Source organism: Strigops habroptila, chromosome 11, assembly GCF_004027225.2.
Source record: "Strigops habroptila isolate Jane chromosome 11, bStrHab1.2.pri, whole genome shotgun sequence".
In the NCBI taxonomy this organism is placed as follows: Eukaryota; Metazoa; Chordata; class Aves; order Psittaciformes; family Psittacidae; genus Strigops; species Strigops habroptila.
The window spans coordinates 14148787-14420984 of NC_046360.1; the positions used below are offsets into that span (position 1 = coordinate 14148787).

Consider the following 272198-nt stretch of genomic DNA (forward strand, 5'->3'; position numbering starts at 1 on the left):
TTCCATTAAGAACCAGTATTTCCAGAGTGAAGGAGCTCTGCTTACATACAAAAAAGGTTGTTATTTTTCTCTCTCTCTCAGATGCTGTTCCACCCCAGCATCTGAGACCTTTGCTGAGCTCTGCTCACACATCCCCAGCTGTCCTTTGCTGCAGCTCTCCAGTCCCAGCATCTTCCCCCCCATTTATCGAGGACTGGATCTTGTTCAGTGAAGACCATTGATCATTCCTCCTAGGCCATAAAATCAGGCCTCAATAGGGCTTTGGTCATTCCTGGTTGTGTCCCTAAGCAGATTGTTGGGAAGGGACGGCTCACATGGCATTATCTATCTATTCTAAAAGCTTAGATCAAGCCTCTTTGTTGGGCCAGTTTTCAGCCAGAACCTTTCCCTGCTTTGCCTCACCCCATGGCCAACGTGCTGATGGTGGTGCAAGGGGAATGGTGAGAACAACCTCATGGCTATGGGGCAGGGGTCATGGACTTCTTGTTTTGGCACCAACCTCCATGTAGACCCACTTCAAGAGGAGCAGGAGGCTGTAGAACAGCACATAGCAAAACACCACTGAAACAATGTTGATGTTAATCCGTGTTAAAGAGGTTCTGAGGTTTCAAGGCCAAGTTGGACAGGGCCTTGGGTGACATGGTCTAGTGTGAGGCATCCCTGCTCATGGCAGGGGGTTGGAACTGGGTGATCTTAAGGTCCTTTCCAACCCTAATCATTCTATGATTCTATGAATCAGTGTAGACTTCAGACGTGGAAGATACTGGTAAGCATGACATTGAGACAAAGCGTAGTTGCCTGCACACAACCAAATATTTCCTTTGGCTTCTGGTAGCTTGGCAGTTACCTGCTTTCCCTGTCAATGCAGTGGAATTACACTGAAAATAGAAAGTACATGCTGTCAGGCAACTGGCCCAAGTCTTTTTTTACTTCAAAGTACTGCACAGAGAGCTCAACCTGAGGCTGTGGGGCAGAAAAATCCCAAACACATTCAGTATTTCCATACATTTTGGATAAGGCCGGACGGGCGCATCCAGTGCTTGCTGCTTGTGTAAAGCCTGGGGAAGCTTTGTGTGCTCCAAAGCTTTTGCTGACTTGGAAATTGGACCCACAGTCAACCCATGATGTTTCTACAAAGGAGGTCCAAGCATGAGCAAGGATTGGACATGGTTGTGTCCATTTTCAACTTTAAAGAGACGTCAGTTTGCGAGTGAACTCGCCGTGTCGGTGCTGCTTCGGAGGGCCATCACCTCCTTGTTTTCAGGAGTTGCTTAGCCGCTTGGCTGGCCAGCTTTCCTTTTCCCAGGCTGTTTGAGAGAATGTAAGAGCTGAGCTACTTGGCTACAAGAGATTTTCTTCTCTGAACTTGGCAGCTGCTCATTCCGGAAGAGAATCAGCATATTTGGCCACTGATTGCAAAGGAAAAGGGAAAACCATTAGTTTTTCATTTCGCTTATTTAACTATCCAGTGGGAGACATTGACTGTGTTTGGGTGACCCTCATTACTAAGGCATTGCCGAGGCTTCCCTCCTCTGCCCTTTGCTTAAAAGGAGAAAATAGAAATATTCGGTTTTCAAAAATGCATATATTCTCCTTGGCTGGATGTGGAGGAAGCCGGTGCCAAGTATCTAATTGTGTCAGGCCTTACACAGCAGTATAGTCAACGTCACGGCTTCATGAGTCAGGGTTTTCTGTCTGAAAAGGATCACGTCAAGAAGCCTGGGACAAAAATTCCCTATAGCCCAGCAACAGAGCTTTGCTGTGTAAGAAGCTCTGTTAGGAAAGAGAGTTAGATGTGAAAGTCAGATAGTTCTGCCTGGGCATCCTTCCACGTCGGACAAAGGAAGTACTGAGGAGCGGTCAGCGCGGCTCCCGATGACTCAAGGGCTGTGATAATTGCTGCTGGAGTGCAGTGTGTGAACCTCCAACCTGCGAGGCCGCGGTGGCCGGCGCGGGGCGGGGGTGCTGATGTCAGCCTGCTTTGAAGTCGCTCCATGCGCTGCTCGCTGCTCGGGTTCCTGGAGCTCAGGGATGCGGGGCTGGACCACGGCGATGTCCAGGCTGGTGTCCAGGCTGGTGTCCAGGCTTGCTGTGAGCTCACACAGTGCCCAGAGCTCCTGCTCGTTACGTCACCTCGGCGTTGCCTGTGCCACAGGCAGCCCCACGTGCATCACCGTGGCAGGAAACGCTGCCCCTGGGCAAGCCTGGAGTTTTCAGTGTCTTGTAATCGGTATTTCCTCCGCCCTCCAACAGTAATTCCATTAACCCACAGGTGCATATTTCATCCGTGGCTCACAGGGTTCTTTGCAAAGAAGGTGGAACATCTTTCTCCCTACTGTAAAGAGGAGGAAGCTTAAATTCAGGCTGGAAATGACTCTCCTGAGGTCACACAGCTCTGCAGGGGCTGATGTGGAGGTGTCAGTCCTCCAAGGTCTGTCATCAGATGCTAAGCTGGAGTTTTTGACATCGTGTAGACTTCTGTTGATTTCCTTGGTTAAATCTGGAATATCACCAGAGAGCCTGGTGAAGCTGGGCTTTGGGAAATGAAGTATTTGCTAAACGCAGCTCTTTGCTGGATGCCATCTCACTTTGTCTGTGGTCTGCACCTTAGTTGTTTGTTCTGGGGTGCTTGAGGGAGGCATATGAGGGTGCTGAGTTGCTGGCACAGTATCCCTGGCAATGTTCAAGGCCAGGTTGGACACAGGGGCTTGGAGCAACCTGCTCTAGTGGAAGGTGTCCCTGCCCGTGGCATGGGGTTGGAGCTGGAGGAGCTTTAAGGTTCCTGCCAACACAAACCGTTCTATGGTTGTATGATCTAAGGGAGGTCCCTATGGAAGGGTGCTTTGCTGAAGCTGAAACCCTTTCTGATGGTTTATTCACCCTAATTTGAGGCGTTTGAAGGGTCTAACTGAAGGCCAACAGCCCTAAACTCCGTATTTGGTCAATAAAGAGAGATCAGCTCTTCCCTGGCATGAGTCAGAGCAGAGGTGAACTCTTCTTCTGAATCACTCCAAAGGAAGTCTTTCATCTCTCTTTCTCCATTGTCTGTAGAGGGATGTCTCCCCCCATCATTGGTCTTCGAATGAGGTGGTGTGAATACCCATCCACATCACGCTGCTATTGACTAGCAAAGCCAGTGGGCTCGCTCCTGGGGCCTTGTATGGGATGATGAGAAATCATGCACTGGGGGATTATTTTCCATCTATGCACCAGGGAAGCTTTGCACCTTCCTCTGCAGGATCTGGTGTGAGTTACTGCCAGAGGCAGAGACTGGCTGGTTGGGCTTTAGGTCTGATCTGGCCATTCCTGTCTTCCTTTGATCCAAAATAAGGTTTAGCCATCCTTTACTGGTGCAGGAAGGACGAGACTTTTGCTGACTTCAGTCTTTCTGCAGCCTTTTGAGGAACAAAGAGTCACTTTCTGTGGGTTTGATGATCCCAAAGATTAGTGTTGATCCCCATAAATCCCGCAGTGTGTACAGCATTCCAGGAGGTGTCTAGTGTCTGCCTGTCCCCACACCAGCACAGCCTGCCTTGGCCAGGCTCATTGGGTGGAGGTGACACTGGGGAGAGGTGGGCAAGAAGGTGGCTTGGCAGATGACAGCAAAGATGGAATGAAAACGTACGGGAATCATTCAAGGGGCTGAACTTTGGGAAGTCTTCAGGGTGGTTTTGGTGACTATTCGCCACTCCTCAGAAACTGGGTTTCCTGCTGAAAAAATGTTGATTCATGGACAATTTGTGGGAAGATGCTCCTGGGAGGTGCTTCCAGAGCTGTGCTGCACTTGGACGTGAATTTTTGAGCCTTATCTATGGCATTTTCTGAAGTGGCAGGTGAAGGAGGGTGATAAAGGCAGCCCAGGTCCAGCCTCCTCCTTCCAGGATGCAGGGAGGGCTTTGCTGACCTACTTAAGCCAAGGAAAGAGGGAAAAAGCTTCTTCACCGTGCTCTTGTTCCGCTGTTCCTGCAGCCAAGGAACATACCTTTGCTAAGGAAGCACATGAACAGGCAGCTCTTTGCAAGGAACTGAACCCACCTGCGTGGGCCGGGAGGAAGAGGGAGGCCAGCCACAACAGCTGCCCTCTGCTAGGTGGGAGGCTACAGAGCAGCCTTGGTGCCTTCTGAGTAAGAGCAAATTGTTAAGCAAAGCCAGGGAGCAGATTCCCCCTCGCTGGGAGCCAGGCAAGTCTGTTCTTGGTGGGAAGTTCCTTTTCGGAAACTCACCTGGGAAAGAAGAAGGGGAATATGGAAATCTGCGGCTGCGTGGGACTGTGGGACTGCATCCTCTCTGTGGATGGGGCAGAGCAGGGCCTGCCCTGGTATGTCGGAGCGAGGTGGGCTTCCAGGGGAGATGTTCTACCCAGGGACATAAATGCACATATAGCTTCTCAAAGAGGGAGGAGGACCTTGGATTTCCCCTCGCCCAAGCTCTCTGCTTCCTGGTGCTCTCCCATCTAGAGGCAAAGAGGAGCAGCTGCCTTGCTCTTGCCATCCTCCTCCTGGTGCAGCACGCTGCTGGGAGGGAGCCAGCCTCATGGACCACGCGCTCAGCTGTGTCCCTGTGTCACGGGTGGGCAGCACCAAACAGCCTCCGCCACTCTTCATGGAATCCCAGCCTGGTTTGTGCTGGAAGGGACCTTAAAGCTCCTCCAGCTCCAACCCCTGCCACGGGCAGGGACACCTTCCACTAGAGCAGGTTGCTCCAAGCCCCTGTGTCCAACCTGGCCTTGAACACTGCCAGGGATGGGGCAGCCACAGCTTCTCTGGGCACCCTGTGCCAGTGCCTCAGCACCCTCACAGGGAAGAGCTTCTGCCTCAGAGCTCATCTCAATCTCCCCTCTGGCAGGTTAAAGCCATTCCCCTTGTCCTGTCCCTACAGGCCCTTGTCCAAAGCCCCTCCCCAGGTTTCCTGGAGCCCCTTTAGGCACTGGAGCTGCTCTAAGGTCTCCCCTTCAGGAGCCTTCTCTTCTCCAGGCTGCCCCAGCCCAGCTCTCTCAGCCTGTCAGGGCCAAGAGATGCCTGAGCTCCAGGGAGCCAGAGGGTTTCACATGGTGCCTCCCTCTTGCCCTGCTCCTCCGGGTTGCCACTTCCTCGATGTTGACATGCTTCATGCTAACATCAAACCCTGGGCTCCGGACCAGGCTCAGGGCTTGACAGTCACTGTGCCAGCTCCAGCTCTTGAGCAGGTCTGGATGTCTCCCAGCACATTGCATTGAGGGCTGCGGGCTGATCCCATGGGGCTTTGCTTGCATCTGGCATCCACACGTCCTTGTGTGGATGGTAGCTCGCCACCGTCCCTCCCCGCCAGCCGCCCGTGGTGCCCGAGGAAGTGGCGGTGCAGCTCGGAGCAGCGGAAGTGGCTGCCGGCACGTCCTGGCCACGTTTCCTTCCCCTCCAGCTCCCGGGAAGGGAAGCTCTTTGCCCTCCAGCACTGCCCCACCAACGTGTCCAGCAGCAAAAGGCTCCGGGTGCTGCTGGGGCCTCGCTGCCTTTTGGGCTACTCTTTGCAGAATTCACCCTAAAAGGGGTGAATGGAAGGGTTGGGATTTTGGAGATAAAGGTGGGATGAATCCATGCAGCCAGATGGGTGGGGATGTGGCAGGAGAGGCTGGGCTGAGAGGTACAACCTCAGGTTAGTTTTTGGAGGAGTTTGGATGTTTCTAGGGAACTGCCCTGCCTGTTTCTGCCCAGCTGGCTCCCTCCTCCCCTGTGCTTATGAAAAGATGGTTTTCAGCCAAAAATGCCTTGGTTCCGCAGCCCCTCTCTGAGCCTTGTGACACTGCCTGTAGCGAGGCAGAGTGATGATCGCTGCTCACTGCTTTCCCACAATGGGCTGGACGCTGCTGTAAGGAAGCCAAAAAAACCTTCTGGCTCCAGAAGGGATTTAGACCATTCAGCTGCCTGAATCCAACCCCTCACCCTAGATGTCTCCTCTCGCCTCCATCCGCTCTCAACCAAACCGGTTGCACATCCTGGCCAGGAGGCTGAGGTTGGGAGAAAGCCCATGGAATTGGGGACCGATGCTTGGAGATGCTGTGGTGAGCGGCTCCTTGGTGAGAGCGAGCTGCCTGCTCTGCATCCCCATCCTGCTGCTTCCCAGGGCTCTACCACAGGCAGCAATCCCAGCACATCCCCAGCCTGGCTGTAGGGAAAACCCCACAATGTCTCTTGCTGTGGTCAAATCCCAGAGTTTCTTGTCCCACGCTCTGCTGATGGCTCTGCCCTGCTCGCCACAGCCCCTGCAGCTCCCACCTCACCTTGTCCAGGCTAAGCCAGTGCTGGGCTTTTCCATCCTTTCTGGCAGGCTGTGTCCCATGCTGGCTGGGTCAGGGCTTTCTGGAAGCATTCAAGTTATCCCATGAGCTTCAGCTGCAGGAAGAGGGGTTCCTGTGCCCTGCCAGCTGCCGTCAGATCACACTCATCCCTGCTCTGCAACCTGCCCGCACCAGCCCTGCTGCCCACCGCTCCCCTGTCCCTTTGGTGGGCCCCCTCCAGCTCAGCCCCTAACGCTGGGCTGACACCTTGCTGTCCCCCAGCTTCACCAGTAACTGATCCGGTGGCCAGCTGCGAGCCCATGGGGACACTGGTGACAGCAGCAGCTCTCATCCCGGCTCCGGGCGCTCGCTGCGGCGCTCGCGTGCAGGCAGCTGGAGGAAATCAGAGGAGCTGGTTAGAGAGAATCTGGGCAAAGGCAAGGGAAAAAAACCCTGGGACCTGGCAAGATCCTGCGCAAGTTTCCAAGAGAAATCCAACGTGGCCATGGCCAGCACCGCGGCGGTGCTGGAGCCCTCCCAGGTCTCCCGGGCTCAGCGGTGCTGCCAATGCCCACCCAACCTTCGGCAGAGCCATGGCCATGGCTCCGGCGGCACCATGAGCCCCGTGTCCCACCACTGCCGCCGGTTCCCAGCCCCCTGTGGAGCCGCTGCCTCTTGCTGCTCCCGTGACATGTTTATTGCTATCATCGGTAGAGCCTTTAATTTCCTTTGTCTCCGAGTATGTGACGGCGCAGAGGAGAAGGCCCGAAGGGAGGCGTGTGTGCTCGGTCATCAGCCCTGTGGTTACCGGCTGTCTGGAAGCGGCGCTGGAGCAGGGCTCCAGGAACAGCTGCCAGGCTTCCAGCCTTGTTTTCATGTTCCAAGAGGTTAGCTGAAAGCCCGATGCGAAAAGACACCCATACACACCCCAAAACCCCGCCACACACACGGAGCCACACGCACACGTACGGAAACACACACATAAACACAGATGTGGGCTGACATGGGGACACATAAACACACCCCGTGTGCAAAACTAGCCCCGGGGCCGCGGGACGGGACCGCTTTGGTGTGAGCAGGTCGCGGGGTGGGGGGACGGCGATCCCCGTGGATCAGGGTTGGGAGCCAGGAGCCTGTTGCACTTTGCACCTCCGAGCTGTGAAGTGCAGCTTGTTCTGCCCCGGCTCCGGGGCAATGGGGCAAGTCCCTCCCTGCGCTGGCCTGAGACCTTCAGGGGAAGAGCCCTGTCACAGTAGCTGCGCAGAGGCACAGCTGGGGCTTGTTTCCTCCCAGGCTTGGCTGAGGGATGAGCATGTGGGATGTGCTGGGATCACAGAGCCAGGCGGGTCCCCTCTGCCCCACGTGCTGGAAGGGGTGAAGAAAGCTTTAGTAGGAGTTGTGTCAGGGGTAGAAAAGGAGAGAGCCTTTTGCTCTCCCCCCCAGGGGTTGGGAAAACCTGGTCCTCGAGGCTCTGCTGCTTCTGCTGCACTGGGGACCTGTTGCTGGGGTCATGGGTACCAGTGGTGCTGGGGTCTTGGGGACCAACTGTGATGGGGACCAGTGGAACCAGGGTGAGCTGGGGAAATGGGGACCATTGGTGCTGGGGTTCTGAGGACTGGCAGTGCTGGGTGATGGGGACTGGTGGTGCCAGGTGATAGGGACCAGTGGAGCTGTGGTGATGGGTACCAGTGGAGCTGGGGTGTTGGGGACCAGGGAGAGCCACTGCTGCCTCACCTGAGGCTGACGTACAGCAGCACCAGGTGGTGTGTTTGGCAGCACCAAGGTGGGGCGACCACAGCTTCCGTATGGAAAGCCCCATCGCAGAACCCAGCAGGCATCTCACCCACAGATGCCAGGAGCAGACGGACTTCGCCCACCCGGCGCTGCCCTCCCTGCCCCTCAGCCATGCGCAGAGCCCATGTGGGAAATGCCAGGCCGGGAAGAAGGCAGGCAGGAATCCTTCTAGGAGCAGAGGGATGAGTCAGGCGCAGCGTTCCTGGCAGGTTCCTGCCTCGCAGCACCCGCCTGCGGAGGAGGAGAGTCTCCGGTGGCTGGTAAAGGCAGGGCTCACACTGCAGCTTCCATGCCGCCGTGGGGGCTCGTTTGGGGCTTGCTCCTCTCCAGCTCCTGTCTTCACAAGACATGTAGGAACCTCCTATCTCTGGAGCCTCGGGCCCTCAGTCAAACGCGGTTGGCAGCCGCAGGCGCGCACGCGCTCGCCTGGCAGGATTGCACGCACACCTTGTCCTCTGAGGAGACAACACACAAAGAGCCGGTCGCTGGGGAGAGGAGAGCGTGACCTGGGCTGGGGAGCACTGTCACTGCACTGCGTTTTGCTGCAAGAGATTAACATGTCAACTCTTCTGGCCCTAAAAAGTACCCCAGAGGCAGCGAGAGCTGGGGGAGGTGCTTGACGGCATAGAATCCAGAATCCCAGCCTGGTTTGTGTTGGAAGGGACCTTAAAGCTCATCCAGTTCCAACCCCTGCCACGGGCAGAGACACCTTCCACTAGAGCAGGTTGCTCCAAGCCCCTGTGTCCAACCTGGCCTTGAACACTGCCAGGGATGGGACAGCCACAGCTTCTCTGGGCATCCTTGCGGTGAGCTTAGCACCAGGGTGAGGTGCAGCCAAGTTCAGTGGGGACACCAGGGTGCCCATCGGGGCTTGGTCACTGCCCTGCTGCTGCCGTGGGCTGGGGGTCCCACTGGTGGAGTCTTGCTGGGGTTGGGTGCTGCAGGGTTGGGCATCCCCCAGTTTTAGGTGCTGTTGGGCTGGAGGTGCTGCCGCCCTCTGGGGCTGGAGAGCCTGGGGAGCCCAAAGAGGAGTTGGACACCTCAGAGACGGGCAGATCCAGCCTGGGTCAAGGCTGTTCTCTTCTGCCACCTCACTTTAACAGCAACAGAAATCTCTGCTCTCCATTTGCTCTGGTTCTCCAGGAATCTCCACCACTTTTGCTGGTTTTCTTCATTTTTCCCTGTCCCAGTGGGATGAATGATGGCAGAGGCTCATCTTCCCACCAGGCCACGCTGAGCTGCAGCCAAGCATGGCACAACCCCCTTTGCTCTCCAGGGCCAGGGACCATGAGCTGTGACAGCAGGAGTGTCATGTGAGGCTCCGGTGGCTCCACTTCTCTGGGAGCCTGCCTGGGGCTTGTTCCCCAGCTCTTCACCCCTGCCAGCCTCTCCCTCTTCCCCAAGTGCCCTCCCTCTCCTTGAGTGAGATCTTCCCCTTGAGCCCTGATTTTTGCCCTCTCCGGTCATGGGCTATGTAGGTTATGTAGGTTCAGCCCATCTTAAATGCCTTTATTAAGCAGATGCACATCAAATAGCTTCAGCCCCACAGTTCCTGCTGCATTTTGGGCTTTGGGCTCACTGGTCTGCAAGGGACACTTAACATCAAGGGACATTCCACACCAAGGGAGACCCAACATCACATGAGACCCTGAGCAGATCACGATGGGAGAGACGGAGTGTTCACTCCCTTTCAGACACCGCTGGCTGGGTGCTCTGCATGGTACGTGGCTGGTCAGCGTCTGCTGAGGGTGCTGAGCACTTTATCAAGGTTCCTCCATCAGTGAAGAGAGCACCCAGGGCTGTCTGAGGGTGATACAGGGGAGATTGAGATGAGCTCTTAGGCAGAAGCTCTTCCCTGTGAGGGTGCTGAGGCGCTGGCACAGGGTACCCAGAGAAGCTGTGGCTGCCCCATCCCTGGCAGTGTTCAAGGGCAGGTTGGACACAGGGGCTTGGAGCAACCTGCTCTAGTGGAAGGTGTCCCTGCCCGTGGCAGGGGTTGGAACTGGAGGAGCTTTAAGGTCCCTTCAACCCAAACCAGTTTGTGATTCCATTATTGAATGATAGCTGTGCTGGGGTAACCCCACCAGCAGATACCTGCGTCCCTGAGTTTCATTCCTGGCAAAAGCCAAGGCAACAAATCCCGCCCTTGATGGAGGCTGATGGAGAAGGGACCCCAAAGCCCTGTGGAGCTGAGGTGCAGCAAGGAGAGGCCTCTCCAGATGGCTTTGACCCTGCTCCAGGCTCACTCACTGCAAGACGAAACGCTTGCTGAGCAAAGCTGCCGCCGAGGGTCTCGGGGGACCGCTGGGATGTGTCATCCACCCCGGAGCCAGCGCTGCGCTCCAGCCGTGTCACACAGCGAGTGGCTTCGCCGGGGGGTCCGGATCTGACCCATGGGCTCCCCCCGGCACTGGCCGGCCCATGCCAAGTCCCCTGCCGGCCATGGAGGCAACTCTGGGAGCCGGGTCCTGCGACAGAGGTTGTGTTCGTCTCGCCTCCAGCCCATTGTCTTGTTGATTCGTTACGGTTGGTCTCCAATTAGGGAGTTTGGGCCGTTTGGGGCAAGGGCTGTTTCTTCCCATGCGAACGTGCAGCTCCTGCACCGCCACGCTGTGATGTGGTTGGGGACCCGCAGGAGCATCTGCTATTGCAGCAGCCGTGCCCAGGGATGAATGCGTTTCAGATGGGCTCCGCTCGGCTTTCCGTGCTCGGGCTGGCGGCCAGCCTGGGACGGTGAGGGAGAGCTGCCGGCTGCACTGTGGACATGATGTTCCCCTCCCCAGGGACCTGATGGGACACAGCTTGGGGCCAGGGGCCTGACGGAGAGATCGGGACCAGCCGATCCCAAATATCAAGCCTTGGGGGCATGTCTCAAGTGGGGAAGGGGCTCTGATGTGGGCACCAACAGGTCCGGCCCCAGGCTGGGTGGACACGGGGCAAGGTGGGATGCTCTGGATGGGTTCTTCCATGGAATGTCCCATCCCGGGGTCGGCCCACGTTGGGATGCTGGTGCCGCAGCACAGGGTACCCGCTGGGGGGATGTGAAGCCCCAGCCCCGCACCTGCAGCCCGCGGATGGCAAGTCCGGTCTGGCCGGTGTCCTGGGGGCAGCGGCACGGACCCGTCCGGCCGGGTTGTGTGGCGTCAGTCAGCACATGATCCGCGCCGCGGGGCCAAGGGCTGAGGTCAGCCCGTCACACCCAGGCAGCGGCACTGACTTCACCGCGGCTCCTCACGTACCGCGCTCCCCGAAGGCAGCACTGACCCGCCATCGGGCTGCTGGTCAGAGCGCTCCGGTGTCAGCATCACTCCCATCGCAGCGAGCGGCTCCCCGGAGCCTCCACGGCTCTCCCCCAGCCAAAGCAGCTCCTCCAGCCCTGGGGCCGGAGGGGAAGTGCTAACGGGGTCCTGCCTGTCCCCTCGGGGAGCCGCAGCACCGGTTCCCCCCCGGTGCTCGCAGCCCAGCTTGGGGGCTGGCCTGGTTCTCCCAGCGCCGGCTGGGTGGGATCGGCCGCTGGCTGAGGTCATGGAGAGCCCTTTCCATCTTCCCGAGGTTGGGATGGCCGCTAAGCGCGGGGCGATGCATCCTGGCTCGCAGGATGGCGATGGCACGAGCAGGGGCTGCCTCCAGCCCCAACCTGACACCGCACGGGAGGGTGAAGGACGGGCTGTGGGGAATGTGGGGGTGTCATCCTCGCTTCAGCAGGAGCCGTGTTTCCAGGGAAGGAAGAGTTAATCCCCCGCCTGCTGCTAATGAGTCTTAACTGGGAATGACCCGACACAGGGGAGAAGTGAACCCATTGTCCTCGCCTGCGTTTGACTGTCTTCCAGAGAGACTCATGAAACGCAGAGCCCGGGCGCAAGTTCCCAATTTGTGTCAGGAGGGGCTGATTTATTCTATTTATTTATTTTTGCCATCTGGTTGAGGAGGGACGCTGAACGCAAGCGTGAGAAATGCAGATGTGCTCCGCTCCTCGCTGCTCGCCCCGGCCCAGCCCTGCAGGGCTCGACCCCAGCCCCAGCCGCTGACACCCCCTCGAGTCCCTGCAGCCACATCAGTGGTGGCTCCCCCGGGCACCCGCCACCCGTCCTGGTGGGATAAGGTGTGGGTATTCACATGCAGATGGGCTTCGCACGGGCTTCCAGCATACAGGATATTGGCCATATGATGGCCATGGCAGCAATAGCCATGGAGACACCTGAGTGTCCCCAGCCAGAGGGATGTGGTGACCTTGGCAGCCAGCGTGGTGCTGGCATGAGCTGCAGGACCTGGCTCTGTTGCATGATGCCCACCCCAAATAGATGGTGCTTACCCCTCCTGCTGCTGTGCCCTGCCCTATCCCTGTGTTTTGGGGGTGGCTGTATTGCTTTGAGGACACCTTATCTGACGGTGCAGGCAGGAAATGGGCCCCATAGACTGACTGCAATCTGGGCACCCTCCGGGGCAGTGGCACCAGGGACATCCAGGGTCCCTTCCCTGGTGGCAAGATGGGGTGATGGAAGAAAGCCACACCATGCCTGGGACCCAGCAGGGACCCATCCAGGGATGTCCCCACGTGCCTCCGCCATGGGGTGGGGAAGCTGGTGCTGGTTTGGGGCTCGTGTCCCACACAAGCAGGGCCAGGACGGAGCTGGGCACCACTCCTCCTGCCATCACCCATCACCGCTGGCATGGCATGGGGCTGCCCATGGTGGGGCCAGTTTGGGGACAAACAGATGCCATGAAACCTCCCATAGGAGCTGGGGGATGCTGTGGGCAGACTGACCCCTTGGGGCAGAGCAAGAGGCGTTCTGGGGGGAGACTTTTGCATCTTTGTGATGGTTTTTGTTGGTCTGGGCTCCTCCGAGACACAGAGATGATCACACAGGATCTTAGCTCATCTGCTTGCTGTCTCATGCCTGGGAGGTTTGGCCCCAGGCCCGAGGGCTCCGGAGGAGGAGGAAAATTTCATCATCCTGCTCCAACGTCTCCTGTATAATCAGGCTCTTGTTAACCGATACAGCCCCACCGAGCCGCGCCGAGCACCGGGGCACTGCTGGAGCCTTTGGTGGTCTTGGCCACGGAGAAGCTTTGCTGAGCCTCTCCCAGGGCTTCCTGGGAAGCGGCTGGGACTGTATCTGACCCCCTCAACCCGCACACACTTGCTCTCCTCCCTCTGCCTCTTCCCAGCCGGCTCCAGCGGTTCCCAGTACCCCCAGGCACTGCCAGTACTGCAGCTCCCTGCGCCACTGTGGTGCCTGCGCTGCACTGGTCCCCATGCTGCAATGCTCCCCAAACCATGGTGCTCCCCACTCTGTGATGCTCCCCATGCCGTGATGATCCCTGCATCATGATGCTTCCCACACCATGGTGCTCCCCACTCCATGATGCTCCCCATTTCATGATGCTTCCCATGCTGCGATGGTCCCCACAACATGATGGTCCCCACACCGTGATGGTCCCTGCACCGAGATGCTCTCCACACCACGATGCTCCCCACACCACGATGCTCCCCACATGGTGCTAATCCCCACACCATCATGGTCCCTGCACCATGACGCTTCCTGCACCCTCCCGGTGCTTTTGAGCAGCTGGAAAATGTCAGTTTAAGCATTCCCCCCACTTCCCTGGAAAACGCCTTCACAATCAGCCATCCCAGAGGAGATGGGGAAGGAAGAAGGAGCAGGGGGACAGGGGATGGTAACCCCCCCACCCACAGCGATGATCGAGGGGTTTGGGGGGCCCTGGGAGTGTTTCAAGGGAGCAGCAGAGGGGTTTGGGGGTAAGTTGAAGGGAACGCAGCAAAGAGGAGCCAAACGGAGTCCATTTCTGTTGGTTTATTTAAAAAAAGGGGGGGAGAAAGAAGTATAAAAAAATAAATATTTAAATAGAATTCTCTATATATATTACCACAAATCTTATTATTAATTATTATTAATTATTATTATTATTAATAACATTATTAGAAGCCAGGTCAGAGCCCTCGGTGCACGCTGGGCTTTACCACCGAGGCAATAAATAACCCTCACAGCCCTCTCTGGTGCCAGGAGCCAGCCAGCGCCTCCTGCCACCGGCCTGGGGCCTGTCCCCGTGTCCCCGTGTCCCCTCATCCCTGCGTCCCTGCGCCAGGGCCATGTTCGCTGTGCAAAGCCCTTGGTACATTCAGAGCCCTCCCGAAGGGAAGAGTGCTTTTCCAAAGGGAATGGCCAGACGGTGCTCCCGTGGGGCAGCTGCCGGCTCTGTCCCCAGTGGTGGCCTCGTCCCAGCCGGTGGGACCCAGCCCCAGCCGCCACGGCCACCCCGTACCCTCAGTTTGGCTCCTTTGTGGCAGAGCCCAGCCTCAACACGTGCATGTCCCCGCGCCCCATGTCCCCACCAGTCGCAGCATCCCGGTGTCCTCCATCCCAACACTTTTTCCCAGGGCAGCAGAGGCTTTGGGGCGATGCTCGAGATGTCCATCAGGTCCCTCTCCAGGATGGAGGACACCGGCTGTGAGGGGCAGAGTCCGGCCCTGCCGCCAGCCCCTCGCAGCACCCGCAGCTCCCCTCATGGAGCACGGGAACAGCCGGGCTGCATCCCGGGACCAGCCCGCGCCACGGCATCACCTCTGGGATGCGCCGCCTCGTCCCGCTGGATGCCAGCCCCAGCTCTGCTCCGCCCGGCTGCAACGTTCACCCCCTCAAGGGGCAGATAAAGATCAGAGGTCGGTGGGGCCAGCGCAGGGTCCAGGGTAATAAATAGGAGTTGAGGGCGGCCGGTGTGGGGCAGAGGAGCCGGGGCGGGTGCTCACGGGGGGCTGAGGTGAGGTAGGAGGACGCGGGCGGCCTGGGCGATGACCTGCACGTACTTCCTGAGCACCTGGCAGCCCTGCTGCTTCTTCTTGAAGGCGCTCTTGCCCTTGGAGCTCTCCCCATAGCTGACGTCCACCTGGAAGACGTTGTAGTTCTTGCAGAGGAGGCAGGTGAGGTTGGAGATGAGGCCCCGTGTGGTCTTGGTGGTGTTGTGGAGCCGATCCAGGAGCTCCTTGGCCGTGGGGTTGAGCTCCTCCTGGTCCCGAGTGATGTTGCCCAGAGAGGCGTTGAGGAAGGCGAAGAGCTTGTACATGGCCACCATCACCTCCTTCCTCTCGCTCGTCCGGTTGACGTGGAAGGCGGGGAAGAACACGCTGCCGGGGTTGCAGAGCTTGTCGGTCTCGCTGCTGAACGGTTCTCCCTGGCACTTCAGCTGGGAGGAGAGGCCACCGTCACCCCCATGTTCCCTGCCCACCCCCCGGCCACCTCCTGCCCCCATCCCCAGCCCTTCCCCTCCACGCACACACAGCCCCAGGGGTGGTTTTGCGGCCACCCCCTCCCCGAGCAGCACTTACATAGAGGCTGAAGAGGTCCTGAGCGGTGGCGTTGAGCAGCGCGACCTGCCTGCGGGTCTGCTCCTGCACGTTGGAGCGGCACAAGCCGTGGCCAGGGCAGCCGGGGCCGGTCACCAGCAGCGCCCGCCCGGCCACCGGCCGCCGCTGCAGCAGGAGCAGGGCCACGAAGGGCACGACGCCTGTGGGGAGAGAGGCAAGAGAGAGGTCGTGGCAGGGACCAAGCTGGTGGTGGTCCATGGTCACCACGCCACTGGTGATGCAGAGCATCCCCTGAGCATGTCCCCAGCTCCGGGTGTGCAGCCAGAGCTGGGACACATCCTGCTGGGGTTGGGGGGTCCAAGCCAGACCCCATGTTCCCACCCTGGCTGTGCAGAGGCTCCCATCCTGCGGCCATGCCCCTCACCTGCCCCCCGGCAGGCGCTCTCCCGCCTCCCTTCCCGGCGGGGCGCCCCACGGCATTCCCACATTTCGCAACCGGCCCGGTGACGACCTGTTGGGTTTGATCAAATATGCAAAGCGCTTTTCCCCTCCGTTATCCCTGTCCCGGCGCTGCGGGAACAAGGCCCCACCCCTGTCCCGGCTGACTCACCGGGGGCGCCCGCAAGGAAACCTGCCTCCGGCAAACCCTCCCTGCCCGCTTCGGCCCCAGCGCCTGCCTCAGTTTCCCTGTCTGCGGGATGGGCACGAGGAGCCCCCGGGAATGACGCTGCAGCTGCCAGAGACACCAGCCAGGAGAGCCCTGGATGCGGAACAAGGAGACCCGTGCGTTGCTGGGTCACCCTGGTGAGAGCTGGATGCTCCAACCCCCCCAACCCTGGGCACCCCCCAAAGCAGAATCCCTGCTAGGGGAGGCCCAAGCGCCTCCGGAGCACGGCATTCCCAGCGCAGGGTACCCCAGGAGCCCAGCGCTGGGTGCCCTGGATGTGTCCCCAGCCGAAGCTGCCCGCACTTGTCAGCGCCTCGGCCACGCCGGGTAATTCAAACCTTGTTTTATTTACCCTGCCCAGGTAGGAAAGGACTTACCTGGGCGTGATGAGATTCCCGACCCACCGCCGCTCCCCTCCTGCGCAGGACGGGGGGGGGGACCCTCCCTCCCTGGGTGTTCCCGTGGGATTCAGATGCCCTGACCCCCCCCCAGCCCCTCTCACTGCATCCTCCCCCTGCCCCAGCCGCTGCCCTCTGCCCATTTCACATGTGCCAGGGGATGGGCTGTGGGGGGGTCCCGGGTGAGTGCTGCCCTATAGGACCCCCCAGCACCGCTGCTGGGGCAGCATCCTCTCCCTCCTACACTTGGCATCCTCCCCATCGCTCCAACGGTGCAAGGCAGTGGTGGTCTGCAGCACCGGGAGCCCCAGAAGGAGGAAAAGCAGGAGGGGGGTGGAAAAGTACAAAAAATCCCAAAAAGCCCAAAAAAAAAAAAATTACCCCCCCCCCCGTTTTGGGTTTCTTTCCCCGTTTTTTGGCAGCATTTCCAGTTATATAAGTGTCCAGATGTTGGCTGCACCGCGCCAGCGCCGCGCTTCGCTCCCGGCTGCCAATTCCCAGAGATGCTCATCCCGGGGGAACGCGGCGTGGCGGGAGCCCTGGCTCCGGCTCTGGCAGCGGCGGCGAACCGGGACCCGCCTGTGCCCGAGCATCACCGGGGGAAGAGGAGCGGGGGGAGAGGGAAGAAAGGGTGGGAAAGGGGGAATAATCCCCCCCCAAAGCTGAGTTTTCTTTTTACCTGCCGGCACGAACTTCATTGTGAGCCGCGTCCCGGGAGCGACTTAATAGGAATTGGTGTTGGCAGAGGGAGTTTTCAGAAATTCATGTTCATACTGGGGGACTTCTCGGGGTTTATATACCGGTCCGGCAGCCAGCCTGTGTTGTAAGAAAGGGGAGGAGGGGGGGACGCGGGGGGGAGCAGCACCACTATCGTTACTTCTATTGAAACTGGAAATCAGGAAGTCGAGGGCTTTGGAAATCCTGAATGATTCTTAGAAATAAACTTCTGATAAAGTTGATGTCACCGGGATTGTGGCTTTGGGGGCTGGTGGCTTTTATTTTTCAATCCTTTTCACGCACAGGGCCGGGGAGGTGCTGCGGGGATGTGGGTGGGAAAGGAAGGGAAACGGGGGGGGGAATGGGGATTACCCCCGTCCCGCAGGGAGGCGAGCGGCCGCACGTGGGGTTCGGGGGTGTCGCGGTGCCGGTGTCGAGGCGCGATGTGAGCACACTGGGCCGTGACTCACGGAGCCACCAGCACTTTCACCCCCGGGGCCCCCTCCCCGGGATGGGGCTTCCCCGGCGGCCACCGGAGCAGCCAGTACAATAAAAGGGGGGAAAAGATGATTTAGAGGGTTTTTTGGGGGGGTTGGAGGCATAAAAAGTGGAGGTGAGGACCCCCGAGGGGTGCGGGAGCCCTGCTCACAGTGGGGTGGATGCGGTGGCATCGGTGTCCCCCATCCCGCCACCGGTTTGCCCCTTTGGGCACCAATGTCAGAAGTAAAAGGTGGGTTTTCTGGAGGAAAAAGGACAAACCCACCCAGGGGGAGAGGCTGGACCGGCCCCCCCGGTTAACCCTTCCATGCCCACTGCCGGTGCTGGGCTGGTTGGGAAGGTGCTAAACGCAGTGTGGGAGCGAGCACCCGAGCAGGGGACAACCCCTGGTGGGGTCCTGTGGGACCAGGGTGCTGTTTGCTCCCCAGGTTGGGTGTAAAACGGGTTAAAGGGGTTTTTGCTCCTCTTTACATGTATTTTCTGCCTCAGACGGGCACAGCCCAGCTGAAACTTTGGATCAGGTTTAGCAAGTTTGTGCCCTGGCAGTGTGAACCTGCCGGTGGCAGTCGAGGAACGGTGACGCAAGAGCCACCACGACCCAGTGTGCCCCGTGTGACACCCCGAGGGGGACACCAGGACCCCACTGGGCTGGCCGGGGTGTGTTGGGCACCTAGCTGCTGCCTGCCTCAGTTTCCCCATGCAGGAACCAGTGGCATTGATGCCCCAAAGCCCATTTCAGCCCAGTCTGGCCTTACTGGGATGCCCCCACAGCCTCAAGCCTGGGGTGCAGTGAGCAGCACCTCATTTCTTGATGGAGAGCTGATGGCCGATGGCACTTTGTTAGCTCAGGAATGGGTGTTTCTTAATGCATAGGGAATGTCCTCAGGGGGGTTGTGTGCAGGGATTGCCATTTGCTGCTCACTCCCTGAATTTCCTCAGCCCAGGGCTGCCATGTCCCAGAGTTGGGCAGGGATTTGGGGGTTCATTTGTAATCGGTTTTCAAGGGAGGGTTCTCCGTCGAAAGGGGAGGATGTTCCAATAGGAAAACCTGAATCCCTGGCCTGGGCAGGCTGGATGGGGGAAATGCCTGGGAAAAGCCCACTTTCTCAACCACTTTGGTGGCAGGAATGTCCCCACACGGATCGTGCAGGGATGTCCCATGGAAAGGTGGGTTGCAGGTGCAGGGTGAGATGCTGGCATGAAGGGGGGTCCCGGTAGGTCCCAGGGAAAAGGGGCTGGCTGGGGAGGTGGGGAGCCCTTCCCATCGGAGGGAGCAGAGGGAACCTGGGGGGTATCCCCGGGGTGCCCTCGTCTGGGGACCCCAGGAGCAGAGCTGGAGGCAGGGTGGGCAGGAGGCAGCATCTGAACGCTGCTGTGCTGCTGTGCCTGCTGTCCCCACCATCCCCAGCCTGGCCAGGGACATGGGCACCAGCCCAGGGTGTCCCAAGGTCACCGCTGTCCCCCCTCCCCATCCCTGTCCCCATGCTGCCCCCTGCTGCCCCAGACCAGAACTAGACACTCCCCATCCCATAATTGCCCCCCTTGCCCCATCCCCAGCCAGAACTGTCCCCCTATTCCCACCTTAGAACTTACCCCCATCCCAGAGTTTTCCTCTCCCCACCCCAGAACCTCCATCCCCATCCCGTAATTGTGTGTCCCCCCCATACCCATCCTAAAACTGCCCCATCCCATAATTGCCCTCCCCCCCGTCCCCATTCCCAACCCCATCCCAGACTCCCCTCCTCTGGGTCCTCCCTGGGTCCCCATTCCGTGCTGTCCCCATATGGGGGAGGGGGGGGCAACCCAGATTTCCACCCTGGGGGAGACCCCAGATTTGGGCCAGCGTTGGGGCTACCCCGGGGGGCCACGCGAGGGAGATGAGTCTGGTGCCTCCCCTCTGCACCCCACCAGTGTCACCCCCTCTTGTGTCACCTCACTGCATGCACCCAGCCCAGCCAGTGGCAGGACCCTTGGGGACTACATCCAAGGGATGTCCCCCCCATGTCCCCCCACCACGGCATGGGAGCATGGGGTGGGCACTGGGGTCCCCCTGGGTGGCCCATGGGGACATGTGGGCTGGCAACACCCCCCTGGCGACAGCCAGCCCCTGTCTGGGTGTCGCCTCACCCCCCAGTGCCAGTTCCGGGGGTCACGTACCTGCGCCCTCCCCTCCGCAGCCCATGCACGCTGCCGGGGTGCAGCGGCAGGTGGTGGCACCGTCACAGTCACCGTCACCTGCAGCGTGGCAAGCTGGCCGGGGCTGCTTCATGGTGACATCGTGTCCCCCTCCAGCTGTCCCCAATTGCAGCGGGTGCCAGCGCAGCGGTGGCCGTCCTGGTGCCGGTGCTGCTGTGACTGAGCGAGGCGGTGCCGGTGCTGGGCAGCCGCGGGCACCGGCACACGGCACCGGCACACGGCACACGGCACAGGGGGGAACAAGTGACTCCAGGGCCACATGACCAGGTCTCAGGGTTTTTGACTCAGCAAGAGCAGTGGCAGCGGGTGGCCGGGTCCCCGCGGTGGCCCCAGCAAAGGGCCTTTGGCTGTGCCAGGTCACTCCCCACGCAGGGCTGGGTGACATGTGGCACATGGGTTGTGCCCCACTGGGGCATGGCATGTTACTGGTGTTGCCAGGCCATGCCATGGGATGTGGTGCTTTGCCATATCACATGTGCCACACTGTGCCATGTGCCGCACTGCGCCATGCCATGTGCTGCATCCCATCGTGTGCCACATGTCATTGCGTGCTGCATCCCACCGGGTGCCGCATCCCATCGTGTACCACATCCCATCATGTGCCACATCCCATCGTGTGCCACGTCCCATCGTGTGCCACATCCCATGCCATGCCACACCATGTGCCAGGCCAGGTCCCAGACCATGCTGTGCCATGTGCCATGGTGAGGACACTGGAATACAGCCCCTCTCTGCCCACAGACACCAGGACACAGGGACACAGGGACACTGGGACACCAGGACACCAGGACACCGGGACACCAGGACACCAGGATACCAGGACACAGGGCCCACGGGCCGAGGTCAGTGCTTTATTTCCTGTGTCATTACACAGACCCGGGCTCTGCCCTTCTCACAGTACCAAAATATAGTGAAATCCATAAATAAACCCTCGTCACATTCAGAGTTGATACAAAATAAGATTTATCACAAAAATAGATATTTATATATTAAAAACACATCCTTAAATATCTCTTCCCACCGTTGGGACACATTAAATTAACACCAGGAGTCAATAAATACAATAGCACACAAATAATACGGTATAAATTAATGGGAGTGTGCGGGTGCCACCACCCAGTGTCACAGTGCAGTGGCTGGAGCCTGGCCCCTGCCTGGCACAGCCCGAGGGGCCTGGGGACGCTGAAGGTACAGGGACACTGAGCACAGAGGGATGAGCCCAGGGTCCTCGAGGACATGGGGATGCTGAGAGCAGGGGGACACCCAGAGCACGGGGACACCCAGAGCACAGGGACACCAAATGTGCAAGAGTGAGCACAGAGGCACAACACAGGCACAAGCGCAGGGACACCAAGCATGGGGGACACTGAGAGCACAGGGATGAGCACAGAGATGAGCACAGTGACATTGAGCTTGTGGAGACACAGAGCTTGATGGGACACCAAGCACATAAGGACACCGAGCTTGCAGAGACATGGAGTATGCAGAGACACCAAGCACACGGGTACCGAGCACACAGGGACACTGAGCACACAGGGTCCCACTCCCAGATGCTCTCAGGGGCCAGCAGCCCCAGTGCAGGCCGGGCTGGGCAGGCTGTTGCTGGCTCTTAGTCAGGCCGGGTCACCAGACCCACTGAATCACTGGAAACTCCGGCAGAGCTCAGTGACAAGGGCCGGCTCCATCCCACAGCGGTGGCACTGGCGACACCAGAGCGTGCAGCTCCCCATGGCACCGAAACGTGGGGCAGGAGATGGGGGAGCTGCTGGGAGAAGAGCGGGGCTGTCCTGCAGCCGGGTGAGCAGTGGCACGCGGACAGCTCGGTCCCCATGGCAAGCTGAGGTGATGGGAGCTGCTCCGAGCACGCCGGCGTCCTCACCCCTGCGAGCTTAGAGGGTTCTCATAGTGCATCCCGGCCAGCCGGCAAGTGTCCATCGCAGAGAAAGGGATGGGGTAAGATGGAAATGATGGAGATGATGGAGATGATGGAGATGATGGAGATGATGGAGATGATGGAGATGATGGAGTTGGCGACGATGAGATGCTCCAGTGGCTGCTCTAGGAGCGTGCAGGCAGCTGCGAGCCCCGGCGCGTTCTCCACTTGTCCCTGCGCGCTCGGCGGCTCCGAGCCTCCAGCTGAGCGTTGAGCTTGGCCATGAAGCGCGCGTAGCTCCAGAGGAGCCGGCACCCCTCCAGCTTCTGCCGGAACACCCTGGTGGGTGCCGTGGGGCCGGGCGCAGGCCGGGGGCCCGGCTGGGATGCTGGGAAGAGCCCCTCCAGGTTGCTGAGGAGCCCTCGCACCTTCAGGTGGGTGCTGGCCAAGCGGCGCAGGATTTCGGCGCCGGGCGGGTTGAGGTCGCGCTGCTGCCGGGTGATGTCCTGCAGCGCCTGGGCCATGCGGGTCATGGTCCCCCGCAGTCCCCGCAGCCCCCTGGACCCCAGTACTGGACCCCGCAGCCACTCGGGAGGGCGGTTGGTGCGGCAGAGGTGGTGGAAGGCCAGGCTCTGGTCCTCCTCCTGCCCGGGGTGGGAGGGAAAGGTCAGGGATGCAGGATGGGAGCAGCAAGGGGGCACCCTCCCCAGCGCTGTGTGTCCCCCCGTGGAGGGGACAGGAGCGACCCCTCACTCTGGGGACAGGGACTCACGTAGAAGTTGAAGAGCTCCTGCGCATCCTCGGCCATGTGCCTCACCAGCGCCTGGATCTGCTGCAGGGTGGGGGGCTGCAGGGGCCGCCCCCCCTGGCCCGGCACCGCCCAGAGGATGAAGAGCCCTTTGGTGACAACTGGGGAGGAAGAGAAGGGACAGGAGGGGACACTGGGGCATTGCTGGGTGCAGGGAGGCAGCCCCTTGTCCGTGCCGGGAAGGCACAAGCTCACCAGTCCCTGTGCCACAGGGAAAGCTCAGCCCTGCGCGCCCATCACCCCGGCATCAGGTCTGGAAGCAGGAACAGCATGTGTCAGGCACATGCATCCATGCCCTGTGCCAAAGGGCCCAATCCTGCTGCAGGGACAAGCCCTTGTGCCAAAGCCTGCTGGGCAACCAGCAGGGAGCAGAAAGATGAGGATAAAGATGATGAAGATGCCACTGAGCAGCCACAGCGGTTACCCCAGCAGCTGCCTGTCACTGTGGGCCACCATGAAGTGGTGACAGTGGTGACATTCCTGGATCCAGCCCCTTGGCTCCAGCTGGATGCTGTCCTGACCCCACAGTCACCTATGGCTGTATGCCAGCGGTGGCTTCAGGTGCGGTGCTGGACCAGCACCCAGCATCCAGCCCTGCTGCACTGGGGGGCTGAAGGGCTTGTGTGGGCTGCAGGGTCTGTGCCAGCAACGTGACCACTGACTCTCTGCCATCAGTCCCCACATTGACCCCAAACCACATCCCCTCCTGCCCACCCCCTTCCCTGGGGACAAAGGGACCCCCATGGGATGCCCATCCCCATGCTCCCACATGCCACGATGCGGGGTGGGATGCACTCGTCCCCTACCAGCACCCTGGGGAGGTGACACCGCAGCGGCATGGGAGGGGACAGCCTGGGTGACACCACCAGCCCCGGCTCGCTGCCTGAGCCCCCCTGTGAGCCCTGTGGGCAGCTCGAGGGCCGGCAGCAGCCACGTACCTGCCAGCACGCGCCAGGGCCGCCCGTCGCTCCGCATGGCCGGGGCAGGGTGTTTCGGCGCGAGTTCACTTCCTTCACTGCTGCCGATGGGGAACTTCGCCTTTTAAAGAGCACCCATCGCCCCCACCTCCGACCGGGGCACCCGGCCCCAGCAGGGAGGCAGCGGGGAGCGAGGCCGTGCCCCGGGGCCAATGAGCAGCCCAGCAGGAGGAAATGATGCTGCCTGGCCAACGGGCTCGTTCTTCGAATCAGTTCCTCGAGGGAGTCCGTGTGGGTCCCGCTGCTCATCCCAGAACCCCACTACCCGGCTTCCTGGAGAAGGGGTGCTTTGAGTCACTCTGGTTTCACCCTGCGGCACCCAACGGGTTGATTGAACTGAAAACATCCTCAGCTGCCCCGAAACCCAAATGCAAAAGAGGGCAGCAGTGGCAGGGCTGGCACCCAGGGATGGGGGTGCCACCATGTGGGGACACCCATGTTCCATCACAGGGGGCTTTACATACTGAGTCCAGCCATGGGAGCTAAAAACCTGTCCTAATAAGAAGGGAGTTGGAAGCCTGGGAAGTTCGGAGCATCCCGGAATGGCCAGGGACTGTCCATGGAGTGTCCCCTGTGCCATGGGGAGAGCTCAGCCCTGTGCACCTATCACCCTGGCATCAGGCCTGGAGGCACAAACAGCCTGTGCCAGGCACATCCGTCCGTCCCCTGTGCCATCCGAGCCCCTGGTCTTGCTTTAGGGACAAGCCAACCCCTGTGCCAAAAGCCTGCTGGGGGTCCACTGGGGAGGAGAAAGATGAGCATCCCGGCATGGCCATGGCACTCGGTGGTGCTCCGGGGGATGCTCCATCCCTTCACCCATCTGCTCCCAACTACCCTTCCCTGCAGGTGATGAATCCGGGCACTGGCCAAGCGTGGCTCAGCCCCTCTGCCCAGCAGCACCCATGGGTGCCCTTGGGGAGGAACCACAGGCGGCGGGTGTTGCCCAAGGGCAGCGGAAGCATGGTGCGGGCAGCACTGCCCTCGCTGCTGCGTCAGCCTTATGCAACCACCATGGGAGAGCCCAGCTCGCTCAGCTCCAGCCCCAGCCCCAGCCCCATGGCAGCACACACTGCAAACAGCCCCTTACCCCCCTCAGCTCCCCTTTCCCAGCGGATGGAGCCGGCTTTGTCCGCTCCATGAAAATGGGTATATGGGATCTGCTCTTTGGGATGTGTTGGGTTCATTTTGGTGCCACCAAGCTGCCGGTGTGAGCAGAGGGAGCTTCCCCGCGCCGAACTTCCACACTGGGAGGGTTCGGTGGTGGCACGGGGGGGACAGTCCAGCGATAACGTCTGCTCCGGGCCGGAAGCGCGCCCGTGACTCACTGCCAGAGGAAGAAGTGTTCTCTTTTCCCCAAATTTCCCCCCTGCAGGGTGCCCACAAGCTGCAGGAGTCCCCAGGGCAGCACCTGCCTCCTCCTCCTCCGTGTGTCCTGCAGCAGAGGTGGTGCTGGGCTGGGTTTGGGGGCCGGGAGCCAGGAGAACATCCTTCTCTCTCCACATCTGTCTGTAGTAGTGTGTCCATCTGTCTGTCTAGACAGTCCATTTGCCATCTATCACTATGTCCACCTATCCTTCCACATACCCATCTGCACATCCACCACACATCCATCCACCCGTCCACCTCTCCATCAGCCTGTCTATCCATCTACCTGTCATCCATACACTGAATCAATTACTCGTCACTCCATCCATCCATCCATCCATGCATCCATGCATCCATGCATCCATGCATCCATCCATCCGTTCATCCACTTGTCCGTCCATCCATCCGTCCATCCATCCGTCCATCCATCCATCCATCCATCAGTCCATCCACTTGTCCATCCATCCATCCATCCCTGCCACCCTCCCTGGCCCTATGGACCCTCCGGCGTGTGCAGTGCCATGGCAGGACCCCATCTCTGTGCCCGGGTGAGCAGGACCCTGCGGGCAGATCAGAGCAGTTCACACCCACCCTTCGCTCCCCAGGGCTCCGCGTGGCACCGTCCCCTCCGGGGCTCCACACGGGTCCCCTCGGCTGTGACACGCCGGGGCAGGTGGGCGGCAGGGATGGTGCAGCCCCAGCAGGGACAGGAATAGCGCCGGTGACCGCATGGGCCAGCGGCAGTTTCCTCATCGCTGGGCACGTCACCGGCGTCCCATGACAAGGGACGAGACAGGAAAGACAGAGCCTGAAGCCACCGCAGGAACCCGGCGGCTTGCAAGTGCGCGGGAGCTGACGTGGGGAGGACACGGCCTGGGACAGTGGGGATGGGTTGTGGGGACAGGCCAGGAGCAGAGCTGTGGTCACCCACCAGCCCGAGCTCCTCTGAGCTGCTCTCAAAGAGGTTTTCAGCACCCAAAGCAGATGGCAGCGGAGCTGACCCCATCACCAGGCACATGGGGAGTGCCATGTCCCCCTGTCACCTCCACACCGTTCCCATCCCACCCAGTGCCACCCCCCGGGTATGTGGCAATAAAAATAACAGGTTTTATTGACTTATTAATAAACTCTGTGGAAATGCAGCTTGGCAGAGCTGGGGGTCATTGCCAGCCCCTCACAACAGGCAACAGCCACCAGGGAGGGGGCACTGGGCCCCACCATGGAGAGTTTTGGGGTGCCAGGGGCAAGCCCAGCTCTGGGAAGGCTTTTCACCACCATGGGGCTGGTCCAGGGGTGCCCCAGAGCATCACGGCCACCCCCCACCCGAGGGGATCACCCATAGGGACGCACACAGGGCGTGGGGACACATCCTGGGCTGTCACTGTCACCCCCATCATTGCTCTGTGGCATGTCCCCTTCATGTCCCCTCCTCTAGCAGGTCCCTGGGGACACCCGTTCTCCTCCTGAGCCCCCCAACAGGGATGGAGGCATGGGGTGGCGCAGCAGGACCACTGTCCTATTGCCATGAGGCCACCAGGTCCCCACATCCCCAGCAGGCAGGGAGCGATGCTGCACCCTCTGCCCCACACCGTGGGGAGACTCAATATTAAAACTAAGGGATACGGTGGGGGTGAGGAGGGGCAGGGGGACCCCACTGGGCCACCCCGTATGGGGACAACCAGCCACTATCTGCTGCTGTCCTGGCGCTGCTGCAGCAGCTGGATGACCTCAGCGATGCCCTCCTCAGGGACCTGCCAGGGGGGAAACAGGGATGTGAGCCCCATAGGGACACCCCCAGGGTGGTGGGTCCCCGGGGAGGGGGGTCAGGGGCTCACCAAGGCGTGATCGAAGTTGAAGGTGCTGATGTAGTATGCGGAGATGTCGGCAGCGGCCAGCGGCTCCGCGATCTGCGCCACGATGCCGCACTCATCTGTGCAGGAAAGGGGTCCCCAGTGAGCAGGGGCCTTGGCGGCAGTGCCATGGGGATGCACAGGGGGAGCATCACCCCAAAAGCAGGTCAGGGGAGGATAGGGGGGTGGTGGCACCATGGGGACGTGTCTCACCAAAGCCAAGGGGCTGCCCCCCGATCCGCACCATCCGCCACAGCTCCCCCGTCGAGCTGGTCAGCAGCAGGTCACTGGGGAACCTGAGACAGGGGGGTGCTGAGTGAGCCCCCCTTTCCCGAGCCCCCAGCCCCAGGGCTGGGCGGACAGATGGACACCCCCAGAGACAGCACCCACCGCTTCTGGGTTTCGGCGTCCATCACGATGGAGATGTAGCCATCGATGAGGGAGAAGGCAAAGAAGGTGATGGAGTCGAGGTCCTGGCTGCCGGCACCAGCCTCCCGTGCAGGGCTGCAGGGCAGGAAAGGGGTCGTGATCCCCAAAATGGGGTGGAAAGGGCTTGGTGGTGGCACAGGGTGTCTGAGCATCATGTTGGGTGAGCTGGGACTGGGGAGCTCACATGGGGGAGTGGGTGATACCCCGCAGATCTGCAGCTTGCACAGGGGCCAGGTTGGGGACAGGGGTGACACCAGAATTTAGGGCATTCCCACAGTGCTGCAGTGGTTCTGAAGCAGGAGGGTCCCACAGGAAGGGCCTCATCCCAGGGGACATGGCCAGGATCATCCCCTTGCCACGGCATCATTCCCACCAGCCTTTCACAACCCACCTCTCCTGCTCTGCTGCAGTGGCGGGCTTGTCCCTAGGTCACCCTGGGGCTCCCATCTCCCATGGTGGCAGCGAGACCCACAGCACCCACATGTGGGTCGGGAGGGCAAAACCAGGTTGCAAAACACACCCAGAGCTTGAAAAGCCACTGGGAGCAAGGGGAGGGACATGTCACTGCAGCTCAGGTGGTGCATGGACGGGTGGATGGAGGGATGAGTGGAAGGGTGGAGGTATGGAGGGAGGGAGGGAGAGATGGAGGGAGAGATAGGTGGCACTGGGCGAGGGGCACCCACCATGTCCCCATCGCCAGGACCCACCTGTGGGAGTAGAAGAGGACATCGATGAGCATGGTGGCGATGGCGGGCAGCGTGTCGGGGGCCACGGTCAGGATGCAGAAGCGGGTCTGGGGGCTCTGCACCGGGTGCAGTGTGGGGCTGGCAGCTGTGGGGGAAGAGCCACCCGTCAGGCGTGGGGACAGCCCGGGGACAGGAGCGCAGTGCCACCGCGTGGCCACCGCGGCCACAGCCCCGCATCCCTCGGGGCACGGTGGGGGACCTTAGAGCAGCTCCAGGGCCTAAAGGGGCTCCAGGAAACCTGGAGAGGGGCTTTGGACAAGGGCCTGTAGGGACAGGACAAGGGGAATGGCTTTAACCTGCCAGAGGGGAGACTGAGATGAGCTCTTAGGCAGAAGCTCTTCCCTGTGAGGGTGCTGAGGCGCTGGCACAGGGTGCCCAGAGAAGCTGTGGCTGCCCCATCCCTGGCAGTGTTCAAGGCCGGGTTGGACACAGGGGCTTGGAGCAACCTGCTCTAGTGGAAGGTGTCCCTGCCCGTGGCAGGGGTTGGAGCTGGAGGAGCTTTAAGGTCCCTTCAACACAAACCAGGCTGGGATTCTGTGATGTGGGTACCACTGGTGGGAACTGGAGCACCTCTGAGGGGACTGGGCGGCCCTGGGGAACACAGCACCCGGTGTCACTCACCTGGCTTGGGCTTGAGGAACCCGTTGCTCACATCCTCACAGGTGACGGGGACACACTCTCCGCTCTCCTCCTTGTAGATGTCAAACTCCCCGGCCAGTGTATGGATCACCACGGGCAGGTCCCGCTCCCGGACCTGGCCGGGGGGGCAGGATCAGGCCCAGCACTGCCACCATCAGCAGCCGGGGCCAGCAGGGTCCTCACCCAGCATCCCATGGACCAGCACCCTCCATCCTCACCCTCTCCTGGGGCTCACCAGGATGAAGTCAGTCTGGTACGTGGAGAGCATCAGCACTGAGACATGGTGCTCGGCCAGCGGCGCGATGACCGAGCGGGCGATCTTGGTGACGCCGGTGGCCTGGCAGCCGGGGGGCTCGCGCCCATTGGACACCACGCTGAGCACCAGCCACGTCGAGTCCGCCACCTGCATGAACTCAGAGGGCGGCAGCTCTGGGGGGGAATGGGGACACCGCATCCGACACCGCACACCCTGCCTGTGACATGTCACACTGCTCCTCAGGGGCTGACATGAGCTGGCCATGGGGGGCAGAATCAGCCCCAGGTGTGGGGCTGGAGATGCTGGTTGGGGGGCACAGACCAGCCCCATCCATGAGCAGAACCAGCATCATGAGCCAAGATACATCTGAATTCGGCTGCAGGGATGAGCGGGACCAAACCTGCAACACCCAAGCCCCAGGCCCCACCTCTCCGCCCCACACCAGCACCCCAGGGTGGGTGCAAGGGGATGTTCGGGTGCACTGCACCCCAAAACCAGCATTACCCTGGGGAGGCCTGGCTCATCCCCTGCCCCCCAGGAGTCCCCAGCACCATAGCAGGACACAGGGCACCAGAGGGGACAAGGGAAGAGACAACCCGGTTGTGGCCCCCCACCACCACCACTGCGCCCACCCTCCTGCCCAGGAGGGAACCCGGCACTGCTGGGGTGCCCCAGGACTCATCCCTGGGCACCATTTCCACCCTCACAGGAAGGGACATGTTGGGGTGGCCACCCAAGGGGTCTCCAAACTGCTCTCCGCACCCAGGGGGCAGCACCCGTGGGAGACATGGGAGCCCGCTGGTGGGTCTCTGGTGTCCCAGCCCTGCTGAGAAGGCAAACTCATCACACCAGTGCTGATGGGGAGGTCACCCCGGGGGGGGCTCCAGCGCCCATTGCGGGGGGGGTCCCCATCATGGGACAGGCTCTGCACCCCGTTCCCACTCCGCGGCTGGGGCAGGGCGGGAGCGGGGCTGGATCCAGGCCCTCGGCGGGTGTTCCCAGCGCCTGTTCCTGCGCAGGAAGCGCCAGAACAACCTCGGCTCCGGCCCAGGGCTCAGCTGGGGCCGCGGGGGGGGACACACGAGGACGTGGGGACCTGTCCCAGCGCCGGCCGCTTAATCGCTTTCCAACACCACCCTGGGCGGGGGGGGGGACACCCCGAGGTCCTCGTGTCACCCACCCCGCGGCGTCACCTTGTCCTCCAGGGGGATGGGGGGTGCAGCTCTCCTGTGGGGGGGTGCCCGCAGCGGGGGGACACTGGCAGCCCCCGAGGCTTGGGGGACACACACGGAGCCGCAGGGCCCCGGCTCGCGGGACCATTGTTCGGCACTTCCCGCCCTCCCCTCGGGATCGGGGAACGTTTGTGCACAGGCCCCGAAATGAAACAATACGTGGGGAAGGGCTGGGGGAGAGGTGGGGGGAAGAGCCCGGCCCCGCGGCCCCTTCCCTGGGCAAAGGGCCGGGCAGGGAGGTGGGAGCTGGAGCTGGATCCGGCCGGAGCGCTGCCCCTCTGCTCCCTGGGGCACAGCCAAGGGGATGAGCTGCGGCCGGTCCCGGCCTCGGCAGGAAGGTTTGGGCGTGGGAAGCCCGGGCGGAGTCCGGAGGCTCCGGCACAGCCCGTCGGGCCGGTACCCCGGTGTGAGGGTGAACACACGCTGGGTCACCCGCGTGGAGACGTCACCAAATGACACATCCCGGAGAGCGCGACGGGGCTGGGATGGCTCAAACCCCCCTGTAGGACACCCCAAAACCCGGCCCCAGCTGCCCGGCAGCACCCCCAGGCAGGGCTCACCCCTGCCAGCCCCGGTGGGTGCAGAATCGGCCCCGGAGTGCCGCGGCTCTGCCTGGGCCATGGCCGGGCAGGCTGGGACATCCCCAGCGCCGGCGCCGAGGGGATGGGAGCTCCGTGGCCAAGAGCCGCGGGGACGGGCACGTTCCCAGGGAGCCGCGCTACCAGCCGGGACTCGCTCCCGGTGGCTCAGGACTGGAGCGTTGCTGCGCTTGGGTGGGCTGAGAACGTGCACAACTCGTGTCAGCGGTGCCAGCCGGGCCCGGCGGGGACACTGCGCGGTACCTTTGAAGCCCTCCTCGTCCAGCATGATGGTGTAGTCCTCGGGGGTCTCCGTCAGGCTGAAGAACTTGCACCTGAAGAAGAAAGCGGCGCTGCCAACACCGGGGCCGGGCACCGGAGGAGGAGAGGGAGGAGCGGGAAGAGGGGAGGAAGTTCGGTACCTGCAGCGCTGGGGCAGGAAGAGCAGCTTGAGCAGCGGGTGCGTGTAGAGCCAGAGCCCGCGGCGGGCCAGGCTCAGCACCCGCACCCGGTGCTCCAGGATGTGCAGGTCCATGGCCCCACCGCACCGCGACCCGCCGCCGCGGCACAAGCCAGTCCCGTCCAGGGGGCGGGGACAGCGCTGGCCCCGCCCCTCGCCACGCCCCGGCCCCGGTCACGCTGGGACCGGCCGCACCGGGACCCCAAACGCCGACACCCCTCCCAGACAGCGGGGCTCAGCCAGGGCCGTGACATTGGGGTGACAGCAGCAGGTCCTGCCCCACGGCACCCTCCCAGCACCTTCCCCCCCCCCAGCAGGAGCCCCCAGGGGCGATGGGGGCACCCCCCGCCCCGCAGACGGGAGGACGCGGAGCCGCAGGCGCCTTTACACAATCTGCTTTATTTACCTTTGTACAAAACCGTGTTTCCCCGCTTTATTTTACAAAGCCACCCCCCAACCCTCAGGCAGGAGAGAGGGGACCCCAAACCAGGGAGGGCATCACGCCCGCCGGGCCTCGGGGGGGGGGGGCAGAAGTGCTGGGGGGAGCCCCGGGAGGGGCAACGCTCCCCTCAGGTCTGAGGACATGGTGAGGGGCTTTAGCCCCGTGGTCTGGCATCAAACCCCCCCCTTCAGCTCCCAACCTCGGTCCCTGTCCTGCGACGTTTACTGCCACGGAGGAGTAATAAATAGGCTCAAGTAAGTAGGTAAATTGGGTACTACAGGTAGGGCTACAGCTCGATATATCCTCACTAGATAAAGAGGAGCAGGGTGAGGGGTGCCCCCGGCTCCCCGCGTACCCCCAGTGCCCCTGCGCCAGGCGCGAGTGCTCAGGAACTGGGGCTGGGGCTGGCAGAGGGATGGGGGTGATGGAGGGACGCTGGGGGCAGCGGGTCGAGGGGCTCGGGGGCAGGGCAAAGGGACCGAGGGGCACGCCGGGGTCCCCCAGCCGTGGGGGGGAGCTCGGGTGGCTCAGCCACCCCTGCCGGGGCTCCCACCGCACATGGTGCCAGCACCGAGGTGTCCCCGTGGGTCACCAAGCTCCCGCGGATGGCCCCTGCACACGGGGACCACGGTGTGTCCCCAACCCTCCAGCGCCGGGGGCCACGGGTCCCCATGCAGCCCCCAGCAGCGTCCTCCAGCCCGGGCCCACGTGTGCCGTGGCGGCCCTACAAGTACGTGTCCTCGCTCTCCCGGGAGCTCAGGCTCTCCTTGGACTGGTGGTGGGGGGAGGCCTGGGGGTGCAGCAGCTCCCGGGCCGAGCCGGGCGCCCCGTTGCCCTCGGCCCCGGGGCCGTTGGCGGGGCTGGCCGGGGTCTTCTCTCGGCTCTTCTCCTTGCTCTTGCGGGCCTTGGGCACGGGTGCGGGCCCGGGGGGCACGATGATGGAGGGGACGGGCTCCAGCGCCTTGCGGGGGGGGGGCTCGGCCTCGCTGATGGCCTTGGCGCCGTGCAGGCGGGGGGGGCCCTTGCACTGCAGCTCCCCGTGCATCTCCCGCCACTTCTTCAGCTGGATGAGGTGCTCCCGCTCGATCTGACGCTCCGTCACCGGCAGCTCGATGACCTGCAGGACCCAGCTCGTGCATCAGCATCGATGGTGACAGCACCGAGCCGGGTGTGGGACACCCCCAGGGCAGAGGCACCCCCAAATCCAAGCTTTTTGGGGGCTGCCCCCCTTGCTGCACCAGCTCTGCCACCCCAGTCCAGTAACTGGGCAGCACTGGGCCCCCAGAGCTCCCCCAGCACCTCACCTCCTGCACCAGGAAGGTCTCCTGCATGATCTTGGGGCTGAGGGCCCTCAGCCTCTCCATGGTCTCGTATTGGCCTTGGCAGGACTTGAGCTTGTCCGAGGAGCCCAGCGTGTGTTTGAGCAGCACGAGGCCCACCCGGAAGATGATCTTCACCCCTGCAATGGGAGAGGTGAGGCAAGAGGTACCCAGCAAACAGGGTGATGCTGCCACTGCGTCCCTCAGGTGCTGTGGGGTGCCAGGTCCCGGCCCCATCAGCAGTCAGGGCATGCAAGAGGGTGGATTTGGGACACACGTGTCCCCAGACCCCCAAGAACACAGCCCAGACTTCATCCCACGCAGGTGGCTGCCCCAAACCTGCCCTACAACAGCTCCCATGTGCCAGGCATGGGTAGACAGCCACTGCAGAGCCCCTGTGCCACAGGCGCTCACCGGGGAGGAAGAGGAGGATGGTGGGGTGAGGAGCTTCTACCTTCACAGAAGAACATGTCCCAGACGCGCAGGACAGAGCTCCAGGGCAGCGTGCGGGAGAAGGCGCACATGAACCACTCTGTCATGTAGAGGATGGGATCGATCTTCTGCTTGCTCAGGTGCTTGTAGGCCACGGGAGAGACCTTGTGCAGCAGCGAGAAGAGGATCTGCCCGTCCAGCTGAATGGCCTCCTGCGGGGACGGCGGCCAGAGCCCTGGTGAGCACCTTAACCCCAGCACAGCCCCGGCATCAACACCCAGCACCCAGCCCCGCCGGAGGAGCAGCCACCCTCCAGACCTGGCTCCAGGAGCAGAGCTGAGCCCCACAGATGCTGGGAGCATGAGCCCCCCATCCCTGACTACGGGATGCTCCTGAGGGCCGCGGCACAACACGGACGCTGCGGGAGCACCCAGGATTCCCCAAGCTCCCTTCTTGCTGCGGGGTGAGGAGCTGAGGGAGCCACCGCAGGCCCCCAGAGGCACCACGGGCCCTTCACTCACCAGCTTCTCGCTGTAGTAGCCGGGGAGGTACTTCTCGCAGATCTGCACCAGGCACCAGAACGCTTGCTGCGAGCCAAGGGACAGCGAGTGAGCGCCGGGGGGCAGCCCTACAGCTCCCCGTGGCCAAGGGAGCAGCAGGAGCCGGCAGAGCACAGCCAGGGCGAGGGGCACCCCCAGCACCACCCCGAGGTGACCCCCACCCCCACGGGCCCCAGCTCGCACCTCGGCCGGCATGTGCATGAGCAGGACGGCGGCGATGGGCGCCTGGGCCTGGCAGTAGCCCTCCTCGGGGCGGTACAGCGTGTACGCCTTCAGCACCCGGAACAGGTCCTGCTGCCTGCGGGGACACGGAGCTGCACACAGGGCACCAACTGCGGAGCCCAGGGATGAATCCACACTGGGCACAGCACGGGGACCCAGCACTACCACCACCAGCCTGGGATCCCGCTCCCACACATCCCCAGGGACACAATAACCACAGCTCTGCCCATGGAGGCCGCATCCTGCCCGCATCCAGAGGTAAGGCAGGGAGCCTACCACCTCCCTTGGGTGCTGGCTCAAGGTGAACCATGGCGAGGCAAGGACCCAGCTGCAAGCACAGTGGCACAGACACTCCCCAGCACATGGGGAAGGACATTTCCCTGGTGACAAGGAGGCCACAGAGGCCACCTCCTCCCTCCACCCTCCTGCCATGGCAATTCCCACCCCAGCGGGGTCAGAGCTGGTGCTGAGGGCTGTGACCCATGCACTGAGCTCCTGAGCAGCCATCCTGCTTTCAGCCTGTGCCTGGGTGCCCCGGGAGCTGGGGGGGGGGGGGAACACGGCAGCCCTGAGCTGGGACACAGCGCCCACCCCACAGCGCCGTCCAAGCTGGGGGCTCCAAGCCCGGCCACGCAGCAGCTCCACTCACCCATGGCCTCCACGTGAGACAAACATCTCATGGAAGGGGAACTGGCGGTGGAGGTCCCGCTCAATCACATCCAGCCACTTCGGGTCCCCCGCGAGGAGATCCAGCTCCTGGGAGGACAGAGTTGGGGTGAGCAGCACCCCACATCAGCACAGGGCCAGGTCCATGGCGCTGGGGGAGCAGCCTCAAGGCTGGACCTGGCTCTGACCCAAACATGAGCCCCAGCAGGCTGTGGGTCAGTGCACCTTGACCCCCCCCCCAGCAGAAACAAGCAGCATCTGGGATCCCCAATAGATGCCCCAGTCCTAGGGGGAGAAGCAGCACCCCCCACAGCAGCACCCCACACTGCAGCCCCCGCACTGCAGCACTCACATCAAACTTGCCGATGTTCTGCTCCAGCTTGACCTTGCTCCCAGACAGGTACTGCCAGGCCCGGCCCCGCAGCGAGGGCGGGATCCCCTTCTGGCACCGCAGCCGGATCTGCGGGACACACGCAGCCGTCACCGGGAATGTCATGGAGCAGCCGTGGGCAAAGAGGACCCGGGGCACGATGGGAGCGGGGCTGAGGCCCGGCTGCACCCTGGGGTGCCCGGCCACAGCGTCACAGCCTGGTTTGGGCTGAAGGGACCTTAAAGTTCACCCAGTTCCAACCCCCTGCCACGGGCATGAGGGAGCTGCAGACGCTGCCAGGAGCCCGCTGAGGGTTTGTGGCTTGCAAACAGCTCCAGACAAGCCCGGCTCTGCCCAAAGCAGGATCTGCTCTTCCCTGTAAGGGTGCTGAGGCGCTGGCACAGGGTGCCCAGAGAAGCTGTGGCTGCCCCATCCCTGGCAGTGTTCAAGGCCAGGTTGGACACAGGGGCTTGGAGCAACCTGCTCTAGTGGAAGGTGTCCCTGCCCGTGGCAGGGGTTGGAGCTGGAGGAGCTTTAAGGTCCCTTCAACCCAAACCCTTGTATAATTCCATTCATTCTATGACCCTGCTGGGAGCTGGAAAAGCAAACACTGGATTCAAATGGGGAGCGGGTGCTCCCTCGCTGGCATGGCCAGCGGAAGCACTGGAATCACAGGGGAGGGCTCTCCAGCCTCCAGCCCAGCCCCGCTCTGACCCCCGGAGCGCAGATGCACGCTGCCGCGCTCTTGGCCTTTCCCCGCTCTCAGCCCGGGCAGGCTGGGCCCCAGCTCCATGCATGGCCAGCTCCCGAGGCCAGCTCCGTGCCCAGAGCCCGCCCCTGGTTTCCTTGGCACTGGGCACCATCAGGACCAAAGTCCAGTGGGGCAGCGCCAGCACCTACCCCACAGCAGGGCTTAACCCTGCTCCTGCCAGCACCCAGCAGGGACCACATCCAGACACCCCCAGCCCGGGGGCACCAACAGCACCATCTCCCCATGGTCCTGGGCCAGGACATGCAGCATTGCTGGGCCCACCAGAGCAGTGCTTCCAGCAGTCGCCCCACACAAGACCCTGCAGACCCATCTCCCATCCCCACATGGGGAGCTCATCCCAATTGCCAGCGACCTGCCAGAGCTCCCACATCCTCCCCGGTGCCTCCAGCCTGCCCAGAGCTCCTCTCCCTTTGCTGCTGCAGCTCAGGAGCAGGTTGTTTCCAGGCAGCCGGGTGCAGCTCCCTGTGCCGGGGGGGTTTTGCTGCTCCCTCCCCATGGTGCTGCTTGTTTACCGGGGCAGTCCCGGTCCTGCGGGGCCTTTGTGGCTGCAGGAAGCTGCGGGCGATGCCCGGGGCAGCTCTGCCCTGCTGCCGGCTCCCTGCCGGAGCCAGCTCCCCTTCCTGCTGGCCGAGCTGCCAGGAAGGAAGCTGCCCTGCTGGGCTCAGCGCAGCCTCCAGCTCCACAGGCTCCGGAGCCAGGCACCTCATCCCCTTGGAAACCCCGAGCATCTCACCCCCATGGCCCTGCACAGGGTGCTGCCATCACCCCGGTGCTGGGGCTATCCGGCCCCTGGATCCCGCTGTGCTCTTCCAGGGACCAGGAGCGTGCCCAGGCGGAGGGAGGCCAAAAGCAGAGAGCAGTTGAAGTGCTGCCCGTGGGCCTGTCCTCCTCCGGGCTGGCTAGAAAGGGCAAGGACCAGCACTCAGTGCCATGAAGGATGTGAGGTTGTGGTTCCATGGGGATCCAGGCCAGGCGGGTGAGGGAGGGAGGGATTTGGGATGCTGGAGCAGTGCAGGTGTGGGTGAGCCCGGCAGGGCTGGCCCAAGGGATGCCCGGGCTGTGAGCCAGCCCCGGGTGTGCAGAGGCACAGGGAGCAGCCACGCGGCGTGGCCACGTCCCAAAGCAGCCCGGCTCCTGCCAGAGCAGCAGCGAGGCCAGGCCTGGCTCCCTGCCCCGAGCAGCCCCAGGGCTCCAGGCACAGGGCAGCTCTGGAGATCCAGATCCAGCCCTGGCAGTGTTCAAGGCCAGGTTGGACACAGGGGCTTGGAGCAACCTGCTCTAGTGGAAGGTGTCCCTGCCCGTGGCAGGGGGGTGGGACTGGAGGAGCTTTAAGGTCCCTTCCAACACAAACCAGGCTGGGATTCTGTGACTCAAGAGGCTCTGGGCACTGTTTTTTGTTTCAAGACGCTCAATACAGCACATCAGCCCCACGGAGAACCCCAGGAGCTCAGCCCAAGCAGAGGGAGCTCCTCTGCCAGCCCTGCTGCTGCCGGAGCCCTGGCCCCAGCCTGGGCACAGCTGGAGAGCAGCGGAAAGCACCCACAGAACAAAGCGCCCGCTGCCACGGCCTGAAAAGCCCTCCCGAATCCTTTGTGAGCAGCCAAGAAACAGGAGGGATCCCTGCGCTGAACAAGAGGCCCCGCGCAGAGACAGCGCCCCGGGAGCACAGCGCGGAGCCGTGCCAGGAGGCTCTGCCAGCCCCGCGAGGAGGAGGAGGAGGAGGAGGATGAGGCCCTTTGGCCACTCTCTGGCAGCGCTGGCCGGTGCCAACAGCCTCATTGCTTCCAGTGGACACACAGGAATTGCTGCATCCCATCCCATCCATCCCATCCATCCACATCCCATCCCATCCATCCCATCCCGGCCTGGTTCACAGGCTCAGGTGAGGAAGCACCAACAGCACCGCCACCCAGCACACCCCAGCCTGCAGACCAGCACCGCACACACCAGCCTCAAACATTTCCTACCCGGAGCCTTTTGGGTCTATGAGATGCTCAGAACAGAAGTTTCCACAAGCCAACAATTCCCCCCAGGAATGCCAGGGGGGGTCACAGGACACAGGGTGCTGGCTGCCCCTCCTCCTGTGCAGGGGCAGTCCCAAGGGCCGTGGCTGTCACCCACTCACCTTCTTGTGCTTTTTGGCCATCCACTTGTCCCAGTTGTTGAGCATATCCAGCCACTTGGACTCCCGCTGCCGCAGCACCTCCAAGGGCACCTCCTCCAGCCTGTGGGAGGGGGGAAGAGGCCGGTCAGTGCAGGGCCCCCGGGTCCTCTCCAGCACCCTGTGTCCTGTGTACCCCCCCAGCACAGAGCCCAGCCAGGACTCGCTCAAGCTGGAAGCGCTCAGCACCCGCGGCACCACTGTGCCAGCTCCAAACCCCTCCAGATCACCCTGCGCTGCACCCACCGCGCGCCCCAGCATCCCTAGGGAGCTGTGCCCAAGGGCACATCAGGAAGGTGAGGAACTGGGAAGCACATCCAGAGCCATTTGTGGAGCTGAGTGCTGGCTGCAGATGGGGAAAGCTGTGGCCATAAGCATCATGTCATGCTCACACTCCAAGCCTGGCGCTGCTCCAGGCCCGGCACCGAGCCCGGCTGAGCTGAGGGTCCCCCAGGAGGGAGGGGAGAGTTTTCCAGCACGGCTCAGCCCAGCCGGGAACCAGAGTTAACCCTCCCGAGGCAGGAGGGATGCTGCAACCCCCCCGGGCATCCTCTGCCCTTCACCAGCGAGGAGATGGGTGGCAGAGCGCCCGGCCAGGCCCTGGGCAGGGGCACCCCAGGGACAGCAGAAGCTCCTCAAGCCATCAGAGCCAACCTCAGCAGGCTCAGTGCTTCTCAGTGCTCAGCTCCACACTGCCCACAGCCATGCCAAATCCTTCTGAGGACCCAAGGACCACAGCCTGGTGCTGAGCATCCTCCACGGAGCACAGGACACCCAGGCCCTGCCTCCTCCCGGGGAGCCCAGGGCCGCATCCAGCTGGCAGCTCCCAGCTCCCTGCCCAGCTCCTCTGCCGGATCCCACCCACCGGAGCCGGGATCCGAAGGGACCCGGCGCAGGGGACGAAGGGCGCTGGCCCCGCGCCGGGGCTCTCGAGGCGTGGGAAGCTCGGGAGCACTGGCCCTGGGCCTGCTGGAGCCCGGCCAGCCCCGGGTGGAAGCTGTTACCAGCTGATGGCTGCTGGCAGCGGGCACAGATGGGCACCAGAGGCACTTCATATGGCCCGGGCGGGAAGGACGGGGTGGGGGCACTCACAGGAGATGCCCTGCGCGAGGAGGATGCTCCTGCGCACCCATAGCTCGGCCCTTCCCGGTGCCCCCAGCCCCTCCGCAGACGCTGGGACACCCCACGTGCCCTCCCTGTGCTTCCCCAAGACCCTTCCAGTTAGGGAGACCCCAGCTCTGCCAAGCCAGAGGGAGGCCCTGGACTCCTGCTTATCCACTCCTGGATGGATGGAGAGCGGATAAAAGCCCTGGAGAAGGCCAGGATTGGACCCCAGCGCACCCATGGGGCACAGGAAGAAGGCGCAGCCCCCAGTGACTGCAGCCACCACGCTGAGAGCCCCCCAGAGCAGCCTCTTGCCTCCAGCACCAGGAGCTCCAGCCTGCAAAGCTGCAGGGAGCGGGACATCCTCAGGGACACGGGCAGTGTGGCTGGGACGGGGCGCAGCAGGAGAGGCCACCCCGCTCCTATGGTGCTGAGCCACGAGCAGGGCCAGGTTCATGCCCCAGCACAATGCACCTTGCCCAGCACCAGTGATGAAGCCCCTGGCGCCCTGTCCCCCCACGGACCGGCCCCGTAACCCCCGAGGGGCAAACGTTTTGCTCGGGGTGCATGGGGAAACTGAGGCACGGGCTGCGGAGCGGGCGAAACACCGGCTCACATCCAGCCACCGGAGACCTTGTGCTCCCCAGGGCGTCGCTGTAAACCCCGGCCGGGCACCGCGGCAAACATGCTGCCGAACCAGCCCCGAGCACATTCCTGCTGCCAGCGCCGCCCTGGGCTGCTCCCGGCCCCGGCCTGGGCCGCCCGGCTCCCGCCGAGAGCTTCCCCGCTGCCGCCGGCCCTGGCGGGAGGCCCGACGGCGACCCCGGCCGCCCCCGATTCCCCGCCGGAATCCAGCGCTCGGAAGAGAAGGGCCCCGGCGGTAGCGGGGCGCTAACCGCGGCGGCCCCGAGGTGGGATCCGCGGCGCTCCCCGGCTTCTCCCCCCTCATCGGCACCGAGGAGAGGCCGGACCAACCCTCGGGGCTCCCGCTCAGCCCCGGCCGCCACCGCGGGCAGCACCGAGCCCCGGCCCCGGGCGGGGGGTCCCGGAGCCCCCATCCCGGCGGTACTGCCCCCCCCCGCGCCCCGCGCCGGGCGCCGCCGCTCTTCCGGGGCGCGGGCTCCGCGGGGCCGGGCTCTGCGGGGCGCCGGGGACAGGCCCCGGGGGACACCCCGCGCTCCCCGGCCCCGCGGCTCGGCGCTGCGGGGGCCCGGCCGCGGCTCCACCGGGCGCTCGGCGACGCGCGGCCCGCCCGGCCCCACTCACGGCCCCTCGGCGCTGCGGCTGCCCACGATGAAGCCGAACTTGTCGACGCGCCGCTCCTCGGGGCCGCCGCCGTTGACCTCGGAGTCGGAGCCGAGGGAGCTGAGCTCGTCGGCGCCCGGCTCAGCCAGGCTCTCGTGGGTCCCGGCCAGGCTGCGGTGGCGGCCGCCGGGCGAGCCGGGCCCGCGGCTCTTGGCCATGGCGGCTCCGCGGCGCCTCAGCGCTCCTCCATGCCGCGGCCACGGCGGCGGCCACGCCCCCGGCCGCCCGGACACGCCCCCGCGCCGCGCCGCTATTGGGCGGGAGCGAGCAGACAGCCAATCAGCAGCAAGGATGGCGACGGGGAACTGTCGCCATTGGCTGAGCGGCCGGGTGGGAGCTGTCAGTCAGGGTGACAGCGAGGGGAGGCGGTGCCAGCTGGGCAGGACCGGGACCGAGACCGCGCTGGAGCCGCACCGGGGCCGGGCTGTCGAGGGCTCCGCTGGGGCCGGGGCACCGGGCAGGGGCGGCCCGGAGCCAGCCGCACGCACCAGAGTTGGGGCTGCCGCTGCCGCCGCCTTGCGCTGAGGCTTCCCAAGCGGCAGCATCGTCGCTGCCAGCCCACGGGCGGCAGCAACGGGCTGGGAGCTGCGCTGGGTGAAGCGTTCCCGGGGTAGATCCGTTGGGAGCAGGCACTGAGCTCCAGCCACTTCACATGGGTCCTCCCCTGCATGGACAGCTCGGGGAGCGCTGGGTTTGTCCCAGACACACACACGGGGCCTGTTCCACCGCTTATGGGGGAGGTGTAGATGGAAGGGGCTGGCCAAGCTCCACCTGAGCTCTTCCGAGCAGGAAGTGTTCTGCTGGAGCAGTGGGGCAGGAGCTCAGCACCTGAGCACCAGGGCAGGGGCAAGGACACGTGTGGGATCACAAACATGGGATCAGGGAGCATCACACCAGCCCCAGGCACCGCCGGAGGAGCAAGGCTGGGTGACCTCAAGCACAGCCCCACCTCCACGCCCCACAGCGGCTGCCCAACACAACTTCCCCATTGCAGAGCTTTCCTGGCTGGTTTTACACCACCACCGCTTTGCACCCATCCGCTAGTCTTTAAAGCAAAGCAAGGTCATTGCACACCTTTGCTGGTGGGGAGGAGCACCCCACACCCCCAGGCCACCCTGCCCCACACATTCCCAAGGGCAAGATGCTGACATGTGGGTCAGCAGAGCCAGGGCACAGAGCACGCCAGGGCAGGAGGAGGCCAGTGCTTCCCTCCTGCTGCTGCATCTCTCCCCCTGAGCATGGAGGAAGGCAAAGAGGATGTTGTGGCAGTGCCTGACCACCACTAAGAAAAGAATAATAAATCCCTGGTTTTGGATCATGCCAAGAGGAGAACAGAGGTACCCACACCACAGACAACAGCCTCTTCTGCGGTACCTGTCCATTAACTCGTGTGCTTCGGTCAGCGCTGTGCTGCAGGCTCATACAGACACAACACACAACAGGATCTCCGCAAGCCCGAGCGGGAGCTGCACAACACGAAGCAAAAACCACCTTTTCCAGTAACACTCTAAATTCGGAGCAGTCTTTCTGCCCCCACACACAGACAGCAACATTTGTATGCATTATGTTTACACCTAAAGCATAAATCACAGCATGACAGAAACACAGAGTGCCAGCGCCTCAGCACCCTCACAGAGGACAGTTTCTGCCTGAGGGGTCATCTCAGTCTCCCCTCTGGCAGGTTAAAGCCATTCCCCTTGGCCTGTCCCTACAGGCCCTTGTCCAAAGCCCCTCTCCAGGTTTCCTGGAGCCCCTTTAGGCACTGGAGCTGCTCTAAGGTGTCCCCTTCAGGAGCCTTCTCTTCTCCAGGCTGCCCCAGCCCAGCTCTCTCAGCCTGGCTCCAGAGCAGAGCTGCTCGAGCCCTCGCAGCAGCTCCGGGGCCTCCTCTGGCCTCGCTCCAGCAGCTCCATTCCCTCTTGTGCTTTACATCGAGGAGTAGCTCTGTCTCACCAGGGGAATTTTAACCAACCCCTGTCTTGCCCTTCCTGGAAAACACAAGGATTTCCAACAGTAAATGACAAACCCCCAATGTACATCCCTGCAGCCCCTGCGAGCGCTCTGAGGCCAGGCACAGCTCCATCCACAGCACCCCAACCCTGAGGCACCACAGCTCGACAGACGCCTGCACCAAGAGGTGTTTATTAAAACAAACTGGAGGCTCTACAGAAGCAGCACGAAGCTGTTTAACACACACAGACCCAAACACTCCTGCTGAGGGAGGATACGTTTCCAAGGCAGGGTCAATGTGAGAGGCTCCTGCAGAGGGATCCAAGACAGGGAAAGAACAAGGGGCTCATTGAGAAGGAGGAAGTTGTCAGGAAAAGGTGAAGTGAAGAAGCAAGCAGCACTCAGACAGATGATGGTCACCGTAAATCCCTCAGAGATGGATCTACTGAGCTGGGCACCACCTCAACAGTGCTTCAAGAGGGAATTCAAGCAAAGCATCGATCCCTAACAGAGCAGATCAGTACATTTACACATTTCAGGGCTCTATCAACTTCCCCTCTCCCCCCAGGTACCCAAACATGGGGTTCATCATCTCTCTCATCAAATTAGAGCAGTGGGAGTAGCCCCTAAAAGGCTGGAAGACTCAAAGGGTTGGGGTTACACGAGTGGCAACGCAGCCAGGTTATGCCTCTGGGCTCCATGGCTCCTATTTCTTTCTGCCTCCTCTTTCTTTGAGGGCCAGGTGGATGAGGGAGCCACTGGTCATGTTGTAATAGGCCAGAGAGTTCGAGTCCTTGATGAAGATGCCCTGAGGAGAGGAGAAAAAAAAAACAGTCAAAGCAGAACTCTTAATGCTCCCTCCCCACAAACCCCAGAGCCGAAGCCCTCCCGGCCATGGTGACAGGACGGGGGGTGACAGAACAACGAGGCTTTGGAAAAACCAGGAGAGATCCCAGTGTAGTGGAAGACGGGCACTGGAGGAGGCAGGGGCGCCAGGAATGGCACAGGAGAACCAATGGACAATACACCCCAGATACCTTCACACACACAAAGAGAGTCACCACCATGAGTGGAGTTATTTAGAATCACAGATCCCAGCCTGGTGTGGGTTGAAGGGACCTTAAAACTCCTCCAATTCCAACCCCTGCCACGGGCAGGGACACCTTCCACTAGAGCAGGTTGCTCCAAGCCCCTGTGTCCAACCTGGCCTTGAATGCTTCCAAGCTTCCTTTCTCACCAGGGGTTAACACAGTGTCTGCCCACAGATGAACTCCCCAGTGTACAAAGTTCACAGCTCAGGCAGCAGGTTGTGGCTGTGCATGACTGGAACCAAGACCCCCCCTGCATCCTGTGTCCACCTCTGGGGCAACAGCACAACAGGGACGTGGAGCTGTTGGAGGGAGGCCAGAGGAGGCCTTCTCAGGGCTTCCAAGTTACTCTCACCCACCTTCCCAAGCACACATGGCAGGCCAGCAAGAGCAGACTGACCCTCTGACTTGTCACCCTCCCCAGTAAAACAACAGGCTGATTCAGAGAAAGCCACCAAGCCCAAAGGACTCCTCTGCTGTGGCACCAACATGACACTCCACTGATGCCACCTATTCAAAGCCAGTCCTGCTGTCCTGGTGTGCAGCTCCGGATCCGAGCGTGCTGCACAGACAGGAACAACATTCCCTCTGTGGGATGCAGGGATGCAGCACCCCAGGAGGTGCATTACCAACATCCTCTGGTAAAAGTCAGTTTGTGTGTGAGACAGCACTGCCACAACAAGCAGCATTCCAAGGGCTTCCACCCACCTCATATTGCAGCTTCTGCTTCCCAGCCGGCATCCCTGTGGCCTCGTGGATCTTCACCTTTATAACAGACACCTGGGGAGAAGCAAAGAGCTTGTTCAGCTTGTTTCCCTGTTGTATGGGTGTCCCCACTGCTCCCCCCACCACAGGAGGATACAGCATGGGGAGCATCCCCAGGCTTACAGCTCCCACCATCAGGTGAGCTGCTGCTCCCCGAGGGAAGAGGCTCAGAGCCCAGGGAGGAGGGGGACAGGCAGGTCTGTGCACTACATGCCTGGTCTGAGAGGGGCAGGGTGAACACCAGCACTTGGCCGTTCAGCTTCCATTCCGTCTTGTCCTGCATGTTGGGAACCTGGACTTTGACCGTGACTGGGCCCTGGAGGAAACACAGATAATGTCTCAAGGAGAGGAGGCTCCACCGTGCAATAACCAAGTGCCAGGCACAGTGTTTGCTCCCCACAGCAGGCACATATCTTGAGCTCTCAGTAGACACAAATAAGCCTCAACGCTGGGAAAGGGCCTTCACCGCTCCCAAAACAAAGCATTTAGCTGGATTTCTCTCATGCCTCCCTCTGCTCAGGCACCACAGGCCTCACAGCCCTCCTGAAGAACTCAGAACAGCACATGCTGATGGCACCCCTCAGGAGAAGATTCAGTGTTAACACCCGGTCTGTGCTGTTACAGAACACTCACATCACCACAGTCATGCTGACACTGAGATATTGAATCCCTTCCACCTCCAGCTCAGCAGTTCTTAAAACCTTATTAGCACCTTTAGCTCTTCCTTGCATTACCATAAACCCACCTCTCCCTGCCCTTAAGCGCAGAAGGGCACCCTCTCCCCACACTGGGCTGGGGGTGGAGCGCTGCACTGCTCTTCCCAGCAAGGCACACAGCAGTTTGGGAATGCCAGCAGGAAGGAGCCACCTCGGGAGCTCACTCCCTTGTGCACAGCAGCTCCTCTCCATGCACTGAATTGGCTTCACATGCCTGTGGGGCTGCAGAACCCGGGGTGGCAGCACTCTGGTGCTTCTCCGTGAGCAGCCACACACACACGTACCTTGTTCCTGCGCAGGAACTCCTCCTCTGGGATGAGGCTGTCCTCACTCTTCAGCTTCTTCGAGACGGGCTCATCCTCCATGGGTGGAGGTGGGTGCACAGGAGGCATTGGTGCCGGGGAGGGAACCGGAGCCACGGGAGGAGCAGGAACAAAGGCTGGAAGGGGCAGAGGGACACCCCACAACGTGCGGTCAGCACTGAGCACTCAGCTGGCACCCCTCACACACAGACTCTCTGAGCAGACCAGCAAGGGCTGCAAATAAACGCATGTGCACAGGGGAAGTTCACACAAGCACCAGCACCACGCAAACTTCAAACTGAGATCTTTTATAGAGGGAAACAGGCCAGGAAGAGACAAGCAGCAGCAAAAGAGCTTCCTGCAGATCCTGCAGCAAAGGAAGCTGGGCAGGCAGCAGTGCCAGCACCTCGCTTTAAAGAAAAAAAGGAGCAAAAAGAAGGAAAAAGGGAAGAATTGCCTTTTCCATTGTGCTTTTCAACTCTGAAACACCCAATGCCATGAAGCTGCCATGAGGAAAAGGGCCAGGTAACAGCTTCTCCCCCCACTGCAGCAGCTTCTGTAAGGAGCTGCAATACCCAGCGAGGTGCCGGCAGATCCGCTTCACCCCGAGCCTTCTGGGTGCTTCTCTTCCCCTGGGCAGCTCCCGGGGACACAGCCACCAAACAGTGACACACAACTCGCTGTCGTGCTGCAGGAGGAGCTCTGAGCCCCACAGCAGTTACTGTGAAACAGGTCACACCAAACACCCCCAAACCCTCACTGATGGGGTTTGGGGTCTGCAGTGCCACCTGCACCCCTTCACCCAGGCACCAGAGGGGCAGAGTCAAGCTCAAGCCCGTGCTGACCAGGCCTGAGCTGCTGCTGACCCGGCGCACACTGAGCTTACCTGTTGGCACGATCATGGGAGGCGGGCGGGGGCTCATGATGGGGGGAGCAGAGGGGGGCATGGGCACCACGTTGATGCGCGGGGTGTGGATGATGGGTGGCATCGGGGTGGCGATGACAGATCCCGGAGGCAAACGGACCACGGACGTCATGGGGGGCCGAGGCATGACGGGGACTGCAGAGACCACAGCAGCACGCACGGGAGGGGGCATCTGCAGGGACACAGAGTCAGAGAATGATTTGGTCTGGAAAGGACCTTGAGATCATCCAGTCCCAATCCCTGCCACGGCCAGGGACACCTTCCACTAGAGCAGGTTGCTCCAAGCCCCTGTGTCCAACCTGGCCTTGAACACTGCCAGGGATGGGGCAGCCACAGCTTCTCTGGGAAAAGTCTGTGCCAGCGCCTCAGCACCCTCACAGGGAAGAGCTTCTGCCTTAGATCTAACCTGAACTTCCCCTGTTTCAGTTTGAACCCATCACCCCTTGTCCTATCACTCCAGTCCCTGATGAAGTCCCTCTCCAGCATCCTTGTAGCCCCCTTCAGACACTGGGAGCTGCTCTGAGGTCTCCAGCAGCTTCTCTTCTCCAGGCTGAACAGCCCCAATGTTCTCAGCCTGTCTCCATACGGGAGGTGCTCCAGCCCCTGCTCATCCTTGTGGCCTCCTTGCACTTGCTCCAACAGCTCCATGTCCTTCTGATGTTGAGGACACCAGAACTGCACACAGAACACGTAGGAATGCTGGGGGCTGTTCCCAACCCTGGCTAAAATAACATGGATTTCTGCTGGCCTGAGACTTGCTGGGAACCTCAGGCCCAGGCTGCCTGTGAACAGGCTCAGGAGCCCCATTAACAAATGAGCTGGCTCCTCCTTCCCTCTCCACCCCAGGAGCCGCTTTCAGCCGGGCAGCAGAACCCCGGGGCAGGGAGCCACCCTGAGCAGCTCTCACCTGCAGCCCCTTTGCTTCTGCATCCTGCCTGTTTCCACCCGGAACAGGCCCCCACCCTCCCTGTGCCAGCCACGCTCTGTGCCTCCAAGACCCAGGTTCTCCTCTGCCCAGCTGCTTGCGTCTTCCTGGTGCCTCCGAGGACAAACCACTCCACCCGAGCCCTATTTCCCATTTTTAACAGCAAGTTCAACATTCTGAGGTTTCCAAATGAATCTTAAACCACACAAAATCTGCCCTTAGGCCTGGTTATAACCTGCTGTTATAACCCTTAACCTTCATCAGGACTCCCTTCTCATTAAGTGTGGCCTCAGCAAGCCGCCTTTGGAAGCCCCAGCACTCACCGTGGGGGGACGAGGCACGGATGTGATGGGCTGAGCACTAGCAGGGGGATTCGATGCTGATGACGGAGGGGGTGGCTGGGGTATCTCATTGGGTTTGCTGGGACCGATCTTCTCCTTGCTGTCATCTTCTGGCACCAGCCCCTTGGCCTTATGGATCGCTTCAATCTGCTCTTGGAGGGTGATATTGGCCTGAGCAGCCTGTTGTGTGCGGGCCATGCTGCCTGAGTGGCCATCCCAGGTCACCTGAGAGGATAAAATACATCAGAATAAGCCTAACCCCAGCCTGTCCCGACTGCAACGGGAGCTGCAAAGACACCGAGAGAGCAGTCTGACAGCAAGAACACAGCTCAAAAGGCTTGTGTGTCTCTGAGCATACAGAATACTACAGGAACCTGCTAAAACCAAACCAAAGCCAGCGTCCACTCTACCTTTTCCTCTGGTTTCTGGATCTCCTCTTCACCAATCTTTTTACCAATGGCAGTCTCTTCCACACCAAAGATATCGGTACGGCGCTCCGCCAGCTGCTTCAGGCTGCTTTCAATATCCAAACCTGCAAGCAGCAAGAGAACTTCTTATCTCAAGTGACAGAATCAATCGTGACCAAGCCTCTGCAAATGATCTTTATGGTACCTAATGGCACAGTCTCTTTAGGAGACAGCAAGTGCTGCTCAGCAGCAGCCTGTGCTCTTTGCCTTTAGCTTCACAGAAAGGCTTTGATGCACTGAAGACAAACGCAGCCACAGAATCAGCACGCTGAGGACAACAGAAAGCTACATTTAAGATGGGCTTTATCAGAGAGAGCTGGGGAAGAGATGGGGTGTGCTAAGAGTGCCCAGAACTCATCCAGCAGCTGGGGTTTGCAAACCACAGCCCCCCTGAGGCTCACCTGGGGCATAGACCTCATCATCGCTCTGCTTTTCCCGGATGGAGCGGTCGCGCTGCTCCAGCCATCGAGGATCCAGGAGGCCAATCCTCATGTGCTCCTGCATTTTACTGGCAGGAATCTTCTCTCCAGTGATGGGGGAAACAAGATACTCGTCTGGAGCTGGGGCGGGTGGTAACGGCTTTGAGGCTGGAAAAGCAAAGCACAGTGTTGAAGCAGCCTGGAACCAAATGCTCTTGTGGCCAAAGAGGGAGAACAGACCCTCAGCAGCCTGCCTCACCTTTGGGATCGTAATCCTTCCTCACAATGACCTGGTCTGGTGTGGGAGGAAGAGGTGGTGGCATCGGGGTTTCTGGAGGAGGAGGCACCTTCTGACCTTCATCTTCATCATCTGAGCCCTTATTTAAACCAAACCCAAGAATGAGAACCAAGCTCCAGCAGTCAAATACCCACAGACAACATTTGGGAAAGGCATAAACATCCTGTGCAGCGCTGGAAGAGCTGATGCTGCAGCTGCAAAGAGATGGAGCTTTTCTGCCTCTGACACCCACAGTGGTTCCTCTGGCTAAATCCCACTTCAGCAAACCCAGAAGAGGAAGCAAGAACCCCTCAGCTTCCACATTAAAGAGCAGAGCAAGCAGGGGCTTATGGTTAACCCTGCTCTTGTTCCTTGTGACCACAAAAGAGCTTACAAGTGGGTGGAGGAAGAGTCTAAAATGAGTCATCTTTCAGCATTCCAGACTCTGCAGAGCGTGGCCCAAGGGCTTGCCCACAGGAAGATAAAACCCACACCATGAGGTGACAGCCCTGCTGCACTTCTCTCTTGGAGAAATTGTATTGTTAATGGAAAACATGAAAAGCTGCATATTCCAGCAGAAACAGGTTGGTTTGAAGTTCCATCAGAAAGAAATCTCATTTCCTCCAGAAACTGAGGAACATTTTACAGTGAAAATGCATCGAGGAGCACACAAACTTGGTGGGACAAAAGTAATGGGTCTGTTGGGTAGTTACCTCATCCATATCCTGCACTTGTGTGTCCTGATCCAGCTGCGCTGGGGGCTCATCTGTTTTCTCTTGCTTTTCATCTTCCTCATCTGACTCCACCTCCATCTCCACCTCCTCACTTTCCCCAAACTTCTCATAACGCTCCTGGATCAGGATCCGAGCTCCCAGCTCTTCCGGAGTGGTGGGAGGAGGGAAATTCCCTACAATGCACAAAACAGAGCTTCACTACCCCACTTCACTGCTCAATGCACAGACAAGTATCAACCCCCTGAATGAAAAGCAGGTTCTTTACGCAGCAGCAGCATCGAACATCTCCTTGGAGCCAAGATGTATAAAAGGGAAAGGATGGAGCCTGTCCAGACCAACATCAGCATGACACATGATGATGAAGGTACTTACAGCTAGGACTTAAGAAGTACTTAGGAAGAGAAGGTTCCTTAAGGGGAGACCTTAGAGCAGCTCCAGTTCCTAAAGGGGCCGACAGACTTCTCATCTACCCGTTGAAAGAAGGTAAATTCAGATGAGAGAGAAGGAAAATACCACTCATTATGAGGGTGCTGAGGCGCTGGCACAGGGTGCCCAGAGAAGCTGTGGCTGCCCCATCCCTGGCAGTGTTCAAGGCCAGGTTGGACACAGGGGCTTGGAGCAACCTGCTCTAGTGGAAGGTGTCCCTGCCCGTGGCAGGGGGCTGGAACTGGAGGAGCTTTATGGTGCCTTCCAACCCAAACCATTCCATGATTCCATGACAGGTGAAAGTGCTGCCAGAAAGTGGAACAAGTTCTGCTGTCCTGGTGGAAGTGAGAAAGCAGACACTAGCGCAGTCCTGGACTTAGTTCCAGGGGAACATTACTGACTCCAGAGGAACCCCAGCCCTGGTGTCACTAGGCGGCTTTCCCCACGTCTGTGCACCCCAATGTCTGCCTAAAACCAGCACTTCAGGACACGGCCCCTGCTCAAAGGGAGCAGAGTTCCATAGAGGTTACAGTGCTTCAGTACCTTGCTCATTGGGCTGAAAGTCAACTGTTTCCACCACCACAAAGTCATGCCAGTCGATCTGGGCATAGGCCACACGCTCCTTTTCTTTCTCCTCCTCCTCCTTCTTCCTCTCTCGCTCCTGGAACTTTGCCCACTCCACTCTGTAATACACCTGCAAAGCAGACGAAGCACACACCAAACATCAGACAAGAAACACAACACAGTCACCTCTCCAGCACCTAAAGGTTCGCACTACCAACCCTTCCAGGGCAGCTACCCCGGCAGTATTCCAGAGGCCTGGCACGACAAAGAGCTGTTTCCTTCAGAAAGCACAGGTCTGCCTGCTGTGTGCTGCGCCAGCTCTGTGAGGTGGTTCTCTCTAACGCTGGAGCTGCAGACCTCCGGAGCCAAGATCAGGCCATCCAGGTCTGATGTGACGTGGGTATCACCGAAGATTCCCAGCAAACAATTCCCAGCCACTCAGCTACAACCCTGTAATTCCATCTTTCCAAAGGAAAAACCTCCGTGTGACGAGGATAGAAGTCAAAGTAATACAGAATAACCTGGAAGGACTCCAAGTGGCTGAGGTGTCACAGTGAAGTTGTCTGAGAGCAAAACATTCTGCTCTGAGAAGCTTCATGCGGTTCCTATGCCTCTGCTGCCACCCCTGGCACCAGCAACAGCCAGTGAAGGCAACTGGAGCACCCTGTGTTCCAGCGGCCACAGAGGAAACACCCACTTTATTGTCTATTTGTATTTGCTGCCCATAAACCAGAAACACACGAAGGGAAAACATTCAAACCACCAGTGAAATGCTGTGGTACATTTCCCAGGCATTACCTGGTCAAGGACTTCCTTGGGATTTTCAGCCTCCTTCTTGAGTTTGAGGAGCAAACCTTTGGGTGGGATCAAGATCTGAAACACATGATGCAGGACAGTTGGTGACAATTCTTTTTGCCAGAGCCTCCTTAAAAGCAATTATTCTCTTTCCTCAGGGATGAAAACACCAGCAGACCCCGGCGCCATGTGCCAGTTATTCTGCTGCAGCCCTCTTATTACTCATCCCTCCTGCTTGCACTTGATAATACTCCCTCCTGGCTTTCCAACTACCCTCTGAGCTTAAAAACCCACAGCTCTTACTTATATTACAGTAGGGGCTGGCTCATTTAAGTAACAGCCCACTGTGGTCAGCACTGCATGCTGCCAACAATGAGATATCCACTCAGAGTGGGATTTAAAGGACAGACCCACAGAACCCCAGCCTGGTTTGGGTTGAAGGGACCATAAAGCTCCTCCAGCTCCAACCCCTGCCACGGGCAGGGACACCTTCCACTAGAGCAGGTTGCTCCAAGCCCCTGTGTCCAACCTGGCCTTGAACACTGCCAGGGATGGGGCAGCCACAGCTTCTCGGGGCACCCTGTGCCAGCGCCTCAGCACCCTCATGGTCCTGCAGATGTAGCCTCCAGAACCCACCACTGCTGCCGAGGGGATGACCCTGGGGGGAGCTGCTGGGTACCTTGGTGTACTGCTCAACCAGCTTCGTGAAGTAGTTGAAGAGGCTGTGCTGGGGGCGAAGGAAATCAAACTGGTAGTTCCTCTGCTCCTTCTGCATGAGCTGCGTGAGGAACTGCCGCCCGTTGCGCGCCACAAACTGCGCCGTCAGCTTCACCACGTCCAGGTCGAAGGCGGAGATGGAGGGAGGATCCGCAATGAACTCGAACTCTGGAGGAGGCTCTTTGGGAACCACTGTCTCCTGGATCACCTGGGCCTGCACCTGCAGAGCAGAAGGACACAGCTCAGGCACTGCCCGTGGGAAACCATCACCAAACACTTGGAGAACACCTTTTGCTTTCAGCTGCTGCAGGAAAGCAACATCAGAGACGCTGGCAGCTGCAAGGAGAAGAAAAGCTGCTACCACAGGGTGCATCTGGGTCTGGGCCCGCTGTAAAAGCAAGCACTGCTCCACCAGCTAACAAAGCTGGAAGCTGTCAGGATGTTGCTGTAATCCTGCAGGATGGGCAGTGCTACCCAGCACGACTGCTGGGTGTGCAAAGCATGTGGAGGACTCAGATGCAGCCAGTGCCCTTGCTCCAGCCACTATGGAAAAGGCACAGCTAGGCAAGACTAGCAACACTTTGCATTCCACATTTTAAGGGGAACCTGGTCCTTCTGGCAGGAAAAGAGGGAATATTTCTACAAGACAAGCTCAAAGTGAACTCCAAGACTCCAAAGACTTGCCTATGGCAGGAGTCCCAAATCCATCCAACCCAAGCGATCACTAGTGGAGGCACCGTGTCAGTCAACTGACAGTTGTCATTAAGAAGGACCAAGTAGAACAATAAAGTGGTTCTTTCCCATACAACTTTGAGTTCCCAGCAACAGGGGGATGCCCATCTGCAGCAAACCAAGCCCCAGCCACTGAACCCCGAGGGCTCAGTGCTGGCTTTCTTGCACGGTGTAACCAGCTCCTTGTGTTCCCAACCTCCTGCTTCCCACCAGGCTGTGTGCCCCCAGGGAGAAGCCAGGTTCTCTGCCCGAGCGAAAGGGACACGTACCTTCTGTGGCAGCTGCTGCTGGGCAGTCTGCTGCTGCTGCATCACCTTGGGAATAGCAGCCGAGGGCTCCTGGGCTTTGCCCTCTTTGAACTCGCTGACTTTGTGCCGGTAGTAGGCATGGTAGGGATCGTTGGGGTTCAGGAAATTGAACTTGGGGTTGTTTATCTCATTCTGACGAATTCGAGCTTCAAACTCGGGACCATTTCTGGGGAGGAAACAGAGGGATTGTTCAGTTGAACAGACATCAACTCCAGGGTAAAGGTCTGTTTCTTTTGTGGTAAGATGCGTTGATGTGTCAGCCCCTCAAAGGACCATTTCCTCTCCTACATGGAAGGGGTTCACCCCTAAGTAACTCCCACCCAACAGCTCAACACACACAAGTCGAAGGCATTTGTCCTGCTTTAGTCTGAACACTCCACAGTGAATGTTCCTTCAGACAGTTCAAAACCCAGCAGTGTTCCACAACCTCGTCTGGCCACGCACAGACAAAAGGCCATTTACTGGACTGACAGTTTATGGGATGAAGTTTACAAGCTACTTAGAGAATGATTTTAATTGCTCTATTCACAAGCTTTTAGGACCAGTTTCACTTCCAGAAAGTGCATATAAGGAAAAAAAGCAGGTAAGGAGCAGCCTGTGCAGAGGCTGAGCACAGCAGGGTTGCATTGAGGGAGCCCGAAGCTGAGGTACCATCCATTCCTCCCATCCATGTGTTTGGGGGCAGCTTGAGCCAGAGGATGCTTCTCTTCATACCCTCGGGTTACCTCCAAGTCTTGTTTGGACACTCCCCCTCTTCCGAAAGAGGAGGTCTCTGCAATACCAAGGGATAAACAGCCCCTTCCCTATGCTCACAGGAAGCCAACGCTCCCTGGCAGTGCTTAGAGACCAGTTACACAGTAAGTGCCTTTGCCCAGAGCAGCGCCGAGTAACTCCCTTAAACCCAAGGTGACAAGTGGCCCGTCCCGGCGAGGCGACAGCACACAGCGTGTGGCTGCTGGATGCCAGGAAGGGCAACAACGAGCCAGCTGAGGGGTGGCACCTCCCACGCTACCCACATGGTGCCAGGAGGCCCGGAGCCAGCCCCAGCACCTCACGCAGTGATTAGACAGAAATCAGACCCCGGAGCTGCTGCGAGGGCTGGAGCAGCTCTGCTCTGGAGCCAGGCTGAGAGAACTGGGCTGGGGCAGCCTGGAGAAGAGAAGGCTCCTGAAGGGGAGACCTTAGAGCAGCTCCAGGGCCTAAAGGGGCTCCAGGAAACCTGGAGAGGGGCTTTGGACAAGGGCCTGGAGGGACAGGCCAAGGGGAATGGCTTTAACCTGCCAGAGGGGAGATTGAGATGAGCTCTGAGGCAGAAGCTCTTCCCTGTGAGGGTGCTGAGGCGCTGGCACAGGGTGCCCAGAGAAGCTGTGGCTGCCTCATCCCTGGCAGTGTTCAAGGCCAGGTTGGACACAGGGGCTTGGAGCAACCTGCTCTAGTGGAAGGTGTCCCTGCCCGTGGCAGGGGTTGGAGCTGGAGGAGCTTTAAGGTCCCTTCCAACTCAAACCAGGCTGGGATTCTAGGAATGATGCCAGTTGGCAAATGGAAGAAGCCCAAATGAATCCAATTTATTCAGCTTTCAGACTCCTCCCCACATTTGACATCCACTCCCACTGATCACTGTGCTGGTGCCAGCCACAGCAGGAGATCCTGCCCTAAGGGGGGATCACACACCCCTGGAGGAGCTTCTCTCCCCCCGGCTATGGGTGAGATGGGGCTCACTGAGCTGAGCACAACCAGGGGTGGGATTTCACCCCGGGGCTCACCACAAGTGAGAAGCCTTGTCACAGGCCTGGGACTACTCCAGCTTCCAGAGCTGCACAGCCATTAGCACCAAAGAGGAAAAGCAGGAAAATCCCAGGAATCACGAGCCAACAGCGGTGTCCATTACCTGGCTACGAAGCTGGCAGTCTTGTCCACAATATTCCTGACTTCTGGAGGAGGGTAAATAATTCCAACCACAGGCTTGGCCGGGGCTGCTTCCTCTTTCGGCTCCTCTTCTGGCTGTAGGAAGAACGAATACACACACGTTTATGTGGTGCTCTGGACAGGAGCTGGTCCAGAGCTGAGATGCGGATCTAGCATGGAATAACGCTGGTAACACCCTGGTGCCTCCCAGCTCCAGCAACGGGCCAAAGGGAAGAGCTGGGCCACAGGAATACATCTTTGTGGTGGTTGCAACCAGTCAAGATGCTACATTCAAACAGCCTCAAATGAAAGCTGAAAACAAGAGAAGGAACTTCAAATACTAGTGAGCAACGTGTGTGTGCCAGCGTCAGGGGGTGCAAAGAGCCTGGAGGGCTGGAAACCCCATTGCCAGGTGGTTGATCTCCATTCCTTCCCCACTTCGTTGGGAATAACAATCCTAACACAGCTCAGCTGCCAGAGGGGAGGTTGGGATGAGATGTTAGGAAGTTCTGCCCCGTTCTGCATCCCCCTGCTCAGTGAATGCCGTATGTCAGAATGGGGTATCCCAGGCAAACAGCACCTCCTCAGCTCCCACATCCCGGAGTGTTTCCCAACACAAGGCTCTGGTTTAACAATCCCACCCCCAGACTCCCCTCGGCTGCTCAGGGGGGTGACAAGGTGGCTGCTTGCCCAGGGCTCCGCAGGGAGCCGGGGAGGAAGCTCAGGCCCCTCCATGCAACCAAAACAAGTGCTCCCGGTGTGTTTCCTATCCCAGCCCTGACCCCGAGTAGCTTTGGGAATGTCGAGCAAAGAGGAACGCCTGGAGCGCTCCCTCTGGGAATAGCTCAGCACTGCTGAACAGGTTGAGAAGGTCGGAATGTTCCCAGAGGCCTGGGGGAATACAAGAGAGCAGAACCTGAACGATGAACTCCCATTAAATCAAACAGAGCTTTCCATCCCAGAGCAGCTGCATCGAAAGCTGTGTCCCAGAGAACAGCCCTGCAGGACATCGTCCTTCTCACTGCAATTCCAGGAGGATCCGAACCACGATCCCAGAGCCCTCCCTGCGGGCGGCTCTGCCCTCCTGCAGACCCGCAGCTCCTCGCAGGACACTCGCGTTGCTCCCCCTCCTCACCAAGGGGCTTCCCCAGGGAAAGCTGTCACACAGAGCAGCTCCATGGGGAATGTCCCCGGGAAGCGTTCACGTTCCCGTCCAGTCCCCGGCTCCGCACAACCCCCACGGCTCCGAGGCAGAACGAGCCGGACACAACCTGAACAGGGAGCGCGGGGCGCGATGTGCCGCGGGGGCCACCCCGCCTGCGCCGCGCACCGCCGCCAGGAGCACACGGACCAGGAACCCGCGGGGGCCCAGCCGGGGGGGTCGCGGTTTCCTCCCGTGCGCAGGGACGTGCCGCGGACTCAGCTCCCCGCAGCGGCGCCCGGCACACACCGGCGCTGCGGCGCCAGGCACCGGCAGAGCCTGCCCGGGAGCAGCGCTCCCGCCCGGCACGGCCCCGAAGAGCCTCCGGCTGCGGCGAACGCAGCCGGGACAGGGGGCACGGGGCGAGGCGGTGAAGCGCAGCGGGGCGGGGGCGCCTGGTCCCTTCGGACGCTGCTCCCGCGCCTGCCGCAGCCACGGGGGCCCCGCGGGGGGACTCAGACCGACACCCCCCACCCAACCCCGCGGGGTCAGCGCAAGAGCCCGGAGCCGCGACTGGCCCCGAGCGACCCGCCCCCCCCCGGCCCGCACCGGTTTGCTGTCGGCGGGCGGCGCTGGCTGCGCGGGCGGCATGGCCTGCACGGGTCCCGCCGGCATGGCGCGGCGCTGCGGGGGCTCCGCTCCGGGGCCGAGGAACGGGAACCGGGACCAGGACAGGCAGCACCGACCGCGGCGGGCGAAATGGCGGCCGTGCCACACGCGCTGCGCATGCGCGCCGGAAGTGACGAAGCGACCGCCAGAGGGCGCGAAGAGCGGACTGCCGGGGGGTGTGCGGTGGCGGTGGAAGGGGCAGTGCGCATGCGCGAGGGGAGGGTCTAAAGGAGGAGAGAACCGGGGGCGTGGTCTGTGGGGGGCCGGCCTGTGGGAGGCGTGGTCTGTGGAGGGCGTGGTCTACAGTGAAGGAGTGGTCTGACATTGGGCACCTGCGCAGGGGGCGTGGCCTGAACGGGGGGCACGGCTTGTGACTGGGTGGTCTGCACCGGAGGGGGGCGTGGTCTGCTGGGAGCTAGCCTGTGATTGGTTAGACTGGTCGGGGGCGTGGTGAGTGGTGGCCGCGGTCTCCGTTGCCATAGCAGCGGCCGGCGGCGCGGGCGGGGCTGTGTCGGCCCCGCAGAGGCCTCGGCCCGGCTCCGGTTCCCACCCCCCGGCTCCCGGAGCCCCGCGGCCGCCGCTGCTGTCCCCGCCGTGCCGCCAGCATGGCGCACCTGCTGGGCCAGCCGGGCTGCATGGAGAGCCTGCGCGCCGACCTGCGGGACCTGCAGGCCGCCATCGCCGACGTGTCCTCCCGGGCCGGCGCCGTGCGAGTCCCCTCCTGGAAGTTCCCGGACCAAGTGTCGTGCGAGCTGGACGTGGCGGCGCTGCTGGAGCGGTACCGCTACCGCCCGGGCGAGCCCGAGCTCAGCCAGCACGGCCACGTGGTGCTGCTGGAGCTGCTCATCGACAGGTACGGCCCGAGCGCCCTCCCCGCGGGCGGCTCCGCGCCCTCGAGGCGGGGGCCGGGGGCCCTGGGGCTGTGCTGCGTGATGAGCGGGGCGCTCCCACCTCATGCTCCGCAGCTCCGCGGTTAAACCCCCACTCGTTGCCCCGCACAGAGCTCAAACGCTGCCTGCAGAGGAGCAGGGCAGGCACCGGCACTGCTCTGCCCAGGGCGGGTGGGGGCAGGCTCCTTAAATTGCCCCCCAAAACCTTGGAAACCCGCGGACACGGCTGGAGCTCCAGGCCGGGGAGGCAAAAACACCGTTTGCAACGAGGATGAAGTAAATACGGCTCCATTTTAAACAGGGGAGCCCTTCCTGCAGAGCTGTTGGGTTGGAGATCAGCACCATGGGTGATGGGTGTCATATGGATGGGTATCACATCTGCGGGGATCTGAACAGCAGCCGGCAGCTGCAGGAGGGTTTTCACCCCCCCCAGTACTGCTGGTTGGAGCGGGTCAGGCTGGGAGGGTCACAAGAGAACTGCTGCACCCCCAGAGCATGAGCAGCAGGTCAGGGAGGGGATCCTGCCCTTCTACTGCGCTCTGGGGAGACCCCCCCTGCAGTCCTGATCCAGCTCTGGGGCAACAGCACAAGAGGGACGTGGAGCTGTTGGAGCGAGGCCAGAGGAGGCCCCGGAGCTGCTGCGAGGGCTGGAGCAGCTCTGCTCTGGAGCCAGGCTGAGAGAGCTGGGCTGGGGCAGCCTGGAGAGGAGGAGGCTCCTGAAGGGGAGACCTTAGAGCAGCTCCAGTGCTTAAAGGGGCTCCAGGAAACCTGGAGAGGGGCTTTGGCCAAGGGCCTGTAGGGCCAGGCCAAGGGGAATGGCTTTAACCTGCCAGAGGGGAGACTGAGATGAGCTCTGAGGCAGAAGCTCTTCCCTGTGAGGGTGCTGAGGCGCTGGCACAGACTTTTCCCAGAGAAGCTGTGACTGCCCCATCCCTGGCAGTGTTCAAGGCCAGGTTGGACACAGGGGCTTGGAGCAACCTGCTCTAGTGGAAGGTGTCCCTGCCCGTGGCAGGGGTTGGAGCTGGAGGAGCTTTAAGGTCCCTTCCAACACAAACCATTCCATGATTCTATGATGTACACCCTCCTTTTGCCAAGCTCCCTTTGCCCCGGGCATGGTACAGTACAACCTCCCGAAGCCCTCCAGGCCCTCCCCACTCCCTGCTGCTCCCAGCTGTGCTCTGTTGCTCTCCCAGGCTGCTGCTGCTGCTCCAGAGCTTCACGGGTTACGTGGAGGAGCTGCTGAGCAGCCGAGCGGTGCCGCCGGCGCGGGCCCTGGCGCCCGGCATGTCTGCGGGGCTCACCGTGAGGAGGTACTGGTGCTGCATGCTCAAACTGGGAGCCTTCTACCAGCAGCTTCTGGCCGAGGTGGGACATGTGGGGGCTCTGACACCCCCCGAGCTGAGCGCAGGGACATAGAGATGGTTCCTGCACCCCCCTCCATGACGGGGCTGTGCCCGGGTGCTTCTCTGGGGTCCCCCGTGACACATATGGTGGCCGCAGCAGAGGTGCTCCCAGCTCATGACCCTCTGAGCACTGACCCATGTGTCAAACCACATCTGTCCCACACTGTCCCCTCCCTCCTCTAACCACCAACCCATGATTCTGCTCATGGAAAAGCCTCACAATCACTCCTTTGGTATAGCCAGGAGGCACAGGAGGTGTGAGAGAAGGGCCAGGCTCGAGAAGGGGAGCAGGTTTCTTTGCTGAGCTCCCTGCTGTGAAACCACAGCTCTGCCAAGGAGGGGAAGCTGCCTGGCAGCTGGGAAAATGCAATTCCCCAATTCCCCCTCATCCTGCACCTGGGAGGGGGAAGTAAATTCATTTTGCCTGTTATGCACGTGCTTTGGTTGTGGTGGAGCACTGCAGCCGGTGAACCCCAGTGCTCGGTGGCTGTCCTCCTCCAGGCTCCGGGCTCACTGCCCCGTGGCTGCACCGGTGGCCTGTCCCCACACTTCACACCTCTGTATTTGGGCTCTCATGGATCATCTGCAGCCAACATGGTTTGATCTCAGCCCTGGGTCTGTTCTGTGCTCTCTCCACCAGAAGGCTGCCAGGAAGGAGAACCCCACGCTGCCCTCCAGCCCCCAGGCTGGGACCCCAGAGAAAGAGCCCCCAAAGCACTGCTTGCCCAATGTTCTGGAGCCAAGATCTTCTCAAGACATTGCCCCATCCACGTCCCTGTGCCTGCCACCGGGTGTGCTCACACCAGCCAGCGGTGCCTCCAGCAGCTCCGTGCCCAGGGCTGCCCACAGCATCCCCATGCAGCCAGCCGGGACGTCCCCGGGACCCTGTGCCGCCTGCACCAGCGTCCAGGCCAGCCTCCACGAGGTCGGCAAAGCCATCACCAGCATCTGCCAGAGCCAGAACATCCCCTCGGCCCTCAGCAGGTTCCAGGAGGCGGTGGGGGACACGGCCGGGAGAAGGACCCTCTCTGCCACAGACGTGAGCTACTGGGCCTCGGAGCAGAGCAAGGACCTGTCCCGGATCAGCAAACACCTCCGGGTGCTGCTGCAGCAGGTCCAGCCGCTGCGGGCTGAGCTGCAGGACTCGGAGAAGCAGCAGGAGAAGCTGCGGAGGCAGGTTGAGGGCCTGTCCCAGCTGCTGCAGGTAGAGAGGGACTCCCATGGGCAGCAGCAGAAGGAGGCTCAGCAGAGCCTGGAAGCAAAGAACAAAGAGCATGTAGAGGCTGTACTCAGGCTGGAGCGGGCCAAGGACGACCTGCAGAGAGGTACAGAGGTGTTCCCAGCGTCCCCTCCCAGCCCAGGAGTGTTCCATAGAGTCCCAGCCTGTTTGGGTTGAAGGGACCTTAAAGCTCCTCCAGCTCCAACCCCTGCCACGGGCAGGGACACCTTCCACTAGAGCAGGTTGCTCCAAGCCCCTGTGTCCAACCTGGCCTTGAACACTGCCAGGGATGGGGCAGCCACAGCTTCTCTGGGCAGCCTGTGCCAGCGCCTCAGCACCCTCACAGGGAAGTTTGCAGGAGAAACACAGAGCAAAGCTCAAATCTTGATCCCACCACCATGGGCAGGGGCTTCTGCCCCTCATTTCTGTAGGTGCTGGGGGGTTTCCCTGTGTGAAGGCTCACCCCAGACAGCAGGAGGCAGTTGGCCACGTCCTCCTGCTGAAGCACAGCTCAATAGTCACTGGATGGGACACACTTTGATGTGTTTGCACTTTGCTGCCTCCTTGGTTTGGGGGGTTTTGAGGAGCTGTTTAATTACCAAAGGTTTGTGCTGGTTTAGGAGCTGCTCTGCTGGAGGAACAAGTCTCCACCTTGAAGGAGGAGCTGGCTGGGAAGCAGGCGGCTGTGCAGGAGCTGGGTAAGGACCCCAGGGTCACACAGCTGATGCATCCCACCCCCTGCCAGGGCCTGTGCAGGGTGTGGGTCCCCTGAGGACACCTTGTCCTGGAGCTTCTCCCACCCAGCCTGCACCAAAGGTACAGAATCACAGCCCGGGTTGGGTTGAGGGGACCTTAAGATCATCCAGTGACATGGGCAGGGACACCTTCCACTAGAGCAGGTTGCTCCAAGCCCCTGTGTCCAGCCTGGCCTTGAACACTGCCAGGGATGGGGCATTCAGCACTTCTTTGGCCAACGAGGGAGCTGTGTCTCTGCAGAGACCGCCAAGGCCACCTTGCTGGAGGAGATGAGGACCACGATGGTGGTGCGGAGCCGGGTGCTGGAGCTGGAGGAGGAGGTGCAGCTGCTCACCAGGCAGCAGGAGGGCCTGGCCCAGGAGCTGAGCACCGCCACCATGCAGCTGCAGAAGGAGAAGGCCAAAGTGGAGAGCATGGAGAGGCACCAGGAGGTACGAGCCCAGCTCTCCCTCGCCCTGGCAGTGGGCTGAGCCCCTGGGTGCTGGTGCCCAGCACCACGTGGGTGCAGCAGCAGCCCCGGTGCAGGCTCCTGCCCCGCGCAGTCCCTGCAGGCCAAGCAGAGGACGCTGCTGCAGCAGCTCGACAGCCTGGACCAGGAGCGGGAGGAGCTGCAGGTCAGCCTGGGGGAGGCCGAGGAGGACAGGGCCCAGCTGCAGGAGCGGCTGCAGGAGAGCCGGGAGCAGCACGGGCAGCAGCAGGTCAGTGCTGGCACCCAGCACCCCCCGGGGGCTGCCCCGGGGACCCCTGTGCCACGGGGGAGTGTCCAGAGCCATCCCCTGCCCTGTCCCGCATCCACAGACACAGCTTTCCCAGCAGGGTGGTTCGGGGATGCAGGATGACACGAGGGCCATCTCCTCCCAGGAGATCCCTCTCCCTCAGCCCTCGTGCAGGGGAGTCTCCGCTGGGTTTCTCCATGGCCAAGGAGCAGAGGGAAGCGACTCCTGGGGCTGCTCCCGTGTCTCCAGCATGCCTGATCTTCATGGCTGCTGCTGTTGCTTCCAGCTCACACAGGGACCTTACAGCTAAACCCCTGCCCGCTTCACACTGCTGCCTTATCACCTAAGGAAAGGAGGGAGCTTTCCCTGGGGGTGCAAGTGCTCCCGCAGGGCTCCCCCCTCCTGCACCACCCCGAGGTTCAGAGCTCTCTGCAAACCTCAGCAGCTCTTCTGTGCCACCCAGGAGCTGCTGGACGCGCTGCAGCAGGAGAAGCTGGGCCTGCAACAGGCCGTCTCGGAGCTGCAGGAGAAGGTGTCCGGGCTGGAGGAGCAGGCGCGGGAGCTGCAGGAGCGGGAGCGGCTCCTGGTCTTCTTCCCTGAGCTCCACATCCCCACCGAGGCACAGCTTGAGAGTAAGGGAGCGGGCTCCTGCCCTCAGCCTGGGCCCACAGGGATCAGGATTATGTGTCCAACACCCTCTGTCCTGCTCACAGCCAAGCAGGGCTCAGCCCTGCGCTGTGCTAAGCCCATCTTAACACGCTTCCCGGCACAGGAATTGCTGATCCCACCTCCAGGCCGGCACATAAAGCTGGGCCAGGGCATGGCCAGGGCTTTGTTTGCCCGCAGGGGTTCAGCCGTGCTGGTGCTCGGGGGCAGGAGCTGCAGCCTGAGCCCAGGCTCCCGGCACAAGGATGTTGTGTTTTGGTTGCAGGCACCGGGAGCTTGACTGAGGACATGAGGAGGCAGCTCCAGGCCAACAGCATCCGGATCAGGGTGCTGGAGCAGGAGAACGCGCGGCTCGGCGCTGCGCTGGGCAAGGTGAAGGCGGCTGCCCAGGAGGGAGTGCTGAAGGTGAGGATGCACCAGCCAGGGAGAGCTGGTGCCACGGGGAGAGGGGTGTGAGCCCCACCACCCCCCATGGGCCATGGCTCTGTCCCCATCCTCTGGGCACTGCCCCTGCTGGAAAAGCTCCGGGTAGCAACAGACCAGTCACAGAATCCCAGCCTGGTTTGTGCTGAAGGGACCTTAAAGCTCCTCCAGCTCCAACCCCCTGCCACGGGCAGGGACACCTTCCACTAGAGCAGGTTGCTCCAAGCCCCTGTGTCCAACCTGGCCTTGAACACTGCCAGGGATGGGGCAGCCACAGCTTCTCTGGGCACCCTGTGCCAGCGCCTCAGCACCCTCACAGGGAAGAGCTTCTGCCTCAGAGCTCATCTCAATCTCCCCTCTGGCAGGTTAAAGCCATTGCCCTTGGCCTGTCCCTACAGGCCCTTGTCCAAAGCCCCTCTCCAGGTTTCCTGGAGCCCCTTTAGGCCCTGGAGCTGCTCTAAGGTGTCCCCTTCAGGAGCCTTCTCTTCTCCAGGCTGCCCCAGCCCAGCTCTCTCAGCCTGGCTCCAGAGCAGAGCTGCTCCAGCCCTCGCAGCAGCTCCAGGGCCTCCTCTGGCCTCGCTCCAGCATCTCCACGTCCCTCTTGTGTTGGTGGTCCCAGGGACTCAGCAGCTCCTTCCCCTGCACGGGGCTGAGCTGGACAAAGCCATTTCCAGTGGGGCATGAAGCTGGGCAGGGGCTGTGACCCTCCGCTGTCCCAGGGCCTGATCTGCCTTTGGGAGCCCACCTCAGCCCGGAGGCAGCTGATGTCCAGCCCCGCTGGTTCACATCCGCTCCTTTTGGGGTACGCTCACGCCAGCAGGGCCCGGGCTCCCTGGGCTGCCCAGGTTGGTCTGGTCCAACCCACAGGGACCTGCTTGGCCAAGGTGCCCAGGGCTGGTGCCCAGCTCCTCACCATCAGCCCCACTGTGGCTGTTGCACAGCAGTGACGGGCACCCGGGCCAGAGGCCGAGGGCTGTGACTGGAGCTGAACGTGGTGCGGAGGTTTCAGCCCCTTCTCTTCCCTCCCGCAGCTCATCCCGCAGAGCCAGCTCTGGTCCCAGCTCAGCCCGTGCAGCAGGGACACCGGCAGGCAGGACAAGGGGTGAGTAGGATCCCAGAGGAAGGAGCTGGGATCTTCCCTCTTCTTCCTCCCCTCCAACCGCTCCCACCACCCACAGGCGGCCGAGCAGCCGGGACAGCGCAGGGACACAGGGACGCACAGGGACACAGGGACGCACAGGGGACAGCGGGCAGCAGGTGCCCAGCAGCCAGCGGGCAAAGCCACCCTGGGCAGAGCCCATGGCCAAGGCCGGATGCTGCCCCTCACTCGTGGCTGAGGGACTGGTGCTGAGCCCCCCCAAGCCCCGAGGCAGAGCCCGTCCCCTGTCCTCTCCCCGCGCCGGCGGCCACCGCAGATGAATAAATGCTCTTGAGCCTAACACAGAAATGCTCAGCACAGAGCCCCTGCCCTGCCCGCGGGACATGGCCTCATCCTGCGGCTCCTTCCCTTGGGAAACCCCGTCCTGGCCCATCCTCTTGTGCCCCCACTGGGACTGGCCAAGCTGCTTGGAAGAGGAAGGCAGAGCCCCCTCAGCTCACCGGCAGCCCATGGAAGCGGCTCTTCCTGTGCTGCTGGCACCCACCAGCACCCAGAGGGGCCGGGGAGCCCCGGGCAACCCTGGGAGGGCACCAGGAACCTCGTGAGCTCAACACGACACGGAGCAGCCTGTCCTCACTTCCTGTTTAATAGAGCCCAGCGAGCCCCAGCGGCATCCCCGGCTGCGGTGACGCAGGCCCCACGTTGGGTCCCCGCAGCCAGCTCGTGCCACCCCTTCTAATAAGTTAGTATAAATAAAGTGTTGGCCCTGCCCTCGGTGGGGAGGCCCCCAGCAGAGCTGGCACCCCGCAGAGCTGGCACCCAGCACCCCACCGTGCAGGGGCCACCCCACAGCTGGGCTCTGCCCACCCCACCGCAGCCACCCATGAACAGAAAACAAAGAGACCTATAAAAGTGACCATGAGCAGGGGGAGCACAGCCCAGCCTCTGCATCCCCCACCCCGCTGCACCTATGGGTGCCCCTATTCCCTTGCCAGTACCCACTCCCCAACCCTCCCCGCACTGGACCCCCCCCACCCCTCTACTCGTGCTCATCCAGGAGAGCCCCCCAAGATCCTCCTTCGCTGTGTGATGGGCGCTGAGCCCGTGCTGGCAGCGAGTGCTGCTGCCCGAGCACCCCCTGCCCTTCCCCGGAGCACCCATGGGTCCGTCCCTGCAGCACGGCCAGCAGGCCAGCTAGCTCTCCGGGCAGCAGTTCCCTGCGAGGCAGGAGATTGGAGGGGACGGCACAGGGAGCCTTGCAGGGTGGGGGGCTCTGGTTCCCCCCCAGCCCTCACCCCCGTGGTGGTGCAGGGCTCTCACCCAGGATGTTGCGCTTGCAGAGGGGGCAGGTCTGCTGCAGGAGGAGCCAGGGGTCCACGCAGTCCCGGTGGAACTCGTGGCAGCACGGCAGCACCCGCAGCCACTGCGGGAGGGACACGGACGTCAGCGGAGCTGGGGCCTGTCCCCGTGGCAGCGGGGCTGCAGCCTCTGCTGCACTGCCCGAGGAGGGGACGGCGCTGCCCGGCACGGACGGGCAAGGGCAGCCCCAGCCTGCCCAGCACGGCCCCAGCCCGCCCAGTGCCCACCTGGCTCTTGTGGAACTGGTCCAAGCACACGGCACAACTATCGATCTCACAGGCGCGGCTCCGCAGCGCTTTGCCGGGGTGGTAGCGCCGCGTCTTCAGCGCCGAGAGCCGCCGGCGGATGAGCTGCTTCAGGTCCAGCTGCGGGGACAGAGAGGGTCAGAGCCCGGCACCCATCATCCCAGGCAGGAGCAGAGCGTGGAGACGTTCCAACCTCAGCATCCTGCTCCGACGGGTCCTGCCGCGACTGCCGCTGGGCCTGCACGATCACACCAGTGCAGAGGAGCAGAGCGATGAGCAGGATGGTGTTCCAGAGCTGCTGCAGGTACTTCTGCAGGGACAGCACAGGGGAGTGAAACATGGAATCATGGAATGGTTCAGGTGGAAAGGACCTTAAAGCTCCTCCAGCTCCAACCCCTGCCACGGGCAGGGACACCTTCCACTAGAGCAGGTTGCTCCAAGCCCCTGTGTCCAACCTGGCCTTGAACACTGCCAGGGATGGGGCAGCCACAGCTTCTCTGGGCACCCTGTGCCAGCACCTCAGCACCCTCACAGGGAAGAGCTTCTGCCTCAGAGCTCATCTCAGTCTCCCCTCTGGCAGCTTAAAGCCATTCCCCTTGTCCTGTCCCTACAGGCCCTTGTCCAAAGCCCCTCTCCAGGTTTCCTGGAGCCCCTTTAGGCACTGGAGCTGCTCTAAGGTGTCCCCTTCAGGAGCCTTCTCTTCTCCAGGCTGCCCCAGCCCAGCTCTCTCAGCCTGGCTCCAGAGCAGAGCTGCTCCAGCCCTCGCAGCAGCTCCGGGGCCTCCTCTGGCCTCGCTCCAGCAGCTCCACGTCCCTCTTGTGCTGCTGTCCCAGAGCTGGATCAGGGCTGCAGGGGGGGTCTCCCCAGAGCGCAGCAGAGGGGCAGGATCCCCTCCCTGAGCTGCTGCTCACACTCTGGGGGTGCAGCCCAGCACACAGGGGGTTCCCCTCCACTCCCATCCCCACCACTGCCACTGCCCCACCCCAGTACCCGGCTACAGAAGGGTACTGTAGGAGCCCTCACCGGTGCCGGAGCCGTACCTGGACCTGCGAGCTGTTCTCCCCGGTGCAGATGACCCCCTGCCACTCCCCATAGAGGCCCCCTCGGGAGAGGCCGCAGGTTGACCACAGGGTGAGGGTCACTCCCTGCAAGGCAGGAGATGGCATTGCTGGTGCTGGGTGGATGGAGGGGAGGAGGAGCCCATCGGTGGGGCAAGTCCCTGCCCTCCCACCAGGAGAGAGAAGGAGGAAGAAGAGGAGGAGGAAGAAGAGGAGGAGAAGGAGGAAGAGGAGGAGGAGGAGGAAGAAGAGGAAGAGGAAGAGGAGGAGGAGGAAGGCAGACCAACATACCAGGTTCTCCAGCAGCACTGCCTGGTACGTGATCTTGGCTGTCGCCCGGAGCCCCCTGCGAGCAAAAGGCAGGAAAAATCAATCCCATGGGCACAGCAGGACCCCAGCACTGGGAGCATCCCCCCATTCCCAGAGACTCGGGGGACATGAGGGGCAGAGGAACACCCAGGGACCTGCCCCTGCCCAGCCCTGAGCGAACCTGCACAGTCTCTTCCCCCAGTGCCGTGCCTCAGTTTCCCCCCCACGACAGCAGAGCAGTGATCCCCACTGACCACTGCAGGAAGGACCGAGGGGCCCCAACACTGCAGCGGTGGGGCTGAGCAGTGACAGCACCGCGGGTGCTGGTAACCAGCCGTGTGGGCTCTGCACAACTTGAGCTCGACCCCAGCCCATGTGCTGCGTGTGAGGAGGCCCGGGCAGGCAGGGAGCAGGACACAGAGCCCCACTGCCCCAGCCATACCGCAGCAGCGCTCCCAGCAGCTTGGTGACGTTGTCCGAGGACTGGATCACGATCACAGGCTTGGCAAGAAGCTGGGAAACATCCAGCTGCAAGCAGAGAGGAAAGCAAGAGCCGTGAGCAGGGCGGGAGGTGGGCGCGGGGACCTGCCGGTGGGACTCTCCTACCTCCCGGATGGCGTTCTGGTTCAGCGCCAGGATGAGCAGGGCTGATGCCCCCAGCACCAGGGCTCGCTTCATCTGCGGGGACAGGGCACGGGCTCAGAGGGCAGCACAGCAGGAGGACAGGCAGCTGCCTTCAGCTGCCCCGCGTCCCACCGCAGGCAGCACCCAGCGGTGAAGCACCACAAGGGTTCCAAGAGGGGCTGACCCGGGAGCCCCACCAGGGACCTCCCCAGTGGCCAAGCAAGGGCCAGGACCCCACATGTGGTGAGGAGACAGCCCAGAGGTGCCCCGTGCTCGTGCCCAGCAGCAGCGCCGGGGCAGGCGGGCACCTTGCTGACGACGGTGGTGGTGAAGGACTCCTCGCGGGCGCCGCGGGGCAGCTCTGCCGGCTCCTCGCCCACCGGCACTACCCCGATCCAGCTGCCGGCAGCACCCAGCTCGGGCTCCGCGTCCCCCACCTGCATCGGGGGGAACAGCGTCAGCCTCCGGCACCCCCAAAGCACCTCCAAAGCACCCCCCGGGGCCCGGGACAGCACCTGCGGTGGCACAGGGGACAACGGGACCTGTCCCACCATGTCCCCGGACCCCCCCCAGTGCCCACTGCACCCCAGTTCCCACAGGCCCCCTCCTCCCCATTGCCCACGGCCCCCCCCGTGTCCCCAGTGCCCCCCACATCTCACTGCTCCCCCAATCCCTTCCTAGTGCCCAAAGTCCCCCCTGCCTCTCCCTGGTGCCCGGTTCCCCCGGTGCCCACAGCCCTCCCCTGCCCGGATCCCCCCAGTGCCCGGTTCGCCGGTGCCATCAGACCCTGGTGCTCGGTTCCGCGGTTCCGGTGCCCGGTTCCCCCCGGTGCCCTATTCCCCTCTGGCCAGTTCCCTACCCCCCGGTGCCCGGTTCCCCGTCCCCCAGGTTCCCCAGTGCCCAGACTCCCCGGTGCAGGTGCCCGGTTCCCGGTGCCCAGTTCCCCAGTGCCCGGTTCCCGGTGCCGGTTCCCCAGTGCCAGTTCCCCGTGCCGGTTCCCGGTTCCTGGTGCCGGTGCCCGGTGCTGGCGCTCACCAGCAGCAGCCGGCCGCGGATCTCCTCCTGCTCCTCCTCGTCCCGCGGCCCGGCCCGGCCGCCCCCCGCGCCCAGCACGGCACCGCGCAGCGTGTAGGAGCCGCCGGGCCCCGCGGCCGCGCTGCCGGAGCCATCCCCCGGCGCCGGCCCCGGCCCGGTCACCGCCACCTCGACGCGGGCGGCGGGCGCGGGCCCCGGCCCTGCCCGGCACAGCGCCAGCAGCGGCGCCAGCAGCGCGGCCCGCACCGCCGCCATCGCACCGCTGCGCTCCGCCACCCAGCGCCCCCTGCCGCCGCGGAGGACCGCCCGGGCCGAGCGCCGCCGGGGGGAGCTCGGGAGCGAGTCCGGGAGTGGGGATGGGGCCGGGATAAAAGGGATTGGGACAGGGGACAGGGATAAGAGACTGGATAGGGGACTGGGATAGGGGACTGATATAAAAAGGACTGGGATAGGGGACTGGGATAAAAAGGACTGGGATAGGGGACTGGGATAGGGAACTGGGATACGAGACTGGGGTAAAAAGGACTGGGATAGGGGACTGGGATAGGGGACTGGGGTACGAGACTGGGGTAAAAAGGACTGGGATAGGGGACTGGGATAGGGGACAGGGATAGGGAACTGGGATAGGGGACTGGATAGGGGACTGCGATAGGGGACTGCGATAGGGGACTGGGATAAAAAGGACTGGGATAGGGGACTGGGATAGGGGACTGGGATAAGGGTACTTAGATAAAAGGCACTGGGATATGGGACCGGGTTAGGGGAAGGAACCGATTATGGGGATGGGGAGAGGGAAAAGGACATGGACAGGAATAGGGATAGGGGCAGGCACCAGGACTGGGAATTGCCCCTGTCCCTGTCTTGGACTGGGACCGGGACAGGCACGGGGAGAGGGACAGGGACTGGGATGGGCACCAGGACAGGGACAGGGGCAGGGATGGTGCCACGCTGGGGGACACGGCCCCCATGGCCCCACAGCCCCGCTTCCCTATGGGGCCCATGGGGACATGCGGGGCCACACAAGGACACGTGTGCACGGGGACATGCGCACCCATGGGCACCCCCAGCCCCGGCCTGGGCTCACCCCAACACCCGAGCACCCCAAACCCACCCCTGACACCCCTCCAGTGTCCCTGTGCCAGCAGTTCCAGCAGTGCCGCCGCAGTGGCCCCGCTCCAGCCACGTGTGCCTGGCACATGTGCCGGGGCGGGATTCCCGGGGGATTATCCGGTGCATGGGTCCGGCGCTGACCAGCCTGGGGCAGGGGCCATGCTGTGGTGAAATTCCCAGCGGGATGGGTCTGGGTGTGCCCAGTATTCCACCGGTATTCCCGGTGTTCCCAACCGTGTTGCAATGATGGAGGTTTAATCGCGACACTGGAGCCAGTTCAACTGCACGGCAAAACATTCCCATTGTTTGGCTCTGCTGTAAACAACAGCCTGGAAACCCGTCCGGCTCCGGAGCTGGGCCGGGATAGGTGATCCCCAATGTGGGATACCCAAAATGGGAGCGTGGGGCGCTGCTGCTGTGAGCATGGCCCCATGGAGGGGACACACATGTGGGACCTGTGTGGTGGGACACATGTGGGATGGGAATGGAGCTGTGGCGTATCCATAGGTTCCTGGGGTACGGATAGCTCCATGAGGCAGTCACCACTCCGAGGGACACAGATGGCTCCATGGGATAGACACAGCTCCAAGGGACATGTATGGCTCCATGGGACATCCATGGGGCCATGGGAGACACATGGCCCCCTTAGCCCCATCCCCCTGTGCCCCCTATACTCTTCATACCCCCATCCCCTCCTAAACCCCATAACCCCCATAGCCCCACACTCCTCCACCCCCCCACCCGTGCCCCCCATACCCCTCCAGAATTCCCATGTCCCCCATATCCCCCCATATCCCCATGTTCCCTATAGCTCCCATAGCCCCCCATGTCTCCCCACACCCCCTATAGCCCTAATATCCCCCGTGCTCCTATATCCCCCATACCCCCCATAGCCCTCCACGTCCTCCTATGCCCCAATGCCCCTCATACCCCCCTATCCCCCCATCCTTTCATACCCTCCCTATTGCCCATACCCCCCTATTCCATCCCACCTGCCGCTGGACCTGTGCCCCTTCCCGGCCAGCCCCGGCACTGCCCGGGCAGGGTCCAAGGCCGCCGGGCCGGGCCGGGCCGGGCCGGGGCGGGGCGGGGCGGGCTGGGGGCGGTGCTCCGGAGCCTCCGCAACCCGCCGCCGGCGCCGCGGCCCGGTAGAGGCGGCGCGTCACCCCCCGGGGCCGGGGCACCATGAGCGGCCACGTCGGGGACCTGAGCCCGCGGCAGGCGGAGGCGCTGGCGCAGGTGAGCGGGGACCGGCCCCGGCGCGGGGTTGGGGGGCGGGGGAACGGCCGGGACCGGGCGGCGCTGCCCCGGTGCCCGCCGGCATCACCCGCGGTGCTGCCCGGTCCCGTCCCGGCTGCACCATCCCACCGGTGACCGCGGCACCGAGCCCCCCGTCCCGCCCCATCCCGCCCCATGCATCCCCCTCCATCCCGGGGCTGCCCGGGACACCTCCTGCTCCGCCGCGGAGCTCTGGGTGACCGGTGGCCATCAGCCACGGCGGTGGCCTTGCCACCGGCACTGCGTTCACCGGCACCGTGCCCGGGTGGCTTCACGCGGGGTCATTCCACCCGCTGGAGGGACGACGCCGGCACTTTGTCCTATCGCTGCTCTTCCAGCCCACCTGAGCCGGGCGCGGGCGATGACCCCACCGGGAGCCGGAGCCGGGATGGGGCATGGAGCCAAAACCATCCCGGTGCCGAGGCAGCGGCGGGGGGGGGGAAGCGGAGCTGCAGAACCCGTCCACCAGCACCTTGTTGTTCTCAGGGTGAAGGAGCTAATCCCGGGCTTAATTACACCTAAATTCAGCGGGAGATAATCCCATCAGCCTCATTAAGGGCAGGTCCTGGCCTGGTACGGAGACCTGGGCCCGGGCCACATGCCACAGGGACCTGCACCAGGACCCAGCTGCCTGCCCTGGGCTGGGACCTGCTGGGGTGTCACTGGAGCAGGGGGACATGCAGTGACCACCCGGTAACCGGCTCCATCCCAAAGGATGCCAGCAGTGATGGGGAATGGTCTGGTGAAGGGGGCCAAGAAACCTGGAGAGCGGGTTTGGACAAGGGCCTGTAGGGACAGGCCAAGGGGAATGGCTTTAACCTGCCAGAGGGGAGATTGAGATGAGCTCTGAGGCAGAAGCTCTTCCCTGTGAGGGTGCTGAGGCGCTGGCACAGGGTGCCCAGAGAAGCTGTGGCTGCCCCATCCCTGGCAGTGTTCAAGGCCAGGTTGGACATAGGGGCTTGGAGCAACCTGCTCTAGTGGAAGGTGTCCCTGCCTGTGGCAGGGGTTGGAGCTCAGGAGCTTTAAGGTCCCTTCAACCCAAACCAGGCTGGGATTCCATGGTCTCTGGAGCCCCGCACAGGGGGACAGGCTTGGGGACACCCAGTGCTTGGGCGCAGCCGCTCATCACAGCCACACGCGGTGGCAGGGACAGGGTGCGGGTGTCCCTGCTCTCCTGGGGCACAAACCTGCAGCTTTGGGGTTTCTGGGGTGGGATCATGGACGCTCCAACGCTCCCTCTTCTCCCGGCAGTTCCAGGAGAAGCTGCAGGATGTGCTGCCCTCGCTGCCCGCCCAGGACGACTATTTCCTCCTCAAATGGCTCCGAGGTAACCCCGGGGTGGGGGACACGTGTTGTGGGGTTATGAAGCCGGGGACACATGTCGTGGGGTGGTGGATCCGGGGACACACATTGGAACTGAGCTCTTTGCTCTCTTGCAGCGCGCTCCTTTGACGTGCCCAAGTCGGAGGCGATGCTCCGCAAGGTGAGAGGGACCCCCCCATGCTGCCACCAAGCTCCTGGTTGTCACTGGGATGGCCCCAATCTCAGACGTGCCTGTGGGGTGCTCCTCATCCCATGGGATGGGGGGTCCCCAGCTCCTCTCAGCTCTTCCCCCCCCCCGCAGCACCTTGAGTTCCGCAAGCACATGGACGCCGACAACATCATGTCGTGGGAGCCCCCCGAGGTGGGTGTCCCCGGCCCCGGGGGGGTGTCCCGGCGCAGGGGGCCCATCCCCGTTGGGTGCCCCTGACCCGCGGCGCTCCGCAGGTGATCAGGAGGTACATGTCAGGGGGCATGTGCGGCTACGACCGCGAGGGCAGCCCCATCTGGTACGATATCATCGGGCCGCTGGACGCGCGGGGGCTGCTGCTCTCCGCCTCCAAGCAGGACCTGCTCAAGAACAAGTTCCGCGACTGCGAGCTGCTGCGGCGCGAGTGCGAGGAGCAGAGCAGGAAGGTGGGGCCTGACCCATAGCACACATCCGGGCATCCCCAGCTCCATAAACCCGTGTCCAGTCCATCCCCACCACCCAGTGTCCTCCGCAGCTCCATAAACCCATGTCTTGTCCATCCCCACCATCCAGCTTCCTCCCCACCACTCTAAGTCCACGTCCAGTCCATCCTGCCACAGATCATGTCCCTGCCAGCTCCATAAGTCCATATCTCATCCATTGCCACCCAATGTCCTCCCCAGCCCCATAAATCAATTCTCCATCCCCACCACCCAATGTCCTCCCCAGCCCCATAACTCCACATCTGGTCCGTCCCCACCAGCCCGTGTCCCTATCCCAGCCCGCGATGCCCCTTCTCCCCACACCAGTGCCCGGAGGAGGCTCTGCCCAGGGGGTTCCAGCCCCATCTATGGGGCCGGGCACTGCCTGACCCGCTCCGTCCTCCCATCCCAGCTGGGCAAGAAGATCGAGATGGTGCTGATGGTGTACGACTGCGAGGGCCTGGGCTTGAAGCACCTCTGGAAGCCAGCGGTGGACACCTATGGGGAGGTGAGGCTGTGACAGTGACACAGTGACACAGGGGCCTCGGCTCACCCACGGTGCAGGAGCACATCCCTGTTGTGCCCTGTACCCGCCAGTGTTTTGGGGTGGGGGTCCCGGCCCGTGGTGGGTACATGGGATGGGGGTGATGGAGCTCTCCCCATCCCACAGCTCCTGTCCATGTTCGAGGAGAATTACCCCGAGTCCCTCAAGCGCCTGTTCATTGTGAAGGGTGAGTCCGGCCACGGGGTCCCAGCACCCACCGGGGGGGCAATGACCCCCCTCATAACACCCCCCATCCACCCCCAGCCCCCAAGATCTTCCCCGTCGCCTACAACCTCGTCAAGCACTTCCTGAGCGAGGACACCCGCAGGAAGGTTGTGGTGCTGGGATGTGAGTCCTGACCCCGCCAGAACGGGTCCCCATGTCCCCCTCTGCTTCCCACCCACCCAGGGGGGGCCTTGGCTGCACTGGGGCTCCCCACAGCGCTCCTGTCCCCCCCAACCATTGTGTCCTCCTCCCTCCAGCCAACTGGAAGGAGGTCCTGCAGAAGTACATCGACCCCGAGCAGATCCCGGTGGAGTACGGGGGCACCCTGACGGACCCCGACGGGGACCCCAAGTGCTCGAGCAAGGTCGGACAAGCCACAACGCACCCATGGGTTCCTCAGGGGGGTGCAGGGGTGGTCGCCCCCCCCATACCCACGTCCATCTCCGCCCCCCGTGCAGATCAACTACGGGGGGGACGTGCCGCAGCACTACTACGTGCGGGACCAGCTGGCGCAGCAGTATGAGCACACCGTGGTGGTCAACCGCGGCTCGTCCCACCAGGTCGAGTATGAGATCCTCTTCCCTGGCTGCGTCCTCAGGTGAGAAGGGTGCTGCACCCCACGGGGATGGGGGGACATGGCACAAGGAGGGGACACAATGCGATGGGGGGACACAATGCGATGGGGGCACACAATGCAACGGGGGCACACAATGCAACGGAGGGGACCCAGCGCGATGGAGGTGACACAATGCAACGGAGGGGACCCAGCGCGATGGAGGTGACACAATGCAATGGGGGTGACACAACGCGATGGGGGTGACACAATGCAACGGAAGTGGCACAGCGCAATGTGGGTGTCCCTGCCCCACAGCTCGCCCCATGGTGCAGGCGGCAGGGATGGAAGATTCAGGGAGCTGAGCAGGCTGCCCAGGGCAGTTGTGGGACCACCATCCCTGGAAGTGTGTTAGATATTAGGAACAATTCCTTCCCCAGAGGGTGCTCAGGCATTGGAACAGGCTGCCCAGGGCAGGGCTGGAGTCACCGGCCCTGCAAGTGTTCACACACCGTGTAGCTGAGGCCTCAGTGCCATGGGTTAGTGGTGGCCTTGGCAGTGCTGGGAATGGTTGGACTTGATGAGCTTGAAGGGCTTTTCCAACCTGGTCGATTCCATGATTCACCTTATGGGGATGGGGGGACACAAGGCAATGGAGGGGACACAACATGATGGGGGACACACAACAGTGAGGGAACACAATGCAATGACAGGGACGCAGTGCAGTGGGGGTGACACAAGGCAGTAGAGGGGCCACAACGCAATGCTGGGGGCACAATGCGGTGGGGGGGACACAATGCAATGGCTCTCCCCATGGCGCAGGTGGCAGTTCCGGACTGAAGGCGCTGACGTGGGTTTCGGGGTGTACCTGAAGACCAAGGCCGGGGAGCGGCAGCGCGCAGGCGCCATGACTGAGGTGTACCCCAACCAGCGCTACAACTCCCACCTCGTGCCCGAGGATGGGTCCCTGACCTGCTCCACACCCGGCATCTGTGAGCGCGTCCCCCCTTCCCCTGGGGACACCCCGGGTGCTCCCCACGGCCTTGACCCCCCCGTTCCCTCCCCGCTGCAGATGTGCTGCGCTTCGACAACACCTACAGCTACCTCCATGCCAAGAGGGTGAGCTACAGCGTGGAGGTGCTGCTGCCCGACGCCGCCTCCGCGCAGCAGATCCAGCACCTCGGGGACAGGCCCAGCGAGGAGAGCCTCAACCACAGCCCCTAGCACCGGCCCCCCCGCCGCAGGGACCCCCCGGCTGCCGGAGCCCCCAGGATGGCCGCAGCCCCCCCGGGAGGATGGAGATGGGGCTGAGGCCCCCGAGCACATGGACCGAGGAGGGGCTGAGCGGGACCGGAGGGGCGGGAGCACCCGGGGAGTCCCCGACTGTGCCTTAGGGGGGTCCTGGGCCCCTCACTGCTGCGTGGGGTGGGGGGAGTAAAGGGATGGATGGAGCTGTGTCACCTCTGGTTATTGTCCCCCAGCCTCAGCCCCAGAACCAGACACTACTGCCCCCCCCAACCCCATAACAGGACCCTGCTGCCTCCCCCACCCCATAACCAGACCCTGCTGCCCCCCAGCTCCATAACCAGACACTACTGCCCCCCAGCCCCACAACCAGACCCTGCTGCCTCCCCCACCCCATAACCAGACACTACTGCCCCCCCAAGCCCATAACCAGACCCTTCTGCCCCCCCTACCCCATAACCAGACACTACTGCCCCCCCCAACCCCACAACCGGACCCTGCTGCCTCCCCCACCCCATAACCAGACACTACTGCCCCCCCAACCCCATAACCAGACCCTTCTGCCCCCCCTACCCCATAACCAGACACTACTGCCCCCCCCACCCCATAACCGGACCCTGCTGCCCCCACCCCATAACCAGACCCTGCTGCCCCCCCCAACCCCATAACCAGACCCTGCTGCCCCCCCCACCCCATAACCGGACCCTGCTGCCCCCCAGCTCCATAACCAGACCCTGCTGCCCCCCCCACCCCATAACCAGACCCTGCTGCCCCTCAGCCCCATAACCAGACCCTGCTGCCCCCCAGCCCCATAACCGGACCCTGCGCCCCGCCTCAGCCCCATAATCGCTGCCCCCCCATCCCGCCCACGTGACCGCCGCGGGGCGTCACGTGATTATTGCCCCCCCCGCCCCGCGATGCCCCCCCTCCCGCGCGCCCAGGGGGCGGGGCCCGGTGACGTGTCCCCGGGGGGGCGGGGCGGGCTCGTGCGGCGGCGGGACCGGGAGCGCGCGCGCCATGGGGGCGGCGGAGCCCGACCTCTACCGGGACACGTGGGTCCGGTACCTGGGTGAGCACCGCGCGGGCACCGGGCACGTGACACCGGCACCGGGCACTTGGCACGGGGGCACCACATCGTGTGGGGCACCGGCAGCGGGCACTGCCCGCGAACCGGGTACCGGCACCGTGTGCTGGCACTTGTCCTGAGGCACTGCCACTGGGCGCTGTCCGGCAGCGCGGTTGCATCGGGCACCAGCGCTGTGTCAGCAGGTACTGGGCACTGACACCCGGTTATACACACTGCACCGGGCACCGGCACCGGGCACGGATGCTTGTCCTTGGGCACACACACCGGGTACTGACACCGGGTACCGGACACCGGCACCATTCACTGCATTGCGTCGGGCAGCAGCACTGTGCAGCCGGTACTGACACTTGTCCTTGGGCACTGACACCGGTTACCGACACCGGGTACCAGCACCACACACCGGGCACTGACACTGGGTACCGGCGTCACACCGCACCGGGTAACAGTGCTGCACACCGGCACCGATACCGGGTACCAGCACCACACAGCAGGCACCGGGCACTGCCGCTGCACAGCAGTCACCGTCGCTGGGTACCGGCACTGGGCACCGGCACCACGTGTTCTCACCCACACTGCCCCTGGGGACTGGTCACCAACAACTGTAGGGTCCAGGGTGACTCGTCTGCTCTGACCCTTCCGTGTGAGGTCCTCACTGCTCCCAGTGGGTACGGGAACATCCTGGGGGGGTCCTGGTCCCCACTGACCCCCCTCTGCCCCCCAGGTTATGCCAACGAGGTGGGTGAATCCTTCCGCCCGCTGGTGCCGGTGCCGGTGGTGTGGGCCAGCTACGGCGTGGCCACCGCGTACGTGACCGCCGACGCCATCGACAAGGGCCGGAGAGCTGCCACCGTGAGTGTCACCCGCCTCCCCAGCACCCCCCCACTGCTCCGTCCCCCCACCCTGACCCCCCTTTGTCCCCCACAGGCGCACGCGCAGGACCCGGCGCAGGCCACGCGCGTTGGGGTGGCCGTGGTGGACACGTTCATCTGGCAGAGCCTGGCCTCGGTGGCCATCCCCGGCATCACCATCAACCGCCTGTGCGCCGCCTCGCTGGCCCTGCTGGGCACCCTCACCCGCTGGCCCCTGCCCCTGCGCCGCTGGGCCACCACCGCCCTGGGGCTGGCCACCATCCCCGTCATCATCACCCCCATCGACAGGTAAGGGGGGACACCCGTGGGATGGAGCGCTCCTCATCCCGGGGGAACTGGTCCCAGTCTGGCTTTGGAACTGGGTGGTGAAAGCATGGGGTGATTGAGGGGGGGTCTTCACCCCAAATGGGTGTCCAGCCCCGCAGGGATGACCAGGAACTGGGTGTTAGTAGGGTCCTAAGCCTGGTTTTGGTGACACCAGGATGCTCCTGGGATTAGGACAGCTCCAGCCCCTCCATCAGAGCCAGTTAACCAGGGACACCACCCCCCACTTCCCTTCTCCTGCCGCAGGACCGTGGACTTCCTGATGGACTCCAGCCTCCGCAAGCTCTATGGGGCACCAGGAGAGCCCCCGGCCCCACACTGAGCCCCCGCTGGGGGCACTGAACCTGATCTTGGGGTGCTGAGACCCACTGACTGTGAACCCACCTCCCCTGATCCCACACCCGGTAACGGCCCCGGGGCTGGTCCTAATAAACCATTTCAAGGCTGACCCTGTGCTGGGAGGTGTTTGGGGACTCCACGGCCATGTCCCCTCACACACACACGGGTCTGGCTGTGTCCCAGTCCCTGGGGGATCTCCACCTTAGGATGGGGGGACCCTGATCACCCCACCAGCACCGCCAGGTCCTAGCTGGAGCCCCTCCGTCCTCCCAGAGCCACTGCCAGTCCCGTAGGACACCCTGGGGGCTGCCACCATGTCCAAGGTCTTCAGTGGTGCCTCCAGGCACCCAAATCCCCCCAGGCAGAAGCCACCAGCTCCAGCCCCGTGGCCTGGGGCCGTGCCACCATGCACTGTGGCCACATCTCCCAGTACCACGAGGTGCCACTACACAAGGTCACGGAGGCCCCAGCCTGTGGTGACATCCACATGGTCCCAAGTGGAGGAGCTTTAGAGAAGAGAGAACCACCTTTTACAGGGGAGGAGGAAGGGGGGCACCAGCTCACCCCCAGCCCTGCGCCAGGCTGTGGTAGTCTGGACCCACATCGCCCCCATGTGCATCTCCCTGGGATGAGGCCCCCCCACGCTCTGCAGCTCGGCAGGGAAGGGACATCGTCTCCTGTGCCACCGCTGTCCCCGCTGGCACCGGGTGGCCAAGGCCTGTGTCAGCAGAGCCCCGGCCGTGGCAGATGCCACCAGTGCCAGCCCGGGCAGCAGGAACCTGGGCACCGTGCGGCACCGCGCTGTGGACAGCACAGACCTAACAGGGGTCAGAGGATGCTTCAGGGTAGTGGGTTTGGGGCCATGGGGCTGGAGGTGTCCACTCACCTTCACACCACGGCACCTTCTGCACCAGCAGCAGTCCAAGTGTCTGCTCCCCTCTCCTGGGAGCCCTGGGGGGGGATGTGGCCAATACAGCCTGCGAGGACCCCCCATGACCCCAAAGCCACGTGGGCCACCACGTCCCAGCCCGGTACCCGGCAGCTCTCTGGGAGGGTGTCACAGCAGTGGCACAGGGCGCTCCGGGAAGGAGCTGGGTGCTGGGACAGGGGCTCCAGCGGGAGGATGGCCCATCCACGCTGCAGAGCTGCTGCTGCCCACCCGGGGCTCGCTGCTGGCCCCTCTGGAGACAGGCAGCCCTGGGCACGCAGGGACACAGGGACAGTTCAGTCACAGCCAGGACAGAGCTCAGATGTCCCCACATCACAGCTCCCGGCCTCGGTGCAGAGACGTGCATGGGGACATCATCTCTGCAGCCACCTCCTGCCTCGCAGCCGGCTTTTCCATCCCCTTAGCTGTAGAGACAACGGGTGCCTGAGCTGGGATTCGGCTCCTGCTCCCAGCAGGAGAGCTCAGCATGCCATGGGAGACGCCGTGGAGCTCAGGGAGGTGCCCCAAGCTCTGTGTCCCCCGTACCCACAGGCAGCACCGCGCATGGCTGAGGTGGTGGCCCCAGACTGGCTCTTCAGGCGTGCGTCCACCCAAGGACTGATGGTGCTTTACTGGAGAAGTCCCAGAGTGAGTTCTGGGGCCACCCTCCAGCAGCAGAGCTGGGACCTGGTGGCACAAGCGGGTTGTGTCACCCGTGGTGGCTGTCCCATGGGTCTGGTGTCCCTGCAGGGCCAGCAGAACTGCCCACCAAGGGAGTCCCGCACCAGCACCCGGCTCTGCAGGGACAGCAGGATGGATCCGTGGAGAAGGAGCGGGATGGAGGTGGCTGGACCACCCTTGGGTTAAAAACTGCCCAATACACCATTATCTTACAAAAGTAGAAGGGCTCATTTATTTGTGGTCTTTCCAAAGGGAGCAGAACATGGGCTGGGGGCCCTTTGCTGCTGGGGAGCCTCAGCCACGGTGCCACCTCTGTGCCCCGCCAGGAGATGGCATCGCCGGTGTCATCCAGCCCAGGGACACCCCAGCTTTGTCCCCACAGCGGGGGATGGGGCCTGTCCTCAGCATCCCCCCCACGCCCAGGGGATGGCATCACTGGGACAGTGGCCACCAGACCCCATTCCCCATCTCCTCCCCACACCAGTTCTCACTGGACCCCGTGGGCCTTCTGGGATGTCCCATGCAGGGACCGGGGCCACAGGGCCCTCTAACCAGGACAATGTGGGGCTGTGGGGACCTGCTGTGTGGATGCTCTTCACTGTGGGGACCATCAGTCCACTGATAAATGGGCTTTTGGGGTGGGTTTTCCATTCTCCAAGTGGCTCCAGGTCCCAGCCTGACGTGGACCATGGCTGCGGGCGGGCTGAGAACGGGCTGCACTCATTACCCCAGGGGCCAGAACCCCTAGAGGGGTGCAGCAGCCCCCAGCACGTAGTCCCAGGAGCTCAAGGGAAACGGGGTGATTTGAGGAGCCCCTCGAAGTCTGGGTTCCCTGATGGCAGCTCTGCCCCCCCTGGACGAGGCGGATACCCTGCCCGTATTGCCTCCAGCCAGCGGTGGTGGATGTGCTGCTCCCACCATGACACATCCTTCATGAACACCTCCTCCAGCCTTTCCATGGAGAAGGAAGAAGCGGATCCTGCTGGGAAAACCCACCCCAAGCCCCCAGTCTTTGATGCTCTCGGAGGCTGGGGCAGAGGCTACGGTGGGTCCCCCAAGCTGGGGCTCTGCAGGAAGCTGATGGAGGGTCCCCCCGACCGTTCCCGCGTGCCGGGGCCTCCAGGGGATTCTCATGTCCAACCAACACACGCCATGAGTAAGAAAAAAGAAAGCACCTGGTTCCTCCCCGGGGAGAGCGGGACCCCCGCCACCCCCTACCACTTGAGGAAGTCCCTCACGCGGCTCCATAGCTTGGTGATCCAGAGGTTGGCCCCCAGGTCGGTCAGGTACTGGATTTCGGGTGTCAGCATCTTGCGGCACAGCTTCTGGTGCTTCTTGTTGATCTTCTTCTTCAAGTTATAGCCCAGGATGGACTTCTCCCCCAGCGGCTGCCAGGGTTGCATGGAGGACTCTTGGATGGCACTGGCGTCCACGGGGTGTCCCCCATCGATGCAGATGCTCTTCATCTTCTCATTCTCCCTCTGCAGCTCGGCCACGTCCTTGGCCATCCGCTCCCTCCCGTAGGCCTCCACCTTACGCCAGAAGGTGGCATTAAAGTAGCGGTAGAGCTTGGCGTCGATGAGGTTCCAGGAGGTGGCCTTCTCGTAGAGCTCGGGTGTCAGCCGGGACACAGTGGAGCCCTTGCGGGCATTGAGCTTGAAGTAGAGGACATCCTCCAGCTGCCAGCACAGCAGCTCCTTCAGCAGCACCAGTGACTCATCGAAGTACTCGAGCAACATGACGAGGTGAAAGCGCTGATCTATCTCCTGGATGTGCTCCTCCACCAGCGGGCTGTTGGCGTTCATGTTGTTGTCGTAGCCCAAGTCAAAGAAGAGGAGGTTTTGGAGGTAGTGAGCGTTGAACCCGTTGGGGTCATAGTAGTGCCAAGGGTCCCGGAGGAACTCCGCCAGCTTGTCCTCCCCGGTCAGCTTCCAGGTGAGGGGAATGACGCGCCCGAAGTAGTGGAAGGAGGACTCGAAGAGGTAGGCCGGGTCCCGCAGCACCGTCACGAAGGTGGTGTCGGCCGGCAGGAGCTTGCGCACCTCCTCGTAGTGGAAGCGCATGTGGTTGCAGATGATGTTGAAGCAGGCGCCGGGCTGGTAGTGCTGCACTTGGCTGCGCTCGAAGAACGCCGGGTAGTAAAAGTCGTTGCGGCCGTTGGGGAAGGCGAACTTGAGGCGATGCTTCTCCCCGAAGCGGAAGAGGATGTTGAGGATGGTGCTGCTGGCCGTCTTGTGCGTCTTCATGAACATGACGTTCACCTTGGGCACGCAGCTCCGGCCCGGAGGGCTGCCCGTGCCGTTGGCCACCGGTGCCGGAGCCTTGCCAGGGGCTGCAGAGGAGGAGCAGGAGGAGGAGATGGGGATCCTGGTGGGGAAGAGATGGGACAAAGTGAGAGGGCAGTTGGGCCAGTGCAGCCCAGCCACCACCAAGGCTTGACTGTGTTCCTTCCTGGAGGAGCTGGAGCTGGGAAGGGTGCTCAGCCTGGGGATGGGTGCTCACCCCCAGCACCCACCAGGATCCCCAGTGCAAAGGAGGTTGGGTTTGGGCAGAGCCCCCTGTATACTCCCCACCATCCCCAGACATCCTGATGTCACATGCATCCCTGAGCCACCAAAACCAAGCTCCCCCACCCCTGGACAACCCCAGCCACTGCGGATGTGCTGCTATGGGGGTCAGACCCCACCAGCATCAGCACAGCTTGAGAAGGGGGTCCCTGTCCTTCCCCACGGCCATGGCTGTGGTGGCCCTGGTATGGGTGATGTTGAGATGTGCGTCAAGATGAGCTCTCCATGGCCATAACTCCATGGGCAGGAGCTATTATTACGTTCTTGTGAGGTCTGGAAGCTCCCAACCCCTTGCAGGAGCTGTGGAGGATCCAGCACCCCAGTGAAGAGGGGAATAGTGCCCATGCCCAGCTCCACAGGTGCGCACTGGGAACACCGTTTGTGTTACTCAAGCTGCCTGGGGCAGAGACCAGAGTGCTCCGTGAGTGACTTTGGACACTGTTAATGAAGGTGCAAAGCTGATCCGTGATAACGGTCCCATCGGGCAGCATGGGCAGCACCCACAGGCAGATCCAGGTGATAAGCTTAGAGATAAACCTAGTGCCAGGAGCTGAGCTTTCATCAGGCAGCAGAGAGCTTTGATCCTCCCCATGCCCATTGCTCTGTGTGACAGTGTGCATGTGGCAGCCCTCTGGTAGCTCCTGAAGGACAAGCCCTTGATGACCACCACCCAAATAACTGCTTCCCTCTGCCTGCTGCTCCTGGCTGCTGGGGAATGTCCCTGAGATGCTTTTCCTTCTCCGAGGGGACACAAAGCTGTGGTGGGTTGGGAGGCTCCTGCACCTCCTCGTCCCACCATCACCCAGGGTGTGTGTATGGATACACACATCTCCATCCTGCCCCGAAGTGAACGTCCTCAGCCCCCCAGGGAGCTGGGGCTCACCTTTCCAACCCATGGGGCACAGTCACAGGAGGTTGTAGAAGGGGATGTCTTGGTGTGAAGCCACCAGAGCCTGGAAAGCCCCAGGATTTTCCCAAGCTTTCCAGAGCTGGAAAGCTGTGGTTGGGTGTGAAGCAGGGTGGCCAAGCTGCCAGGGGGGACATGGGACCCCACACTCACTCTGTCATGCTGACTTGCAGTGGTGGGACGGCGTAGGAGTAGAGCAGCAGCATGAAGCTGGTCAGGAGGGTCCCCAGGACGAGCCCCTTGCACATGGACCTCCAGTGCTTCCCATGGTGCAGCATCCTGGTCACCTGCAGGAGAGGAGAGCTGTTAGAACCAGGGGACAGGGAAGGTGGGACGGAGGGGGCTCTACTCACAAGCATGGGGGCACCTCAAGGACATGAGAAGCCCTGGGAAGCATCTCACCAGGCTTTTTGGCACTGGCACTGTCAATACTGAGGTAAGGCAACACCAGGTGTGTCCCCGCTGCTGGCACAACAGCTTCATGGCCAAAGAGCAGCAGCTCTGCCCAACCTGAGCAAACTTTGTCCACCTTGAGGAAACCCAAAGGACTCCCGGCCCCACGGGGAGCAGCTGGGCTGGAACCGGGGGGAAGGAAGGAGCTGCCATGGGGCAGAACGGGGGTCCCGGCAGTGCCCTCAGCACTGGAACACCACGGACATGAGCAGGAGCTTTCCAAGGGCACCAGGATCCCTTTTCCCCAGGAAGCCTCCAGCTGGGTCAGGAGTTCCACCAGCTCGTGACGGTTGGGTGCTGCTCCATGCACCCAGTGCAGCCATGAGGCAGTTCCGGCCCCTCCGGCAGCACTGGGGGCAATGTTCAGCTTTGGGTGGCTCCGGGGGGGAACGGGGGGGACACGGACCTGCCAGACAAGGGGGACCCGGGGCAGGATGTCACCTCCCTGCACCATTGCACAAGCATACATACATGTGCATGCAGCAGTGCATGCACACAGCCAGAGCACACATGCACACACATGCACACAAACATCCATGCACATATGTACATGTAGAGACACATGTATTCATACACACTGGGACACAGACACATACCTGTGCATGCACACACAGGTACATGCATCTGTGTGTGTTCATGCATCCACATGCATGCAGACACACACACATACACACATGTATGCGCTCATGGATGCCCCCCAAGGACACAGACACCCTTATGCGTGCGCACACACACACACACCCAGGGACACACACACACATATATCCATGCACACCCATGCACACACACACACAGAGCCCCGTGCCCACCCCTATGACCCCCCGGCACCGCCGGGGACACGGCGGGGCTCCGGCGGCTCCGCTGGCCGGCGGCCGCATTGCAGCAGGGTGTCCTCTGCGGCAGGACACGGGGACGAGCCACCGTGACCACGGCACCGGGGCTGCCACCGGAGCCCAGGAGCACCCCCCGAGCGGGGGCAAAGCCCCGCACCCCCGTTCTGTCCATGGGCTTGGAGCTGGATGAGCCCAAGGTCCATTCTAACCCGAACCATTCCACGATTCTCCGACTGAGCGGCAGCAGCATCTCCCCGAGCTCCGGCTCTTTCCGCCCTCCCCATGCAGCAAAGCCCCCTCGGCTTTCCCAGCTGCCCCCCAAGCAGGCGGGTTACCTGGTGCTGGGAATGCTGCTGGGACACGCGGAGCCCGGGCGGCTGCTCCCCCTGCCCGCGGCCCCCCCGGCGCTTCGTGTGCCGAGATTTCCAGCTCGATGAATAATGAATGGAAAGTGCAACCGGAGCCCAGGCTGCGGCCGGGCGCTGGGCACAGCTCGTCCTGGCACCAAGAGCGGCAGCGGGGACACCGACGGCGTGGGGGGCACCCGGTGGCTCCCCAAAAGCTCACCCAAGGTCCGCGCTGCAGCAGGGACAGTGGGTCAGGCAGCGCTGGCTGCATCCAGCCTCATCCTGGCCAGTGCGTGGAGCCGGTGGCAGGCACAGCACGGCACAGATGGGACACAGTGGGTGTTTGGCATTACCACATGGCAGCGGGTGGCCCTGACCCTACCCCAGCCCGGGTGTGAAGCCCGGAGGGTCTCACATGCCCGGGAGCAGCCGGAGTTTGGTCTTGACCATGGTAACCATCCGCAATGGAAAAAGGTGCTGGTGGGAGCCAGGCAGTGCCAGTGGGGCAGCGCCGGGGTGAAGCTGCATCCCGCTGCCTCATGGTTTGTCCTTGTCACCACACCAGCACTGACCCCATGGAAGCAAACCAGCTCCATGAGCCCTGCTCGGGGCTCCAGCCCCATGGGGGACCCACATCCCCCTGCAGCAGCACGGAACCCCATCCCCATGCACTGGGATGCCAGGAGGATGGAGCTCCACCCCGGCTGGCTCCCTGGGGTGGCTCTGGCAAACAGTTCCCAACCCAGCTCCTCTATTGACTTTACCTTCAATGAGTGGGTTAATTATTAATAGCTTGCTGAGGGAGACGTGGTGACCGAGGCGCTCTCCTGGGGCTGCCATTAGCGCTGGGCAGCTGTGGCGCCGGCTCCCAGCTGCCGGCTTGAAATTCCCAGCCGGAGGACGCGGCAGCACCAGCCATTTCCCCACAGGTCACCCCCAGCATGGCCCAGGCCACGCAGCTCTGCAGCTCCATCCCCATGTCCCAGCAGCTCGTCTGGTCCTTGGGGATACCCCAGAGCCTTCTTTGGGGTTTTCTCTATAGGATCCATCTCCTTTACATCCAACCCCTATAGCTGCCATCCACATCCACCCGCCCTTGCTCCTCCAGCCCCTACAAGCCCATGGGCACGCTCTTTATCCCATGATCCCAACTTCATGCAGACATGATGCTTCCTACCCCCCTTGCACACCTCTCATGGGTGCAAACACTCATCCCCACACCCCCCATGCACTCTGCCCCATAGATCTGCCCCCCAAGCACCCCGTTGCCTCCCAGAGCATTACCTTTTCCTCTGCTTGAGCTGCTCTCTGTGATCCGTCCCTCTCCTCTCCTGGGCTGGCCGGGGCACAGGGGGAGCGGGCGGCACGGGGCGAGGGTGCCGATGCTGCTCCGACATGGAATAAGCTCTTCCCGGGCAGCTCCCCACAAACGCTGGCTGGTCTGAAGCCTCCCCACTAACCACGGTGGTTATGGCATCTCCGGGGCCCTGGCCCCGCGTCACTGGCCTGGGGAAGGGGGAGAAGAGGCAGCAATGAGGGGCGCTGCGGGAGGGACGCGGAGCTGCGGCCGGGCACTGCCCGGCTCCCCCGGCACGGCCGGGCCAGCCCCTGGGTGCCCGCGGCCACCCCGGGCCTCCGGCTCCCCACCCACCGCCGCGGCACAGAGGAGGCATTGAGCCGCTGCCGAGGAGAACAAGGGCAACGTTTGTCTCCATCTGCGCCACCGGCCTCAATGGGGACATTGTCACCGGCAGCACCCAGCCCGGCATGGCCCTGCGCTGGCAGCCGGGGTGCCGCCGGCCGGGGGGGGACGATGGCTGTCCCTCGGCGGTGGCACCCGGCTCCTCGCCTCTTGCCATCTCCCTTGGCTGCTGTCACCTCCCGCCACCGCAGCTCACCTGGAGATGGGGGGCTCGGCCCCACAGCCTCGTGCCGGCTGCCGTGGGGTGCCTGGTCAGCACCGTGCCAGCTCCTCTTCATCCTCCCTCCCGCAGGCTCCCTCCCTCCCTCCCCGCGCCTGCCCTATCTAAAGAGCTTTTATGGCCTTAATGGCAGCAATATTTATGCTCCCCCAACCCAACCCCGTGATAACGGTGGAGCCACCGTGCTGCTGCCAGCCTTTCCCCCAGTGCTGCTCCCACTGCGCTGCGCTGGGGCTTTGGGGGCACCCAAAACCCAGCAGTGCTCTGCCCCACACAAGTGGGGTGAGCGGGTGCCCTGGCTGCACCGGGGAGGGCTCAGCCCAATGGGGTGCACCACCCCATGATGGGGCAGAAAGGGGTGGTTGTGCTCCCAGACCTGTCATTGGTGCTTCCTGCTCCTGGTTCTCACCTGAGTCATCGTGATGGAGGGATTTGGGCTTGGGGTCACCCTGCTGAACCCCAGGGCAGCTCTTGCCCCATTGCAGGCAGTGGTCACATCCTGCCCTGCCTTGGCAGGACCGGTTCCACCCCAGTGTTAACCTGTGCAATCCCCGGGCAGCCCCAGCCCTGTCAGGGGACAGGAAGAGCCAGAATGTTCTCTGTCATCACAAGAAGAGGGACAAAGAGCTGCCACCACCCTGCAGGAGCTGGCATAGCCCTGCTCACCCAGCCCTGGAGGAGGGATCCCGTCTGACAGCGGAGGGGAACGGGCTCCTCTGTGCAGTGGAGAGGAGTGAGCAAGTGCCCAAGCGAGCACAAGCAATGCTGGGGGAGCAGAGGCTGCTGTGGGACAGGGACAGGAGACTTGTCCTGAGTGTGCCCAAGCTCATGACCTCCTCCAGCCCTTATTTGATGCATTTCCAGTTGCATCCAGCCGTGGCTGGGATCACGCCAGGGATCTCTCCTCCCTGGTGCCCAGGGCCATCTGTCACAGGCCACAGCCACTGCATGAAATAACCATGACACTGGATTAAATATCAGCCCTGGCTCTGCTGGCCCCTGACCTTTCTGTCCCCTCACCTGGAAACAGCGGCGTGAGGGCAAGGAACCACCCCACCGCCTCTCCACAGGGACCTCTCCATTCCAGGTTCCCCCTTTGTTTTGGGAATGCTGCTGCAAAGAGTTCCCAGCCAGAAAAGGACCGCAGCAGCCAGGATGTGGCAGCTTAATGAAGGGATGCTGGTGGCCTCAGGATGTGGCGTAGATGAGCCATGACACCCCATCTCCAGCACCCCATGGGGTGTAAACCATCCCCAGGGGGCATCCCCCATGTCCCCCACCCCCTGTCCCCCCTGGGAGAGGGCAGAGCGAGTCCCCCTGGGTTGGGTCCAAGCAAAGCACTCACGCTGGGAAGCGGGGCCGGAGCCGGGGATCCCGAGGGATGCAGCGAGGAGCCGGGCAGTGGCGTGGGCAGCAGCACCGTGGTCCCACGGCTTGGTCCCACCGGACACGCGTTGGCCAAGCGTGGCGTCAGGTGCCGCTGTCACAGGGACAAGGTGTTATTATGGTGGGAAAACTGGCGCCTGCCTGGGTGGTGCGACCGGTCCATGACCTCTGTCGGCCCGGCCCAGCGCCTGAACTCAGCACCCGCCCTGGCACCGCACCTCTGGGTGCTGCGGGTGCTGCAGGGCATGTGGGTGCTGCGGGTGCCAGTGGGTGCTGCGGGTGCCCGGGGCTCCAGTGCTGTTGGGAAGCCCCATTCAAGGTCCTGTGGCCCATGGTGGAAGCCCGGCTCTGGGTGCAGCTTCCCAAGAGCTCCCCCCATGTGGTGGAAACTCCCTCCCCCCTTTTCCAAGAAGTGAAATCAAGGAAAGGGGGAAGAACAAGGGAAAAAAAAAAGAATAGCAAAATGCTCCCACGTCCTCAAAGTGAGGGGAGGGGGGAGGGGAGGGAAAGGAAAAGAGAAAAGGAAAAAGGAAAAAGGAGAAGGGAAAAATAAAAAATAAAAAAGGAAGAAAGAAAAAGGAAAAACGGAAAAAAGGAAGAAAAGAAGGAAAGAAAGAAGTAAAAAGGAAAATAGATGAAACAAAAAAAGAAAAAATAAAAAGGAAAAAGAAAAAAGAGAAAAAGCAAAAAAGAAAAAGAAAAATTAAAAAAAAAAAAGAAAAAAGAAAAAGGAAAAGTCTTGATGGAAGCTGAAGGAAGGAGCGAGGAAGGAGGAAAACGGGAGAACAGGGAAGGAAGAAGAGGGGACACAAACGGTGCCTGTGCTGCTGCTGGGGCTCAGCGACCCCTGGTGCTGGTGGCGAGTTCATGGCCACATCCATGTCCCCCTCCGGGAGCACCATGAGGTGGCGGGGCCGCCGCCATGGCTGGAGCGCGCGTGTCCCCACAGAACTCCTGCGGGATGAGGCGGGCTCCGCCGCTGCCGAGCACGAGTGTCCCCAGAGAGCCCCGCGGCCCCCACCACGGCCGCCGCATAAACCCCTCGAGACACCACGACCCCCCCCACCAGCCCCCCCGGGCGCCCCGGCCCCTCGGGACGCCCCTTCCGCCCCTTCCCACCTCCCGGGGGAGCCAGGAAAGGGGGAACCCGCCCCACGGGTGGTGCCCACGCCAGGCGTTACCCTGCGCCTCCGCCCGGGACAGCCATGAGCAGGCCTCAGCCTGAGAGCAGGCCCCAGGGAGGGAGTGCGTGAGGGGCGTGTTTTGGAGGGAAAACCATGGATTTAGGGGAAAAGGAGGGGATAATGCTGCTGATGGGGGCTGCTGACCCCCCTGGGTGCGCTTTGCAGGGACACCTTCCACTAGAGCAGGTTGGAACAAGCTGGCCTTGAACACTGCCAGGGATGGGGCAGCCACAGCTGCTCTGGGCACCCTGTGCCAGTCCCTGCTCATGGTGTCTCCATGCAGGAGGCTTCACTGCCCCTCCAGCAGTGCTCAGACATGGTCACGGTGCTTCTTGGTGTTCCGAAGAACCTCCTGGGCTGGTTTGTGCCATCCCGGCATTGGGCACCAGTGAGAAGAACCTGGCTCCATCTTCACACCCTCCCCTCCAGCATTTGCACCCACTGATAAGACCCCCCTGAACATCGTCTCCTCCAGTCCCAGTTCTTGCTGCACTTCCATGCCCTGCATCAGCTTGGTGGGCTCTCGCTGGATGTGCTCCAGTGTCCAGCCCATGCCTCTCTTGCTGGACACAACGTTCCATGAGCAGCCTCACCAGCGCTGAGGGGCAGGATGACCTCCTCCATCACTCCTCATGCTCCATCAGCTGTGTTTGCTCCGAGGGCACGGTGGTGGCTCATGGTCAAGCTCCAGGTCCTTCCCTACAGAGCTGCTTTCCAGCCCACTGCTCCCCAGGGGCAGGACCTTGTGCTTCCCCTAGGTGAACAAATGGACTCAGGTTGGCTCTAGCACCCAGCCAGGGTGTAGCAAATCCTTCCCAAGGGACCAAGGACTGGCAAAGGGGGACAAGGAGCAAGGTCACAGCCACAATGCCCACAGGTTGTGGCACCTGGAGCAGGGTCCAGGCTCTGTCCCTTCAGCCCCATGCAGGATGAGGAACCTCCTCCAGCCCCACACATGCATTGGGCAGAGCAGGGATGCGGTGCAGTCCCACCACCCCACCACAGCCAGGAGGGATGAGACACCACTGGGTGAGTGTCACCTTCTTTAATGACAAGTAAAAAGCCAAGAGCAGCAAGGCGGGCACCCAAACGCAGGTGGGTGGCTCCAGGCTGGGTCCCCCTCCACTGAGGACTCCTCTCCACCAAAGCCAGGGCAAAGCCGCGCTCCTTGTGCTGGGCACTGCCAGGGAGCTCCTGCTCCACCATGGGGCTGTTCCTCCACAAAGGGTTGTGCCAATGCAAAAGGAACAATCCCAAAGGGACCTGCAAGAGCCTGGAGCTTTCTTTGGCCGCCTCCTCATCCTCACTCACCAGAGGTGGCACCAGCATGAGGGGCTGGTGACACCAATGCCATGGCCCAAGGCAGGATGAGCAGCACTGGTGCAGGGGAGCACTGGGAAAGGCGCAGCAGGAGGTTTATTTAGAGGGGAAATGGTTTCAGTTTGCATTCCTGTCGCAGGAGCAAAGCTGAGGGTCCTTCACCCAAGGACAATGGTGTCCACAGGGCACAGCCCCCAGCGCCATCACGCTCGTCGTGCCTTCTTGCTTTTCTTCTTCTCCTCCTTGACAGCAGCATCGTGGGCCTTCCTCTTCGCAGCGAGTTTGTTCGCCTGTGGAGAACCCCCCACGACCCGCAGTCAGACCCATGTGCAGCCACCGAGGGCTGCTCTGCCCTGGTCCCACCAAACCCCCTGGCTGCAGGCACCCGGGTCCATGCCCTCACCAGCTACAGGAGAGCAGAAGGAGCAGCCCAGAGCTGGCACAGAGGCTGCTCCCTCACCCCCAAGGTGGGACAGACCTGGTTTTAGTGATTCACCACCACGAGCCCGTTTGGGAAGAGACAAAGGTCCTGGGCCCACAGCAGCCCTATGCTCCTACCTCTCGGACTTTCCTCTTCTTGCCAAACATGATCTTCTTGTAGAGGTATTTCTCCCTCTTCTTCATCATCATGATGGCCAGACGCTTCTCCTCGCTTTGCTGCTCCTGCTCCAGGCGCTGCTTGTCCTCCAGGCGTAGCTTCCCGGCCGTCACTGTCACCAGCAGCGCCTGCGGGAGCCAGAGCTCAGCACCCGGAACCCACTGCTCTCCCCAGGGACACACGGAGCACCCTCCACACCAGGCAGCAGGTCCTGAGCATGGACAGGGGCGCAGGACCCAGTGGTGTGGTGGCTGCAGGAGCAGCACAGCCGCAGCGGTGCCAGCACTGTACCTTGTTGCTCTGAGTCTTCTGCTCTTCCAGTTTCTTTAATTTCATCTCCTCTTCCTTTTCAGACTCATCTTCCTCCTCCTCCTCCTCCTCTTTATCGTTGTTGTCCTCCTCTTCCTCCTCTTCTTCCTCCTCCTCCTCACTCTCTTCACCTACAGACACACCACCGTTACCAACGGGAGAGCAGTGACTGGCTCTGGAGCAGGTCCAGCCCTGCTCAACTCCCCAACTCCTGATCCCAGAGCCTGGCATCACCTGGCTCCTCTCCCCTCTGCATGGCCAGCAGCTTCAGCTTCTCAGGAGGGATGTAGTCTCCCTCCTGCTCCGTCACGAAGGGTGAGAGGTGGGGGGGCAGCAGCACCCCCGGGAAGTAGTCGGCCACAGGGAGGCACAGCTTGGCATTGACCGAGTCGAAGACCCACTGAGGCTGCAGGTAGTACCTGTGGGGCAGACGGACTCAGGCTCTGGAGCTCATGGGCTGGAGGGGAGCGGGGGACAGCCCTGGGATGGCCAAGGACACCATTGGTCCCCTCTGGGACAGGTCTCCTGCCTCACCGACCTGCCAACAACCTGCTGCTGCACCTGGGGCCGGTCAACGATCTGGTGGGTGATGGATGGGTCACTCACGTCGTAGGTGGCCCCGATGCACAAGGACTTGTCCCAGGAGACCTGGCCACCAAAGCACCTGCCAGCACAGCCCACTGAGGGGTCAGGGAGGCAGGAGGGCCCTCGGGGTCCCCTTGCCTGCAGGAGGCCAGGCAGATCGGCCCCTAAAGCCCTGATGGAGGGGCAGCACCGAGGGACAGCACGTACCGGATGACGAAGGCCAGCGGCTCCCGAGGCACCTCCCGGTTGAGGAAGAAGCGCAGCCCCTCAAAGAGCTTCTTGTGCTTCTCCAGGGCCTCCTGTTCCTTCTTCCTTGCGTCCATCTGCTCCGCGGTCTCCTGCTCAGAGCGAAGTATTCAACCCCCTCCTCAAGAGCAGCCCCTACCAAGCCCCTCTCCGCAGGGTGCCGGCCCCATTGTGCTCCCAGTCCCTCCCAGCACCACACCAGACCCTGCTGGGCACAAAACCTACCCCAGACAGGATCCCCCAAGGCCAGGGCTGAGCCCCGCCACCAGGCTCTTACCCCCTCCACTGGGAACTCATCCAGCTCCACCTCCTCCTCGTGGGTCGGTGCCACCACCCGGGCCAGGCTGGAGGTCAGAGCCGACAGCTTCTGCAGCGGGAGATGAGGAAGGTCAGGCCCAGCCAGGGCTTTGGGATGGGAAAAGGGGCAGCCTCACGGAGGAAGGAGCTTCTCTGACCAGGAGGTCACAAGACTGGACAGATATTCAGTCTTCTCCATGCACTGTCCCACCCCAGGTCCCCCACCATGCAGAAGGGAGGCCAGTGAACCCAAGGCCAAGCACAGCTCCTTCCTTGGCCAACAAAGAGTTTGGGGCCCGCCTCCACCACGCAGGGGTCTGGCTCTGCTCCTCAGTCCCCACATGCTGAGTGCCCCACACCAGGAGGAGGTGTGGGGTCAGGACACCAAGACCACGCAGGATCCTCCCATGGAACACGGTGACAGCAGTATCCCTCACCTCCAGGTAGCTCTCTGAATCCATGGCGTATTCCTTGCCCTCTGCAGGCTTCAGCTCAACATCAGCCTGGCCATCAATCTGGGGGGAGAAACAGGGATGTAGGGAGGCAGCTCCCACATCCCAGAGACCCCCAAACACCCCCTGACCCTCCAACACAGCCTCTCTTCCCAGCACCCCGAGCCGGGAGCAGCCGGTGCCTCACCTTGGGTGGGTAGAGCAGGTTGAGAGACTGGTAGAGGCGGAAGTTGACGAAGCCCAGGAGCGTGGTGTAGAACTCGGTGAAGGTGGCCATCACCCGGTAGTCCACATCCGTGGGGTGCTGTGGGCACAGGGAGGTGAGGACACAAGGACAAAGGAGCAGAGTCCCCTCTGCACGGACAGGGCCCTGTCCGTCTGCACAGGGAGGACCCTGTGCCCTTCACAGCGAGGTCTGGAGATCCACGGCCACCAACAGAGGCTGGGTGGGGAAAGCTGCCCAGGCTGTCACACAGGGCTCTGCTGCCACCCCTCCATGGAGGCACTCATTGCATGGATGGGTCCCCGCATCCCATCACGGCTAGGGACCCTGGGGGCTTGCTGCAGGGACTCCTTGGTGCAGGCCGTGGCAAGAGCAGGACAAGGAGCCAAACCCGGCAGAGACCCAGCCAGCCCCACAAGAGCCAGAACTCAAGGGAGGGAGAACTAATGCTGCCTGGGAAGGACGTGGGTTGGCCAAGGCGATGCTGTGGGGTGAGCTGGAGGGGTGAACCTCAGCAGGGGAAACACAATAAGCTGGGAAGCCTCAACCCAACTGTGCCAACCCCAGAGGCGAAATGAGAGGGTCCTGCCTGGCAAGGGGAGTAGTTCTAAACTGCCAGAGGGGAGATTGAGATGAGCTCTGAGGCAGAAGCTCTTCTCTGTGAGGGTGCTGAGGCGCTGGCACAGGGTGCCCAGAGAAGCTGTGGCTGCCCCATCCCTGGCAGTGTTCAAGGCCAGGTTGGACACAGGGGCTTGGAGCAACCTGCTCTAGTGGAAGGTGTCCCTGCCTGTGGCAGGGGTTGGAGGTGGAGGAGCTTTAAGGGTTGGGTCCCTTCCAACCCAAAGCAGGCTGGGATGATTCTGTGACACATCTTGACAAGGTGCAGCACAGCGATGAGTCTTACTCAGCTCTTCCCTAAGTGGCAGCAGCCTCATTCCTCAGGTTAATTTTTAATGGCTGATTAAGGCATACCTTGAAAATGGACAAGAGAAAACAAGGAACCGGGGAGGCTGGTACAGCCTGGCACAGGGTCATGGGGACAGCCAGCCCGGAGGGCCGTGCCCCACCGGGCCCCACGGTCCCCCCTATGGGCTCCACAGCACAAGAGCCACAGGACGGTCCCTCAGCTGCCCTTGGGGAGAGACTTGAGCAGGGCCTGTTGTGTCTGATGACAGGTGATGGGTTTGAACTGAAAAAGATTTGGGCTGGACGTGAGGAAGGAATTTTTTCCATGAGGGCAGTGAAACACTGGCACAGGCTGCCCAGAGAGGTGGTGGCTGCCCCATCCCTGGAGACATTCCAGCCAGGCTGGATGTGGTTCTGGGCAACCTGGTGTCAACGAAGACATTCCTGCTCATTGCAGGGGCCGGACTAGATGAGCTTTGGGGATCCCTTCCAACCCAAACTGTGCTGTGATTCTATTCTAACCCTTCCCCATCCCAGGGAAGGCAGCAGTGTGGGTCCCGCACGGATCCTGCCACGTTCCTCCCTGGTACTCACATCATGGGCGAAGGCGTAAGGGGTGATCCAGGTGACGGGCTGCCCCAGCACCTCGGCCTGGTAGTAGATGCCCTTGATGGAGAGGAAGACCTGCAGGGAAGGGAAGGCTCAGGGGGAGGAAGCCCGCGGGTGCTCCCTTGTCCCTGTTCTTGTTAACTCTTCTCCTGGCAGTGGAGTCATCAGGGGAGCATCAGACAGCCCAGCAGCACTCATTCCCCGGCTGAAGCACCAGCACAGTGGGCCTGGTGCTGTCCAGGGGCATGAGCTCAGCACCACCACCTCCGCAGCCCCCCCAGGCAGGGGCAGGGGGGTCTCAGCCCCCCTCCCACAGCACCCACCTTGCGCAGGGAGCGGGAGGCGATCACGTAGTTGAGGAACTCCACGGCCAGGCGCCGGCAGAGCTGGATGGTCTGGACGTGGCACTTGCCCGTGCGCGGGAAGGTGGAGAACAGGAAGCACATGGAGAGAGCATCGTCCAGGTCCCGCAGCGCATCCACAAAGGTTGGGTACCTGTGCCCGGGCAGGAGGAGGAATCACACAGAGCCACGTCCACCAGGACCTGCTGGGGCTGCTGGAGACCACGCAGGACAAGGGGACAGGAACCAAAGAGCATCGACCTCCTGCATGTCCCACCAAACTGGTGATCCACAGGGAGGGGAAGACCCTCCTGGGCACTGCGGAGCTCACAGACACCAGCTCCTGGGACTCAGGGCTCTCCAGGGAGCCAGAAAGCTCCCTGGATGAGGGGACAGCAACACTCCAGTTACAATGTGGTGTCAACAGGTTTTAGAGTACCTACAGGCACCGAGTGTTGTGGAACTGTGTGCCGGGCGGCACCCCCAGAGCGTGAGCACCAGCTCAGGGAGGGGATCCTGCCCCTCTGCTGCGCTCTGGGGAGACCCCCCCCCTGCAGTCCTGATCCAGCTCTGGGGCAACAGCACAAGAGGGACGTGGAGCTGCTGGAGCGAGGCCAGAGGAGGCCCCGGAGCTGCTGCGAGGGCTGGAGCAGCTCTGCTCTGGAGCCAGGCTGAGAGAGCTGGGCTGGGGCAGCCTGGAGAAGAGAAGGCTCCTGAAGGGGACACCTTAGAGCAGCTCCAGTGCCTAAAGGGGCTCCAGGAAACCTGGAGAGGGGCTTTGGACAAGGGGAATGGCTTTAACCTGCCAGAGGGGAAATTGAGATGAGCTCTGAGGCAGAAGCTCTTCCCTGTGAGGGTGCTGAGGCGCTGGCACAGGGTGCCCAGAGAAGCTGTGGCTGCCCCATCCCTGGCAGTGTTCAAGGCCAGGTTGGACACAGGGGCTTGGAGCAACCTGCTCTAGTGGAAGGTGTCCCTGCCCATGGCAGGGGTTGGAACTGGAGGAGCTTTCAGGTCCCTTCCAATCCAAACCAGTTTGTGTTTCTGTGAATCCCAGCCTGGACCCACCAGGACCAGTTCCTGCGCTGCAGCACACCAGCACAGGGCACTCCTTGGGCAGATGAAAGCAGCAGGACTCAAAGGCTGCAGTCAGGGGAGGTGGGAAGGTCACCCCGTGCCTGCACCCATCCTGAGCTTGCTGGGGCAGCGCCTGCCCCTTGGTACCATTTCCCTTGCCTCAACCTGCACCAGCACAATGAGGTCTTGGACACCACTGGGACAATGACGAGACCTGCCAAAGCAGGTTCCTTCCCTCCTGGGTTCTGTCCTCTCCCAATGCCACCAAATCCATCAACTCATCAAGAGTCACCATCCGTCAGCCCTCCCTCTGAGGAAAACGGTGCCCAGGGAGAGAAGGAGAGCATTGAGCATCTTCCTAGAGATCCCAGATCCACCCAGGATGGCCAGGCACTCCCTGCTCACTCATGTGCTGCTACAGCCAGCATGCAGCACACCAGGGCCTTCTCCTCCAGCCCAGAAACACCGGTTTCCATCGCTCCCCCTCCAGATACACACAGGAGAGGGATCCCTACATAGGGATGGACACAGCAAAGGCTCCACAGCTCCTCGCGGGAGGACGGCTCTGCCAGGACACGGCATGCAGCTCACCCACCTCTCCTTCACAATGTGGTCAAGCTTGTAGGTGGGCTTGTTGTCCTTCAGCCGGTCTACGGTGCTCCACTCGCTCTTCCCGTACGCCTTCCGGAGCTTCCGCACGAACACCTGCGGGAGAGCGGGAATGCTGGGGGGGGTCTGCAGGAGAGCCCGAGCCCCTGGAGCCCTCGGGGGGGCTCCTGCAGGAAAATCACCTTGTACTCCCGGAACGAGTTGACGATGGGCTCATGGAGGAGGAACTTGATGTCCTTGAGGAGGTAGAAGGTCCTGGGAGCTGTGGAGCCTCTGTTCACCTTCTTCTTGTGCTTGGGCTCGTGGGGGTAGATTCCCTTCAGGATGCAGAGGCGCCTGGTGGCGGTGATGAGGGTGAGACACGCGGGGCTGTAGCACGCAGAGGTGCTGCCACCTCTCGGGGCGGGGACCCCAAAACACAGCACCCTGAAAGCCCAGGACACACAGGAAACACCACCCCGCTCCCTATGGGAAGGGCCACCCCACACCCCACCACAGGCCCCATCTCCTGCTGCTCCTTCGGGGGTCCCGGTTGGGTGCTGAGGGGTCCCGGTCGGGTGCCGGGCGCACCTGAAGTCGGGCAGGCTCAGCTGCAGCTTCTTCCGCGCCCGGTTCCGGGTGATGTAGTTGGTGGCGGCCCCGCGCTCGAACTGCAGAGAGACGGGGGGGTCGGTACAGGGAGCCCCGGCACCGGGAGGGGGAACCGCGGGGGGGGGCGGAATAGAGCCACTGGGCACGGCGAGAAGAGGGGGAGACCCGGCACCAGATGGGGGGGACGGACACGGTAGCACACGGGAGGGTACCGGGGGGGGCACAGGGAACGCGCACCGCAGGGTGCGGGAGTACGGGGGTGGGGGGGGGGGTCCGGTACCTTCTTCTTCTCCAGCCCCCCCATGGCCGCGCCGCCGCTGCCGCGTGTTCCCGGCGCTCCGCAGGACCCCGGGCTGCCCGCGCCCCGCCTGCGACCGGGCCCCGGGCCCTGCGCACACCGCAGCCGCGCCGGCCGTGGGGCAGCGCGGGCGGGGCGGGAGCGGGACCGGGACCGGGACCGGGAGCAGGAGCGGGGCAGACAGCGCGGGCAGGCGGGGGACCGGGCTGGGCAGGGTTAGGTCAGGCGCGCCGCGGGCAGCCCGCGCGTCCCCGTAGGAGGGGTCCTGCGGCGCGGGGCACGCCGGGGTGCCGAGGCGGGGCCGGTGGGTCCCGGTGGGTCCCGGTGACCGCGGCAGGGCCGGGCCCGGGCGGTCCCACAGCGGCGGTTCCCGCGGGGCGGGCCCGGCTGCGGGGCCCCCGCGGCTGCCGCACGCCCGGGCGCGGGGTGACCGACAGGCGGCGGCGGGGGGTGAGTGCCCGCAGCGGCTCCGTGCCCAGCCCCGGGCCGAGGCGGGTCTCGGTGCTCCTGCGGACCCCGGGCTGCGGAGGAGGTTTGGGCTGGTGTGTGCCGCCGCCGTGTGCAGCGCTGGCGCTGCTCGCAAAGCGGTTATAGCCGCGAGCTCCAGCTCCAAGGTGGCTCCTTGGCCCCACGTTGGCACCGGAACGAGCTGTTTGCATTAAAGAGAACCAGAACCACCAAACAAGCGAAAAACGGGGAAAAGGAGCAATTCGAGGGGGAAAGGGTCTCTTGTCCCGGGGGTGCTCTCCTGGGCCGGTGCTGGCGTGATGGGGGCCCCTGAGCACCGTTGGTTAAAGAGAACTTGAACGTCCACCGGGACCCTCTCGAGGTGACGGCTGCTGGAACAGTTTAATGTTTGTCCAGTGTGAGGTGTCCCTGCCCGGGGCAGGGGGTGGAACTGGGGGAGATTTAAGGTCCCTTCAACACAAACCAGGCTGGGGTTCGGTGCCGGTTCGTCCGGTGCCGTGTGGGGCTGTGGGTAACGGGGGCTTGGACCTGACCCCGGTGGGTCACTGGAGCTGCTCTTGTCCCCACTGCTGGTTGCGGCCGCTCTGGGTGCTTCACCCACCCGTGGTGCCTCTGGGTGCTGTTGGTGCCGTGCGCCCCTCCCTGCACCCTCATCCGTTCCCAGCGCCCTCCAGAGAGCAGCTGCCCTTGGGACATGGGTCACCTCCTGCCCCTGTCACCAGCGGGACACCCATGGGTGCTCCCTGGGCTCCCTGCTGTGTCCTGTGGAGGCCGGGAGCCCTGTCCTCAGCCCCCACCCAGTGCAGGGGTTCTGTGGGGGGCAGCAGCGAGTCCCCACAACTCAGCACCCCCCTGAGCCTGGGGGTCCGCACTGCAGGGATTTACCTGCTGGGGTTCAGACCCCCGCACCCACTGCGGCGCTGGGCTGGTTAATGCTGGTTTGCAGTTCCATACGGACAGCGGGTTACAGCTTCCGAAGGGGATGGAGGGCGCAGGAGCTCAGGATTCCCATCCCCATCGCTTGTTTTTTCTTGGGCTGACTTTGGCCGGTGACTCTGACCCGAGCAGGGGTTCAGGTCTCGCTGCCCCGGCCGCAGGACAGGGACACCTTGTGCTGGCACGGGCTGTGCCGGGTCAGGGAGCCAGGGGGGGAAGGAGGGCCGGGAATTCCTTATCTCTGCCCTGCGGGGGTCGGGCTCACTTCCCTTCTCTTTGCCTCCAGCCGAAGTTCTTCCCTGTTCCTGCTGACTCGGCTCCAGTGTGCGGAAACAGCCTCCTGTGACACCTCCCTGTCCCCGGCCGTGTCCCAGCTCACCTCGTCGTGCTGTGCCGTGCCCTGCCGTGCCATGCCACGACACCCACCGTCCCGCTGCGGCGTGTGGCTGCTCCTGGTGCTGCTGCAGGCTGCGGTCCTGCCTGCCTGGCTCTGCGGTGAGTATGGCCACGGGCACAGCCCGCAGCCCCCCCAGGCTCCGGGGGGCTCACTCCTGCTGAGCAGGTCCCTGAGGAGTGGGTCAGGGGACACAAGCCCCATCCCATGCTCCAGCCCCATGCCCTGGCTCTGGGGCAGACGTGAAACCCCTCCGGTGATGGGTTTCCCGGGGCTGAGCTCTCTGGAGTGCCCGCTGGGGTTAAGCCTTATTCCTGTGCTCCCTTCTCCCGCCCAGTGCCTGCAGCCCCCAACCACCCATGTCCCTGGGGTCAGGGCAGCCCCAGCAGCCCCCTGCCAGCCCCACGGGTTGCCTTGGGCTCTCTGCATTCCTGCTTCATGTCATGTATATTGTTTATTCCCTATTTTGGGGGCAGAGACTTGAGCTTTGGGGACCTGAGGAGGGGTTGCAGAGGGCAGGGGTGCACGGCAGGGTTGGGGTGCTGGGTGTCCATCGCCACCACAGCCCCGCACCGCCGGTGCTGGGTGCTGCAGTGCCCCGGCGCTCTCCTGCCCTCCTCACCCTGCACTCCCCGCCGGGCCCGGTAGAAGCCCCGGGGCAGGCGGCCGTGCTGCGGGCTCTGAGCTCCCGGCTGCTCGCGCTGGCGGCGGATCCCGAGCGGGAGCCTGACCCCAGCGTGTACCTGGCGCTTCGCCTGGCCGGGGAGCACGACCTGCGCCGGGAGCAGCAGTACCTGGCACGGCTGCAGGACGCCTTCCAGCACCGCTACAGCCGGTAGGTCCCGGGGGGGCACTGCGTGTCTCCTGTGTCACCGGGGGATGTCCCCTGGCTTTCCACTGACACCAAGTCCCCGCAGGAGCCTGCAGGCAGCCGGAGACCCCTGGCACGATGCTGCGGGCACCGAGCACAGCACGTACGTGTGTGTCCCCCACAGGGGCAGTCCCCTCTGCTGGCAGGGTGACGAGCACCGGTGCAGTGCAGGGGGGTGACAGGCACCGGTGTGCTGCAGGGGGGGTGATGGGGTGTTTGCAGGAGCACTGATGTGGAGTGGCTGGAGACGGGGCGGCTGGCGCTGTACCTGCTGGGGCTGAGGGCCACATGTCCCCCGCCGGAGCACAAGCCCCTGCGCTCACTGGTGACCTGGCTCAAGTACTACCTGGAGGAGGACTGGGCAGGTGAGAGCAGCCCCATGGCATGACCCCAGCGAGCACGCACCCGGGCACCGGCACGTCCGGCCGCGGTGACACAAGCCCTTGTCCCCAGGCTCCCGGCGGCATGGCCACCCCATCACCAGTTACTACCAGTACGGCCTGGGTGTGCTGGCGCTGTGCGTGCACCGCAAGCGGGTGCGGGAGGAGGTGATCCGCCGGCTCCTGGCTGCCGAGCAGCACGCCAAGTTCGGGTACAGTGCCGGCAGTGCCATAGGTAAAGGGGCCCTGGGGACGGGTGGGGTGGTGGCACCCCAGGGTGGATGTGTGGCCACGCGGTGACACCCCGTCCCCACAGACACAGAGGCGGTGGCAGCGATGGCCTTCACCTGCCTGGAGCAGGAGCGGCTGGTGGGGTCCACGCTGGCGGCAGAGCTGCGGGCGGCCGTGCACGGGGTGAGGAAGAGGATGGTGGAGGCACAGGGCGAGGATGGCTTCTTTGGCAACGTCTACAGCACCCCCTGGGCCATGCAGGTGGGTGTCCAGTGTGAGGGCACACCCGCATGGGATATGGGTTTGGGATGTGGGTGCTGGCCTGGGTGTGAGCAGAGACACAGTGTGGACATCATGAGGTTCCACAAGGCCAAGTGCAAGGTCCTGCCCCTGAGTCAGGGCAACATCCAGCACAAACAGAGGCTGGGTGGAGATGGGATGGAGCAGCCTGAGGAGAAGGACTTGGGGGTGTTGAGTGGGGAAAAGCTCCCCATGACCATGGCAGGAGGTTGGAACTGGATGAGGTTTAAGGTCCTTTCCAACCTTTCCCTTTCACTCTGTGATCCTATGGCTCTGTAGGTAGGGGTGTGGGTGCAGGCACAGGCATGGGAGCAGATGTGGGTACTGGGGCAGAGGCAGGGGCTGGGGGGTCAGTGCTCAGCTCACTGTGGTGCCCACAGCCCGGGGCTCTGACCCACCTCCCTCCTGGGGACGCTGCCCCATCCCCTTCCTCCCTCTGGCTCCAGGTGTTCATCGCCACCAACTCGTGCGAGGCGCAGGCTCCGTACGGCCGGGCCATGGCCGCATTGCTGCGGCACGCGGGCGCCTTCAGCACCGCTGCCACGCTGGCGCAGGCGCTGCCGGCGCTGCACGGCCGCTCCTACCTGCACATCGCCTCCATGCGCTGCGAGGAGGAGCTGGGTAGGAGCTGGGGGCAGCCGGGCTGGGGTTGGCACTGCTGGCGCCGCGGCAGTGGCCTGGTGCCCATCAGCACCGCGGTGGCTTCCCGCAGACACGCTGACGCCCATCAGCCCTGAGCCGCTGTCGGAGCTGCCAGGGAACAAGACGGTGCGGCTGGTGGTGGAGTGTCCTCTGCCATCGTGTCCCCAGCGCTGGCTCTATGACCACGCGGTGCTCGCGCCTGCCAGTGCCACCCTCCTGGACGTGCTCAGGGCAGCCACTGAGCAGGGACCTCCCGACTTCACGTATGTGACCCGCGGGTGTCATATCCCGGGTGGCCATGCCCTGTGCACCCGTCCATGGGCTCACCCACCCGGCAGTGCTGGGGCTGGACCCTCACCCTCATCCCCCCCCGGCAGGTTTGACACCCAGGACACCCCCCAGGGCCCCTACCTGAGTGGGGTGCTGGGGCTGGAGGCGCAGCAGCAGAAGCGCAAGTACTGGCAGCTCCTCACTGCGCCCAGCACCAGCCTGCAGATGGGTGAGTGATGGGGGCACAGGGGAGGTGGGGGGGTTCCTGGCTGCCCCCAGGGCCACTTTCCCACCCGGGGCTCTCCCTCTCTCCACAGGTATTGCTGACTACAGACCTTGCGACGGGGAGACCCTCATCCTGCGCCTCAGCCAGTGGTAGAGGATGGGGGTGATGGCAATGAACCGCCTGCCCAGGCACAGACCCTGCTGGCTCCTGCCTCCCGCTTTCCTGCGTCCGGGTGCCAGCACCCCAGATCTGCCCGGGGGGGGGGAGAAGGGAGAGGAGGGACCCACGATGCCCTGTGTCCTGTGTGCATGGTGGGACGGAAGCACCCAGAGCAGCAGCTCAGTGCACGGATGGGGCAGCAGCAGCTGGAAGCACTTCTAGTGCCCAAAGTGGCCACTTTGGGGGAGCTCGAGCCAGTGCTGTTCATGCCCAGTGCGATGCCAGCCAGGGCCATCCTCTGGGGGGACACCCTGATCCTCCCCATGGAGTCCCCTCCAACCCCAAGTGCTCGGGCACCGTGGTGGCCCCAGTGCCACACGCAGCCCCACTGGGGCCTCCTGGGCGTATCCCAAACGTGCTCCGGGGATTTAATCCAACCCCAGCCCCCCCGGTGGCGGTGTCGGGCGCTGCGGTTCGGGGTCGGGGTGTCCCCAGCGCGGTGACAGCCGCACCCGGCAGCTCTGACGCACCGCGGAGGCCGCCGCGCTGCGGTTACCTCCGGCCTGGCGGGGCCGCACGGCTGCGGGTTGTGCCGCCGCGGAGCCGGTACCCCCGCCCGGGCGGCGGTGACGCGGTGGCGGGGAGGAGCTTCCCTCCCTCCCTCCCGCCATCACCAAACTTTCCGCTCGCCGCTGGCATCGCCGCCCTCGCACATGGCACCAGCGCCCCCGGGTTGAGCCCTGACACCGGCCACCGGGCGGGTCCCGCTGCCGCCGGGAATCGGGGATCCGACACCATCACCAGCAGCAGCACCGGCGGCGGATCTCGGCGCAGGAGGACGGGGCAGAGCGCAGGGTGGCAGCGGGGGGGAGCGGAGCCGGTGCCCATGTGCCTGCGGTCCCGGCGCGGCGATGAGGCAGCGATGATGACAACCACCGCCGAGGGCACCCTCCGGCCCTGGAAGCCGGACCCGGGGCAGGCGCAGGGGGGTCGGGCCCCGCCGTGGCCGTCGCTGCCGCTGACCCTGACGGTGCTGGCCTGGCTGGGCACCGGCACCACCATGGCCGGCCTCAACAAATGGATCTTCTCGGCGCACGGGTTCCGGTACCCGCTGCTGCTGTCGGCGCTGCACATGCTGTCGGGGGCGGCCGTGGGGCAGGCGCTGGGCTGGGCGCGGGGACTGGCCCCGCCGGCCCCGCGGCACCGCGCCAGGATCTACCTGCTCAGCATCACCTTCTGCACCAGCGTGGCCTTGGGCAACCTGGGCTTGAGCTCCGTGCAGCTGGACGTGGCGCAGGCGGTGGCTGTCACCACGCCGCTGGTGACGCTGCTGCTGTCGCGGGTGCTGGGGCGCCGGCGGCACCACCCGCTGCAGTACGTGGCCATGGGGCCCGTGTGCGCCGGGGCCGCCTGCGCCATCGCCAGCGGCCACCAGCCCGGCTGCGGCTTCCTGCTGGCTGCTGCCGTGCTCCGCGCCCTCAATTCCATACAGCAGAGTAAGTGCCACCCGCCTGTCCCTGCCCTGCCCGTCCCCTGCCCTGCCCGCATGCCCTCCCCATCACAGCCCCTGGGCACAGGAGTGCTGGTGATGCCCAGCACCACCCTGGTGCTGGGTGATGCTCCCTGGCACCGGTGCCACCCCAACCCTCGCAGCACTTTGGCCTCCGGTGCCCCTTTAGCCCTAGTGCCACCCCAATTCCAGGGCCACCAATTGCCTTCCTGGCCCTGGCATCACTTGCTGCCCACCCTGTTCCTGGTGCCACCCCAGGGCCACCCTTGCCCACCCTATCCCTGGTATCGCTCCAGTGATCACCCTGCATCACCCTTAGTGCCACCCTGTCCCTAGTGTCACCCTAGTGTCACCCACACCTGCCTGCCTTCCCCAGCATGGTGCCATGACCTGGTGTGACCCTGGTTTGTTGCTGACAAACACGCTGGTGTCCCTGTGGTGTCCCATGGGCACCGCTGGCTCCCAGTGATGCTATCCCATGTCCTGGGGGCCTGGGGGGTGGCAGTGCCATAGCCTGGCGCAGAGGCACCCAGACTGCCCCGTCCCATCCATGGGCTCCCCCAGCACTCACCCTGGGCTCCTCGTCGCCCGTGGGACATGGCAAGAGGCCCTGGGTACACAGCACATGCCCCGCCATGCAGCCCCCAGTTGTGCCTGCTGTCCTCGGGTGACCCGGCGGGGGACCTGGGGACACAGCAGGGACAGGCCACGTGCCCGGGAATGGTGCTGCAAAACCAGGGGGAGGAGGAGGATGAGGATATGGGAGCGGAAACTGTGTTTGCTCCAGAACAGGACAGGGAAACAGCTCTATCCAATCTGCCCTGGGGCTCCCCATGCCCCAGACTGGGGCATCCCCTCACCCAGGGCACCCCCAATTCCCCATTTCCCCCTTCCTGGTGGCTGTGTTCAGTTCTGGGCCCCTCACTGCGAGAGAGACATTGAGGTGCTGGAGCAGGGCCAGAGAAGGGCACCGGAGCTGGTGCAGGGCCTGGAGCACAAGTGTGATGAGGAACGGCTGAGGGACCTGGGGGGTTTAGTCTGGAGAAGAGAAGGCTCAGGGGGGACCTTATCGCTCTCTGCAACTGCCTGACAGGAGGATGGAGCCAGGAGGGGGCTGGTCTCTGCTCCCAAGGAACAAGGGATGGGACAAGAGGAAATGGCCTCAAGCTGCACCAGGGGAGGTTTAGATGGAGCTGAGGAACAATTCCTTCCCCAGAGGGTGCTCAGGCATTGGAACAGGCTGCCCAGGGCAGGGCTGGAGTCACCGGCCCTGCAAGTGTTCACACCCCGTGTAGCTGAGGCCTCAGTGCCATGGGTTAGTGGTGGCCTTGGCAGTGCTGGGAATGGTTGGACTGGATGAGCTTGAAGGGCTTTTCCAACCTGGTTGATTCTGTTATCTGGGGCCTGGGCACGAGTCGGGGCTCATGTTGGTGGGTGCCCCTGTGGGTGCAGGTGTCCCCCCGGGGCCATCCCCACTGACTGTCCCATGTCCCCGCAGGTGTCCTGCTGCAGGAGGACCGGCTGGACGCGCTCTCCCTGCTCTGCCTGACATCCCTGCCCAGCTTCTGCCTGCTCCTGGGGGCCGCGGTGGTGCTGGAGGTGGGGCCCTCCTGGGACGGGGTCCTGCGCTACGACAGCACCCTGTGGGGCTGGGTCCTGCTGAGCTGCCTGGGCTCCGTCCTCTACAACCTGACCACGTCCCGCGTCCTGGCCCTCACCTCCGCGCTCACCGTGCACGTGCTGGGCAGCGTCACCGTGGTGGGGAACCTGCTGCTGTCGCGCCTTGTGTTCGGCACCCGCCTGAGCGGGCTCAGCTACGCGGGCACCGCGCTGGCGCTGGCCGGGCTGCTCCTGCTCCACCAGCCCCAGCTCCTCGCAGGGCGCTGGGCCCCGCGCACCGCACCCGGGCACCACGGCCATGAGTAGGGACTGCGCGGGGCTGGGCACGGGAGCAACGGTGGCCGCGGTGCAGTGCACACAGGTGTGCTGAGCTGCACCGTGATGTGTGTGCACGTGTGTGCTGGTGTGCATGGATCTGTGTGCACACGTGTGTGCTGAGGTGCATGGATCTGTGTGCACATGCGTGTGCTGAGGTGCACAGTGATGTGAACACATCTGGTGTGCACGATGCTGTGTGAACATGTCTGGTTTGCACGGTGATGTGTGCATGTGTGTGCTGGCATGCACAGTGATATGTGCACATGGGTGTGCTGGTGTACACAGCTCCGTGTGCATATGGGTGTGCTGAGACGCACAGTGATGAGCACAGAGCAGTGCTGGTGCACACAGGTCTGTGTGAACACGTCTGGTGGTGTGCACAGCTCTGTGCACGCGTGCTCCTGTGCACAGCACTGTGTGTACGTTTGTTTTCTGGTGTGCACAGAGCTCTGTGTGTGTGTGCTGGTGTGCATAGCACAGTGCGCACACGTGTCTTGGTGTGCTCAGCTCTGTGCACATGTGTGTTGATGTACACAGCTCTGCGTGTGCAAGGGGGTCCATGCAGAGCTCTGCACGCACAGGCTCTGCCAGCGTGCATGTATCTGCGTGTTGCTGTGCGTGCATGGGGCACGTGCTGCTGTGCAGCTCTGTGTGTTCAAGCAGGTCTCACGCATGTGGGCATGCGTGCTCTGTATGTAGGAACATGTCTGTGTGCACGGCTTTGCGTGCCCGCGGGCGTGCACGGGTGTTGTGTGTGCAAGCGTGTTGCTGTGTGTGCAGAGCCTTGTGTGCAGGTGTGCATGTGGGTATTGTGCACAGGTGTGTCCCTGCACACGTCTGTGCACGGAACATGCGTGTGTTGGTGTGCACAGCAACTGTGTGTGCAGATGCACTTCCACATGTACACGGCTCTGCACAGGGCCGTGTGTGATGGGTACTGGTGGCACATGCCTACATGTGTGTGCCACGGCTCTACACGTGTGTCCCCAGGCTGGGCACGCTCAGGGATGTGGCTGGGGATACACGGCTCCATGTAACTGAATGCTGTCACAGCACAGTGTGTGTGCGCACACACGTGTGTCTGTATGTGCGCGCGTGAACACGCCTGTGTGCCACTGAGCTCCGCTGGCTCGGGTACACCTGGGGTTGTGCACACGCGGTTCTTATGGCTGAACAAGACACCAGGGCCAGTCCGTGTCCTCTCCTTGTCGTCTTCATCCCTACCGTGTGTCCTCCGGCCACCACAGCTCCGGCCCCGCCGGTCCCCATTTGCCGAGGCTGGAGCAGCAGAGCGGGATGGCCAGAGCCCAGCAAAGGGCACGGGGATGGCCCAGACCCACTCGCCATCGCTCCGGGACAGCGAAGGGACGTCCCAGCGTGGGTTCACCGGCACCGGCACCGCCGCGGGCGAAGGGCCCGGCTCTGGTTGCACTTGTCCCAAAATAAAGCTCTATTTTTGTCGTGCTCCATCCCGGCTCCTGGGTCATTCCCGGCCGAGGCCCCGAGCGGGGCAGGGAGGAGGGTGCTGAGGCGCTGGCACAGAGTGCCCAGAGAAGCTGTGGCTGCCCCATCCCTGGCAGTGTTCAAGGCCAGGTTGGACACAGGGGCTTGGAGCAACCTGCTCTAGTGGAAGGTGTCCCTGCCCATGGCAGGGGTTGGAGCTGGAGGAGCTGTAAGGTCCCTCCAACCCAAACCAGGCTGGGACTCTGAGCCACTGGTGCAGGAATGTGAAGCTGAGGCACAGGAACCCCTCGGATGTCCCAGCTCCCAGCTCTGCTGTGCCCACCATGGCTGGTGCTGTCCCCATGCTCCAGTGTGGGGCCCTGGGGCGGCCACTGGGACCCACACACGGTGCCCATGTGGTGCCCGCAGCGTGGCCCTGCCCGGCCCTGGGGAGCAGCACCCGCCGACACCTCCATATGGACATGCCACCCGCAGGCACAGCCCCTGCTCCCTCCCCATTCCCAAACACTGGTTATCTTCCACCCGTCAGGGTTGTGAGTCCTGAGGCACTTCCCAAAGTGTCCCAGGAGTGGCTCCTTCCCCAGCACCCGGTGAGGGCCATGAGCCTGTTGGTGCTCAGGCTCCCATTGCAGCGGCTGTTCCATAGCGGGGAGGGTTCAGCGTCTTTTTGGTTTCCCAGTTCCTTTCCAAAGGCCAATCCCAGCGTGTCTGCAGGGATGGGGCTGGAGAAATACCCCCAGGGAGATCCCGGGACCCTCAGCATCCCTGCCAAGGGATGGGAGGAGCAGGACTTGCCTGTGGGCAAGGAGCCCTTCCCCAGGGATTGCCCATCCCGGCCCCTGGCCCATCTGCTGGCACTGGGGTCTGCCTGGATCCTGCCTGCATGAGATCCCAGCCTGGTTTGGGTTGAAGGGACCTTAAAGCTCCTCCAGTTCCAGCCCCTGCCATGGGCAGGGACACCTTCCACTAGAGCAGGTTGCTCATCTGAGGCTTTGCTGGCCCTGGTTCCTATTCCCGCTGCTCCAGTCAGGCTTGTGGCTGGAGCTGGGCTGGGCATGGTGGGTCCCACTGGCAGCATTTGTGCTGGGCTGGGGGCTTCTGCACTGCCCATGAAGGCGCTGGCCTGGAGCTGTGGCCCTCTCAGGTGTATTTCAGGCCATGACCTCAGCCCGGTGGCATCTCAATGCTCCAGCCTCGGGAAGGATCAGGCTTCCCATGGGCACGGTGCCCAAGTGCTGGCTCTGGTGGCATCACAGCCCGGCTGCTTTGCATGTGCAGGAGCACTGGGGCACCCCTGCTCCAGGGCAGCACCTTCCTGGGGAGCAGACCCTGTGGCAGCAGGACCAGGGAAAGACAGGGACAGCCCCGCATGGGCAGTGAGGATGGGTGACAGCTCTACGTGCTTGGTCCCACCGCGCTGGAGGTGCTGGTGGTGAGGAGCTCCAGTGGGTAAAAGGAATGTGTGTCCGATGGGATGGTGGTGTTATGAGGGAAGTTTCTTCTGGAGCTGCTGTTAAACTGCTACTGAAATGCTCCTGTGAGGTGGCGATGGAGCAGCCTCGGGAGCTGTGAGCCGCTGCCCTTGCTGGAGGAGCAGCATGTCCCCGTGCCGGGGACAGAGCATCGGGGTGGCTTTACTGTGCACATGTTATCCGTGTTTCAGGACAGGGGATTAGCTGCTGCCCTGGGGACGTTGGGAGGCTCAGAGGGACGTGGGAGCTGTGGCAGGACCAGCACTTGCTAAGCTGGGAGCCAAAGGCAGTGACACCTTCCCTCGCATGCGGGCTGTGGTCTGACACCACCATGTCACCGCCCTCACACAGTGCCAGGGACCATCCCAGCTCTGGAGCTGAAACCATGGAAAAGCCTTTTCTAGGGCAGACCTGAAGGAAAATACATTCCCGTGGCAGGACAGCACGGCCTGAGGATGGACAGTGTGAGGAGCAGGATCTGAGGATGCTTGAAGCAGCCCAGGCCCCGCTGGAGGCCAGGAGATGGACAGGGAGACCCTGCAGACTCCCTTCAGCCCCTCCTCTGCTTCAGCAGTGACCAGAAGTGCTGTGAACGCCGCCAGGGCAGGCTGGGGTTACTGATGACACTGCTCACCCTGCCTGGCACCCGCTTGCTGCTCTGCTCTGAGAAGGCTGAGAAGCTCCAGGGCAGCCACAGCCGCTCCGGGCAGCCTGTGCCAGTGTCCCACCACTTCCCAGGGGAGAACTGCAAAGAATCCCAAAGCCAATCCAACCCCCTCACCCACCAACCCAGCCCAGCACAGCACACCCCGCACCGAGGGCAGTGGGGTATCCTGCAGGAACCTGCATTCCACACCGTATATCCTTCTGTTGAGCAAGAGCAAGGAATGAACAATCCTTTAGACATCCTCTAAAAAAGCAAAGGTTCTACAGGCTCAGAAGTAGGGCCCATTTCTGCCCAGGCTCTGGTGTTCCAGGCACTGTGTGAGCTCCAGGCACTGTGGTACTGGAGGAACAAAGAACTGTTCCACTGGCGCAGGGTGCCCATAGAAGCTGTGGCTGTCCCATCCCTGGCAGTGTTCAAGGCCAGGTTGGACACAGGGGCTTGGAGCAACCTGCTCTAGTGGAAGGTGTCCCTGCCCGTGGCAGAGGGTTGGAACTGGAGGAGCTTTAAGGTCCCTTCCCACTAAACCATTCCATGACTCCATGGTTCCATGACTGCGGATGCTGGAGTCTCTTCCTGCCCTCTCTGGAATGCAGCAGATGACTGGACTTGGAGTTGTTGTCTCAAAACCCGGAGTCATATCCCAGTTAGGAAAAACAAACACTGGTAACGCTCCAAACACCCTGACTCACACCCGCTCCTGGCCTGTGTTAGCACAGTTTGTGCTGGAATAGAACAACCCTGTCCCAGCACGGGACTGCTTCAGAGGCACTGTCAGGGCCCCAGCGCACAGAACATGTGAAAACTAACTTTATAGCTTAAACTGTGTTGGTTCTATTTCTGGCAAACCTCACCGGTTGTACCACAGATCCCCTGGATTCAGAACAGAGACTTCATGCTCCAACCCCCTTAGATGAGAAGATTATTTTCAATGCTCTGGCTCTGATCTGGAAAACCGCCGTTGGCTTTTCCTTGGTGTCTTGCCAAGAGGCCACAACAGCTCCTTTGTACTCCGAGCAGCAGCACTGCTCTTACTTCATCTTCATAAACATGGAGTATCATCCCTGACGGAGAGATCACAGAATCCCAGCCTGGTTTGGGTTGGACCTTAAAGCTTCTCCAGTTCCAACCCGCTGCCACGGGCAGGGACACCTTCCACTAGAGCAGGTTGCTCCAAGCCCCTGTGTCCAACCTGGCCTTGAACACTGCCAGGGATGGGGCAGCCACAGCTTCTCTGGGAAAAGTCTGTGCCAGCGCCTCAGCACCCTCACAGGGAAGAGCTTCTGCCTCAGAGCTCATCTCAGTCTCTCCTGTTTGAGTTTAAACCCATCACCTTGTCCTATAGCTGCACATCCTGTGATGGTCACTGGGTGCCTGCTGACACTGAAGGGTTTGTGCTCGCAGTGCAGAGCTGCTGCCAAGGCTGTCACTGGGCTGTGTGATGGGACAAGAGGGCTCAGCCCAGGCCCCGCTGCCCGGGAGCCCTGGGGGGGTCCGGGACTGTTGGGGGCCTCCCATGGCAACCACCCACAGCACAGAGCAGCGCGGGGCCATGGCGGAGCGGGACAGCGCACGGCCTCGCGTCACCTCCTTCCCACCACCACAGAGCCGGCGGCCTGGGGGGGTCCGGTGCGGGCATGGGCACATGTGTCCACATGCGGCTGGGGACCTCACACAGGGCCGGGGGACCCTGACATGGGGCCAGGGGACCCTCACATGGGGCTGTGGGACCTTCACATAGGGCTGGGGGACCCTCACATGGGGCTGGGGGACCTACACATGGGGGTGGGGTACCCTCGCAGGGGGCTGGGGGACCCTCATGCCTCCGGGGTGTGGGAACAGGGGTCCAGCTCAGCACCCCTGCACCCCGCTCTGTGTGACACGAAGTCCCCTCTCCCTTGGAGCAGCTTTGCAGACTTGGACCTCGACCACCACAGCGACTTGTCTGAGAGCTCCACCAACCGCCACACCCTGCTGCTCCTGGAGAAGAAGGTGACTCCACCACTGCCCTGCAGGGCCTTGGGATGGGGTTCACGGCCACCTCCAGCACAAGGGGAGGGTTTGTTCCGTGGAGTCCTTAGGCCATCGCTGAAGTCCTCAGCCCTTTGGCCTCCAGCCTGATGGATTGGGATGTGGGTGCAAATTTTCTCTTCAGGGGAGCAGGAGGCAAATGGTCAGGGGGTGCCAGCCCTTGGTTCCTGGGCCACCTTTGATGTGGATGGTTGCACCTCCATCCTGACCTCAGGACGCAGCTGCCACATCCTACCTGCAAGTGAGCTGTGGTTTGGAACCATAAGCTACAGACTTAACCTGGACTTTGGGTCCAGCAGGAACAGGTTCATGAGCAATGGCAGGTGAGACAGGCTCTCCTGTGGGAATGTGCCAGGTAGCGACTATGAGCTCCGAATTGGGATTGAGGGTGGCGTCAGACATACCTGGACCTTCAAGCACTGAGTAGCTCCCTCTAGCTCCTCTCTGCTCCTGGCAGGCTTTTTGTCCTTAGACACATCCAGCACCTCCTGAATCCCCTCTTACTGCACACATCCCAAGGATCTTTGCCATCCTGCTCTGGTCAGAAACCCCAAGCACCAGGATTGCAGCAGGTTTTCACTTTAAATCAGAGTTTCATGCCATGGGGCTGCAAATTCCCCCCTCAGGACTGTTTCTGGCAGAACTGTAGGGTCCTGCTGTGGTCTGGCTCTACGTGTGAGCAACAAATCATGCAGCCCCATAGCAGTTAGGGGTGACAACAGGGGGAAAGGCTGACCCAGCTTCTCCCCTCAGGTGAGCTCTGCTCAAATAAGACAGTCTAACACAGAAAAGTGTCTGATGGTTTAAATTCCCTGTGTCTCTTGCTAAAAACTGTGCTTGAGACATGAACTAGTGACGCCAACAGGTCCTGACTGAAGGTTTCTTCCTGCTGTCACAGGGATGACAGCACCTTTTCCTCGGTTGGGTGTTCCCTAATCCCTTAACTCAATGGGTAGGGTGTGCTCAGGAGATCCTCCTGGCTGCCAACACTCATGATGCGCTGTTGGTTTCAAGGCCTCGGGGCAGTGCAGCTGCTGTGGGTGAATTAGCTCTGGGCTACAACGAGGCTGTGCAGTGCAGGTGACATGCAGCTCGTGAGCTTGCCCCGTGAGTTCAGGTTGAGAGCCCACTCAAGCGGGTGACCACACTGTCCTTGGCCAGTCTTATAATGTGGGCTTTTTGTTACCAGTGTGATGGGTTGGTTTGGGATGGAAGAACGCCAGGGAGTGCGAGTTCTGTCCTCCAGACCTGCTGCTTACAGTACCATAATGTGAGTTACAGTCAGAGGCAGCATGGTTTGAGTGCTCTCCTTCAGACCAACATTCAGAGTGATACTTATGAATGTTTGAGGTTGGAGGTCACCTTGAGCACAGTGAGGGATGTGGCGGGATGTCCCTCTTCCTGAAGACAAGCAGCCCTTTGCAGTTCTTTCTTTCACGGTTAGGATGGTGACTGTAAGATTTTACGTTTGCTTTCGTAAAGGCAAAACACTTTGAAGAGGCCAAAAGGAAGAGGCAGCATTTCCACAAGCAGCTACAGCAGCAGTTTTTGAAGCAACAGGAGAGGAAGCTGGAGCTCAGGAAGAAAGCAAGGGAGAAGTTTGAGAAGTCACTGGAAGTGCTGAGCCGCCGGAGCAGGAAAGCAGCCATCCCTCCAGCTGAGAATGGAGCAACACCCTCAGAACACGCAGCTCCCACTGATGGAGAAGGGACCAAGAGACACGTCTAGAGAGCTCCTCCTGCAGGCTCCGGCCCGCGTCCTGCCAACATACCGGAATGTTCAGTTTCTCCTTTAGGAAGCCAAAGCTCGTCCTGTCCCAGCAATAAACCACAGTGGTCCCTTCCTCTGCTGCTGCTGCCCGTTTGCCTTTTGAATCCACGGGGCTGCTGTGCTCACAGGGCCATGGGCTGGGCACAACCCAGGGAGCAGGAGTAAAATAGCTCTTCAAAGGCCTGGTGTCTTTCGAGGGAATAGAACAGGGATGGGAAAGGGGTAGATCTTTTCCTTGGCTTGTGCTTATAGACAGGATCCAAACCACATGTTTCATGGCTGGTTGGATTTCCAGAGATGGTATCAGAGGCTCAGGGAGGGTAAATGAATCCGTTGTTGGGGAAAAAGAAGGATCAGAAGCTTAAGCAGCTTAGGAGAGAAAAACAGCAAGGAAAGGAGTATTGAAGGCAGTGGAGAAGTGGGTAAGTGTCAGCAGCAGATGGAGAGGGTGATTGTAGGCAAGTAGAACTGATCAACTTTCTTTTTCTCCCAACCAGAGGCATTCAGAGTCCCCCGCAGCTGAGTGCAGGAGCGTGGAGCTGGAGACACTGACACCATCCACCCTGGCCTCATCAAGTGCATTTTGACTATCCCTGAAAAACATCCATCTAACTTGTTTTTAAAACCTGGCACTAAGGGAGAAGCTGCGGTTCCTGGAGGTGCCTGGTTTTCAGCCAGCATTTAGCGCTGAGGTTCACAATGTCATAAAACTGTTCTGCTTGGAATGAAGCTGATAAGCTCCAGGTTGGGCAGAGCAGTGATTCAGAGCAGCCCTGTGGAGGACTTGGGGGTGTTGGGTGAGGAGAAGCTCCCCAGGACCCAGCTTCAGTGTGTGCTTGAGCCCAGAACCCCCCCATGTGCTGGGCTGTACCCCCAGAGCGTGAGCAGCAGGTCAGGGAGGGGATCCTGCCCCTCTGCTGTGCTCTGGGGAGATCCCCCCCTGCAGCCCTGATCCAGCTCTGGGGCAACAGCACAAGAGGGACGTGGAGCTGCTGGAGTGAGGCCAGAGGAGGCCCCGGAGCTGCTGCGAGGGCTGGAGCAGCTCTGCTCTGGAGCCAGGCTGAGAGAGCTGGGCTGGGGCAGCCTGGAGAAGAGAAGGCTCCTGAAGGGGAGACCTTAGAGCAGCTCCAGTGCCTAAAGGGGCTCCAGGAAACCTGGAGAGGGGCTTTGGACAAGGGCCTGTAGGGACAGGCCAAGGGGAATGGCTTTAACCTGCCAGAGGGGAGATTGAGATGAGCTCTGAGGCAGAAGCTCTTCCCTGTGAGGGTGCTGAGGCGCTGGCACAGACTTTTCCCAGAGAAGCTGTGGCTGCCCCATCCCTGGCAGTGTTCAAGGCCAGGTTGGACACAGGGGCTTGGAGCAACCTGCTCTAGTGGAAGGTGTCCCTGCCCGTGGCAGGGGTTGGAGCTGGAGGAGCTTTAAGGTTCCCCCAACTCAAACCAGGCTGGGATTCTATGAATAACTTGATGTTGGAAGATTGCTGTCACATCCTCTCTCAGTTTATTCTTCACTGCATTAAAACATGCTCAGAACCTTCAAGCTGTCCACTTCAGCTGAAGCACTTTCACCCCTCATCTGAGAGGTGTACCTCAGACATCAGCACTGCCTGTTGCTCAAACACCTGGTGGCATCAGGCCTGGATGATGAAACAGTACTTACTAAAGACTGTTTATCAAAGCAACAACAAACTTTCCTCTAACCTCTGGCTCTTCAAAACCGTCAATAATTCTGTTTCTTCTTCCCTAGAAGAATCCTGTTTCTTATTCCCTATTCCCAATAACTCAGCCAGACTCACACCCCCGGCAATGTTACACATGATGGTAACTGAAGTCTCAGACTGGAAGGTGCCTGACTTTAGAGGCAGTGCCTTACGCCTCTGGGCCATCACCACCTGCTATGGCCTTGCACCAGACCCTAGTGATGACATCCTAGTGGTGACATTCCTGCCCGGCAGCCCTGCATCTGCAGCTTTTGCCTGCTATGCTGGTCCAGGAAGATGTGGATCTGTTGTTCACCATGCCAGCTGCTGGACAGGACAGACAGGAAACATCTTGGGTCATGCTGGCACCAGTGACAGGCTGGTGTCTACCTACATCGCTTGGCTTGAGCAGCACTGACACCCAACAAGAGGTGCACTGAGATGACAAGCAAGGAAATGCCAACACACAAATAATGCCATGAATGTCCAGAAAGGAGCCTGGAGGTGTCACCCAGGGGTGACCTGGGCTTGCCACCCCCAGGGGTTTCCTTGTGGGAAGATGCTGTTAGGAAAGAACTGGTTTAAAGCCAAGTGAGAGCTTCCGGGTTTGCTGACAAGTGCATGTTACCACGCAACACCTGAGCCGTTGTTTGAACACTGCCTGGAGCTCTTGGCTCTGTCACTTGGGAACGTGCCACCCAAAGCACACCCAGGCTCCTGCAGCCTGTCTCCCTGCCCGCCAGCTCTCAGCAGCCTCCAGGGCTGCTGGACTCTCCTGTATGTGTTTGGCCCCTGCAGCATCCCGGGGCAGTGAGTCTCAGTGTTCAATAATGTAGTGTGAAAATGTCCCTTTACTTTGTCGTAAACCTGCTACCCGGGTAAATTCACTGTGTGCCCAGTTCTGGTGCTGTGAGCAGCAGTGACTGATTATTGCCCGTTTCTTGATTTCAGAGTCCTCTGCTTTGTGCCCCCTCCATCAACCTCCTCCCTGTTGCTGTGGTAACACCACCATCCATCCATCCATCCATCCATCCATCCATCCATCCATCCATCCATCTGCCAAACAGTCCCACCCTGTGTGGATCCCCAGGTGGTGCCTGCCATGCAGCAGCTCCTTGTGGGGAGCAGGGACTGTCCCTCCCCTCCAGCCATGGAAGCAGAGGGGCTGTGGGGCTGTGTCTAACAGTGCTGCTCTGTGCGAAGCTCACAGGGACAGAGCTGGGCCCCTCTGAGCATCTCCCTGTCCTCCCGGTGCTGGGAGAAGCCAGTCACCAGCTCGGAGCTGTCCTTCATCCCAGTGTCCCTGTGGCAGGAGCCAGCCCTTGCACGCAGCAGCTCTGAAGAGCAGCAGGCGTGGGGTGATGGCTGATCCTGTTTGCCCTCACCTCATCTACCTCCCCAGCCCTCGGCCCAGTGGAGCTGCAGGACCGCACCGCTGGCCAGGGCAGGCTGTGGGTGTTCTCTGGCTCCTGGAGCTGGCTCTGCAGCGCTGGGTGCCGGTGCTCATGGAGCTCAGCAGGGCAGGGAAGCAGCTGATGTGCCTGAAGCAAGGCAGGCAGATGGTCAGAACCACACTGATCTACCCCATGTCCCCAGCATCCCGCGGGAGGTTTCTCTCTCAGAGCTGGGCTCGTCGCTGCCCACAGCTGACTGCAGAGGGTGCTGCTGCCTGAGCCACGTCCCCTCTCATCCTGCCTCTGCCACCCAGCTCCCAGCCTGGTGCTCTCAGGCACCTCCAGCCCTCCCGCCTTCCCCCTTTTGAAGTCTGTTTGCTCAGAGCTTACAGTAACCCCACGACACTTGGTTCTTCAGCAGACTCCTCGTTGTAGGAACTCTGGTTTCTCTCTGTAGGTAGAGGTGGAGGTGAAGGCAATGGTGGCTTCACCAGGAGCTCCCTAGCTCCAGTGGTCCACCGTGGAGGGGCTCCTCATCCCATCCAGTGACTGACAGACCGCTTCAGGAGGGAGAGGACTATTCACCCTGGCACAGGCTGGTGAGGGCTGTGTTCAGCCAAACCTGGAAGGCACACGGAGCCGTGTCAGCACAACGCTCGCCATCTGAAGCAGGCAATGCCTGGAGCAGGGGAGTAGCACTGGCTGCCCACACCTCCCCAGGGGAGCAATGGAAGCCAGAGCCGCAGGGTTGGTGCCATCCAGGGCTGGATGAGCTCCCAGAGCAGCCCAGAGCAGCAGCACTGACACACAACCCACCTTTGCCCTCCCTGCACCTCTGGTTTCGGTGTGTAGAAGCAAGCAGGCAGGATCTGGGCCCTTTCCTCACCCAGGAGGCTCCAAGGAGGGGAGGAGCTGGTCCAGCCAGGCTCTGCACACTGTACAGAGCGCTCACAGATGCCCTGGGGCAGTGTTAGAACATGCAGGTGACTTGAGGGCAGCCCCACACGGGCAGGACCCAGCACAGGCTGTGACAGGCAGGTGGGGGCTGTTTGGTTCGGCCTCATCGCATGCGTTTGGCTTAGAGGCAGCTCCTTTGCCTGCCCACGTGCTCAGGCTCGGACCACAGGTATGATGTTAATAGTGTGCGTTCACTGAGTGCTAAATCACAGGAGCTTGCGCTGACCTGGAAAAGGCTTTGTAAAGCCCTGAGATGACTGTGCAGTTGGAAAGAAACAGCAGCTCCTGAATGCCTGTCCTGAGACCAGCACCACAGCTTCTCTGGGCTGCTTTTATGTGCATGCTGCTTCATTATTACCCTCCATGGCTGCAAGAGGCTGGCAGGAACCAGCCTGAGAAGCAAAGTGTTAGTGCAGGGGTTCCAGCAGCACCAGGTACTGAAATGCCCACTCCTCACCATGAGCTTTCAGTTTAAATCCCCCCGGAGCTGGACAGGTCTCCAGTTGCCTGAACAAGCAGCTCCACCACTTCATCCTTGGTGTGATGAGTCTCCCAACCTGTGCACAGCCAAGGACCACGCTGGGCCCATCTGCCCGGGGGCCACCACAGAAACAGGAACTATTATTCCCAAACTGGTGCTTGGGAAGCTCTGTCATGCTTTAACAAAGCTACAGTCAAGCCTGAATCAGCTGGCGAGGGAACCAGGGGATGCAGGTCATACAGGATCCTGCACGGTGCGATGGTGATGGCGTGCTCCCTCTCCCTCTGCCTGGAATAAGCACCAGGAAAAGGGCCTGGTGTTATGTTTAATGATGTTCCCAGAGCACTGCCAGAGCCTTTCTGACAGGCTCCTTCCCACCTGCTCACAGTATGGATGAGGGACACGTCCCCCCACTGACAGCAAGACATGGCAATGAGCGAGCTCAAGCCGGAGTCACAGGCTCCGTGGTCAGGGACCAGTTGGTGGCACAGGTTGCCCCGGGGCTTGGTGTGGATGTGGAGCTCCACGCTCCAGCAGAGCATGATGCAGGGCTCCGTGCAGCACAGCATCGTTGTGTGCTTTTTGTCATCATTTCACTGACAGTTATAACTGGCATAATCCATCCCCCTCCCTGCTGTCCCTTCCCTTGTCCCACACAGGGGTGGGTGGCAGCAGGAACAGGGGAATTATATGGGCAAAGCCATGCTGGGGTGGATCGCAGCCTTCCACGCTCCCACGCGCTGAGCTTCGCTTCCCCTTGCTGCAGTGGAGATGGATTCAGCTCTGGTGAGAGGTTCAGTGGTGGGAGAAAGCCCAGATGGGGCCGGGGAGGTCTCTAGTGTTCGGGTGCTCAGCCACAGGTCTTAGTGTGTGAGCTCCCTCAGTGGGACACGGGGTGTCCAGGGTGTGCCTGGCACCCAGCGTCTCCCGGCTCTCCCCTGCGCACGTAGTTGGGATCCTCGGGCACCTCTGGCTCATGGGCGATGCAGGCTGGTGGGTTTAGATGCAGCCAATTGTTCCAGGATGGATCTGAGGCTTTTCTACGTCCTGGCTGAGGTAGGATTGACGCAGGTTCAGTGATGTGTCATCCAGCTCCCAAACGGACCCGGTTTCCTTCCTGGCAGAGGAGCTGCTGCTGGCCTGGAGCAGTGGGTGAAGCTGCAGGACCGGTCAGGCTGCCCCAGGCACTGTCATCACCTCCATCTCCGCCTGCAGGACCAGGGTGTCTCCAGTTACCCGCATCCAGGAGGGAGCAGCACTGCTCCACAGCTCTTCCCTGCTTTAGAGGAGGTTTGGATGGGACACATGGGTGCTGGGTGCTGTGCTTTCTCTGCCCCATGTTTGCAGTTATAGCCACCCCTTGTACCCACAGCAGGCTGACTGTGTCCCGGCTTAGGGTCTGTGCTGGTGGGTGCAGCGTTTTGACCCAAACCCAGGCTTATCATCACGCCAAATCCCGGCCCTTTGGCTGGGTCACTGAGGGCAGGAGGTGGCCCATGTATAGGTCACTGATTTCCTGGCCAGTAATGAGCTGGATACGTCCAGCCCAACACCCTAGAGCCCGCTCAGGCCTGCTGCTGCCTTATTGTCTGCTGTGAGACAGACCCATGGTCCTGCTGTGCCCGGGGAGGCAGCAGAGCTGGGCAAACCTGGCCCTCCATGGGAGTCCTCCCGTCCACCCTCACCACTGCCAAGCCCTGGTAGTCCCAGTGCACGTCTCATCAGCAGACCCTGGTTTGCTTTGTGCCACTGCTTCCCGCCTGCTCCTGCCCTCAGGGACAGAGCTGGCATCACCGGGAGCCCGGCTGGGTTCTGCCCTGGGCACAGAGCCTGAGCACACGGCAGGGCCAGGGCAGTGCTTGTGCTCAGCTCTCCAGGGCCAGCATGTTCCATCAGACGTCGCTAATTCACGGGTAGCCAACACTTGGGCATGTGCAGCATGTTAATCAGCTGGAGTTTATTAGCATTTTCATGGCCCTGAATGCAGAGTTCAATAGAGTCAGACCTGTTTAACGGTACGATTGGGGACATTTCTCAGTTGTTGGTGTTGCGACATTTCAAAGCCCTGTCAGACAACATGTTCTGCCTGATTTAATACTGCAACACGGTCTAAATGTCTTTTCCCCTGCACTGGGCACTGGTGAGGCTGCACCTTGAATCCTGTGTCAGTTCTGGGCCCCTCACTGCGAGAGAGACATTGAGGTGCTGGAGCAGGGCCAGAGAAGGGCACCGGAGCTGGTGCAGGGCCTGGAGCACAGGTGTGATGAGGAACGGCTGAGGGACCTGGGGGGGTTTAGTCTGGAGAAGAGAAGGCTCAGGGGGACCTTATCGCTCTCTGCAACTGCCTGACAGGAGGATGGAGCCAGGAGGGGGCTGGTCTCTGCTCCCAAGGAACAAGGGATGGGACAAGAGGAAACGGCCTCAAGCTGCACCAGGGGAGGTTTAGATGGAGCTGAGGAACAATTCCTTCCCCAGAGGGTGCTCAGGCATTGGAACAGGCTGCCCAGGGCAGTGCTGGAGTCACCGGCCCTGCAAGTGTTCACACCCCGTGTAGCCGAGGCCTCAGTGCCATGGGTTAGTGGTGGCCTTGGCAGTGCTGGGGAGTGGTTGGACTGGGTGAGCTTAAAGGGCTTTTCCAAGGCACTGACGCTGTGCTGTGCTGCTCCCGCGGGTGCTGTGGGTGCCGATTCTCCCGCAGGACCCCATCCGCCAGCGGCTGCCGGGCCCTTCCCCACGCACCGCCCCGGGGCTCCTGCACACCGGCTCCCTCACACCGCCCCTGCCCCACCTCTGCTCTGCCACAACTGAGCAGGGTCTGCGCGACGCGACCTCGGGGGGGGTTAAAGTTTATTTTCCTGCCTGGTTTTGGGCTCTCAGGAGTGCATTGTCGGTCAGCCCCGCGGGAACGCTGGGTGCTCTGTGCTGGGTTTTCTATGCCGGGTGCTGTGTGCTCTATGCTGGGTGCTCTATGCTGTGTGCTGGGTGCTTGGTGCTGTGTGCTCTATGCTCTATGCTGTGTGCTGGGTGCTTGGTGCTGTGTGCTCTATGCTCCATGCTGTGTGCTGGGTGCTGTGTGCTCTATGCTGTGTACTCTGTGCTGGGTGCTGTGTGCTCTATGCTGTGTGCTCTGTGCTGTGTGCTGTATGCTGGGTGCTGTGTGCTCTATGCTGTGTGCTCTATGCTCTATGCTGTGTGCTGGGCGCTGCGCGCAGACACCGCTCGGGATGGCGCTTCTCCACTATAGAGCTGTGAGACCCCCGCTCCCGCCTCACCGCGCCGCCATCCACAACATGGCGGCCCCCGCCCCTCGCGGGACGTCTCATTGGGCAGCGGCGCTGTCCATCAAGTGACGAGCCGGGTGAGCGCCGCACACCATAGGCTGCCGGGAGAGGCCCCGCCCCTGTGTGGGTTGCCGAGCAACCGGAGGACGCTGGCGGCGCTGGGTGCGCAGGGGCCGCGGGCGGCGGGAGCGGGGCCGGGACCGGGAGCGGGGCCGGGACCGGGACCGGGACCGGGACCAAGCGCGCTGCAGGGGCTGGGGGCAGCCCGGGACCGGCACCCCCGAGATAACCCCGACCCCCCTGGGTCCCCTCGGGCCGCTGTGCCCCCAGGCCTCTCCTCAGGCCTTCCCCGGCCCTCCTGACCCTCTCACGGGGTTCTCCCCCCCGGAGGCCATTCCCCGCATGCCCCCCAGCCTCTAACCTCCCACAGCCGGGGGATCCCTGGGTTCCCCCTCCTGCTGCCCCCCGCCCTCCAGGCACCCAGCGGCCCTCTGCTCCCTCTGGCAGCGCCAGGCCGCAAGGCTGGAGGTGTCGCACTGGGAGCCCTGCCCTTCCCTCCACGCTGGCCCCAGGCACCTGCAGGCTCTCCCTAGGGATTGCAGAGCTGCAGCGTGCAGGGGCTCAGGCATTGGAACAGACTGCCCAGGGCAGGGCTGAAGCCACCGTCCCTGCAAGTGTTCACACACCGCGTAGCCGAGGCCTCAGTGCCATGGGTTAGTGGTGGCCTTGGCAGTGCTGGGAACGGTTGGACTGAGTGAGCTTAAAGGGCTTTTCCAACCTGGTTGATTCTGTGATTCTGTGATCTCCACCTCAGCTGCTGCTCACCAGCCGTTGGGAGGTTTCTGCCTGCCACCCTTCAAACAGGAGTCCGTTACTCTTCTCCCTTCCTGTGGGTGGTCAACAGCCTCTCTGGGACACAGACCAAGTTTGATGCGTGATACCGTGTCCTCACCCCACGCCCAGACCCAGGGAGGTATCAGCTGCAACTCCCAGGTTTTCCCAAATGACATTGTTTCTCTAATGCTGTCACTGTGTTTTCCTTGCAGAGATAAAATCCCAGGAAAAGTCTGTGACAGCAGCAGCAGAGGGACCTCGATGGTCTTTGGCTGTCGCCTCGTGTAGGAGATGTAGTGCCCTTTCTAGACTTCACTCAACTCACAAGTCAGCAACTTCAAAGCACTCAACTCACTGGAGCCATGGCAACAGGGGATCCAGATGTGTTCCCATCTCAGGATGTGAAACAAAGCACCAAGCCCTTGCTGAAGGGCACAGCAACTCCAAAGAAAGCAAAGATCACATTCGATGTCATGAAGATGTTAGACCCACATCAGCTGAAACCTGATAGCACGGAGACAGAAAGAATCATGAATGTCTTGGATGAGACAGCTGCCAAGCTGGAGATGAGCAGTTTGATCCCACATGTGGTTGACTCTCTGGATAGGTTTGCTGATATGCTGGGTCCTGAGATCACAAAGAACCTGCTGGAGCTGCGAAAGCTTTCGATGGAAATGGAGTGCCTGCTTGCCAGCTCTGGGGAAGAGACCACCACGAGAGCTGAGGAGCAACGGGGCCACCTCTGCTTTCTAGAGCAACGTCTGAAATGTTCTGTTAGAAACGTCCTGAGACTCTTCCTGGCCAACCCTTCACTTCCCCAGGCTCTGAAACCCAAAGCTGGGGCGGGAGAGTCACCAGCTGAAGGGTTTGTCAAAGCCTTCGGGGTGTTCAGGAATTTCATGCTGGAGAGACTCCTGACTAGTCCCATGGAAGAGAAAGGAAAGATCCAGTTCGTGGAAGACATCTCCCTCCAGATTAAGCAGCACGCTGAAGCAATCACAGCCCTGCAGGCAAAGCTGGCAGCAGCAATCCAGGCTCGAGAGGACGAGGTATGATATTGGAGGAATATGTTTTCCAACACAGTGTAACTGGAGCCAAACTTGGTAAGGTAAAACCTCACCCCTTGCTTGCAATTCCTAAAGAAGTTCCAGAGGTGATTTCTAACCCAGATCCTAAATAGAAAAGATACTATTTTCATGGAAAATATAATGAAAAATGCTCATTGCATGTTGGATTACTTTAAAACTGGAATTTGGTATGTTTGGAACCTGCTCTCACACACAAGTCAGTGTGTTTCAAAGGAGCTGCAGGACAGGCAGGAATTGCTGTGGTGGTGTTTTGGCAGCATGAGCCTTCCTTCACTGCTGCTGAAGGGAGGAAAAGTCATTCCAGGGAGAGATTGCTCTGATTAAAATCCATCTTTAGTATCTGCTCTGTCTTTGTTCTGCCTAAACCCCGCACTTCTGGGAGTTCCAGCGCGGTGACACCGGCTGCCTCAGAGCACGGGCGTTCATGTGTGCTTAGAGGAGCCCTTCATTTGCCCAGGGCAGGAGCTGAGGCACAGCGGAGGGAATGGGCAGTTCCCAGGCTCCTGCTGTGAGCCCTGTGCCGCAGCCAAGCCCGAGCTCCGGACAAGCACCACTTTGTTCCCTACGTGAGCTTTTCTCCCTCCTTCCTGCCAGAGGGGCCAGAGGGGAAGGTTTTGTCATGTGCTCGCTGCACTGAATGGTGCTAGCGGAGCCCAGGACCTGCTTTCCCCATTCCCACTGCTCTTTGGGGATCTGTGGATCCAGACACTTGAGATCTTGATGTACAAGTTGGCAGCTTGGCCAGGGCATGGTGAATAAACGTGTTTCACTGGGCCCAGCTGAGGCTTTCTCTTGCAGCAGCACGCTGACCTGTGTCCCCCAGGCAGGCACTCTGAGCTAACCCAAAGCTCGAGGGAGCCGTGGGGCTCGCTCCACTGGCTCTGATTTTGGCTTTTCCTCAGACAACAGTGCTGGTGGGACTCAGTGTGGTTTGTTCATTCTCTGCCTTTATTAACAGGACCCCAGAGGAGCAGAGGGGGAAGGTTTCCAGAGCACCTCATGTAAGCCTAACTCTGTTCCCTCAGCCAGCAGTGGCAGGTCCCTCTTGCTGCCACATCAGCAGGGTGGCTCTTTAGATCTCCTGCACCTTCACAAGGGTTCCATACTCCTCCTGCCCACCTTATACCTCACCAGCATTCCTCAATGGTATTCCTTTCCCTTGCTTTCTGGGTCTAGATTCACAAGAAGGACAATATGATTGAAGACCTCAAAACCAGAATTCAAGATGTGGCCAAAGACTCCAAGATCAGCTTCCAGAAGATCAAGGAGGAAGGAGAAAACCAGCAGAGAGTGGAGCTGCAAGCCTCCCAGAGCAGGTGTGCTGGGCTGCAGCAGGACATTGAGCAGCTACAAACACAACTCACTGCACTCGTGGTGGAGCACCGAGCATCTGAGCTGGCTCTCAGGAAGGTAAATGGGAGGAGAGCTCTAGAGCAGGAGGTTGAGAGCAGGAGGTGTGCTGCTGTCAGCTCTGGCTGCTGTAAGCAGTGGCTCAGCTCCTGCTGGTCCTGGCAGGATGCACATGCTGTTTGTCAGAGCTTACCTGCTCCATCCTCACGCTCTGCTGGTTCTGGTGGCAAGCAACCTGCAGTGACAGCAGGGGAGCAGCTCCCTCACCTCCTCCTGCTGCTGCCTCAGCTCTGAAAACACCTTCATACAGCAGGGAGGGAGCCTGGGCTCAGGGCAGGGTGCCGAGCAGCAGGGCTGAAGGTGAAAGGAACAGGGGTTTGGTGTAGGGTAAGCAGGACAGACATAATATTGGCTTTAATAAAGCCATCTTTAGAGGTAATGTAGCATTCAAGGTTGAGCAGAGCCAATCCTGGAAGCTGGGCAGCTCCTGCTCTGCCTGGCCCTTGCCTGAAGAAACAAGCCAAGGAGTGGGGTTGAGTTGGATGAGGGAGAAATGTAATTTATCCCAGTGCTGAGCAGATGCAGGAGGAGGAAACGGGAGCAATGGGCAGGCTCAGGCCTCTGTGTCAGCAGCTCTGCCCTGAGCAGGACATGCTGGTGGCACAGAGAATCCAGAACTGGAAAAGGGGCATTATTCCCCCTCAGTTTGCTCCTGGTGGCTGTTTACTCCAAACAAGTGCAGGGCAGCACACACAGGAGATGAGGCCTCTTTCCCTCTTGCTTTGGACCATGCAAGGTGCCAGTGGGGCTGGGCACTGGCAAAGTACAATCCCCAAATCTCCCCATTTTCACCTCCTTTAGTGGAGTGCTTTATCAGGCAGCTGCTTCCAAGGCTGCTCAGCACCGCAGTGTTTGCTGGGGGGTTGCTCAGCTCATTCCAGTGCTCAGGCAGACACGTTTCCCGACCCCAGAAGTCCCTTTTCCCCCTCCTTTGCACATCCTCGAGCCCTGCATGCCCCAAGACTGCACTTGTGGTCTAAATAGCTGAGGTGTGACCTCACGATGGCCTGGGAGCCCTGGGGACACCCTGGGTCACTGCCATACAGGAACCACTTGTGCTGGGCTCTAGCTGACCTTTCCCTGGTGGTTCCATGGAGCAGAGGGGTAAACTGCTGTGTCTGGTAACTCTGCAGGATAGCCCGCAGCGTTTTACAGCTAGAAGTACCTCTTCGTTTTAAAAAGCACCATTTTTTGAGTTCTTTCTGTCTCACTTCCATGTTTAGCAGTTCTCTATTGCTCTGGTTTGAGGGTGGTTGCCCCAGTTTCTCGATGACTTGCCACATTCCATCAGGCACATTCATTCCCTACTGCAGAACGCACCTTTCAGGTGTGTTTCAATCCCTGGCTCCACGCTGTAAACCAAATAAGGCCCTTTTGGCCCCAGGGAATATCCCATGAAATCCCAAACCAGGGCACACAACGCGTGTGTCAGCTGGAGGAAGCTTGCCACAAGGAGGAGGTGTTACACTCCCATGGGATAGCGCTGGGGCTCAAAGCCACACTGTTCTCTAGCTCAGGTTACTCTTTGCCAGGGTTCAGGTGCCTGCAAGACACTTGTCTTTTGTTTCAGAGGAAGTGCAGGTTGGAGATGGAAATTTGGAACTGGGTCCAGAAATACGACACAGACATGGCAGAAAAACAGGTACCTGCTTTCAGAGCTTTGCGCTGCCAGGAGGTGACACGTTCAGGTGGATTCCTGTCCACATGGGCACGTGGCTCTTACACGGGTGGCTGGTGAAGTGAGGGGCAGTTCTCCACCCGGAAGCAGCACAGGCTTTGTATTTGTCCTGCCTGCTGCTTTGACTTTCAGTTACATCCACTGCTAAATCCCACCGTACTTGGAGCAAAAGGGGTGCCGTGTTCTGTCAGACACGTCCGCCTGGGAACAGGCTTTTCAGTCTGGCTTCAACCCTCAGTCCTGTTCACCCTGCCTGGTGTCCACATCACACTCCTGGTTCTGCTGGCACCTCTGGGAGATGTGCTGGCACCGAACAGGCTGCACACCACTGCCCTGGTCCCAGCTGAACCGCAGCAGGCTGGGGGGCACGTCAGCACCCCTGACTTCACCTCTGAGAAGGCCCTGCTTGTCTTCCTGTTCTCACCCTCCTTATGGAGATGGAGAAAAGCTGCTGGGTTACCAACAAAGGCAAAGCTTCAGCTTCAGCCTGAAAGCTGGCTGCTAATTGTAGGAGATGATCCCCCTTGTCAGGGGTTTAACAACGTGGTGGTTGTTTCCTGCTGGGTGGCACCATGTCGCAGCAGGTTTGGGGCAGAACTCACTAAGGCATCACACATCCACACTGCTGGTTCCCCTGATCTTCCACCTCCCTGTGGCTTCCTCAAGGCCATTAGGAAAGGCAGAAATGGCTGCTGAGCTTGGGAGGGCAGTGCCACCATGGCAACTGCCTGCCCTTGGCCTTTCCCAGGCTGCCATGGCCTGGCTTTTCACATGCTCTCAGCAGGGAAGAGCACATGAGCTGGGCTTCAGTGCTGCTCATCTAAATACCTTCTCAGCAGCGCTGGCAGCCCAGGCTCAGCCTTACCCAGAGCACGGTGATACATGGTTCTGCACAGAGCACCTGCAGGAGGGGCTCTGACCTGCTCGCTTCCCAGCTGAGGGTGGGTACAACACAGGGAGAATGATGAGATGAGCATCTCAGGAAATTCCCTGGGAACCGGGCACCTTTTTGAGTCGCTTTGGAAAGACTCAGCTCCCAGTCGTGGCTCTGCTTGGGTTTGGGATGGGATCAGGCACCCTTCCCTAGGGATGAACAGGAGGAGCTGCTGAAGGCCCTCGCAGTTGCTGTACCTGGTATCTGCTCTCTTGCTAGGCTGAGTACGAGGAGGTTGATGCTGCCTATGTGGAGGAGAAGGCCCAGCTGGCCCTGCTGACACAGAAACACGCTCTGCTTCTCCAGGAGTATACCCAGATCGAGGAGGAACGCAAGATGCTTCAGGAGAAGGAGGAGGAGGCTTTGAAGGAGCTGAACACCAAGAACCGTGCTGCTGCCCGCATCCAGGCCCTCTGGAAAGGCTACCTGGTCCGGTGCCTCTACAAGCCAAGAAGGAAGAAGGGCAAGGGCAAGGGCAAGGGCAAGAAGGGCAAGAAATAAAGCACAAAATCTGTTCTTCTTCCTCCTGGCAAAGCTGCTGCCTCTGCTGGGACTGAGCTCCTCCAGGCAAAGCAAGAGATTTGAGAGAGCAGCTCCATTAAGGCCTCTAGGGCTGGGGCTGCCTCTCATAGCTGGAGCATCCCGGAGCAGTGGCATGAAGACATGTCTCACCACTTGAGGTTTGGCTTTGCTGCCTCTGCAGGGAGCAGGATGTCTCCTGATGGAGGGACTGGGCTGGGAGTGCAGGTTCCTGGCTTGTAACCTTCGCTTCAGCCTCCCTGCTTATCCCTTGCTTGTGTTCTCAGTGAAGGTGGCAATGAAGTCATCCCTGGGGGCAGGATGAGACCCTTCATCTGGCAGGGTTTCTGCTCTGTGGGTCTGAGAGGCCATGTCTCTTTCTCCAGGAGGAAGCTGCAGGACGTGGCTCATCAGGGGCAGAAGTGACACAAGTGCTGACTGGGCAGTTGCAGCTGAGGGCAGGGGCCAGCAGAAGGTGGGATGTGGCACAGCCCAGCTCCTGTCCTGCTCCCAATCCAAGCGTCTCCCTAAGACAAGAGGCAAACTGTGCCTGTTGAGTGCAGATCCCTGCTCCGGCAGCGCACTCTCCACTGGATTCCGCAGTGTCTGATCCCAAGAGCACGCTGCAGCCTCTCCCTTTCCCGGGGCATGACTCAAGTGCTTTCACTCCCTTCCTCTCCCATCTATGCAGCAGCTTCACAGCCCAGAGCCCTTCACCCCTCTGCTCTCTGGACTGAAAGGGGGCAAGATGCAGGGAGCGCCATGCCCTGGGTGCGTCCTGTCCTCGGGCTGGCAGGTCCTGGCGGGCCAAGCCAGGGCCGGCTCCTGGTTTGCTGCTTCCCCACGTCACCCTCTGCCTCAAGTGGCTTCATGAGGGGGTTTTAGTGTGGTATTAGAAGGGGTGTTGGAGCAATGGCACAACCATGGCTCTGGGGCTCAGTGATGGGCTGTGGGGCTCCATGAGGACCTGTGGGCTTCAGTGATGGGTTGTGGGGCTCCATGAGGGCCTGTGGGGCTCAGTGATGGGCTGTGGTGTTCCATGGGGGGCTGTGGGGCTCAGTGATGGGCTGTGGGGCTCTATGGAGGGCTCCATGGGGGCTGTGAAGTTCCATTAGGGGCTGTGGGTCTCCTTGTGCCGCAGGTCCAGGACCCCCCTGCCCTCCCACGCTCTGCCTGGGGGGGTGCACGTGTGTCTGTGTGTGTGTCTCTGTGTCTGTGTATGTATGTATGCACGTGTGTCTGTGCGTGCACGTGTGTGTGTGTGCAGATGTGTGTGTGTGCATGTGTATGTGTGTGCACGTGTGTGCACATGTATGTGTGTGTACATTGTGTGCACGTGGGTGTGTGCAGATGTATGTGTGTGCACATGTATGTGTGTGTGCACGTGTGTGTGTGCAGGTGTGTGTGTGCACGCACATGTGTGTGTGTGCACATGTGTGTGTGCGCGCACATGTGTGTGTGTGCACGTGTGTGTGTGTCAAAATGGCGCGAGAGCAGGGGACCGCGGGCTTTTCCCGCCCCGCCGCCAGGGGGAGCCCGTTCCCGCGGTGGTTCACGTGCCCCCCCCCGCTCCCTCTCCCGCCCCCCCGCCCCGTGCGGCGCGTCACGTGCCCGCGGCGCCGCCCCCTGCCGGAGCGCGGCGGGACGGGCGCAGCGGCCGCGCCGCGGGTCTATGGGGAAGGCGGCCGCGCTCTGCGGCAGCGGCACCCGCGGGCTGGTCTCGCTGCTCAGCGCCGTCCCCTGCCTGGCCCGCCAGGACCTGCCGGCCATGAGCGCCGAGCCGGGCGGCCGCGGCACGGCGGCGGGGGTCGGGCCGCCCGCCGCGCCGGGCTCCGACACCTACAAGGGCTGGCTCTTCAAGTGGACCAACTACCTGAAGGGCTACCAGCGCCGCTGGTTCGTGCTCAGCAACGGGCTGCTCAGCTACTACAGGTACCGCGGGGCGCGGGCCTGGCGCGGCGGGCGCGGTGTCCTCCGGGCGTCCCGCGGGTCCGCGCCGCCGCGGGGCGAACCCCTTCGGTTTGCGGGTGCGGGTCGTGCCTTTGCTGCGATCGAATCCTTCCGAGCTAAACGCGGGCTGATCGTTCCGTGCCCCCCGGATGGGCCGCCCCGCGCACCCCCATCCCTCCGCCTGCCGCTGCTGCAGCGGCTGCGGCACCCCCCCGAGGCCGGAGCCACCAGCACAGGCACCCCCAGCGCTCCTCTGCCGGGGCTGGGGCGGGTTCGTCACCTGCTGCCGCCGCCGGTCCTTCCGCCGGAGGCTGGAATATCCCCACGGGCCGCGTGTGGGACCGTGTCCCACGGGAAGGGGCCGTGGCGCTGGGGCGGGAGCCAGGAGGGAGGTTCCAGCACTTCGTGGTGACTCCCAAGTCCTGCCCCGCTTCCCCCGCTGCTGCAGGGGATGGGGTTGGGGCAGGGCGGTGGGTGACACAGGGACCAGGGGCCAGGAGGTTTGATCCAAAGCAATGGTGCTTTCCCTTGTCTGTCTGCTGTCAGTCGGCCAAACATCAACGTGTTGGTGTTGTGGGGGTTTGGTGGCGTTATCCTGTTGGAAGGATCACGTTTATTGGTGTCACTCGGAACACAAGTGCTCTGTCACCTTTGGTGCTGTGGAGTGAGTGTCGGCTCTATTCCAGAGCATGGGTATTAAAGATGGTTAAAGCTTTATAAAATATACATATTTAAAGTACCAAACCCTGTGAGCAAGTTCAGCTCTGTGAAGGCTATGCAGAAGCTGTTTATCCTCCTGGCACAGAGTTAATCTGGTCCCCTCTGTGCTCCAGCCCAAAGCAGATCCCGGAGCTTCAGCTTGTTGTCAGGTGTTAATATAAACCCCTCCAGCTCTAAAGGGACATCTGGGACTGGGTGATCAGGCTGTGGTGGGTGACAGCTCAGGAGGTCAATGGTGTGTTTCTCTACTTGGAGTTGTTTAAATCCCACCCCCCAAGCTCCAGCCAAACAAGAATGCCCTGTAATGCACCTGAGAATGTGGTTCCCTCGCAGCAGTTTGGCTGATTCCCTTCTAATCCCTTCTGGTATGCCTGTGCTCTTGGACCAGCCCAGATCTGCACCAGCAGCACTGTCTTGGAAGGGTTGGTGAAGTTTTAGTGCTCCACTTGAACCCATGGCAGAGTATTTTCTGTTCTGTGTTGCTGCCAAGTCAGCCAGGAGCAAACAAGTGGTTTTCTTCAACAATTATTTTAGATCAGAACGACCGGCTTTATTTTAAGACCATTTGATCTGTTTTAGGCTGAAACAACAAACAGAAACACCCAAGGAAATGATTCTGAGCAGCACGTGAAGGAGTTGGAGCTGCTCTGCATTGTGGAGCCTTCAGCAGCTGCTGGGGAGAGCAGTGCGGGAGGTTCCTGTGCTGCCGCCTCAGCGCTGGCTCCACGAGAGCGGAGCGAATGTGGCTGTGAGTCAGGAGCACAAAGATACAGCACATGGTGAAAGTTTCTCATGGGTGGAATAAAGCCTCTGTGGTGCTCTCCAGAACCACTGCTCTTCACTGGTGGCCATGCCAGCCCGTGCCAGCTCACATTGCTCATTGCTGTGTGTTGTAACGACACCTTCCAGCTAACGACAGGAGCAAGGGAGCTCCAGGTATTGCACTGGAGCTCTTCCAATATGTCCCATGTGAGCAGACATGGGGACTGCTGCTTGTTCGACTAGAGTGCAGGGAGTTTAAGGAATGACTCTGTAAAGGTCTCTTGCTGCTCTCTTGTCCTTTCTGCTGGGTCTTTGGGCTCATCCCAGCTCTGAAGGTGTGTGCCAGAGGTTCCTTCTTCTGCCTGTGCTGCTCAAGGCTTTGCAGGTTCAGTGGTGCCCTTGCAGGTGAAGTGCTGCCCTCACTGTGTCTCCCTGGCTTTTGAGACCTCTGTAGCTTGAGTTTGGAAGGTGGTTGCCCTGGTAGACACCGCGGATGGTTTCTCTGTTGGCTGTTCAGGATTAGCTGATAAAAACCTTGCTTTGCTCATGTGCTGAAATCAACTTAATTGCAAAAGCTGTGCCGTTCTGCCTGGGCGGCTCCTGGTGTGTGTTGCTGTAGTTCCACGCTGGAGCTGTGGGTTTCATTTGAGTGCTTGCTGTTGGGGGTTGCTTGAGGGAACAGCCCAGCACGTTGCCTGTGGAGATCCCGGGTGGGCTGGTTTGTTGGGGAGTTGAGCTTGGCCCCTCAGGAGCTCCTGTTGGTATGTGTGGGCAGCAGGAGCTGCTCGCTGGGGCTCTCGCAGCCCCATGTGATGCCTGTTTGCTGTCTGCTGGGTTTCCCAGGGAAGTTTTGCTGAATTAAAGCTTCCAATTAAAGTGATTTTTTCCAAATGGAGTATATTTTTCCAAAAGGAGCGTGAGCAGCAGGTCAGGGAGGGGATCCTGCCCCTCTGCTGCGCTCTGGGGAGACCCCCCCTGCAGTCCTGATCCAGCTCTGGGGCAACAGCACAAGAGGGACGTGGAGCTGCTGGAGCGAGGCCAGAGGAGGCCCCGGAGCTGCTGCGAGGGCTGGAGCAGCTCTACTCTGGAGCCAGGCTGAGAGAGCTGGGCTGGGGCAGCCTGGAGAAGAGAAGGCTCCTGAAGGGGACACCTTAGAGCAGCTCCAGTGCCTAAAGGGGCTCCAGGAAAGCTGGAGAGGGGCTTTGGACAAGGGCCTGTAGGGACAGGCCAAGGGGAATGGCTTTAACCTGCCAGAGGGGAGATTGAGATGAGCTCTGAGGCAGAAGCTCTTCCCTGTGAGGGTGCTGAGGCGCTGGCACAGACTTTTCCCAGAGAAGCTGTGACTGCCCCATCCCTGGCAGTGTTCAAGGCCAGGTTGGACACAGGGGCTTGGAGCAACCTGCTCTAGTGGAAGGTGTCCCTGCCCGTGGCAGGGGGTTTGGAGCTGGAGGAGCTTTAAGGTCCCTTCAACCCAAACCAGGCTGGGATTCTGTGGTTCTATGATATAAAGCCTCCTGTATCTTTGTAAATCTATGAAGACATCAACTCCTACTACCAGTGAAGCTTCCCTGCAGGTCATGTGCTTTCACTTCATATTCCCTGCTCTGAAGCTGTGCAGTGATAACAGCTGAGTAATTCTTGCAGATTTCCCCTGCAATACCCTGCTCAGGAGTGAGACACGTGGCTTGAGGAGCTCCAGGAGGCACACAGCAAGATAGTTGTGGGAAAGAGGATTCTCCTCTCTGGGTTTCCCCCAGCAGTCTCAGACGTTTGGTTCTGAGGTAAATAATACTGGAATGGAACAGGGATAGGAGCAGCTGGAGCTGGGGGCCTCTGGGGAGGGACCCAGGACAAGGAGATCTCTGGGGTTTTATACCCTGGTGTTCTCTGCACCCGACCACCACACACTGTTCATGTGCCTCTTGGTCCAGTGGTCTGGGGTCTCCTCGTCCATCAGTGGGTTCTTTCCTTGTCTCCCGGCTGGCTGTAAATTTCCTCTTATCTTTCAGGTTGTAGCTCCTTGCTAAGAGGTGCAACTCCTTTCTCTTCCAATCTGCACTGCTCTCACGGGCTTTGTTTCCATAACTAAGCACAGGTTGTAGTTAAGTTCAGCTCTGTGAGGTGGGAGGGAACTTCAGCTTCCCCATGCTCGGGCACTGCTCATGCTGAGCAAACCCAGCCAGGCAGTAAAGCTCAGTGAAAGGAGTTCAGTCCCAACACTTGGACCGTTGTAATGCCTTTGACTGTCCCTCTTAGGCTGGTTTTTGACCAAGGTTTGTGGCTCACTTGGGAACCTGCAGTGCAGAGGTGATGCCCCAGGTGATGCCTGTGCAGGGAGGCAGTTTCACATGGCACAACTGCTCTACTTGACTTGCTTGTGATCCAAACTCTTTCTGAGCTGCTCTGGCAGGCTGCCACTCACAGAGTTATCATTAGCTGTAATTAGCTTGTCCAGGAGAATCTAATCACCTTGAACAGATAAGTGTTCTCAAGGAGATTAGAGAGGATTTTGAGGTAAGTATTATTTCATCAAAGATTGACATTGGCTCTTGTGATCGATGCTCCAGGTGAGCGTTGTCTTCTCCAAGCAGCTTTCTCCTATTTCAAAGAGCTTGAGTTTCATGTTGTGCCCTCTGGGTTTCATCCTCAGCCCCTTACTCAGGGGTTGGGTGTCTGAAGAGCCTTTAGCAGGACTTGTTCAGTGTCCTCAGGGGAATGGTTTAGCTGCCTTGTCTGGGTTCTGCTGGGCTGGTGGAGGCACGGGCAGCTCACATCCCGGGATGAGCTGTGTTTCCCAGAGCAGCATTCTTCACTGGCGTTGTGTATCCAGCAGTTAACTCTTGGTGAGCGCTGTAAGGTCTGGAGTACAACACAGGGGTTTTTTCTTGCTTCTTGCACTGAGACTCCAGCTGAAAGCTGAGGTGGTGAGGTCAGGAAGGAGCTTGGAAACTGCTGCTGTTACTGGAGATGTGACGGAGTTGAGGGCTTCCAGAAGAGACCTCTGAGAGCCTCTGATCCCGGGCCCACCAGCTCGGCTGCTGAGGTTTGAATGTCTCTGAGGTATGAGCTTACACAGCCTCTGGGGCCCCTCTTCAGTGTTGGACAACCCTCGGGGGTAAAATGTTTCCTTCTATTTAGTTTGTACATTATGAAATGAGGAGAGAGATGCTTTCCTAGAATGATTTTTGTAATAGCTGGTCCCTCCGCAGATGTAGGAGCAGCTGAATGTCATAGAATCCCAGAATCCCAGCCTGGTTTGGGCTGAAGGGACCTTAAAGCTCCTCCAGTTCCAGCCCCTGCCACGGGCAGGGACACCTTCCACTAGAGCAGGTTGCTCCAAGCCCCTGTGTCCAACCTGGCCTTGAACACTGCCAGGGATGGGGCAGCCACAGCTTCTCTGGGCACCCTGTGCCAGCGCCTCAGCACCCTCACAGGGAAGAGCTTCTGCCTCAGAGCTCATCTCAGTCTCCTCTCTGGCAGGTTAAAGCCATTCCCCTTGTCCTGTCCCTACAGGCCCTTGTCCAAAGCCCCTCTCCAGGTTTCCTGGAGCCCCTTTAAGCGGAAGGATGTCCTTCTCTGTTGGCCATCCTTGTGGTGCTGGAGCATGCAGGTGTTGAGGGCAGCTGTGTAGCTGCATGGTGACTTTGAGCTACTTGTTTTAAATAATGTGTTCCTCTCACCCTGTTTTCAGCTGACACTCACTTTATCCCTGTGGCACTTTGCTGTCCATCCTTGTTCATCCTTTTCCTGTTTCTGGGGGAGCTCCTCTCTGTGCTCTGTCACTGGGGACACGGCGCTCGCCCAGCTCCAGCCAGGCCCAGCACGTCCCAGCAGCACGAGAGCTGTCAACTGTCTCGATGCTTTATTTCCACCCATATAATCTTAAATCAGATGTACTGGCCCAAATGCTTCGTTTGATGGAACTGGAGCAAAGTAACTGGTTTGTCTTATGCAGAGCTGAAGCTTTGAGAGGGGCAATGCCTGTGGCTCTGTGCAGAGCGACTCCAGCCTGTCTTGCTGTCTTAAGGTGATCTGCACTGTGAACTGTCACACTGCAACTGTAGCTCCTGGAGCTGTTTGCTCCTGAAGCATGGTTGTGGGCTCAGCTGCTTGGGTGCTTATGGAGAGGAAGGTGCCTGTCACCCTTCTGGTCTCAATTGCTCCAGCTTTAGTTGCTGGAGAACACGTTGGTGCAGTTCCACCTTCGCTGCAGCCTTTGCCCCGTCCTCTGCAGGGGCAGAGGAAGGTCACTGCTCCGGTCCTGTGCTTTTCCCCATGTGCTGGTGCTGTGTCAGCTCTGCCCGTCGCAGCCCAGGGGCTGTGTGGGGTGGCTGCTGCTCCCCTCAGACACTGCCGTCAGCTTGGGGCTGTCTCCCTCGGCACGGCTGGCGCAGGCTCGCCGAGGTGATGGCATCACCTCCCTGTGGCTGTAGCTCCTATGCCTGTTCTTTGCCAGGGTAATATGAATTCAGCTCTGACCCTGCTTGCTCCAGTTACAGGTTTCAATTTGAGCTTGTCACCCTGGTGCCACAGTGAATCACTGGTGAAGGAGCTGATCCTTCTTGTCAGAAGTAATGTGAGAAACCTGCTGGGTTTTCCCTTGCAGTAAATGCTTTAACCTGCCCGAGCTCCTCCTGAAGAGGAGTTTCCAGGCAGCACAACGTGCAGAGTTCATTGCTCCTCAACAACCTGCACTTCCATCACCTGTAGGTTGATTTCTGTTTTGCAGCAAGTCAGACTGTTGAGTTTCCTGTATTGTTCTGTGCTTTACATGAATTGCATTGGAACGTACTCAAGTGATTTGAGGTAACTTCAGTGCGTGGTGGTAGCAGAGCCCTTTGCTTTGTGTGGATCTACTGCTCATGGCCAGCAAATCGGTCATCACCCTGAGACGTGAGCAGCCCCAGGCTGCTATCAGAGGGCAGGAGCTCGTCCTGCTGCGACAGCCTGCAGGTTTGTCCCCTAAATGGGATAGTGCTCCAAAACTTGTGCTCGCTGGAGGTGTTACATTCCCCTTCAGGTCTTCTTCATGATGCCGTTCAATTCTTGTAATCGTTCCTGTGGCAGCTTGGCAGGGATCCTGCTATGCTTTGTGTCAGCCTTGGTTTGGATTAGGGTGAAAAGCGTGTTTAATAATGACTCGTGTCAGTGTCTGAGGGCTGCAGGGTGGGCGGCAGGGTCAGGGCTGGAGGACAGCAAAGCTGGGCGTGCTGCTTGCTGTGGGGTCAGTGGCTGCTGACTCACACAGGCCAGTGCTGAGCCTTCAGGCAATGCAGGAATCAACCCCACAAGTGAAGATGCAAACTGAAAGCGTGGTACCACGGGGCAGACATGAGTCCATTGGCAGTGGCAGCACCGGGGTAAGAGCAGAACAACGGTTAGTGTGTGCTCGGAGCCCAGAAACCAACCGTATCCTGGGCTGATCCCCAGAGCGTGAGCAGCAGGTACAGGGAAGGGATCTGCCCCTCTGCTCTGCTCTCATGAGACCCCACTTGCAGCACTGTGTGCAGTGCTGGTGTCCTCAGCATAAGAATGACATGGAGCTGTTGGAGCAAGTCCAGAGGAGGCCACGAGGATGATCAGGGACTGGAGCAGCTCCCGTATGGAGACAGGCTGAGAGCATTGGGGCTGTTCAGCCTAGAGAAGAGAAGCTGCTGGAGACCTCAGAGCAGCTTCCAGTGTCTGAAGGGGGCTACAAGGATGCTGGAGGGGGCCCGTAGTGATAGAACTGTAGGGCCAGGCCAAGGGGAATGGCTTTAACCTGCCAGAGGAGAGATTGAGATGAGCTCTGAGGCAGAAGCTCTTCCCTGTGAGGGTGCTGAGGCGCTGGCACAGGGTGCCCAGAGAAGCTGTGGCTGCCCCATCCCTGGCAGTGTTCAAGGCCAGGTTGGACACAGGGGCTTGGAGCAACCTGCTCTAGTGGAAGGTGTCCCTGCCCGGGGCAGGGGGTTGGAGCTGGATGAGCTTTAAGGTCCCTTCAACCCAAACCATTCTATGATTCTAAATATCCTCTGTTCCAGGCACTTACACGACTCACGTCACCTTTGCAAGCCTGGGCTTGCTTCAGGGCTGTTTGGAAATGTGGCACGTTGCTCTCGGTCCTCCCGGCCTCCTGCTGTCACCAGGTGATGTTCTCATCCCTGTGTCACATTGCAGCACTGCTGGGTCCGCTGCTGCTCCCAAGTTACATCGTGGAGCAAATAGTGCTGCACAGTGATGGAATGTTTGCAGTGTAAGCAGCATTGGCTGGCTTGTGTGTGTCAGAGGGGAGTTATCACATGTGTCTGCCCCGCATCCAGCAGTCCTGCCTTGCATAGTCACAAACTAGTGTGGGTGTGAGGGGGCTTAAAGCTCACAGGATTGCTGGAGCCCCTTTAGGCACTGGAGCTGCTCTAAGGTCTCCCCTTCAGGAGCCTTCTCTTCTCCAGGCTGCCCCAGCCCAGCTCTCTCAGCCTGGCTCCAGAGCAGAGCTGCTCCAGCCCTCGCAGCAGCTCCGGGGCCTCCTCTGGCCTCGCTCCAGCAGCTCCATGTCCCTCTTGTGCTGTTGCCCCAGAGCTGGGTGAGGGCTGCAGGGGGGGTCTCTCCAGAGCACAGCAGAGGGGCAGGATCCCCTCCCTGAGCTGCTGATCTTAATGCACAAGCTTTTTGTGTTCAGGCTGTCAATCCATAGGGATATGGAGCACGGTGGCTGCATGCTCTTCTAAAGAACAACAAACTGCTGCTCTCCCTGGCCTGGCTCTCAGGTGTGGTTCCAGGGTTGCAGCAATAACCCAGGGGCAGCAGAGCTGCCTGGGAGGACACTGTCCCTCCTGCTGCTGGGCACACGCTCAGGTCCTGGCTCGGTCTCCCCAGGGCTGCTCCCTGCAGAGCTGGGCGATGCTGGGCTGTGCTGCAGAGCGCCGTGTCGGGCTCTTCCCAGCTGACTCGGTGCTTTGTGCCCATCACTCATCCCAGCACAGGATTAAGTGTTTGTCACAGCACACGATATCCTTGGCAACTCCTTCCCCAGTGCTGGGAACCCGCAGGGCTTTGGATGTGTCTCTTCTCCTGTGAAGTGCACAGGGGTGGCTCCACCAACTTTTTTTTTCAGGTCTTCAGCAACTGTCAGGAGTGATGGCTCCGCTTGGAAGCATGTGAAAAGTACCCCGGCGCCAGCCCGGAGGATGGGGTGAGTTTGGGTGTATTGGGCTGCAGAGTGGACACGGGTGATGGAGATGTGCTCATGCCAGTCGGACAGAGACACACTCCTTACCTCCACATGGGCTGTGCATGAGGGGAGATGGCATGATTAGAGAAGCACCTTTTTGGCTTAAAAATCCTCTGATCATCTTCGTGGCCTCCTCTGGACCTGCTTGAGTGAGGCCAGAGGAGGCCCCGGAGCTGCTGCGAGGGCTGGAGCAGCTCTGCTCTGGAGCCAGGCTGAGAGAGCTGGGCTGGGGCAGCCTGGAGAAGAGAAGGCTCCTGAAGGGGACACCTTAGAGCAGCTCCAGTGCCTAAAGGGGCTCCAGGAAAGCTGGAGAGGGGCTTTGGACAAGGGCCTGTAGGGACAGGCCAAGGGGAATGGCTTTAACCTGCCAGAGGGGAGATTGAGATGAGCTCTGAGGCAGAAGCTCTTCCCTGTGAGGGTGCTGAGGCGCTGGCACAGACTTTTCCCAGAGAAGCTGTGGCTGCCCCATCCCTGGCAGTGTTCAAGGCCAGGTTGGACACAGGGGCTTGGAGCAACCTGCTCTAGTGGAAGGTGTCCCTGCCCGTGGCAGGGGGTTGGAGCTGGAGGAGCTTTAAGGTCCCTTCACCACAAACCAGGCTGTGACTCTGTGGGTCTGTGGAGGTGATGAGCAGCAGGCGGGTGCCAGCTGGGCCTGCAGCTGGTTCAGTGTTAGTGAAGTGTTTGTTAAGCTTTGGATTTGAAGTCCTTTTGGAGGCACTGGGAGGTGGCTGCTCGGTGGTGAAGTGTCAGGGCTGTGCACTTCACAAGTCCTGTCCTTCATTTCTAAAGGACTGAGACCTTCAGCTTTGCTGTTCCCAAGTGTGTGCTCTCCTGTGACTGAAGCTGGATTCTGTTTATCCTGCGTTGCCGCTGAGGTGTTCCCAGCAGAGCATGTGGAGCACAAAGCTCTGCAGGGTTTAGTGTGTGCTCAGGTGAAACTACGATGTGCCTTTATTTCATCCATGCAGGTTTGTTCCTTTCCTTGCCAGTTGGGTCTGTGTTGGGGAGAGGCTGCTCCAGGCTCTCCAGCTTTGAATGTCTCCTGGGTGTCATTTGTATAAGGTGGAGGGAATAGAGTGCTCAACCCAACAGTCAGTTTGTGCTGGTGCAAAAGGAGACAGTCACCTGAGTGCTGTGTAACCTGTGTGGAGCATGCTTGGCGTGCTCTAAGTTGTGCGGTACCTTCATGGGCTTGGGGTGACATGTGGGACCCCCTTTGGAAGCTGGTGTGGTGCTGCTGCTCTTGGTGGCCATACCCTGCCAAGGAATAACCAATGCGTGGCTTCATCCTTGTTAGTGCGTAGTGTTTGAACAGAGCAGTTGTTTTGTTTTGGAGATGTGACACCACATTAGTCCTGGTATTTGCTTTATAATGTGTTTATTAATGGGTGAGTGCCCCACAGCCAGGCTGTGGATGACCCCAAAGGCAGCAGAGAGGTTGCCTCATGAGAAGGCATGTCTGGGTTTCAGAGGGACTGTGGCAGAAACAGGGTGATGGATCCTTGTGATGTTCAGCAGTGGCAAATGCCAGCCCTGGAGTAGCTGGCTCGAGGGCAGGAGAGTCCTTGGTGGGTGCAGAAGAGCCCTTGGCAGGTCCATGCAGACACCAAGGTGACCAGGGGCTGTCAGAGGACAGCAGCCTCTCTGGCTGCATTAACATGTCGAGGGAGGGGACCATCCCCGCTGCTCAGCCCATCAGGGTCCCCTGGCCAAGGCTGAAGGGGAGGAGGAGAAGGGGAGGGAGACCTGCTTGCTGCCCATGGTGGGAGGGTGTGGAGAGACATGGTTCTGCTTGTGACAGGGTGAGGCAATGGGCTGGTACCAGAGCATGGAAATCCTATGTGGACACAAGGAAACATGTTTTGATTGGGAGTGGGGGCTGAAAACTGGGGTAGGGGCTGGAGAGGTGAAGGAAACTCTTGGCTGTATTCAAGCTGTGGCTAGACAAGGTCCTGAGCAACCCGATCTGGTTGCTTCTGAGGAGGAGATTGGACCTGAGGCCTCCTGAGGTGCCTCCAGCCCTGGTTAAAGGACCATTCTGTCACTGCTTGAGTTCTGATGCTTGAAACTTGGTAAGTTTGTTTTCACTGTCTGGGTGCTGATGGAGGAGGAGGAGAAGCCACATCACATCTGTGGCTTGCCCTGGCAGTGCCGGGGGCACCGGCGCGTCCTGTGTCTGGCATTGACTTTCCCGTTCCATGGCACTCTGGATTGAGGGAAGGACACCTTGAGGCTTGGAAGCCAGTACAAATGCACCTCTAGAACTTGTGTGTTCAAGGCCAGGTTGGACACAGGGGCTTGGAGCAACCTGCTCTAGTGGAAGGTGTCCCTGCCTGTGGCAGGGGTTGGAACTGGAGGAGCTTGAAGGTTCCTTCCAACACAAACCAAGCCATGACTCTGTGATTCTATAAATGTCTGGTCTTCAGTATGTTCTACTTTAAAGCTGTGCAACAGAATCCATCTCTGAAGCTGTGGGCAGGCTTCCGAAGGCGGTGTTCCTCCTGGTGCTGAGCTGTACTGGTCAATATTTGTTTCCAAAGGTGTAACTACCCACCTCTGATACGGCACTGGGGGTGTGTATCCGCGCACCCAGAGCTGCAGAGACACGCACAGCGAGTATCCTCCTGCTTTTCCTGTTCCCCGTCAGTGTGTTCTGCCCTGGCACACTGGCTGCTGCTGCCCCTGTGTTCGTTGGCTCTCTGCTTGCTCCGGCCGGTTCAGATTGTCCTCCCCACAAACAGCCTTGCCTTTGTTGTGTCCCAGCAGCGCGGTGCTGGAGCTGTCAGAGCCGCTCGATGTGTCTGCTGCGGAAATGAATGCTGCTGAGCCTGAGCTCTAAAAATAAACTGTTCCTGCCCTGTGACGGGAACTGCTGGACACGGGTGCTTGGTCAGAGGGTTCTAATGCCCTTTAGGAAGCACCAGGGCCTGGACCTGCGCTGGGGCTGTGGGACCTGCTGGTGAAATCCTGCCCCAGAGCCCCAGCAGACGGGTCTGACCCGGCAAAGCGCCTGCTTGGGCAAAGGGTGGTTCTGCTCTTAAACAGCTGCTTTGCCTTCATGGTACCTGTATAGCAGCCCCTGCGCCAGGCCTGGGCTTCTCAAAAGGGCTGCTGAGGTCATCGTGTCCCAGCCTGTTTGGATTGAAGGGACCTTAAAGCTCCTCCAGTTCCAACCCCTGCCACGGGCAGGGACACCTTCCACTAGAGCAGGTTGCTCCAAGCCCCTGTGTCCAACCTGGCCTTGGGCACTGCCAGGGATGGGGCAGCCACAGCTTCTCTGGGCACCCTGTGCCAGCGCCTCAGCACCCTCACAGGGAAGAGCTTCTGCCTCAGAGCTCATCTCAATCTCCCCTCTGGCAGGTTAAAGCCATTCCCCTTGTCCTGTCCCTCCAGGCCCTTGTCCAAAGCCCCTCTCCAGCTTTCCTGGAGCCCCTTTAGGCCCTGGAGCTGCTCTAAGGTGTCCCCTTCAGGAGCCTTCTCTTCTCCAGGCTGCCCCAGCCCAGCTCTCTCAGCCTGGCTCCAGAGCAGAGCTGCTCTCTCCTGCGAAGAACTGGCAGGCAGTGACTTTGAATGAAGTGCTAAGGATGCTTTTGTGGTGCCAGCCGTGCCTGCGTGGGGGAGAGGGATGGGATGGGATGGGATGGCAGCTTCTGGAGGAGATGTGGAGGTGTCCTGTGCAGTGCTGCCTGTGAGGCTGGTACCTGTGCATGGCTGTCCCCACAGGAGCAGGAGGCTGGTGAAGCAGGGGGCAGGTCTGGGGCTGTGCTGGAGCAATTGAATGTTTCTGCCTTGGAAAGCTCCGAGCAGCTCCTGGTGCTGCGAGAGTTTTCTTGCACCACATGCCCTGAAATAACACTGAGAGTCTGGTCTGAGCTGTTGGGAAACTCGCTTCGAGCTGAAACTCATCCCAGCAGGGCCCTGTGGAGGTCACTGCCTTCGCCTGCCCTCTTGGCCACATGTTTAACTCTTGTGGTCCTGGTAATCCACACTCGGTGTCCACAGAAGCACCGATCCCAGCGCAGAGCACGGGTGTGCCTCGGACCCCCAAGGGGAATTCCCATGTGCAGGGTGGGGGAATGGGGGGTCCCCACTGCCAGGAGCAGTCCCACGGTCCTGTGCAGGCGGATGCAGACACACAGTGTCACCCCGGGCTTGCTTGGGGCTCTTTGAGTTTCGTGACAAATTACAGGATACAATATAAATTAGATGTAATATTACAATATGTTACTGATAATACAACATATGACATGATACAATAGACATGATACAGAATGAAGTAATTGTATCATATATACACATATATCTGCATAAATCCTCACAGTTATACCTTGTTCTAATCATGGTAACTTTTTTCTGTGCTTCAACCCTGATTGCCTTGAACTGCCCCTGAGGAGCCGTGTGCATCTTCATGGGCTGATGGGGATGGAAATGGGACTGGTCAGGAAGAGGTCTGGGGGCACTTGTGCTGAAAGTCTGGCTTTGGGCATCTGGTCCTGCAGGTGACACAACTGAGAGCATAGAATCACAGAATCCCAGCCTGGTTTGGGTTGAAGGGACCTTAAAGCTCCTCCAGCTCCAACCCCCTGCCCCGGGCAGGGACACCTTCCACTAGAGCAGGTTGCTCCAAGCCCCTGTGTCCAACCTGGCCTTGAACACTGCCAGGGATGGGGCAGCCACAGCTTCTCTGGGCACCCTGTGCCAGCGCCTCAGCACCCTCACAGGGAAGAGCTTCTGCCTCAGAGCTCATCTCAATCTCCCCTCTGGCAGGTTAAAGCCATTCCCCTTGGCCTGTCCCTACAGGCCCTTGTCCAAAGCCCCTCTCCAGCTTTCCTGCAGCCCCTTTAGGCACTGGAGCTGCTCTAAGGTCTCCCCTTCAGGAGCCTTCTCTTCTCCAGGCTGCCCCAGCCCAGCTCTCTCAGCCTGGCTCCAGAGCAGAGCTGCTCCAGCCCTCGCAGCAGCTCCGGGGCCTCCTCTGGCCTCGCTCCAGCAGCTCCATGTCCCTCTTGTGCTGTTGCCCCAGAGCTGGACCAGGACTGCAGGGGGGGTCTCCCCAGAGTGGGGATGTGTCAGGTCTATCCAGAAGTGGTTCTCTAAGGTCCCTTGGGCACCTGCAGTATTTGATCCAGGAGATTTCCCAGTCTGAGCCATGGGTCACTAAGCAGTTAACTCTCAGTTTCTATGTTATGGAAGCTCTTGGCATCTCCTGCGGCTGACAAGCTGCTGCCAAAGTTTATTTTTTGGGTTGTGTCATAAGGAATGGCAAAGATCTTACCCTGTGTCACCCTGCCCCATGCACTCACATTGCAGACATGGTTTAACAGCCTGCTTGCAGTTTCCCCTCTCTGTTTCATCAGTCCTTCCTTATGGAACCAAATGCTGTTCACTGGATCACTGACCTCTGCACGCCTCAGGAACGTGTCCTTGAAGGCTGCTCGATCACTTCATAGGTAATGGAGATCATGGAGGTACCTTCTGCACGTAAGTGTCTCAGTTCTCAAGTCCGTGCTCCCCTTTCTGCTCAGACAGAGGCAGGAATTTCATGCTCCCTAACCAGCAACTTGACTTGGGTGTGAAAGGGAGGGAGCTGCCCACACTGACCTCTGAGGAAGAGGTTTACCAGAAGTAGGATGTGCTGGTGGTAGAGCTGGACACGTTTCCTTGCTTCCAGCAGATCAGGTTGCTCCAAGCCTCATCCATTAAGCAGTGTTGTGGTGGAGCAGGGCTGTGTGTGGTGTCACACCAGCGTGGAGAGCTGCCCCTGCCCTGCAGAACAAGGGGCCGGGTCACCTTGAGGAGCACGTGGTGCTGCTCACCCAAGACAGTGGCCTCCAGAGCTCTGCTGGTGCCCTGTTGACAGGGCTCATGACCTTATCAGCCAGGGCCACCACCAGCCTCTGCAGAGGGGAGGGGAGATAGCACGGCCGGGGAGAGCAGGGGGGGCTCTCTGTAACGGGGTTTGGGTTTTGGGTTTTTAACTTTGTTTTATTTTTTCATTTGTTTCATAAACGACCCAACATGAGTCCCTTTGTAAAACCACGTCCTGCACTGCTCTGATGCTGCCTTATTATCACCTTCTTGCCACAGCTGAGCTTTCATAGAGTCACAGCCTGGTTTGTGTTGGAAGGGACCTTAAAGCTCCTCCAGCTCCAACCCCTGCCATGGGCAGGGACACCTTCCACTAGAGCAGGTTGCTCCAAGCCCCTGTGTCCAACCTGGCCTTGAACACTGCCAGGGATGGGGCAGCCACAGCTTCTCTGGGCACCCTGTGCCAGCGCCTCAGCACCCTCACAGGGAAGAGCTTCTGCCTCAGAGCTCATCTCAGTCTCCCCTCTGGCAGGTTAAAGCCATTCCCCCTTGTCCTATCACTCCAGTCCCTGATGAAGGTCCCTCTCCAGCATCCTTGTAGCCCCCTTTAGGCCCTGGAGCTGCTCTAAGGTGTCCCCTTCAGGAGCCTTCTCTTCTCCAGGCTGCCCCAGCCCAGCTCTCTCAGCCTGGCTCCAGAGCAGAGCTGCTCCAGCCCTCGCAGCAGCTCCGGGGCCTCCTCTGGCCTCGCTCCAGCAGCTCCATGTCCCTCTTGTGCTGTTGCCCCAGAGCTGGGTCAGGACTGCAGGGGTGGTCTCCCCAGAGCGCAGCAGAGGGGCAGGATCCCCTCCCTGACCTGCGGCTCACGCTCTGGGGGTGCAGCCCAGCACATGGCGGGGTTCTGGGCTCAAGCACACACTGAAGCTGGGTCATGGGGAGCTTCTCCTCACCCAACACCTTGTCTCTCTCTGCTTCACAAACCTCTAGGGGAGCTGGGGGAAGGTTATTTGTCAGAAGGACGTGCTCCTCCCAGCACTGCAGTGCAGGACAAGGCTTTGCGCTCATCCCGGATGCTCTGGGCCATAAAGGTTTAATGCAACATCTCACGAGTCCATTTTGCTGGTGTCAGCACTTTGAGGTTGGAGGCATCTTCATGTACCAGTGAGTCATGGAAAACTCACTGCTGGCAGAGCATGCAGATGTACAAGATGGTCTGGTCAGGAAAGGACTGTGAAGTCTGGATTGCTCCGCTTACTGCATCCCTGAGTTTCTAGGGGAGGGTTAGTCAGGTCAGCCCTAAATCCTTCCTTGTGCGGTGCTGGCTGAGGCTCGGCGGTGCTGTGTCCTGGGGTGTTTAGGGGCTTATTCCAGGCTCAGCTTGGGAAGCTGCTGGATGGGTTGGGGGGCAATTCCTGTGCTGCAGGATGAGGATCACAGCCAGGATTGCAGGCTTTGTCCCTGAAACCTGAGTGCTCCTAATCTGTGCCTATCCCGACTGTGGCCAGTGCCGGATTAATCGGCCTTTAAATAGCACTAAATCGGCTGTTTCTGCAGCAATCTCAGCGCGGCATATGCTTGTTTGGGGTTGGTTTGTGATGTGGTAGGTTTGGTGAAGGCAAAAAGAGGAAGGAAAACAACATGGTCTGAGCTGTTTGTCACATGGAGCCTGTGGTTTGTGCGAGCTGAAGCAGCTGGTGATGTGCTGACAGGGAACGCCGCTCACTGCCCGAGCCACGCGCCCGCTTCCTCTGGGGCATTTGTGTGCTGGCATTGAGTCAGCGTCAAAATCCTTCCTCCTCGAACCAGGAGGTTTGGTGTCTGTGCTTCCACCCCCTAACTGCAGGCACATGAGTGTTTGGCCTCAACAGGAATCCAGTTTTCAAGTGCTATTTGGGATTGCTTGTGCCTAAAAGTGGATGCAGAGTTCACTGGCTGCGGGTGTTCCGAACAAAGGATGCGCAAAACCCCAGTTCATAGCACACATGCCATGGGGTGCTCGTGCGCTTGGGTGTCTGTAACATGCTCTGCAGGGGGTGGTTCAGGTGTTCCTGTATCCAGGACAGGGTGAGGATGGAGCGCCAGATCTCAGCGTGGGGGAGCTGCGGGGGCTCGGAGCTCCCTGAGCACTGGTGGCACGGCGCTGAAAGCTGGCGTGTGGTGGGGGGGAGCCGCTGCCCGGGGGGGTGGCGGTGGCACAACAGGCCTTTGTCACTGGGGCGAGACGGGGAGTGCGGCTCCTGTCCCTGCGCTGCGGCACCGCCGGTGTGCCCGGAGCATGGAGAGCTCCACCTCATCCAGCCGGTCTGGTTAGGCTGTGGATTCCCTGTGGAAACCCTTGTGCATTGTCCACAGTCGGTCTGTGCTTTGTGTGAGGCGAGCAGAGAGCAGCATCCCATGGGAAGAGCCTTGCTGCTCGGCGCCAGGGCACCAATGGCTTATCCTGCACTGCAGGGGCTTGTGGCTGCCTTGGCTTTTGTGTGGTCCCAACTCCTAGTAATGGAACAAAATCCCTTGGGAGAAATCTCCAGCCTCAGTTTGTTAAGAGAGGGATCAGCCTGATGAGCCACGTGCTGCCTGTTCTGCAGCATCTTACAAGAGAAAGGTGCTGAAAGCATTGCGGAGCATTGCTCTTCCTCTCGTCTGACCCAGCTGCTGCCTTGCCCGGTTCTGCTGGTTTTGTATCCCTGTCCGTGATTTCTGGCCCTGCCTCTGCCTGCAGCAGCCTCTGCAGCTTCTTTTAAAGGTATTTCCCAGTTTTGCAGCTGGTAGAAATATTGCTCTGTGGCTGCAGAGCCCTTCGCTTAGTTAACGAGATGATATTTTCCGGTCTGATGGGAAAGTGGAATGAGTAAGTGTTTCAACTTAATCCATGAAGATATAGTAGGGAAAATAGGTCTTAATCTCCGAGCTGGGAGAGGTGAGTGGTGGAAGCAGCAGCAGCGAGGTGTCATCTGTGAAGCTTCCAGCTTCTGTGTGCTGGGCTGATCCCCAGAGCATGAGCAGCAGATTGAGGAAGGGGATCCTGCCCCTCTGCTCTGCTCTGTGAGACCCCCCTTGCAGCACTGTGTGCAGTGCTGGCGTCCTCAGCATAAGGACACGGAGCTGTTGGAGCAAGCGCAGAGGAGGCCACGAGGATGATCAGGGGCTGGAGCACCTCCCGTATGGAGACAGGCTGAGAACATTGGGGCGGTTCAGCCTGGAGAAGAGAAGCTGCTGGAGACCTCAGAGCAGCTTCCAGTGTCTGAAGGGGGCTACAAGGATGCTGGAGAGGAACCTTCATCAGGGACTGGAGTGATAGGACAAGGGGGAATGGCTTTAACCTGCCCGAGGGGAGATTGAGATGAGCTCTGAGGCAGAAGCTCTTCCCTGTGAGGGTGCTGAGGCGCTGGCACAGACTTTTCCCAGAGAAGCTGTGGCTGCCCCATCCCTGGCAGTGTTCAAGGCCAGGTTGGACACAGGGGCTTGGAGCAACCTGCTCTAGTGGAAGGTGTCCCTGCCCGTGGCAGGGGTTGGAGCTGGAGGAGCTTTAAGGTCTCTTCCAACACAAACCAAGCTGGGATTCTGGGATTCTGTGACCTATGATTCTGTGATTCCTTCTCTTACACAGGGGACAGGAGTTAAAAAAGTGTTTTTTGTCTGAACTTCTGAATGTTTCCAGGTGTCCGTAGAGCTGAGGAAGTGGAAGCAGAGATGAGGCTGGTCCCTGTAAGTCAGGCATGGGGTGGTAAGAGGGGTCTACACTTTGGCTACTAGAAAATGGGCTTCATGTTGTGTGCAGTGTTAATGGGAATGAAACGTCTTGTCGCTCAAACCCAGATTTGGGAGCTCTGCAGGTTCCTGGGTTAAATCCCTGCCTTGTCTTGAGATGTTGGTAGAAATGTCAGCAGTGAGAGGCTCAGCTGGAGGATGCTTTGAGCTGTTTATAGTTGGGTGTTCTCTGTTTGTGATGTACCACTTGATCAGAACAACACCCACGTTTAAATGAGCCTCGATGTGCATTTGAGTTTTTTTTCTTGTAGTTACAACACTACCTGCCCCATTTCACCCTTATATCCACAGAATCACAGAATCACAGCACAGTTTGGGTTGGAAGGGACATTCAGAGCTCATCTAGTCCAACCCGTGCAATGAGCAGGGACATCTTCAACTAGATCAGGTTGCTCAGAATCACATCCAGCCTGGCCTGGAATGTCTCCGGGGTGGAGCATCCACCACCTCTCTGGGCAACCTGTGCCAGTGCCTCACCACCGTCATGGTAAAGGATTTCTTCCTCATGCAATGCAGGGTCTTGGACCACTGTGCTTTGCAGAGTGATGCTCTTCCACATCTCTCTGCAGAGGAACCCCCTGGGCTCCCTGGTCGGGATGTGCTCTGCTGCTCCCGAGCTGCCGGTGCAGGGACTCCCCTTTCCCCACGGGAGGGGATGTGCTGTCAGGGAGCTGGAGCAGCTGCAGGACCAGGACCTCTCGACGTGGGGACGTGCCTCCTAAGTGGGGATGTGTTGCTTTGCAGCCCACATGCTGCCCTGTGCGTGTCTCCTGCCGTGCTCTCTTCTGGATAGATCGGGATGGAAACGTTTATCCTCATTGTCTTGCAGAGAGAAGCGGGGAAGGGATGCAGCCCCCGGGGGTGTTCACCTGGTGGCGTGCGAGTGCTCAGCTTGAGGGGATGCTGGGCTGCCTGAGTGTGGGGCTGCAGCGGGGGCAGCAGGATGGGGGTGTTCAGGGGTGGGTGGCGCAGTGTCTTGCTGCAGCACCCTTCAGTTCTTGGGCTGTGAGGTGTGATTTGGGTCCTTGAGCTGCTTTGACACCAGAGGTGTGCCGGCATCTCCAGACCAACGTGTTCATCAATCCTAACCTTCCCAAGTCTCCTGGTGTGCTGGGGGGCACCCTGAGTTGCTGGGTTCGTGCTGGAGTGGTGCAGCATTTCCTTCTGGCTGTGCTGGGGTTGGGGTTTGGGGGTGATTTGCAGCACTGCTGCAGAAGCCCAGGTCCATAGTTCTGTTGACATATGACAGCCAAAAGCTCCCCGAGGTGTCTGTTTGCCAGCTCCAGTGATGGATCTGGGATTTGTGTCCAGCTTCATACCATAGGAAGCTCTTCCCTGTGAGCATGGTGGGACACTGGCACAGGGTGCCCGGAGAAGCTGTGGCTGCCCCATCCCTGGCAGTGTTCAAGGCCAGGTTGGATGGGCTGTCCCTGGGCTGTGTTGATCAACCCACCCGAAGCACATGAGCTACAGGAACCGGCTATTGTGGTGTTGCTGATGGTGCTGGTGATGCCGCTGGTGCTGGTGATGCTGGAGAGGCTGTTCCTCAACCTACGCTCTAAGCTCAAACGTGGGCAGTAAGCTTTGCAGAGCATCAGCTGCCTGGTGTGAGCTGTGACAGCTCCAGAGAGCGCTGAGGGGATGGAAACCCCCGCGAGGCTGCGCGGCAGCAGCAGTAGGTTTCCCTGTAAATGCCATTTAAACTGGAACGTTTCCTGGTTGGCAGACGGGGACCAGGCAGCTGAGGGACAACCTGGAGAATGGTCTCGCGTGTCTGGCGGTGCCTGTTGCCAGGGCTGCAGTCACAGCAGATTCCTGTTCAAACCCTTGGTGCTGCTTTCCCAAGGGAAGGATGCTCGATGGCTGCTCGGGAGCGTGCTGGCTCCAGCATCCCCGCTCTCAGCAGGGTGAATTCCCCAAAGTGTGTGGTCAGAGAATTGGAAGTTCAGGTGCGGCCTCTGATGGATGTGCCCAAATGTGCTTGTGGAGTAACCACGGTGAGAGAAACCCCAAGTTGAAGGATGTCAGGAATAGGGCAGAGCAGAACCTGTGAGTCCTTGCGTGCTGCTCACCCCGTGTTCACCGAGGCTGTCGGGAGGTGGACGCTGAGGTTTGAGCCCTGGAGTGACCTCTGCACTGGAGAGAAGGGGCTGGGGGAGTGGTAAGATGGGAATTGAGCATTGAAGGTGTAGGCTCAGGAGTGCTGGTTCCTGAGGCCCGCAGCAAGCACGGGAGCTTGACATCATGGGAGAGGGATCTCCGGGAGGAGACAGGAGACATGTCAGAAGGTCGTTTTTTTGGGCTATAACTGATATTGTGTCAGCCCCTTTGGGCACTGGAGCTGCTCTAAGGTGTCCCCTTCAGGAGCCTTCTCTTCTCCAGGCTGCCCCAGCCCAGCTCTCTCAGCCTGGCTCCAGAGCAGAGCTGCTCCAGCCCTCGCAGCAGCTCCGGGGCTTCCTCTGGCCTCGCTCCAGCAGGTCCATCTGAGCAGAGAGATCCCAGGAGCATCCACCGTGCTTTGTTGCTGGATGTGAGCGGTGTTTGGGAGCAGGGTGTGAGCTCTGGGGCTCTTCATTTCTTGCTGTGTTCTATTAACTTCCCACAGAGCCACACAGCTGTAATTAAAATATCCCTATGAGCATCGTGCCAGCATCTGCAGGTTAATCTAGGGCTGTTGTGATATTGCTGCAACCAAAGCTATGGAGCTGGGAGATGAAAACCATCTTCTTATGTACTTTCCCCCCTTCTTCTCTTGGCTCTGTTTATCAGTCTGTCTTCAGAGCTCTTACAAAGGAGGTTCAAGGTTTTATATATAGAAAGATGTCTTAGTGGGAGCATCTTTTGCATAGCGCTGGCGGCCTGAGCAGCCTCAGAACTGGAAAACAGGGCTTTCCATGGTGACTTGCTGTTCTCTGATGGCACTGTGGTGTGTGGCTCATCTGTCAGGCTGCAGAGTAGGAGTTGCTAAAATTAAGACTCCGGGAGTTTTATACCAAAGGCCTTTTTAAGTACCTGATGCTGAGGAGTTGTCTTGTCAAGCTCTGTATGTTTAGGTTTGTGGTATGAAAGCAGCTGAAGCAGCTTTTCAGCTGTGTTCAGAGCAGCATCCTCTGATCCGTGTGTGCAGGAATTGGGATCCCTGCGTGCACACAGAGGAGATTTGGCTGCTGAAATAGGGACCTGCTGGCATCATGATAGTATATTGATGCTTTTAGAGTAAGAAATCTCCTTTCTGGTGATCGTAATTCATAGAATCCCAGCCTGGTTTGGGTTGAAGGGACCTTAAAGCTCCTCCAGTCCCAACCCCCTGCCACGGGCAGGGACACCTTCCACTAGAGCAGGTTGCTCCAAGCCCCTGTGTCCAACCTGGCCTTGAACACTGCCAGGGATGGGGCAGCCACAGCTTCTCTGGGCACCCTGTGCCAGCGCCTCAGCACCCTCACAGGGAAGCCCCATTCCTGCCACAGGAGGGGTTTGGGGAGCAATCCATGTGCCATGTCTCTGCAGTTGATGGCTATTGAGTCCGAGCCACGTTCCCAGTGGAGCCTGTGCCTTGGCTGGTACCTCAGGACTCACATGGAGCTGCCGTGGGGCTCTGAGCATCTCGCTGCCGGGCTCTGGGGAAGGGGTTATGTTTACCTGGGTCATTGGCTTCCCCCTTGCCGGATGTTCTTTACTCCTCCTGCTTTCTAACACCCACAGGTAACCTTTATCCTGTGTTCCAGGAGACGCAGAGCCCCTCTCGCTGCGCCTGTTGGCACGTGCTCCGTGCGAGGCGGTCCTCTTCATCCTCCCCCTTGCACAGCTGTCATTAGAGATCTCTGAAGGCAAATCCATCATAGAATCACAGAATGGTTTGGGTTGGAAGGGACCTTCAGAACTCGTTTAGTCCAACCCCCTGCCATTGCCAGGGACACCTTCAACTAGATCAGGTCACCCAGAACCACATCCAGGCTGGTTAGGGTTAGAGTTGATTGGATTGTAGTGATAGGATGAGGGGCATGGAGCATGCTGGGGACACATCTCACTGACCCTGTGACTGTAACCAAACAGTCAGAACAAATCCGTCAGGTCCTGTGCTCGGTTCTTGGGGTGCTGCTGTGGGATCTGCCTCCCTATGGCAAGCTCGGGCCTTGAACACCTCCAGGCACTTTGTCCTTATCGAGATAGGGACTGTAGTGATAAGAAAAGGAGGAATGGGTTTAAGCTGAAAGAGGGGAAGTTCAGGTTGGCTATAAGGGAGAAGTTGTTCCCTGTGAGGGTGCTGAGGCGCTGGCACAGGGTGCCCAGAGAAGCTGTGGCTGCCCCATCCCTGGCAGTGTTCAAGGCCAGGTTGGACACAGGGGCTTGGAGCAACCTGCTCTAGTGGAAGGTGTCCCTGCCCGTGGCAGGGGGTTGGGACTGGAGGAGCTTTAAGGTCCCTTCAACCCAAACCAGGCTGGGATTCTGGGATTCTGGGATTAGCTTTGTGAGGGAACAGCAAAAAAACCCCAGATACTCAACTGCCTCCACCTCTGCGTGGCCTGAGCCCACGTTTAACCTCCCTTTGGCTCCGTTGCAGCCAGCCCAGGTCCTCTCCCACATGTGCAGCACTGGGATTACTGCAGGAAGTCCAGGATCAGAAGATGTGCCTGGGCTGTGTTACACAGCAGCTGGGCTGCTGGTGGTGATGAGCAGATCCACCCCACCACCAGCGCTCCTCAAGGGCACCTCCACCTCCTGCCTCTCCCCATGCAGACAGAGGAGGTTGCTGGTTGTTGGCTCGGGGCTGGGTCAGGTGCCTGCCTCGTGTCGGGGTGCTGATGGATAGGGATTGGTTTCTGTGCGGATTGGCATGAGAATGGAGCTTAAAGAACAAAAACCTGGGCTGAAATGGTGTTCTGGGTGGGAGAGCAGGGCTGGTAATGTGACTGGAGTTGATTGAGTGAAGTCACCTTGGAGACCTTTGTTTTGTGTAGAGGAGAAAATCATTTTAGCAGCTCTCCGAAGGGGGGAAGTAATCCCTTCTGGGAACACATCAGTGTGTGCTGCATCACAAAGAGGGTGACTTTGGAAGTGAAAATCAGAGCTTGATTTCGTTTGGAGCCAGTTCACTCCCCTCCTGCAAGCAAATGGAACCGGGCTGTGCGCTGGGTTTGAAGTTAACCCATGGTCCCTGCAGGCCCTTGTCCAAAGCCTTGTCTGAAGGTTTCTTGTAGCCCCTTTAGTCACTGGAGCTGCTCTAAGGTCTCCCCTTAAGGAGCCTTCTCTTCTCCAGGCTGGACAAGCCTGTGACTCTATGCATTTTGGCAGTATTAAAGATGTTTTAATTAACAGCTGGATAGGAATTGTGCTGCTTCCATTTGCCTTTCACATGGAGATCTTTACATGCAGGATCTTAGCACACCAGCTCCGTTGCCCTTTTCTGGCCCTACTCCAGCACCTCAGTGTCTCTCTTGTAGTGAGGGGCCCAGAACTGAACACAGGATTTGAGGTGCTGCAGCCCATCCCTTTTCTTCTGCTGGAGAAGCCTGTCTAGCTGTGGTGGATTTGACACCCTTACCTCCTGCTGGGGACGTGTCCATGGGTCTCTGTGGTGTGGCAGGGTGCTCTGGGGGGGCTTTGGGGCCAGGCTGGGTGCAGGGGGACTGACGCTTCCTTTTCCCTCTGTTCCTCTGCAGGACGCAGGCAGAAATGGCCCACACGTGTCGCGGGACCATCAACCTGTCCACGGCTCACATCGACACGGAGGACTCCTGTAACATTGTGCTTTCCAACGGGGGAAGGACCTACCACTTAAAGGCCAACTCGGAAGTGGAGAGGCAGCGCTGGGTCACAGCCCTGGAGCTGGCCAAAGCCAAAGCCATCCGCATGAGGAACAACCAGTCAGGTAAAGTGCGTCTTAGCCTGTGATCCTGCAGCCAGGTCCTCTCTAAAACCTCCTTGTAAAGCAGCTCTTTTGTGCTTGCTAAATCGTGCAGAAAGCCTGGCAGATCCTCTGTCACACGTAATTAAACAGAGCTGATGGTGTCACAGAGACACAAAGGGTTCTAAACAACATTGTGTGCACCAAACGTCATCTCGTCTGGTTGTGCAGCATTGGGCAGGTCTGCAGAGCCCCTGGTGCTGGCTGTAAGTTGGAGAGGACTGGTCAAAATGAGCTAATGATGCTTCTTCTCAAGGCAGGACAGATGTGTCTGTCTCCCGGAGACTCTGTGTTGGTCTGTGTGGATGGGGGGTGCTGTAAGAGGCACCACAGGGTGTTGCGGTGGTGATGGCACCACAGGGAGCACCAGTTCACAGCGGGGTGCTGGAGCCGCGTGTTCCTCATTCACCCAGAGCTCAGGGGAGTTTGGCAGATGGATGACACACACATGTAGCTGAGCTGTGTTCCTCTGTGCACATTCCTCCTTCTCCCTACACCACCTCAGTGCGGGCTGGTGGTTACCAGTGTACATTTGGGATGGCTGTGATCTGTAAAGCTGTCCCAGTGCCATGCCCATTACACAGTTCCTCCCCAGGGTGTCGTTTCTGCTTCTCATTGTGTGATGGCTCCATTCAGTGCTGAACAGAGTATTGTAGAAGTATTTCAGTGTTCATAACTCTACTGGGATTAACATTTGCTTTCCTTCCACAAGCTAGCACTGCTTCCAGTCGCAGAAAGCAAAAGCAAACCAGACCTTGTACAAGAGAAATGATGTTGTGAACATCAAGTGTAGTGTTTTTTGTAATGCTCTGCTTGAAATGAAAGTGTAGCTTCAGAAAATGCCCCAAATATTTTAGGAAGGGGGTGGGTGAGGCTGAGACCAGATACTTTACCACGCCTGGCCCTGGAGCACAGCCTGGGGCTGCTCTGGCTCAGTGCTTACGGAGCATCTCACTGTCCTGGTCCGGGTTTGGGCTTGGGAACACTTGCAGGTGCTACTCTGTGCTATGGACTGCAGGGAATACGGATCCATAAGTCAAATGTTTGCAGCTCAGCATTCCAGGGAAGGCTGGGGTTGGTTCAGTGCATCAAGGCAAACCTGTGCTTCCCCAGGGGCACTGCTGCTGCTGGTGCACTGAACCCACGGCGTGCCGTGGCCGTGGTGGTTGGGGCTGTGTGGATGGAGGCTGCTCTGTAATGCTGCTGGCTTAGGAAAACACACAGTCAGCATCAAATCAGCGTGACCACGGGTTTGGAAGGCAGCACATTCATGTTTTTGTCCGTGTGCCAGTGGGATGGTCCCTTGGGATGCTGGCTGCTGGGGGCAGCATCTGTGCTTGATATCATGTGTTGTAGAGAGCAGCACGAAGCCGGAGCACCAGCGGTTTGACTTGCAGGAGAACAAGCCAAATCCAGGACCCCCGGTCCTGGATGATGTGGTCTGACTTGTGGCTCATCAGCCAGCCCTCAAGGTCACACAGAGGTTGATCGCTGTGTGAGCCACTTCCCTACTTCCCCTCATTGTTTCAGTGTGCTGTGTTCCGGGGCGCCGGCAGTGGGATTCATGGCACGCAGTGTTGTGGGCTCTGTGTTCCTCAGAGTTCCAGCTCTGGAACGTGTGGAAATATCAATGGAGAATAGAGCCCCTGAGGGCAGGTGGAAGCTCCTGGGCAGAGTTTTGCCTGGCAGAGCACGATGTTGTGCCAGCTCACGGCTGTGGTGGCTGTCAGTCCTGGGAATGCCACTTATCCCACAGCGGGAAGCACATCCTGAGCTGGGTGGGTGTTTGGAAAAGGATCTCGTGTGTGGGAGAGGTTGGTGTGGGCTTCGCCTTCCCCTTGCTGGACATGGGCTGGTGGGGGGTGCTGGGGCAGCTGCAGGGCATCAGTGCTGCTGCTGCTGGAGCCAGGCACAGTCATTCTGGGTTGTGTCTTCACATATAAATAGCAGACACAAAGACTTCCTGCCTTAAGGCTCCGACTTCCGAACTCCAGGCAGCTCGGGCCGTGCTTCCCGGGAAGGGTGGTGCGGCAGCAGCGCTCGCTCCGGCACTGCCTCGCAGTTATGCTGACTCAGCTCATTGCAGGGATCCAGGCCAGGGAGGGGATGGGAGATACAGACCAACCCAAACTCTTGTTTTTCCAGGCTTTTCTGAGCTGCTCCGAGGGGATAAGACACTGTAAACAGGCGCTGAGTCCTTGTGCTGTGCAGTTAGAGCTGCGGGCGGTGGTGGGTTACTTTACACTGCCGTGTTCAGCAGGCTGATGGTGCTTTGTCCCAGTTAGAGATCTTTCAGTTCAGGTAAAGAAGGAAGGTGTGTTAGGTTTGCTTGAGTCTAAATCAAATCCCTAGTGCAAGGAGGGAGCATTGGTGGCTCTGGGAGGCCAGAAGACTGGGAGAGCATTGAAGGGGATAGGTGAGGAGGGCAGTGGAGCAGGTTTGTGTCTAACGCTGCCTGTCCTGCTGGGAAAGGACATGAGGAGCATCCTTCTGGCCATCTCCAGGCTGGTGGAGGAGGCTGGGTTCCAGTCAGCTGCTGCTGAGGTGTTTCCACTGCTGAGCTCCAGAGCGGTCTCACGTGTGGAGCAGCTTTTCAGCATGCAGGGAGCATTGAGGAGAGCGAAGGGGATGTCCTTGCTTCCAGATACTCTGAGGTCCTTTGGAGTCACAGAATCATAGAATCCCAGCCTGGTTTGGGTTGGAAGGGACCTTAAAGCTCCTCCAGTTCCAAACCCCTGCCACGGGCAGGGACACCTTCCACTAGAGCAGGTTGCTCCAAGCCCCTGTGTCCAACCTGGCTTCCCTTCTTGCATCCAAAAGGGCCAAGTGAGGAATGAGTTCATTAAAAAAATAAAAAGCAAAACCAAGTAACTTGTAATGTTCTAACGATGAGCCTCACTTGAGGCCCTACTGAAGGTACAACGTGGTCCAGTGTGAGCTGGGGTTCTCTGGTCATCCTGGCTCTGCAGACATGAGGGATCCCTCGCTGCTTTCCTCTTGGGATTGGTGGGGTGGAGGACTGACAAATTGTGTTAACTGCAAATATATTGGCTGGAGGAGACTACTCTGTGGTGGGTGAAGAGTCTTTTCCCCCTGTGGTTCTCTTGCAGTGAGCAGACAGGGAAGCGCTGTGGCCTGCACTGCTGGCTGGTGCTGTGTGCTCAGAGGAGCCGCTTCCACAGCCCTGGGTTTCATTTCTGTTTCTAAGAAACAGCAAACCCCAAACTGAGCGTGAGATGGGAGACTTTGCTGTTCCCTCCTGCTGTAACTCAAGGAGCTCTGGTTTCCCCTGTACTTGCTGCGTAGCCAGGACTATTTTGGTAAGGATCCATGAGTGGGGACGCGGGGACGTGCTGAAGGATGTCACTGGAGGAAGATCGTGTCCTCATCCTGCTTCACTGGTGAGAAACTGGCCTGGTGATACTGGGGATTACTGGCAGAAAGTGAGAGTAGAGGCGAGTTGCTGGCGTAGCTCTCTCCTCGGTTACCACGTGGTGTATAATTCCTCTGGGATAAACGTACAGTGTAAATCAGGACAGAGGGGGCCGGGTGGGCAGCTCACCTCCAGCCTCTGCTCAGCCACGGCTGCCATTCCTCCTCCTCCTAGTTGGGCTTAGAACATGTTGGTGAGGTTGGAGTAAACTTGATTTGCCCACAGGGTTCCCAGCTCTGTCACCCCACGGGGACACTTTCACCAGTGCTGGTGCAGCCCTGTGCTGTTCTTCTGTCCTGAGAATCAGATTCCTGTCACCACCCTCTGTTCCTGTTGCTGTGAGCTCCTGGGATAATTCCAGCCTTCCCACTCCCCACCCCACTGTACCCACAGCAGCCCTTGGATTTTTGTCAGCTCGTGCATCAGCTTCTGGACAACATTGAGTTTGGAGAGTGGGGGCAAAGAAACACTTTTATCTGCTCCTTGTGCTCACTCTTCTCTGCAGTCGTGCTCTGGAGGATGTGAACTTAAAAGTATTTGCTGATTGTGGCTAATATTCCTTTTTTTATGGCAGTAAAAATATCCTTTCCTTTTAGGAAAGGATACTTTCAGTAACATGCTAGCAGCTTCCAGTGCCTTAAGGGGCTACAAGAAACCTGGAGAGGGGCTTTGGACAAGGGCCTGTAGGGACAGGACAAGGGGAATGGCTTTAACCTGCCAGAGGGGAGATTGAGATGAGCTCTTAGGACTATTGTGGTTCCTGGGCATCTCATGAGGAATGGAAAGGCTCTGTCAGGCAAGGGAAGAGTTTTGGGGCTGGGATGTGCAGGAGATGGCTGTGGTCCTCCACATCTGCTGCAGCTGAATGCTTGGGGTGTCACAGGCAATGGGACTATCAGCAATAGCCCTAAATGAGGGGGTTGTGAAGCACTGAGTTCATTTTAAATCCAGGGGTTGAAGTGGTCTGAACACGTATGTAGCGTGTTCTGGGAAATTCAAGTGACAGGAAGAACAAGAAGTGATTTCCCATTCTTGCTGCTTTTAGAGTGTGTCTGATCAGCCTGGGAATGCTTCTCAACCTGAGAACGTTGCAGGCCCTGAGATGGGAAGCCCGGAGGGGGAAGTACCTGTCCAGGCAGTGTGAGTACCGGAGCTGCTGAGATCCTGGTGGATGGACACTCAGCAGAGGTGGGCTATAAACAGTCCAAGGTCTGCACAGCCTCCAATTGCTGTTGGCAATGAAGACATGGGGAGGAGGGAGGGAGTCTTTAGGATCTTGCTGTATTTCACAAGCCAGGAAATACCTGTTTGGAATTCTCTTGCCACTGTTTTGCGCTTGCATGTCAGGATAGTATTACCCAGGCCATGCGCGTACCTCCTGGGGTGGATGCTGCTCTGGCCCTCGTTTCTCGGGCGCAGCACTCTGTTCTCTGTGATTCTGCTGCAGGTGGAATCCGTGGTGATGGTTTAGAGGGAAGGAGCACCGAAAATGGGGCTTATGTAACAGCACAAATTCAACATTCCAGCAGGAGCTCAGCGGGGACTGCGGAATTGAGGCCACCTCCGCTGCAGCGAGCGAGGGAGCTGGTGGGGAGTGACGGGAGAGGGTTTGTGTGTGGCAGCAGCAGCGGAAGGCAAGGGGAAGACTGGCAGAATCATGGAATCCCAGGATCCCAGCCTGTTTGGGTTGAAGGGAGCTTAAAGCTCAACTCCCTGCCACGGGCAGGGACACCTTCCACTAGAGCAGGTTGCTCCAAGCCCCTGTGTCCAACCTGGCCTTGAACACTGCCAGGGATGGGGCAGCCACAGCTCCTCTGGGCACCCTGTGCCAGCGCCTCAGCACCCTCACAGGGAAGAGCTTCTGCCTCAGAGCTCATCTCAGTCTCCCCTCTGGCAGGTTAAAGCCATTCCCCTTGGCCTGTCCCTCCAGGCCCTTGTCCAAAGCCCCTCTCCAGCTTTCCTGGAGCCCCTTTAGGCACTGGAGCTGCTCTAAGGTCTCCCCTGGAAAAAAGGCCCACTATTGTGTGTGGAGTGGTATTGGGGCAGCAGTCCTTGTTAGTATTGCAAATGTGTGGTGTACAAGTGGGGTTCAGATGTGGGATGGACAGTGATGTCCCAGCTCCACTGGATCTGCAGGACGTGCTCGTGCTCCTGCGCAATGGCACTGGTACATCCCCACCACCTCACTGTCCCGGCGGAGCAGGAGGAAGGGGGAATCCTGGTGCTCTGCTTCCTGAGGTGTCACCCTGCACTTGGGTGCTCTTGGCAGGTTGTGCTTCAATTCTTGGCACACTTTAGGGCTCCTAATGTACAGCTGCGGGAGCAGGCTGTGTGCTGTGAGCTGTGCCTGGGCCCACGGAGCTGCTCGTGGAGCAGTTTGGGCTCTGGTGCACTCAGGGTTACAGGTGAGGCTGTGTTAATAAACCCCCTAAAAATAACCCCTGAGCGTGACAGTGCAGAGGAGGGAAGGGGTGAGGAGCTGCAGCAGGAGGCTGGGGAGGAGCCACTGCCCCCACGCTGGTGCTCGGGAAGATGCTCCTGCTGGAGGAGGGGGATGGAATGTGCAGCACGAGGATGTTGGCTGATAACGGAGACCTGAGGTGCTGAGTGAGCACACGGTGAACTCGGGGTCTGTGGAGTGTCACTGTGATGTGTGGAACATCCTCAGTGAAAAGTTGTTTTCACAGCGGTCTCAAAGGAAAACTTCGATATTGACTTGAGGGACGTGGAGCTGTTGGGTGAGGCCAGAGGAGGCCCTGTAGCTGCTGCGAGGGCTGGAGCAGCTCTGCTCTGGAGCCAGGCTGAGAGAGCTGGGCTGGGGCAGCCTGGAGAAGAGAAGGCTCCTGAAGGGGACACCTTAGAGCAGCTCCAGTGCCTAAAGGGGCTCCAGGAAAGCTGGAGAGGGGCTTTGGACAAGGGCCTGTAGGGACAGGCCAAGGGGAATGGCTTTAACCTGCCAGAGGGGAGACTGAGATGAGCTCTGAGGCAGAAGCTCTTCCCTGTGAGGGTGCTGAGGCGCTGGCACAGACTTTTCCCAGAGAAGCTGTGGCTGCCCCATCCCTGGCAGTGTTCAAGGCCAGGTTGGACACAGGGGCTTGGAGCAACCTGCTCTAGTGGAAGGTGTCCCTGCCCGTGGCAGGGGGTTGGAGCTGGATGAGCTTTAAGGTCCCTTCAACCCAAACCAGGCTGGGATTCTGTGATTCTCTGATGACTGCAAACCACTGGTGTGGGGAGTTGCTCTGGGGTGGGTTCAACCATCTGTTCAGCTCCTGACGTTCCTCTTCCATTGCACAAGCAGACAACCTTGTCACTCAGTCACCAAAAGAGGTGGATGTGTGTGAGCAGCTCTAGGTCTGTGAAGGTTGTATGGGAGCAGCTCACGTCTTTGCTGGCCTTGGTGAGCCATCCTGGTGCTCGTCCCACTGTCTGCCTTGTCCTTTGGAGAGCGGGTGCAGATGAACATTCCCAGCTTGTCACTAAGGAATTGTGTCTGTGGCTCTCTCCAGGCCTGCGTTCTGCATATTCCCTGAGATCTTAAAAATCCCTGTTCCTGCGTTGGTGGCAGAGTGGGAAGGATGATCCGTGCCATTCCTTCCCTGCTGTTCTGGCTAATATTAGCTTCATTTGTCATTTTGGTATTGTTAAAACCAGAGTTGGGATGAAAGTCAGTGCAGATGGCCCCTTGTACTGACCACCAGTGCTGGGGTGCTGGGTTTAGTGCTCTGCCTGGGTTGAAGTTTAACTTGCTGCTGTACATGTAGCTCTGCGTGGTTGAGGTCCATGACCTGCTCGCACACCCCAGCTCTCGCTGCCTCTCGTGCCTTGAGCTCTTGCCAAGTGCTGAGGATGGATGGTTGTTACATGTTGAAGCCAGGCCAGTTTCACCTGTAGGGAGTTTTTAATGCAGTTTTTAGAATCCCAGAATCCCAGCGTGGTTTGGGATGAAGGGACCTTAAAGCTCCTCCAGCTCCAACCCCTGCCACAGGCAGGGACACCTTCCACTAGAGCAGGTTGCTCCAAGCCCCTGTGTCCAACCTGGCCTTGAACACTGCCAGGGATGGGGCAGCCACAGCTTCTCTGGGCACCCTGTGCCAGCGCCTCAGCACCCTCACAGGGAAGAGCTTCTGCCTCAGAGCTCATCTCAATCTCCCCTCTGGCAGGTTAAAGCCATTCCCCTTTGTCCAAAGCTCCACGTCCCTCTTGTGCTGTTGCCCCAGAGCTGGATCAGGACTGCAGGGGGGGTCTCCCCAGAGCGCAGCAGAGGGGCAGGATCCCCTCCCTGACCTGCTGCTCACGCTCTGGGGGTGCAGCCCAGCACACGGGGGGGTTCTGGGCTCCAGGCACACAGTGTGGGTCATGGGGAGCTTCTCCTCAGTAGGTTCTGTCATGGGGATTTTCATCCCTGGGAGCTCCAGGGGGAGCGTTTCCAGCTCACGTCAGCACTTCACTGGATTTCAGTGTTATTTTTAGGCCTCTGAAACTCCCAAGTGCTTTTTTTCTAACTGGCACGGAAAAAGCCAGTTGGAGGAAACTCAGTTTTGACCTGACAATAACAATAGTTACTGATTAGAAATGAGTCAGTCTGGGATGAGTCTGTGATGAGATGAAAGCTGATCCCTTCAGGAAGCCTTCAGCACGTCCCTGAGGGCTGGCTGGGCAGCGAGGCGGGCGGCAGAGCCGTCCCACACCGAGCAGTGGAGGACGGGAAGGAATCCCTTCTGGAGTGTGGGTTGTGTCCATTGGAGCAAGTCAGCTCCTGCTCTACACCCCCTGTACCAGCACCTCAGCACCCTCACAGAGAAGAACTTCTGCCTCAGAGCTCATCTCAGTCTCCCCTCTGGCAGGTTAAAGCCATTCCCCCTTGTCCTGGCCCTACAGGCCCTGATGACGAGGGTGCTGTGATGCAGGATGCAGCAGAGGGTTGCTGGTGGTTTGCTCCGTGCTCTATGCCAAAGCAGGATAGCAGGAGTGGGTTGTCCTCTCCTGGCACCCTCTTCCATGAAGTCCTGACTCCCGTGAACACTCATTAGGATTTGCTCTGAGGCTCTCCAGCTCCTGCATAGGTGATGTCCCTGCAGAGAGCCCAGTGCTGAAGGTGTTTGTTTGCCTGTGCTTGATGAAGGATGACTTCCAGGAGAGGGGTTTGGCAGCCAGACCCTGCTCCAATGCTCTCCATGGGGTAGGAGAGTCAGCTCCCATGGGGGGGAAGAGCTGCTACTCCTGCCCCAGCATCTCAGCTCTCTCCTCGGGCCCCGGTTGGCTGCGGGTGCTCACGGCCCATGGGGACCCCGTGAGGACATCGGAACAGCGCACACTGAGCTGCCGGGGTGGACACGGCTCCTCCAGCCGGGCTGTGCTGGCATCTTGTGGTGCTTTGTGCTCTTGCAGCGCCTGGCTCCTGGCGTTGGAATCGGCTTGGATGCTGACAGATGCTCCTTTGGGATCCAGCTTGGGAAACGGATGGTTCTTGTTGAGTTGAGGAGTCTTTCAGTTCAAATGAACACGCTGGGAAGTGAAGGTCAGCAGTGAGAGGGTAGGATGGTTCTGTCTAGGTCTTGGTTTTATTGCAAGGAAATCTTTCTTGGGTAGTAATGTGTGGCCTCCTCCACTGGCTCCATTGGTGAGAGGTGGGATGGATGGATGGATGGATGGATGGATGGATGGATGGATGGATGGATGGATGGATGCAGTGCTGCTTCTGCCAGGCAGCAGTGGAGGGGTGCCTGCTGGGGGTCCCAGCCCTGCTGGGCTGAGCCTGTTGCACCCACCTTCCCTCGGGAAGGGAATGGGGTTGTGGCAGGAATTGGGGCTTTAGCTGAGGTGATGGGGTGCCCATGGGGCTGGGTTAGTTGCTGGGGAGCTTTGCATGTGGCTTCAGCCCTGCAGGGAGGGAAGAGACACGAAGCCCCACAGGAGGTGAGGGCTGGTGGCACTTCAGGATGTGGTGCAGTCCCAGTTCCTGCAGTCAGGAATGCCAGCAGCTTCACTTGCACAGCTCTAACTGATTGCAAATGGCTTCTCTTTATATCTGCAGTTGATAACTCTCCTTTCCCTGCCACGTAACGGCACTGCACTGCCATGCACCAACCCATAGGTGAAGCTCAGTGCTCCCTGGGGTTTGTGGTGGTGACACAAGCCAAAATGTCCCACTGGGAGAGCACCGAGGCTGGCAGGAGCTGGAGCTGGCTCGGGGCTGTGTGGTGAGTGCCCCATCCCTGGCAGTGATGGGGCATTCACAGGGGCTTGGAGCAACCTGCTCTAGTGGAAGGTGTCCCTGCCCGTGGCAGGGGTTGGAGCTGGAGGAGCTTTAAGGTCCCTTCCAGCCCAAACCAGGCTGGGATTGTGTGAAGTAAGGACACAGGGTCAGCATCAACCCTGCAGTTACCATCAGGCCTCCCAGAACAGGGATTTTTAAGATCTCGGGGAGTACACACTGCAGGCCTGGAGAGAGCCACGGACACAATTCCTTGGTGACAAGCTGGGAATGTTCAACTGCACCCGCTCTCCAGAGGACAAGGCAAACAGTGGGATGAGCACCAGGATGGCTCACCCAGACGTCTGGGGCGTTGTGAGGAACACCCAGCATTCTAGGAAGAGTATTAAAGTAAAATGGTAATTAAGATCTAAAGGAAGGAAGCAGGTTATGGAGCTGTAATGGTGCCTCCCAACACGCTGGAGGTTTCTACATGCTAGGGGAAGGGTGGCCCTTTCTTGCTTGTGTCTGCAGGGGGCAGAGATGGTCCCTTCAGTCTGGAGCAAGAAAATCACTTGGCTGTTGGGAATAACTACCTCCCTGCCTACAAATGAATTCTAGAGCAGGGACATGTGGAAGCAGCGTTTTCAGGGCAGGGTTTGACAGGTTGGTGTCAGGATAACTCTATTATACCAGAATCGTTATTAATGAGTGCATTGTACAGGGTTCCACCGCGTGCAGAAGCCCCCAGAGTTATTTGAAGGCGCTTTGTCATGCTGGCTCCTGTATCGTTTGAAGTGAGGACTTGAAATGTGATGAGGAGCCCGTCCCTGTGTGGCTGCTGTTGCTCTCTGAAGCCCCAGGAGAGGCCTCTTCCAAACCCACATAGCTGGAATGTCCTAAGTTCCTGTTTTCCCTGAGCCCGTTCCGTGCCTGCCGTGTGCTGGGGCAGTGCGGGACACGGAGAGGAGGAGGAGGGAAAGGAGGAGGAGGAAGAGGAGAAGGAGGAGGCATCTCCCAGCCCCGAGTGCGGGGGAATGAGATCTGCGGAGAGGAGAGGGAACGGGAAGGGAAGCAATGAGGATATGGAGCCTGCAGAGAGCATCCCAGGGGAACCATCGCCTCCGGTCGGAGCCCTCTGGCTGTGATCTCCCAGCACACGTCCCCTCGTCGCGGAGCCGCAGCCTCCCGAGCCCTGGATGAGGAGGAGGTGCTGTGGGAAGCGCAGTATGTAATCCCATAAAGACAGCCTGTAACAGGGGAGGGGAGGGCTAGGCTCTGGAATGCTGGTGCTGGCTGAGTGCTGGGGCTTGCAGCTTGTGGGGCTGTGCTCCTTTCGGGTGTGCAGTGGGGGTGAAAGTGTTTGGGAGAGACCTTGAAGTTGGTTTCATGCTTAAACTAATGTATAAGTTCATAAAGCGATGACTCTCCCCAGGTGTGAGAGGTCTTCAGAGCTTGCAGAGGCACAGCAGGTCCTTGCGTGGGGCAGCCCTTCCTCCCCACTGCAGCCAGCACTGCTTTCTGCACCTCAACCAGGGAGAAGGTGTTTCAACTGCTACAAACAAAGTGTTTCTGATGGGTTTTTAATGGATGAGCTTGAGTTTGAGTTGTTCTAGTGCCACCAACCCAGCTGGAGCTCTGGAATTCTAAATTCATCTGATGTTTTAGGGGTTGGTTTGGGAGGTGGATGTGGCGCAGCTATAAAGATGCTCCAAAATTAAGGACTATGGATGCTTTCAGGATGAGTTGAATAATAATGGTAAGAAAAGGAAATGTCACACTAAAGAGCAGAGACCTTGGAGCTGTGGTGGGGCTCTGTGGCAGTGGTCATGCTTGGGAGCAGGAAACCAGAAAACAGTTGAAGTGTCTCCACTTCAGTTTTGCAGTTGGACAAAGGAGTCAGACTAAAACCAAACTACATCCTCATCCCACCATTCCTGCCTGGTTTGCTTCCACACCAAGTGGTTGGAAGGTGGAAGCATCAAGGGAAGGGGTGTGTTTTACTACCTGATACAGTTGTCTGCAAACAGAATGATTTGGTATTGCCACTAGAGCCTGAGGCTAGAGCTAGTGGTCTGGGAGGCAGCGCGTGTCCCTTGGGACGCCTGCATGTGCCACAGGGAGATGGAATTTCCTCCTCTGGCTCCTTTCATTCATCATGCCAATCCTGGTGTTTCCCTGCCTCCCTCAGCCAGCCCTGCGTGACCAAACCCTTTCCCACCTTTGACTCACGGACTGACTTTCCTCTTGCTCAGCATGAAGTTAATGTCATGGTTTGAGTATTTCTTGTAGAAAGCAAGAAGACATTTCATCCTGACGTCTGGAGAGGGGCTTTGGGCAGGGGCCTGTAGGGACAGGCCAAGGGGAATGGCTTTAACCTGCCAGAGGGGAGATTGAGGTGAGCTCTGAGGCAGAAGCTCTTCCCTGTGAGGGTGCTGAGGCGCTGGCACAGGGTGCCCAGAGAAGCTGTGGCTGCCCCATCCCTGGCAGTGTTCAAGGCCAGGTTGGACACAGGGGCTTGGAGCAACCTGCTCTAGTGGAAGGTGTCCCTGCCCGTGGCAGGGGTTGGAACTGGAGGAGCTTTAAGCTCCCTTCCAACACAAACCAGGCTGGGGTTTTGTGAGTATATGAGATGTGTATCTCTGTGTGCGTGCGTGTGTATGTGTGTCTCTCTCGGGGTGTACATATACACACACTGATGTGTAGACAGAGATATATTGGCTCTGATCTTAGTGTCAGACACAGATCCTGGCTCACCTGGTTCTTGGAGCTGATAACAGAAATGGGAGTGATGGTTTTGGCCTAAACCCCACCAAGGCCTCTCCCTCCAGTTAAAACTTGCTGTTCTCCTGTTGGTTGTGGCTTTTCCCCCTTGACAAGCAGCTGGTTCTTCCCCAAAGCATGATCAGATCTGCAGACAAGGGAGTAAATGTTTCTGCATGCATGTGCATTGCCAGCCTGGGGTTTCCCTGCCTCCAAGGCGTAGTGTGGCAATAGCTTGTTTTTTCCAGGGTTTGTCCCTTTTCCACCCAGGATCTTGCAGAGTTCCTGCCTCTTGTTTAAGGTACAGATACACAGAGAGCAGTCACAGTTTAGAAGATGGGCTATGAGGCTTTCTCTCTTTGCCATAAGATTCTTTCAGTACAGCTAAAGAGGGAGACAACTACAAGTATGAGCTCTTACTATGTGTTGGTCCTTGCCAGTGGGTGGTCTCCAGCATCCCATGCTGTGGCTGTGTGTGTTACTGCCCATCACGTTGAATTTCCCTCTACAGCTGCCTGACAGGAGGATGGAGCCAGGAGGGGGCTGGTCTCTGCTCCCGAGGAACAAGGGATGGGACAAGAGGAAATGGCCTCAAGCTGCACCAGGGGAGGTTTAGATGGAGCTGAGGAACAATTCCTTCCCCAAAGGGTGCTCAGGCATTGGAACAGGCTGCCCAGGGCAGGGCTGGAGGCACCGGCCCTGCAAGTGTTCACACAGGGTGTAGCTGAGGCCTCAGTGCCATGGGTTAGTGGTGGCCTTGGCAGTGCTGGGGAAGGGTTGGGCTGGATGAGCTTGAAGGGCTTTTCCAACCTGGTTAATTCTGTGATTCTATGAATTGTGATTTATGCCACATTTCCCTCAGGAACGTGCTCAAATCCCCCAGACCTGTAAAATGGGAAAGGTTGGGAAAATCCAATCATCCCACTGCGGAGGGGTGAGAAAATAGACCTCAGGATCCATGTGGTTGTGAAAGCTCAGAGGTTTTGTTCGTGAGCTGCAGGGGAATGGAAACAGCGGCGTGAGGAAAATGTATAATGAAGTTTCAGCTACAAATAAAGAAATTCTGATGTATATTTTAAGCAAAGGGCCTAAAAATAACCTCCAGCAGCATTTAAAGGGACAAGCCTCCAAATACCATCTTCACCCCCAAAGGAGCATCCCTTTGGTTTTCAGACTAAATATCCACCAGCATTGCTCCGGAGGCATCCCCAGCAACACCTCCCCTGGCCAGGACTCCTGCACTCCTGGTTTTCCTTTTTTCTCCCTTTTTTTGGGCAGGATGCTGCCTGTTTCTGGCAGGGAGGGAGTTAAGCCTGGCTCCGTGGTGCATGCTGGTAAGAGGGTGGTTTGATGGTTGCTGTGCTCTGCTGACAGCATGTGGCAAGCAGTGGTGATGGGCAGCGTGGAGCTGTAAGTGCGGCGCTGCGGCCGCCGGGCTGCTGCTGGATAAGGACATTTGGACGTTTTCATTTCTCCTTTCTTTCTTTTTCCCTTTTCCTCCATCCTAAAGCCACGAGCCATGTCGCACACAGCCTCTGCGAGAGCGGTCCCGCTGTGGGGATGAAGGGTAGGGGCTGCTGGGAGACGGGATCCATCCGCGCCTTCTGCAACGCTGCCTGCCTGAATAAATTTCACCAGGGTTAGTGGCATTCCCGGCATCCTCCCGCTGTGCCGCAGGGATCCGGCCCGGCCTGTGCTCCTCGGGAGTGATGGAGGGGCTGCTCCAGCGGGCATTCCTGGGATGATGGGGGGTGTTTAACCCCATACAGGAGCCCTGGGAGGCAGGGAGATACAGACCATGCCCCGCGCGGGTCCGTCGGTGGCATTTGCCTGGCAGCACGGGTGGGACTCTGGGGAATCACGTGCCGTGTCCTTCTGGGTTTGGTTTGAGGTTTATAACGTGTGCGGCAACTTGCTCCTTCTGCTTTATCAGGTGGTGTTAAAATCAGCTCTGGTTCAGATTTACTGCGTTTTCCTGCTGAGAGAGTTACATTTGATAGTAGATTGTTCTTTTCACGTGTCTGTAATAGCACAGAGAGGAATTGGTTGTTTTATCATGGGGAAAGTGGTTCTTGCTACAGCCTGGTCAGACCTGGTCGTGGTTTCAGTAAATCAGATAGATTTGCCTTAGTTAAAAGCAAAATGACTTTGCAGTTGAGGTGAAATGGGAGTTTCTTCTCTGTGAGGGCTGCTGAGGCACTTGGAGAGGGGCTTTGGACAAGGGCCTGTAGGGACAGGCCAAGGGGAATGGCTTTAACCTGCCAGAGGGGAGACTGAGATGAGCTCTGAGGCAGAAGCTCTTCCCTGTGAGGGTGCTGAGGCGCTGGCACAGACTTTTCCCAGAGAAGCTGTGGCTGCCCCATCCCTGGCAGTGTTCAAGGCCAGGTTGGACACAGGGGCTTGGAGCAACCTGCTCTAGTGGAAGGTGTCCCTGCCCGGGGCAGGGTTTGGAGCTGGAGCTTTAGGCTCCCTTCAACACAAAACAGGCTGTGATGATTCTGTGGGGATGTTGATGTGTTTGCACTGTAATCCACCCTGCCCATGCTGTAGCCTGATGTCCCAGGAGAGACAGAGATGTTCTCCAGGAGCACCTGAGTGGTGGTGAGCTGTAATTTCAGGCTGTGCACTCCAATCTCCCGTCTGTTAGTGCTCCTGAGGTTATTCCAGCCATTTCCCATTGCCAGTACCAGGAGAGCTCAGCTCTGTCCTTTATGGGGCAAGTGATGCTCTGCCCAGATCAGGGCTGCTCTGGGACAGAAATCCCTGTTTTGGCCATGCTGCTGAACACTTCGGGTCTGTTTTTCCTGGGTCGGATGCTGCGATGCAGCAGAACAGCTCTGGGGGGGGGCTCCTCTTTTCCAATTCGGACCACTTCTGTGTTGCTCGCTTGGTGAAGTGACCAAGCAAAACCAGGCTGCTCACAGCAAAGGAGAAGGGGTGATGGGGAGAAACGAGGGTTTGTAGGATGCTCTTGGCCTTCTTCTCTGCTGACACTGACAGCTCAGTCCTTACTGTGTTGTATTTCTATTGCTGTGGTGCCTAGAGGGCCTGTGCCTGCTGAACTGGGTGATGCACACCTGGACTTCCTCAGTGCTCACATCTAATTGTTGCTCCTTTACTGTAGTTTGGGATAATTAATAGGTTTAAGGAAGGAAAAGGGGCAAATTGGACAAAACAATTCTTTAGGAATCAAGTCAGTATCTCCTCCTACAGAAATCCATTAGGAATCATGTCACTTTGTCCTGTGTGGGTTTCATCTCGCCTCACACTGAGTGAGATCATATTATCTCCAGTGTTAAAAGCTGAAGCCTGATCTCTTGACCCAGTGCTGTCCTTGTTGTCAGCAAAGAACCAGCATCTCCAAGAGCTGTTCCCTTCCTCCCAAAATAGGTCACCTCTGACCCTGAGGGAAGTGTGGGGATGGATCTGCTCAGATTTGGCCATTCCATTTCTGGCTGCCCAAAGGTAGATGAGATCATAGAACAGTTTGGGTTGGAAGGGACCCTAAAGCTCATGTGGTCCAACCCCCCTGCAATGAGCAGGGACATCTTCAGCTGGAGATGGGTTATCCTGTCTTCTTTAGACACAAGTGTTAAGGTCACCACCACCCGTTTCCTTTTCCTCAGTGTGTGGTGTGGCTGGTCCCTGCGCAGTGGCAGCACGTCCCCGTCCTGCTCTCAAGCATCACTTCACAATAGGTTATTTTATCTGAATGTGATTTCCTTCCCCCAGAAAAGGCAAGGGCAGGAGAAAGGCAAGGAGGTCAAATCAAAACTCAAGTGATGGAGGGTTTACAGCAGGCTTCAGATGACAGGAAGAATAGAAAAGCTTTTCTGTCAAATCCCGGTTGTCCCTGTTCCTTTGGTTCTCTTTTCAAGCCCTTTCTCTAGCTGGGTGATGTAAGGACATGTGTGGAACAGGAGATGTGCTCACGCAGGCGCAGCACTTTATGTAACCAGGCTTCAGTGCAGAATAAAATGCCCAAAACCAGAATTATTCTCACAAAAAGCTGAAGCCAGCCTGGCTGCTGTTGTGTGGAAATGGAGGGTGGGGAGTGGTGAAGCTGTAATGGGGCATCAGGGAGACCTTGGGAACCACAAGGAGTGAACCCAGGGAGATGTCTCCCAAGGGTGTCTCAGGTTGGGTTGTTTCTGGTTTGGGACTGGGAAGGCACTAGGTGGCCTTGACACCTCTGCAGCAGTGAGTGGCACAGAGCACAAAGTGCTCTTTTTGTTCTATTCTTTTTGTCCCCCCCCAACAACTTTCTAATTCAGATATTCTGAGGGTTTTCCATAGTTCACAGAGTCACAGCCTGGTTTGGGTTGAAGAGACCTTGAAGCTCCTCCAGCTCCAACCCCTGCCATGGGCAGGGACACCTTCCACTAGAGCAGGTTGCTCCAAGCCCCTGTGTCCAACCTGGCCTTGAACACTGCCAGGGATGGGGCAGCCACAGCTTCTCTGGGCACCCTGTGCCAGCGCCTCAGCACCCTCACAGGGAAGAGCTTCTGCCTCAGAGCTCATCTCAGTCTCCCCTCTGGCAGGTTAAAGCCATTCCCCTTGGCCTGTCCCTACAGGCCCTTGTCCAAAGCCCCTCTCCGGGTTTCCTGGAGCCCCTTTAGGCCCTGGAGCTGCTCTAAGGTGTCCCCTTCAGGAGCCTTCTCTTCTCCAGGCTGCCCCAGCCCAGCTCTCTCAGCCTGGCTCCAGAGCAGAGCTGCTCCAGCCCTCGCAGCAGCTCCGGGGCCTCCTCTGGCCTCGCTCCAGCAGGTCCCTACTGAACAGTCTCTGCCCTTTCTCACTGTGTAACTGATGCCCTCTCCGCCCCTTTCCCCTTCATTTCTAGGGATCATGGGGGTGGTTCCTGCTTGGTGGGAGGAGGACGTGCCCCAAGGACATGCAGGTGCTGGTGGGTTTGGATGCACTGCCAGTGCTGGTGCTGCAGGATGGGTGCCAGAGCAGCTCAGCACAAGGCAGGAGATGTTCTCCTCCTTGGAGCTCATGGGCAGCAATCACTAATAATCTGGGCTTATTAGCGGTGGCTTAAATACAAAGCAGAGTGATTAGGGAGGAAGTGGCCACCCTGCCAGGCTGAGGGTGTGATTAGAGACCAGAAATGCACTTACAGAATTGGAGAGGAGCTGAGCTCCCAGCTCTGTCTGAATGGCTCTGCCAATAGAGGCCCTATGCACAGCAGAAATGGCATACTTTAGTTTTGTTCCTTTTCTACTGGGGAGGCTGCACTGAGCCAGCACAGCACAAGAAGATGCTTCATCACAGTGGCTGCCCTTCTCCGGTCCTTGCTCTTCCCCAGGCAAACCTGGACTGGGGGCTGCTGACAGGGGAGTGATTCCAGGGGTGAACTCCTGCTTTAGAGGATCTTTCTGCAGTAAATCATCCATAGTAGCTGATGTGTAAAGAGCAGCGTGTGACCCAGCCTCAGCAAGCTGCTGCCATCCTGCTTTGTGGTCCTGCAGAGCTGCTGCCCAGGCATCTGCTTGTAGCTCCTGGGGGTGTCAAAGCTGGCTTAGAAGTTGCTCGTGCAGCATCAAATGAACGTGGCTGTGAGAGGGAAGAGTTCAGTGTGGGGCTGGAGTTGTACTGGCTCCTCGCAGGGGTGGATGAACATCACGGGGCCTCAGAGGGCTTGCTGAGGCTCCCTGGTTGCCTGGCATGGGCTTGGGAGCTTAAGGGTGACTTTAATCTGTTGTGCTTCCCTGTGAGGGTGCTGAGGTGCTGGCACTGGGTGCCCAGAGAAGCTGTGGCTGCCCCATCCCTGGCAGTGTTCAAGGCCAGGTTGGACACAGGGGCTTGGAGCAACCTGCTCTAGTGGAAGGTGTCCCTGCCCGTGGCAGGGGGTTGGAGCTGGAGGAGCTTTCAGGTCTCTTCAACCCAAACCAGGCTGGGATTCTGTGAACTCTGAATGTGTGACGGAGCCCTGGCTTGAGTCTGTCACTGAGTGCAACTGCTGAAGTCACCTTTCCATCTGGAGGAACTGTGTTGCTAGGGCCCATTACTGATTGCTTGTGTCCCCTTCGAGCAGAACAGTACTTTGTGCACTGTCAGCTCTGGCCTCTTTGGAAAGTCTGGCTGCCCACCGAGTGCAAGGCAGGAGGGGAAGGAGCAGGGAAGGGGTTTGGACCCGTCCCCACATGTGTCTGTGAGGCTCCAGCCCACGGTGGGGTCTCAGCACTGCGCCCTCCCTGCGTTCCCTTCTCCCAGTGCAGGGTTGCTCTACACCCCATTGAGGTCTCTCACCTCTGTTTCCCTATAGCTTCCCCTTGCTCTCTGCTGGAAAAATCCTTCCCCAGGCTGGGAAAACCTTCCCTACAAAGGGGCTAACTGAGGGTTTGTCTTTCCCTCTGGTTCAAACCCTTATCAAGGCTGCCCCGGCTGTGGCGGCTGGTGTGCTCCGGGGCTTTGCCTGCCTGCAAGGACGAGAGGAACAGGATTGAAATCCAAAGGCAAACACAGTGGGAAGGGGGTGTCAGATGCCTTTTGGAGGCTGCTTGTGAGCCTCTTCCCCCTCCCCATGCCTGGAGCTTGGGCAGCAGAGCAAAGAGGCCGGGAGACTTCCAGGTCCTGCAGCATCCCTCCCTTGTCCCTTGGCGCTGGCGTGTCCTGACCTTTGGGAATTGGAAGAAGGTGGGTAACTTACACCCTCCCTGATCCTCTTACACACCAGTAAGCTGAGCATGGGTGGATTTAAATGCACATAAGGGCATGCTTTAATGGTGTTGTGGTTTATACCCAGTTGGGAACTCAGCACCAGCAGCTGCTCACTCTGCCCCAGGCAGGATGGGGAGAGAATTGGAAGGATGTAAAACCTACAGCCTGAGATAAGAACAGTTTAATAACTAAGGTACAATATACTACTACTAATGATAACGATAAGGAAAAAAACAGGCTGTGATATGGGGTGTCCAATGTGATTTTTGTCTTCAGCCCCTGCCATGAGTCTTTCCCTTTGCCCAGGGCTATGGAGATCAGGTGGGGCACCTTTGTTCACAGCTCAGGGAGGGGATTCTCCCCTTCTGCTGCGCTCTGAGGAGGCCCCCCCTGCAGTCCTGATCCAGCTCTGGGGCAACAGCACAGGAGGGACGTGGAGCTGCTGGAGCGAGGCCAGAGGAGGCCCCGGAGCTGCTGCGAGGGCTGGAGCAGCTCTGCTCTGAAGCCAGGCTGAGAGAGCTGGGCTAGGGCAGCCTGGAGAAGAGAAGGCTCCTGAAGGGGACACCTTAGAGCAGCTCCAGTGCCTAAAGGGGCTCCAGGAAACCTGGAGAGGGGCTTTGGACAAGGGCCTGTAGGGACAGGCCAAGGGGAATGGCTTTAACCTGCCAGAGGGGAGATTGAGATGAGCTCTGAGGCAGAAGCTCTTCCCTGTGAGGGTGCTGAGGCGCTGGCACAGACTTTTCCCAGAGAAGCTGTGGCTGCCCCATCCCTGGCAGTGTTCAAGGCCAGGTTGGACACAGGGGCTTGGAGCAACCTGCTCTAGTGGAAGGTGTCCCTGCCCGTGGCAGGGGTTGGAGCTGGAGGAGCTTCAAGGTCCCTTCCAACCCAAACCAGTCTGGGATTCTGTGATTCTATGAATCCCCTGGGAGTGCTCCTGCTCACAGCAAGGATGACATTCTCCTGTGAAGGATGGGAGCGTGTGTTTGCTGATGTGCCTCTCAGATGCTGTCCAGCTCCCAAGTCCCATCAGCACTGCCTTGGGTCGCTGGTGGATGTCAGGAGAGGCCTCACACTGCTGAAATCGTAGATAAACCTGAGGGTGGAAAATGTTTAAGCAGCATTAAAAATGGATGTTCAGTGACGCACTTGGGAGGACATCCAAGACCTCCGGTGGTTTTCCGTAGCTGCGTGCCAAGGTGCTGCTGCTGGTGTCTGTGGAAGAAGAGAGCATCACCCCACGGCCGCGGCGGTCACGTCTGTGGGTGTCTGCTCTGAAGACAACTCATGTCCTCCCAGATACTATGACGGTTCAGTGTTGTGCCATTGCTGATGCTCCTGCCTTGCTTCAGGCTGAGCAAGCTGCTCCTGCTCCTGCCTGCAGCCCATGCACAGACATGGGGACTTCTTCCCACACTCGTGGTGCCACCAGACTGTAGCATCGCCTGCATGTCAGTGCAGGGGAGCTGTGCGCATCCATAGTAACCACTGGATCCTAAAGGATTGAGTGACTTAATGGACAGACACAACTACCACAGGTTGTACAACCTGCTCTAGTGGAAGGTGTCCCTGCCTGTGGCGGGGGGTTGGAACTGGAGGAGCTTCAAGGTCCCTTCAACCCAAACACAGGTTGGGATTCTTTGATCATTGGCTCCTTTCCTGCTAACCTGTCTGGTGGGTTGGTTTGCTCTACACCATGTCTCCCATCCTATTTTGAGTTTAAACTCTGCCTTTTGGCGTGCCTAACCCACCTGTAACAGCTCAACCCAACCCATCCTAACAGCTATTGGAGTTGTTTAGGGGATTGGGTGATCAGAAGATCCTGTATGTGCTGGGAGGAGAATGATCACAGTCCAGATGAAGTGCAGCGTTTGCTACTGAGCCTTATTGACTGGTACCATCATCAGTTTTTAAGATGTTCAATAGCTGGACTGGGAATGCTGCAGTGGTTGTAACAGAAATCAGTTGTGCTTTCCCACTGCTTTGCTTTTCAAGAAAGAAGTCCTTTATGTGCATTCGTGGCCTGGCACGTCTGCTCTCCAGTCAGGCAGTTCTAGTAGATGCTGCCTAGGAGAGGAAGCTGACAACACAAGGTGGGTCAGAATTCATCCCTGCTGTAGCTTCACTGGTTCCAAGACCCTTACAGCAAGGGTAGCTCATGGTCCTGTGCTATAATGGGACACGTATTGTTTGCTCTGGATTTGTTCTGTGGAGCCCCATCACTTCGTTGGGGTCCTCCTGCCTCAGCTTGGCCCATCATCACCTTCCAGTGAATGTGACTTCAGGAGATGTCCCCGCTTGCCCCTGGCACCCACTATTTGCTGTTTTTTAAGCCTCCATGTGCTTGAACAGCTTTCCTTTGCATCAGCAGGGCTGGTGATAACTGGGAAGTGATCACCCGAGTTTGGAATGATTTATGGGTGATTATTTGCTGTGCTATTTTGGTGATTCATTTCCAACCTCATTCTTTGTAACCACAAAAGAACCTCCTGTGCCTGCAGCTGGGGGTGCTGCAAAACCCATCTATCTTCTGGCAGCCAGGCTGGACTATTAAATATAGATACCCATTTCCATTTAATATTCATAGCTATTAAAAGGGATGAAAGCAGATGTGTCTTCTAGAGCCAACGTGGAAATTGCTCTGGCTGAGCAATGATGGGCGGTCAGCGTTTCCAAGAGATCCAGATAATCCCAGGCAGGAAGGGCTAGTGTTTCTGAATCCCTGCCCTGGTGTCAGCAGGGACGCTGGTTGACGTTGGGATAAACAGGGAATCTCCTAAGGAGGTGGGATTGGTTTCTGTGGTATTTGCTTGTGGAAACATCTGTGAGGAGCGAGCGGTCGGGGGGTTGGCTGGGATTGCCACAGCAGGGGTTGGCTTGATGCTTGCTGCTCTCATGGACCTTCTCCACTCTGCTCTGGGAGGAGAAAAGGCTTTTACCAAATGAGTGTGGAATTTTTCATGTCTTTAGTTTCAAAACTCCAGGACAGATGTGGGGAAAGGCAGGAGAAGGTGCACAGGGGTGGAGCTGGGAAAAAGGAGGTTGAGGATGAAAAATTGGTGTTTTCCAGTAGTATTTTGCAGTTGGGCCATGTCCTGTCCATCCCATCCTTGTCCCACACTGTTTCTGTTCATCTTCTCCAAACCCAGCAAATGTGCCATGATTCCAGTGCCTAAAGGGGCTACGGGAGACCTGGAGAGGGGCTTTGGACAAGGGCCTGTAGGGACAGGACAAGGGGAATGGCTTTAACCTGCCAGAGGGGAGATTGAGGTGAGCTCTGAGGCAGAAGCTCTTCCCTGTGAGGGTGCTGAGGCGCTGGCACAGACTTTTCCCAGAGAAGCTGTGGCTGCCCCATCCCTGGCAGTGTTCAAGGCCAGGTTGGACACAGGGGCTTGGAGCAACCTGCTCTAGTGGAAGGTGTCCCTGCCTGTGGCAGGGGTTGGAGCTGGAGGAGCTTTAAGGTCCTTTCCAACACAAACCAGGCTGGGATTCTGTGGTTCCCAGGCACTGGCTCTGGATGGCGGGGGGGTGGGATACTGAGGCACAGTCTGTGGTGCCCCTCAAGTGGCTGAACCAGGTGTTGGTTTTGGGGTGGGTACGATGGGGCCATGCTGGGGCTGCTCGTAGAAGCGTAGAAGCGACTCCTCTGTCTTGTTCCCAGGCACATCTTGTCACACAGCACCCCCTTGAGCATCCTTGGACCCCGCGGTCCTTCTCTGTGCTTCTGGCTGGGGTTTCCCCAGGCACCATCCACTGCGGGATGTGATGTGATGTTATGGCTGGAGCTTTCTCCTTCCCCTGGGCAAGGAAAGGAGGAGGCAGGACTTCAGCAGAGGTTCATTGCCCCTGGATCAGTCAGCTGGAGTCACATCCCTGGGTGAGACACGTGGGGCTGCCTCTGTCGTCAGCGAGGGCTGGGGCATGGCTCTGGTGATCAGAGCCCCAAACCCAGGTGACAGAGATGTGTAGGCATCGAATGCATCCTCCTTTGTAAGTGCTGGAAGGAAACACGGGTGCTGAGTGTTCCCAGTGGCCTGAGGTGGTGATAAACACCGATGTGAGGGCTGAGCCTAAAGGGGTGCTTGGGAAAGGTAAAGCTCTGCTTTTTTTAGTAGGAAGCTTTATTGTCTGTGACAGCAATCACATGCTGCTGCCCTGGAAAATGACCCCTAATGCTGCCTGCTGGATCTGTGAGTGCAGCAGCAGCGGGGCTGGGCTCTCCTGCTTTGGGAGCAGCTCACCTTCCACTAGAGCAGGTTGCTCCAAGCCCCTGTGTCCAACCTGGCCTTGAACACTGCCAGGGATGGGGCAGCCACAGCTTCTCTGGGAAAAGTCTGTGCCAGCGCCTCAGCACCCTCACAGGGAAGAGCTTCTGCCTCAGAGCTCATCTCAATCTCCCCTCTGGCAGGTTAAAGCCATTCCCCTTGTCCTGTCCCTACAGGCCCTTGTCCAAAGCCTTCTCCAGGTTTCCTGGAGCCCCTTTAGGCCCTGGAGCTGCTCTAAGGTCTCCCTGGAGCCTTCTTGCTGCCTTCTTGCTGCTGATAGGGAAAAAGGCAGCTGGTGAGATGCCCCATCCTCAGTGCCATGGTTGGTGGTGGCTGTGGGGCAACCCAGGAACACTGTTTCAATTAAAGCCCTCAGTGCTCCTTCTATTTCCATTCTGGTTTTACCTGTGGACAGCTCTCAACCATCTCTTTTCCCAGTAGGTGAATGGCACTGGTTGGGTGCAGAGGACATTTGCAGTGCACAGTCTGCTTTTGGCTTTTACCGTCTCCTCGGTGGGTTCCTGGCACTGCAGGAGCCAGTCTCTTGGCTTAGCTCCTGCAGCATCGATCCCACACTTCCAGCTCCCTCCTCTGCTCATTCCCTTCCCTGCCAGCAGCAAGGCAGGTTTCATTCCTTGCACAGGGCCAGCCCTGCCTTTGGGAGGCTCCAGAGGCTTGGGTGAGGGGTGGTGAGCGGCTCAGGGCTGCAGGAGGCTGGGGGAGAAGGTGACGTAGGAAGAATGAGGACTTTTCCTGAAAGCGAGGATACTTGGGAAGTTTTGCACTCACAGGGTGGAGAAGGAAGGTGCGGGATGTAGGAAGAGGAGAGCATCTGTGCCGGACCTGGAGAGGGAGGTAAGCAGGGACTGACTGGTGTGGTGCTGTGCAGTGCTGGTGCTTTGGGCTGGTGGTGTCGCAGCCGGGCTGCAGATGCAGTTTGGGAATTTTGGAATGATGGGTCTAACACTGAGCCCTTCAGTCCTTTTCCTGCTCCTGTCTATCCCTTGGAAAGGCTCTTCCCGGCCCTGAAGCGCTGAAGCAGCCTGGCCGTGAGCAGGCTGGGTGGGAGCGTGGCGGTGCCTCTGGCGGGCTCTGTGTCGCTGCCTTCCCTGTGGGCTGTGATGCAGCCGGGAGCATTCCCAGCGCAGGGAAGTCCCCACGTCATGCCTCCAGCCAGCGGCTTTCCCACCCGCTCTGGGGAAATTCCAAGTGATGGGAAATATTTAGCTGAGGGGAATTTTAGAGCTGGACAACGGGCTGTAAAGAGAGCTCCTGCCTTAACGGCCTCCTGGTGAGGAGCTGCTCTGGGCACTGAGGGATTGCGGTGCTCTCGGGGCTGAGGAACAAGCCCGAGGAAGCTTAGGGACGGTGGCTGCCCATCCGTGTTACATGGATTAAATAGCATCACAGCTCCAAAAATAATCTTCCTGGCTTACGGCAAGGCTGCTGTTCCCATGGCAACTGCCCATGGAGTGCCCTACAAACAACAGGCACAACACATTGCCTGGAAGTCACACCAAAGTGTGAGGTGGGGAGGAAGGGGCTCGGCTCGCGGGGCGCCTGCTTCAGAGTGCGTGTACAAGCATGTTCCTGGGCTGCCACCACCAGAGGGACGTGGAGCTGTTGGAGCGAGGCCAGAGGAGGCCCCGGAGCTGCTGCGAGGGCTGGAGCAGCTCTGCTCTGGAGCCAGGCTGAGAGAGCTGGGCTGGGGCAGCCTGGAGAAGAGAAGGCTCCTGAAGGGGAGACCTTAGAGCAGCTCCAGTGCCTAAAGGGGCCACAGGAATCCTGGCTCGGAGCAGCACGGGGTCCCTGTCGCAGCGAGCATCCGTGCACTGCTGGGTACGCTCTGCTCCGTCCTCCCCATGCACCAGCTCAGGACAGGTACAAAGACAATACTCAATGCACAAGGAGATGTGTACCTGCTGCTAAGGTACAGCCTGCCTTTGTGTGCCCCAGGTGAAAGGCACTGTGGGAATACTGGAAACATTTGGAACAGAAAGTGGGCCTCAGGGAGCTTTTGGTTATTTCCTTACTGGTGGAAAAGTGGCTTAAATTTTCTTACTGGATCTCATGCAGTTGACACATACAGAATGCTGTGGTGTAAGCCCATGTCCATCACCGTGGTGCCTCTCTGCACCCTCATGGGATGGAGCCCTTCAAATCCTGCCTGTTCCCATTCCCCTTCTCCTGCCTGTCTCCTCCACCTGTGCTGGAGACTTCCCTGGCACCGTGTGTGCTCCCAAAATGCTGGTCCCATCCCTAAGAGTGGGGCTGTTCCACTGGCTCCATGGCACCCCAGCCATCTCCCAGCTGCTCTCCTTCCCTGGGAAGTTCTCAGGGAGCTTCCATGGGGACTGGGAATGCTCGCGGCTGTGTTGCAGATGGACCAAGTGGTTGTCTTGGGAGATGCTGCCCTGATTCTGCGTTGCTTTATGCCTTGTTTCCCAGCAGGGCTTTGAATTCTTCTCCCATGTCCTTCCTTGTCCCATCATGTCCTTTTTGTTTGGCTTCAGAGCCAGGAGACTTGGTGCAGCACCACGAGACTCTGCTGCTGCTTCGACCCTGAGTCCTTTGCTGTTTTCCAGGTTGCTCTTGGGAGCAGCCTTGGTGCTGTTAGATGAATGCAGCTCTTTCTCTCGTTGTCCTCAGCTGGCCCAAGAGCAGTGCAGCTGATACAAGCAACGGCTGAACATCACTCACAGGATCTACAGCATTTTGAAAGATCTTATAAATGAGCCATGGATAAACCCCAAGCCCCTGTCAGTGAATTACAGGCTTTTCTCCTCCCCTGGCAGCCCAGAAAGGGGATGTGCTGTCCCCACGTTGTAACTGAGGCATCCCCAGGTCCATGATTTATAGCACCAGGGTGTCTCAGCCCGGCTGACTTGGAGGAGATCCTCGTCCCCCCAGGCCCCCCTGCCCTGGGATTGCAAATCCCAGCCTGGTTTGGGTTGAAGGGACCTTAAAGCTCCTCCAGCTCCAACCCCTGCCACGGGCAGGGACACCTTCCACTAGAGCAGGTTGCTCCAAGCCCCTGTGTCCAACCTGGCCTTGAACACTGCCAGGGATGGGGCAGCCACAGCTTCTCTGGGAAAAGTCTGTGCCAGCGCCTCAGCACCCTCACAGGGAAGAGCTTCTGCCTCAGAGCTCATCTCAGTCTCCCCTCTGGCAGGTTAAAGCCATTCCCCTTGGCCTGTCCCTACAGGCCCTTGTCCAAAGCCGCTCTCCAGGTTTCCTGGAGCCCCTTTAGGCTCTGGAGCTGCTCTAAGGTCTCCCCTTCAGGAGCCTTCTCTTCTCCAAGATGAACAAGTTTTGAACCAGTGTTGCTGGTTAATTAAAGAGAGGTCCTCACCTCTCATTAATCCAGAAACAGCTGATGGAGGGGGGGAGATGGAGGGCCTGGTCCCTGCTCTGCTGCCTCAGTGGTTTTGGGTGCACCTGGAGACACCTTGGCTCAAGTTTGGACACAAGGATGTGGTGCAGACGCAGCACAGGACCTGCTCTGCCTTGGCTTTTCATATTTGCTTTGGGCAGTGCCTCCTCTCGCAGCCCCTCACCTCCTGGGTTGTGGTGGGACAACCTGAAGAGATGCTGCATTATACTCACTGCTTGGTTTTAGGTTGGTTTTCTGGTTTTAAGTCACCCCAGTGCTCTGGAGTTGCTGCAATAACCATTTGTGCCGTACCTGAGCTGTCAATCGTGGATTTTCTGCCCTCTGAAGATGTAATTATGGTTTTGGATAAAAGCTGTTACCCTCCCCTGTGCCTTTTTGCCTCTTCCCTTGGGTGAAATAGTTCATCCTGCCCAAAGCAGAGTGTGCAGAGCCCTCAGGAGGTTCACACTGCACCGGGCTCCCCTGGCTGTGCCACCCCATCACTCAGCCCTCAACCAAGTCCCGGTGCCAGCAATGGGAGCCTTTTGATACTTCTTTGGGGCTCTGGGTGACTCCCTCATTGCTCCAACACTCCATGCTCTGCTCCTGGGGGGCACGGGGGCCACAACCCCATCCCTGGCAGAGCTGCCTGTGCACGGGGGGAGGCAGGAGGTCCCCTGCCCGCGCCACGTCCGGGGGTAACCATGGAAACTGATTCTCCTCCATCCCTCCCTTTGCAGATGACTCGGGCGATGAGGAGCCTGCCTCGCAGTCAGACAAGAGCGAGCTGCACGGCACGTTGAAAACCCTCTCGAGTAAGCTGGAGGACCTGAGCACTTGCAATGACCTGATCGCCAAGCACGGAGCGGCCCTGCAGCGCTCGCTCAGCGAGCTGGAGAACCTCAAGCTGCCGGCCGAGAGCGGCGAGAAGATCAAGGCGGTGAATGAACGCGCCACGCTCTTCCGCATCACCTCCAATGCTATGATCAATGTAAGTTGCTGTGGTTTCCTCCTCCTCCTCCCTCCATCGTCCTTCTTCCCTCTGGCACGGCCCCGTGTTGTCCTCATGCACCAGCTTCCCGCTGGAGCCGTGTGCTGGATCGTGTTTGCTCAGGGCTTGGGCACGGCCGGGGGCTTGGTGCCAGCTCAGTGCCATGGTGAGGGGATGGGAAGTTGGGAACAAGCAGCTCGGGAAGTAGGAATGGAAGGTCTGCTGCATCCTCATGGCATGTTTTCTGGGGAGGCTGCTCCAAACTGGCACGTTCTGGCTGTTAAAAGCCGGGTGGAGGTTTGGAATGCAAAGGGGCTTTCTGCCATTCCGGGCGAAGGCTTCCTGACTGGCACAGGACTGGGGGCCAGTTCCCGCTGCAGGTTCAGATGCACACGTCAGTCACATCCTCACTGACCTCCATGAAGCTGCCCTTGTTTCACACGAGCGGGGATTTAACCCCCTCGGGGTTTGGCTGTGCTTCCCAGCCGGGCTGGCTGGAGTCGGGAAGCGTGTGCTGGCTCCAGCACTGCTCCCTGCCCTGTGCAGCGTGATGGTGCTCTCGGATTCTGTTTTGGACAGCTTCTGTTTGGGGTGTGGATCTGCCTCTGTCACAGCCAAATGCCCTGCTGGGGAGCCTCGTGTTCCCTGGGGAGCTCTGGGGAGGGGAGGAGAGAGCAAAACTAAGGGAAAAACCCAACAAACCCAGCCCCAAAGCCTCACAGACCTGGAAGAATGTATTGGAGTAGAGCTCGGGGACTTGTGAGTGGAGTGGTGCTGCCGCCGTGCTGTGCTCGCCTGGAGCTCAAGGAGGTTGTGCCTTGTTTCAGGTGGGCTTCTAAATACAGCATTAACAATAACAACCCCCAGCAGGAGCTGGGGGGCACGGGGGAGCCGGTGGTTGCAGTGTCCTCCCTGTCCCCACTCGCAGGAAGTTGTAGCTGTGGAGGGAAAGGGCTTCCTGAGGTGGTGCCTTGTGTTTTGGAGGAGCTCTGGGGGTCAATGCACGGCGCTTTCTCTGGGGAGACTTTGTGGAAGTTCCTGGAGCGGGGCTGGCAGCGTGGTGCAAGTGGTGGGAGGTGACAGCGGAGCCCTTGGTGCTGCCGAGGTGGTTCGGAGGCAGAGCAGCACTGGGATGTGGGCAGGGAATGGCTGGGGAGAGGCGGGTTTTGTGGCAGCCTCTTGGGAAGGGACAAGCAGAGCGATACCTGCCTTGTCCAGGCCCGAGAGGAGGAGGTTGCGGTGGGTGTGATGTGATAGAAGCTTGAGTGAAACCATCGGGACAGTAGGAACAGCACAAAAACTGCACAGAGGGACAGCAGAAACAGGGTTTGACCAAACCACAGAGGAGGTGAGAGAGGCTGGGGAGGGAGCAGGGCTTCAGGTGCATGTCAGAGATCAGCTTTGAACAGCAGCATCCTCTGGGAGCTCAGCTCAGGAGCAGCTCCACATGTCCGAAGGGGAAGGGTTGTGCCATGGAAGCAGCAGGATGGGAGCAGAGTGGCAGCTCCTGGGGTGGTTGTGGCTCTCCCAGCCTGCTGCTGAGCCTGTCACTGTGGGCAGGGGGACACTGACCCCAGGAAGCAGCGATGCTTTGTTGGGGGATGGATTACGAAGGCAGGAGGAGGGTGAGCAGGGCAGGGTTGTAGGGGATGGAAGGGAGGGGGACCGACAGCCTGAGCATTGTCATGGTGGGACAGTGCTCCCAGCTACGTGTCACCTTGTCCTGCATGGATCCCTTTTTGTGCCTGGTGTTAGCACGGGGTGATGCTGCTGCACGGACCCTGCCCACGGAGACTGTGGTGGGGTGTTTGGGGGCTCTGTGCAAGGCAAAGGTCCCCAAACCTTCTGTACTGAAACGTAAAACATCGCTGCAGGGAAGCGCATGGAGTCCAGCCATCTCCTGGCAATAGGTGAAAATACACCCTGCTCCTGCCACAGGCTTTGCAGGGCCACGCATCCCATGGGAGCACAGGCTGCTTTGGTGGGTGGGTAGTTCCTTGCAGAAAAAAGATGAGCTCTGAGGCAGAAGCTCTTCCCTGTGAGGGTGCTGAGGCGCTGGCACAGACTTTTCCCAGAGAAGCTGTGGCTGCCCCATCCCTGGCAGTGTTCAAGGCCAGGTTGGACACAGGGGCTTGGAGCAACCTGCTCTAGTGGAAGGTGTCCCTGCCCGTGGCAGGGGTTGGAGCTGGAGGAGCTTTAAGGTCCCTTCAACCCAAACCAGGCTGGGATTCTGTGATTCTGTGCTCTCAGTTGCATCACCTGCAGGACCAGATGCCCAAAGCCAGACTTTCAGTACGAGCGCCCCCAGACCTCTTCCTGACCAGTCCCATTTCCATCCCCATCAGCCCATGGAGATGCACACGGCTCCTCAGGGGCAGTTCAAGGCAATCAGGGTTGAAGCACAGGAACTAGTTACTCCTGGTTGGAAGACGTGAGCAGCCCCGGGCCCTGCGCCGGGGCCCAGCTCTGTGTGCGGCAGGGCCGGGCAGGGCTGGGCTGTGCTGCCCGCAGCGGGAAGGGACGGATGCTCCGGGGCTGGTCCTTGTGTTTTGCATCAGTCGCCTGTGATCTGATTATGTAAATATCCTGGGAGCTGCGGGGAGCGAGCGCAGGGAAATGAATGTGTGTAGCTGACAAGAGCCTCGCTGCGAAGGTGACCTCGCTGCGTGCTCCTGCTCCTGCCTCCGCTGGCTCCCGGTGCTGCTCCTCCCGAGATCCAGAGGGGAAAGCGGCTCTGGCTGCCCCTCAGGTGCTCGGGATCGTGGAGGAAGGTTTGAGCAGAGGTGGAGAGGGACGTGTTGGTCCTTTGTGTTACAGGTGAGGGTCTGATCCATGGAGGGACAGACTGTTGTAGGGCTTAAATTTAGAATCATAGAACAGTTTGGGCTGGAAGAGACCTGCAAAGCTCATCTAGTCCAAGCCCCTGCAATGAGCAGGGACATCTTCAACTAGATCAGGTTGCTCAGAACCACATCCAGCCTGGCCCAGAACGTCTCCAGGAATGGGGCATCCACCACCTCTCTCAGCAACCTGTGCCAGTGTCTCACCACCCTCATGGTAACAAATTCCTTCCTCACATCCAGACTGAATCTCCTTCTTTTAGTTTCAAACCATCACCCCTTGTCCTATCCTAACAGGCTCTGCTAAAGCATCTCTCCCCCTCTTTTAGACCCCTTTCAAGTACTGGAAGGCTGCAATAAGATCTGCCTGGAGTCTTCTCCAGAGCTGGATGCAGGACTGCAGGGGCGGTCTCAGCAGAGCAGAGGGGCAGGATCCCCTCCCTCGACCTGCTCCTCACAGCCCTTGGCTCTGTCTGCGCTTGGGAGTCTCCGTCACATCCCACGGGGGATGCTCACAGCAGATCAAAGGGGTCAGAGTGTCCCCGTGTCAGACAGGGAGGAGATGCAGGGAAGCGAGTCACAATCTGCTGCAGGGGAGGAGGGGGAGGCGTGTAAAAATAAGCAGCAAACAAATTAAAGGGCTAATTAGAGGCGCAGGGATGAGGAGCGCTGTGCTGGAGTGCTTAGACTTGGCCAAGGAGCAGCGAGAGCTTCCATCTCATCATTCAGTATCAGGGACATGCTGAGGAAGTGGTTTTGGTGTTGGGAAGAGCTCCCAGGGCTGTGGGTGGTGCTGGAAATAGGGTTTTAATGGGAATGGGGTTTGTAGCAGTGTGCAGGAGCTGCGCTCTGCCTTTGGCTTGCCTTGTACTTCCTAAAGGGATGTGAGCATGGAGAGCAGCGGGGCTGGGGCTTGGCCATGCGTCACTCCTGCGTTATCCCTCGTGGTTCCTGAGGAGCAGAGGTGGAGGAAGGGTCTGTGGGGCTGGTGCAGCCCAGGCAAATAGGGCTGAGAGGCTGCTGGGGCAGGGAGATGCTGAGCGGGCAGCCCCTGAGGGGTCTGCAGTGGAACCAGTGGTCCCAGGGACCGCAGCACCCCATGCCTGCCCTTGGGAGACACACTGTGCCGGTTACGCACAAGCCCATCACGTGGAAGCACCCGCTTCGAGGCAGACTGAGCTTCCCCACCCGCGTTGTCCTTTCCCACAGGAGTGGAATCACAGAATCCCAGCCTGGTTTGAGTTGAAGGGACCTTAAAGCTCCTTCAGTTCCAGTCCCCTGCCACGGGCAGGGTCACCTTCTGCTAGAGCAGGCTGCTCATGGACCTGCCTGGAGCACTGGCACCCAAACACATCAACAAAGAGCACCCTTCAGGCCTCTGAACCTGCAGGGAGGGTTTTTAAGTGTGTGAGCCTCTGGGCTTGAACCAGACGTGAGATCCATAACAACATGTGCTGCTGCTCTCCCGGGAAGGGCGGCCGGGGGCTGTTGGTTTAAACCTCGGTGGGATTCCAGCAGCACTTGGAGACCTCCCGGGTGCCTGTGCTGGAGCAAGCTGCTTCCCTAGAGCTGCTCCTCTGTCTTCCAGTGTCCCAGCCTCTCTGCTGTGTTCATTTCCCATGGGATGCTGCTGTGATTAATCCCTACTCCTAAAACCACTTCCATATAAACCTGACTGATGTCAAGCACATGCGTCAGGTTCCCGGAGCAGCCTCCAGCCCAGTGGGTAATTCCTGAGGGTTTAATTCAGTAGTGGGGTAACTGCTGTGTGTGTCAGTGCTTGCAAGGCTGCTTCAGGCTGGTGGGAAGCAGAATTCCCAGGATTTCCTCCCCGGGGTGTTGCATGGTTGGGGTGATGCAGCCGGTGCAGACCTGGCCAGGTCCTGGCACGGTGGGTGTGCGGTGCAGTCACTTGGGATCCCCAAACCCATCCTGACACAGGATGACGAGACCTACCTCCTGCTCCAGGGAGCTGGGGCAGAGATGCTGAGCAGGGAGGGAACAGCAGCCTGCTGGAGTGCTCCCAGTTCACCCCAGTACAGCCAGTGGGGCAGGAGGAGCTCTCCACCCCATGCATCCGTGTACTGCAGGGGTTGATTCAGGCAGGCTCCAGCTTCATCCCTGCATTTGCTTCCTTAGCAGGAGGGATTGTCCCCATCTGCCCTCGGTGGCCTCAGCAGATGCTCTGCTGCCTAAAATCAGAGCAAACCCCAGAGTGGGGCAGGGCTTCTCCTCCCTGCGACTTACAATGGCGATCACGCAGGAGGAGCTGGTTCTGGCATGTCCCACTGCCTGTGATAATGATCCGTGCTGTGCTAATGACACACACACACTAATGAGCCCATTGGAAACCATGTCACCGACCCAGAAAACACCCGGCTTTGGGATTAAATCCCTCACTCCACCCCTAATCCTCACTGGATGAGAGGCTGCGGCGAGGGCTCCGTGCATGCGGGGTGGTTTTGCTGTGGATGCGCCGTGCTGATGAATAACTGGTGGGTGTTTGCTGTTCTCTGGGGAGGGGGCAGAGGGTGGTGGGTGTCACCCTGGGGTCTGTCCCTGCCCACGGGGCTGGGGTCCGGGATGTGAGGATGTGGAGCCTGGCCCCATGCTCGGAGCTGCTGCAACTTTCTCTGCAGCCTCCTTTATTAGTGTTTTGATTTAGAGGGCCTCTCTGATCAGATCTGTCCAGACAGGCAGTGCCTGCCTTGTACTCATCGTCATTCCCTGTGGGTGCTGAGTCCTCCCCAGCCAGGTTCTGTCCTGGGGGTGGGTGCTCAGGTCTTGTGTGTGTCCATGGAGCCTCCGGGACACCGGGGCTTTCGGTGATGCTCCTGCTTTAACCTCACCGTGCCTTAGGACTTCTCAACCTCTTCTCCTCCTCCTCATTGTATTCATCTGACCTCCAGGAGGCTTCAGGCTCTGTCCTGGGGTTCCCCACAGAGCCTCATGTGAGAAGGTGAAGGACACTGTCACCAGCACCTGAGGATGCCTCTCACAGCTCAGCCCTCCTGGTTTTTGGGCCAAAAGCGATAACTTTTGTATTCTGTGCAGCTTCAGAGCAGAGTTTGGAGCATTCCTGGCTGCGGGATCAGCAGGGCTGTGTGTCAGTGGGCTTAGCACGTCCGAGATGGGGATTGCACTGTCAGCAATGCCTGGTGTTGATCAGCAGCTCTGCTGAACCGTGAGACAGCCCAGCCAGGCATCGCCTCCGGTGCTACTGCAGCGCTGTGACCGGCTGAGCCCTGTCCCTGCCGCGTGTGACCCTCCATGCCCGCTGGTTGTTGGCAGCGTGGGGACATGGGGATATGGGGAGGGCAGATCGCAAAGTGTTGCTGGGTTAATCCCTCTGGGGTTCTGCCCCTGGTGTCACCAGGGTTGTGTTCACCTCTTGCCCACCTGATACTTGCTTCGGGAGAAGCACCCGAGATGCTTCTGTCATCTCCTTCCTCCAGTGCCTGCCAAAGGAGAAGGCACTGCGATGGCAGCACTGGGTCTCCCATGGGTTTACCCAGGAAGAAGTTATGGTACTGGGAGACGAGTGGGCTTGAGGTGCTGCTGCTCCTGCAGCCCCTCCTGAGCAGCAGAACTGTTGGCAACGCATCGCACGAGGCTGAAGCCGCGGTCCCAGTGGAAGCAGCTTCCTGCAGCTCGCGGGGCCGGAGCTGCCCGCAGGCAGTGCCAGCTGCTCGCTGCCACCGCGGTGCTGGGACAGATGCTCTTCCAGCCCGCGGGTTGCTCTGTCAGGCAGAAGAGAACAGAAGTCATCAGCAAGAGCCTCATTAAATCTGTTTGTGAGAGCCCTTTGCAGGCCAGAGCTCTCCGAGCACACCAGAGCCAGGATTGGGCCCCTGCGTGCCCTGCAGGTGGGACTGGCCGCTCTCATGGTGTTGGCTTTTCTGCTTTACGGAGGCACAAAGTCTCGGCTCCTTGTGGATCTTCTGTGCTGGTCCCAGCATGTCCTCGCCATGCTGAAGAACCATCCAGCAGGGCCTGGCTGGCATCGTATTGGTCCATAACCCATGGCCAGTGTTGGCTTATTCCGTTTCTTAAAGCCACGATGGGAATTTCCTTTCATTGTGCCAAATACAAGGCTCTCAGTGACATGGGTTAGTGGCAGACTTGGCAGTCCTGGGGTGAAGGTTGGACTTAATCATCTTAAAGGTCTTTTCCGACCCAGTTGATTTGATGATTCTGTGATTAAAGACTGGGCAGCCTACGTAAGGGCTGCGTGGGTTCAGGACGGGAGCCTGTTAAACGCAGCTGGGCTGGTGGATTTGCCACTGTTTGACCCTAATCCTTTCCATATCTCAAGGGGTCACACGTCTGTCATGGTGCAGGCAGAGCCCAGCTGTTGGGACAGCACTGGAATGGCCGGGGTGAAGTCCTCTTTGAGGAGCTCCACGACAGGCAAAGTGTGCTTAGTGGGTTATGCAGTGCTGAGCCTGCCTCATGGGGGAACACTCTGTCTTCATGGCATTTATGGCATCCCTGGCAGTGTTCAAGGCCAGGCTGGACACAGGGGCTTGGAGCAACCCGCTCTAGTGGAAGGTGTCCCTGCCCGTGGCAGGGGCTTGGAGCTGGAGGAGCTTTAAGGTCCCTTTAACCCAAACCAGGCTGGGACTCTGTGATTCTATAAAAGCAATAGGGAGTGGGATGATTTTGAGTGTCAAACTTACACAGGTTTTCAGGCTGAGCCTGGCAAGGCTGAGCCCAGCAACTCCTTTCAGGCTCTCCTCTCGCCACCAGCCCTGCTCCAGGGAGAAGCAGCTCCCGCTATGCAGGCATCCTCCTGCTCCAGCCAGCCGGGATGCTGTGAGCTGGCTCAGGGTCACTCCAAGGATCTGGGACAGATCTGCTGTTATTGAAGCAGTCTGTGTTGATGTGGATGTTTCCTGGTGCTGCTGCTTCTGATGGTGTCCAGCCACCGGCATGGCTGTGGGGACCATCGCTGTCGCAGCAGGTGGCTACACCAAAGCCACATCCCCATCCGATGTGATTTGGGATTCAGGCTGCGTCTATCCTTATATTTCCCTTTTCCTTTCTGCTCAGAGTATTGTGGTGAGGGAAAGGACTAATCAACCCTCTCTTGGTGCAGACACTCGTGTTTATGCTGTGTGCTGGGAGCGCTGATGTGGTGGGAGTGTGTTCGGAGCTAACAAGAGGATCAGGAACCGCCCTGCCCTTGGGGGCTGTTCTGCAGCAAGCAGGTGTGTCCCAGGGTTTTGATGACTCCAGGAAGGAAGGGAGCACTTATCTCCGAGGCAGCAGCCGCAATGTGGAGCTGATGAAGTGCCAGCTCCTGCTGTATAATTCACCGCTGAAAGAGAGATGATTGAACACATCTGGCGGTTGCCTTCTCCCGTGGCACTCCTGGGTGATGAAGTGGTCCTTATCCCATGCAGGCAAAGGAAGGGTCTGCTTTGAGGAGCAGGAGATGTTGCTCCTGGAACAGTAGGCACATCCCTGGAAGGTTTTTATCTCCCTAAAGGTTAGATTGACAGGGCTGTTCCTCCAGGATGCTCGGGGAAGGTGGGTCTGTGGGTTTGAGCACATTCCCATCAGCAGTGCGTTGGAGGTGGTGAAACATTGCTAGGACTTCCTGAGAGATTGTCACTTCTTGTGGTTCAGACCCTGGGCAGAAATCTGGTGTATCTCGATTGGATCATTTACTCTTCAGAGCTAACTAACCTCATCTCTTTGTTCCTTGTCCCTCGTTTTGACTGAGGAACCACCACCACGGTGGTAGGATGTGGATGACCTCGGGGTGATCCTTTCCAGCGGCATAAATAACCCGTGGGCTGTTGATGATGTTCCCATTAGCGTGTGACAAGCTGTGAAATGTGCTCCATTTGCCATGACAAATGTGTGAATGGTGCTAAATTCGCCCACTGCTGTTGGGCACAGGGACAGATAGCGACAGTGGCACCACATCTCACCTCTGGCTCCCCAGCAGGGTCTCAATGGCACCTTGCTTCTTCCTCCATGGCAATTTGCAGGAGCCTCAGTGGTGGTTTCCCATGAAAACACATTCTTTTGGCCACCTTGGCCATGCTTTCTTGTCTCGAGGGTGATTTACACTCCACCATCCAATGCTGGATTAGGACCTGCTACAATTTGGAGAGGAGGAGAAGCCACCTCCATCCTTCCTGACGCTTGGCTGCAGGTACCGCTGGGCTGCCCTGGGACTTGTGCCCATACTGCGAATGGATGGAGCTTGCTGTTGTCTTTTGCAAGCTTGTTTGAAACAGGCCCCAACACAAGAGGGACGTGGAGCTGTCGGAGCGAGGCCAGAGGAGGCCCTGGAGCTGCTGCGAGGGCTGGAGCAGCTCTGCTCTGGAGCCAGGCTGAGAGAGCTGGGCTGGGGCAGCCTGGAGAAGAGAAGGCTCCTGAAGGGGACACCTTAGAGCAGCTCCAGTGCCTAAAGGGGCTCCAGGAAACCTGGAGAGGGGCTTTGGACAAGGGCCTGTAGGGCCAGGACAAGGGGAATGGCTTTAACCTGCCAGAGGGGAGATTGAGATGAGCTCTGAGGCAGAAGCTCTTCCCTGTGAGGGTGCTGAGGCGCTGGCACAGACTTTTCCCAGAGAAGCTGTGGCTGCCCCATCCCTGGCAGTGTTCAAGGCCAGGTTGGACACAGGGGCTTGGAGCAACCTGCTCTAGTGGAAGGTGTCCCTGCCCGTGGCAGGGGTTGGAACTGGAGGAGCTTTAAGGTCTCTTCAACCCAAACCATTCCATGAAACTGCAGCATCTGCATTGTGGCAGTGATGGCTCAGGGGGGACATGGACATATGGGGTGTGTCTTGGTCTTCCTTTTGCTGCTTGGGAGCTGTGGGGTGGGTAATGTGCTCTGCAGATGATGGGATGTCTGTGCAAAGGCTGCATCTTCAGATGCCCGTAGCCTCGACCCCCAGCCACAGAGCTCACTGGGGACTCGACCATCTCCTGCTTCCCTCCTGCAAACCGGGCCCTGCGCTCTCCTTGTGGCAGGTTCCTCTGACCTTTGTGCGAATGGTCCGTGTCCCTGCGGCAGCAGCGTGGATTTGGGGCTGTGTCTTACAGCCCGGATCAGGCTCAGCTGTGACTAAATTTAGCTGCTGCTCCGTAAGGGTTCTGTAAGCTGGATTTGAGGTGTGCAGTTGGTTGCACCTTCACAGCAGCGAGCCAGGGGGATGAATGAAGTGAAGGAGCCATGACCTGGGGTGCTGGAGTTCCGGCTGGGTTCATGTCTCCTGCCCTCACCTTAATCCGTACCAGGACTGGTCCAGGGGAGTCACTCACGTCCTTCCAGTGTCACTGGCTGGGGCCATCACCCCTTTGCTCCTCGGCCACCTGCAGAGCAATGGTTGCTGCTGCTGGAAACAGCTCCCAGCCTTGATCCCAAGGGATTTGCAAGGTCTGCTGCTGCTGGGGGTGACACCACACAATCCCAATGGAGGTGGGAAGCAGCGATGCGTGTGAGCAGTGAAGCAGAAGGTCCAGGCTCCCGCCAGGTGCTCCCAGGCTCTGTTTGAGGTAAGGTGGGTGCTGGGGTGACAGCCAGCAGCTCCCGGGCCCCCTGGCTTCTCCTGAAACAGGGCCATGGAGACATTGAGGGTGAGCTGCTTGTGGCTGCTTTGAGCCCAGGTCCTGAGCACTGGCTGAGCTCTTGTGGCAGGGTCAGTGGCACAGGAGGGGAGCAGAGCCGAGTTCATCCCAGCATGGTGCAGAGCAACTGAACCCATCCAGAATCAGGATGTTGCAGAGGAGGGGCATGAAAGGATTTGTCTCCTTCCCTGGGACCTCGGCATGCCATCCCTTGCTGCAGTCAGTCCTCCTTGGCTGCCCCAGTGGGTTGAGGTGCAGCAGCATTGCTCTTGGTACTGCTTTGGGCATGGCAGGACCATGGCTGGGGATGCCAGGGTGCTGCTGGTGTGGTTGGGGCAGTGAGGGCAGGGAGAGCTGCGTGTCCCTGTGCCAGCATCATAGAACCATAGAATCACAGAAGGGTTGGAAGGGACCTTAAATCTCATCCGGTTCCAACACAGAAGCTGTGGCTGGCCCATCCCTGGCAGTGTTCAAGGCCAGGTTGGACACAGGGGCTTGGAGCAACCTGCTCTAGTGGAAGGTGTCCCTGCCCGTGGCAGGGGCTTGGAGCTGGAGGAGCTTTAATGTACCTTCCAACACAGACCAGGCTGGGGTTCTGCTGTGGCTCTGTTTGGGGAAGGCGTGAGGAGAGCATCCCACTGTCGTGCTGCCTCCTGCTCCAACTCTTTCACTTGGTGAATGTCACTCTTCTTCCCTCCCAACCCCACATATGGCAACACATTCCCTCTTCCCAACCCTGTCTCCCGCTTGTCTTCACTTCCCTCTCCTCCAGGACCATTTTCCCAGCCACATTTTCTTGCTCTCCAGCAGAACCAACCAGCCCTGGGAGCTGGTGGTGCTCAGCCAGCTGGAAAAAGCATCTCGGTGATGGATGCCACTGGGAGCAGTGGTGAAGCCATCCCAGCCTGGAGCAGAGGACCCGGCTGTCGGGTCCTGGAGGAGCCCTATGGGCATTTTCCCACTGGATTTGTTTCTCTGAGGAGCATCAGGCTCCCCTCCCCACACAGCAGCAGTGCCACGCTGGCTGCTGGCTCTGGTGCGGAGCATCTGACGGCCCCATCCTGCATCTCAAGGGTTGTCTTTGGATGGAGCCAAGATGTAGCTGAGGTGTCTCGGGCTGGGACCTGGCTCCTCATGGACCATGCCAGCAGCCCAGGGGCTGGGAAAACCAGACAGCAGAGCCCGAGCTAAGGGCTGGGACTCATTTCCCTTCAGTATTCACCTCCCCGGGGGAGATGCTCATGTCTGAACTACTCAGCCCCAGCTCCCTGCAGCCCCAGGGAGCTCATGGTGCTGCCCCTGCTCCATGCTGGGGTCTGGGCACGTTTTAGCTCAGGAATGGTGATAAAATACACCCTGAGCCCTCCTCAGTGCTGCTGTCCCCTCTGGTGAGCATCCCTGTGAACCTCTGCGCTCTCTGGCTGTGAGAGGTGTAGAACCAACTGAATAACTTCAATTTGCTTGGCTGCTGCTGGAGCTGGGGACCTGGGCCTGGGAGTCTTGCTTGCAGGATGTTCTCCTGTTGCCATCCTCGGCATCCCTTGCTTGGGTTGATCTGCCCAACACCTCCCCGTGCTCCATGGAGCCACTTCTCCATCACTTGGATTATTATGAATGAAGCCTGTGGGTGCACATTTCCCTGTGGGATACAGCAGGGATCCTCTGCGGAGCTCAGCATCCTCGGGGTGAGAGGATCCGAGGTTTTATCTGCTGTGGTTTTTAATTAGGACATTGATTCCCTTCGACTGATGGAGCCATTTCTCCTCCACGTCCCCCAGCTCCAGCTGCCTGGTGATGCTCTGGAGAGCTGCCTTCTCCTGCCTCCTCTCCTTACCTCCTCTTCCTCCAATTTACCATTACACCTTCCAGCCCATGGTGAGTCTCAGGAGGGTAAGAGGTGATCTCCTAGAGCATCGTTTTAAAGCGCTCTGAGCTGGGGACAGCCAGAACTTTCCATCCTCAGTGCCAGCGAGTTGTGCCAGCATGGATAATTCTGTGCCTGCTGCCTGCAGGGAGGGACCTTGGGAGCAGATAATGAGCTTTGCTGGGCTGGGAAGGGCATGGCCACGATCTTGTTACTTGCCCTTGTGGTTTCATCCTCTTAGTGCAATGCATCAGCGTAATGAAAGAAGCCAGCTCGGAGCTGGGGTTGTTTTAGCTGAGGGGAGGCTTCAGCTTGCAGGTGGGGATGAAGCCATCAAGGCAGGGTCTGCCCCTGGGATTTGTGACCATGGGTGGCTCCTAATGGGACTTTCTGGGCTGGGGAGAGGTGTGGAATTGTTTCCAGAGAGCAGCGTGGTGCTCACAGGGGAGTAGTTACAGAGCCAGGCAGGTAGAATCACTGGTCTGGGTAGGAAGGGACCTTAAAGCTCCTCCAGCTCCAACCCCTGCCGCGGGCAGGGACACCTTCCACTAGAGCAGGTTGCTCCAAGCCCCTGTGTCCAACCTGGCCTTGAACACTGCCAGGGATGGGGCAGACACAGCTTCTCTGGGAAAAGTCTGTGCCAGCGCCTCAGCACCCTCACAGGGAAGAGCTTCTGCCTCAGAGCTCATCTCAATCTCCCCTCTGGCAGGTTAAAGCCATTCCCCTTGGCCTGGCCCTGCTGTCCCTGATGAAGGTTCCTCCCCAGCATCCTTGTAGCCCCCTTCAGACACTGGAAGCTGCTCTGAGGTCTCCAGCAGCTTCTCTTCTCCAGGCTGAACAGCCCCAGTGTTCTCAGCCTGTCTCCATATGGGAGGTGCTCTGGCCCCTGATTGTCCTTGTGGCCTCTTCTGGACTCGCTCCAACAGCTCCATGTCCTTATGTTGGGGACACCAGCACTGTGCACAATGCTGCAAGTGGGGTCTCCCCAGAGTGCAACAGAGGGGAGAATCCCCTCCCTTGACCTGCTGCTCATGCTCTGGGGTGCAGCCCACACCCGGGGGGGTTCCGGGTATCTCCCTCGGTGTGACAGCACCGCTGAAGTCTCTGATGGCCACAAATGGAAAGCAGGAGACTGAGAAGCTGATGGTGCAGGTCAAACCCGTGTTGCAGAGCTTGCCCAGGCTTTTGGGCTGAATCATTCCTGCCTGGCAAGGCTGCACCTGATGGTGTCTCATTAGGGAGCCTTAATGTTGCTGCAGACTGATGTGTGTGGGAGCCCACCTTTGGGATGCTCCACATACCTGTCTATCCTGGAAAAACCTGCAGGTTTGCAAGAGTGTGGTTCAAATCCACCTGGGCGCTTTGATGTGGGAATGATCCTGCAGAACCCCACGCATGGGCTGGGGGACAGGGAGAATCGTGGAATGGTGAGAGCAGGCAGGAGCAATGAGGGATGGAGATGACACAAATGCAGGGTCAGGTCCTTCTGCGCTGCAGGTATTGGGAAGCAGAAGGGTGCAGAGATGAGGACAAAGCAAACCAGCTTTTAAACACGATGGGTGACACTGATTCTCTTCCCCAAAGGAAAGACCCAAACTCTTTGTGTTTGTCCTTCATTGATCTGATCCTTTGGCAGTGGGGGGCTCCTGGTTTGGTGAAGAACTGGTGAATTGGAGCCTTTCTTGGACAGATCCTCGTCATGGAGGCTGAAGCCCTGAACCGGTTGCTTGACCAGGAGATACCTCGATACTCAGGTGCCACTTGCAGCCCAAATGTAGAGTAACCTGCCAAGAAGAGCTGACATCACACGTGAAACCCAAGTAGATGGAAGCAGAAAGGCACCGAGTCCTGGGCATGGTTAAAGTCTGCCAGACATCCAGAGCTCTCTGGCTTTAGTCCTTTAGAATAGTTTTGGATTTTTTGGCACTTTCAAGGCGTCACTTGGTGCATCCCATGAACCCTCCTTCCCTTGTGCCCAGTGCATCTGCATGTGTCCCTGTGGTTGCTGGGTCCCAAGGGCCCGTTGTGGAGGGAAGAGGGCTTTTGGCCATGGTGAACGTGTTATGGGGGCCAAGCCAGGCCCTTTGCTGTGTGCTGGGCTGTGTGGCTCTGGGAGGAGCTGGGCATCCTCCCTCTCTGCCTGCTTGGAGCAAAGGGCTGGTTCCCAGCATGAGCATTCTCTGCTGTTTGTGGCTGTCACCCTGGAGACCATTGTCCTGTTCACCCTTGCCTCAGCTGCAGGACTGGGGATGGATGTGGCTGCTTGAGGTTTGTGTGAGCCCAACCTGGGCTCCAGGGGACCAGGGCTGGGGCTGGGGACAGGGACAGGCTGAGGGGCTGGGGCATGGCTGCAGGAGTGGGGACATCGCTGAGGCTTCATGGACTCCGGGCATTGTCCATGGTGCAAGTCCTTGGCCATGATTGATGTTTGGATGGTCAGAGTTGAACTGTCCTTCGCCCCACGGGTATGGGTGACTGTGCGGAGCTCTGGGGTGGCGGTTGGGAAGACCAGCAAACTGCGAGAGGAGGTGATGGGGAGCCAGTTCTGGAGTCGCCACGTGCCGGTGCTGGCTCCACGGCGAGCTCCCAGGCTCGAGGGCTGTGCTGGTGCTGATCCATCCCTTCCTCCCCTCCAGGCTTGCCGCGATTTCCTGGATTTAGCCGAAACTCACAGCCGGAAATGGCAGCGGGCGCTGCAGTATGAGCGGGAGCAGCGCATCCGGCTGGAGGAGACCATCGAGCAGCTAGCCAAGCAGCACAACAGCTTGGAGCGAGCCTGCCGCGGGGCCCCCGGCCTCTCCTCCAGCACCACGGGCATCACCAGCACCGCCAAGGGTGAGCGCCGGGGCCGGGGCCAGGGCAGAGCCCTGTGGGATGGATGGGGGGGTTCTGCTTGGTTGCTCCCAGCAAGTCATCATGGGTGGGAAGGATGCAAAGAGCAGTGCCCTGTATGCTCATGGGATAGTTTTTAACAGATCCCATTACTTCCAATACCTCCCAATCCATCACCTTCCAAAGATCCTGTATTTTCCAGTACCTTAAGGGAGCTACAAGAAACCTGGAGAGGGGCTTTGGACAAGGGCCTGTAGGGACAGGCCAAGGGGAATGGCTTTAACGTGCCAGAGGGGAGACTGAGATGAGCTCTGAGGCAGAAGCTCTTCCCCATGAGGGTGCTGAGGCGCTGGCACAGACTTTTCCCAGAGAAGCTGTGGCTGCCCCATCCCTGGCAGTGTTCAAGGCCAGGTTGGACACAGGGGCTTGGAGCAACCTGCTCTAGTGGAAGGTGTCCCTGCCTGTGGCAGGGGTTGGAGCTGAAGGAGCTTTAAGGTCCCTTCAACACAAACAAGGCTGGGATTCTGTGATTATGCCTTAATTATTCCTAACTGTCCTACTGCTCCTTGCTTGGGGATGTCCCCAAGATATGGATGCAGGAAAGGGCTGACCCCAGGCTATTTTGGTAGCCAGAACCCTCACCGGTGGGCACCTCTCTGGCTGCTGGAGGTACCTGGAGGAATCCCGGGGTTCCCGGCTGTATGGGATGCTGGTGGCTCCGCAGGGACTTGTTTGCTGCTCACAGGAGTTACTGGGCAATAAAATCGAACAGCTTTTGTATTCCTGCCAAATCTCCTTCCCTGTGGGAGGCAGCAGTGCCAAATCCTGCCAATTGTGCCTTGTTTTGTTTTTAAAGGATAGATAGACTCCAGGGGGAGAGTCGCTGCTGTTGGGAGGGTGATGGCAGTGCCAGGCCCTGCCCTTGTTCTTGTATGGCCTCAAGGAAACGGCCTCAGGCTGTGCCAGGAGAGGTTTAGGCTGGATATTAGGAACAATTTCTTCATCACAAGGGCTGTCAAGCACTAGAACAGGCTGCTCAGGGATGCGGTGGAGTCACCCTGGGGTGAGTGCTGGGGATAGACTCATGCTCAGTTGGTTCTAAAGGGGACCAGCAGCACCCGAGCATCTCAAACCCTTTGTGCCAACAGGGAGTGTGCAGTCTGCGAAAGGAGAGGCCAGTGATGAAGATGAAGAGACAGAGTATTTTGATGCCATGGAGGATGCACCAGCTTTTATCACTGTAACAGCAGACCCCAAGCACCACAGGTACGAGCCCCTGCCCCAGGGCCACATGTTGCATGGTGCAACCTGCTGAGGTGAGCATTGGGCAGAAGCAGGAGGTACCAGCCTTTGCCTTGACCTGCCCTTATGCCTCCCTGGACATCTCTTTGGGCGGGAGGTACCCGTGGTCACATCACTGGACTTGCTGCCCCCAGGCTGGGTCGTACCGTGCTGAGCATCCCCTCCCAGCGCCTGTGCATGGCCCCTGTCACCCTGCTGCCTTCCCTGCAGCACCCTGGGGTGGTGCAGGGTAATGCTGTGGGTGATGTTGGCTGTGCTGCACCAGCCTCGGCTCTTCTCTGCCCTTCATTGTACGTCCCTCCCCACAGGCGTTCGGGCAGTAACCTGAGTGGGGCCAGCGAGGGCCACCCCGAGGACTGGACCCTGGAGGACAGCGTGAGTTGGCCGGGCAGGGCGGGAGGGATGATTCTGTGGGATGGAACCAGGGGAGAGGAGCAGGAGAGGAGGGGGGTGTTGGAGGAACTCTCTGTCTGTGCCTGCAGGATGGAGCAGAGTTGGCTGCTCTGTGAGCCACAGCTGGGGACAGATGTCAGCACTCTTAGAGCAGCACCCAAACCCCTCCAAGGGAAGCAGGAGAGTGTTGGGGGCACTGTTATTTCCCCCGTGCCCTGGAGAATAGGCTCCAGTGCTGCTCCCCAGCACAAGTGCCCACAGTATCCACTGACGTGTGGTTGCTGCTCCCAGGAGCTGCCGGCTCTGCTCAGGTCATCTGGGGCAAGTCCAGCTTAGACTTGTGTTTCTTCTGTTGCTCCTGCAGGTCTTTGAAAGCTCAAATCAAAGCAGCTACAATGAGTCCAGTTGCAAAGATCTCCTGCCGAAGAAAAGGAGACGGAGCCGCATCCCCGACAAACCCAACTACAGCCTTAACCTCTGGAGCATCATGAAAAACTGCATCGGCAAAGAGCTCTCCAAGATCCCCATGCCCGTAAGTGAGCGTGTCCCAGCGCCAGGGGCAGGGGGAGGAGGTGCTGCCGTGGTGCTGGTGCTGAGGGTGGGCACAGCCCCTGGCTGTGCAGAGGCTTTGGGTGGTGGCTGCGGCTGGTCCTGCTGTGTGCCATGGCAGCAGAGCAGCCCCGAGCGGGACAGGAGCATGTCACCAGCTGCCAACCCCATCCTGGGTCTGGCTTTTGCACTGGGCAGAGCCCTCTGGAACCACCTCGCTCTGCTCCCCAGCCCTGCTCTGCAGCTCCAGGTGTCCTCACTGCTCTGCTCTGCTGACTTCAAGCCCTGGGTTTTTCACTGCAATTTCTTTGCCCCTTGGAATCATCCTTCAGCTGCTGAACCTGCCCCAGCACCATGGGGCTGTAGCGCCAGTTGCTTTGTGGTGAAGGGCTCTGACATCGTGACTGTTACATGAGAGGCTATTTGAATGGCGTCAGCCCTTTCTTTGGGACTGATCCACTCTCCTGTGCCAGTTGCAGGGAGCCCTGGCAGCCTGCTCACGTGAGGCCTGGGGTGAGCTGGAGCAGAGGGGACGTGGCCCGGGTGTCCTCTGCAAATCCAGCTGCTGCAGAGGCAAGGAGGGAACCACAAGACCTTGAATCCTGAGGATTCAAGCGTTTCACCCAGGGGCTAGAAGGAGAGATCTTGTTGCTGGTCGTGCTTTCCCCAATATGTGTCCCAAGGACCTGCTTGAGCAAGTGCAGAGGAGGCCACAGAGATGCTGCGAGGGCTGGAGCAGCTCTGCTCTGGAGCCAGGCTGAGAGAGCTGGGCTGGGGCAGCCTGGAGAAGAGAAGGCTCCTGAAGGGGAGACCTTAGAGCAGCTCCAGGGCCTAAAGGGGCTCCAGGAAACCTGGAGAGGGGCTTTGGACAAGGGCCTGTAGGGCCAGGACAAGGGGAATGGCTTTAACCTGCCAGAGGGGAGACTGAGATGAGCTCTGAGGCAGAAGCTCTTCCCTGTGAGGGTGCTGAGGCGCTGGCACAGGGTGCCCAGAGAAGCTGTGGCTGCCCCATCCCTGGCAGTGTTCAAGGCCAGGTTGGACACAGGGGCTTGGAGCAACCTGCTCTAGTGGAAGGTGTCCCTGCCCGTGGCAGGGGTTGGAGCTGGAGGAGCTTTAAGGTCCCTTCCAAAACAAACTAGGCTGGGATTCGATGATTCTATGGCATGGTGCTTGGGGAGCAGCCCCCAGCAGCTCTGCAGGGCTGTGTTTTACCCCAGGGACCCCAAGTACCTGTATTTTCCCTACAAAGAGCCACCTTGCCACCTTTTAGTGGAGGAGGTGCCCTGAGGCCATTTACAGCACCATTTACTGGGCTCTGTCCTTGGGGCGAAGGCTTCCTGCGGATGCTCAGAGGAGAGGGTTTGCTGGCAGGGCTGTGTCTGAGGAACCCCCCTGCATGGGCTGCCACACAGGGTCAGTGGGATGCACAGTTAATTCTTGCAGATAAATAACCCTGTACCTGTCATATATTCACACAAAATGCTCCCCCAAACCTAGAGCCCTTTGTGTTCAGGCTGCCAGTTCTTGGGCAGGTCTTCACCAGCCCAGGAAGTGGATGGATGGGACTGGGTGCCATCGTAAGGAATCTGTTTCTTCAGAAATGATGAATCCTTGGCAAGCTTGGGAGAGTGGGGAAACATCTGGGGGTGACGGGGAGTTATCATGGCACTGACTGGAGTGGAAGTAGCCCAGAAAATATGATCTGTAGCCATGGAGCCTTATCTGGGGTCCTTCCTTTGCTGGGTGAAGCAGAAGGAGCATGTTACAGGGGCCCGGATGCTGAATTGATGGTGTTTTATGTCTTAGAACAGTATCTGATGTTCTCCAAGTGAGAGCGATGGGTTCTCTCTGCCCTGTGCTATTTCCAGCCGAGATACACAGCCCAGCACTGTCTGTTGGCATTTCTGCAGCAGCATCAGTATCAGATAAAGGCGTGATGGGAACAGAAATAAGCTCAGGATGTGAAATACCAGCAGCTGCTGGTTCCTGGAGAGAGGAAATTGATACCTTCCCTGTCAATCCAATCATGCCAGGAGCTGCTAAAGCGAGTCCAAACCTGAGGGCAGTACGTTCTGCTGGCACAGCAGCCCATGCTGGCTCAGGGGCTGCGATTCCTCCATCCCTCCCTGGGCTCAGTGAATCTGGTTTCCCAGCACTGCTTGCGAAGAAGGGACTCAGCCTGGCCTCAGCCACTCACTGCAGCTCCTGTCTGCATATCTGTACAGATAGAGGCAGGGAGATGCTTTGCACCCCACAAGCTGAGTCAGGGAGATGCTTTGCCCCCACAAGCTGAGCCACATGTTGCATTTCTTTGGGAGATTCACCCCAAGAACAAGCAGCTCATGGTGAGGCACGGGGGGACAATTTGATCTCCTTCCAACAGCCATTTATATCCTCTCCCTGTGGAAAGGTTTAGCTTTGCTGATGCTGATAGGGAGGATGCAGCTGCTGCTTTGTTCTCTCTCTGCGTCTCTCCCGAGCGTTACCTCAAGCCAGCAGTGATTTGCTTTTCCATGTGGATGTGATGCTGCTTGTCTGCACAGCTTGCTCCTTCTTGGGTGCTGTAAGAGCCCTCCTGCTTACAGACTAAGTCCACGAGTGGAACAAGCTGGAGTTTGTTTTCTCTAGGATGAAATATGGAGCTTGGCTTATAGAAGTGGTTCTCCCATCCTTCAGCCATCTGCTCCTTCTAAAATATGTTGCTGTGTTCTGAACTGATAGTGAAAAGTGTTCAGGGTCGGGGCTTGGAGCAACCTGCTCTAGTGGAAGGTGTCCCTGTCCATGGCAGGGGGTTGGAACTGGATGAGCTTTAAGGTCCCTTCAACACAAACCAGGCTGGGATTCCATGATTCCATGTCTGGTTAGCTCACGGGGCTCCCAGCTCTCGTGGTACAGTTCAGGGAGCAGAGCATGAATTTTTGGCCTTTGTTTAATGTCTCCATGATGCTGCAGTGAGCAGGGAGCAGGCAGAGTGCCTTGGCACATCCAGCCCCACACCCTGGGGGCTGCTGCTTCTATTCAGCCCTTCCCATCCTCCCTGGATCCGGACTCCTGGGGCGCGCGCGTTGCACCATGCCCAGAGCGCCAGAGGTGTGGGATGCTGGTGGCAGCAGGGCCCGGTGCTGGGGGGAGGAGGCAGAGGATGCAGCGCCCAGCTTGGCGCCTCTCCTGCTTTGCTTGACTGTTCCTCGTGCCCCTCAGGTGAACTTCAACGAGCCGCTCTCCATGCTGCAGAGGCTGACAGAGGACCTGGAGTACCACGAGCTGCTGGACAAGGCGGCCAAGTGCGAGAGCTCCACGGAGCAGATGTGCTTCGTGGCTGCCTTCTCCGTGTCTTCCTACTCCACAACCGTCCACCGCACCGCGAAGCCCTTCAACCCGCTGCTGGGGGAGACCTACGAGCTGGACCGGCTGGAGGAGCTGGGCTTCCGCTCCCTCTGCGAGCAGGTGAGCCGGGGGCTGTGCAGGGGCTCAGTGTGCCTGTCCTGCTGCCCATGTCCAGCCAAAGCACCAGCATCTCCTCACACCGAGCACCCTCCTGGCTGAGGCAGGCACAGCCCATCCCAGTGTTGTAGAGCAGGAGGTGGTGGAGAAGGGGAGGAGAAAGGTGTCTGTCACCCTGGCAGGTCTCCTGGCAGCCTGCCTGGAGCTGGGCTTGTGTCACATCTTGACACGAGCAGAAAGGGAGAAGCTCCCTTGTGGCTATGCAGTGATGCCTGCACAATTGCTTCAGGGTGGTTTTGGGCTGGAGGGTGTCTCAGGGTCTCATTTCTTTCTTGTTGGATTGAAAAAGTTTAGTTTCAGAGCCTGGGGCCAGCCTCAGAACCTGCGACAGCCTCATGCTGTAGCCACAGAGCGCATCTGGCACACATCTGTCAAACAGGAGGGCTGAATTAAAAGCCTGGAGTATTTAATGAGTCGTGACCTGTGCAGAAAATCAACTGTTTAATATTTAGCGCACTTGGCTGGCCTGTCCTGGATTCCTGGGGAGGGATGGGGCCATTGATCACCACTTTCAGGCGGGACATCATTTGGGGTTAAACCTTGACATGGTTTAACATGTTGTTGTCCCTCATCATCATCTTCTGGCCCTCCATACCCAGGTTTGGAGCAGTCACTGTAGCTCTGCTATCAGATCCTTGCAGGACATGGAGATGTGGACAAAACCTCTCTGTGGGGCCCAAGCTCAGCAGCCTCTTGCAAAGCTCTGGCCCGAGGCAGGACAGCACCCCCTGCCACCTCCCATCTCTTGGCTGTGCTCGGGGCAGTGGTGGTGAACAGGCTGTGTGGGCTCTCCTGGAAATGTGGCCCCTTGCTCATGACAAAAGGAAAGGTCCTTCAGGGGATCATCTCCGAGACTCATGTCTCTGCTGCCCCTTTGCACCATCCAAAGCTGCGTGCCTGCTGTCAGCAGCTTTGCTTGTCCCCACAGATGCCCATGTGGTGTGTGCCAGCGTTGGGTGCTCGTGCCCTTGCCTGCAGCAAGCCAGGACACTGCTGAGTGTGAGCAGTGAGCTACAGCCATGGATGTGCCTCCGCTTCCTGCTGTGCTCCCAGCAGGTCAGCAGCGGCCGCATCCCTCCAGGCATCTCCTGGCACTTCGCTGTGGGTGCTGCAGGGCCAGGCTCACCCCCCTCAGCAGCATCTCTCCTTCAGCTCTCCTCGCCCGGCAGCGATGCCCTGTTCTGCTGCACAGCCAAACGTCCCAGCGGGATTGATGCACAGCAGAGAGAATCCAGGGTTACAGGAAGAGGATGTATCCCTTACCCAGATGCTCAATCTGTCCCTTAGCCAGCAACACCTCTCATCCCCCTGGGGTACAGGCAGAGCAACAGGCTGGTTTATTACCCTCGCTGGGGCTGTTGTGATGAAACCCAGTTCTGCCCATCGGGTTCCAGGGGGCAGCCCTGACCACATCACTCCCACACCATCCCTTTTCTCACCCCTTCACCCTCCTTTCCATCACCCTCCTTCCTCCATCCCTGTTCCCTCCCAAACAACCTGCCCTGAACCACTTTCTCTGGTTGGACCTGGATTTCTTACCTTTTTTCCCCACATTTGGTGTTTCTGACACTCCCACGTTAGCCGGGGTGCCCTGAACCCCTGCGTGCAGCTGGTCCCTGAGTCCTTCCCTTGCCAGCTTGAGGCACATGAGCTTCATCCACAATTAGGTTGACTGTAACGTGGAGCAAAGCCCCGCTCCCTTGCAGCGCTCTGGAGCCTTCAGTCCATGAGCAGAGCCTTTAAATCTCCCCCCTGGAGCCACCTCAGAGGGAACATCTTGGGTTTGCCCTCGTGCAGTGTTGCCAGTGCTTCTTGCCCTGGTGCTGCAGCTGGGACAGGCGGTGGGACAGACGGATGGATGCTCTTCCCACTGCTCTGAACTTCCTTTGGATGCTGCATGTGCTGCTCAGCCCAGTGCACTGAGCAAAGCGTTGATAATCTTGTGACTGAAATCCCGTTATCCAAATAGGATTGTCTCCTGCTGGTGACAGTGGGATTTAATGGGGAGCTCTTTGCTCTGCTCCTGTTTGTAATCCAGTAGCTCGGGGTGCTCAGCCTGGCGTTCCCTCAGTGCAAATAAGCTCTGACCTCGGTGGTTGGTGGGTTCTGTGATGGGTGCTGTGTGTTGTGCCAAGTGATCTTGTGTGAGGGCAAAGCCCCGTGGATGTGATGTTCTGCTCTCACCTTGGCTTTAGGCAGCTTTTAAAGTGCAGGGGGACGTGAGCACTGTCTCTTTACAGGTCACCTAAAGGGGCTTCAGGAAACCTGGAGAGGAGCTTTGGACAAGGGCCTGTAGGGACAGGCCAAGGGGAATGGCTTTAACCTGCCAGAGGGGAGACTGAGATGAGCTCTGAGGCAGAAGCTCTTCCCTGTGAGGGTGCTGAGGCGCTGGCACAGGGTGCCCAGAGAAGCTGTGGCTGCCCCATCCCTGGCAGTGTTCAAGGCCAGGTTGGACACAGGGGCTTGGAGCAACCTGCTCTAGTGGAAGGTGTCCCTGCCCGTGGCAGGGGTTGGAGCTGGAGGAGCTTTAAGGTCCCCCCATCTCAAACCAGGCTGGGATTCTATGATAACATTTTGCTAATAAGCCTCAGCAGATCCTGGCAGGAGCTTGGTTCACCTCCTTTTGCTGCTGGGGAACCTCATGGGAGGTCACCTAAATGCCCAGGAGAAGAGCAGGGTGTTCATGTCAGCGCAGTGGAGCATCCTTAGGTCCAAAGCTGGGGTGGAGCTATTGCCTGTCCCAGGAGCCTCGCTGCGAGCACTCACCAGGGCTCTCTGGTGCTGGTGGCTGTCTCTTACAGGCTGTTTCTCTCCTCCCCAGGTGAGCCACCACCCCCCTGCAGCTGCCCATCACGTCTACTCCAGGCGAGGGTGGACGTTGTGGCAGGAAATCACCATCGCCAGCAAGTTCAGGGGCAAATACCTCTCCATCATGCCACTGGGTAGGTGACACGCGGAGGGTTGGGGCTTGCTGTTATCGCTGTGCTGCTCATGCAGTACCCAAAGGTTAAAGCAGCGCGACGGTCCCTTGGGCTCACACAAGGCTCAGTGAATTCCACCCCGGGAGCAGGGATTGATGCTCCTGATGACAGACAGCCTGGTGCTAACTCATCCCCCCTGGAAATGGATGTATGAGCTGCAAAGGGGCTGTGTTGCTTGCTGCTGGCACCATAGCAGAGGTGCTTTGGAAATATGCTGCTTGCCCATGGATTGATTTCTCCTGAAGTGATACTTCCAGGTTGTTTTGCTGCCTGGTTTAACCCCCTCCCCAGCAGCCAGATGCAATAAGCTGCCTCCTTCCAGTGTTCTGTTTGTCTTCTGCCTGTCCCTGGGCTGAGCAGCGAGTGGTTTTGACACTGAGAGTCAACCAGGGAGCACCTTTCTGACCTGCTTTTGAAATGGGTGGGTTTGGAGTGTTGGGAAGAGGGCAGAGGCCGTGCAGGTCCCTGCCTGCAGCAGAACACGGAGCATGCAGCAAGGGGAGGGATGAGTCCAGCCCCAGCCCTGGCTGGGGGCTGATGATGGGAGATGCAGGTAGAGGGGCTGGGTTGTCCCTGAGGACCAGCATGGTGCTGGGGTGGTGCCCACAGCCCTGCCCTCTCTCTGCAGGAGCCATCCACCTCGAGTTCCACTCCAGTGGGAATCACTACGTGTGGAGGAAAGTCACCTCCACCGTTCACAACATCATCGTGGGCAAGCTCTGGATTGACCAGGTTGGTGCCTGTGGGTCCGAGGTGATGGGTCCTGCCTGGCCTCGCCCGGCGCTGGCTCTGGGCAGGGGGGCTGGAAGGACATTGCCCTCCTGGGGTGGATGCCAGTGCTGTTGGTGTCCCCACTGTACTCCTGCCACAATAGGAAGCTGTGCTTCCCTGCAGAGATGGGGCGAAGCTTCCCAGAGCTCCTCATGGCTCTTCCCAAGGCCAGCAGCTCCGTGGGGCAGGGTGGGTGATGGGTTTGGCCCCATGGGGCTGGCTGGGGTGGCCGGGTGGTGGCTGCAGCTGTGGGTGATGCTGCAGCTGGTGTTGATCTGTACCTGCACTACAACTAACGCCTGATTTATCTCCTTGCCAAGCCTCTCACTTGCTCTGGTTCTGTGTCTTTTATCTAGTCTGGTGAAATAGAGATTGTTAACCATAAGTCAAAAGATAAATGCCAGCTGAAATTTACCCCCTACAGCTACTTCTCCAGAGACGTTCCCAGAAAGGTGCGTATCCAGCAACCTCCTTGCTCCTTCTGGCTGTCCTGGCTGGGATGAGACCTGGCTCTTGCCCCTAACCTGGGCTCAGAGGGCCACAGTACTGCCCATGCTGGCACCTCTGCCATGGGTCACCAGGGAGGGCTGGGGGACACCTCCAAGGAGAGCCCATGTTGGGTTCTCCATGTGCTGGAGCTGCAGCACTGAGACCTGCAAAGGGTTTGATGGGCTGGAGACCCCACTTCATGGTCAGAATGGGCCCACACTCCCCATGTCCTGGGCTCCAGTTGGGGACCTGGAGGGTGTTGTCCCCCCCTGCACCTCTGCCTGTCCTTTCCAAACGCCACCAGAGCCATCTCCTCCTGCCAGGTGACAGGGGTGGTGAGTGACGCCGATGGTAAAGCCCACTACGTCATGTCTGGCACGTGGGACGAGAAGATGGAGTGCTCCAAGATCGTGCAGAGCAGCCACGGCAGCACCAGCACGGAGGGCAAGCAGAAAACCGTCTACCAGACGCTGACTCCAAAGGTCCTGTGGAAGAAATACCCCCTCCCGTGAGTCCCTCCTGTCACCCTGAGCCCCACGGGGTGAACTTGTATGCCCAGAGCAGAGGACATGGGAAGGGGACCAGGCCTTGGGTGGCTGTGTGGCTTTGTCTGTGTGTGAGCACACAGCAGGTCCCTGCAAGGGGAGGGTGGCTTTGGGGGATGTTTGAGTCAGTTGGAGGTACTGGTTACCAGGCCACTGGTGATGGCAGGAGATGTGTTGGCTGCTTTGCCATCCCTGGCCATCCTGTTCCACCCGCTGCTTTAGCCCTCTGGAGGCTGGTCCTGTTGACTCTCTTGCCCACAGCAGGGATGCTTTCAAGTCACTCCTCCACCTTTGGTACCACCACCATCTGCTCTCTGCTTTGGAGATGCTCTGTTGGGCTGGTCCTCTGTGGAAAGCATCCTCTGTGTGGTGCCACCACTTCTGCACTCAGGGACTGTAGCAATAGGACAAGGGGTGATGGATTTAAGCTGAAACAGGGGAAGTTCAGGTTAGATCTAAGGCAGAAGTTCTTCCCTGTGAGGGTGCTGAGGCGCTGGCACAGGGTGCCCAGAGAAGCTGTGGCTGCCCCATCCCTGGCAGTGTTCAAGGCCAGGTTGGACACAGGGGCTTGGAGCAACCTGCCCTAGTAGAAGGTGTCCCTGCCCATGGCAGGGGTTGGAACTGGATGATCTTAAGGTTCTTTCTAACCCAAACCAGGCTGGGGTTCATTGTGATTCTACGATCCAACAGCTTTTGGGTGAAGTCATTCTGTTTTGGCTGTGCACTTGGAGGTCTTAGGCTTGGCTTTTAGCCTCCCCTTGTGGAGGCAGCAGAAGAGGGATCTGCTCCCCTCCAAGACACCCATCAAGGCATCAGTGGCATCTCTGCTTAGCAGGTGGGAGGAGGGGCTCCCCAAATCCCAGCCTGGTTTGGGTGGGAAGGGACCTGAAAGCTCCTCCAGCTCCAACCCCCTGCCACGGGCAGGGACACCTTCCACTAGAGCAGGTTGCTCCAAGCCCCTGTGTCCAACCTGGCCTTGAACACTGCCAGGGATGGGGCAGCCACAGCTTCTCTGGGCACCCTGTAAAAACTGTCTGGTTTGGGATAGCAGGAGAAGCATCAGTGTGGCTGGGGTGAGGAGTGAGGACACATCAGAGGGGCTGGGGAGCTCTGCTCAAGGTGCCACCACCTCCACCGCTCTGACTGGGGCGCTCTGGCCGCAGGGAGAACGCTGAGAACATGTATTTCTTCTCGGACCTGGCGCTCACGCTGAATGAGCCCGAGGAGCGCGTGGCCCCCACGGACAGCCGCCTGCGCCCCGACCAGCGCCTCATGGAGAGCGGCCGCTGGGACGAGGCCAACGTGGAGAAGCAGCGGCTGGAGGAGAAGCAGCGAGCCGTGCGCCGCAGGAGGGAGGCCGAGGCCGTGGAGGCCCTGGAGGAAGGTGAGATCCTTCGGGATGCTGGCGGGGCAGGGACCACCCTGGGAGGGGGGATGCAGCGTTGAAACCCCCCCGCTGGGTTTGGGGGGATGAAGGAAGGAGCCTGTGGCTCTTAGCGTGGCGTTCACCAGCTTTTGGCTGGGAAAAGCATCCCATATCCCGTGTTTCCCCCCGGCAGGCAAGGACTACGAGGGCTACATCCCACTGTGGTTTGAGCGCAAGGTGGATGCCGTGACGGGGGAGCTCATCTGTGTCTATAAAGGTGGCTACTGGGAGGCCAAGGACAAGCAGGACTGGAGCACGTGCCCTGACATCTTCTGAGTCGCCCCGGGGTGGCCTCTGCTCACCGGGACAGACGGAGGGACAGTGAGGCCACGCTGGCAGCGTCCCGCCAGCGCTTCACAGGGCAAATACACCCCCCCCGAGACAGCCCCTGCAAGAATGTGAGAAGCAAATGTACCCAGGGACTCCAAACCTATTTTTTTACGCACTAATAAATCCGTGGTGGGGTTCAGTGATGGGTTTGCAGCAGCTGCCGAGGCGGGAGGACACCCGAGGCTGGCTCCGTCCTACCCGAGTGCGTTTGCTGCTGCCTCTGTCTTGCAGCATCTCGGCTGTGCTGGCTGAGACGTCGACTTCCAAAGATGCTCACGCTGTGGGGATGCCGTGCACTCGTGTGAGCTCTTCCCTTTGACGTGATTTTCTCTTTTTTCCCCCCATTTCTGTGTGGACTTGATGGAATTACTTTATTTTTTTACATTGGCTCCTGGTTCAGGTTCCTTCAAAGACGGACACGAACAACCCAGTGTCCTGCTGGGAAAACTGTCTCCAGGGGCTATGGCGCTTGATCCTGGAGGCTGTTGGTGGGTCCCACAGTGCCCAGTGGTCCCAGTAGCACCAATTTGGGTATTTCAGCTGGTGACTTTGGTTTTTTTTCCCTTTTTCTTTATTCTCAGAAGCGCTGGAGCAGATTGCCCTCAGTCTGCTGTGCTTAGCCAAGGTTTAGGACTGTCTTCAACATGATGCTTTGTGAGAGTGTTTTGAGTGAGGTTTGGGTTGGTTTGGTTTTCCTGCAACCACATCCAAAGGGGGAAACAGCCTCACTGAGGTTGGGAAGGGTTGGCAGACCCAGGACAAAGAGGTTTGTCCCCAGTGATGCTCTGGGGTCCGCATTCCGGCCCTCTCCTGCTCTGTACCGCTGCAGCCCAGGGGCTGAGCCTTGGTGCTGGCTCTGCTGGCAGCATCTCCCTGCTGAGCTCTGCCGGACGCTGGGAGGGAAGAGGTGCTGTGGTGCCAATGGGATGGAGCCTCCCTGAGGCACAGCCTTGGTCCTGGGTCTCCCATCCCTGTGTCTTCCCCATCAAGCCACACAGCTCTGGTCTACAGTCCCCTGGCACGGTGGGGCTGAGCCTGGAGGGCACCCACAGCCCAGCTCCCTTCCTCCTCCTCGCTCGTGGCCGGTCTCTCCCAGGAGCAGTTTCAGGTCACCACCGAAGCAGCCTGAGCACGGGGCTGGGGGAGCCCCCCGTCCCCCCTGACCCCTTCTGCAGCCCTGGACCTGCCGGGAGGAGCGGAGCAATCCCTGCTGATGATTGGCGAGGACCAGGAGCGAGCGGTGCTGGGGCATGGAACGGGAGGATGGAGGTGGCAGGTCCCCGAAGATGGGATCCGCTGGGCCAGAGAGTGTCAGAGACCTGGACATTTGCCCCGTCGGATCTCATTTTTGATGTCTTCTTCTCCGGGTCTTCACCATATCACCCACTCAGCTGCCTCCCAGGGGTCAGAACCCGCCCCTAGCCGGACTGTCACATCCACATTGGAAGATAATTAGCAATAATGAACTTTGAGGCAATGGTAACTGGAATCCCCAGGCTGCACATGGGACACTTTATGCAATCAGGTTCTTCAACCATCGGTCTCCTCCTGGTTGGCTTCTCTTCCAGCACCTTCCATACCTGTTCTTCACAGCACACCTACGTGTACAGTATATATAGACCTTGTACGGCATAACAGTAGTGAGTTGGCTCTTGGAGTGGCAACACCCACTGATTCCCATGTACCCTTTAATCTTATTTATTTGCTTCTAATTTATACATATATATATAAATATATATAAAATTATTTTGCTTAAATTTCTATGGTACACAATAGATGAAAAATAATGAAGACAGAAGCGTCTGTCTGAGTTTTTGTAGCACCATTTCCCTGGGCTTATCCCAGAGGTAGGATGTAGGGCTGATGGCAGCCGAGTAATTCCCAAAGCAGAGAAGCAACACGTTGCTCCAGAGCTGGATGCAGGAGCGTTCAGAGGGGGTTGCACAGACATCCCCTTCTAGAAAGGATGCATTGGGGGTTTGAAGGGAGGCGCTCGGTGTCCCCCCCACTTGCCGCAGGCCGCTTCCCGGCTCCGTGGGTCTTACAGCGTGGTTTGTGGTGGCAACCAGAGTTGCCCAGGGTGGGGCTTATTGTGAAAGGGGCTGGAAACGGAGCTCTTCCGATGCCTCATGTGCCCTGTCTGCTCTGTCAGTGTCTGCTCTGTCAGTGCAGTTGGAGAGCTGAGCAGCTCCTGCCCCGGCTGTTCCCGATCCAGGATCCGAGTGTTCCCGCAGCGGAGGAGAGCTCAGTAAGTGCTGGCACCGAGGGTCCTGCTGGGCTCTGGGAGCCCGGGATGTCCTCTCTGCTGTACCCCCATTGCTGCTTCTGTTTGGAAATGCCCATCCCAGACCCTGCTCAGCTCCACGGGGAGCGCCAGGAGCACCCCTGAGGCAGAATTCCCCCTTTTTTAGGCTGATTTTAAGAATTCTTCTCTCTTCCAGAGACCTTCTAATGGCAGCACTTACCCACAGCACATCCCCTGCTCTTTCTGTTGCCCCTCCCTGAGGATTTTAATGTCATTCCACTGTAAATGCTGTCAAATGTATTTCTTTTGGAACAATATATTGTGAGTGATCCCTCTTCTCCTACACGGAAATAAAACTTGGATTTGGGAGTTTTAAAAGCCGCAGTGCTGAGATGGTCACTGGCTCCCCGAGGATGCAGGTTGGGGGCCAGGAGGAGCCCCGAGATGGGTGAGCTCTGTGGTGGGCCTATGGTGGGTGGTAGGTGGGGTGGCCAGGGAAGGTGGCTCAGGGAGGAAGGAGGGACAGGGAAGGAGATGGCCCAGGGAACGTTGTTCAAAGGAGGTTGGCCAAGGGATGAGAGCTATAAGAGGTGGTCCAGAGGGCAAGGAGGGTCTATCGAAGTGGTTGTTCAGGGAAGGAGAAGGATCAGAAGGAGGTTGCCCAGAAAGTGGTTTGGGGAGAGGGAGGAGGCCAGGAGAGCAGTTGGCTGAACAGGGGTTGTCCAAGGCTGGAGATGCCCAAGGGAAGGTTGCCCAGGGAGGCAGGAACATGAGAGGTGGCCCAGGGGCAGGGACCCATGGCAGGAGCTTGTCCAGGAGAGAGCTTAGAGGAGAAGGAGGACCAGGGAAGGGGCTGTCCAGAGAAGGGAGAGGGCCGGGGAGGAGAGTACCTGGGGAGGAGATGTCCCAGTGCAGGTTGGCCAAGAGAGAAGATGGTTGCCCAGGGGAGAGGAGAGGTGGCCCAGGGGAAGGTGCCCAGGGCAGGAGGTGGCCCAGGGGAGCTGCAGGAGGGTGGGGGAAGCCCGGGCAGGCTCAGACCGGCTGGAGGCTGCGGCGTTGCCAGGAGACAGGCACACACAGGACACTGCCTGTCCTGCTGTCCTGTCCTGTCCCGCTGTCCTGTCCTGCCCATTGTCCTATCCTGCCCACCCCAGCCCAGTCCGATCAGGTAAGCAGAGCTGGGGTTGGGAACCGTGGTACTGGACCTGCTCTGTCCTTCCAGGCATCATGCCCGGAGCTGGGAAGGAGCATCCCTGCGCTGGGCACAGGCAGTGGGACGTGGGGCACACGGCCCTGGGTGAGGACCTGGCAGCTCCAGTGTGCCAGAGTCTTGGCTTCAATGGAAGGCAAAGCTCTGTCCCCCACAGCACCTCCAGAGCCCCTGGCACCGCAGCGCTGGAGCTGGGGGTGCTGTGGTGGTGTCAGCGTGTTCACTCTGAAGCCTAATGAGTGCATGGAGGCTTCTAGTGTGTTACCCTCACCTTGCCTTACGTTGCAGGCCTGGGGGCAGGCATGGAGCTGGAGGAGGCTGTCTCCAAAGGCCAGACACGCAGTAAGGCTGCGCCCAGAGGGATGTCTGTCTCTCCCCATGCCTTTGGTCCTGTACTGCAAGGGACGAGCTTGTCCCATTCACTCCACAGCGGAGCAGTTTGCAAGCCCAGGGTGCAAGAAGCCAGGGCTGCTGCTGCTGCCCTCCCTGCCTGCTCCCCACTCCCCAGCACAGGGGGATTTGCCCCCAGGGCTTTAAGAGCTGCTGCTCTGTCCTGACCCGCAGCACCGAATTCCTCCTCTCTGCAGAGAAAGGAGGCCCAGGAAAGCTGCCGGGATTTGCAGGATCCTGGGCAAGGGAACACCAGGATCGAGGGCTGGATGCTGCTGATGCCAGGCATGGCCAGGTGTGGGGCAGGGGAAGGGGGTCACATTGTAGGGGTGCGGTGGGGCAGCCTCAGTGTGCACTGATGGGGAGTGGATGCAGTTGCTGTGGGGCAGTGCCCCATGTCCTGCTGTCCCCCCTGCAGCAGCACAGCGCGGGCATAGGCAGCAGCGGGGACGGTGACATCTCTCCTGATGCCTTCCTCGATGGCTCCTGGGTGGCTGGTGAGTGGGGACAGGGCACTTGGGTGCTCTCCCAGCTCTGCTTTGCCCCTGTCCTGCAGTGGTGCCCCGGTGGCTACAGGCAGATGTGCTGATGCACAGGCAGAGGCTTTGGCGCTGTTTACACCAAGAACGCAGCCCAGAGACCAAAGCAGCAAGAGCTGGGAGAGCAAACCTGGTCCTGGGAAATGCTGCCAGAGGGGCTTCTGCAGAGGTGCAAAGGGTGGTCTGGGACCAGGGCTCTCCCGTCAGGCAGTGGCTTCCCATAGTTTGTGGTTGAAGGGCTAAGAGCATCCTCCCCTGTGCCCTGCTGCCCCAGCAAGGCTTTGTGCTGCACCCACCGAGCTGAGCTGCTGCAGCAGCGCCCGGGAGTGTCCATCAGTGGGAAACATCACACGGGTTAAAAACCCAGGAGGGGATATTGGAACTTCTTCTTTTGAATCCCAGAATCCCAGCCTGGTTTGGGTTGAAGAGACCTTAAAGCTCCTCCAGCTCCAACCCCTGCCACGGGCAGGGACACCTTCCACTAGAGCAGGTTGCTCCAAGCCCCTGTGTCCAACCTGGCCTTGAACACTGCCAGGGATGGGGCAGCCACAGCTTCTCTGGGCACCCTGTGCCAGCGCCTCAGCACCCTCACAGGGAAGAGCTTCTGCCTCAGAGCTCATCTCAATCTCCTCTCTGGCAGGTTAAAGCCATTCCCCTTGTCCTGGCCCTACAGGCCCTTGTCCAAAGCCAGGTCTCTGTTAGGCAAGGAGCAGTTGAGGTTGGGGATCTTGCTGAGAAGCGTGGGTTGTGTCCAGGGTTTGGCAAGCACCAAATGGTCCCCGGTGGGAACAGGCACTGCCGGTGCCTCCGAGCTGGGTCCCATGCGGATGGATGGGACTCTCCTGCCCGTCCCTGCCGGGTGCAGGGTCTCAGGGCTCTGCTCTCCCACACAGAGCTGCAGGGACTCGGTGCCGGGTGTCCCCGTGGCGGTGCCAGCCCTGTCCCAGGGGAGCAGCGCTGCTGGGGGCTGCCTCAGCTCCTCGGCTCCCTGCCCGTCCCAGGAGATCGGAGCAGCTCCAGCTCCATCCGCACGGAGGACTTCGCTGACAGGTTCCGGGCGGGCATGGTGGAGCCCCTGCTGTCCTCGGAGGAGGAGGAGCCCACTGGGGATGGTGATCCTGGGCAGGATGAGTCCTTGCTTCCCACAGGGAGAAGCCTGGATGCCCGGCCACCGCTGGTGCAGCCGTGCAGATGTCCTCTGCTGGGCAGGTCTCCACCTCTGATGAGGAGGGAGAGCCTGGAGTCTCTGGGAGGGAGGATATCCAGACTGAGCCAGAGCAGAGCTTTGGGGGTGACTGGAGGGGGGTCCCGGCCAGCCCCCTCCACACACCCATCCCTGGCCCTGGGGGACTCTCCGCATGGAGAAGACCTGTTGGCCATCACCCTGCATGGGAAAAGGAAAGACCCAGCTGCTGGGTGTCCCTGGAGAGCTGCGGGCAGGAGCAGGGCCGGGGCGAGCAGAAGCCTTTTGCCAGGGACGGGCTGTCCCAGGAGCAGGGGACATCCCACCCGCGAGGCCCTGGTCCCGCTGCAGCAGGAGCCACCCGCTCCCCAGGGATGGCACAGAGCGGATGGTGCCCGTGCTGTGGGTGCTGTGGTGAAGGGAGGAGCAGGCAGCAGAGGGACCCGAGCTCCCTGCGCCCCTCACCGTGAGTCTGGGCTGGCTGCGGGGTGCTGGCGGGTGCTGGAGCACCAGGACCAAGCATGGGGAATGGGCATGGCTGGGCCAGGGACACTCTGGGCATGGCACCAGTTGCTCATGGGGTTTGTCTGGGGTGTGTGGGCTCCCCCCAACCCCAAATGCCATTTCTCTCACAGGTCCCACAGCATCAGGACCCCCTGGGCGATGTGGGAGCAGGGCTGATGTGTCACCCTGCCCTGCACGAGCGGCCCGGTGGCAGTGTGGGAAGCAGGAGGCTGTGCTGCCCTGCCAGGTATGGCCCCAAGTACAGCCCCCAAGGGCTGGCTGTGCCCTGCTATGGGGTACAGCGGGGCGAGGGCTTGTGCTGCCCAGGGACAGCCCTGGCTGTGGCGGGATGCATGGGGTGGGCAGTGATGGATGAGGGGATGACCCCTGGAGACCAAAACTGGTCCTGATCCTTGCATCCCATGTGGTGGCCATGGGAATGCCCTGGGAAAGGACAATGGGTTTATCACCAGCGTGCAGCAGGGCAGCCGGTGTCGCTGAACTGGTCCCTGCAGAGGAGCCAGGAGGGGACACGGGACACGGGAGCTGCTGCGAAGGGGACTTGGAGCAAAGTGGACAGAGCCAGGTACACCTGGGGCTCCAGGGATGGATCCTGCGCTGAGGCTGGAGACTCAGCTTGGGGATGCGCAGAGATGCCAGTACCTGGGAGCAGAAGGTGGCAGTGGGAGCCCAAGGAGGGTTGTGTACCCCTGGTGCTGGGTGGGCATCCCAGGGGGCCTCTGTCTGTGGTGGTGCAGAAGGGGATGTGGGTGACGGTGTCCCCGCTGCAGGGCTGGGCTGGACACATGCTGCTGGGACCCGATGGACCTGGAGAGGATGGTGAGATGCTCCCGAGCTGGGCAAAGCGGGGGCTGGCCAGGGACAGCCCCGGTGGCAGGGACAGGCTGGGGGACAGTGGGCTGCAGGGGCTGGGCTTTGGGAGGGAAGAGCACTGTGGCTCCTGAGCACCGCACAAGGGCCAGAGCTGGAAGAGCCAAAGACATGGGAGGTGAAAAAGGAGGATTTTCCAGTCTTGGCAGGGTCAAAGAGCTTGTGAGAGCTGCCAGGAGGGGCTGGAGATGGAGAGGAGGAGAACAATGGCTTTGCAAGAAGAGAAACTGGAGCTACAGAAGGTCAGTGGCCTCCTGGCTTTCCAATGTGGCCAGCACCACATTGGGAAGGAGCACATCACATTCCCCGTCAGAGGCTAAGCCCCTTAGCCAGGCATGCACGTGTCCCACAGGAAGAGTTCAGCGCTGCCCAAATTCCTAAAAAGCCAAATGAAATTTATTTGTGGGAAGGTTTTATTGAGGGGCTGGAGCTTCGGAGAGAAGGATTTATTGGGAAAACGACTCTTTCAGCTGTGCTCAGGCTTGGTCATTGCTCTGGAAAGTCTCAACAGAGGCACCTTGGGTGCAGGCAGGGCTTGATGCCAGATGGTGATCCCGGTGCTGGTGACACTTCCCCACCAAACCTCAGCTCTTGCTGGGATGTCACCGATCCCTGGAGGGGGGGCTCAGGGTGTCCTGCACAGTGACTGTCCTTGGGAACAGCCTTCCTGGCCCTGGAGGGGGGGGCATGGGCTGCCACAGGGGTGACATGACCCCAGCTTCTCCTGCAGAGGCTCCGGGAGCTGGAGCATCGCTCCCGCTCCCTGCTGCGGCAGAGGCAGGAAGCGCTGCGCCGGCTCCACGTGCTGCTCCAGCAGGAGAAGGTGGACGCCCTTCGGCAGCTCCAGGAGGCTCTGGAGCAGGTGGGAAAGGGAGAAGGGGATGGGGGGGATATGAGGTAACTCCAGGGCCCTGGAGCTGAATGAACACAGGCAGGGTCCATCTGCCAGGGCACACCACAGCCCATTGTGTCCAACCACCCGCTCCAGCAGCTACGGCTCCTGCAGGAATGGGGAGCAGCTCTGGGGCGCACGTCAGCCCAGATGTGCTGCTCCCCCAGAGTCACCCTGGGGTGCTGAGGGCTGCTGGGTGCCTGAGGCAGCAAGCTCAGCAGCTTGCCCTTTGGCAGGGCAAGGTCTGTGTGTGGGGCTGGGGATGCTCAGAGAGATGCCCTCCTGGGTGCCTCCATGCTTGACATGCTCGTACCAAACCCTTCCTGCTCAGCCCTGTGTGTACAAGGTGGCTCCAGAGCTCTCCTAGAAGCTCTGACCTGGCTGCAAGGCCAACAGTTTCTATAGGATAGGCTGAATGGAGCTAGGGGGCAGACCTGGGGGTGCAGGTTCTGCCCTGATCCAGCTCTCTCCCAGCGGCTGCTCCGCAAGGAAAGGGCTGTTGGGACCGCACGGCTGCAGCACCGCCTGAGCCACCCATGGGAGCAGGCTGGGAGCTGCCCCACTATGGGGACCACCTCAGTGTGCCCACACCAGCACAACCCACACCCCAGCAGTGCCGTGGAGCAGGGCCCGGTGCCGGCAGCACTCAGGTGAGTTCCATGGCTGCTGAAGCTCAGGATTCAGCAGGAGGCTGCTTGCACAGGGTGGGTGATGTGGGCTTCTGCAGTATCCCAGCCCCAGAGCATCCTCTGTGGAGGAGCCATCGGTGCTCCTGGGCTGGCTGTGGGTTGTGTCCTCCAGCTCATCTCCTCTCCCCACCAGCCATGCGCTCCGTGTCCTGTGTGGCCTCCGGGAGCAAATCCAGAAGCACATCAGGGAGCTGCAGAGGGAGCCCAGGGACCAGCCGGCTGAAGGAAGGAGGTGATTTGAGGATGGGGAGAAGGTCTCTCCCTGCGCAGCCGCTGAGCCAGGGTGGGCTTCAATTGGTGGTGTCTGACCTTTTCCTCTCTCATGCACAGAGATGGAGTGAACATCCGCATCCCCATCACACCTCTTCCTTGTCCCTGAGCACTGCGCCTCCCCTCCCACAGCATGGCCATAGGTCCCTGGGGCTCCTGCACCACCTCCAGGAGCTGCAGCTGGAGAGGACATGACACACGGGCAGCCTGGGTAACCTGACAGTGCTGGCAGGAGAACAGGGCACCACAGCAAGAGAGGAGGCGCAGGGACAGCCTGGGACAAAGGGACCTGCCTTCTGCCACAGCCTCACCCAAAGACTAAGCCAAAGCAAACGAGAGATGCAAAGCTCCACCAGTTTTCCCTCCCTACACATCTCACTGGGGAGAACGCGGACTTTCATTCGCAGGAGCGAGTCCAGGGAGAGTTTCTCCATGTGCAAGGGGGTAAATGCCAATTCCCTGCAGCACTTTATTCCTATGCCTCCTTCCAGGGGAAGGGAGGGGATGGGATTGCAACACCTTTGTGCTTTCTTTCAGATTACCATAAAAGTGCTTTTCATGATGGTTTTCTGCAGTGTTGGGTTGGGGAGGTTTCTGAAATGGCTTGTGATTCCCAGTCGTTCCCTTGCTGAAGTTATTGCATGATGTTAAGAGGTTTGTGGTGCAGACTCTATGTATTTTGTTGTTGTTCTGAAGAACTTTGAATTAAGCCCAAAATGCTTACAAAAATCCATGGACAGCTTTGCAAAGAGTAGGCTGAGGTTCCTGGCCATATGGATGATACCAGGAAAGATAAATCTGACTGTTTAGCAGAAGATTGAGGCAGAAATGCCCCCCATATCTCTGAATGATCACAGCAACTTTTTCATCACTGGGAATTTCACCTCTTCCCTGTTGGAATCTCAGTCCTTATGCAGGTTTTGATTCTGGAGGAGGTTGAAGACATAGTAAGTGGAAGATCAACAATGATTAATGTGGCTTTAGTGATGGACTTTCACAACAGAACTTGCTGGTTCTTCTGCTGTTCATAGAAACAGTGGGGTTTGCTGCTCCAACAGGGGCTGGGAGTTGGGGATGGTGGATGAAAATGGTCAAGGAGGCTTGGAGCTTGCCTGGTAGAAATTGTTGGAAAGGGGGTATGAGTTTACAGGATGCTCAGGGGAGATTCAGATCTTAGGTATTCTTTTGTTCTTCTTGTTGGAGGACCTGTTGATGCAAAGAAACATCTCTGGACAATGGAAATTCAATTATTAGTGTCCAAAGTCAGCAGCTGCTCTGTTTCATGCACAACAACATCTATCCCAGGAGCACGGGCAAACCATCCTGTGATTCTATGATTCTGCTGCTTCTTTTAATGTGCCTAAAGTGCAACAGTTCTGTCCTCACATCAGGTTCTTATCTTGCATTTGCATTGCCAAGGTTCTTTGCATGTTCATGTAAGGTCTTTAGTTTTGCTCTTGAGTTGCTCTTTGTTCCAGCAAGCCAGGGGATGAAATGAGGAACAGCAGCATTCTCTGCAGGAAGATCGTAGAATCACAGAATCCCAGCCTGGTTTGTGTTGGAAGAAACCTTAAAGCTCCTCCAGTTCCAACCCCCTGCCATGGGCAGGGACACCTTCCACTAGAGCAGGTTGCTCCAAGCCCCTGCGTCCAACCTGGCCTTGAACACTGCCAGGGATGGGGCAGCCACAGCTTCTCTGGGCACCCTGTGCCAGCGCCTCAGCACCCTCACAGGAAAGAACTTCTGCCTTATATCTAACCTGAACTTCCCCTGTTTCAGTTTGAACCCATCACCCCTTGTCCTACCATTGCAGCCCCTGAGACAACTCTTGAGCATTATCTGTCCTCTGGGCAGAAAGCAAAGGGCCTGGGAGGAGGGACCAGACGGATCCTTAAGGCAAGGAGGACTCCTCCAGTCACCCCCTGAACAGTGCTGCTCATCGGGACCCTGTGAAGGTGCAGGGGGTAACCTTGGCTGTGAGGGTGGGAAGTGCCTTCTCTGCAGTGCCCCACAGAGGAGCCCCACGAGCACAGTGGCTGGAACGAGAAGGGGATGGGGAAACATTCACTCCGACTTGCACTGATGAATGCTCAGAGTCTTGTGCAGGAGAACCGGCAGGCAGGAGGTGGCAGGAGATGCATGTCTGGGAATGTGCTCCCCTATCCTTCATGTGGTGTAAAGCTGGGGATTCCTGTGATGTCCCATTGCTGCATTCAGCTCCAGCGCAGTGGATTAGTTGCCCGCCAGCTGAGTTGCAAAATAGCTTTAAAACTAACAAGTAAAGAGGGAGTCTCTGGATTATAGGGAATGGTGCTCTGCATTGGTGCTTTCCTGACTCCTCCAAAAGCTTCTGGGGCTTGACCAAGTCCTGCAGGCCAGTGCCAGCTTTGCTGCTGCTGAAGATCTTGCTAACCACAAGCAGGCTCCTGCCTTGTTGCCTCGCAGACCATAGCTGTGCAGCCAAAATGAGGTGTAGGTGCTGGGGCTGAAGCCAGAGCGAGCGTGTTGCTATACAGCTACAAGGCATAGGCCTCCTGCTGGGGATTGGCTTTGGTCCATTTGTCTCCAGCATCATCAGTGTTGCTCTCTGGCTGTGTCAAGTTTACTCTGCAGAAAAAACATAAGTTACAAAAGGGGGAAAACTAAAAGTCAAAGCCAACACCTACCAATGTGCAGGGAAATGATGAATCTCCTAATGCTCAGTAATTCCCTTTACTCCTACACTGCAGGGCACAGTCCAGCCATTTGTTACCGGAGCTGTTCAGTCTGCAGGAGAGTAACTTACCACAGAGATTTAACCCTGCCTGAGGGGTGTCCCATGGGCCTGTTGGGATACATTTTTACTGCAGAGATGAGGGTCTGACATGACAGACCTCCAGCATCCTCCACCCCTCTGGCCCCATGTTCTTGCACAAGAATCCCATGAGGGGATATTAGAACTTTTTCTTTTGAATCACAGAATCCCAGCCTGGTTTGAAGGGACCTTAAAGCTTAACCAGCTGCAACCCCTGCCACAGGCAGGGACACCTTCCACTAGAGCAGGTTGCTCCAAGCCCCTGTGTCCAACCTGGCCTTGAACACTGCCAGGGGTGGGGCAGCCACAGCTTCTCTGGGCACCCTGTGTCAGCATTCCAGTGGTTCAAATGGTTCCAACAGTTCCAATGGTTGCTCACTTTCTCAGCTGGTTTTCCCAGGTGCAGGAGATGTGCAGCTCTCCTGAGCTGAAGGGAACTGCTGGAAGCAGAGGTGACATGCCCCAGCCTGAGCTCCCACTTAGCAGTAACCACAAGGCTCTTTCCCTGGCTTTTGGGGCTAAATCCACTAATGAGGATGAGATGTGCTTGTTGTAGGGGGGCAGTGCAAGAACAGGGAGCCGGCTGTGCCTGCGTGCTTGGCTCTGAGACTGCTGTGATTGAGATGTACATGTTGACATCAATGTAATGCAGGAGATGTAATGAGATTGAAAATGGAAGCGTAGTGAGGCAGAGGCATAGCATGATGCCAACACAGTCTTGCAATGAGAGGCTAAAAGGGATGTGTTGTTAAAATGGAGACATGGCATGAGCTGCAGAAACCAAGATATTGTGTGAGATATATACAACATATATACTTCAATATGTTCTTGAAATATATACAATATATAATTAAACATATACAGTGATAACGCGGTGCGATGCAGCAAACGGAGTTGGTTGTGAAATGCACAAACTGGTGAGAAGGAAAAATGCCGAGGAGACAGACATGATGGAACAGACAGATCCGTGCAGGAGAAGCTGCATGGAGCACGGGGACCCTAGGAGGGACAGGCCAGATGATTTCAACTGGTGTCATTAGAAACCATAAAACCTGATGCTTCTGCCTTGCCTTGTGCTCGGAAGGCAGCGCAGCCTCAGGACACCAGGGCAACCTTGGCAGCATCTAGTACAAAATGTGTCCCTGTTGAAGGCAATGCAAGAACATGAGAGCAGTTTTTAATGTTAATTTAGTGTAATCCGAGCCTGGTTGAAAGCTGGATAAAATGCCAAGAGCCAACGCTCTGCACCAGAAGTGATGAACTGTTGTGTAGGGAAAAGAATGACAACAGAATGTGGTTAGAAAGAATCTGGAAAGTTCTGCTGAAGCAACATATAATTATAGAAAATGTCCCTGTAGGAAGGTGCTACGTGACAATGGCTATTTGCGAGTGTTTTGTGCACCTGTAACAAGGGGTGGTCTATGGCGGATTTAAGAGATCTCAATCAAGGATTAAACAACACAAGCACCATGGGCCTGCGTGATTAAAGCCGGGATTCCAGCCCTGCTGGACCCTTCACTGCTTGGGCTTGGCTGACATTTCTGATAACATCTTTTTAGCTAAAGGTTTCCAAAGCTGCCCCACGTTGGAACCTGCTCAGTGCAAAGAGCATGAGCTGGGAGGGCCTCTCTGCCAGCACCGGCATTGAAATCTTATCAGGGTGAGAAGAGGTCTGGATTATGGGGAGGAGGTAAGGAGGAGCTTTCAGAAAGAAAATGCTCTGGGTAACAAAAAGCCTTTTCTTCAGGGGGAGACGTTTAACAGGAATTGCTGGAGAAAAGCTGTTAAGAATGAAAGCCCTCTATTGAAAAATCCCTGTGTGAAAGCTGCCCATCACTCACTCCTGGCACCGCCACAGAATCACATCAAATCTTCTTTTTCTGTGGCATAACTCATTTTAATCAGGTTGCAGACCTGAACTGTTCATTTCTTTTGTGCTCTTTATGCTGCCAGTCTTTTAATAGGGATTCAAGAAGGGGTCAGGGCTGCGTCTCCTGGTGAGCTGCCTGGTACATGGTTCCCACATGGCTTCTGGTGAGGTGAAAATTTAGACCTTGCTGAAGGATGGAAGGGGTAATAGATGAAAACACACACCACAAGCATTCACCTCTGCCTTATACGTAGAGGAAATAAAAGCAGAAGGGAGATGCTCCAAAGCAAATTCCAAGAAAAGCTGTAATCAGGGAAGCTAATTCCAGCAGTTGTCATCTGTCACCATTTTCAATGTGCTAATGGTGACCATGGGTGTGCGGATCTGGCTTTTCCCCTTGCCAGGGATGCTTGGGACTACTCCTTATGTGTTACTCAATATTCCTCTATTTAAAAACCCCACAGCTTCCAGCTCTCGTGGTGGCATGGTGGAAAAACCTGAGCTGAGCAAACCCTAGCAGGACTCAGGCAGTTTTTTGAGGCAGGCTTTTTGATTTGGTTTGCTTATAAAAATAGTAGCTGGAAGATCACTTCCAGCCTTGTGGAGTAATTCTGTGTGTTTTTATGAAGAGCGCTCACCCATTAGAGATATTTACTTATGGAGAGCGTTTCCTAATGGCTGGGGATTGCAGATACTCATGGTTCACGGCTGATAGATTTGCTTTGCACTGATTAAATACCCCCTTTGAGAAATGCAGAGTAATTGGTGGCATCCTCGTTTCATGTGAGTAGTTCTCATCTTTTCCAAAAGGGAGACGGAAGGCAGAGCAGTGAGGAGCAGTTGCATTGGGATAACCGTGTCCCAGCCACATTAGAGACCTCTGCATAGTTGGTGGTGTTGACAGAAGGAAAGCTTCACCCCCACCCTTCTGCAGGAATTGCAGGTGAGGGTAATTAGCTGGAATTACTAATTGGAGGAAATTACCCACCTCCAAGTGCCTGCATTTCTAGCCAGAGCTCTGTACTCAATATTTGCCATTTGGATCTCCTTGTGTAGCTGTGAGCAAGTATGTGTTAACACACACAGCTGGGCCGCAGGTACCATTGCTCAGCAGAAGCATTAAGGTTACAAGTCAAAGCATGTGCTAAGAACAGCGTGGAGACCCCAGGGCAATATGAAAAAAGGCTTACTACAAGCTAGAAAAAGATGCTGTAAAGCTGGAGGAAGCTGAATAGGAACAGATTGCAAATATGGACAGTCTGACTCAGGGAGCAAAAGGCTGAAGTTGTTCTCAGCCAAGCCTGGGGCTGGACCAGCACCATGGGCTGCCTGGAGGTGGTGCTGGTCTGAGGCCTGGCCAGAGATGAAAGAAGAGGTACGAGGCTTTGAGTGGGGTGGACAAAAGCATTTGCAAGGCTGGGCTTGAAGCCTGGAGAGCCAGTGTTGGGAACGAGTCTGACTGCCCGGGACAGGGGCTCCCAGGAGAGCAAGCTGCTGTCATGCACCAGCATTAATGCACCTCAGTCTCATCCAGCATCCCTCAGCAGAAGCTTTATTCCCAGAGAGTCAGAGCACCCATGCAGACCGGGCAGGAGACTCGGAGGAAGGGGCTCAGCTGGGCACATGGACTGAGAAAAAGAGTGCAGCAGGAACACTAGCCATCCCAGGGGATGAAGAATAAGGGTGCTTATTTGTGTATATTGCATGTATTTATCTCCTGCTCATTTGTTATCCTGATTCTTAGGCCAGGCTGGTTAATCAGAGCCATTTAGGGATGTGGTAAAGACTCCCATCATTTGTATGAATTACAGGTGGTGGCTAATTGAAGATGTATTCACTTTATGCTGATACAGGCTGGTGCTCTTGCTGTATTTGGGGGTGGCACTTCATCTTAGTCACATTTGATTGTAGCAGCTTCCTGGGAAGTGCCAGGTAAGCAGGCAATTTCTGCTTATGATGGGAAATACCCACAGCTCCTAGTCAGCCTTGACTAACTGCAAATGGACCTTCCTTATGTTAATTAACAAATTCCCACTATTCCTGGGCAATCCTGGTTGATCAGCTATATTCCTTTGATTATCATGACTAACCCCAGCCGATCAATAGGGAATGTGGAGCATGGTGATTTTATGGAAGTGCATTTACCATCTGCTGAGTAATTTCTGCTGTTCTGAGACAGGATCAACAGTAAAAGACTGTTTTCTTTTCTCCTGGTTAGTTATTAGTGTCACACAGCCACGCAGGGTGCAGTAGTGCTGAACTAAAGGCATATTTGCTGTCTACTATCTAATTCCAATAATTTCTGTAGGACACTGCTAAATCAGCAGCATTTTTTTGCCTATACTATCTCCTGCTATTTCTAGGGTGTTTGTGACGATCAGGATGAGCTCTTCACTTGTTTTAACACATTTAGTTACTAAACACCTCTGAGTTACAAGTACCAAATAGTATTTTGCTCAGAGAGTAACTCCGTTTGGAAGGAGGCTCTGGTTTGGGGGTGAAGAGACCTGCTTGTCCCGTGACAAAAACTCCCATGCGATGTTGAGAAACTTACTTGCTCCTCTCTTTCCATTCCTCTGGCTGCCATGGTCAGTTCCCACCATCCCTGGAGAGTGCTGCTTCATCAGGTACATATTTGGTTGCTAAAGCATAATCTGATCATTTGCATGGAATGGCTGGTATTGTTAAACAGGGCAAGGCTTGTCTTCTGCTGATTAATTCTCTTAATTTCTGGGGAATTTGATTTATTAGGTGTTTGTACTTACACCAAACAACCTCCAGTATTATTTATGGCTGGGGCACTGGCAGTCAATTGTCTCAAGCTGCTTCCTTCCCTTTCTCCATGGACCAGGTCAGGTAATTGGAGGGAGTTTGTGCTACATGGTACATGTACCTGTGTACATGGTAATTCCCCCCCTTTCCTTGGGGACATGGGACTTAATGATGGCTGATTAGGTGCAGATTTTTCATCAGCTGATTAATTCCCAGCATCCCTAGGAATTCCAGCCAATATACCCAGTTCTCAGCATTCGTAAGGAAATGGTTGTGATTGGAACCCAGTTTCCTGGTATGCTGGTTGACTGCCATGAAGACAGAGTGTGCTGGAGGGACCAGCGACTTTCTGCAAGGGTGAATTACTCTGAGGCAGCTGCATGCAGTGGGAATACATATAATTTATGGTGATAGATGCCATCATCTATATAGGGGGTCAGGATATCTGTTTTCACTCTGGCTAAGGCCTTTTTCCTGGCAATTTTGAGCAATGAGAGCGATGATGAGCCATGCTTACTTTGTAGCAGCAATTTCTGAGCTTTCTAATGAATTCCAGTGAAGCTTTTATTTTCCTAGGCTCTGCATTGTGGGTAGCAGCGCCTGAGCAGAGGCTTTAACAGGAGGTTTTAACAAAGTTTTCCCATCAGTTCTAGGTAATGGGGATTAATCAAAGGTGCTTTCCTAATAATTCCCAGCATCACTGAGGAAGTGACTGTAATTAACTGAACATGTTTGATTTATGTTGGAGAGCACCAGCCAACAAGAGCTTTTCTGCTCCTGTCTCTCACAACCCCCACTTCTTGCAGCAGCGTGGTCATACAGCACTGAATGGTCTCATAGATAGCAATTCGCACACTGTTTACAAAAAGCTGGTTAATCCAAAGCAATTTTGCTGACCAGGCCGTGTTATCCCAAGGAAACTTCAGGTGATGATGGACAAACAGACACAACACCCCCAGTGCAAACCAGTTTGGTGTAAAGAAACCGAAGCACGCACAGGGATCCCATTGCCACGAAACAGCCCTGGATCCTCCATCCCTTCCCACAGGAGGGCTGTCATGGGGGGAGGCAGAGATGGATCAGCCCATAAAAAGCATGTATAGGGCACTGGTTTAGGAAGGCAAACCCTGGGATCTCCTACCCTCCTCTGCTTGTAGGCTCTCCTCTCCATGCCCGAGCAGGACAGGCACCTTTCACTCTTGCAACCCCCCACTGCTTGGGTATTTATACTGCTAATTCTCTGATTCCTCTTAATCCTGCCTGAAACAGGTTCACATTTAATGGTTTCACATCTGAAAGACCATCAAACAGAAGGTTCTTGACCATAAAAGCTCTTTAGGGCTCAGGAGAATGAGAATAATGGCTGCCATCAAATGAAGAGCCTTATCACTTCATATTCCAACACGTTAACTGTTTTCCCCATTCGTTCAGCAACTTTAATAGAAATGTTTAAGTGATTTTCAAGAGTTGTTTTTACAATAGGCAAAAGTCAGTAACAACCTGACACCCAAATGTATTTCATGCTTGCAATGTGAGGAATACTTTTACCCTGCTCTGCGTCACACTTCAAACTTACCTTTACATTTTATGGAGTTCAAATGGCCCCTGAGTGTGCAGGTAAGAGCCAGTAATTCCTGACTTGTGTGTTACTGTTAAGGAAATCTCACACAACTCCTTGGGTGATAAAATCCTGCTCTTACTGCAGCACCTGTGGCACTTCTGTAACCAAAACTCACCATGGTTGCTCCATAGGACCAGGGATCAGAAGAGAGAGCTGAGCTCAGAGGATGCCTGCACTCTTCCTGGAGAGTTTCTGCTGCTCACTGTACCAAAGGACTGTGAATTGTAGCATCTGTCACATCATCTCAAAACTGGGCATAGTCAACAGAAGATATAGCTGTGAAACAGCCACCACTCCTTGACATTACAGTCTGAGCATGTCTGTGGGTGTTTAACAGAGAGGCCCCACTATAACATTGCAGAGAAACACACTTTGTACGCTGCCAGTTTGTAGAAGCTGCCAGAAGAGCCTATACTGGAGCTCCAGTTGCAGCCACAGAGCTCAAAAGGAAGCCACAGACAGACAGTAAATCCCCAGGATAGTGTCTTGTGGCCTTTTACTATCTGTGGCCGTGCACACAGGATCCATCTTGCCTAATACTAGTGGGTTAAAAGCAAGCTTGGAGCAAGAACCGGGCATCCAGTCTCTTTGCAATGAGCTGTAGAGCAGCTGGAGCAGACACTGTGGGAAGGTGCTCTTCTCACCCCGAAGGCTGGGTTAAGTGGGAGCTCTGCCTTTTAGATGATACACATTAGAGATAAATCCCACTCTGGTGCCTGTGGCAGGCAGACATGCGCTCACCCACTAGATGGCAAGTTTGCTCTGCACAACGCGAGGCCCCTGCCCAGCACTGCCCATCTGCAGAGCACTCGGGATGCTGCATGATGAAAAGGCAGCAGGTCCTCTTTACCCAGGGACTGAGAGGACTTTTCTCATGCAGAAGCAAACAGGATATAAAGCAGCATCAAAGCTGTGAGCCAAAGTGGCAAATCTAGGTGCAGCTTTGCTTTAGACGGATGCAGCATGCTGCAGGTTAGCAAGGAGGGATGTAGCTCTTCATTCTGGGACAACTGACCGTATAGCTCGATATGAAGCCATGGCTGGGTGCATCTCGAGTGTACTGGTGTTTCTTTCCCTTAGAGTACTGCTGTTTCCAAAGCACTGTCTTTTGGGATTTATTGTCACCTGATGGCAGAGACTGACCTCTGCAAGAGCAGGATGTCACATGGAGAAATGGCACCTCTCAGGCACCAAATCCCACAGGACCCTGCCTATGTGCTGTTTCTGAGATCCAGACTCTGGATCTAGCAGCCAAAAGCCAATCCCTGTGGCTTGGGCTGTAACCCCACAGAAGAGGGATAAGAAAGAGTTACCCCTTTTCATTAATATTTGCTGTCTTTCCCTATGCAGGTGTCTGCCAAGTTGCAATCAGCACATCATTCACCACTTGCAAGCTGAGAAGCTTTGGCTGAGATCTCAAGTTGGCTTGATAAGAGCCAGATCTCAAAGCACATCATCCTCCCTGGTGAAACTTCACAGGGACCCACAAAGCAAAGCAAGGTCAAGAAAAAAATCTCATCTATAAACCAGCAGATTTACACATCCAACTTCACTGGAGCCAAGGGAGTTTTAGAGCAGAACGTGTTCTTCTCCTTCACATTGATGTCTCTTTGTTGGGACCCTTCCCTCTTGGACCACGCCTGCCTGGACAGAGGGTGTTTTCACCTCAATTGTATGCTTGGAGCAAGCACCCAGTACCACCTGCCTTCGGACAAGGGAATGATCTTGGAAAGACCTCACTGAACAGGTTGTGGCACAGGGTGCCCAGAGAAGCTGTGGCTGCCCCATCCCTGGCAGTGTTCAAGGCCAGGTTGGACACAGGGGCTTGGAGCAACCTGCTCTAGTGGAAGGTGTCCCTGCCTGTGGCAGGGGGCTGGAACTGGAGGAGCTTTAAGGTAATTTACAATCCAAACAATTCTGTGATTTTATGATTCAGTGCTTTTGCCTCTAGATCATTAGCTGGCCCTAGAGCTGTCCTCACAGGCTTCTCTGCTCCAGGCTGAACAGCCCCAATGTTCTCAGCCTGTCTTCATATGGGAGGTGCTCCAGCCCCTGATCATCCTTGTGGCCTCCTCTGGACTTGCTCCAACAGCTCCATGTCCTTCTTATGTTGAGGACACCAGAACTGCACACAGTGCTCCAAGTGGGGTCTCATGAGAGTAGAGTAGAGGGGCAGGATCCCCTCCCTCAACCTGCTGCTCACGCTGCTTTTGGTGCAGTCCAGGATGTAGCTGGAATGAAGTGGATAATCCTGCAGAAGGGAAGCTGAGCAACTGTTTTCTGTCTGTATGGAGGAGTGCCCAGCCTGGAGCCCTTTTTTGTGGGGGACGAGTCAGAAGATGTATCTCCAAGTGATGTTTCAGTAGATGAAGTTATAAACCAACTTGACAAAATAAATGGTAACAGTTAGGTAGTACCGGATATTATTCACTCAAGAGCTCTAAAGGAATTCAAGGATGAAATAGCCAAACTATTAACTGTATTAAACCTACTGTGAAAGCTCTCACTTACTTAAACTTTTCTCAGTATCAGAGGGAAAGCAAGCACTGAGACCTTAATTTTCTAAAGCGCTTCTGAGCAGATCCAGGAAGGGCAGATTATTAGAACTGATGTCCAAAGGAGGTGAAACTGCAGTATGGAGGGGAATTAGGGAGCATGTAAGCGAGACGTGATTTATGGGAAAATTCAACAAGCCTTTTGGGAATGGAAACCCTACCTTAGGAACTCTAAGAGTTTCTGAAGGAGTCAGCCAGGGCAGGGAATCAAGTGACCCAGATATCCAGGTGACCTAATCTGCTTGGATTTACTAAAGATTTTTAACGTATTCTCTGATCAAAGGAAATCTTAAAGGATTCCAAAGTCACTATGAAATGAGAAGGAAGATTCTTCCAGAGATGCATCAGGTTAAAGACTAGGAAACAGAGGGAAGGAGGAAGAGGTCAGCCTTCACGGTGAGCTCCACAAGTCTTGACCTTCATAGTATTTGAAAAAACGAGATTCCACCACTGAAATGTGAGCAGAGATGAGAAGAGAGATCTACAGTCCCATGCTGGGACAGAACATGCACTTCTTAGTGAGTGCCCATGAAAAATCCAGCTGGGGGATCCTTAACAGAAGATAGAGTCAAGAGACACAAGGACAAAGCACACAAGAGAAGGCAAAGCCTGAAACGGGAGCCTGCTGACCACTTGGAACCACGTGTTGGTGCTCTTACATTCCTGACCTCTCCACACCTCTGCTTCATCATGAGCTGGCCATATGCATCATTACAACAGAGTCCTGTCCTGGGTCTGTTCACCTAGAGCTGCAATGAGCACAGAGGTCAGTGCTCAGGGAAGCTTTTGAGAGCAGCATCAGGCTGTAGAGATGTGATTTCCTTGGCCCCAACAGCCTGTGCCTCAGGGACTCCTTTTGACCTCTCTTTAATAGCTCTCAATCAAATAACGTCTGGTTTTCCTTCCTTATCACTCTTTTCAGTGAATTTCCTGGCTTTGCCACGTGCCCTTTGGAGCTGGGATGGTGACAGGGAAGACTACAATCTTCTGCTTGCAGGCGAACCTCAGTTTTTCACAAGGGTGGTTTTTGTCTCATTCTGTTTGTTCTCAACATTCCATTTTCTCACTTTCTGATCACTGCAGAGAGCTGACATTTCCACAGAACTGTACATTATCAATCCAGCTCTTGTTCCTGAAGCTCTTTTTCAGAGCCCGTTATGGTACGCCTAAAGTTAGGAGTTGGTTTTCATGTGTGCATCACTTTACATTTGTCTACATTCAATTTCATCTGCCATTTTGTTATCCACTGTCTCGATATTATGAGCTCCTCCTGAAACTCTCTGCTGTCAGCCCTTGCCCTTATTACCTTCAGTAACTCAGTTCAGCAAATTGGGTTATGTTTCCATTCATTTTCTTCACAGATCATGCATAAGTGTCCTGCCTTCAGCAGAGATCCCTTCAAAGAGCTGCCTCCTTGACCTCCAGAAACTGAGCACGTACTCCAGTCCTTTGTTTCCTGTGTTTTAGATGGACATTTATCTACAAGGATCTTCTCTTTTGGCATCTTAGGTGACCTACAAGCTTTTGGTGGGAGCATTTTCTTGCTTCAGAGGCATCTTGCAGATTCCTGAGGTGTTTAGTGACTCTCTCCCCCAAATCCTTTCCACTTCGCCCTTCACCTTATGCAAGGATTTAGCACTTGCAATTTTCCTGGGCAAGGAAGTCAGCAAGTCTATTACCTGTTGGATGAAGAATAAGCTCTTTTTACTTGCTTTGAGCTTCATTCCCTCTAGTTTTATTTTATGTTCCTTCTGTAGGAAAAGAAATGAAAAGCTGAGCCCTACACATCCTCTAAAGGCTCCTATGATTTTGTTGACTTCTTTCATATGGTCGTTATGGCAATCTCTTCTCTGCTGAAGAGTCTTGTCCTCCAGTTTTCCTCATACAAAAGCCATTCCAGACCTTTGATCACCCTGTTGTTTGGGTCACCTCCTCTGATGTTTCCTGGGTCTAGTATATGTCTGAGATGAGGAGATCAAAATTGCAAGCAGAAGCCAAGGTATGGCTGAACCATGGATTTATGTAGCAGTGAAACTGCATTTCCTATTGATCATACAATTTACCATTTTCTACTGGGTTTTCAAAGAGGCATCAATGATGTGTTACCAACATAGGTGACCCATCTGACATTTGAGATGCTATCTTACAAATGATCTTCCTCCACCTGCAGTTAGTTTTGGTGTCCTCTTGTCACAATGATTCACAAACACGCTCTTCTCCTGAATTTGCTTGTTGATTACATCCCTGTGATTTACAGGCCTTCTTTTGCTATTCCTACTTGACATCCAAAGAGCTATGCACTGTCTTCCTCTCCTTGCCTCATAATTTTACAGCATTTGGGCTCACATTCCTCTCCCTAAGCCCATCTGCAGGGTTGTCCACTATGTTGTTTTGCTCCCTGTTTGGGAAGCAAGCTGGTTTAATTATTAATATAGCCACTTTTCAAAGAGTGAATGTGAAATACTAAATCACAGTTGCAGTTGCAATAGAAAAGACTGATTTGCACAAGTTGTGTTCTGGCTTAGGTCATCTTTCATGGGACACTATCATGCTGCAGATCCCACCTGATCAGGCTTTGTTTAGTGCCTGATGGGCTACCACAGCCTCTTTATAACATTTCAATGGTCATTTGCTGTAGAATATGGTCTCTCACTGGAGGTCAAAGGAGATGACTGCTGAGCACTTGGCTCTGAAGAGAAGCAGGCAGCTGGCTCAGTGGGGGGAGCGCTGGCAATGCAATTAGGAATAAAGCTCTAATCTGTAATATTGCAAGACATGAAAGGAACTCTGTTTGGACTGAACACTGTCGCCCTTTAGAAAGTGGATGCCTGAGTGACCTCTGTTTTTCCTTCCCTTTGAGATATTAATGAAATCATTGAACTGGATGTTTCTTTGCCAAGTGACAAATTACCTGTAAAATATCTTGATGAAAGCTTCTTCCAGAGTCACAGAACTGATTTCCAGATATCTCAGCACTTCTTCCATCATCTCAAAGACAGAAATTCTCCAGGACTCCTTGATTTTTGAGATACTCCAGGTACCCGATAACAAGGGAGTACATCTTGTCCATGAGGATGGGCAGCAATGTAAGTGAAGCATGGAAGCTGGTTGATGTTATTCTGTTAATCTCATGCACTCAGGACCAGGGTTATTCACTGTTGACAACCTTTCTGCTATGATGAATTACACCGCAGTGACCCAGTGATCAAGAGCTGTAGAGAGATGTGAGCCAGTAAGGGAGAGAACTCTTCAAGTTATCTTTGTAGCTAAGTCCTTGTCCATGATTAAAACATATTTGAAAGGAACCCATGGAACAAAATGTGTCCACTGTTCAAAGAACTGTCTGAAGCACACATCTAGGTGATGTATTAATGATATGTACAAAACATGTGAAGTGAGCAGAGTGCTTAAGGATCCCTAAGAAGCAGAGGCAATATATGTGTATAAATGCAGCCTCCTGCTTTTGAAACTCAGAAAATACTTTCAAACAAAGTCCTCTGGCTCTGAACTGCCTTCAGGACTGCTTGATTTATGGTGCTCTGACTATTAGCTTCTGACTAATCACAACTTCAGCTGACCACACGCACCCTTTCTTTGAGATGTGATCAAGAATCCACATTTGAACCTGTGCAATCATCCAGCTCATCATTAATGACTGCCACAGGCGGAGCCCTGAGAGTGGCTTTGGGCGCAAGTTTTTCTCTGTGCAAATCAAGCATGTAAACTGCCTGATGCTGACACAGCTCAGGGCTGTCTCTTTGTTTTTTGCTTTGCTCCTTGGAAAGTCATACACAAAGAGGGAGTGTTGGGGTTTGACCACAGCATGTTTGCAGCAGTGCACCTTCAAACTCAATCCTGGCCCCATCCAGGCACAGTGGGAGCTACTCAAAGAAACCTCCCCTGTCTCTGTACCCATGAGCACCCCACTCCCCTTTTCTCCACCAAACCCTTTTCTAGTGACCATTTTCTCCTGTTATCTTCCTGAGAGAAGAAGCCTGAGGTGCACTGTGTCTCTGAAGCCTTACCCTCCTGCTCACTCCTTGTATGTGAGGGTAGCCTATGAACCAGGAGACACTGGAGAACTGCATGTTCAGGCTGTAAATTGTTGCCCACTGGTGTGTCATTGTCCTTCCCTGGCAGCTGGAGCTGTCCCTTTACAGAGCTCAGTGTTGTCAGAGCTAACTTTAGGGACCAGCATCGTTTTCTTTAATCCTTGCAAGATAAAGTGGGAAGGCACTTTAGCTGTTTTTGAAGAATCTGTGGAACCCTGTCTCTTTCTGAGGATATAAATACTTCTACTGGCATCTCACATCCAACTAGTGGGTAAGAGGTGATGTTAGAGAAAAATGACATTTCCCCTTCATTGAAAAAAAGAATACTTTTGAGAAAAACTTTGCAAAACTTGGAAATGAAATAGAAAAGCCCTGAGCATTCATACACACACACACAAAGGAAAACCACAAATTCCTCACGGTTTACAAAACATCTGCCTTGCCTTCCTCCACCTTTCAGCCTCGCCTCTGAATGATGTTCTGAATGTGTCTCTTGCTCCCTGCTAAGGGTCACAGGCTCCTGCCAGCGCTCCTGCACTGGGTGAAATGCATTTGATCTCGCTGGAGCCACACAGTGGGGCTGTTATCCCACCTGATGAAAGACGCCTCAGTGAAACAAAGCTGAGGCTGGCTGGGCCCTTCCTGCAGCTGCATTTCATGGCAGACACATCCCTAATCTGCAGCTCTTTCTGACCCCCTTGAGGTGTGTTCAGCAGTGTCTCAGGCTTTTCCCATCTGCAGAGCCGGGGACCCCTCCGCACACCAGCCAGTTGCATCTCTGCTGCCCATTTGAGTGCTAGGGTGGTTGAGGTTCCCCTGATGACCATCCCTGTCTGTGGAGGAGGTGGCTGAGCCATTCATTATTTAGGGGGAGTGTCTGGTTTTAGAAGCTGGCCTCTGTAGGAAGCATCTTCAAAGTGCCTTGGGATAACCGCTGGCACACCTGATTCAGGGTTGGAGGAGCCCAGCTCCCTGAGGCTACATCCTGTTTGATGGGATGGTGCCTGTGCACTGGCCTTCTTTGGACTTAGCAGCAAGATCTCACTTCTCCTTGGACCACTCTGTTGGCTCAGGTCTTCCCTTTATAAACTTCATAGAATCCCAGCAGCTTCCTGAGCTGAACATCAGCCTGGAGAGTAGTGCTCCAGACTTGCATGGCGACAGGCTGTGTCAGCTTTCAGAAAGCTAGGATCTAAATCGTGGGGTAATGCAGGTGCTTTCGCTACCTGGAACTCTCCCCTGCCTCCGTCCCTCTGCTTCCCTTCCTGCATGTGAGCCTGTGCACGAGAAAATGCCACCAGCCCCATGTCGTGTGGGTCATTGTGGTCAGTGGTTTGACCTGATTCCTTCCCTGGCACAGGTAGCTGCGGGGGGACAGCACTGTTTGCTTACAGAGGGTTAACTTGCCCTTCAGTACAAGACACACTGAGAAGTTTGCAAGAATGGTACCCATGCCATATGCTGAGGATTTAGCTTTATAATCATCTTGGCTTTAGCAGCAAAGCTGGAAAGAGAGGCATTTTTGTGTTTATTATACATAAGAAGATCTCAGTGGTTAAGAATAGGCAGAGATGAAAATGGAAGAAAAAAACCCCTCTTTGATAAGCCTTAAAGATTTAAGAGATGGAATCTGCATCTGTGTTGCCAAAAATATCTCTGTTAAACCTGGCTGCATGTGAGCCCTGACACCCCCACTGCGGTGTAGCATTTGCCCAGCGCTACCATTAGTCAAGCAGATGTCAAACTCCAGAGTTACTTTCCAGGAGCATCAATCCATTCAGCCTGCAGTATCACTTTCAAGTGGAATCTAAACCCTGTGTGTTTGTTTTAACTTGCTGTTTTCTTCTCTAAACGAATCCTTATATTTTTTGTGGGAGAATCCCCCGAGGAAGCACGCAGGTTGTCAATGCACACACAGCAGCTTCTCCACATGGAGGAAATGAAAAGGGTAGTTGAGTTTTATGATTCCCTGTGTGGTCCCAGAGCCCCTCCAGCTCCTGTTCTCGCAGGGCTGTGCTGATGCATCTTGTGCCTGGGCATGGCACTGTCTGATGCTGCAGGGCCCAAATCCACTTTGCCTATATGAAAACAACCCAGTAAGGACACTCCCTTTGCAACAAGACCTGGAGACATGCCTGGGAGCTCCAGGATCCTCATCCACTGCAGGCTGGAGGATTGTGGTGGCTGTGGTGTGCCCAGAGCTGTGCTTCCAGGGACATCAATCAGAGGTAAAAATGGGAATAAACTCCAGCATGCTGTGGCTATTGCTGGCAGGGGCGTTTTTATGGCTGTGCTTGAAGAACGGCCCCACCTTGTCCGTGGGATGCTTCAGGGAGGACAGCCAGGGAGAACAAGTCTTCTAACGTGGCCTGGCTCCAACGTTAGGTCTCATTTTGCTTTCCCACCCTTGTTCCTCTGCCAGAAGATTTGTCTTTTAAAAATCCATTCAGGCTTTAGATGTGGCCTCATGCCAAGACTGTTACAAGTTGCTGGGTGCTCTTGGCTGCTTTAATAACTCAAACAGGATTAAAGTTCAAGGGTAAGGGTTCAGCACTTTCTGGAAATCAGTTTTGTCTTGACTTGGCCACCCAAAAAGCAGTGGAATGTGAAATTAAAAAGAAATAAGCAAAGCCCTTGTGTTGAGTTCCTCTGCAAGGACATAGTGGTGAAAGAGCAAACCAAGCAAGAGAAAGTAATTCTGCCCTTTAGCCCCTTGTCTATTCACTTCAGGGTGTCACACTGCCAAGGCAAAGTTTTTACAGCATAAGCTTATTATAGGCCTGTTCCTCCCAGTTTTTTGTTGTCCTGAAGTTGCACACTGTGGTCTGGGACATTGCTCATGGGTGGTGAATGCACCAGACAGAGGGAAATAGTTTTTCTTTCACAAACTATGGCTCTTCTTAAAAATGTTGATGTGCATTTACAGCCTTCAGACAATTTCTGCCCTTGAGTTTTATGGAAAGACATACATTTATGCTTTGCAAACCTCCAAGGATCTCTCTGGAGTACTTTGATGATGGTTTCTCAGGAGGACCTGGCTGTGCCATACGTCCCTAGAGCCACTCAAGCCCCTTTGGTCACAGGTTGGTCATGTCATTTGGTTTCCCTCAGCAGCCCCAGTCACTCCCATCTACTATGGGTGTTGTGGGACAGGGAGCTGATGGAAGATGTGCTGTGGATGTGCTGTTCATAGAGATAGGTTGTATTTTAGGCATATTGAGTTTTCTGTGCACTGGTCAAAATAAAGGGACCTTTAATGCATATTATATTCCAAAGCCTAAATAAACATTTGAGAACAGGACTTCCCTGTTACATTTTTCAGCCTTATATCTTCAGCTAAGATATAAGAAAGTTTAAAATGCCTATTGGTCATAGCTTCCCCTCCTCTCTTCCCAGTGTCCCCAGCAAAGTCATAGGTCCAGAGCTATGGTGTGTGAACAGGCTGCGCATCTCAGTTGTAACTGAATCCATTTAGCTAGTTTGGGACTGGGCTTAGCCTACTCCCACATATTTTGGTGGGAGATCAATAGCTGAACAATTGCTGCTTTCACTGTCTCATCCTAGGGTGTAACTTCCCTGATGTATTTGCCGCTCCTCTGCTTCCTTTGCTTGCAACAAGCCAGGCTGAGTTGCTATCAGGAGGAACTGAGCTGATTCTGTTATCTTTCTCAGTCACCCTGATTAAAGACAGTTGGTCAAAGATGACTGTACCTCTTCTCTGTGTACTAAAATCCACCCCCAATAACTCGCACAGACATCACATCAAAGTTGCTAAGGAAATTTGCTGCTGAGAGATGCCAAAATGCAAACAAAGCCCCAGCATTTCATCCTTCACAGCAAGTCAGTGCAGGGGATTTTTCACTGCCTAAAATCTGGCTCATGACATTCAAATGCAGGACATTAAAAATCTGCCCCAGGCCTGCCCAAGAGGGGACTGTAGAGAAAGTGTGAGGGACTAGCGAGGACCCTCTGATGGGTTTTTCTCCTCGACAGTGTCATGGTAACCCCCTCTGATGAAGCTGCCACATCAGCACCAGCAAAGAGTTGTCAGGTTTGGCAAGAAATTCTTTTGCCTCCTCCTTGGGAACCACAACCCTTCTTCCTTCTTCAGCTGGAGGAATACAAGCACGAGTCTGGCCAAGAAGACCTACTCTGGACACCTTCAGTACCTGCAGCCTCACCACCGCCCATGGCTCTTCCACTCCCTGTGGCCATCCCTGGGGACCCTGAACCAGGGAGCACAGCCATGCAACCATGGCCATGGCTCCAGCTTCTCTTCCCGTGCAAAACATGACCCCTCGGCTTCCTTGAGCAGCATTGGCAATGCTCAGTGGCTTGCTTTGGCTTGAACTGAGGGAGGATGACCCACTGGGTATTGGATGGGGACAACACTTGCTGCTGGTCCTGGTGGTCATGTCTTTCAGCAAGGATGGAAAGATTTTTTTCTTCTTAACCTTGGAAGCATCTGGCTCCTCTGCCACTCTTCTTTTACTTCCACCAGCAGGTTATCAGTGTAGTTTGCTAGAAATGTCCTTTTTGGGGCTGGTCAGATGCAATGGAGCAAAGTATGGGCTAGAAACGCTCTTCTCTTTTCTTTTTGTGGGTGTGTAGCCAGAACTCAGCTGTGATGGCATCCAGGAGCAGGGAGAGAGGAAGGTGGATGGGGAAGGCTCTTCCAAGTAGCCTGGGATGAGCAAGTCCTTCCTGGGCAGTGGTCTCTGTAACCATGATGCCTTTTATTTACAGCTGACCTGATGCCCCTGTCTCTGAGCCCTGTGGTCAGGCAGTTACCTGCTGGCTTGGGTCCTGGTGTGGGAAAAATGCCTGGGCTGTCAGGATCTCCTTCCTCCACATGCAAAGCCATGGATGTGCCCATACGGACAGCGCAGTGGAGTAGGCTGATTCCAGAGTGGGATTAGATAGTTTCTTTGGAGAAAGGCAGGGCATCTGTGTTGTGTTCTAAAGCAAAACTTCTGAACCAAAAAATTAAATCTTTCAGTTTTACATTTATTATTGTCTCCTTTGTTTTTTACCTAAGTTCCATATTGTGGTCAAGCTTGAATTCTCCCTGTTAGCTCCATTGCATTGCTCTCATTTATCATTTTGCTGTACAGTATACATTTTAAGTGGCATTCATCTGACATATTTCTGTGAGGACTGATTTGCACTGGGAATGATTTCTTTACCATTTTGGATCCCTTATTCATAGCGAGCAGAAGTGACAGAAGTAATTTTCATAGCCAAGTTGGGTATGCCTTTCCCAAATTGTGTACGGCTTCTGTTTCTGCTTGACTTGATATATAGTCCTTTGATATCTTTGAGTCCCCTCACTAAAACAGTTTGCTGGGGATATAATGTCCCCCAAAGGTCATAAACTTCTGCAAAGTTGGTCCGAGCTCCTGGGGGGGTGCTGTGAAAATCTTAATCCTTGTCAATGATCCAGAGCCAAGCATCTCTTAAATCATGCCATGAATTTTACAGGTGACACAAACTGGTGTACAGGGACAAGTCAGTTTTTACAGAATGATCTGAATTACTTGACAATAGGAGCTGCAGTGAATGTGCATTTTAATGTTGTTAAATGCAAGGTTGGATTTATAGAGAGAAAGTAGCTTGTACCTGAAAAGTGAGGGGCGAGGGGCTGTACCCTGCAGGGAGCAGAACCTGCGATGGGGGTGAGAGTGCTGCTGAGAACCAAAAAGGAATGTGCAATGCAGGGACTGCAGAGGTCATGTGGGCCATAAGGACACAAGCTGCTAATCAGCAGTTACAGTGAGATACAGGGGAAAAAAGCCAATGGTCTCATGCAGAATGTTTTACAGCTATTCTAATTTATTTGACAACAACTTCTTAGTCCACTCAACCAATAAAAGAAAGAGAAATGAATTGCTGAAGAGTGTTTGTGAAGATCACTCTAGAGATTTCTGTTGCTGCTTTTTATTTATTTATTTATTCTTTACAGTGATATCTCTGACATATTTCCCCTTTCTTTCCTTTTCTAACATGTATTTGTGAATGGTGATTTATTGCCTTTAAATGAGTTTTCTTCTATTTCTTTCCTCTCAGAAGAACATCTTTCTTGCTTCCAAAGAAGTGACAAAATCGGAATTTCCCATCAGCCTTTGACTGCTGGAGGTATTGCTGCAGGTAAGATGCATCTGAAAGCCAAAATGTTTCTGTTGCCCGTTTCCTTGGGGAAAGGCTGCAGCAGCTCCAAGGTCTGTGCACAGACACATCTCTCTGAAGCTCATTAGCCCCTCATGGCATTGAGGGCACCTCCATGGTGCTCCTGAGCATCTGCTTCAGCTGTTGCTAGCGTTCAGACCTGCCTTGCATCCAGATTGCACAGGCACAGGTTCAGCTGTGTCTTCATATAGGGATTCCCAGCACACGGAGAGAAGAGAGGGCTCATGCAGCAGTGAACTTATTTCACAGCAGTGTGGCTCACTGCCCTAACACTGTCCATCTCCTTCCTTGTGACACCAGAGGGAAGCAGTACACTTCATGGCTTCTTTGTGGCACGCTGGGTGCTCATGGAGCAGTGGAAGGTGCCACAGCTCAGCTGCAGATGTACTTCACACAGCACCCAGGGTGCATGAAGCCAGACCACACAGCACACCAGGGAGAAGATTGCTCCTTTGCCTGACCACCCGAGCTTGGCCCAGGCAGAGCACGGGAATAGCTTTAGACTGACAGAGGGGAGATTGAGATGAGCTCTTAGGCAGAAGCTCTTCCCTGTGAGGGTGCTGAGGCGCTGGCACAGGGTGCCCAGAGAAGCTGTGGCTGCCCCATCCCTGGCAGTGTTCAAGGCCAGGTTGGACACAGGGGCTTGGAGCAACCTGCTCTAGTGGAAGGTGTCCCTGCCCGTGGCAGGGGGTTGGAACTGATGAGCTTTAAGGTCCCTTTAACCCAAACCAGGCTGGGATTCTATGATGCTACTGCTGCTTTTAAAGTACGTAAAGTGCAACACTTCTGCCCTTAAAACAGCTGGGTCCGTGTTTGCATGTCCAAGCTTCTTCGCATGTTCATGTAAGGTCTTAGTTTTCGCTCTTGATTTGTAGTCCCTTCCAATCCAAATCATCCTCTGATTTCTAAAACAGTCATCAGTCATCTTCTGCCTGGCTGCTGCACGCTTTCTTCTCCTCCTGACACTCACACTATGCCCATCCCTCCCTATCCATTCCTCCCTTCCCGCTGCGCTGGTCTAATATTCAGCTCCCAAAGATCCCTATCTACGCTGAGTGGGGAAAAAAAGAGTTGAAAATTTGCACATCAAAAGAAGGCCACGTCTGCTATCAGGGAAATTAATAAGAATTAGGGCCCTTTCAAAGCTGTGCAGCTCAGCTTCTGAAATGGAACCAATTAAAAATGTTCTTGAGCTAGAAATTCTCCTGTGCTCAGTCCAGGCTGAAAAGGCCCCTTCGGTGATGAAAGAAGCTCTTTCCTCAGCTCAGACAACCAAGAAAACATCAGACCCCCAGTTTCTTAGGGAAGAACAGACATAAAATTCTGATGGGGAAAACCCTTCCCACAGGCTGCAGAGAATCATCTGGTCAGAGAAAAATGCAAAGAGCGCTGCAGGTACAGGCGTGTGACAAATGAAGAACATGATTTATTTATAGGGTGAAAGAACAGGAAGAGAAACCTTTGTGCTATGGCTTCAGTCTCTGAGAATGGGAGCTTTGTTTTAAACAAAAAGAATATTCTGGAACTGCTGCACTCCAGGTTGGTATTATTATTATTTATCTGTTTAGAGAAACTGAGCTGGTCACTGAAGCTGCATTTCATGATCTCTGCCTTGTTCCTGGGCAGGGCAGGAATGTACAGCAGCAGAGGGACCAGTGTGGGTTGAACCTGGGGAAAGCCAAGCCCAAGAGATGCCAGCAGCACTGGCATCCCTGGCTTCAGCTCTTAAAACACTGGCTTCCTGTGAGCATCCCACAGTTGGTCTGAGCTGAGGATTTGGGGTTGAATCATATATCATTTAAAATGGGACTTGGCTCCAAGAGTACAAAATGAAATGAGAAAGGATGTGCTGAGCCCATCCCAGGCCATGCTCATGGCCTCCACTCTCCCCGGGAGAAACTGGGTTCTGCGCGTGGATGAAGATGCCCATGTTGGAGACACCTGTAGCCAAATGAAACTGCATATTTTGGACTCCTGTACGGCCCTTTGCTGCACCACAAAGCACCAGCCCAGCATGAGGCCATGCTGCTGGATGAGATGCTTCCTCATGCATCAAAGAAGCCATGGGAAGGTGTGCTGCATGTCTGTCTTATGCTTTGCTTTGACCTCCCACAGATAGGCATTGCCTTCTTATCTGCCATCAGCATCTGGGCTTGTAGGTGCAGAACTGGCTCCAGATCTCACCACCCCTCCCTATCCCTGGCTGTTCCCCCTGTTTCTCCTAATGTTCAGTCTAAACCTCCTCTGATGCAGCTTGAGGCTGTTTCCTCCTGTCCTATCGCTGGTTACCTGGGAGAAGAGACAGTCACGTCCTGGCTCCATCATCCTTTCGTGTAGTTGTAGAGCATGTTAAGTTCTCTGTTGAGCCTTCTCTTCAAATTGATGTAAAATAGAACGGAACAGAACAGATATTTTTCACAATAGAAAAGGATCAATTTTCTCTGCTCCTGACGTGCAGCTGTTAAAATTGCACAGGGCACCTAAGGAAAGGGAAAGGGTAGAGACTGCTAAAGCTACACCCTTGGTCATCCTAATGCTATTCAGCACAAAGATGGGACTGTAATGGCCCAGAAGGCTATTAGTCACGTATTCATTCTGGTCACACAAAGAATGTAAAAATGTCACATTTCTCCCTGAGAGCATTGCCTTCATGTTGGATGAAATGTCTACCTCATTTTAAACCTCTGTGACTGGCAGTGCTCTTGGTGCTGGGATGGGCTGTGGGACCAGTGCTCCCATCCACTTGTAGAGGTGCACATAGATCAGAAAGCACAGTGAGCTTTTAATAATGTGTCTACACAGAGCCTGTCTCGGTGGGTCTTTACACTTTCTGTTGTTCCGGGAAGATAACACTTCACAGAAGCTATAAAAGACACATCATCTCTCAGTGACACTTTGGGACAATGCAGGATAAAATTCAATTAAATGCAAAATCCAAAAGAAGTCTGACAGAGTTTCAGGTGCTTTTCAATTCGTCACTTTTCAATATTGCTTGAAATTCCCCAGCACCAAATATCCAGAGGTCATTTCAAAAGCTACCATGAAGAATGTGCCAGAGGAGTTCTCATCAGGGACTTTGGCTTGCCTTATGATAGAAAACTCTCTCCATGAGCCTGAAATTCAGGACCAGCGGAAATGCTTCACTGAGTAATTACAGCCGCCTGTATCTTCATCACTTACTTTGATTTTGCTGGAGCTGGTATTGAATCTGAACCAACGTGCATTCTGGTGCCAGGCAGGTTTATTTCAGGTTTGCCATTCTCCCCATCTCCTGTTGTTTTGTGATGAAATGCCTTCTGTACCCAGGGAAAACCTCCACACCACAGAATGTGATGATAATTAACACTTTGTTTTCAGAAAGCATGGGGTAGTAACTTATGCGCTGATGAAATCCATTTACATTTTCCTTTGTATTTGGATTACTATATAGTAGGAAACTCTGTGTGCTTTCCACCAAGGTAAAGACCTAAACTCATCGCAGGGGATCCTATGTTTTATATTTAAATGCTTTTCAGGAAAGGGTTACTTGTTTTACAGACTATCCCAAAGACTATAGTGGGTTTTGGATGATGTATTACAGTACCAGTAAATTCCATGCTACCAGCACAGTATCTATTACAGTACTTGAAAAACAAACCTGTTATGGCTGCAGTATTGATTGTCTTCAATATTAATTGCTTTAGTTTACTGAAGACTCATTTACAGTAGAGAAGGGCAAGTTGTTAATATATTGTAAGCCTGTGACTACCATGGAGAGTAAATACTGTACAAGGGCAGATCCACCGCCCAATCCTCCTGACTTTTTAATGTCTTAGTTTGGTGTCAAAGAAACAGATAAGATTGTGGGGCAGGAAAATACCAGCTCATATGCTAGTGGGTGTAGAACAGGGATTTTGTGAATGCAGGAGGTTGAAATTCAGCCCCCGAAAGGTTGGTAGGTGGATAATGAAAAGCATCTCCTTTGAAAACCAGTTGCTCACTTTCTCTTATGGTCATTTCTTCCTTGGCTTCTGCCAGTCTGGTGGGTGTTGGCTTCTTACTGTCCTGAGACTCACTTTTATTCTGAAAGTAAAAAGCAGAAATAAGAGATCTTGGAAGCCAAATATTCCTGCTTGGAGCCACTCGCTTTTAACTGAGCTATGAGCTCCTCCATACTCTCCCTGAGCCTAGTCCTTTGCAGGGGACCACACTGTGGGCTTGCTTCCACTGCAGTGGCTTTCTGCTTTCCACTGGTAGCCACTGCTTTGGCCTCAGAGCTTTCAGTAGATGGGAGAGTTCATCATGATTTTACGCTGCAGCCAAATGGAACTGTTATTCCTGTTTCAGTGCCCCAGGAGAGAGGCAGTAAGTTTTCTGTCTGCTTATGGTTTCCAACATCCCACTCTTGCTGTCTTGTCCAGAGGCAACGTGTTGAAGGAAGAGGTTGTTTATGATGCCCATGTGTCTACTTATCCAAACTCACCCGTTTTCTCCTTTGACACAGGGTGTTTCCCAGCTGCTACTTTGATTGTGTGGTTTAATGCCGTGATCTCTTAACACAGCTCCAGGAAGTCTCTGCTAGGACAATGAGACAGAAATTTGAAGGCCAGGCCCTTGACTGTAGGAACAAGAAGAATTTCTCAGCCAAAGATTAAAATCTGTGGAGATGCAATGCAGTCTTGAATCTGACAGAGCCCTGTGACTGGTCTGCTTGGACCTTCTCTTACAGAGAACTCTGCAAAGAAGCCGGGAAAGGTTTTTACACCCAAATCCCAAGGCTTTCTAGAATAAAATCTATAATATTTAATTTATAAATAAAGGCCACCCCAAGGAGCTAGAGAAAAAAGATGGAATATAAATAGGTTTATGTGTATATCTTCATCCTTCCTGTGGGTGGTTGCCTGCACGCAGGCTTGGCCTCATGTAACGCTGGGGCTTTGCTGCTTGTGGCGAACCCTGTGCAGCTCAGCCTGTCTCTAGGAGGGCTTTTTCTGCTGCTTCTTAGCTTTATTCTCTGCTCCTCAGTCTTGCCAGTGGCTACTCAGTCTCACTGGGAGCTGCAGGCTCCCCACTCCCTGCTGTGCCTCTTGTCCTGCCCAGTGCCCCCAAAACCTGAGCCTTCCCACTCCTCGTGCTCTGCTGCTCTTGGGGCAGGAGCACCCTTCCTTTCATCCCTCCCTCTGAGAGCTGCCAGCCCTGCTCAGACTCCCTAGGGGAAGGGAACCCACAGTGGGATATGCAGAGTTCAGGGAGGATCCTCAAGAGGAGGGACAATTTAAAGCATGAAAAGCCAGAGGAGCTGCAACCGCCTTTGTTCAAACATAAGCTAAGACTCTGGATCATCACATTTGCTGCATCCTTGAATTCACTACTAAAACCTGCAGGAATGATGCTGCAGCCTGTATAGGAGTTTTCTTCTGGCACTTGCTGATTATAATATTTCAGGGGAAAGGCAGATTCATTTCTCAAAGGGCAGGTGACACGTATTTATCTTCTGAATAAGTAGTTCAGTCTTACTAATGCAGATGTTTACATCACTTCAGTTCTCCAGTTGCTCACTGGTAACTTACTGAAAAAGTCATTCTCTAATGATTAATGACTGGTAATATTAGAAAGACAACTGGATGCTGAGATGTGTGCATTAAATCTGGTGATTTGTTTTAATTAGTGTAAGAACCATTACTGGATAGCTGAAAAGATGTTCATCTATCTCAGGTGCAGGCCTTTCTGAACCACAGTGTTGGTCAGACACAAGGCAAGAGGAGAGTGGCATTTGGGAGAAGGTATAATTTACACACATCAATTTTTCCTCAAAAAAGTGTGAAGCTGAGCATTTGATTTTTGTGTTCTAGTGCTGCACAGTGAGACAGCTTTATTTGTCAAAAGCCCATATAGGGGCTTTGGGAGAGATAAAGCCCACAGACTTTACAGTAGCTGGAGCTAGCTGTACTGCTGTATGTGCTGTAGGATCACAGCCCGGTGTGTCAGTCAGGCTGACTTGGGGCAGCAGGGAGGTAGAAGAACCCTGACAGAGCAGGTTCCACAGGGACCCAGGAGAGGTTCTCCATTTCTTCTAACACTTGCTCAGTCATGCCACTGCTGTCTCAGGTTTTAAACTACCATTTAAACCTTAACCAAGGGTGAAGCATTCAATTCTGCTGGAGTGGCTTCAGCCGGGCCTTTTCCATCTATTGGGGAACTGCCCTACCAGCTGGCTTACAAGCTGTGTCTGTGGTGGTAGTAGAGATGGTCTCAAGCTTCGTTTCAGCCATAGTACAAAGCAGGACTCCGGCTTTCCTAGGCCAGGGCACAGGCAGGTGGTTCCTCATAGCAAGAATCTGGGGACATTGAAATTCTAGTGCTGCTCTGGAGCGTTGTACAAGAGCGGGAGTACCAATCCATCATCGCTGGGACAGGTTAATCTGATTTATCAAGTCTCAGCTAACAGGCTGAAGAGTGATTTCTCCTTGCTGAAAATGTAGAGGAGTCACGTGTGCCTGGACATCCAGACAGGATCTCACTTCATCATTTAAGAAGCCATTAAGCAGCTGAGCAGGTGGGTTCAGCCTCATACACAGAAGGTGAGGGTGCTGGCTGTGGGAAAGCCATCGGGCCAGGAGGCAAACACCAGTGCAGACACCTTCAAAGGGCCAATATCATCTCCCCTGTGCATCTGCCCAGCTTCTCCAGGGAAGGGCATAGGTGGCCCACCCAAGGAGGGTCTACCATGGGGAAAGGCTTCTCTGTAAGAGCCTGTCTTCTGTGTGGAAGTCCCAGAGCCTGACTTATGTGTGGGTCTGGACTGAAGGCCAGTACAAGACAGCTCCCTCCCAGGGCTGTGGATCTTTTGTCCCTCTTTCCTTCACAAACACAGCAGGTACGGTCAATCATAGAGGCGTGTAAAGCAAGTATTGCAACCATGGCCAAAAGAGAGAGGACATGCTGACGAAGGTCTGAGGCTCCTTGTCTCTCTTCCCAACTTCAGGGCCATACCTCCAAATCTTCCTACCTCACCATCTGTGCCTATTTTAAAAAGCACGGTCCTATTTTACTGACACTTCTGTAGTGGCTTTGCTCCCTTGGCTAGTGAGAGCTGCAGTAAACTTAGCTGCAATATACTGCTTGCTCGTCTAAAAGCAAGGCAGCAAGCAGCAAGATGAGGGTGAGTAGAGAGCCAAAATTACAAGAAACATTGGAGAAAGACTGTACAAACATAGAAATCAGTAATAAATATGAATTAATTCAGTCCATGTGGTGGGTCCTTGTGCCATGTCTAATTTTACTCCTAAATTTTCACTGCTTCCAATGGCATAATTAGTAATCACATGCTTCAATATTAATAATATTTGCAGTTGATTTGATACGTGAGGGGAGGATGTGTTGGTGACCTGTTGGTCTGGTGGTCACTTGGCCTAGTGGCCCCTTGCCAGAATGTAAGGGTTTTCCCTCTCCACTTTCCATCAAGAAGGGAGCAGAACAAGGGAGGTCTTCTCCTTTCTTCCTTGTGCCCCTATCACCCACCTCAGTGCAAGTGCCAAGCCACCGCTTGCCATTTTGGATCTGGACTGGGTGAGCACAAGCAGTTGGTTCAAAGGAGCTGTGCCAGCAGGATCCTCTCCCTGACTGTGCATTACTCACAGTTCATGTGCTCTGGTTCAGCTGCTTTCTCCACAATAAACCCCACAGTGATTTACGACCTGTGAGGTTTGTTGCTGTCTTCTATTGCTTCTTCTGCCATCTATTGCTGTCTGTGACCGTGTTCCAGCTCCAGGCTCAGTGCCGTGACCCTGGGGAGCTTTGCTGGCTCCTCTCTGGTCCCCACACTCCACCCTCGCCCGGGTGATGGGCTCCGATGTGCTGTCTCTGATGGGTCTGAGGGTCGCGCAGTGAAGGCTGACAAATCTCTCCCACAGGGAAATGTTAAATCCTAAGGAAATGCATCGACAGATGTGAGTTGTTCATTCTGCTGGAAGTGTTCACATCGAGTAGAAGACCATTTTCCTCCTGAAAGCAAATCTGGCCATTGGGGGTGGTTGCAGCAATGGAAGCAGAGCAACACAGAAGTAACCCATCTGGGCTGCTGCATTGTGGCAAGATATCACTGCTCGGGTGCAGAACCTGGTGGTGAAGGTACGCCACATAGATGCTCATGTACCCAAGAGTCGGGCCACTAAGGAACACCGGAACAACCAGCAAGTGGATAAAGCTGCTAAGATTGAAGTGGCTCCGATGGACTTAGATTGGCAACATAAGGGTGAATTATTTTTAGCCCGGTGGGCCCATGACACCTCAGGCCATCAAGGCAGAGATGCAACATACAGATGGGCTTGTGATCTAGGGGTGGACTTAACAATGGACACTATTGCCCAGGTTATTCATGAATGTGAAACATGTGCTGCTATTAAGCAAGCCAAACAATTAAAGCCTCTCTGGTATGGAGGACAATGGCTGAAGTACAAGTATGGGGAGGCCTGGCAGATTGACTATATCACACTCCCACTGACCCGCCAAGGCAAGTGCTATGTGCTTACCATGGTGGAAGCAACCACCGGCTGGCTAGAAACATACGCTGTGTCCCATGCCACTGCCCGGAACACTATCCTGGGCCTTGAGAAGCAAGTTTTGTGGTGACACGGCACCCCAGAGAGAATTGAGCCAGACAATGGGACTCATTTCTGGAACAACCTCATAGACACTTGGGCCAAAGAGCATGGCATTGAGTGGGTATATCACATCCCCTACCATGCACCAGCCTCTGGGAAAATCGAACGGTACAATGGGCTGTTAAAAACCACACTGAGAGCAATGGGTGGTGGGACTTTCAAGCACTGGGATACACATTTACCAAAAGCCACCTGGTTGGTCAACACTAGGGGATCTGCCAACAGGGCTGGCCCAGCCCAATCAGAACTCTTACGTACTGTAGAGGGGGATAAAGTTCCTGTGGTGCACATAAAGAATTTGTTGGGGAAGACAGTCTGGGTTATTCCTGCTTCAGGTAAAGGCAAACCCACTCGTGGGGTTGCTTTTGCTCAGGGACCTGGATATACTTGGTGGGTAATGTGGGAAAATGGGGAAGTCCGATGTGTACCTCAAGGGGATTTAATCTTGGAGGAAAACAGCCAATGAACTCAATTGTACGCTGTTGCCTGCTCTATAACACTTTTATAGCCCACCAGCTAGATATCTTCAGGTCGCCAGCAACTGACCCTGACTTCCCTCCGATCATCACCTCAACAAAGAATGAATTTTGAGGAAACCAGCTGAGCTCAACAGCGACCAGATGAGTTTGGTGGTATCATCAGCAGGCAACAACCCAACACTACACACCGTCCCTCCTGCCCTGAAAGACTATTACAAGAGATGGAGCCTGACATCATGGACTGGATGAATTCAGCAATTTTATAGGGGTTGGTCCATGGACGAGGGAATGATATCTTTCTCTTTGTGTGTGTGTGTGTGTGTGTATATATATGTGTATATATGGGACAGGGGCGATGGTGTGTTGAGAGATGTGGGATCTGAGCATGACATGAATGGTATGGAATAAGGGGTGGATACTGTCCTGGGTTCAGCTATAGCAGTCATTTTTCTCCTTCTTAGTAGCTGGTGCAGTGCTGTATTTTTTAACTTTCAGCCTGGGAACAACGCTGATAACACTGATGTTTTTAGTTGTTGCTAGGTAATGTTTACTCTGACCAAGGACTTTCTCAGTCTCATGCTTTGCCAGGGAGGAGGGGAAGCCGGGAGGAAACAGAGACAGGACACCTGACCCAAACTGGCCAAAGGGGTATTCCATACCACAGCATGTCATGGCCAGTATATAAACCAGGGGGAGTTACCCAGAAGGCCCGGATCACTGCTCGGGTTGGGGTGGGTATCGGTCGGCGGGTGGTGAGCAATTGTATCCTCTCCCCTTGTTATTTCCCTTATCGTTATTATCACTGGTGGTAGCAGTAGTGGTTTTGTGTTATACCTTAGTTGCGGGACTGCTCTTATCTCAACCTGTGGGAGTTACATTCTTTTGATTCTCCTCCCCATCCCTCCGGGAGCGGGGGGAGGAAGAAGTGGAGGAGTGAGCGAGCGGCTGCGTGGTTCCGAGTTACCGGCTGGGCTCAAACCACGACAGCTGAACACCACATCTACTCTTCTGACACACCTTAGTGAAGTCTACAAGGTATTTCCTGGCTCTCCAGGAGATTTTTTAAACACCTTCTGTTCTCCAGGAGACCTTGGGTCCCAGAACTGAGTGCTGATACATAGCTTGGTAGCATATGGGACCATATAACAAATGCAGTGAGATTTCTGCCACCCTTTCAAAAATACTTCATCAGTATCATAGAATCCCAGACTGGTTTATGCTGGAAGGGACCTTAAAGCTCATCCAGTTCCAACCCCTGCCATGGGCAGGGACACCTTCCACTAGAGCAGGTTGCTCCAAGCCCTGTCCAACCTGGCCTTAACACTGGAAATGCACGGTGGTCAGTCAGTGTGGACCTGCTGAGCTCCATGAAGTCCATTCGAGAAGTTCTGCCACTGTTAGAGAAACACATGCAGAAGGTGAGTTTCTTCAAAGGCGTCATCCTCTCACAGATATTAATCTCGCACTGAAAGGAGCAGCATCATTTCTGTCGGGGGGGTGCCAATTACTTGGAATTCTGGTTCGGTGGGTGAATGCAGCCAATCATTTCCTCAGTGCTATTGCTGGAGGAGGTGTTGGGTCTTTGCTGGAACAGCACATGAATGCATGAAGCTTTGCACTCAGCAGTGACTTGGCCAGCACACTGGCTTCGGCTGGAGGCTATGCATGGCAGGAGCACTGTTCCAGAGAGAGGCATGCAAGCAGCCCTCAAGTTCATTCTTCAGACAACTCACTAAAAATAATCTGTGGTTGATAAGAGACACAATTGAAGGAGTTGGGAGAGTTGCATTCCATTACTGGAGAGCTGCTGAGCTGGCACGCAGTTTTAACCCAATCTTCCAAGATCCCCTCATGACTAAAGGGAATGCTGGCATGCTGCATTATTGCTACCCCATGTTGCTTCCAAGGGGGATGCCCAGCTCCTGTGACAACATAGTTTAAATGTATAAACTTTCACTAAGTGTATAGTAAGATATGTTTGTCTCAGCGGGAGAATTGAGGTGATCACATTGCCTAACCGGGGGAAGAATTCAGCTTTAAATTCTAGTCCAGATAAAATGATATTGCAGCCTTATGTACATTTTAATCCACAGAAGCCTTATGTAGGTATTCTGGCATTTCCCAGTCACATATTTCTGTAACTGTCTCACCAATGACACTAACAGCACGCAGTGTTTCTATCTTTCATGCTTTATGAATGCATCTTTGCAGTGGAATAGCTCCTTGCAGCAAGCATGGCAGTTTACCAATTTATCACTTCAGCCTGGGGTTTGTACCATTCCTAAATGCTGCTGTTCCAGCTCTGTCTGTCCCAAACTTGTCTGTTCCACAGAAAGACCATTCCTATGGTGTCTTCCTGAAAGGGACGTTCTGCCATGTTACCAGTTCACTGTCTGCAGAAGGTTGCAGCACGTTGGCATCTTCAAAGCTGTATTACTAGGCACTGTAATTTCAAAACCCTCATCAACCTAGTCTGAATTCGACATTCACCCCGCTTTAAGCAGCAGGTTGAAAGACCTTGTGAGCTCCTCTCCAACATGAATTGTTCCTGATTTTATGTTCCTCTTGCTCAATACTGTGTGAAATATCTCAGAAAGCCCTCCTCTACCTGCAGTGCCCGCGCAAAGCACGGAGCCAGGCACTGTTCCTACTTTCTAGCTCTAAATCAGGCCTGTAATAGCCGCATGACTCAACGCTGGCCATAGCTGCTCTATCACTTCGTGTCTGCTGCTGCTGTGCTCATTTTTGTCTGCAATGTGAGCTGTGAGGTGTGGTGCCATTGTTTAGCTCTGAAATGATTCCTCTCGCCGTGCTTCCCAGCCTGTGGGTACCCTGGCAGCTCCCGTGAAGCAGGATGGTATCGTGCCCACAAACCGCCTGCTTATTTTTCCCAACACAAGGGAAGTTCTGTAGTGTTCAGCTGCCACGTTCATTAGACACAAACACCTTTAACATCACAGGCAGGAGCACCGGCTGAGATTTGTCTTCCCAGTGGCAAGCACGGAGCGTGCACGGCCTTCTGCTCCCAGGCCCTGCCTATGCAGTAAACACTTTCAAACCTCGAGGAGCCCTTTGTTATAAACACTGGCACATTGCTTTCAAACACTGGCATCAAAGCATTAAAGGAGTGACAGAGACAGGCCTCTGATCTCCTCCAAAAAGTGTCTCCTCTGCTCTCAGGTTTGGTCCCTGTGGGACCAAATCTTATCTGCTTTTACCTTGATTTTTGGACTTTATGAGGACAGAAGATGATTCTGGTGAGATGCTGCAGGATAGTCCCTCGCCAAGCACAGGTGTCTTCTCTGCAGAGGGGGAGTAGGAGAGCCCTACAACATTGCTCTGCTGTGGGGTAACAGTGGTACCCGACCAGTGCTCTGGAGAGGGAGGGCATTTCTTTAGTTCTATTTTGAAAAGGAAAAAGAATAATGATAATGCATGTCTGAATAGGGATTCTTTTAAAGGGGTTGTTTAACGGTGATTGCCAAATGCAGTTGTTTTAAAATCGGTGTATCCAGATAATTGCATCAAAGGCTTTAAAAAGATCAGGCTGAGGAATTCTCCGAAACACTAATGAAGATTTCCAGTAAATGTGAAGCAAGGGGGAAGCTCCAGAGAGCTGGGAGAAAAGCTAAATGCCTGTTACAGGTAGCTCCAGCCATTGGGAAAACCACAATAAGTATCAGTAATGAGTAATGAAGAGTTAAAGGAAGACTAATAATAATTGAGGCTTGATGCTGGTTTATTGAAATCTAGTTGTGACCATGTTTTGCTTTTTCATGGGACACATACTGCTGTTTCGATATAATGATCTTCTAGACAGTGCTTGACTTGCAATTGGAAAACATTGTCTTGCAGTAGAAAGGCAAGTGAGATCCACCAGAAGAACTATTTGGGATAGAGATTTCTACATTGTGATACAGAAAATTGCAGCTGCAGATACTGTTGCATGAATTTGCTGGACAAGTTCAGGGCTGCAGAGCTGACCAGCAGTCTAACACCTCCATAGTGTGGAAATGCCACAGGGGAAACATTTTCCCTGCTTAGATCCAGTGACTAAGTGCTAACACCCCAAATGTGAACAGGAGTCCCTTGTGGGATCCAGTTTCCCAGAAATGCCCATCACATACTGGCAATGGGATAGAGGACACCAGCAATTGTCATACTGACAAAGAAAATTTGAGCTGAGGATAACAGCACCTACTTCTTGTTTTCTGGGCTGATAGATAGCAATCCCACATCCCTGAAGGGGAAGCAAGTAAGGATGGCATGTGTCTGTGTCCTACTGGTTAAAGCTGGTAGGCAGGATAATTGTCACTATGTAATGTAAAACAAGGAAGTAGGCAGTGGCATATGGAAATAGGAAATATTCCCTATAATAAATAGGGACGTGGCCAGGAGAGGGTGGAAGGGGCAAAGAGAAGGTGGGTTGGAGGGGGCTTCACAGGTGCCTCTGCCTGAATCCCCAGGGATGCCTTGGCTGCTGCTTTCCCACTTGCAAGGGTCAGGAGTGAGCACGTGGCTCTTCCTGAGGCAGGGCTTTGGAGGTTCTCTACCCTTTATGAGGTGGTGCGGTTGTATACGAGCTTCAGAGGAAGAGGCAGCAGGATTGGAAGTGACCCTGAGAGGCGAGCTGACTCATCAGATGGTCTGGAAGACTATTTACACCCCAGTGACATGATATCCAACAGGGATTGAATGTGTTTCTCAGATGATGGTGATCTGAGCGCACATGGGTTCACCCTCATCATCCTTATGGGTACACAGCAGTGATTTGGATCAGTGCAGAGGTGCCTCACACAAGAAACAGATACTGAAGAGAAAGAGCTGAGGTATACTAGGGGTAATTCATCACCACAATAGTTTATCAGAGGCTGTTTTGGGTTCACTGAGATTGTACATTTTTCAGTTTAGCTTTTGGTCTTTTTCTAAAAGAACTGGTCTAATTTTGTTGCAGATGGTAGGCTTGGAGAGGAACAAACACAGATAATACCCTGGAAGACCATTTATAGGTGATCAAGGTAGTCTTCCTGGTCTTAGTACCTGTGGGGTTTCTTGTTACACATGTTCTGTCGACAGGCAGTGTACGCCACGAAACAACCATATGCTAGCTATATAACATGCAGAGTTTATTAAACAAGCACATTAAAGCCAATAAGCACACTAAAGCAAACAAGCACACTAATGTGAGTCAGGTAAATCTCTATATATAGTAAAGAAGCACAATAAAGCAAATCAGAGACATATGTAGATAAGTAAAGTACCGAAGAAAGTTAGCAGTGCATTAAATCATTACTGCAGAGAGAGAACAGGCGCCCTAGTGCGGCCAAGTGTGAAGGTCATAGAACACCTGCACCCTCATGTTTTCCTGTCTCTTTCCGACAAACTGTCACGATAAACATACACATACACACTCCACCGAATACACTGTGACAAAAACATACTGTGTTATGTCTCTCCGTCATGAGAGGGAATCAACTTTCAGCCAGGTTCCCATCCGTTACCCACACTGCCTGTGCCACAGTGGGTGGGGATTGGAGGCAGCCCCTCTTGTAATGATTTTTTAAGTCCAATTCTGAAGAAGAAATTTGAGAAAACTTAGAGGAAGTCAAAGTGTGAAATCCCATTTGCAAATGTCATCCCAAGTGATTGGTGGGTTCACGGAGAAGACTTTATCTTACAGGTTGATCATGTGGCTTGAAGAGAAAAGAGAATACATTTATTTGTGAATGACTTACATGAGACAACTAATAAGAGGAACTGGATGATCTTTAAGGTCTCTTCCAACCCAAACCAGTCTGTGATTCTGTTCTGTGATGACATTGGTACCTAGAGCTTGCTGTCAGGCAGAGGTGATCACACACAGACTCAAATCTTGTGCATTTGGGGCAGTCACTGTGAGGTTCACAGCTTTCCAAACAACCTTTTCATGGTCTCCATTCGAAACAAATCTGGACTCCATCACAGGTTGACAACACAGTTGTAAACCGTGACATACACTGAGTAAGCGTTGCTTACATCGGATGGTAGCAGAAGTTCCTGTCCTGAAGGCCCTCACCCAGACAGGTGCTAGAACACCAGCATGGCCATTTCCTAGCAGTTTCAAGTGTTTACAAACAGTTTCAAGCTGTGTAAAGTATGCCACAACCACTGGAAATAGTGTTTTCCTTTGACAGTTTACTGAGAGCTTACTAAAGCCTTAACTGACTGTTTTCAGAGCACATAAGTGCAGCAGCTCGGGCTCAATGGACACTGGCACATTCAAAGCCTGTGGGATCAGACAACGTTGTAGATAGAGGGAAGGCAAATATTCCTCACTGCAGTGAGACAATTGGGATGGTGGGAGATACAGAGAGGTGAAGGTGGAAGTGTCAGAGGGTCCAGCTTGGATAAATGTCAAGCATGGGCCTATGCTATATTAAATGGAAGAGTCTCTAGCATAGAAATGCCTTCTGTGTGGGCAGACTGGGGACATGACACTCCAACACACTCCAACTAGGATACCCAGTGCATACTTTGCTCTTCAGTGCACCCACCTGCAGCAAGGGAATAGCTCATGAAATGGGAAGTAAATATAAAATAGCTTTAGTCCAGCTACCCATGGCCTTTCGTCTCTTCATAATCCAAGATGACTGTGCCATGTATTTTGAATTTGACTCATACCATGTGCCTAATGAACCCTAGAACAAGTGACCTAAGAGAGTGGACCACTTTCTGGCTCCCCAACTCAGTGCCTGAGGTGCTGAAGGGTGGAGGACCCCGGTGCAGCACCAGCACAGGTCTGAGGTGTTAGTCTGGGCTTTAGCAAAATCAGAGGGAACAGTGGGCAGCACTATGCACGATGCTGGATTTACTGCTACTATTGAAATAACATTGATTGGCAAATGTGACTCTTCATAGCCTTTCCCAAGGCACAGTTTTCCCTTTAGTGACAGGCATATGCTGATAAAATAGCAGAGGGTAATGAAGGTTGCGTGCTACTGTGAAATATTGCACTGCAAGAAAAACAGGACCTCCATAATGTCAACAGGGCTTCATTTTTCTTTCAGTGTGGATAAACGTGCTCTTTTCTTTTTGCTAGAAGACAGCTGGAGTCTTCTTTGACCCTTTCCCTTCCACTGCCTTTTAGTGGCAGTTGTTGAAGTCTCAAAGGTCCCGGTGCGATGTCTGTGCTTTCCGTCTCCTTCTGCACAGGGTCAAAATCTCACCCTGCTCAGAAAATGCAGGAATCAAGAGAAGTGGAAGAGTCATTTGATCCACAAACAAAAGTGAAGACCATAAAGAGTCGTCTGAGCCAGCTGGCCTTGGCCTTAACTTCGCCACCTTCCATATGTGGGGAGTATCCAGAGAGAGGAAGGGAAAACTGACTGGTATTTCACAGTGCCAATGGTACAAACACCAGGTTTTGAACATTTGAACTGTGCCATGTATATTTTTAATACAGCTTTTCTAACCTGGGCAAATGAGACAAAGAAGTTCTTGCATGAAGTAAGTGGACATCTGATCTGGCTGTGAGAAATACTGAGAGGACACCCGCAATTTATTAGAAAGCACGTAACAGCCTTCTGGAGGTTCCACAATTTCCATTGTGCCCATTCAGGTATTTTTAGGCCTATTATTAAATATTAACTATGAAATCATCAGGATTCTTCTCACTGTAGACATTCTTCACTACCTAGTTTTGAGCTAACTGCCTTAAAAAGTGGCCAGGTTTCTAGGTCTACAGCAGGAGAGATAAAGTTTGGTTTCCAACTTGGGTGCAATGGTTGATAGTGATACAGGAAGGGATAGAAAGCTGCAGTGAAATGTTGATTTACATCCAGGTAGCACCCCTTTGTTCCTGCTGTATGACAGAACAGGACAGTGGTAGAGGAAGGACTAAAACTCAGAGCAGAAGTTTCATGGTCAGGGTATGATTTGGGTTATGCGCAAGGATGGCTGTAGGATGCAGGCTGGGGACATCCCTTTTCAAAAAATTCTATCTGCCCCATGATCAGCCTTGAGGAACTGTTCCAGGTGAGTGACAGCTCTGCTGCCTTCAGCCCAGTGCAGACATCCAAGGATGGGAACAGGAGACAAAGTACACGAGCCCCTGGGACTGCAAGCTTCAGTGGTTCCTCTGCCTTTGGGGCAATATATAAGTGTTTACTAATGACATAAAACAAGAATCCAGAAACATCCTCCCCATACCAAATACCCCGAACCAGGAGGTTTTGCCATCTGGGTGAATTCTGAACATGCCTAGAACATGGCCTGAAAGATTTCCTCTGCATTTAACTGGACCAATTCCAAAGTCAACAGAACTTAATGAAAGCCATTTGATAAACCCCCCAGAGTATGGAGTGCACCAAGAAAGGTCTCTCTCTAATGACCAAGTAGCAGGGTCTTTGCTTTCTTGTGCCACAGATATCTTAGCTCTCCTAAGTGCACTCTCACTGTTCTCTACAGCAAACTGCAGCACCAAGGTCAGAAGAGGCTTGGAGTGAAGGGCACCCATCAGGAGTCAGTCCCATGGCTCCTGAGAACTTCGTGTTTTCTATCACTTTCCCGACTCCTCAAAGGGAAGGCTCAACGATTCTATTCCACCTGTTAGCAGGCATTTAATAACTATTAGTAATTACTGGATGGTATAAATTTTAATAATTATTATTATAATTCTTAATGCAGCCATTAATCAATTAATTATTATTGAGATAATAATTACTCAAAGATTTATAACTCCAGTTAATGCTTTTTAATTAACTTAATTTGGTGAGATGAGGAAGTGAAATAAACCCACACTGCCTTGTTGGCATTTCTCAGTGCGACTTCTCTGCTTTTGGTCTAGGTGTAGGCACAACTCGTGTTTTTCCCCACATTGCTGGACATGCCCCAGGCTCGCAAATGCTCCCTTGAGATGCAAGGCACTGCTGCTGTTCTAGCTTTTTCTGGGATACCACAGCATGGTTATGGAGCTGAGCATCACTTTTTAGCCCCCTGGAGAGGAGCTGTTATCCTGGAGCTGCCAGTCCCCTGCCTGGGGTACTGATACCTCGAACTGGGCATGGGAGAGAGGGTGCTCTGGATGGGAACAGTCCTGATCTGCCTACCAGGAGACCCTGAGGCAGAGATTGGTCTTGACTGTTCCCTGTGGTTTAGGCACCATGTTCAGACTGGCAGGAGGAGGGGGATTCATGGCCTGGAAACCCTGAGTGGGATCATGGCTTTCAGATAAAATTGTATTAATGCCTGAGGAACACTCCTGTGAATGGGATGAGTGTTTAGCTTCAAGACAGGAAAAATCTCTGCCCTGATTCCTGCTCTGTCATGGGAGATTTCTTCCCAATGACCAAGGAGAAAGTCCCAAATCCTGGTTGTTTTGGTTGGGATGTTCCTTTCCATGGAATCTGTGCTACTTTGCATGAAATAAAAGATCCAGGAACCAGGAAAACACAGGGCTGCCCCTGTCACCATCCTCACTGTACTGTGTCACCATCACAGAACTGTACTCCCCTACAATATTCAGAAATGGAAACATTCGGATGTGACCCCTGCAATTCCATGAATGTTACTAAAGGACACATCCCAACATCCCCCATGATGTATTTATTCATCCAGCTACAAGTATCTGAAGCCCCATGCCCAAGTCAAACATACTCATTCTGGAGTCAAGTTGTCTAACTTTTAGCACCCAAGTTGGGAGAGATTGATTACATACGTAACATTGGCCATCACCAGGCAGGAGAATAAAGCACTGGTAAGACTCTTGCAGGGTAAGGGAGAAGAGGAACTGTGCTCGAAGCACTCATTTGGTACAAGCTGGAAAGAGTCTTTTGACATTTGGAATAGCAGATATGCAGGAGCTGAGGCTCAGCACACCAGGGTGTGTTACAGGATGCTGTCCAAAGAGGCGTTACAGATGATAGAATGGAGATAACAGCAGGGGACAGCCGAGGAGGACATCTCACGAAGGCCTTGGAGATCACGAACGTGGGAGTTGGCCCTGGCCAGCAGCTAAGGTTTCATTGATGGCCAAACCTCTCGTGTGGAATTTCCCTTGCTCAGGTCAAAGAAGTTTTCATTATAGCATCTATATTCTTCCTTCTGAGCATTTAATCTTTAGGGATTACTTCAAAGAGTCTCTCTATTGCTTCGCTGATGAATGGAGCCTCTCTGAGGAGGCCCCCAGGTCGGAAACCAGTTCAATTAATTTTCCTTCTCTCCTATATGGATAACCCTCTCGGTCCTCTCAAGGAGCATAAAATGTAACGTGTCAGGTTCTTAGTTTCAAATTGACTTTTACCTGGGATTTCAAAATGAATAAAGATCTAATGCGAGTTTCATTTTGTCAGGAGAAGATTTGGTACTGGGTCTGTAAGTTACAAGAGGCATCCATGCCTCCTCCCTCCACAAGGCATCATCCCCGGGACGGGGCTCCCAGTCTGGTTCTTTCAGAAGGGATCCTAACGGGCTTTTGGTTTTGCTCCTCCAGACAGAGTTATTTACTACAGTAACACAGGAACACAAAATATCTGCATTCAAACACAACAATCTACATGCGTAAGATTACGCATTCCAATGAGCTGGAGTTAAATGGGTCATTGTCTGCAAATGGCACAGTTTTCCATCTGCTTTTGTTTGAGGTCTAATGGCAACCGGCACAGTACAAAAGAAGAGCATTCTTCTTCTTGTATGACTTTAAAATGGATTCCCAGCTTCACCTCTCCACAGTTAAAGCCACTACCAAAAGAACTAATGCAAATAAAAGTCAGGGATGTTCTTACGGATTTCTCACCCCAAAATACTCCCAAGTCACACTCTGCAGTGGTCTCTGAGGAATGGGTTTCCAACAAAGTGGACAGGGCTTGTCAAGAATGGGGACTGGCAATAAATTAATGGTACCGTTATTCTTCACGCTTACCATGGCGCGGACACAGTTTTGCTTGGGACTCCTAAGACACCTTGGAGAAGCTCTCATGCTTGGTGAACACATGTAGGGGAGTGCCATGATGTAAGTGAGCACACGGACATTCGATGCATGAGCGATGCATTGCTCTTAGGAACAGAGAAGACAATTCTTTATTCTTTGGCATTGTTATTCCCTTTCTGTAACTCTGCTGTCTCACAGGAGGCTCAGACTCCTTTGCAAGGATTTACCTTGATGTTAAACTTGTATCCCAACATAACCTGTTTACCCACAAAGGGGGAATTCCCTCTCCAGGAAGCTTGAGGCTGTTGTTTAAAGACAACCTGTAGCCATCAGGGGAGCATGTTCTGGCATACATCTGTGGGACAGGCACACAGCTTTAGGGGATGGAGAATACTTCCAGCATTTCCAGTATGTATTTACTATGATCTCCTTGACTTCGTGGCTTCTTGTTGTCTTTTCGCACCCATCTGGTACCTCGTGATTTCTTCCAGTGATGATCACTGCAGGGAGACTGTGCCACTGCAGGGAGATGCTGCTCAGCTCTGCTTGCTCTGCCTGTCCCAGTTGTGTGGTAGTCTAACATCTTACATCCTCTTTTGTCTCTGTAATTTTAGGTCATGTAACCCTTCTGGGACTCTTGAGTTATTTAAATAGCCTCTGTGCTGAGGAGAACAACCTTCATTTTCTTGCTTTTTTTTGGAACTAACTTGACTTCCTCATTTAGTATTTGCACAGAGTAGCTCCGGGCTTGAGTTTCAAAGGAAAATCTTCAAGTATTTTGCTGTTCACTTTGGTTGTGCTTACCCTATTCATGGCAATTGCACAGAAACTGACTTTTAATTAGCTCCAAAGCTGTGTGATATCTTTGGGAGCAGTCAATACAGCTACTGAGCTTCCTTTATTTGTAGAAAAGACGTGAAAATAGAACTGTGTAGTTTTCCTCCAGAAGGGAGATAAAGAAATGGTCCAATTTTAGGTAGTGACAAGCTTTCTGCAAGTTTGTTTTTGCAAGAAAAAAGGAGGAGAAAAGGAAGCACAAAGAAAAGACAAGGCAAAAAGAAGCATTTATTACTCTATAATGAGGTAAAACCAAGCTCACATACCAATGGGGGAGCTGACAATAATATATGGCTTTAATTAGCAATCAGGATTTGAGGAACAGCTTATTATGCTAATAGTTTCAAAGCTTCCCAGTAAAAAAGTGCCTATGGAGAGATTTGCTAATGACAAGGAGATCTCCATTTTGTAATATAATCATGTAATTCTCTAGACAATAATTACACATTTCCTTGCATGTTTGTTATGAAACTCTGGACTTCAGATTTTGTGCTGTGTGCTCCCAGTGGACTGAGAAAAACAAGATATAATGACCTAAAACTTCTTTTCTAAAAGTCAGGGAAGTTTGTTGTTTTCCTGTCCTAAAGGAAATCTGCCATGCCATGGATTTGAATGGAAAAAGCACCAAAGTTTGATACTGAGCTCAGTTAACTGGAAATGAAGCAGGACCCAACTGCTGAAGTCAGTGGGATGTGGCCATATTGAAGCTGGAGTAAGTTCATGGTCAGATGAGTAGTTTCAAGGCTGAGCAGTGGCTGATGGGGGGGGATGTACCAGCCAGTTGTTAGCTAATTAAACTCACAGCTGCAGGATTCAGGGCCCAGTGAAAGGCACTATGTGGTCCGCAAAAAGGTGATTGAGAATAAGTGCTTCCAGGGATAACACACTTTCTGCAGGCTGGAGTCAAATGTGCTCCTAAGGTGCAAGGAGCAGAGGAAGCACTTCTCCCTGAGGACACGAGCTGCAGGGGCTTGATAGGGAGAGGATGGAGGCATGAGTTCCCCTGGTGCTTTCACAGCAGGGTGAAAACCATCCCAACTCCTCTTTGTAACTGTTCCTTAAGAAAGGATAGGCAGGAAAGACGTGGCAAGGGTTTTAGCCACTGCAATGGTTGAGGAGCTGAATGACTGAGCTGCCAATCACACCCCCCTAAGCAGTTAATTAACTACAGGCTTTCTCAGCATGGTGCTTCCCCTCCACAAGCATTAAACTAAACTTAGAGTGACCCAGGAATGACAGGCAAAAGATGCCTTCTAGGTGGCAGGCACTGCTGGAGGCAAACCGGAGCCATAAGGGTCTGCCTGCCTGTGTGCGCCACACACTCGGGTCTCTGTTCTCACCAGGGTCTTCTTCCAGGGATTTCAAGTACGGAGCCAGAGCTCCCCTGGGAGAGCAGAAAAAACCTACAAAGCTCAGTCTTGTTCCTATTGCAGTTCACTGCATCTCTTTTATCCATCACTGTAGAGAGGTCTGAGGTGGGGTGGACCTTGACCATCATCTGGCTGCACATGTGGAGGCCAGAAGGTCCCACCCAGGCACCCCTTTGGTTGACTCTTCACACTTTAGATTTGAAATGTATAGGCTATTTCCAGAGACACAAAAGTGTACTTTTGTGTGTTTAAAGCCTTCCACGTCCCTAATGGAGGTATTCTTGTTTTCTGCGGCAGGATTGTCACAAAAAGAGTATCATCATAGCATCATAGAATGGTTTGGGTTGGAGGGGACCTTAAAGATCATCTAGTTCTACCCCTTTGCCACAGGCAGGGATACCTTCCATTAGACCAGGTTGCACAAAGTCCCTTTATGGGCAAACCCCATAGGAAATAGCTAAAAGGACCTGCACTAGCCTATATTGTGATTCTGGCCTGAAACTGCTGAGCCCCAGCTTTGCTCTCTGTAAAGTAAGGAGATTTCTATGTGCAAATTACTTCTTGCAGTGAAAGGTCATCTAGAGGTATTGCACTTGTGTCCATGGCTCTCACTTGGGCTTAACCATAGATGGGCTCTGGGCAATTCTCACCACCCAGATGTGTATGCAGGTTTGTTGCCTGGCAGAGTAATCAAAACCCACAGCCTCCCAGCCATGTGGCATCTGGGAACATGCTGCCTCCTCTAACCTCTCCCTCCCAGAGAGGGGAAAATTCTTTCCTGGCTTCCAACTGGAGAAGGAAACCTCCCAGGAACAGCACAAAAATTAGTGGAATAAACTGTTTTGATTGCACAGACATTCATGAAACAGGGAGGAAAACTATTGTCAAACCTTGCCCCCAGAGCAACAAAACCAGACGGCTGATGGTAGCATCCCTGGTTCCCAGGATTAGTACGTGGAGAGAAACAAAACCAAAGTAGGCTGAGAAAAAACCTCCTAAACCCCCCAAACCCTCCACTTCTCCACCCCAATACCACAGGACGGACAGAGGAATAATCACACATCAACCCCCTCACTGTTGAACTGGAAGACCAGTGCCTGTCATGCCATGTCACGCTGCTGTAAAGCTGAGGTTGTTGCCTGGCTTCTGCAACAGTGACTCTGAACAAATGCTTTCACAAGAGTAAAAGAACTGAAAGCGGAGGCTGATTTTCATCCTCTTTGTGCAGTTTGGGCATGATCATAATGATGAAATCTGGAAGGTTTTCAGGCTTCTTCAATAAGGGTGATTTAACCTTGCTCTTCTAATCCACATAATATAGAGTGACCAGAAAGGGGACTAAATTATGTGATAGTGTTATGTGGCAGACCACAAAAGTGCACTGTTTCAGGATATCAAAACAAACCTCTCAAACCAAAGATCACGTCTGTACAAGCAAAGTGTGTCCTAGTGGAGAGTTCAAAGATGAAAACGATGCTCTTTCAAGAGTGCAGCATAAAAATATGAAAGAAAGACAGAAGTTCAAACAAATTAACTTTTCAACCAGGAAATTAGCCATTAAAATACTTCATAGTTTTCTTGTCTGCCTATTTCTTACCATCAAACATTTGCAGGGGATTTAGTGACTATGGGATGAAGTAAGCAAACATACTAAATAGTGAATGCATTTTATTGTGGAGTACAGTCTCACAGGTGGATGACAGAGAAAGTCACAGTGCTCACAGAATGCAGCTTTGCAAGAGCTACTGATAAATGAGACCCACGCACCCTGCCCCTGGAGAAGCCCCAGGATTGCTCCAAGATGACACATTGCAACAGCCAATGGAGCTTGCCCATGTGATTCATTCAGTAATCCACAAATTCCTTCAATATCACTGCTGAAAACTGCTCTGTCAGCTCCTTGTGGTGGAATCATGTTTTGTTCTTGAGGAGGAAGAAGCATCCCTCCTGGCATCTCAAGGGACATTTTGTATGGAGCCCAAATCATGGTCAAAGGGGTTATATGAGCATGAGCTTGAAGTTTTGATTCATTTCTCATTAGTGAAATCACATCATCGGTGGAGCATATAAAGGAGACAGACGAGCCCTTCAAAAGACAACAGAGAAACGGGCTCATGCTTAAGTCCTTTGTGCAAGTGGGGAAAAGGCTGACTGCTCTGAGATCACTTAGGGGGTGGCAGATGGCAGAGTCTTAACAAAGTACTTGAGTTAGCTTACACAGCTCACAGCCCATAGTAGAGTAGAATAGAATAAGTAAAAGTCTTTTTATTGGGACTTTTAACTCCATACATTTAATATTAGGGACTTCCAGTTCCACTTTTCCCTCAAAAGTATTTTTCAGTTCAGGTACATAAACAACCAAAATATATATACTAACTCAGGAAGTATCACACAGGTGCATTAGCATGATTTGATAGAGTAAGATAGAGTTAGATGGATATACAGAAAGATATATATTGAGTGTGCAAAGAGCCTTTCAGTTTTCTGCAGTAAAATATGTAAGGTACAAATAATGAATAGGGAGTCTTTTCACTTCACTCCCCTTCACTGATTGCATTCAAGTGGGGAAGAAGCTGACTTTAGGGACTCTACCATACCTAAGGTGTCTCTGCGACTCAGTTTCCCCACACCATGGCCCTGTAGCCCTGTATCTGCTGGAGGAGAGTTCCTTTGTTCCTCCTGGGCACACAGATTTGTTTCCATAACCCCCTTCCCTCAACACCCAGGAGGTGGCATCAGCACACAACAACTTTCTTTGCTCATTTTCTTATCGGAGTCTTTTCATACTTTCTCCATTTCAGAGGTGGTATTGCTGCACTAATTCACCCGATTCACTTCAATTGAGCAATTCCTTTTAACATTACAGGTTATTATACAGCATGTTTAAGTATGCTCAGTGTTCTTACCCTTATGCTCGGAAGCTCATTTCATTCTTCAGTGTTACAAAAAAGGAGAGAAACCAGTAAAATCTAGTAGTTTTGCTAAAAGGAGTAGGTTTCATACATACATTCTTTTTTATAGCCAATATTTTTCAGCTAACATTCTTGAACATGGGCAATGGAACAAGATAAGAAGCAATTAAAGAACAAGACGGATGACCCACATATAGAAAAATGCATCTCTGAAAAATCAGATTAATAAATACACTGGGTTTGGTGCTTAGGGTCTTAAACTTCATTAGAAAATTTGTTCTCTGGAACTTTTTTTCCCTGGTATGAGTTTATTTTACGTAGGATGAGTAATCTCTTTCAATCTCATCTTCAGTCCTTAGTTCAGTTGTAAGGTGTAATCTAATCTGCTCAGCAGAAAGGGGTGTTTCTGTGTTTGTCAGCCTCTGACTTCCACCTTGGCAGGGAGACATGACAGCTGATTGCAAAGAGTAGCTGCAGGATCTCATCATCCTCAGTGAGAAAGTCAGAGAATGGCAGGTGAAACGCAACGTCAATAATTGCAGAGCAAGGCACAACCATTACAAAGGTGTAGTCTGAGCTTGCTATTATTGCTCAGGAAAGAGATGTTGGAGTGACTCCAGGGAGTCCTCTGCAAATGCTAGCTCAGTGTTCATTGATGTTTCAAAGTCTTTAGGTGGTGTTAAGATAAAGTGATAAAGAGGACAAATGACATGCTTGTGCAGCTCTATAATACACTGTGTGTCTACACCTCAAGCACGTGTTCAGTTCTGATCCCTATGCCAGAAAGGCAGGAACAGATTTAATAAGAGGGCAACAAGAGTGCAACATTTAATAAGAGCAACAAGAGTGACAGAGACCTCCACATTAGACGAAGTAGGCTGTACCCATGCAGCCTAGAACAGAGGTATGTGAGCATCTATTAAAGGCATATAAATGCAAGAATGTTGTGGGAATAGCAATTGTAACGACTCTCCTCTATCTCTCACAGGCTGAAAATGGGCAGCTAGTAAACAAGATGATGTGAGAGCAGATATAAAACAGACTAAATGTATTTTTTGGAGTTTCTTTCCTTCAAGGCATGACTAAATTGCACAACTCTCGGCCACAATGTACTTGGTATCTGGAAGTATTAGTGAATTCAATCGGTGGTTAAAGAAGTTCTTGGAGGAAGTCCAAGAAGAGTTCTTAAGCACAAAGATGCATGGAAAGCCCACAGGCAGGTGAGTCCTAAGCCGTGGTGGCTGGGACATACACAAAGTAAAAAATAAACTTGTCTTTTTTGCTTTATTACACTCTGTCTCAAGTGTATTTTACTGGACACAGAGACAGGTAATGTGCAGATGGATCTTTGGATTGACTCACTATGTTGACTTCTCTATCAGGTCTCCACACCATGACACAGTGACATAAGTGAGCTGAGATCCTAGATGGAGGAGATGACCTGGAAACACTGGCCATGAACATGACCGAAGAGCTCCTCAGTGCCTCTGCTGTGTGCCACCACCTACTTTTTGGAGGGATCTTCCGTTGTTGCATAAGACCCATCACATTCAGTTGGCCAGACCTGCCATTCACCCACACCACCCCCAGTCCACACACGCATCCTGCTCTGCTGGAGGCAGTCACTGCAAAAGCCTCCAAGGTATCCCTCTGTCCCTTCTCTCACAGGACCCCAGTCCTTCAGGGTGGTGCTGCTTTTGATTCCTACAGGGTATTGCAATGGAAAGTTTTAACTTTTCATTTTTAAACTGTTGCCTTCTAGACTGCAGAGAATGTAACACAGTTTATAACATAATATATTGTAATTGATTATAGAATTAAAGAATCAAAATCACACTACATTGTGCCAAAATTAAATGCTTTCATTGGCTGCTTGTAATTTTCCTCTCCAGAATTATCCATGAAGAATACACAAATGTTTGGTTTCTCTTTCCTATTGGGACTATATTTCAAAATCTCTGAAAATCTTTGTGTTAAAACCCAATTCCTCTCTTCTGCACTACTGTGGCTGGAGAGCCCTGTTAAATCCACATGGAGAAGAGCTTTGTCTTTGGTAGGGAAAAGGATCAGCTATTGCCTGAAGCTCTCTAGGGATTTAATTCATGTTATTAATTTGATATAGAAGCTGTCCAGATACTACAAAGAAAGGGCAGGAGCATGAACCCCTCAAATAGATCATCAGCGAAAAATTATGAGCAGTAACATATGTTGCAAAGGGAGAAGTGGGTCTGATTCATCTGGCTTTTGATTCCATTGGGTATTTCTTTTAGTCTTTGACACAAGGAAAGGAAAAGACAAATCACGGAGATGTGGATCATTGGTGCCTCGCTGCGTGTTGGGCCATTAGCAGGGCATTATCGTTGCTTTAGAAGTATGAGAGTTTCTTCCTCAGACAATTCTTTTTCCTGGTGACAGTCAGGTTTGTAGCTTGCAACAATGAGCCAGGCAAACTGCAGTGTGTGTGGTCATGTGTAATTCACCCAGTGGGCTCCTCAGCCATTGGGATCCTCACAGATGTCCAACAGGGTGCATACAAGAAGGAGGTGTATTGAATTCAAAGCAAGAATTAAATTTAAAGCAGAACTAAAAGCAAGGAAACACATAAAAATGCCCATAGGGACAGGATCTTGCCATGAAATCCTTACTCCGTTGTGTTGTTTGTAGAGGGTTTTTCCTGAGATGTTCAGTGGTATCTTCAATACAAAACTACAATAGTAGTTTTGTATTGAAGATGTAATGTATGGGAGATCTTCCCCTGGAGGGAAGTTCATGAGGAACAATGTTCAGGCCTTGGACCCACATCCTTTCCTCTGTAAAAGTTCTGCAACAAGGTCCCTGTGCAGAGCACATCATATCCTCTGCTCTTCTGCCTGGGCTCTGCACCCACATGGTCTCAGAGAAGCACAGCTGCAAGTGCACCAGAACCTTGCCTTTGACTCATCGATTGCTCTGTAAGCGAGAACCAACGTCTGGTGTGGATGCTAGGTGTCTCCCCAACACCCTGCAGAGCTCCGGGCTCTGCTACCTCTGCTCAGAGCAGCTTAAACAAAAAGTGAAGACATGGGATTAGCCACTGGAGCCTGGTAATGTGGTCTTCGTGTTCAGCCCTAGCACAAAGACACCTGATGCTTGAGCCCAAAGGTGTTAGTACACCAGTACACAAGCTGAACTTGCTTCTGGGAAGAAACAACTCGCAGGTGAACAGGATTTTCCATGGGCGATGGAGCAAGAGAGTTGTATCCCACATTGCCATGTGCCTTTCTGGTCCCCACATCTTCCCTCCCATCTAACAATGAAAGCAGGGAGCTCTGAGCACTGCTCAAGGATTTATGACTCCATGGTATGCCTAGGACATATCTGGGGGTGCCACCCCTAACCAGGTACCCTGCCCATGTTTGCTGGTTGCATGGGTATGGTCAAGTCATGGAGTGTAACGACTGTGTCCTTGCACAGGGCTGGTTCCCTCCTCCAGATCCCAACAAGATGGCACACTGCTTACTCCATAGGTCTGGTGGTAGGTAAGGAGGATGAGGGGTAGAGATTTCAGCTCCAGAGAGGAGCCATCTGCTCCATGTGCAGTCACCACGAACCAGTCACAACTACCCTGGCAGTGGTGAAAACAGCTTTACAGCTCCTCCCCAGCAGTTTGCCTGCAGGAGCAGTCTCTAGTCGAGCACAGGCAATTTGAAAACTGAGCCAGAAGATCATTGTAAGTTACTTTTGAGTGTGGGGTGGCTTTTTTCTCCTTTTCTTTCTTTGTTACAGTAGCAACAGTTAATATATGAATGATTTGTGGTTTTCAATATAATTAAACTATACATGGAACCTTACAGGAGTATTGTGAAACAAATTAAACCATGATTGCTCTTCCGATTCACACCTAATGATTCATTAGTTATTATCAAAACAAGCGCGGTGAGTACAGGGCTACATTCCCAAAGTAAATCGATTTTGATGGCTTTAATTTGGTTTTTTGCATGTGCATGAAAGTTGCTCAATAGAGAGACTTGTAAGTAGGTGCCGTGGTGATGTGCCCATGGATGGACAAACTTGGTACCTTTTCCTTCACCTGTGCAAAGTGGATGGAAAGTAGTACTGTCCTCAGGTGGTTTTGCAGATGGTGGCACAGATTTGGTGGGAAAACAGAGAATTGGGTCTGAGGATCCTAAAAAAGAACAAAAAGATGAAATACATAAAGAATTATTTGAACATACAGGGACTGGTACAAATATATATACTGGGGATGTGAGCTGTTTGCCAGGCCTGGGTTTACAGGAGAGACTCTTTGCTGTGTGTGCTGGTGGGGATGCAGGGTGATGGCAGCTGACCACCTTCAGATCAAGGTTGTGTCCAGAAGAGATTTGATCCTTTTTGTAAGCCACTTTTTGCTCCAAAAAGTGCATTTCATTGTGACCTGAGCTCATCAGGGCTGGTGAGATGCTGCCTGCCCAAGCCTTGAGCACGTCCATATTTCTGCAAGAGTCCTATGGGCTCGGGCAGGCCAGTCCAGCCCTGTAGTGGACTAAACCCAACCTCTGACAACAGCTCGGCTTCCCTCCCTCTGCAGCCTTTCCTCATCTTGCTAACAACTTTACATTTCTGACAGCCACCCCCTTCCCAAAGTCTGACTTTTCCCATATGTAAAAGCAGAAGCCTTCTCCCAAGCGTCAATCTTGACATTAGCTCAGTGACTCCAAGCGCGACATCAGCTGTCCTGTGCCATAGCAGAGCTGCCTGCACTGGGCACTGCAATGCCTGCATGCACACTGAAGAATTCAATTGCAAGAGCTGCAAAATGTACATGTGTGTGTGTCTGTGATCTGCTTTTCCTTCAGGGAAGAGGGGCTCTCCACCTGTCAAGGAAGCAACTGCAGTTGCACAGAGGCAGCTCCCTTGAGGTGCAGAATTAAAACGTGTAATTAATAATCCCTTGCCAGGGTCATGCCCTTGCAGGAACAAAAACTAATCCAGAGCATGTTTCTGCCTTCTTGCAAGTTTTAATCTTCCACATATGCTGCTGGGAATGTTTCTATGGTTACCTCCTAGAATATCAGTTTGCCAACATCAGGTCATTTCCTTTTTGGAACCTAAATTCAAGCTAGTTTTTTAGCTGTGCTGAACTTTGGTACTGATTGTTAGACTCCTGAAGAGCTGGAGGTGTTAAGCTTAGATGCGAATAGAGCACCATTTCTGTAGTGCCCGGCACAACTTTGATAGCTATGCAGAACAGAGGCTCAGAATGAGAAAGACAAAATATCAAGGGTTTCATGTCCAGCTCACAAAGATACTCTAGACATGACCATAACAAAAAAAGACTCACAACCATTTCATTAGGTTATGTCCAATTGCAGGCTCTGGAATCGCTGTCAGGAAGGTGAGCAGAAGTACAACTATTTTAGTATTGAACACAGTAACACTGATTATTTGCAGCCAGTAACTATGTGTGCTCCTACAAGGGCTATGCCATTTGCAAACGTGACAGCAGATCAGATGTACATCCCTTCTCAATATCCTTTGATACTAAGAAGTGGGAATTTGGATGCTGCCTGGGCTGCTGGATTTCTGCATTCAGCAGCTAATCATAAGAACACATCTCCTAAGCCAAAACTTCTCCTGACCTGAGTTTGAATGCATGTGGCAGCATTGAAACATATATCCCTTTAAATGCTGTTTCTATTACTGGGTTGTATTAGAAATATGCTGTGAATATGAGAAAGAATGGGAAACCCTGTTGTCAGCTCTAAGCAGAACAATCACTTCTTTTCCTTTTCAAAGCAGGGAGGTCATGTTGCTGATAGTCACAAAAATGAGCTTTTTTGAGTCAGCAGCTTTGCCTGATCTGTCGAAAATGTCACAACTTGCTTGTAAATATTCCAAAAGCCAGGAACCTTTGTTTCCAAAGCCAATTATGGTGTCAGCCTGACAACAATGTACTTGCTTATCACAGCATCCAAACCACCAGGGCACTTAAAAGCAATGAAGGGAATGGTCAGGGGCATCCTAAATCTTGCAGTGCCCACATAACAAACAGAATTATTCTTATTAAGCATAAAATTTGACTGTAGTACAAGGACCCTAATTCTGACCCAAATGGAATATTATTGTTCCACCAGAAAATGTGAAACGCAAACACAACAAAAAGTCATTTTACAACAGGGACATAAACATTAGAGATCTGTAGTTTGCCCATGACATATCCACGTAGCAGTGACAGGATTCCTCGTTCCAGTGCAAAGCAAAATAAAACCCAGAGTCTGAGGCACAAAACAGATTACAACTAACTCTGAAACTCAGAGCCTTTTATTTACCTCGGTAAGAAGCAAATAGAGTAAAGATTTAAAGCATGCCTCGATGTCTCCCTGGGCGTAAGGCTGACGAATCATGTTGCTAAAGGCATAGATTCTTGCTTTACTTAGATAGTCACAAGTCACCTGCTAGGAAACCCAAAGGATTAAAAGGGAGATCTGCAGGGGAGATCTGCAGAGAAGATCCCAAGAGTTGCCAGGCCTGACCCCATATTCCCAAAGGAAAAGAGCTCAAGTGCTGGTCTGGAGTTGTAAAGACAGTTATGAAACTTTACCTAAATCTCTTTCCAAAATTGAGGCGAAGGCTGAAGCATCCTGCATGCACTGATGGAGGCTGCCCATATGATCCAGGAGCAAACTGCAACTGCAGAAAACCTCTTTACAACCACTGCATGGACATATTGATGTGCATCTTGTAGTGGGGTCAGCAGGTAATTCTGTGGGCTAGATATGGAGATCATTCAAGTGCAGAGGAAGGGAGTATGTTCTTAATAACAAAGTGAAAAATGGGCTATCAAGGAGATGTGGAGAGGCTGTGAAGCCTCATGGAGACCCAGGCAGTGCTTGGTGTGAGCAAGCCTCACCAAGCACAGAGCTGCACCTCTGGTGTGAACTGCAGGATGGGGCAGAAGGAGGGATCTGAGAGGCATTTTGCTGCTGGCAAAAGGGAGAAAAGCAAATGAATCATGTGTTGGCAAGGTGTTCAGTTGCAGGGCAGTGAGTGAAAAGGCAAGTTTGGGGTACTTTGGTCTGGAAAGGGGGAGCATGGCCTTCAGAATGATGGAGGAGCTGAGGAAGAGAATGTCCTTTCCCTAAGGAGAAAGAAGGGCAGTGGGTGCCCCAGGCATGGGTATGGAGTGATGCGAGCTTCGTGCGTGGTACGTCAGGTCATGGGTAGTGCTGATGTTCAGGGTGGGGGTGAATGTCTCAAGAGCCTCGTGGTGCTCGTGATGCATGTCTGGGCAGCCCCACAGCCTGTGCAGTGCAAGCTGAAGACAGCAGGGCTGGATCAAGGCTCACTAAGCCTTGGGTCATGCCGAGGATGGTCAGAGCCATGAGTGTACCCCTGTCTGAGCAAAAGCTCTTGTGTCTGAACAGATCCTTGCACTGGGTTCACTGAAACCTTGCCTCTGACACTGAGACAACCACATTATATGGTGTAAGCACACTCCAAGCCAGTGGATTACACATCCAAGGCTGTAATTGCCTTGTTATCTAATTAGCAAAACCCAAATGACTTCTCTGTGACAAAGACAAATCCTTGCACACAT

General features: G+C 56.9%; 15 protein-coding genes across 35 annotated transcripts; 7 read left to right on the plus strand and 8 right to left on the minus strand.

Moving 5' to 3' along the window:
• Positions 1 to 13848: 13848 nt before the first annotated feature.
• LIF (LIF interleukin 6 family cytokine) lies at positions 13849 to 17205 on the minus strand. 2 transcript variants are annotated; one of them, XM_030502234.2, is made up of 3 exons: positions 17116 to 17205; positions 15393 to 15571; positions 13849 to 15250 (listed from the first exon to the last, which is right to left on the minus strand). In XM_030502234.2, the coding sequence occupies exons 1-3, from the start codon at positions 17132 to 17134 to the stop codon at positions 14813 to 14815; spliced, it is 636 nt and encodes a 211-aa protein (XP_030358094.1). In that variant the 5' UTR covers positions 17135 to 17205; the 3' UTR covers positions 13849 to 14812. The 2 variants fall into 2 exon arrangements, with proteins under 2 accessions (XP_030358094.1, XP_030358095.1); XM_030502235.2 differs by lacking the exon at positions 17116 to 17205 and adding an exon at positions 15796 to 15907.
• A 3453-nt stretch (positions 17206 to 20658) lies between these two features.
• LOC115614491 lies at positions 20659 to 23503 on the minus strand. The gene is made up of 3 exons (XM_030501460.1): positions 23467 to 23503; positions 22493 to 22629; positions 20659 to 22364 (listed from the first exon to the last, which is right to left on the minus strand). The coding sequence occupies exons 1-3, from the start codon at positions 23501 to 23503 to the stop codon at positions 21906 to 21908; spliced, it is 633 nt and encodes a 210-aa protein (XP_030357320.1). The 3' UTR covers positions 20659 to 21905.
• Positions 23504 to 25955: 2452 nt separating this feature from the next.
• On the minus strand, positions 25956 to 31173 carry CASTOR1 (cytosolic arginine sensor for mTORC1 subunit 1). Of its 2 annotated transcripts, XM_030502237.1 has the most exons (9): positions 31023 to 31173; positions 30865 to 30935; positions 28770 to 28963; positions 28517 to 28649; positions 27857 to 27980; positions 27111 to 27224; positions 26934 to 27016; positions 26706 to 26800; positions 25956 to 26621 (listed from the first exon to the last, which is right to left on the minus strand). In XM_030502237.1, exons 1-9 carry the CDS (start codon positions 31133 to 31135, stop codon positions 26556 to 26558), a joined length of 993 nt encoding a protein of 330 aa, XP_030358097.1. In that variant the 5' UTR covers positions 31136 to 31173; the 3' UTR covers positions 25956 to 26555. The 2 variants fall into 2 exon arrangements, with proteins under 2 accessions (XP_030358097.1, XP_030358096.1); XM_030502236.2 differs by lacking the exons at positions 25956 to 26621; positions 26706 to 26800; positions 26934 to 27016; ... (1 more) ...; positions 27857 to 27980; positions 28517 to 28649 and having other exon boundaries at positions 28956 to 30935.
• A 266-nt stretch (positions 31174 to 31439) lies between these two features.
• On the minus strand, positions 31440 to 40637 carry TBC1D10A (TBC1 domain family member 10A). 2 transcript variants are annotated; one of them, XM_030502248.1, is made up of 9 exons: positions 40375 to 40613; positions 37969 to 38113; positions 35054 to 35161; positions 34685 to 34791; positions 33997 to 34111; positions 33775 to 33840; positions 33276 to 33465; positions 32807 to 32961; positions 31440 to 32619 (listed from the first exon to the last, which is right to left on the minus strand). In XM_030502248.1, the coding sequence occupies exons 1-9, from the start codon at positions 40569 to 40571 to the stop codon at positions 32227 to 32229; spliced, it is 1476 nt and encodes a 491-aa protein (XP_030358108.1). In that variant the 5' UTR covers positions 40572 to 40613; the 3' UTR covers positions 31440 to 32226. The 2 variants fall into 2 exon arrangements, with proteins under 2 accessions (XP_030358108.1, XP_030358107.1); XM_030502247.1 differs by having other exon boundaries at positions 31493 to 32619; positions 37969 to 38068; positions 40375 to 40637.
• A 1893-nt stretch (positions 40638 to 42530) lies between these two features.
• On the minus strand, positions 42531 to 56702 carry SF3A1 (splicing factor 3a subunit 1). The gene is made up of 16 exons (XM_030502239.1): positions 56517 to 56702; positions 54750 to 54862; positions 52823 to 53027; positions 51784 to 52041; positions 51108 to 51182; positions 50289 to 50439; positions 49299 to 49492; positions 48568 to 48685; positions 48291 to 48476; positions 47833 to 47954; positions 47405 to 47647; positions 46118 to 46328; positions 45214 to 45368; positions 44428 to 44529; positions 44157 to 44228; positions 42531 to 43168 (listed from the first exon to the last, which is right to left on the minus strand). Exons 1-16 carry the CDS (start codon positions 56580 to 56582, stop codon positions 43067 to 43069), a joined length of 2373 nt encoding a protein of 790 aa, XP_030358099.1. The 5' UTR covers positions 56583 to 56702; the 3' UTR covers positions 42531 to 43066.
• A 399-nt stretch (positions 56703 to 57101) lies between these two features.
• Positions 57102 to 64096, plus strand: CCDC157 (coiled-coil domain containing 157). 3 transcript variants are annotated; one of them, XM_030502240.1, is made up of 10 exons: positions 57182 to 57429; positions 58660 to 58831; positions 59510 to 60194; positions 60709 to 60786; positions 61085 to 61275; positions 61387 to 61542; positions 62024 to 62192; positions 62492 to 62631; positions 63681 to 63751; positions 63828 to 64096. In XM_030502240.1, the coding sequence occupies exons 1-10, from the start codon at positions 57182 to 57184 to the stop codon at positions 64066 to 64068; spliced, it is 2151 nt and encodes a 716-aa protein (XP_030358100.1). In that variant the 3' UTR covers positions 64069 to 64096. The 3 variants fall into 3 exon arrangements, 1 of the variants encoding a protein (XP_030358100.1); XR_003993874.1 differs by lacking the exons at positions 58660 to 58831; positions 59510 to 60194; XR_003993873.1 differs by lacking the exons at positions 58660 to 58831; positions 59510 to 60194 and having other exon boundaries at positions 57102 to 57429; positions 61085 to 61542.
• Positions 64097 to 64373: 277 nt separating this feature from the next.
• RNF215 (ring finger protein 215) lies at positions 64374 to 68685 on the minus strand. Of its 2 annotated transcripts, XM_030502255.1 has the most exons (10): positions 68379 to 68646; positions 67652 to 67780; positions 67326 to 67397; positions 67162 to 67247; positions 66702 to 66756; positions 66393 to 66497; positions 65546 to 65662; positions 65335 to 65472; positions 65069 to 65171; positions 64374 to 64965 (listed from the first exon to the last, which is right to left on the minus strand). In XM_030502255.1, the coding sequence occupies exons 1-10, from the start codon at positions 68631 to 68633 to the stop codon at positions 64943 to 64945; spliced, it is 1083 nt and encodes a 360-aa protein (XP_030358115.1). In that variant the 5' UTR covers positions 68634 to 68646; the 3' UTR covers positions 64374 to 64942. The 2 variants fall into 2 exon arrangements, with proteins under 2 accessions (XP_030358115.1, XP_030358114.1); XM_030502254.1 differs by having other exon boundaries at positions 64374 to 65171; positions 68379 to 68685.
• Positions 68686 to 70581: 1896 nt separating this feature from the next.
• SEC14L2 (SEC14 like lipid binding 2) lies at positions 70582 to 75531 on the plus strand. Its single transcript, XM_030502252.1, has 12 exons — positions 70582 to 70727; positions 72018 to 72093; positions 72206 to 72249; positions 72391 to 72450; positions 72534 to 72722; positions 73171 to 73266; positions 73429 to 73489; positions 73567 to 73650; positions 73785 to 73891; positions 73986 to 74125; positions 74903 to 75072; positions 75153 to 75531. Exons 1-12 carry the CDS (start codon positions 70674 to 70676, stop codon positions 75302 to 75304), a joined length of 1233 nt encoding a protein of 410 aa, XP_030358112.1. The 5' UTR covers positions 70582 to 70673; the 3' UTR covers positions 75305 to 75531.
• A 746-nt stretch (positions 75532 to 76277) lies between these two features.
• MTFP1 (mitochondrial fission process 1) lies at positions 76278 to 79772 on the plus strand. 4 transcript variants are annotated; one of them, XM_030502261.2, is made up of 5 exons: positions 76301 to 76394; positions 77134 to 77261; positions 77337 to 77569; positions 79425 to 79520; positions 79623 to 79772. In XM_030502261.2, exons 1-4 carry the CDS (start codon positions 76343 to 76345, stop codon positions 79492 to 79494), a joined length of 483 nt encoding a protein of 160 aa, XP_030358121.1. In that variant the 5' UTR covers positions 76301 to 76342; the 3' UTR covers positions 79495 to 79520; positions 79623 to 79772. The 4 variants fall into 4 exon arrangements, with proteins under 4 accessions (XP_030358118.1, XP_030358121.1, XP_030358117.1 ...); XM_030502258.1 differs by lacking the exons at positions 79425 to 79520; positions 79623 to 79772 and adding an exon at positions 77852 to 78053 and having other exon boundaries at positions 76278 to 76394; XM_030502257.1 differs by lacking the exons at positions 79425 to 79520; positions 79623 to 79772 and adding an exon at positions 77763 to 78053 and having other exon boundaries at positions 76307 to 76394.
• GAL3ST1 (galactose-3-O-sulfotransferase 1) lies at positions 79758 to 86245 on the minus strand. 3 transcript variants are annotated; one of them, XM_030502249.1, is made up of 3 exons: positions 85945 to 86245; positions 83181 to 83314; positions 79758 to 81920 (listed from the first exon to the last, which is right to left on the minus strand). In XM_030502249.1, exons 2-3 carry the CDS (start codon positions 83303 to 83305, stop codon positions 80768 to 80770), a joined length of 1278 nt encoding a protein of 425 aa, XP_030358109.1. In that variant the 5' UTR covers positions 83306 to 83314; positions 85945 to 86245; the 3' UTR covers positions 79758 to 80767. The 3 variants fall into 3 exon arrangements, with proteins under 3 accessions (XP_030358109.1, XP_030358111.1, XP_030358110.1); XM_030502251.1 differs by lacking the exon at positions 85945 to 86245 and adding an exon at positions 84881 to 84910; XM_030502250.1 differs by lacking the exon at positions 85945 to 86245 and adding an exon at positions 84649 to 84725.
• A 3937-nt stretch (positions 86246 to 90182) lies between these two features.
• Positions 90183 to 98982, minus strand: PES1 (pescadillo ribosomal biogenesis factor 1). Of its 2 annotated transcripts, none has more exons than XM_030502242.1 (15): positions 98964 to 98982; positions 97292 to 97371; positions 96904 to 97057; positions 96708 to 96817; positions 95021 to 95192; positions 94683 to 94772; positions 93147 to 93263; positions 92945 to 93022; positions 92488 to 92577; positions 92172 to 92302; positions 91918 to 92043; positions 91614 to 91798; positions 91362 to 91510; positions 91031 to 91198; positions 90183 to 90762 (listed from the first exon to the last, which is right to left on the minus strand). In XM_030502242.1, the coding sequence occupies exons 5-15, from the start codon at positions 95141 to 95143 to the stop codon at positions 90676 to 90678; spliced, it is 1344 nt and encodes a 447-aa protein (XP_030358102.1). In that variant the 5' UTR covers positions 95144 to 95192; positions 96708 to 96817; positions 96904 to 97057; positions 97292 to 97371; positions 98964 to 98982; the 3' UTR covers positions 90183 to 90675. The 2 variants fall into 2 exon arrangements, with proteins under 2 accessions (XP_030358102.1, XP_030358101.1); XM_030502241.1 differs by lacking the exon at positions 98964 to 98982 and adding an exon at positions 97593 to 97813.
• On the plus strand, positions 97854 to 102524 carry TCN2 (transcobalamin 2). 3 transcript variants are annotated; one of them, XM_030502244.1, is made up of 11 exons: positions 97854 to 98060; positions 99301 to 99509; positions 100057 to 100243; positions 100326 to 100382; positions 100502 to 100644; positions 100733 to 100894; positions 100976 to 101151; positions 101637 to 101811; positions 101903 to 102095; positions 102210 to 102331; positions 102420 to 102524. In XM_030502244.1, the coding sequence occupies exons 2-11, from the start codon at positions 99425 to 99427 to the stop codon at positions 102479 to 102481; spliced, it is 1362 nt and encodes a 453-aa protein (XP_030358104.1). In that variant the 5' UTR covers positions 97854 to 98060; positions 99301 to 99424; the 3' UTR covers positions 102482 to 102524. The 3 variants fall into 3 exon arrangements, with proteins under 3 accessions (XP_030358104.1, XP_030358103.1, XP_030358105.1); XM_030502245.1 differs by lacking the exon at positions 97854 to 98060 and adding an exon at positions 99138 to 99211; XM_030502243.1 differs by having other exon boundaries at positions 97884 to 98060; positions 99301 to 100243.
• Positions 102525 to 102684: 160 nt separating this feature from the next.
• SLC35E4 (solute carrier family 35 member E4) lies at positions 102685 to 107404 on the plus strand. The gene is made up of 2 exons (XM_030502253.1): positions 102685 to 103983; positions 105496 to 107404. Exons 1-2 carry the CDS (start codon positions 103374 to 103376, stop codon positions 105921 to 105923), a joined length of 1038 nt encoding a protein of 345 aa, XP_030358113.1. The 5' UTR covers positions 102685 to 103373; the 3' UTR covers positions 105924 to 107404.
• Positions 107405 to 121280: 13876 nt separating this feature from the next.
• IQCD (IQ motif containing D) lies at positions 121281 to 128359 on the plus strand. Of its 4 annotated transcripts, none has more exons than XM_030501234.1 (5): positions 121281 to 121310; positions 121963 to 123031; positions 124247 to 124480; positions 126051 to 126122; positions 127312 to 128359. In XM_030501234.1, the coding sequence occupies exons 2-5, from the start codon at positions 122345 to 122347 to the stop codon at positions 127591 to 127593; spliced, it is 1275 nt and encodes a 424-aa protein (XP_030357094.1). In that variant the 5' UTR covers positions 121281 to 121310; positions 121963 to 122344; the 3' UTR covers positions 127594 to 128359. The 4 variants fall into 4 exon arrangements, with proteins under 4 accessions (XP_030357094.1, XP_030357098.1, XP_030357097.1 ...); XM_030501238.1 differs by having other exon boundaries at positions 127399 to 128359; XM_030501237.1 differs by having other exon boundaries at positions 121290 to 121310; positions 122195 to 123031.
• An 862-nt stretch (positions 128360 to 129221) lies between these two features.
• On the plus strand, positions 129222 to 211436 carry OSBP2 (oxysterol binding protein 2). 4 transcript variants are annotated; one of them, XM_030501231.2, is made up of 15 exons: positions 129222 to 129543; positions 138134 to 138211; positions 153481 to 153689; positions 181153 to 181403; positions 196328 to 196526; positions 197672 to 197789; positions 198134 to 198200; positions 198583 to 198750; positions 201969 to 202214; positions 205093 to 205213; positions 205881 to 205984; positions 206380 to 206475; positions 206836 to 207020; positions 208221 to 208441; positions 208617 to 211436. In XM_030501231.2, exons 1-15 carry the CDS (start codon positions 129284 to 129286, stop codon positions 208757 to 208759), a joined length of 2466 nt encoding a protein of 821 aa, XP_030357091.2. In that variant the 5' UTR covers positions 129222 to 129283; the 3' UTR covers positions 208760 to 211436. The 4 variants fall into 4 exon arrangements, with proteins under 4 accessions (XP_030357091.2, XP_030357090.1, XP_030357092.1 ...); XM_030501230.1 differs by lacking the exon at positions 138134 to 138211 and having other exon boundaries at positions 129244 to 129543; XM_030501232.1 differs by lacking the exons at positions 129222 to 129543; positions 138134 to 138211; positions 153481 to 153689 and adding an exon at positions 166881 to 167753.
• The last annotated feature ends 60762 nt before the right edge of the window (positions 211437 to 272198 follow it).

Bases quoted from the DNA above. Each gene is read 5' to 3' on its own strand.
- GAL3ST1 (XM_030502249.1), bottom strand. From the start codon at position 83,305: ATGCTGCACCATGGGAAGCACTGGAGGTCCATGTGCAAGGGGCTCGTC. The intron at 81,921-83,180 runs GTGAGTGTGGGG...CTTCCCCACCAG, and splicing joins CTGCAAGTCAGCATGACAGA to GATCCCCATCTCCTCCTCCT.
- LOC115614491 (XM_030501460.1), bottom strand. From the start codon at position 23,503: ATGCGGAGCGACGGGCGGCCCTGGCGCGTGCTGGCAG. The intron at 22,630-23,466 runs GTACGTGGCTGC...CTTCCTCCCCAG, and splicing joins GCCCTGGCGCGTGCTGGCAG to TTGTCACCAAAGGGCTCTTC. The intron at 22,365-22,492 runs GTGAGTCCCTGT...CACCCCGGGCAG, and splicing joins AGGAGCTCTTCAACTTCTAC to GAGGAGGACCAGAGCCTGGC.
- TCN2 (XM_030502243.1), top strand. From the start codon at position 99,768: ATGTCCCTGGGGTCAGGGCAGCCCCAGCAGCCCCCTGCCAGCCCCACG. The intron at 101,812-101,902 runs GTAGGAGCTGGG...GGCTTCCCGCAG, and splicing joins GCGCTGCGAGGAGGAGCTGG to ACACGCTGACGCCCATCAGC. The intron at 102,332-102,419 runs GTGAGTGATGGG...CTCTCTCCACAG, and splicing joins CAGCACCAGCCTGCAGATGG to GTATTGCTGACTACAGACCT.
- PES1 (XM_030502241.1), bottom strand. From the start codon at position 97,616: ATGGGGGGGCTGGAGAAGAAGAAG. The intron at 92,303-92,487 runs GTAAGAGCCTGG...CGCTCTGAGCAG, and splicing joins ATGAGTTCCCAGTGGAGGGG to GAGACCGCGGAGCAGATGGA. The intron at 91,199-91,361 runs GTACAGTGCTGG...TGGCTCCCGCAG, and splicing joins AGAAGACTCAGAGCAACAAG to GCGCTGCTGGTGACAGTGAC.
- OSBP2 (XM_030501231.2), top strand. From the start codon at position 129,284: ATGGGGAAGGCGGCCGCGCTCTGCGGCAGCGGCACCCGCGGGCTGGTC. The intron at 153,690-181,152 runs GTAAAGTGCGTC...CTCCCTTTGCAG, and splicing joins CATGAGGAACAACCAGTCAG to ATGACTCGGGCGATGAGGAG. The intron at 208,442-208,616 runs GTGAGATCCTTC...TCCCCCCGGCAG, and splicing joins CGTGGAGGCCCTGGAGGAAG to GCAAGGACTACGAGGGCTAC.
- MTFP1 (XM_030502256.1), top strand. From the start codon at position 76,343: ATGGGGGCGGCGGAGCCCGACCTCTACCGGGACACGTGGGTCCGGTAC. The intron at 76,395-77,133 runs GTGAGCACCGCG...TCTGCCCCCCAG, and splicing joins CACGTGGGTCCGGTACCTGG to GTTATGCCAACGAGGTGGGT. The intron at 77,262-77,336 runs GTGAGTGTCACC...TGTCCCCCACAG, and splicing joins AGGGCCGGAGAGCTGCCACC to GCGCACGCGCAGGACCCGGC.
- TBC1D10A (XM_030502248.1), bottom strand. From the start codon at position 40,571: ATGGCCAAGAGCCGCGGGCCCGGCTCGCCCGGCGGCCGCCACCGCAGC. The intron at 34,112-34,684 runs GTGAGTGGAGCT...GTGTCCCCGCAG, and splicing joins GTCTCACGTGGAGGCCATGG to GCAGCAGGACCTGTTCCGGG. The intron at 33,466-33,774 runs GTGAGTGAAGGG...CCGTCCCCGCAG, and splicing joins GCTACTACAGCGAGAAGCTG to GAGGCCATTCAGCTGGACGG.
- SF3A1 (XM_030502239.1), bottom strand. From the start codon at position 56,582: ATGCCGGCGGGACCCGTGCAGGCCATGCCGCCCGCGCAGCCAGCGCCG. The intron at 49,493-50,288 runs GTACTGAAGCAC...TGTGCATTGTAG, and splicing joins CTTTCAGCCCAATGAGCAAG to GGAATTTCCCTCCTCCCACC. The intron at 47,955-48,290 runs GTGAGCCTCAGG...TGCTGCTTGCAG, and splicing joins TGATGAGGTCTATGCCCCAG to GTTTGGATATTGAAAGCAGC.
- SLC35E4 (XM_030502253.1), top strand. From the start codon at position 103,374: ATGTGCCTGCGGTCCCGGCGCGGCGATGAGGCAGCGATGATGACAACC. The intron at 103,984-105,495 runs GTAAGTGCCACC...ATGTCCCCGCAG, and splicing joins CCTCAATTCCATACAGCAGA to GTGTCCTGCTGCAGGAGGAC.
- CCDC157 (XM_030502240.1), top strand. From the start codon at position 57,182: ATGGCGCACCTGCTGGGCCAGCCGGGCTGCATGGAGAGCCTGCGCGCC. The intron at 61,543-62,023 runs GTCAGTGCTGGC...TGTGCCACCCAG, and splicing joins AGCAGCACGGGCAGCAGCAG to GAGCTGCTGGACGCGCTGCA. The intron at 62,632-63,680 runs GTGAGGATGCAC...TCCCTCCCGCAG, and splicing joins CCCAGGAGGGAGTGCTGAAG to CTCATCCCGCAGAGCCAGCT.
- LIF (XM_030502235.2), bottom strand. From the start codon at position 15,859: ATGTGGGAATGCCGTGGGGCGCCCCGCCGGGAAGGGAGGCGGGAGAGC. The intron at 15,572-15,795 runs GTGAGGGGCATG...CTCTCCCCACAG, and splicing joins GAGCGCCTGCCGGGGGGCAG to GCGTCGTGCCCTTCGTGGCC. The intron at 15,251-15,392 runs GTAAGTGCTGCT...CTCTCCTCCCAG, and splicing joins AGGACCTCTTCAGCCTCTAT to CTGAAGTGCCAGGGAGAACC.
- CASTOR1 (XM_030502236.2), bottom strand. From the start codon at position 31,135: ATGGACCTGCACATCCTGGAGCACCGGGTGCGGGTGCTGAGCCTGGCC. The intron at 30,936-31,022 runs GTACCGAACTTC...TTTCTTCTTCAG, and splicing joins TTCCTGCCCCAGCGCTGCAG to GTGCAAGTTCTTCAGCCTGA.
- IQCD (XM_030501234.1), top strand. From the start codon at position 122,345: ATGGCAACAGGGGATCCAGATGTGTTCCCATCTCAGGATGTGAAACAA. The intron at 123,032-124,246 runs GTATGATATTGG...TTCTGGGTCTAG, and splicing joins TCCAGGCTCGAGAGGACGAG to ATTCACAAGAAGGACAATAT. The intron at 126,123-127,311 runs GTACCTGCTTTC...CTCTCTTGCTAG, and splicing joins CAGACATGGCAGAAAAACAG to GCTGAGTACGAGGAGGTTGA.
- SEC14L2 (XM_030502252.1), top strand. From the start codon at position 70,674: ATGAGCGGCCACGTCGGGGACCTGAGCCCGCGGCAGGCGGAGGCGCTG. The intron at 73,490-73,566 runs GTGAGTCCGGCC...ATCCACCCCCAG, and splicing joins GCGCCTGTTCATTGTGAAGG to CCCCCAAGATCTTCCCCGTC. The intron at 75,073-75,152 runs GTGAGCGCGTCC...TCCCCGCTGCAG, and splicing joins CTGCTCCACACCCGGCATCT to ATGTGCTGCGCTTCGACAAC.
- RNF215 (XM_030502254.1), bottom strand. From the start codon at position 68,633: ATGGCGGCGGTGCGGGCCGCGCTGCTGGCGCCGCTGCTGGCGCTGTGC. The intron at 67,781-68,378 runs GTGAGCGCCAGC...CCCCCGATGCAG, and splicing joins TCCGCGGCCGGCTGCTGCTG to GTGGGGGACGCGGAGCCCGA. The intron at 65,172-65,334 runs GTGGGCACTGGG...TCCCTCCCGCAG, and splicing joins ACCAGTTCCACAAGAGCCAG to TGGCTGCGGGTGCTGCCGTG.